The sequence below is a fragment of the Macrosteles quadrilineatus genome, unplaced genomic scaffold (assembly GCF_028750875.1).
Source record: "Macrosteles quadrilineatus isolate MER2022 unplaced genomic scaffold, UCM_ALF_1.0 Scaffold_36__1_contigs__length_1205136, whole genome shotgun sequence".
NCBI lineage: Eukaryota > Metazoa > Arthropoda > Insecta > Hemiptera > Cicadellidae > Macrosteles > Macrosteles quadrilineatus.
Genome location: NW_026542629.1, coordinates 953408 through 1205137, shown reverse-complemented (window position 1 = coordinate 1205137; position 251730 = coordinate 953408). Strand labels below are relative to the sequence as shown.

General features: G+C 36.2%; 1 protein-coding gene and 4 non-coding genes across 5 annotated transcripts; 3 read left to right on the top strand and 2 right to left on the bottom strand.

The window, feature by feature from the left end:
- Positions 1 to 9534: 9534 nt before the first annotated feature.
- Positions 9535 to 104734, bottom strand: LOC129005832 (uncharacterized). The gene is made up of 3 exons (XM_054434844.1): positions 104503 to 104734; positions 17695 to 17880; positions 9535 to 9621 (listed from the first exon to the last, which is right to left on the bottom strand). The coding sequence occupies exons 1-3, from the start codon at positions 104551 to 104553 to the stop codon at positions 9535 to 9537; spliced, it is 324 nt and encodes a 107-aa protein (XP_054290819.1). The 5' UTR covers positions 104554 to 104734.
- An 8194-nt stretch (positions 104735 to 112928) lies between these two features.
- Trnae-cuc (transfer RNA glutamic acid (anticodon CUC)) lies at positions 112929 to 113000 on the bottom strand. Its single transcript has one exon. It is a non-coding gene; the product is annotated as a tRNA-Glu (tRNA).
- A 26214-nt stretch (positions 113001 to 139214) lies between these two features.
- On the top strand, positions 139215 to 139288 carry Trnai-aau (transfer RNA isoleucine (anticodon AAU)). Its single transcript has one exon. It is a non-coding gene; the product is annotated as a tRNA-Ile (tRNA).
- A 12714-nt stretch (positions 139289 to 152002) lies between these two features.
- On the top strand, positions 152003 to 152074 carry Trnae-cuc (transfer RNA glutamic acid (anticodon CUC)). The gene has a single exon. It is a non-coding gene; the product is annotated as a tRNA-Glu (tRNA).
- Positions 152075 to 160197: 8123 nt separating this feature from the next.
- On the top strand, positions 160198 to 160271 carry Trnai-aau (transfer RNA isoleucine (anticodon AAU)). The gene has a single exon. It is a non-coding gene; the product is annotated as a tRNA-Ile (tRNA).
- The last annotated feature ends 91459 nt before the right edge of the window (positions 160272 to 251730 follow it).

Genomic DNA, 251730 nt, shown 5'->3' with positions numbered 1-251730 from the left:
TTCCTAAATAAGTTGTGTTTTCAAGTTTAGTGACATGTCACAAACAAAATGGGGATTCAATAGTGAAGAAGATGAAAAACTGATTGAAGCCATTTCAGCACACGACTGTTAAGTCAATTGTTAATTGATTTTCAAATATTAATTTAAAATATCCCTCTTCAGGCCTCTTTAATAACATAGTACGCACTTCTTCCCTAGGTTTGCACAACATTTCTAATATCTCATCATCGTCTAATTCACCAGCTAACAACTTTACTATTTGCTTTTTACAGGTCATTTTCAAAAACACTCCTTTTGCCACCAAAGTAAACCACTTGGTCAAATAATCGCAAGGAACAGACGCTTCTGGCAAAATAGGCCCGTGCGATAGACGCTGAGCGATTATCGCTCTAGCGATCATCGCTGAGCGTCAGACGCACCAGACGCTTCTGGCAAAACGGGCCTTAACGGGCCCGGGGTTGACATTTCACATACGTGAGAGAAATGTCACCAAAGAGATCTCAGATCTGACGACAACAATGGTCAGGTGTCACAGTCAGCTGTGGAAACGAGGAGGCAGGCAAAAAATGTTATCTTGTCTAACAAAGTCGGGACACGCATTTGGAATTAATAATAGACACATGCAATCAATATCGTAATAAAAAATATATAAATATACTTACCAGCAAAATGATTTTAAGATGAATAGTTACAATTTATTTAAAATAATACAACGTGTTTAGTTTATACTTAAATAAATAAAATATTTAAGGGATACCCCGATATAATGTTGTTATCATTTGTTTATTATTGTCTAAATAACTGCTAATGACATAAAAAAGAGACCAATGATGGGGTGTATACATTTTATTTAAAACAAATTAATCTGCTTTATTTTGTCTCCTCAAGTTATATTCCATCTTCATTATCTCAACATTTTGAGGAACACCATTGAAAATTCAAAACGGTTAATACCGAAACTACCTATAATACAATAATTTAGTTACCAGAATCCTGTTACAAAAAATAATGTTAATTGTTTTGTTAATTCACATCGATTTAATTCTATTTGTTACTTACGTATTTCACAGACCACACCGAATAATAACCTAACCTAAACCATAGTCCACCCTTTAGGTTAGGTTAGGTAAGGTAATAATTATTCGGTGTGGTCGGTATAATACGTAAGTAAGTACCTAATAGTTTAGTATTTCTCATTTAATATATGTGGTTAAATATATTACATTCTAATTTAATAAGACAACGCCGGGCTGACACTGTAAGTCAAAGTATATGTTGAAAAACTAGGTTATCCAGACACAAAAACTAACACGAGCCGTCTGTCAAAACAGTAAGTAAAATTGGACAGAAAACATGAAACCCTGTCAAAGAAAGAGACTCGCATCCAATACGAAAATGTGCCAAATCTGGGCTGATATCTGAAAAAGCTCGTTAAAAGTTGGAGCGCGGCTTGGCGCTGGGTGGAACATCGCCAAGTAACTTGGTAAGTGGCTGAGGCCTAGCCTCTTGTCGATGATATAAATAATTATAATGGTCATCAACCACTGTTGCGCTTTTTATTTACAGTTACTCAATGGATTAATAAAAAAAATTTTTTTAGATGGACTACGAATTTAGTAAACGTATACGAAAATTCATCTGTATAACATAAACCGTTATCGTCCTTTTGAAATGTTGAAAATTATATTATTTCTTCTGCAAGTCGACCTTTGGAAAAGATATATTTTATGTACGAAAATGCTATGTTAACGAGACTACTCTTTCCGCCGAAAGTAGGTGTGGACAATCGTGAAGAAAGACTATTGTATTTGCACGAGGATCGTTCGGAGAATTAGACAAACCCGACCGATTACCAATAAACGAGGCCACAACGACAGCTCAACAATATGGGGATACTAGGATTGTTACCAAGTGTTTTTGATTCATGGCAGAACCATAGGATTTCAACTTGCGTATAACGCAAGTCACGGACAAGACAGTGATATTACTCAGTCTCTCGTCTGTGGTACAGGTCCATGTCAGGACGAAATGTTTAATCCGGACAAATAATTGGGATGGATATCAAACAGTTTATCATTTAGCAAATCCCTGCAAAATTACATTTTTATAAAGAAGTACAAAAGCTAATTTCACAAAGAGTCAGGGACGATATCTCCCCGTCCCCGTTTGTGTACACTGTTACAAGTCAGGAGCCCCGCGCAACAATAGCCAGGCGCCGTCTCAAAAGGGTTGTTTGTTTACACGGGTTTTTCCTAGCGCACCACTGATAGACAATAGACCCATGTCAACGTACTACCTCAATAGGGGCCCTAGAACCTTCTACACTTCTACGGCGTAAACACCTTTGTCTAGGCTACCAGGGGTCTCCAGAATGTTCCACGGCAAACTTATATAAGGGACCGTCTTCCGGCACACGGCAGTTCAGTTGAGTTGAGTTGAGCCTTCCGAGAATCGTCGCAGCAAGTGCCCGTCGGTGTTAGTGACCAGTGCTAGTGCTAGTGGCAGTGACAGTGTAGTGACAGTGAGAGTAACAGTGTAGTGACTCTAGTGACAGTGTAGTGACAGTGTTGTAACAGAAGTGATAAATCCTGTAAAGGTTAGCTGTAAGTAGAATCATTGTAAATAAGAATAGGCTTTAGCTAGGTTAGATAGGGTTAGTTAGGTGTTAGGTAATTCTAATATATGTAAATATAGAATAATTAGTGTAAATAAATAGTTATTATAAAATCGCCAAGTTTTTAATGTAAAGAACCCGTTAAGCCCGCAACAATTGGTGTCAGAAAGCGGCATTATTTTGGCGATTTTATTTGTAAAAAAAGAATTAAGGATTTTGTTAGATATTAGTAAGATTCAAGGTCTTTGTTACATATTAGTAATTTGTGTCGTAAATTTGTTTACAAAGAATAAAATCATTTATTGTAAAATTATTGTAATTGTTTTGCATAAAAATGGCTTTCAAAGGTGTAAAACTTGATGAATTAAAAGTAGCTGATCTTAGGAGAGAATTAGAAGAACGAGATCTAGATACTAGTGGAACTAAATCAGCCCTTCAGGCACGCCTTAAACAAGCTTTAATTGATGCAGGTGAAGACCTAGATAACGTTTTATTTGAAACATCTGATTTCAATAAAATGCTTAAAAACTTAGAGTCAAAAATGTCAGAAAATAGTAAAACTTTAGAAAACCTAGAAGCTAATATTGAGGCAAAAATGTCAGAAAACAGCAAAACATTAGAGTCAAAAATGTCAGAAAACAGCAAAACATTAGAGTCAAAAATGTTAGAAAATAGCAAAACATTAGAGTCAAAAATGTCAGAAACTAGTAAAGCGTTAGAAAACCTTGAAGCTAATATTGAAACAAAAATGTCAAATGTAGAATCGAAAATGCTAAACAAGTTAGATGAGTATTCTAGCAAAGTTGATGATTTAGAAAGTAGGATGAATGAAATAGATGAGAAATTTAATTGTATAGAAAAAAATCTAGAAGATAGGTTAGTTAAGCTTAGGCAGGAAATGGCTACATCGGGGAGCTTCACACCTGCGTCATCGGCTAGCACTGGCGAACTTCAGCAGGATAACGCCCTAGAAACGATCTCCAAGCCAGCGCCCACCATTGCTGGCGTTGCCCCTCAGAACATCGTTCCTCACTTCGATGGCAAGACTCCCTGGGAGGACTACATGCTTCTATTCGAGACAGCGGCTATGGTCCATGGATGGACTGAGGAGACAAAAGCTTCGACACTGTGTCTTGCACTACGGGGTGATGCATTAGCTGTTCTGCATGCTATGTCAATGGCGGAGCGGAAGAACTTCGCAGAATTAGTAAGGAGATTGGACATGCGCTTTGGACATCGACATATGGACCAGCTCTACCGATCACAACTGCGGAACCGGATCCAGAAGCCCAGTGAGTCACTCCAGGAGTTTGAAGCCGACATTGCTCGCCTGGTGAGAAACGCCTATCCTTCGGTCACGGATGATGTCTACGAGAGCTTGGCAGTGGATAATTTCCTAGACGGACTACGTGAACCTGAGACTCAACAGGCAGTGAAGCTCGCCAGACCAAAAACACTGAGTGACGCACTGACACAGGCACTGGAGTTCGAGGCTGTATGGCAGTCGGTGGGAGGTCAGGCTCGAGTCCGTGTGGCAGACGCAGAACCTACAACTCCACTGGTCATCGAGGACCTGGTAGAGAGAGTTCTGGAGGCACTCAAAAATCGTCACCAGCAGGAACGCTGTTGGAACTGCGGAGAGATGGGGCGTCCCCGGAGTAAACCTCATTCAACCCCTCCAGGATCGAAGCAGGAGTATGACTTCGGGTCAAATCATCGCACTGGGCCGAGCCATAAGAAGGTGGATGTACTCTTCAGAAGACAATGTGGAGACAGCGGCAATCATTGTGCGCGCAAGGAAGACTATAGCGCATCGGTGCGTCGTGCGACCGTCATTAACGACAAAAAGGACAAGAAGAAGCTTTCAGAGGACCAGAAGGGGGACCCAGAACTAAGGCACATTATGCAGTGGAAGATGGATAATAAAGGAAGACCATCGTGGCAGGATGTGGCTCCCTTGTCAAAGAACGGGAAGATGATGGACGAGAAAGTCCGTCGCATCATATCTGGAGGAAGTGACAGGATGAGGGAGAGGTACGACGTGAAGGCCGAGAAAGGAGGGTTCAGACCTGGAGACCTCGTGTGGCTACACAATCCCCGAAGGCGTCGTGGATATTCGCCAAATCTCCAGAACTCTTGGGAAGGACCCTATGAAGTTATTTCCCGTCTAAATGACGTCATCTACCGGATTAAGAAGCGACCAAATGGCAAACCCAAAATAGTCCATTTCAACAGGCTTGCACCCTACAAAGGAGATCACGGCCAACAAGATGAACAACAGGTTCGCAACATCTCAACCGAACCAAGAGACGTCGTGCCCGAGAAACGTGGAAAGGCGGAATTGAAACTGTTATATAAGGACCTCTTCACCTTGCCAGTGGATTATGCCTTGGCCCACTGCGTAGCAGAAGACCTGAGAGCGTCGCGAGGTATAGCCACAGTCTTCAGGAAAAAGTTTGGAGGGACTGAAGATCTTGAGCGTCAGAGACCCGCCATTGGCACCACTCTTCACCTGAAGCGCAATGGACAGCATTTGTTCTACCTCGTTACGAAGGAAGCGTCAAGCCAGAAGCCCTCCTACGAATCGTTGAAGAAAAGCCTGCGAGACCTGCGAGACAAGCTTCTTCGGATTGGAATCAAAAAGCTTGCCATTCCAAGACTGGGATGTGGTTACGACGGACTGGAATGGAAGACTGTAAGAAATATGGTGCAGGAACTTTTCGAGGACACTGGCATCGACATTGTGGTCTGCGTATTCAACCCGTGGGGGACCGGAGATATTGGTCCAGAAGATCTCAAGCTTCGAGAGAAATCTGTTCTGGGGCAGAACAGTCTTAAGGAGGGGGTAGTGTTACAAGTCAGGAGCCCCGCGCAACAATAGCCAGGCGCCGTCTCAAAAGGGTTGTTTGTTTACACGGGTTTCTCCTAGCGCACCACTGATAGACAATAGACCCATGTCAACGTACTACCTCAATAGGGGCCCTAGAACCTTCTACACTTCTACGGCGTAAACACCTTTGTCTAGGCTACCAGGGGTCTCCAGAATGTTCCACGGCAAACTTATATAAGGGACCGTCTTCCGGCACACGGCAGTTCAGTTGAGTTGAGTTGAGCCTTCCGAGAATCGTCGCAGCAAGTGCCCGTCGGTGTTAGTGACCAGTGCTAGTGCTAGTGGCAGTGACAGTGTAGTGACAGTGAGAGTAACAGTGTAGTGACTCTAGTGACAGTGTAGTGACAGTGTTGTAACAGAAGTGATAAATCCTGTAAAGGTTAGCTGTAAGTAGAATCATTGTAAATAAGAATAGGCTTTAGCTAGGTTAGATAGGGTTAGTTAGGTGTTAGGTAATTCTAATATATGTAAATATAGAATAATTAGTGTAAATAAATAGTTATTATAAAATCGCCAAGTTTTTAATGTAAAGAACCCGTTAAGCCCGCAACAATTGGTGTCAGAAAGCGGCATTATTTTGGCGATTTTATTTGTAAAAAAAGAATTAAGGATTTTGTTAGATATTAGTAAGATTCAAGGTCTTTGTTACATATTAGTAATTTGTGTCGTAAATTTGTTTACAAAGAATAAAATCATTTATTGTAAAATTATTGTAATTGTTTTGCATAAAAATGGCTTTCAAAGGTGTAAAACTTGATGAATTAAAAGTAGCTGATCTTAGGAGAGAATTAGAAGAACGAGATCTAGATACTAGTGGAACTAAATCAGCCCTTCAGGCACGCCTTAAACAAGCTTTAATTGATGCAGGTGAAGACCTAGATAACGTTTTATTTGAAACATCTGATTTCAATAAAATGCTTAAAAACTTAGAGTCAAAAATGTCAGAAAATAGTAAAACTTTAGAAAACCTAGAAGCTAATATTGAGGCAAAAATGTCAGAAAACAGCAAAACATTAGAGTCAAAAATGTCAGAAAACAGCAAAACATTAGAGTCAAAAATGTTAGAAAATAGCAAAACATTAGAGTCAAAAATGTCAGAAACTAGTAAAGCGTTAGAAAACCTTGAAGCTAATATTGAAACAAAAATGTCAAATGTAGAATCGAAAATGCTAAACAAGTTAGATGAGTATTCTAGCAAAGTTGATGATTTAGAAAGTAGGATGAATGAAATAGATGAGAAATTTAATTGTATAGAAAAAAATCTAGAAGATAGGTTAGTTAAGCTTAGGCAGGAAATGGCTACATCGGGGAGCTTCACACCTGCGTCATCGGCTAGCACTGGCGAACTTCAGCAGGATAACGCCCTAGAAACGATCTCCAAGCCAGCGCCCACCATTGCTGCCGTTGCCCCTCAGAACATCGTTCCTCACTTCGATGGCAAGACTCCCTGGGAGGACTACATGCTTCTATTCGAGACAGCGGCTATGGTCCATGGATGGACTGAGGAGACAAAAGCTTCGACACTGTGTCTTGCACTACGGGGTGATGCATTAGCTGTTCTGCATGCTATGTCAATGGCGGAGCGGAAGAACTTCGCAGAATTAGTAAGGAGATTGGACATGCGCTTTGGACATCGACATATGGACCAGCTCTACCGATCACAACTGCGGAACCGGATCCAGAAGCCCAGTGAGTCACTCCAGGAGTTTGAAGCCGACATTGCTCGCCTGGTGAGAAACGCCTATCCTTCGGTCACGGATGATGTCTACGAGAGCTTGGCAGTGGATAATTTCCTAGACGGACTACGTGAACCTGAGACTCAACAGGCAGTGAAGCTCGCCAGACCAAAAACACTGAGTGACGCACTGACACAGGCACTGGAGTTCGAGGCTGTATGGCAGTCGGTGGGAGGTCAGGCTCGAGTCCGTGTGGCAGACGCAGAACCTACAACTCCACTGGTCATCGAGGACCTGGTAGAGAGAGTTCTGGAGGCACTCAAAAATCGTCACCAGCAGGAACGCTGTTGGAACTGCGGAGAGATGGGGCGTCCCCGGAGTAAACCTCATTCAACCCCTCCAGGATCGAAGCAGGAGTATGACTTCGGGTCAAATCATCGCACTGGGCCGAGCCATAAGAAGGTGGATGTACTCTTCAGAAGACAATGTGGAGACAGCGGCAATCATTGTGCGCGCAAGGAAGACTATAGCGCATCGGTGCGTCGTGCGACCGTCATTAACGACAAAAAGGACAAGAAGAAGCTTTCAGAGGACCAGAAGGGGGACCCAGAACTAAGGCACATTATGCAGTGGAAGATGGATAATAAAGGAAGACCATCGTGGCAGGATGTGGCTCCCTTGTCAAAGAACGGGAAGATGATGGACGAGAAAGTCCGTCGCATCATATCTGGAGGAAGTGACAGGATGAGGGAGAGGTACGACGTGAAGGCCGAGAAAGGAGGGTTCAGACCTGGAGACCTCGTGTGGCTACACAATCCCCGAAGGCGTCGTGGATATTCGCCAAATCTCCAGAACTCTTGGGAAGGACCCTATGAAGTTATTTCCCGTCTAAATGACGTCATCTACCGGATTAAGAAGCGACCAAATGGCAAACCCAAAATAGTCCATTTCAACAGGCTTGCACCCTACAAAGGAGATCACGGCCAACAAGATGAACAACAGGTTCGCAACATCTCAACCGAACCAAGAGACGTCGTGCCCGAGAAACGTGGAAAGGCGGAATTGAAACTGTTATATAAGGACCTCTTCACCTTGCCAGTGGATTATGCCTTGGCCCACTGCGTAGCAGAAGACCTGAGAGCGTCGCGAGGTATAGCCACAGTCTTCAGGAAAAAGTTTGGAGGGACTGAAGATCTTGAGCGTCAGAGACCCGCCATTGGCACCACTCTTCACCTGAAGCGCAATGGACAGCATTTGTTCTACCTCGTTACGAAGGAAGCGTCAAGCCAGAAGCCCTCCTACGAATCGTTGAAGAAAAGCCTGCGAGACCTGCGAGACAAGCTTCTTCGGATTGGAATCAAAAAGCTTGCCATTCCAAGACTGGGATGTGGTTACGACGGACTGGAATGGAAGACTGTAAGAAATATGGTGCAGGAACTTTTCGAGGACACTGGCATCGACATTGTGGTCTGCGTATTCAACCCGTGGGGGACCGGAGATATTGGTCCAGAAGATCTCAAGCTTCGAGAGAAATCTGTTCTGGGGCAGAACAGTCTTAAGGAGGGGGTAGTGTTACAAGTCAGGAGCCCCGCGCAACAATAGCCAGGCGCCGTCTCAAAAGGGTTGTTTGTTTACACGGGTTTCTCCTAGCGCACCACTGATAGACAATAGACCCATGTCAACGTACTACCTCAATAGGGGCCCTAGAACCTTCTACACTTCTACGGCGTAAACACCTTTGTCTAGGCTACCAGGGGTCTCCAGAATGTTCCACGGCAAACTTATATAAGGGACCGTCTTCCGGCACACGGCAGTTCAGTTGAGTTGAGTTGAGCCTTCCGAGAATCGTCGCAGCAAGTGCCCGTCGGTGTTAGTGACCAGTGCTAGTGCTAGTGGCAGTGACAGTGTAGTGACAGTGAGAGTAACAGTGTAGTGACTCTAGTGACAGTGTAGTGACAGTGTTGTAACAGAAGTGATAAATCCTGTAAAGGTTAGCTGTAAGTAGAATCATTGTAAATAAGAATAGGCTTTAGCTAGGTTAGATAGGGTTAGTTAGGTGTTAGGTAATTCTAATATATGTAAATATAGAATAATTAGTGTAAATAAATAGTTATTATAAAATCGCCATGTTTTTAATGTAAAGAACCCGTTAAGCCCGCAACAATGGACGATATCTCCCCGTCCCCGTTTGTGTATACCATTACGGGTTGTTTGTATGTGTCGACTTGTCATTTCTTCACGACCGATTAGTTTTATATTAGGTTTAAAGTATTTGTAAAACAGCGTAACACTAATGATATATGATAGACATAAATGCAAGAGTTTATGAAATCTCCATATAAAACATATTATTTTTACAAATGAATAAATATACGATGCAAACAGATAAGAAGTAGTGTACTTACTGTAACTGTCTCGGTAAATGGTGGTCTCTGTTCCTTCTGAAACAGACAACGGGGAGATAAGTAAATTGGAAAAATAACCTCAAACGGGGTTGTAAACGTTCAGTTAAAACATTAGAACAATAGAACTGATGTGGCTCATACATTATTGCATAGTAGGCTGCTACGGGCAAAACAAACTAAACGATCCTGAGGACTCACGCGGCTTTAATTTTATGGTTTGAAATTTTCTTCATAAATATCCTGCCAAGACCAAGCTGTAACCTGGCAGTACACAGAACAGGCGGTATGTTTAATAAACAAAAACAAATTATGCCAGTGGCCCAAAAGTAAACACATTTTTTTATTTCAATGCAACAGAACTGTCCAAAACTTCCAAACCAGATATTAGTTATTAGTAAAATATTCGGGCCAGATTCATTTGTGTATTATGATAATATGTTATGATTCATAACGTTTCTGTTATAATGTCTGTGTGGCAGTAACAAAACAACAACATTTAAACACGGATACAGATGGAACGTTCGGATGTTTCATTTACAGGACCGGATGAGAATGGAAGTACAGTATATTGATGATAAAGCTGCAGACCGTACCAAATAAAATCTCAGATTCGGAATCCTGTCCCTGTTTCGGTTCAAATAACAATTTACTGTAACAAAGGGATCGCGGCGTGGCGCGGCATTGTGCTGTTCCCAGGACTGATTGTTACACCCTACGGTACAATACACACTATACACTATACACTATACAGTATACAGTATACTGTACAACTCCCACACAACCCGAGGCCAGCGATACACCTCCACTCACTCACTTCCGGGGTGGAGGTGTATCGCGGGATTTCATTATCAGTTTCCACTAGTCAGCACTCAGCACCTCGATCCTAGGCCTACTATCCCTTCAATCTGATTATTATTTGATGATAAAATACTATACCCCCGTCGTCGCAGTAAACCTCCAGACCTAAAAGTGACTTTCCATTTCTCTGAACGGGTTTTGACAAAAATACATGGTGTTTATGATTCAACAGATTATAATAAATGCATTGACCTCACAAGTGAACAAATACTGATAAACATTATATTAATGGAAAGAAAATTTCTTAATTTTTTAAAAAGGTCCCGATGTTCCGTAAATTAAAATTAGTCACGAAATATGTTTCTAATCTGTATAGTAAATAGACCTTAATATCATAACAATTAACGGGAACTTGGGTTTGCTGCTACAGGGAATGAACATTGTTTTAAGAATAATTTTAACAGTATGGTATGAGATATCGGTCAAATTATATCAAAATATATCCATAAACAAGAAAACTACAACTGTTTACTTTTACTCCATAAAAATAACACGGAGATTTTAAATGAACAGTTTTTTGTTCCCTTTTCCCCGTTACGCCCCCACCTTTAACACTTCAAACTGTAAAAATTGGAAACCCCCATGTTTTTGATTTTCAAACCCCCCATAACACGCCGATCATATAACCCAGACCTGCTGGTTCGCGAACTCATCCAAGTGTATACACGACAGCCCCGCACATTATGTCAAATGTAGTCACAATCGTACAAAAACTACTCGAGTTATCGCTTTAACGGACACTGTTACACATAAATAAATATTTTAAATAGTGTTTTTGGCCTCCTGGGACATAAAAATAAAATAAAAACAAAACAAATCGGTCACTGGTCAAGCTTGCGTATGTGACAAAATACTTTAACGATACATTGTCCTCAGATCACCTCGCCGACAAAGGCGGCATTGAAACATACAATTTAGGCTACTCATATATACAGGGTGTTCATTTGAAAACTTTCCATATCTGTTGTGTGCAAAGGTAAGGCTTTTAACACTTGTTTGTTCTCATTTCCCCCTAATTTGGACATGCCAAATCCAATAAAATTATTTTCAATTTTGAAAAATGCCCCAAAAGGGCCCATTTTGGGGGGTAGGGGTGCTTTTTGAGAAATTTTCAAATGTAAACATGGGTTGTGTGATACATCAATTTAAAGCTCTAATCACCCCGATCATTTTGGTGCAAAAAAAGTTTAATTATCTTTAACCGTATTTACAGGGTGGGTCAAAACGTTTTAAAAAAGGACTTTGAAGTTAAGTACCGTATTACCCTAACTACTGAACGGAACAGCGCCAAATTTCTTTCCAAGCTTATTCTTGAGCTACTCTTTAAGATGACTTGTAGTAAGGGCATTTTCCAAGTTATTTTCTAATTTTTAAAAAATCTCAAATTTTAAGAATAAAAGAAAGCTGAAAACTCAAAATTCTTAAATAGCAAGGTATAACAAATTTCATACCACGTGAAAGGTCCTTTTTTAACAAACATTTTATGTATTTAAGTTTTCTTTCTATCTCTTACCGTTTAAAAATTGCAGTAGAAAAACATAATTTTCTGTGGTAAAATTGCAACTAGTTTTCTAATAAAACAGCCAAAATTCGTCTCTAGACACATTAAATGGTGCAATAACTGAAGGAAACAATTCATAATTATTTTAAGGCAGATAGGCAAACAAGTCATTACGTTTTACTTTGTGAGAAACAAGTTTTATAGCTGATGAGAAAAACCCAAGCGTGGGCCGCTTTCTGTAGTACCATTGACTAGTCAATGGTAGTACTAATTTCAAAAGTACCATTTCCTGTAGTACCTAATCAAATATGGTGTAAACTTAAAAAAATATACTTTATTTTACTTATTGGTCATAACAAAAGTGTTCCAGGATAACTGCAAAGTGTTTAACAATAGATATCCAGGTATAACCTTGAGTCATATGGCTGTAAATGATTTAGTTAGGAAGTTTTCTGAAACTGGCTCAGTTACCAATGAGAAAAGAACAGGATGAGGGGTCCAAGATGAATTCTGACACACGTAAAAGTAGTCGATCAATTTGTTATGAATCCTATTCAGTGTTATGAATTGTTTCCTTCAGTTATTGCACCATTTAATGTGTCTAGAGACGAATTTTGGCTGTTTTATTAGAAAACTAGTTGCAATTTTACCACAGAAAATTATGTTTTTCTACTGCAATTTTTAAACGGTAAGAGATAGAAAGAAAACTTAAATACATAAAATGTTTGTTAAAAAAGGACCTTTCACGTGGTATGAAATTTGTTATACCTTGCTATTTAAGAATTTTGAGTTTTCAGCTTTCTTTTATTCTTAAAATTTGAGATTTTTTAAAAATTAGAAAATAACTTGGAAAATGCCCTTACTACAAGTTATCTTAAAGAGTAGCTCAAGAATAAGCTTGGAAAGAAATTTGGCGCTGTTCCGTTCAGTAGTTAGGGTAATACGGTACTTAACTTCAAAGTCCTTTTTTAAAACGTTTTGACCCACCCTGTAAATACGGTTAAAGATAATTAAACTTTTTTTGCACCAAAATGATCGGGGTGATTAGAGCTTTAAATTGATGTATCACACAACCCATGTTTACATTTGAAAATTTCTCAAAAAGCACCCCTACCCCCCAAATTGGGCCCTTTTGGGGCATTTTTCAAAATTGAAAATAATTTTATTGGATTTGGCATGTCCAAATTAGGGGGAAATGAGAACAAACAAGTGTTAAAAGCCTTACCTTTGCACACAACAGATATGGAAAGTTTTCAAATGAACACCCTGTATTATTCAAGCTATGTGGAATACAACATAATTATCATGTTTTATGTTAAAGATTTTCTTGCAAAGTTACAATAAATAAGTAAATTTTAATCAGAAAAATATTAAAATTGACTCCGAGGAAATTTCCATGTCCATCCCCTTAAACAGTTTATTTCACAATTATTAATAATCTGAATATTGATGCATAAAATGCTAGTTTGCTCGAGGAAGTTCAAAGTTAATAACGTTAGGATATGAGCCAGCAATTCTTTCCGTAAATATTTAACGAGTAACAGTTTAATTGGCAAACTCTCCGTTATTAAAAGTTGGATATAACTTTCCATTGATTTTCCTTGTCCTGTCGTTGGCCGAAGATAAAATAAATGTCCAATACGTTTCAAGGTCCTCTTAGATAGATAGGTATGCAGTAATACGAGTCCCAACTTCTGGGCTCAGATGTGCCTTTCACGATAAAATATGACAATTTAAATAATAATATCGACTTGTATGACAGCTGTACAAGGCGTAAATGTTGATAATACTAATATTGTAATGCTGCATTCTAGCATTTAAAACAATAATTCTACATCAACAACAGCCGATAGGAAGTTTGGTAACCAATCGATTATCACATGAGTACTCTCAAAATAATAGATTTTAACTGCGTCTAAATACCTGGCAGAATGCAATTAAGGCTTTCATAATAATCGCATTCAAAAAGAAATTAATTTGAAATTGAATCTAGTTTCACAAAGGGGCTGCACTTTCGTTATGCGGTTTAAAGCAAAATGTAATTTACACAAGGATATTGTAAACTATATCAAATGGACATCATTGCTGTCTTCATACTTCTGAAAATATCGATGGTAAACCATTTTTAATGATTACTCTATTTTCGTACTGTGCTTACAGATGAATATTTTGTTTCGTTCAATGACATAAATGTGACCACTGACGATCAAACACAAAAGAAAGCATCGTCGTAAACACAAGTATATCTCAACGTACGTTATCTAGCTAGTCTAGTGGTCGGCCATCTTGACTTCTATGTGGAGCTTTACTATGATTTGTTAGGTAACACGAAAGCCAGCTAAGGCCAAGCACCGAGCACGTATCACGCACCGCGAGAATTACATGGTGCGAAGTTGTATTTCACAAGCGGCGAGGTTTGGGGCGTTTGGGCGTACTTTTACCATCTACCAACGAACAAGTTGTCCACATGTCCTAACCTACTTTTGATTCATTTGATATACTTTCGTGATGAACGATTTATTTTCAGGCCGAGGTTGGAATATATTCATCGTGCCAAGCAAATTGGACACACCAAATCTGAATTGTAGATAAAGGCAAGGTAAATGTTGAGATATGTTATTTTACGTGGAAATAGTTAGATACTTTAGAGTACAGTGAAAACAATATGAAAATAACATCAAGCTATTCAAGTTTTAAATTGGTAGCAAACTCTTCAAATATCATTCTATTGATTTCACTAATTTTAATTACAGTTTTAATTAAATTTCACAATTTGAACTTATGTCAGAAATACAATTTTACTCGTAATAAAAACATGAAATTTATGTTATCAAATTACATTTCCAATTTTAAAAGTTTAACCAATGGCTATTGGATACTATAGTTTAACATGAATACAAATGTTAGTTAAACTTATATTTGTTCGTTATAAGAAGAAGAAGACTCAGGATAGACTGAAAATAGTACTGGTAGTTTGAAAAGAAACCCCGCATATCAGATCGATATAATAAAGTTAGCATAACGGTCGATTGTAGCGATATTGAAAGCACAAGTTGCGCTATCGTTGCAACTCGGAATCAGCACAACGTTCATAAAAACTCTTCAAACTTTTCCAGGAGAGCAAATTTTGTCGCCAACTTTCCAGACTACTGGCGTCAGAGCTAGGTCGACCTGGATACGAAATGCACAGCTTTAAATTGACTTTTAAAAATTGGAAACCCTGAAGTTGACTCATACAAATATTTGTTGTAAAAGAGAACAACAAAATCAAAGCGCCCAAAACGTGATTACTTTATTTTAGACAATTTTAATGCGGTTCTAAAAAAATCTTTTAACACCAAATTTATTACTGTATAAGTGTTTCGATTGGATAGTCCAATAAGGCTATATTGCTATGTATGGCTATATTAAGATTCACGTTTAAAATGCAATCAATTTTATAAAGAGTCTACTCTACAGTATAACGACATTCAAAGCCAACCTTAAATAATACCCGTCCTGGTATACATGAAAGATGTGATTTAACTGCCTGGGATAGCCCCTCAGCTGCAGGTAATGGAACAGAAATGATTCACCACCGTCGATCAACTACAGATTATTGCATGCGGAGGTAAGGATATGTTTCGCCACGTCGTTGGCATTATCAACTACTGTAGTCGATCCAAAGTTCAGCCCATAAAAAATTAACTCACATGTTTTTTTTTTTGTATGTGTGTTATGTTTTAGCAAGTGTTTAGTTTTATCATTGACGATTGGTGAGTATATCTTAGATAATTGTGTCAAGGACTATGCATTATTCGAGTATTCAATGAATGAGGTAGTCAACACGGCATTGCAGCATCTATCTACAGGAGAATGTGAGATGCCCCAGGTATGAGACCACCTGTCGGCCTTGCCGCTGGATACATACATTACATTACCATTACGTTATATGTGAAGCAACATCACAAGCCTTGGACCAGTCACTGTGGACCGGTCACTCAACACTCAAGGCCAATCATCAATCAGGTATAAGCAACTGTGCTGAGGATAACATAGACGACACAAGGGAACTTTACTAGTCTATCACAGCAAATTGAATGGATACCGACCCTATGTTGAACAATGGGAAAAATGAAAATCGAATCATCCAGCACAGGCAACCAAGTTTTGTTCTTTTATAGAATGTCCAGTATTGTAGAGGATTGCATATGGTTAGGCCTCGTATGTACAAATAAGGGAATCGTAGATTTGTCTATTGCTGGGAATTTTTAGCAAGTGTGTAATGCATTAAAATTTAAACTGGTCTAAAAACACAATCGAGCAATCTTAATGATCGACTAATTTCAATAGGAATCCCTTGTAAAACAATGCTGTTCAATACTGAAGTAGCTTTAATAACTGTTGCGTTATTATAAATAGGGGAGCGTTTTAAGAAATATAGACTATGGTTTAGATATAAAACAGACGAAAGTATAACAAGAATCAGCCACAAGCAAATGTAGAGATGGCCCACTTGATAAACCTGGGATCAATGCAGAACCAACCTAGCTAGGCAGGACTATATCTCTACTTCGGCATTGCTCCTCAAACCAACTCTGCAGATGAACTATCACAACTATCCAGCAGAGAGGTGGAATCACGACCGAATTAAGCAAGCAAAACTAAATGAGCCAATGAATGAAAGATAAGCAATACTTTGAGGCGTTTTGGATCGTCCAAACGTTATGATGGCAGTGGCATATCGTGTAAATTACATTTCCATTTAAAATGTGCCGATTAAATGTTGATAAAGCTATCTCAAGGAAATAACAAATGAGGCAATTAATTCTTAAAAACATAGATTCGAACAGAAGTTGTGAGATAAGGGTTTAAAGTAATCAGAAGACCGACCGTAGTTTGATTGAGATGTTTTACATCATAAGAGTAAGGTACAATAACGCATTTTACTATGGATGACTTAAAACGGACAGTTCATGCAACGTTATGTTTTCATTTTCACCAGAAAATATCTATTTTGTATTTTATTTAAGGGATAAATTAATTTTCCATGGCCCCTAAGCCACATTATCCTCACAGAACATTATCCCCTGTTAATGTTTTGTGTAATATAATTATGATTGCAATAAATACTCAGTTAATTTTAACTAATATTTTCAAAAAAATATTTTAAGTTTTGTGGTTTTGATTCAGGGTGTCCACAGAAAATTTGTCATTAATTTCCATGACTATCCATGACCATTTATCAATGATTTCCATGACTCACTAACTTTACTCGAACATTATAATATAACATGCACACACGAATATTACTGCCTGGATAGGTTTTTTCACAGAAAATACTGAAATATGTATTAACAGATAACAATGAAGTACAATAGGTACAACAATGAACTAATAGAAACACAAAACTCATAAACTAATTCAACTTTTATAAATTTAATTGTCGTACATTTGCGAAACATTCTGAAAAATGCTACAATATTCAGGGTTACAGCTGCCTAGAGTATTAAAAAGTCCCTTCAAATCCACCCATCATTGGGGATTTCCATGACTTTTTGCCATTTCCATGACTTTCAATGACCAGAATTTTTTTCCATGACTTTCCATGACTATCCCTGACTTTCCACAATGTGGACACCCTGTGATTGTAACGGTTCTAAATGTTACCTAATATTTTTTTTAACTGAGCTGACTGACGTATACTGGAGAACACACACAAGCACGACAATAAATAGGTTGATAATACATAATAGGCTGAAGTTACTTACAATTGTTACGGAGGGTTGTTCGATGCCGTTGAGAGGTAGAGTGGCAGGTGGCGGGGAGAAGGGTGGTCCAGGCACTACGGGAGCTTCTTTACCAGCTTCCGCCGCCTTCAGAGGACCAGCAGCCTCGCCGTTCTGGGCGAACTGTGTGGCGTACGGCGACGGCGTCATGCCTGTCTGCACCATATGCTGCAACAAGAGACAAGAGTCAGCTACAACAGGTAACATATATATGTACCTTAACATCTAGATATTTAGGGCATTCTCTTGTCAGAAGAGGACCAAAAGGCAGAAATCAGCAACAAGTAAAATACTGCAGAGGATAACATCGTCATCCAAGGATCCGAGACCTTGTCTTGTAAGAAAAGTTTACACTACGGGTATGCCATATTTCGCATACTTTGTTTGTTTCCTTATTTCGCATCCTAGAACGCTAGGATCTAATCAGAAACCGTAAACCATTTCTGTTAAGTTAAGGGAGTATTGGGAGTATATGTTTTAATATACAACCATATAGTACTTAATTAACGCGAAACCCGTTCCCCAGTCTGACAAACAGAGTAACAAAGGTCAGTACGAGTGTCGCAATGGAGGAAACCCATTGAAACCTACACGAGACACGTAGGAAACATTACACCTGAGATAATTGTGGTTTTGGTGGTAATGGCAAGTGTGGTAATGATACACTACAGTTCATTGCAATACAAGGCCCGGACCCTGACTGTATTGTTGTCGGTCTCGAGTACTGCGAATGTGGGTGTAGCACAGAGATAATGTCCCTGGTGGGCCTAAAGGACTAATTCACACAGGTACTCCGGACTCGTTTTGTTTTCTTGATATTTTTATTCTATTCACTTTGTTATAATGTTTAAGTGTATATCTCTAGTAATATTTGCTAAGGCATTACTGCGTTTTCCAGGGTAGGGGATGTACGAACATCAATTGGTAATGAGCGAGATACAGAAACATCAAATTATATTGCCGATCTTCAAGTACCACGTACACTATTGAGATTGGAATCTCAATACTGTAGTAGTATACTTTATAATATGTTATATAATCTTATGTTGTTATGTGACTTTGTGTAATATAATCTTTGACAAGTCTACATATTTTGACCCAGCGGATTAAACTACAAGATCGTGAGAAAATATTTATTTACATATAATAGAAGATGTACTAAGTTTTGACACTTATAACTAGTTCAAATGCGCTACGCCTATTTTTCATAGTCTGGGACGGAACCCTAAACAAAATTGTTAATCGGCTAAAAGACAATGACAATCACTGAAATAGAGTGTACACTGTTCCTATGGTAAATTTGAACTGACACAGTCTAGTATTTTTGCGTAACGACGGGGTGAACGTTTGAAGTTTTGGCTCATTTTGTATAATACAAATGTATTATTATGGTATTGTTGCGACTCATTGTTAATTAAGATATAACACTTATATAAATAAGATCAGTTCTGAGTAGTATTTGTAGTTCTTAGCAACAAGTATGGCGTATACAAAAGACACAAATTCCAGTGTTCGTGGGGAACGTTGGTGGGAAATCACTAGCACAAACAGGAGATTCATACACGGATAGACAAAAGCAAGTCTGTGAAAATAGGTGTAATTTTGTTACAAAAATTTTCTCAATTTAACTTAAAAGCAAGTACGATCTTATGGCGGACTGAAAACGAAACGCTGATGATGAACAACATGTTGAAAGATTGAACGTGTTATTTCATGACAAAAAGTAAGCGAGGGCCCACGGGAGCGTTATAACATGTGCGTACACCTGGCTCCTTACTGTGTTGTGGAGGGGAGGGGGGGGGGTTATCATCACCACGAAACACGGAGCACATGAAAAGAGTCCGAAATTTTAATCCCCAAAAAGGTTCACTAATCTTAAGCATGGAAAGAGCCCGGGTCTCCACAGGTACCTGAGGAGGAGGACGCTAACTCGTGTTCTGCAATTGTGTTGTGTTTGGTTGGGTTAGGTTAGGTTAGGTTAGGTTAGGTTAGTTTAGTTTAGGTTAGGTTAGGTAAACAGACTATATCTTTTAGTAATGTAAATATCTTTTAATAATCTATATTTTAATAATGTATCTTTTAACACGTTGGGTGCTGATGACGGGAATTCCCGCAATTGCTTAACATTGAAATAAATGCAACTTTTATGTTCAAACATGTCGACAGCACGAATAGTGTTAACAGTGTATCTTTTAATATTGTAAATAAATTCATGTATTTCAATTGTGTTATTGGTTCTTTCTCCTTTGAAGACTCGTTGTGAAAGTTCTAGGAAGAGCCCGGGCTCTTTTCGCACCGTCCTGGGAGGGACCTTGGAGGTCCGGGCGCTTTTCAAGCGTCTGCCTGAGTTTTTGGGCTCTTTTCATGTGCGCCCACGAAACATTGGGTTGTGAATTAACACTCTTCCCCATATTGGTTGGCCTATAACAATGATCAATATCGCATAGCATTATTTAAATGTCTGGAGAAATATGTTTCCATGTGCGAATAAAAGTAGATAAATTAAACTTTTAGGGAGCCCTACTAATACTATAGGTAGGGAAGTATGGAATTGTGTTTGCGTCTATTACTTCATTAACGTTAAGTACTGGATCGTTTGGGATGAAATTTACAGGGAAACCCAATAAACCCGAGGTAGCATGGGTATGTTTTTGAAGGATTTCGCAGTAGCCGTGTTATTTTTATGAATACACAGATTGATAAATTGATATCAGTTGAACACATGCCCTTGAAAATTGCCATCCACCGACGAGATGGTTCGCGTTACCTGACATTTATCAATGCTTTGTGCGGTAAATTACCTGTTTATAAAGTTTTAAACGTCAAATTTGTGTTGCCGTTTCTTTATTCTAACCCACGTATATTTAAAAACACATTGAACCATCCAGATAATCCACCATCGCATGCCACAGACTAATATCAAGTCCTCAAGCGGTGTACCTCTTGCCGAAATTATTAGAAGATTATACATATTTTTCCTCAAATCTATGTTAAACCACGTTTAAGCTGTCCACCATATCGGGGTCCAGGAGCTGTAAACTGATCAGACACGCAGACACTGTGGCAAGCTGGGTACTCTACAGACAACTGTGACTAATCTGGTATTACACGTCCAGTAGTACCTAACGACCAACAAGAGAGCTAACTGACAAGGTTCAGTGTCACCACGCGGAAAATAATCGATTACTATATTAGGACATTGTAATAATTAATATTGTAATTTAATTTGAACAGATAAAGAGTACTTCTTATCCTACTGTATTGTTAAGTCTCGTGCCTGGTTTATATAATGCTGAAATGATGATGCTAATTGATGATGCTAAATTGCAGAGTGTGCGATTGTCGCTCAATTGTGTTCACTTAATTTTATAAAGTAGAATTTACTGACTGTGCAAGTAACAGTCGATCTCCTTTCATGTTTAACAACTACTTTGAACAGCCGAAACAATAATACAGTACATTAGTAATGTACCTACTGATATTACATATGACACAACACAACAGCAGGTAAGAGCCATGTGGTGAGGGTGGAGGCACCGGATACTGATCTGTCAGCCGTCTCCCTGATTGGTCACATCAATCGTGATTGCTGCTGATTGGATAATAGCGTCGGTGAGGAAGCAAGCGATTGACGCAAGTGGTGCAAGTACTTGAACATGAGGAGCAGTCGCCACAACAGCACACGGCGCGGCGCTGCTTTACGGATAAGTTCAATGTTATGAATAGTTATTAACGATTAAATAAAGTGTGACGTTAGCGAGACCTGATAAACGTTTCAACTTTATTAAGCATGACGAAGAATTCAAAGAAAATAACATATTTATTTTGATATTTGATGAACCGAAGCTATGAACTTGGCAGAGAGTTGGTAACTGTTATCATTCAATGGCAGCGGCGATAGTAAATGCAAATGATGCAGTTAACGCCTCGCGCCCAAATACCACACCCTCTCACAACGTTACACGACCGACATTGTTCACTGGGTACGAGGGCTTATGAACTAGTGTAAACTACAGTCAATGCAAGTGAAGTTGTTGGCTGATATTTATCTTCTCTTAATCTTCAAATAATTTCAAAATGAGTAAAAATACTGAACGAAGTACGACGTGGAAACAACGTTGTATACAGTAGGGTTAAGTTATGAGCATCACATAAAATAATACAAAAAATAGCGTCTGGTTCACGAGGCAATGTACACAGCCCCGTAATGTGTACCAACTTAGCCTATACTTATCCACCAAGTACCAACTTAAAATCAATACCACAAAAATAATGCCTTCTTAAGATCGTTATATATTACAGTAACACCGGTTCCAATATACTGAATGAATGGACAATTTGCAATCAAATTATAGAAGATGCTTTGCATATAACATGTTCTGAAAATCTAAGCACATTTCGTTTCAAACTTCTTGAAGTATCGCCTCGTTGACAAAAAGTTTGAATCTTATCTAGACTTGTTTTCTGGTTGGCTTACATTAATGTGTCTCTTGCATGATCATAAAGCTATCTTTTATCACTCATTCATCCCCACTGTTTTGTTTATAGAGCTAGGACAGATAAGTAAGATAAGTAAGGAACTAGTCACTCAACCTAACCTCATGTTACTCGTGTGACATGGCTTCGGAGAATTAATCAAAATACAGTAAATTTATGAACAGGAGTGATAGTAGAGGTTTCGCCCAAGGCAAAAACATTGAATATTGGATACTGACTGCTGTGTTAATAGTAAAGGTAAAAAGTGTAGGGCCAAAGAAATAATTCTGAGCCTGCTTTTTAAATACAGTACATTCTTGTAAATGGGCATTATCATTTAGTTAACAAGGGGTGACACGTCATCGAAATAGAAAAAAGAAATACATAATTTGTCTAACTATTTATTTAAACAAGTTTTGAACAAGAAAAACGCAACGAAACGTAAAAATAATTTGTCGTCTTTTAGGATAAACAATAAAAAGAAACAAAGTCAGAGGGTTAATAAACTGAAAACGAAATGTAATTAATTTTACTCCAGTCTCAATTTCACAACACAAAAGAAATAATCTTGGGAAGTGACATAAAAGAACCATTGAGGTTTTCCCAAATGGACAGTTTACTCCAAAGATATCCTCCAACAAGTATTCTAAATACGTAATTACTTCCTTTATTAGATTTTGTTTGTCTGATTAATGAAAATGGATTAAACCGGTTCAACCATAAAATTAGAATCAACAACAAATGCGATGAATTACATCTACATAGGTCACATTAGTTAACTTCTTTCGTATCTTTTAAGATTTAAAGCAATGTTGTGAAATGTGAAGTCGTCGTTAAAGCTAACTACGAACTAACTTATAAGAAATAACGTAAATTAATTACATTATAAAGTGATTTGTTTTACATTGTACACTAAACCAATTGGTATAGACAACGATTTTCTTTTGCCTTAATTAAAACACAAAGCAATACGATTGCTATATATTGTTGTAAAACGATGTTGTATGTGTAACGACAGACAGCCAATGACGATCCATAATCGCTCACCACCGTGTTACATCGACCAATGGCGCGTGAGCTCGCTCTGATTGTACAATCGTTTGGAAACTTATATACTCAGGTTTCCTTGGCACCGTTGAAATTTGAGTCAAAACAAGTTATGTTAACGGTCCTTGATCGAAAATGTCCCTGGCTGAACAACAAACTGATCTCAGTCTGTACCAAGCTTGAAATACGACAAAGTGCAAGCCAGTTTTGGGTTTCGGCCTGCTTGTTGTGTGCGACCAGCATTCAGTGTGGCAAATCCTCGATTTTGGAAGTAGCCTTTCCTGGAGGTGAAAACGGGCAAGTACCCGTAGCTCACGGGGACACTCAAGGGAAACGTAACTTTCCGCAGTGTGAGGGTAACGGTTTGTAGGCACTTATGCAAACCAATCCCTGTCTCTGAGCACGGACGGTATGGTTATCTTGAGTGTGGGGGGTTCTTCCCGGAACCTCAATTGAGTCAAGGGTGTCGCCACCTCTGGTGGATAGGTTCATCCGGGTGGGTCCCACTTCTATACCTGCCTCCTTATGGGAAACCCTGATGGCCTGGCAGTGATGTTGGGTCTGACGGGCAAACGAAGTAGATCGGGTGCTGGGTCCGAGCCCGCCAGGGGTATCTGGGGATCTATCGCTCTGGTTATCTCTGGTTTCCCAGAAACTGGGTAAGGCCTCGATCGGGTAGTGGTGTAAATGGGAGGTTGGGGTTCCCCCGTCAGCGTGCTGACGGTCCCCTTCCTTCTGGCTATGATGGCGGGTTCTGCCTGTCAGGGATTAGATAGGTCCCGAGTGTTGCTTGCACTAAATGCGTCGGGGCGCTCCATTATGGTCCTCTAGGGCTTTGTACCTGGTGGAACCCAGGTGGAGTGACGCTTAAACAAGCAGCCGGAATCCCTGGTTAGGATTGAGGGGCAACCCTCTTTCCGAAGGGTCTGCTTCGGCAGCCGGCGAGCCTGATGACCTTAAGTCATCCGCCCATGATGTGCTAAAGGTTGATGCGTAAGCTTCGGCCTACATCATGGGGCCCGGGTATGTCTCACGATAGGTACCGGGTATGTAGTCAGGGGGCTTCGGCTCTCATGACAAAGAAATAATAATAATAATGTACCAAGCTTGATTGTCTCGACCATTCACTCATCCCTCGCCCTGTGTCTAAAAATAAGAATAGGTGTTGGCGTCGTAATATTCTGATATTATATCAGTTGTAGTATTATTTAGTTACGTAGTAGTAATATTATAATTCAAATAATGTAATTATAAAAAATATGCAATGTTTGGCACCACAACAATAATAATAATACTTAAAAAATTAATGATTAGTCATTGCAATACGCAGATCAAATATTCCCAATAACTTATAAGAAAATGCTGGAGGGCAGCTAACAACAAAGGAGAATGGTCATATAGGGTCCCTGGGGTGGCTCTATTGACCAGTTCCTCTCTCCAATATATGAAATTACTTCCTCCACCACAAGACCCGGTAGACCTAAGCAACGTTTGCGATACATTTTGTCACTTATCAACAGACCATTTATATCAGAAACCGATAGGTCTTACGTCTATGTTGTTTTATACCTGTACAGTGTACAGTCTACACTCGTGTACATACATACAGTATACTACTAACGACGATAAACTGATTCGCACACATTGATCTTAGTTACATCTCGTCACAGCATGTAACGTAGATTCTGTAGCCACGTTTGACTGGATACTAAAAAAAAATATATTTACTATATAGGTGTAAGCCTGCATTATTTTATGCAAACACTTATTTAAAACGATCTTCTAACACGAATCCAAGTTTAAAAATTGACACTTTTAATTATTATATTCCGTAATGTAAAGTAAACACATATATATTCAGTAACTAAAAAATCTAAGTTTCTTTGTATAATTGACAACATTAATGTTTACATTTTCAACTCATGTATTATTTGTTTTCCCTAACCAAACAAAGTCAAAGAAACATATGAGTAGTCGATGATTGTACAAATCCCTAAAACCGTCCAATATAAAACTTTATTTCGTACAAGTATTTGGGACAAAATATTCTTGTTCCTAATAAACTAAACTTTTCACCAAAATGCTGAGCTTACACAGTTTTACATTATGTTTTATCTTTGGTTTTACTATCCTAGAAAAATTTATATAGACGATTTATATTATGAACTCAGTGAATAAACATACATTTATACTGTCAAATAACTATGTCTAAATTACCAATGCATTCAATTACCTTGCGTACAAATTGCACAGTCAGTGCGCACAGGTTGTAGACAACATGAGAACAGTCAGTCGCGTCATAGGTTGTGTTATCAAGTGGAGAGCGAACTCATGATTTGATTCTACATCAATACGTCCACATCTACCACTCGGGTAATACTCAAGAGAGTGAATTACTAAAGAACACCACCCAGTTAAAGTCAGGCATTCCAAACTGATTCACATAAGCCGAACACAAAGGGGATTTAAAGCTCGTTATTTAGGGCTTACTTTACAAGCGGACCAATACAAAGTCTATTTCATCAGCGAAATTCAACACTTCAAATATTACTTTCCAAGATACTTTTCACAATAAATTGTTAAGTAACAAAGGTACTGCAATGATTTGGATCGTAGCATTTTCAAAACACAACATCCATGATCTATTACTATATGTTGTTCATAAAAGGACGTTTGGATTTAAAAAATATAAGCGAATAAAAATATTCTAGCTGATTTCTTTTAGCATTAAACTATGTATCCTCGCGATGTATTTTATATGCAGCCTAATAAAGTAGAATGTCTATTTGTAGCGCATAGTGCTAAGGCAAAAAAGAGTTAGGGTTTATTATTAGATATAAATACAAAAGCAATTTAATCCATTAAACATATTTATCACAAATAATCGGTTGAGGGATTGCACACATTTTCCAATATGGCGCCCAACTATAAAATGTATGATGGAACACACCTTACTTCATGCTTTTTCTTACAACCATTATTTTAAGACGTTTTTATTGTTTAGAGATTGTTTATAAAGCTTCTTATTTTCGAGATAATAAACATTCGAATGTTATATTTTCAAAATGGATAATATGACAGCTAATTTCATAGGTCTTATGGCATCCTTTGTTGTATCACTGTAATTGAATCAAGGCGAGATGCCACTTACCCAGGATGGCACGACACCACAGGAATGGCAAAACCTTTTATTATATTTAGGCCTATTAAATCACGTTAATTAACAATGAATGCAGTACGCAGTACGGTGATAAAAGTTTAAACTCAATTGAAATTGATTGTATTCACAAAGAACGTACATTTTACAATCGATTCGGAGACAAATATTAAGTAAATTCTGGTTAAATGTACCATAGCAAAGAGTATTTTATGTGGCATCAGTATATTTCATGGTTGTATATTGTGTCTTGAATCCAATTACTTGATGAAAACGCATATACCTTGACTCTAATAACTTACGTAACAGAAACTCGACAGCTCAACATACCTGAAAAACAAAAGATCGTAAGTTTTGCGTAGACAATCATCTATAACCTTAAACTAATGTACGTTTGTAAATTCGTTATGTCACGTCGTGATCTGGGAAAGAAGTGGTGTCCTGGCGGTGAATCGGCGAACTACGCTGTCATTTCCTCGGGGAAATCACACGTTTGTGTTGTTTTGCGACAAGCTGAGTGCTGAGTGCTGACCTCACTGCGTTTGACCGATTGTTTTGTCATCGCATTCACATAAGTATTATTACAGCTTGATATTTTCACCTCTAAGCCGACATGTAACTGATTGTGGAGCGATCACGACACTTTGATTTTTAACAATTTAATTTGAGCTAAATAAATTAATGCTAAAAGATTTAAAATATTTTACTTTTGTTTTGAATTGTTAATTTCCATATATGTATGCACAATAACTTCCTATTTATAGTTTGTTGACGATATTTGGAATCGTGTGGTACTTTACTTTAATACTACATACGAGCATATCGATTGTTTACTTATAACCCTTTAAACCTGAGTAGGTAGCTGACCAAAACTAAATTGACTTTCTAAATACAAAAACCTCATTTTTCATTTGTCTCGATTTAAAGCAACATTGAACACATCTTTGAATCAAAACAATATGAAACTATATCCTTGAGCTGTCGCCTTTAACACTTAATTTAGCACACGAAGAGTGTACACGCAAGGTCTAGAAGGAATACTGAATGCTGTTTAGCACATTAATGAAGGATGTGCGTGAAGGTCGACTGATGATAAGACATGAAGGAGGGCCAAGTATAGTCAGCAGGACATAACGCCACTAGCATGCACAAGTTAAAGATGAAGACTCATTTGAAAAATCTATGGGTAAGACTACAAATATTCGATTACTCAGTTCCCAAAAGTAGGCGGTTTCATGGGAAGAAATCCACTCCACTCAACAGCTGAGGTTTTCCGAGACATCAATCAGCTGACAATATACAGGGTGTTTACAAAAGAATGTCGGGATTTTAAATGGTAATTGCGTGGGTATTGTTTTGATGCATCAGTTGCCTTAACTTGAAAGACTACAACACTTTAACAGTGAAGAGGACGCAGTGCGACAGGCACAAGGGCTCAAATCCCAGCAGCTTCGCGCTATACATTATTCAAACTGTTGAAGTGAGCTGCTCTTAGCTCCACTGCTTCTCTCAATAGCACGTTTGCCAAAGTTGAGAAATCTCCTTCTCACAGAGTAAAATATGTTATATACTATAATAATATTTAACTCATGAAAGTTATTTATCTTACGTATATGACTGCAAACCATTCCGCACTTTTAATTGTACATGGAATCCAATATATACAATATTGTATTGTTTTCTTCGCTTAAATGAGTGAACTTAAATTTTTATTTGAGGCAAACTTAGGTCCATTCTTATGTGATTCTTACATGGTTTGGTAAAAGAAAACATAAAACTTGTATCTCGTATATGCGGTTAATACAGAAGAGAATACGATAGACTTTACAATAAATACGTAGATAGTATGAACACAACACCACTTATCGAGCTACTAAGGTAAAAGGTGGGTCGAATCCATTAATGCTGGATGTTCTAATGTAAGCTCGTCTGTAGCTGTTTACAACATTCGCTGGTGTTTACCACAGCGTTAAAGGGTCTGGAAGTAAACTGTGTTTAAAAGCAGACTAGTGTATAAACAAACTGAGTGGAGGCTAAAGGAGGACAAATAGAGTAAATAGCGAGTGTTTCCATCTAGTGTTTACCTGACCTGACTCGTGCTCGTGCAGATACGTTATACCGTGCAGAGTAATCGACAACATGCTATAATAAGATAAACTCTAAACTCATACGAGCAACAAAAATCGTAAAAACCCCATTGCTACAAACAATACAAAAAATAAAAGACAACTGCGGCGGATTAGTTCCTTAGAATTATTATTTTCCGTCCCGATTTCGCAATTATTGCTCATGATCAATGACAATGTTCAAATGTCATGGAGTGAGAAGGGCGATCGTTCAGTAGGGAGGAGTCCAGATTCCGGACAGGTGCCTGTGTAATAGCGGAGGGGGGGGGGGGGGGGTTGCACAACCAAAAATTTGTGTCTCAAAAAGTGAAACTGTCGTGTCGCAACGCGAGGACCCACTTTGATTGTCGTTGTTATTTTGTAGTGTGGGCTTGATAGTAGGGGCCTACTTTCCTCGCAGAAACTTGTAATATCTAGGACATATCGTGCACCGTGATTGTCAAAAGGTAATTTCTGTAATGTTTTATGGAATCACCTCTGTTTATGAATATTAAATAAAGGGATGGTTAACGTCCGTTATTATGTCATTTTCGCGGTAAAGATCAGCCAATAACGCAGTGCGGGCAACGAGCCAAGCAGAGTTGCAGTCTAGTTGCCAAGTCTCGTGCGACGTGCGTAAGCGAAAACAACAACGTGCGTTCTACTGAACACATCACTTGCTGTTGTATCTGGTCTGGGGATCAGGGATCTGCTACAGAACAGGGACACTCTATGTGCCCTCGCGACATCATTAAATCACTGACAGCATCCAGATCGCGATGGAAATAAAAATACGCCGCGAGCTCATATTATATGATTAAAAAATAAAATCCCATTGTATTTTTACATCGTATACACAAGTTGGGAGATGGGTTTAAAGTTAATAACCAAACATCTTAAACGTTCAACTGTACACTTTTAATTTCCACTACTGCAGTATTGTCGCATCACGTTGTGCAGTGTCTCTTCTCTGGTAGCTCGAGCTGCTGCACGCTGGTGGTGGATGATCGCTGGGACTGGTCTCATGTTTTAACGTTTCCCAACTTTATCAGGATTATTATCTTGTCTTGGTTTTAAGTTTTGAAGTCTTAGGTAGTAAAATTATGCACGTATAAAATATTTCAATTGCCTGTCAGTTTAAAGCTGTGGGATACAGGTAAAGTTATATTTCAAATGGTTAAAAATTGTGTTTTCTTTCTTTTTATACATAATATGCTATACTCAAGGTACAGTACATTCTATAAGGTCCAAGAAGCGAAACCATTTTAAACTGAAATGCCCCAGCTGCAGCAAACCTGCAGACTAAGAGAGTTTCCATTTACCTGGTTGGATTTCTACTAAAATATTCCCTAAAAATTGTCAGATTTATTTCCTATTTAAATAGCTACATTTCAATGTAGGTATTCCGAACAAAACATTTTTAATCTGAAAAGAATATGTTACCGTTTATAAATCCCTAAATGGCATATCTTCCAATATGACGGAAAAACCAATAACGTATTTCATTAGAGTAATTCAAAGTGAACAACAACGACATAAAACAGTAAGGGTAATTGTAATCCTTCTTACTGAGAACTCGAAGCAATACTCGCTCTTATCTGCAAGTTAAATTTACGACTTACAAAGTTTGACTTTCTTTCACCAAGTACTTTTGTGATGCAAAAACTGACTGTTGAATGTGGACAATCTGGGTCCAATCGTCAAATAATCGATAGTACATCCATTACTACAATTACTAATGAAATGTATTAGGACTACAGTAAATTGAAACAGTAAATAGACTAAGGCCATTAATTGAGAGATAAATCTTTCTACAAGTGTAATCAATTCACTCTGATGTCATGTGTTTTGGCCGACGAATATTGTATGAGTGCTATTTTAGACATTGTACACGATATCATATCGTACACCTCGACCACATCACCCACACACACACACACACAGTGCGGACCAGTGGTCACTGTTCACTGTTCAGGTCACTAGACTACACTACACCACTACACGTAACTCATCGTCTCAAAGGGCCAAACGTTGGCGCTGCTCCTACTGGGCTCCGGCCAATACTCTACATTAAATCACTTTAAATGCTATTTATCGGGCTTTTAACAATTTCACTTGACGTTAATGAGGGACGGAGCAGCATCGCCGTGTCAACATACATACTTGGGCAGCAGATTATTCATGCGTGCAAAGTGCAATATGTACAGTAAACCGCCTACTCCTGTGCTTCACAGTCCATCAGGTGAAGAGTGCAAGACTTGCCAAACTTAAAACCTTTATTAAAAACTATGTTTCTAAGGTTGAGCATTGTAAACAAAATATTTAACTCAAAATATTATAAACTTAATGATAGTAAATATTCAGATAAAACTATTTTAACCAAATGTAACATACTAACTTTTATCACAGACATGTATGTATAGATAATTTAGAAACAGTTTAACCTAGCGTATCCAGTTTACGATAAGAAGGACTAAATCTTGTTAATACACTGATAGCTACCTTCAGTCGATTACCTGGGATAAAGCATTGACAGAACATAAAATTTGAACAAAGTAAAACAGATTCACCTAATCAGCGACGCTATGTTCGAGGATCAGTCGGCAAATCTTTAGAAAGCAAAATATGTGTTTTAATATTATTAGCTGGCGGGGGCGGGGACAGCGTACGAGTGTTATGACGTCAAAGGAGGCGGAAGTGACTAAATGAATAATGTAGCAGAAGTGAGCGGATATACAGACATAGAACATCAACATTGTGTCTGGCAGCCATGGAAAGTTAGGCCCCGGCCACACGAGGCGGTTTAACCGCGCGAAGTTAAGCCGCGCGAAGTTAAGGGCTTCGACAACACATTGAATCAAATGAGAGTGGCCACACGAGGCGAAGTTTAGCCGCATGTGCGGTTGAGCCGCAACATGTCGTCCCCCGACCGCGCGAAGTTAAGCCGCGTTGGAGGGGATGACACATGTAGTCTTATGAGAGTGGCCACACGATACGGTTCGACCGCGCGGCAGCCGCGCTTATTGGAGATATTCTTCGGACATTTCCAGTGGTTTTTGAGTTTGTTTTGTGTATTTTTTACCGGTTGTGTGGTGTTCAAACAATGTTTGATACATATGAACTCCGAACTATGGTTTCGCATGTGCTCGTAAAAGGTTTGGAACACAAACAATTGTTTTTCCGTTATGAAGGGATGGACCCAATGATTTATGTTAACGTTCCAGATCACCACACGCTTTTAATGCACAAACTAACATTTAAGTGTTTCACCCATGACTAAAAAGAGTGAACCGAACTATGTTTTAATAGAGTACTGATACTGGGAAAACCCAACAGGAAGCGGTTCATCCGCCCCGTGTGGCCAGGCACTTCGCGCGGCTTAACTTCGCGCGAAGATAAGCCGCGCGGCTTAAATTCGCCTCGTGTGGCCGGGGCCTTAGGGAAGCTGAAGAATTGTGAGTGACTGCAGTGGCATACGAGCTTGGAGTTTCAAGATCATAAATCAAGATTGTTGTACTGTATTTAGAATTAAAAACTGCAAGTGAATGCATAAATAGATGAACATTGGCCAAAAACTGACTCATAATTAAAAGACATTCAAAACCAATCAGAAGAATAAGGGATGTGTTCATAGAAATGTATTATATGATAAAACTTTGTCTTTGAAAAATCTAGATTGTTATTGTTATGTCCTAGAAATTCTCAGGACGGACGACGCAAGAAATAAAACGAAAACATTCGAAAGATATACAGCAAAGCGGATCAAAGAAAAGGAGCAATTTCTGTAGGGTTACAGGGGGAATTCAATATCTCAGGAAATTTAGTGGATGGAGCGTTTGAAGATGTTACACACACCAACACACGTGGGCAGTCCTGCGAGTGGAATGGTTTATTCTGTAGGGGTAAGAATCTAGAGGGTGTACAGTATAAATAAAGAGAAAACTAATTATCTTAAATCGACATTTTGTACGAAATATTAATTTAATGTCGAATTTAAATTAGATTAAAAGGCTTGAAACTTAAGTTTTAAATTATTTACTAATAAGAATGATTTCAATATATTATAATAATTGGTCATAGTTCCAAAATTGAAATAAAAACAAATCGTTAAAAAAGTTGTGTTTTCCTTTCATAAACAGTGAGCAATACGGAGTATTATTCTCCTACATTTAGGTAAACAGTGCAGCAGCAAGATCTGCAATGCAATGTGATGCACTTTGCTGCACTGGTGCAACATGCAGTGTCTACTAGTAGTTATGTGGGACGCATAGGTAAACAGATTAGGCATTATCAGTACTTTAGTATAGCATAGCACATACAATTCAAATAATATACTGTATATGGAACAACTTAGAACGCTTAACACAATACAGTAATGTGGTTTATGTTAAGATATCAACACGGGACACAATTAGGTTTTCTCTAATGGCATCAAGTTTGGATTTCCAGTGGATAGAGTACCTATTATATTGCGATCATAGTTTTATATTTACGATTGCGATTTAACTACATAAAGGTAGAACATTTAGAAATATTAGTTTAGTTTTATTGTAACCGAGTAGGAGCCACTGTTGAGGGGTCGGCTGGATTACTATTCACCGAGAATGAGGTTATGAAATATGTATATTATTACTAATGAGATAAACATTAATCTCTTGATCTGTTCTACATTTAAGAACGTACGTCTCGTCCCACTTTCTTGTAATGGTTATAATAGCGTATGTTGGCCTGGTGCCTACTGGCCTTTCCCCAAAACCACCCAGAAATGATAATACATGGACAGATATATCATGATTAGGTCCACCAATTAAAATCTCACTACTTATGAATGCAATGTAGAAATAAATTGTGCACCATGCAAACAAGACTAGGTTTTATTCATAGAAATAAGTAGGTTTGTTAAATAGAACTAATTAGAATAGACACACCACCCGTTGATGTTATGAAATTACGTATATTTACGTATGATTGGTCTGGTTCTATATCGGGAAAGTTGGGCGGGGATAAGTACAAATTTAAACGACTAAGGATAAATCCTTCCATAAACCTACACCAATATATAAACAATTCAATAAAATGCACTTTGGTTTAAAACTTATTGGTTGGCAAGAATTTCAGAAAACGCGTTTAGTGAACTAATACAGGGTGTTCAGGATATCTTTGTGTTTTACAGTAATTCTTAGGCAAGGCGGATATGCACCTTTATACAAAGCTCCTTTCGGAGACGTAATCAAATCAACAAATTGTACATTATTTAGCTTCAAGAACGCAAATGAAATTCTAAATACGACGAGGAAATTCTAAACACGGCTTTATGAAGACACATGGATGCGTATAAATTGCGGACTAAATGGGTTTAATTATCTTGCCCCACCGACCTTAGTGTGTAATTCACCTCATTAAGTTGTCAAATAATGTTCATGAATTCCCTCGGTCAGGGAATATATAACCGGGGTGACCAAACAGTCGTTTTTAATATACAGGAACAATATTCATATTGAAATGTATTATGTTGGACAATTGCTCATAAACTAATGCCGTATACCTCCTGCGTTGAATGTAAAACGCGACATTTTCATACTCCAATACTTTTCATTGAAATAGCGTCCATATAAAGTAGGTATGCATAGAGGGATACTTAACTAAAGACTGTATGATCTGCTTTTAATCAAGACGTAAAAATGTACAACAATATATGTTTTTTGTTAATGGAACTGTTTGTATTTTAAAATATCTTTATTATGTCGTGTAAGATTTTTTTGTTAGGTTCTCAAAAATACCCAATAGATATAATCGTCCAGTTTCCTTTTTAACCGGTAAATAAAATCATTCTACGAATTATTCGCACTAATAAATTGTATTGGTATAATTTATGGCACCATACTACCGCAAACAATCGCCATGTTATCCGAGGTCCCGATAGTACGACTAAACTCCCTCCAATTATACAGCCGGCTGCTACAATAGGTTTTTGGCGGGTTTGCTCGTGTTTTGTCTGCTCCAATACGTGTTGGAAACTTTAATTAAACGCCTGCGAGTCTGAGTGTAGAATCACGCGAACTGCTTGATGAGATGCTAAACACGGTGCCTCCCGCCACGACCCTACTACTTCAACTAGAGCCGTTCTCTCAAAATATGCCACTTTGTAATCGTTTTATAAACAATGTAAATGAAACCTGCTGTTTGTATGTAAAAACTTAGATTTATAACCCCAAAGGATTAGTGTATTGTTTGTCCGGCGAAAGACAAATAAAAAACCCCGTTGTTTTGATAATTTAATATTGTGTTAACATTGAAAACATCTATAAATACACAAAAAGAATACCTAAATAGCAATAGAGTTAGTTAATTAATCGTATATCCTTTAATACCAATCTAAACCGTTTCTGATTAATCGCGAGCAAAGAGAAATTCATTTGTTTCATTATGGTCAAAGGTACTTTTTATAACTCATTATACATTGAATAAACATTTTGTTACCATAATACCGTTACATAGATTATAAGTACCGGTAAACAATAAGACGATTAAGAACTATAATACCTAATTATCATACCAAATCCTAACTTTATTACGAAACAACAGTACAGAAAAATATTTCTCGAATACTACTCACAAAATAATTCTGTAGATATAAGAATTAATTATCCCTATAAAATAAAATGAGGTTGTACCGGTAAACTTATTTCCATAATAAATAATTAATTGTGTTATAACCCAAAGTAAAACAAATTTTAAAACACCATTCGGATGAAAGTAATGAGAGATAAATGGGCGAGCAGCACTAGGCGGAGGAAGTACGTAGTTACCCGGCGAACATTCATTGTAAACGCGGCGAGAGAGGGGTGGAAGAACTACGGCGTTTGTGCATTATTTACGGAACGCTCTTGTATTCTTCTCTTTATACAAAGTTTTATCTCTAACAAAAATTAACCTCTCAAACGATTTACCTGGTTGTCTTTGTTAAATTTAATTCTAACAAATCATGAAATTTTGTAATTGATATGAGCATCGATAAGAGTAATAAATATAAATAGGCATGTACTTCTAACTTGGAACAATATTATGTACAATTTCACTTCGGTATATCAATTCGAAATCCCATCTTATAAACCCTTGTAACCAATTCTTTATAAAAAAAATGATTGAAGCAATATTTGATGTAACACAAAAATCTGCTGTAGAAACAAGTGATCAATTTAGTTAGGCTTGGTTGCTACTATTGCGGCTTGGTGGACTTTGGCGTATTTACAGAAGTCAGCAAACAACATTACACATGTCCATTGTTACTATTAAAACTGGTTCTTCAACTTTTAACTCGGGGATTAAAAGTAGGGTTATACCGGTAGTCAAATGTTATACATAAATTAATACTCAGTATTGGTTTGTTGAACACTACAGTAGTCATACAGCATAACTGTCTGGGATGATTTATCATCGCAGGCAATAGGCCCTACCTACGTGGAGAGTTGGTGGCGCCGAGGGCTAGGGTGAACACTAGCGTTATGGCAAACACTAAGGGATCTAGCTTCAACATGTATGTCTATTTAAGTTATACATCTACAAGATTTAATGGTCATTTAAACTAAGTTTCCGTCAAAAGGGATACGTGGTGAAGGTGTGGTTGTCGTATGTGTCTGATTCCATCTAACATTGAAATGTTCTTTTAGTATTAAAAATAACTATCACCAAACGAAAAGCGAGGTACTTTGGCAATAACGAGCTAGGGAATGGTTACTCGAGATGGGGTGTAGGGGATACTACGATTATGACGCATATAAACAACAGGCGTCGCACATTAAGTGTGGGGGGAGGTAGAGAGGGTAGAGAGTTCAAACACATCAGTTGGAGGTAGTCAGTTATGCAGTCTGTGAAGTAGTTTGGTAGCCAAGCAGTTAGAAGCTAGGCAAGGAATGACATGAGGAGGCAGAGACACATTAGGCGTCGTCTGAGTTATGGTCCCTCGCAAGGTCTACCTGCGACAGATGCTGAGCCAAACATCTACCAAGGAGTGGCTACTGACCTGGATTCTAACAGAGCGCTTTTAGATGTACGTAGGAAGAAGAAGTCTGTTATAGGTTAATTGTTCCGGAAGTGGTAGAACGGTACTAGGTCAATGGTGTCAAGCAAAAATAAACAGAATTAATTTGTTACGTTTCCGGAATCAAAAGATTTCATATCACAGATAAATCTGAAGCCCTACAATGACTCTCTGGGATTAATTTTAAGAAGTTCAGCACTATTGTTGAACCAAGAGAAATAAAATATTTTAAATCTTGGTAAAAATCATTTCCCTCACAAAATTGCATTTGGTATTGATTGAATTGTACACTCGCTTTAACTTTCAAACGTCATCAAAGATCAAGATAATCAATCGCACCACTATTATCTCCTCAGAGTCATGATGTGGTCGTTTGATGTTCCCTAACGAACCAGAGAAGGCATCAAGTTTGTGGTCCCGAGTTACGTATTCTTTGTGCGCCTTTCCTACAGACAACCGTCCGTGAATACTAACATCTTGACGCAACCCTGCCTTATTTGCTGCTTTCCTTTGAGCAATCCTGACACGTCTTACGTCTGAGCGCTCCGAGAACACATCCAACTTATCAAAGTTACGCGAAAGCAGGGGGAAAAATGTATGATTTAAAATTCATTACAAAACACTGAGGCAATCAGTTGTGAAATACAATCAATAAAGTTACGGATTTTAATTAGAGTTTACACTAATTAAACTTCAGTTTCAAAACCGAAGAAAGATAATAAGCAAGGTAATAAAGATTAAATACTGCAAGTCGTACCTACTCTCCGAAGAAAAAGGTTATATTAGTTTACGACCAACACAAGACTACCTGAGAAGACTATAATATAGGGAAAAACTGCAGTATAATCAATAACGCAACGGTTAATAGACAACAACTAAGTATGGTGGTAGTACATAATATTACGAGTACCAACCAAAATCTCTAAATTAAACGGGTCGGACGGGCGCAAATATTTACATTTCGAATGCACAGCCACGGCTCGAAGTCGACTTAATTTATCAAAAGTTCGGAGGCAGTGTGGCCAACGGGACAACATAAATTCCCTGGCAAACACGCATTTCCCAGCATCCGTACCATTAATTTCCCGATTCAGCTGAGGACAATTATTCCACTGCCATTACCAAGCCTGTGACTAATCACGCCTCATTGTGCTGACGCTCAACTTGCTGAATGCAGAGTTCGATCTAATTAATGATTCCAGTTGAGGCACTTGAGTAAATAATAACATCGCTGAAATCTCACTTTTGCCACTTTCTACTTTTCTAACTGTAAACTAATGATAAACCGTAATCGTAAGAATCGATATTTTTATTGATGTTATTCCAAAATAGAAAGTCACTATGGAAGATGTACAAAGTAACTACGTACGTTAGACTAGGTAGGACGTACTAACTGGGTTATACGGATTGTAAGAAACACTTATTGTATATTAATTTCAAAAGCGCTTAACAATTTTCTAACTCAACTATGTGCTAGGCCAGAATCAGAAATTATTTATTGTTAAATTTTTTTACACAAATTACACAGTGTGTGTTAACATCCTTCACATATATTTTAGACAAGGTTAATTTATGTAACCTTATGTAGCATTTAATAGATTATAAACTTTTTAATAACTTACTTAAAAAAAAAAATAAAAAGAAACATAGGCCTACCAATGAATCCCTATTTCATATTATCATGAAACAAAACTACAAAGGAAACGTTCACCACGACTTTGTTAAACCGCAATCCGCAGAACTGTGTTTACCCAAAACAAGGGCAGAGACGCAACGAGGCGGGGGTGGGGTTGATGTGATGGTCTACAATCTACATCTACAGTGCTAGTGCAGCGCAGGGTATTTGTATATTAAAGTGGTATTGAGCGGTTGATCCGAGATAAAAGACAGCCACTGGAGATATCCTGTGTCATATTGATACCTTCCACTCCAACTGTATCTGTGTCATGGAAGTCAGAGAATATAACCATGTATTACTTGGTATAGCTTTATAGCTCGTATTGAGCGGTTGATCCGAGATAAAAGATAGCCACCGGGGATATCCTGTGTCATATTGATACCTTCCACTCCAACTGTATCTGTGTCATGAAAGTCAGAGAATATAACCACGTATTACTTGGCATAGCTTTATAGCTCGTATTGATCCGAGATAAAAGACAACCTCCGGGGATATCCTGTGTCATATTGATACCTTCCACTCCAACTGTATCTGTGTCATGAAAGTCAGATAATATAACCACGTATTACTTGGCATAGCTTTATAGCTCGTATTGAGCGGTTGATCCGAGATAAAAGACAACCTCCGGGGATATCCTGTGTCATATTGATACCTTCCACTCCAACTGTATCTGTGTCATGGAAGTCAGAGAATATAACCATGTATTACTTGGTATAGCTTTATAGCTCGTATTGAGCGGTTGATCCGAGATAAAAGACAGCCACCGGGGATATCCTGTGTCATATTGATACCTTCCACTCCAACTGTATCTGTGTCATGAAAGTCAGAGAATATAACCACGTATTACTTGGCATAGCTTTATAGCTCGTATTGATCCGAGATAAAAGACAACCTCCGGGGATATCCTGTGTCATATTGATACCTTCCACTCCAACTGTATCTGTGTCGTGGAAGTCAGAGAATATAAACATTGTATTACTTGGTATAGCTTTATAGCTCGTATTGAGCGGTTGATCCGAGATAAAAGACAACCACCGGGGATATCCTGTGTCATATTGATACCTTCCACTCCAACTGTATCTGTGTCATGAAAGTCAGACAATATATAACCATGTATTACTTGGCATAGCTTTATAGCTCGTATTGAGCGGTTGATCCGAGATAAAAGACAACCTCCGGGGATATCCTGTGTCATATTGATACCTTCCACTCCAACTGTATCTGTGTCATGGAAGTCAGAGAATATAACCACGTATTACTTGGTATAGCTTTATAGCTCGTATTGAGCGGTTGATCCGAGATAAAAGATAGCCACCGGGGATATCCTGTGTCATATTGATACCTTCCACTCCAACTGTATCTGTGTCATGAAAGTCAGAGAATATAACCACGTATTACTTGGCATAGCTTTATAGCTCGTATTGATCCGAGATAAAAGACAACCTCCGGGGATATCCTGTGTCATATTGATACCTTCCACTCCAACTGTATCTGTGTCATGAAAGTCAGATAATATAACCACGTATTACTTGGCATAGCTTTATAGCTCGTATTGAGCGGTTGATCCGAGATAAAAGACAACCTCCGGGGATATCCTGTGTCATATTGATACCTTCCACTCCAACTGTATCTGTGTCATGAAAGTCAGAGAATATAACCATGTATTACTTGGCATAGCTTTATAGCTCGTATTGAGCGGTTGATCCGAGATAAAAGACAACCTCCGGGGATATCCTGTGTCATATTGATACCTTCCACTCCAACTGTATCTGTGTCATGAAAGTCAGAGAATATAACCATGTATTACTTGGCATAGCTTTATAGCTCGTATTGAGCGGTTGATCCGAGATAAAAGACAGCCACCGGGGATATCCTGTGTCATATTGATACCTTCCACTCCAACTGTATCTGTGTCATGAAAGTCAGAGAATATAACCGTGTATTACTTGGTATAGCTTTATAGCTCGTATTCTACATACACGTTTCCTCCACTGAGATGAATGCTGCAAACGTTTGTGGTGGAATGACACTAAAAATACACCCATTCCCTCAACATCAGAATGCCCCAGCCGGCCATGTGTGGCAGACAGATGTTTCTTCTATTCTTGTGCTCCCCGCAACGCCGTATATAACTTTACATGTTCAGTACACGGCAATAACTACAGAGTAAAACAGAAACCCCCACGAATACCAAGGAAATTAAACAAAATCCCAATATAGAGATAGAGAAAAAAATTATGTTAAATATTCTCTAGAACTATTAACAGATAAAGTTGTTGATTCGTATATAACAACAACGTGGATTTTGTAAATTAATTGTTGCATGATTAACATCACCTTTAAAACTGTCATTGTTTCTTAAAAATAATACAACCAAATCTAAAATCCCATATAAATTGGTAGGTTATAAATAAAATAAGTAGAATAGGTTGAGCAATAAAATTAGATTTATCCCTTCTATTTGCCTCCTAAGCGATACCATTCCTTACACATCATTCTTATAGCAAATAACCATTCCATCGCGATTTTCCAAATCTCCATTTTCAATTTGTATCCAATAAAATTCCAATTTCTCGGGGCCTTTTACCAACGAGGCTGATAAGCGCATTACAAATTGAAAACTGCGAAACGGAATTGGATAAGGTGCTAACTGGTTCGCTTATGAATTCCATTTCCATGCAAGCTAGACTACTTCCACGCCATTTTCCGCACCCGGGGGAAATTTCTCGCAGCTTTCTAATGAAGTTGGCAGGCCTGATTAAAAGCTTCATTACGACCCTTGACAAGCAATGCTTCATTCAAAGGGATATTTTCGTTTCATTACTAGAGCTTTACTTGATATGCTTTCATGACGGCTTTGTTGGATGCTATTGTTTTTCTTATTAAATCCTGATGAAATAAATTATTGAAGATAAATAGTAAAAATATAAATATATTTAAAGAAATACTTCCGTACTTATTCTATAAATTACAACAAAAATGTTTTTGAGAACTACTTCACGAAATCGACCGTCACTTTACTTGGTCCAAGAGTTTATTAATTTAAAATAAAGCTGTTAGGTGGAACCAAGTTTTAGATGTGTTACCCATGCATGTTATTTGCTATTTTATTGGAATGTTAGCATCGCCCCATGGGTCGGAAGCGAGGCCGCCACAGCCACATGACCCTCGCAAAGTCGAGCCACTGAGTGACAAATAAGCGATTTCCCAAGAAGCTCTCTGAGTGATTAATCCGCGCCTGTCCAGATGGCGCACTAGGACCATTAGCTCTCGGGCCGTGACGTCATGAGCTGGCGGTGGTGCAAAACTATCAACTAACTCCACCTAGTCTAGTGGCTAACAGAATAAATCGCGATTCTTTCTGTAATCAATCACAATCAACAGTCAACTATACTTTATAGTTAGTTGAGTTTCCGGTTTCAACAGAAAACATAATTAACGAAATAATACTACAACGGTATATTATGTTCAGTAAGATACGTAACAATTCATTCTTACACTATTCAATTACTTGGTGGGATTACAAAAAATATGTTACCTGTTTACTATTGTATGGTGGCAAGAACCAAAACGAGAACGTAATATTACAAATATATCCACAAATGTGTTAAAGTATAATTAACTGAAATTACTAGTACAAACAGAAATTGAATAGGAGAGAATGTGCATCTGTAATGTGGACAGTGGATATAAAACACTAGTTTATCGAGATTTCATTGACTTGATTTCTGACAGACCTCAATGTAGTGTATAATCAGCACTCTACAGCAATGTAATCACACAACACAACTGACAACAGCACAGATGTTCAATACATATTATGTGTCGCATGACAAATAAAACTGTACTCGATCAGTGGCTTACACTCTAGGTTTGACGATTTCGTTTATTGCATAATATGTAAAAACATGATTATTTATGCATTTAAATATGTCTCAAATTCTTTGATACTGAATTGTCACAAATATAATTAACAATACATGTAATCAAACCCCTTTATTCATAGGACGAAGTTATTATTCGTTCGATTTCAATCTACAGAGTGCACTTTAAACTGCATAAATCGGTTATACGGACTAAGTTCATCCATATTCAAGATTTTAGTCTTAACGCCCCCCCCCCCAACTATCTTCTCAGGAATCCATTTTGCGCAGAACGTTTTAACTCACACGGATTTATAAAATATTTAGCAAATTTAATATGACTTCGTGCCGGTACTTAGGTTTTCTGAGTTATTTTTCAAAAGAAGTAAACTTAACACTTGGACTGAATGATGTATTTGAGTTGAGCAAAAACGTGACACCATAACTCTAAATATTAAGTTTACGAGAGACGATTTGTTTAGCGGTTTTACATTTTAAAACAGAGCAATGAATGTCGAACCAGTTGTTCAACGTGACCTCAAAAGTTGAGAAAGTTTTGAGTGTTACTTCGAAAAAAAAAAACTTTAAAATACCGTACTTTAAATCTCATGACAATTTATGAGTATAGTTGCATGTTAATTAGATTACAAAATGTAGGCTTTATAACGAGCCGGATTAATAAGTAATTGCTGTCAATCGTCATAGAGTCGTATAGAAAAAATAAACTATCGTAAGAATGGAAAGTTTACCAAACGTGTCCAAGTATTAATTGCGAAGGTTTACAACTGATTATATATTAGAAATTGAATTTCAATTTAACATTATAATTGGAAGCTTAAGAAGCAATCATTATTTTAATTACAAAACCAATCTAGTTTGGTAAACACTAATTTTATGGTCAACCTTTTAGAGCGATCTACCCTATTTGGTTGCAATAGAGTTGTCTTTAACGTGACTAACAGCTTTTAGGGGGATTTTCAATTATTGTGATACAACTTAGTTTTTAGTTTAAGTATCTTACAAAAACATTTTCACTGACAAACTTAAATTAAAACAAAGTTGTAGGAATATGCGAGACTAAATATTACTGAAACATTGCAAAAATGCTTGAACAATATTTAAATATAATATATTTTCATGAACGACAAAAAGATCAGTTAAAAATGCAAAGCAATAAGTAAAGTTAAAAATGCACTTTACTACACTTAACCCATTATGGACATTTCAATATTCTGCTGAATAATTATATCACATTCCAAGACTTTAACAGGAGTAACATACTTATTCTGTACATATTGAGATGGACAACCGACAGAGAAATTATAATATTTTCAACATTGATTCTCTAATAATTTACAATTACATAGACGACAAGAAAACTTTCAAAACGCCCTGTAAGAGTAGGGCGGTGATAGGAATACAAGTTTAGCCCAGTCGATTTTACGCCTTGACATTGTCTAGCTCCAGCAGCCAAAAGCCAAACGACTTTTCCCATAAACACTCCAGTTTCCCGCTTTTAGAGTTTCCGCTCCGCCGCGTTGCACAGCAGCTCGCTAAACTCTTGTTATAATGTTGGACTGTTACTTGGACTGTTCCACTGTAACTTTGGTGTCAGTGTATGTACTTTCTGTTTCTAATTCTAAGCTCTTTCGAAACTATGGTAAAATTTATTTTCGTTAAAATTAAATAAACCATAGTATCTCAACATGTTTATCTCATAATTTGACTCCTAGGTAACCATAAGGCCTTTCTACGAAATTAATGAACATGATACGTAAAAAGATTACAAATCTGAAATAATTCGTTCTTTGTCCTTTAGGTAACGTTAGAAAATATCTTCAGTAGGATTATAATACAGTTTGATTACCGGTAAGTAATAAGCTTTGAAACTGATTTGCAGTTTATTACAGTGATGGCCAAATGTAGCCTTCAATAACGTGTTCGTGATCAGATAACCATTAACCTCTTTGTGGAGGAGCTCTGACGTCATTACCTAACCCTTATTGAACATTCTCCTGTGAGGTTAATGGTCATTGTAAAAATTTCAGCACTTCTATAATGACATCAACTGCAAACGTCGAGTCTAACATTGACAGATTGAGGAATCTATTTACTAAAAATATAATTTACTACTCAAGTTTCTATGGGCGCTCCAATCCCTAAACGTCATATTCACAGGCATTAACACATTTCATTATGTATATTCAGCTAGGTAAATGATTTAATTTGTAACCCAGCCGAGACGGAGATATCAGCGAGGTGCTTGGTGTAATTGATCTCAGAACCAGAATATGGAACACCACCGATGTAATCTCTCTGCTGAGTTGATTGGATTGCTGTTGAATTTTGCACTTTAAATAAAACAATGATAATTATAATGAGTTTTCTTTTGCAGAAAGCGCATGGAACGTTTCTGAAGAATGATGAAAGTATGCCATCAACATAGTATATATAATATATGTGAAATGGAAAAGAGCTAAATTTGCAATTTACTAACGATAAGAAGCATTTTCTCATTACCTTAAATGTTTTCGGTTGTGATGGAAGTGTATTTTCACATTAGTGATTCAATATTATCGTCAATGTATGCATGGTCTGGGAGGTATGCGTTTAGTATATTGTGTTAAGGCCATGATTTTTTTTCAACCGTGCACTGTAGTATTCGTCTTAATGAATAAAATACTCAAACATGGAAATAAGATAGGGCATGAATGTAGTGCTAAGACAATTAGCACTTACGATTATGTATCATTAATCTTAAGTTAATTATTATAGCCTCCAATATAATGTCACAACAAATAGCTTCATTATCGATGGTCTAGCGCCTACGGCGTATTCAACCCGATACCATTGCTAAAGATAGAAGAAAACTCACGCTATAAATATCACGCTTATAAATCCTCGTTACATGAGGGCCAAGGACATAACGAAAACGGCGTCTGGATACAGAAATATAGCCAATACATCGTACATCGACGTCAGCTACGGCAGTGTGTGGGGGTCATAAATATAACTCAAAACATCGCCATACGACACCAGCATCACACGATAGCAAAACACTAGCTACTGTATTGCTACGTCTGGTATTGGATAATACAGAAATGTAGCCAATACATCGTACATCGACGTCAGCTACGGCAGTGTGTGGAGGGTCGTAAATATAACTCAAAACATCGCCATACGACACCAGCATCACACGATAGCAAAACTCTAGCTACTGTATTGCTACGTCTGGTATTGGATAATACAGAAATGTAGCCAATACATCGTACATCGACGTCAGCTACGGCAGTGTGTGGAGGGTCGTAAATATAACTCAAAACATCGCCATACGTCACCAGCATCACACGATAAGACAACTCTAGATACTGTATTGCTACGTCTTGTATTGGATAATACAGAAATGTAGCCAATACATCGTACATCGACGTCAGCTACGGCAGTGTGTGGAGGGTCGTAAATATAACTCAAAACATCGCCATACGTCACCAGCATCACACGATAAGACAACTCTAGATACTGTATTGCTACGTCTTGTATTGGATAATACAGAAATATAGCCAATACATCGTACATCGACGTCAGCTACGGCAGTGTGTGGAGGGTCGTAAATATAACTCAAAACATCGCCATACGTCACCAGCATCACACGATAAGACAACTCTAGATACTGTATTGCTACGTCTTGTATTGGATAATACAGAAATGTAGCCAATACATCGTACATCGACGTCAGCTACGGCAGTGTGTGGAGGGTCGTAAATATAACTCAAAACATCGCCATACGACACCAGCATCACACGATAGCACAACTCTAGCTACTGTATTGCTACGTCTGGTATTGAATAATACAGAAATGTAGCCAATATATCGTACATCGACGGCAGCTACGGCAGTGTGTGGAGGGTCGTAAATATAACTCGAAACATCGCCATACGTGACCAGCATCACACGATAAGACAACTCTAGCTACTGTATTGCTACGTTTTGTATTGGATAATACAGAAATGTAGCCAATACATCGTACATCGATGTCAACTACGGCAGTGTGTGGGGGTCGTAAATATAACTCAAAACAACGCCATACGTCGCCAGCATCACACGATAGCACAACTCTAGCTACTGTATGGCTACGTCTGGTATTGGATAATACAGAAATGTAGCCAATACATCGTACATCGACGTCAGCTACGGCAGTGTGTGGAGGGTCGTAAATATAACTCAAAACATCGCCATACGTGACCAGCATCACACGATAAGACAACTCTAGCTACTGTATTGCTACGTCTTGTATTGGATAATACAGAAATGTAGCCAATACATCGTACATCGATGTCAGCTACGGCAGTGTGTGGGGGTCGTAAATATAACTCAAAACAACGCCATACGTCGCCAGCATCACACGATAGCACAACTCTAGCTACTGTATGGCTACGTCTGGTATTGGATAATACAGAAATGTAGCCAATACATCGTACATCGACGTCAGCTACGGCAGTGTGTGGAGGGTCGTAAATATAACTCAAAACATCGCCATACGTCGCCAGCATCACACGATAGCACAACTCTAGCTACCGTATTGCTACGTCTGGTATTGGATAATACAGAAATGTAGCCAATACATCGTACATCGACGTCAGCTACGGCAGTGTGTGGAGGGTCGTAAATATAACTCAAAACATCGCCATACGTCGCCAGCATCACACGATAGCACATTTCTAGCTACTGTATGGCTACGTCTGGTATTGGATAATACAGAAATGTAGCCAATACATCGAATATCGACGTCAGCTACGGCAGTGTGGGGGTCGTAAATATAACTCAAAACATCGCCATACGTCGCCAGCATCACACGATAGCACAACTCTAACTACTGTATGGCTACGTCTGGTATTGGATAATACAGAAATGTGGCCAATACATCGTATATCGACGTCAGCTACGGCAGTGTGGGGGTCGTAAATATAACTCAAAACATCGCCATACGTCGCCAGCATCACACGATAGCACAACTCTAGCTACTGTATTGCTACGTCTGGTATTGGATAATACAGAAATGTAGCCAATACATGGTACATCGACGTCAGCTACGGCAGTGTGTGAAGGTCGTAAATATAACTCAAAACATCGCCATACGTCGCCAGCATCACACGATAGCACAACTCTAGCTACTGTATTGCTACGTCTGGTATTGGATAATACAGAAATGTAGCCAATACATCGTACATCGACGTCAGCTACGGCAGTGTGTGAAGGTCGTAAATATAACTCAAAACATCGCCATACGTCACCAGCATCACACGATAGCACAACTCTAGCTACTGTATGGCTACGTCTGGTATTGGATAATACAGAAATGTAGCCAATACATCGTACATCGACGTCAGCTACGGCAGTGTGTGAAGGTCGTAAATATAACTCAAAACATCGCCATACGTCGCCAGCATCACACGATAGCACAACTCTAGCTACTGTATTGCTACGTCTGGTATTGGATAATACAGAAATGTAGCCAATACATCGTACATCGACGTCAGCTACGGCAGTGTGTGAAGGTCGTAAATATAACTCAAAACATCGCCATACGTCGCCAGCATCACACGATAGCACAACTCTAGCTACTGTATGGCTACGTCTGGTATTGGATGATACAGAAATGTAGCCAATACATGGTACATCGACGTCAGCTACGGCAGTGTGTGGAGGGTCGTAAATATAACTCAAAACATCGCCATACGTCGCAAGCATCACACGTTAGCACAACTCGAGCTACTGTATTGCTAAGTCTTGTATTGGATAATACAGAAATGTAGCCAATACATCGTAAATCGACGCCAGCTACGGCAGTGTGTGGAGGGTCGCAAGTATAGGCGTACGTCACCAGCATCGTGCCTTGTATTGGTGTATTGGTGTTTACATGACTCTTAGTTTCACCTCTGGTTCGGACAAACCTCCCCCCCTAACCTTGGCACACTTGAGTTCTGCCGAATATTAGCCACGAGTGATGGAACAGTACACCTCCGGGGTTTGGAGAAGATCCAAAACACCTCCTCGGATTTCCTGACAAACCGCAACTGCATTGTCTCTTCTACAAACAAATGTTGGGAAATTATTTAAGACGTTACAATTAGCAACACGTTTGTTTACAAAAGTCTATTAGAAAACTATTAAAACACTGCGGAGATTCAAATTGCGAATTAATTTATTTTAACCTGTGTTTTTCGTTACGTGCGAATATTCATTTTTTTTTTACGGTTTATTTAAGAAAAAGTCTGAACCCTGGTTTTAATACCAAACGTTGACCATTCAATTTATTAGATGACCTTATTTCTAATTGATATCCCAATTGCCATGTCACGTGGATCCAAAATCGATCTCGCTTGGAGTCTAATTAAATGTTAGAATAAGTTTGTCAATTGTAAAGCGAGGATATTGGTCTAAAATATTGAAAAAGATTGATAATATATAGGCATGCGTCAACATTTTCAAACAAGATACAGTATGGAAATTTGAAGAAAATAAAAATACAACTAGTATAATACAGTAGTCGATAATTTATTTAGGTTAAATGATTGCTACACAGACCTTTGTCAAAAATGATCTGTTAGCAAATAGATTTACCAAATAAATCTGAAATGCCGATGACAATGTAGTATATCAGCAAACTAATTGTTCCATTAGATCATTAGTGTGTCGCGGCTGTGTCACTATGTGCCTTGATTAACTCTATTTCCTGGCCGGGCATTGATTGGATAAATTATTCAGCCACGGGCTCCGCTATATTTGAATCTAATCAACATTCAATTGCGTATTCTATCGAGGGACGGTATTGTTTCTAACCACAGTCCGTGAAATTGCAGGAAATCGAAAATAATCGGTGTTGTTTGTAGAGAAGGAGTGGATGTATCGCCTTAAGAACTGTTATTCACAGATAACTTTCACCCTAGAAAAATCGGCGAGCAACACAACAACATATTTGGTCATATTTTATAAATATGATAAATATACACACTCATGTAATATCTACATTTTTACAGCAAGTAAATTGTGAATCAAAACTTGCTCTTAAGTTCAAAATCGTTTTGTAATTGTTATATGGTGGCAGGTACTTCGGTAGGGTTAAAGCATCTGGTACATTCGTTGACTACACTGATAAATCGACTTTTAAGTAGGATTTTAATTAGTTTAAATAACAAAATATTCCTAACATAACATAAGGGTTTTATTTTACCCATATAGGCGAGGTCGGTATAATACGAAACTACCAAGCATCTGATCGAAGCGATGATTGGTTGCCTCAATTAACTGCTGTTAGTGGCTGGGCCAATCCTAGCTAATTGCAACATCAAGCGGGGCCTAGCCAAGCAGTTGTCATCAATCTTATCATTTGGCTCGAAGCGAGAGATTTCAAAGCCAATCAAATAATTTAAGTTACTTTTCGATTGACACAGATGCGAACAGTAAGTAGTAAATATTTTGACTGAAAGAAAGGAAATATTAGGATATTATTGTTCAGGCCATGACTTTTGGCTTGGGGTTTTTTCAATTTTCGTGTAAAGGTTGCTCAAAGAGATTGACAGAAGCGGGTCACCCTCGTCACCCACACGAAACCCTAGTTTAAACATTTTTGTATCAACACCGTCTTAAAAATCTATATTGGAATTTATGTTTATAAGTTCGAACTTATTGGGAGATCAGTTAACAAGAAAGAACTACCTGAACTGGCAATATAGTACACGCGTAAACAAAGTTAAACATCAGAAAACTTCGCATAGACCAAGGTGATTGCACATTGAAGAGCCAATTCTATTCTAGACTAGGCTTCATACCAGCTTGTGGCCCACGGAGGTGGTCGCGTATTTTATCTAGAATAGGTTGTAAACTACATTGCACACCAGTTGGACACCGTCAGCCGTCACACACAAGCCATATCATTGCTCAGTGTTTCCGACGCTGTAATCCACTTGACACGTGTTGGCAATGTAATGGTGCAGACTAGATTCAAAGCGGACTATCAGGTGCAAACAAGTGCATCAGGGTCTTGGACGAAATTCAACTGTGAGTTGAAGACGTCGTGCGGTCAAATCAACAGCCAAATATGAATAGAGGTTACTGATTAAATACCAATGTTTTCCTAAATCAAATATATCAGCCTGACAAAAGCTAATACTGAAAGACAATAATAGGTTTTTTACATACCTCCGCCAAAGAGTCCAACGATTAATATTGCACATCAGCTTACATGGCTGTTGTTGACTTATTAAAACACAATAATATTACAAATTATGTAACGACGTATTTTTCAATATTGTGCCAAACATCAATTAAATACAAAATACCTAATTCCTTCAAGAGTAGTTTTAAAAACACCTTTGTTCTGCCTTCCAGTTTAGGATTTTCTCTAAAGGTGATTGGAGTTCCTCCTGTCATCTTCCTGTTACCTAACCAACCTGTAATCGGGAGTAGAGGAAATGAAACTTCCACACGTGCACTGGACAACTCTGAGTGACTTTCACACTGAGCTGGATAAATGTAACAATTGCAAGTCACCAGTCAAGTAGGCACAAATCACACAGTCAATGATTGCAATTTGTTTTGCTAGATTTATATTTGCCGGCTGAATAAAGAGTCATACGATATGTATACGCACAGTGGTGTAACGTACATTTGAGCTGCTACTCAGTCGCTCTGATGGTGGTCAAGACGAAAACCAGTTCCGGACACCGCGGAATGCCGTGCTGCGCCGACAACCAGAAAAGGATTTAAATGGCGTCTGCTTCTGCTCGACCGCTAAGTGTTTCCACTCGGTTATTTGAAGAGAAGAACAAATGTTTACAGGACTACACAATAAGGAATATTAAACCAACGTGGTAAAGAAGAAAACACTTTCCAAAAAAGATAATGAAAAAAGATGTGAAGGTAAAGATATGAGAAAATCGACCCGGAAGAGAAGATTTTGGGGTCATTATGAATCGAGGGTGATTAAAAAATACCGAAAAATATGTAGACGAGTTATTATGATTTATTGTTTGTTATCGCTTCATTTACAAAAACTACGTTGCACTGTATTGCCCAAACAGGAGAGTAAAGGTCCATTTCCTATCCTGCGACTGTTACGACTCTAGCCGCGCGTCTAGAGCCTTACGGCTGGAGACGCTTGTCTTATTTCCTATGCCGCGACTCCTGCGACTCCCACGTCTAGTGTGACTAGTGCAGTTGCACTTTGACCGTCATGGAAGAAGCTTTGGCAGCGTACATTTTAATGGAAGAAGAGGAAGAAGAAGAACTATTAACGTGCCTTGTTAAAAACAGTGAGCAACAGCAAACTAACCCATTGTTCGTTGCACGACAAAATGAGGGATTCCAAAGAATTCTTATTCAGAGACATCTTCTTCAAGATGAAAGTATGTTTAGGAAGTTTTTTCGTGTCAATATATGTCAGTTTAATTACATTTTATCGTTAATCGGAAGTAATTTAGAAGGTACATATACTTAATAAACTTACTTGGTACATCAGTTTCTTTAGAAATCTGTCTCCAGACGTTTTATCGCACATATGCATCCTTGTATTGGGGGTGTTTGGGGTTAAAAACAGATGGGTGTTGACGAACAAGTTCAATTAACCTTGAATCATCCATGATTTTGAAGGCACACACTTGAAACTCAGTATTTAACTATCAAAAACCACACAATCAAACAACTCAGTATACTATCAATTCGCACCTCAACTCCGTGTGTATGAACTATTTCGTTACAGCCGCGCGACTGAGCGACTGAACTGCTCACGGAGCAGTCCAGTCGCGACGGCTCGAGTCGCTTAAAGGTCCATTTCCTATCCTGCGACTGTTACGACTCTTTGACTGCTTTAATGCAAAGTAAATGCAACCGTTTCCTATCGAACGTCTACAGCCGCGCGACTGAAGCGACTCGAGCCGCGCGGCTCGAGCCGTCGCGACTGGACTGCTCCGTGAGCAGTTCAGTCGCTCAGTCGCGCGGCTGTAACGAAATAGTTCATACATACGGAGTTGAGGTGCGAATTGATAGTATACTGAGTTGTTTGATTGTGTGGTTTTTGATAGTTAAATACTGAGTTTCAAGTGTGTGCCTTCAAAATCATGGATGATTCAAGGTTAATTGAACTTGTTCGTCAACACCCATCTGTTTTTAACCCCAAACACCCCCAAAACAAGGATGCATATGTGTGAGAAAACGTCTGGTTTTCCTTCTAAATCACTTCCGATTAACGATAAAATGTAATTAAACTGACATATATTGACATGAAAAAACTTCCTAAACATACTTTCATCTTGAAGAAGATGTCTCTGAATAAGAATTCTTTGGAATCCCCCATTTTGTCGTGCAACGAACAATGGGTTAGTTTGCTCACTGTTTTTAACAAGGCACGTTAATAGTTCTTCTTCTTCCCCTTCTTCCATTAAAATGTACGCTACCAAAGCTTCTTCCATGACGGTCAAAGTGCAACTGCACTAGTCACACTAGAGTGGGAGTTGCAGGAGTCGCGGCATAGGAAATAAGACAAGCGTCTCCAGCCGTACGGCTCTAGACGCGCGGCTAGAGCCGCGCGGCTAGAGTCGTAACAGTCGCAGGATAGGAAATGGACCTTAAGTCGCGCGGCTGTAGACGCTCGATAGGAAACGGTTGCAATTACTTTGCATTAAAGCAGTCAATTTTTTCAGCCGCGCGGCAGTCGTAACAGTCGCAGGATAGGAAATGGACCTTAAGGCTCAAACTAATCCATCCTAAATCCAGGGCCGATTTACCGAATAGGCAAGGTAGGCACGTGCCTAGGGCGCGAGGCAATTGGCTTTTTTGGGGGGCGCCAAAAAATTGGAAAAATAAAAAAAATTGTGGCCGTTTTTGCATGCGATCGCGGTAAACTGATAATCCCTTGCGGCCGTGTGGACATCTTAACAGTCTCCCACAATTGCGACAAGATGTTAATTATTTACTGCGGTTGTATATACGTCATCATCGTCCGTCTCCCACGATCGCGTCAAAGTTCTGACTATTTCCAGCGGATGTGTGGACATAATTATCGTCTTCCTTGATCGCGGCAACAAATGAACACATCCCGCGGTCGTGATGAGATTATCACCGTCTACCGCGAATGAGGCAAAATTGTAATCTTTTCCCGGGGTCGTGTGGACATTATCATCTTCTTGCGTGATCACGATAAAATTCTGATAATCCCTCACAACCGTGAAGACATCATCGCCTCCCGTGGTCGTGAGGCATTGTCATCCTCTCCCGCCATTGCGGCAAATGGTAATCATCTCCCGCGGTTGTTTGGAGATCATCATCGTCTTTCACGAATGAGGCAAATTTCTGATCTTTCCCGAGGTTGAGTGGACATTATCATCGTCTTACGCGATTGCGGTAAAATTCTGATCATCCCTCGCAGCCGTGTAGAGTAGACATCATTATTGTAACTCCCGCGATCCTGTAGATCGCAATCGGCCCCCGCTGTCGTGAAGACATCATATAATCGTCTCCCTCGGTCGTGAAGACATCGTAATCGTCTCCCGCGATCGTGAAGACATCGTAATCGTCTCCGCGCGATCGTGAAGACATCGTAATCGTCTCCCGCGGTCGTGAAGACATCGTAATTGTCTCCCGCGATTACGGCAAAATGTTAATAATATCCCGCAGTTATGTGGATATCATTATCGTCTTCCGCGATCGTGGCAAATTTCTGACTGTTTTCCGTGAATGTGTGGACCATGATCATATCCCGCGGTCATTTAGTCATTATCATAGTCTCGCGCGATCGCGGTAAAATCATGATCATATCCCATGGTCGTTTAGATATTATTATCATCTCATGCGATCGTGGCAAAGTTCTGATCATCCCTCGAGGCCTTCTGGAGACATATTATCGCCTCCCGTCTCCCGTGGTCACGGAAACGTCACTGTTGTAAATTGACAATTCCAGGTAGAAAATTAACACATAATTCCTGGTTCAAAAAAATGCACACTTAGTTTCCGGATTTCCCGGTTGGTGGTCACCCTGTTATATATTGCAAAGGGGCGCTACTATTAGTTGTGCCTAGGGCGCTGACATGGTCAAAAACGGGCCTGCCTAAATCCTTCTCAAACAAATAACTCGTCTTCCACACTGGCAGTATTTAAAATTGATCTAATCAATCGCGCATTTTTAGGTCTACTTAGTAGTCTTGATGATTTAAAGTAGGCCTACTGTTCCTTCAACCTGCTGTACTAATAAGAAAACAACAATTAAAACAATCATTTGGCCATGTAGAACTTGTAATTTTAAATCTAACAAAAATCGTCAACACTCCCAATACTTCCAAAACAAAACGAACACGGACCTGACGGATGTGAGGCTGAGCGACAAAACCAATCAATTACCGAGGCAGATCGGCCACGGACAAAATGGCGGTTTGATTAAATAAATGTCCCCATTACTCGGACAATGGTGAGTTGCAATGGGTGGGTGGCGAAGGGAGTATTGGAGTCAATCTCCATCCACACGTTGCATCGTGGATACAAACTACGATATACAACTCGGTATACATCATTGTATACAACCAACGATATACGACTCAGTATACATCATTGTATACAACCGACGATATACGACTCGGTATACATCATTGTATACAACCGACGATATACGACTCGGTATACATCATTGGATACTACCGACGATATACGACTCGGTATACATCATTGGATACAACCGACGATATACGACTCGGTATACATTATTGGATACTACCGACGATATACGACTCGGTATACATCATTGTATACAACCGACGATATACGACTCGGTATACATCATTGGATACAGTACTACCGACGATATACGACTCGGTATACATCATTGGATACTAACGACGATATACGACTCGGTATACATCATTGTATACAACCGACGATATATGACTCAGTATACATCATTGGATACAACCTACGATATACGACTCAGTATACATAATTGGATACAACTAGGTATACATCATTGGATACAGCTCGGTATTGGATACAACCGACGAAATACGACTTAGTATACATCATTGGATACAACTGACGATATACGACTCAGTATAAATCATTGAATCACAGAACAAGGAATAATAATTTTTCTTCAGTTATTCTTTGATATGTGCATTACTTACTTTCCGTGTCCGGAAATCAGACTTCGCTTTTCAAAAAATTAGTTACCGATATGGCTTTGTCATTCGCTTGCGAAAGATCATCTAATGTGCAAGACTGGTCTAGGCGTGGACAGATCATCAGATGGCCAGGATCCTGAACAGCACCACACGCACACAAGATGTTTTCTTCGTCTCCCCCATTTCTGCATGTTTGTGTTGCATTTTGATACCTAGGGCGATCCCTATGATAGGATAGAGTTTGTGTACTGGTTTTGGTTTCAAACACCCAGTTACAACCCGAGCCATGTCTTTGACTGCAATGTCAACCTTTCTGCATGTGACGGTGCAGTGTACAGCTCTGTGCATTGGAAACGCCAGACAATTTACGATATGCAACGTATCATACAGTATATCACTGTCCTGCCGACCATTTGCTTCAGAAGAGCCAAGTCACGTGGTTATACGAACGTCACGTTATCACCTATGTCCTAACCCTATAAATGCACCCGCTCGTTGCTTTTCATATAAGGAGGAAGGAGGACTACCAATCGCGTCTCCATTACCATCCGATATCGCACCAGTCGCGGTATAATGGGTCGACGACTCTGACTGCCAGATATGACACGCCAAACGTAGCTTAAGAGGTAAACTAGCAGTTCATGATGGGAAGAGATCAACATTAGTGGGAAGTCTTGCAGATTAGTTGTCTTTCAAACATGCGTTTGTAACTGTAAGTCTATAAACTGTCAGTAATTCTATGTAAAGAAGGTTGAAGAAACGTAAGATAAAAATAACTACAGAGATATACGACAGTCTGTAATTGGCAATATGCTTCTTCCTCGGGCTGTATCACCATGAAGTGGACAATACCAAAATATAGACAAGAAAGCGCGCGATTATTAATTGAAATGTTTCTGTAAGAGACAACATAGGCCTATTACAATAATAATAACGATTATTTTTTTCATTTTGACTCTTGGGTACATCCCGTCCAAATGGTGTCCAATCTATATCTACCAGCAAGTGTGGTAGTCAACATGATTTTTCCTCTCGTACGTTTGCATACTGTGATAATTTATGTGACATAAAAGATAAAATGGTTTACAATAAGCTGCCTTTTCAGTTTGGCTTGTGTCCAATTGCCAATTCGGATACATCTGCCATATTTTGTCTGTGGTTAAAATTAAACTACCACAATTTTCATTCTAAATCCAGTTAAAACCTTAACATGGGCTTTAAGAGTGTGTGAATCAAATGTCAAGAGTGTAGTAAATGTTTTAACGATATTCAGCCACAAGACGATGTTGCACTAAGATCACGTGCCTGGTCGCCGGTGACAAGACCACTTACCATCACAGTATTTAGTTTCACGGGTAGGGCACGGGGGTTTGCATGCGGGCGTCGACCAAAGACAGTTCAGGTTTCGTGAGTGGGAGGTAGGTGACCCGCTTCTGTCAATCTCTGTGCAAGCTTCACACGAAAATGAAAAAGCGGAAGCCAAAATGTCGTGACCAGAACAGTAAAAATACATCTCGTTTCTGACGGGGCAGTTTCTTTCGGTCCGAATTTAGAAAAATGTCTACATTTTGGATTGCAGCGTGTCATTCGGATGAGAACTCGCAAAACATGGTATGACGAAAGACTGGGTTTCAATAACACGGTCCAGGAAAAATATCAAACAATAGAGTGCAATTTTCTGTATAACTTTTCTTTTGTAACCAAATTAAAATATAACTTCTCCAGGCCAATTACTGCAAATATCTAATTTATTTATAAACTATTAATTTAAATTATAAACTTTACAAAAACAATGTAATTTTTTTGTTAAGTGTAGGTGTTAGCTGCCTGTAAGCCTTTAGAAATTAATAAGAAGAGTTACTGGAAGATTTGTTTACAGAAACAGCTGGCTCTGGTCTAAATAAAGTTAGGAGTTAGCATGTGCACCTCTCAGAAAAAATAGTTTTCACATTCATTGTATATGCCTAAAAATGTTCCCGGGTTAGTAATCAAATCGAAGTCAAATGTTTCATTGTGATGTGTGCATAATTTCAAACGTACCTTTCGCGTACACTTTTGGCATTAAATGTATGGATTCAAAATAATTAGTTAAAACATCGAAGCGTGGCCGAGAAGCGGATCACGACCATCTATACTCGTAGTGAAGCATAAACAGACCTGTCCCGACCACGGTGTGGACTGATGATGGTTACAAACACTGTTCATAGGGAATATAACGTCGTATATCAGGCTAAAACTTCACAAACTTTCATAAACTGATCATAACTAATAAGTCAAAAATCCTTAGGGTGGGTATCTTTAGTCTATATTTTGTTTTCATATTCCAATAGATATTTTGTCCAAGAACCCAGTAGTACGATAAAAACGCAAATTAATATGACAATAGTTTTTATGTTTTCAAACAGCATAACCAAGATGGCTTGTGATGGATATTAAAAAAAAAACTTATCAACAATATGAGACAGCAATATTGTTACCCTATATTTACATTTTCTTGGTCCTGTATTAAATTATCTCTTACTCACGCTTTGCGTCTTTCGTCTTCTTTCCGTTCCCAACAGCAACACCACAAGTGCCCGCTAAAACTCTTCTCTAGAACCGATGTTATGCAGTGAAATGTTCTCTAAATTAATCAGCCTACGCTACGCAAGGCACTATCACGGAGGACATCACAGTAGCGGCAACGGTGTCAGGGACATCCTCGGCGGACGATGAAGACATCTTCACCATGATGACGTCACTTCGCGGATGTTCAAAGTGCGTGTTGCAAATTAAATGTGGGAAAGACATTAACGCGTGACATCACCCGCGAGTCACGTGTCATGACGTCATCAGTCGTCACATTGTCGCTTCTGTGGTGGCTAACATCACGACACGAAGCTCGCTGGTTCTAGTCCTAGCTGTATCGATTCCTGGATCCCACATGCCATTGTTAGGCTATCAGTTAATAATGCTTTGCAAAAAGCCGACGTTAGGTAGTCAAGAAGATCAGGGTTCGGACCGTTCAGCTACGCGCGCACTACGGCGGCACGGCACGGACGGGCGGTACGGCACGGACGGCATTTTTAAGAGGGGGTGCGCGCACTAGGGCGGCACGGCACGGACGGACGGGACGGGACATCCGCACATCCGCAATTTAGGACAGTTGACAGTCTGCGAGTAAAAAATTGTGAGTAAAGATGGATGTAGATAGAGTGGTGATAGTAGGTTTAATTTTGGCAGAGGAAGAGGAGACAAGAAGGTGCAAGCAAAAATTTTAGATACACCAAATAAACAGGAAAAGACTAAGTTTTGGAGGGCTCCACACCTTGTTTCCTGATATTGTAGAAGGATTATGTGTAAAACTTACCTGATTGTTTCATAATAGATCATATTTCTGCCCATATATTGTCACGCCGGACGTTATTAAAATATTCCGGATGTCGCATGTTGTACAGTTTCGGGTATTTCTCAACGAGAAAAATCTAACTTACTATCATCTATCAGTTTCGGGTATTTCTCAACGAGAAAAATCTAACTTACTATCATCTATGTTTACAACACACGAAAACACTGCTACTTTGACAGAGATCAGTTGAGAATGGCGGATGTCCCGTGCCGCCCGCCCGGTCGGTGTGCAGTGCTCCCGCCGGTACGGGCGGTACGGGCGTCACGGCAGCTCGGAAATGTCCTGGAGTTCTGTCTCCCGGACTTTTTAACAAACGGCGGAAGCTGCCGAACGTCCGTTGCCGGCCGTACCGCCGTAGTGGGCGCACTCATATGACATTCAATGTTATTAACTTTAAAAAATTGCCGTGCCGCCCGCCCGTCCGTGCCGTGCCGCCGTAGTGCGCGCGCAGCTTTCCCCTGCAAAACCCGTTAAAAATGGTAATAGAGTACCGGTAGCTAGTTAGACTAGTATTTATTAGGACATAAAGATACGTGCTAGAAACAATTACTGTACTGTAAACCAATTTTATTGTGGTTATTATTGGAGCTTAACATGGCATATCAAGCAAAATCTCTCAATTTAACCATTACATGGACGGTAACAGTTTTTGATTTTGAATTTAAATTTATTTTTTTGCATTATTTATTTCAAATTAGAATTTAAAGCAACTATGTTTCAAGAAATGTTAAATAAAAAGCTACCAGCTTAATCCGAAATGTCACACGATAGTCATGTAAAATAGTAAGTACACACAGCGAACACATAACAAAATAGAAGCGCTACTCGGAGCGCAGGAGCGTGGCAGTCTTAAGCCGGCGAAACGGACAAAGATGGCGGCGCTAGCCTACCTGTCGGGGAAATAAATATGTGCACTCGAGTTTGAGCCTAAATATCTCGGCGATGAATAATCCAATTTTGTTGAAACAAAAATTAAATATAAGCTGGTTTAAATAAATTTTACGTGGTAGCAATAAAAAAAAATCCGTTTACCACAAAAATGTATATTGTTGAAAGATCCTAAAAGTACCGGTTTTTAAGAAACTCTGCACTAACACCGAAGTTTAAAATTTAATTGTAAACAAACCACTGAGCCAATCGGCCTGCCAGTTGCGGGAGAAATTTTTGTTTACAAATATATATCTGTTTAAAAAACATCTTTCTGCATTCGCATTATTAATCTGTCATATTGGTGTTATTTCTTGTGTCACGACAAACACGATGATATTTTGAACGAAATTTTTAGCGTCTTATTATGTAAGCATACGTTTTAAACATAAACAACAGCATAAAAACTAATGTGAGTAAAAATTTTAAAATGCATGGAACTGTTAAGAATAAATCTACCAATAAGCCATACCAATTTCAGAAAGATTGGCTCAGTGGTTTGTTTACAATTAAGTTTTAAACTTCAGTGTTAGTGCAGAGTTTCTTAAAAACCGGTACTTTTAGGATCTTTCAACAATATAACTTTTTCTGGTAAACGGATTTTTTTTATTGCTACCACTTAAAATGTATTTAAACCAGCTTATATTTAATTTTTGTTTCACCAAAATTGGATAATTAATCTCAAGAGATATTCAGGCTCAAACTCAAGCACATATTTATTTCCCCGACAGTAGTCCCGGCGTGTGCAGCGCGCTAGTCGTCTGCTATGCTTGATGAGAAGTGTAGATATAAAGTTAATAATGATATTAGTGTAAAGGAAAACAATGTAACTGAGGACTTGACGAACAAATAAGTACTTGGACAATGTGTAGGAGTAAATTTGTTTCCAAATAGTACATATTTCTCAGGATATGAAACAATATGGACAACAATCATTTTTGTTTAGTACCTAATTAAAATTATTGCTCAAAAATATTTCAATGTTAGAGTTTGCTACTACTGTAAAATTAGTAACGAATGTCTTCACAAAAATAAAATCAGGCAACATCTCATTAAAACTGTAATTTTTCTGGGACAATAAATTGAGTGTAATTTTACAAATATATTTGGGAAGTTTAATTTAACTTACAGAATTATCTTTAGTTTATCTTGGATGATATTGAAAGCTAATTAGTCCTTAAAAAGTTGTGCTAATCGGTTGAAAATTCTTCATAGACAATATATTTGAAAATTTCTTTAATATATACAATATTACAGTACAACAGTATAAATAAAACATTAAAACACTGCACGCTAAAGTCAGACGACGGCCCGGCAGTGCAGCGGGCGTGGCGCGAAGCAGCGGCAATGGATCCCTTTTGTACCTGATTTTTTAGAAAACCGAACATGATAAAAGTTTTTGGTGAATCGCATAGTTAAATTTGGTTATTTATCCACAACTTTCCCGCTGACGAAATTTCTCTGACCAAAAAATAAAAAATTTCCTCGCAATACAACTTTTTCATGTCTGAATCTGAAAAATTAAACTACAGAAGTGTTAAACATATTTATAACTCAATTACTATCATAACTAATAATTTTATATTCACACCATCGTTTTCCTCAGTATCATATCTACAAGTGTGCAAAATTTCAAAATTTTTTGTCAACTATTAATGTTGTTTATGATCGTATATTTGTCGCGGGGTTTTTAATGCGAACTGAGCTGGCGGGTCTTGGATTCAGGCTGTATGACGGACCAAGATGGCGGATTTGGCCACACTTTCAGTGCATTTGGTTAAACGCCGTGTCCTCTCTATTATTATTATTATTATGTGCTCGCTGAAGTACACAGCCTTTAAACGAATTTCGTTGCAAAACCTATACCAAATTAATTTCTTACAATTACAAAAATATGTAGAGATATATTTTTAATGAGGTGTTACTAGTTCTCAGTTCTCTATCAAGGGTTTTTGTGGCCGAGTTTTTCCAAGGTTAAGTCACAACAGTCGTGCCAGCCCCGTTGTTATCGACCACGACACACGTGTGCTCTTATCACAGAAGGGTAGCAGAGGAAGGGATGGATGAATGAAGTATCGACTACCCCTCCCTTTATAAGGGGTAGCAGAGGACGCCATTCCCCACGCGTAGCGCCCCCGCTTTCCGGCTGCCATTAGAATAATTGCTGCTCTTGTGACAATTGGAAATTATTTTTATTCCTCAAAACTTTTGTTTTCGCTCGTTTTCCAGCTCACAGCTCCAGTAACCTATTTCATTCTCTTTGTAAGCGTTTAATACATTGCTTCGTGATTTGGTGTTTATTTAGCGACTGTATAAAAAGGCCAACAGTTCAGTAGGTGATACATTTTGTTCATCTATCCCATCCCAATGTTTCTACTAAATTCAATCCCGGGTTAGATGTATATTAACAGTGAGATAGAATATTTAGAAGTTAGGTTGAGAGGAGGCCTGTACATAAGAGTTGTATCCTATGACAAACACAAATATTACTCACTGTAGACTGTAGACTAAGTCAATAAGGTTATAGGTAAATAGGCTCTGTCGGCACGTTCCACTACACACGCATCTTGCTGACTACAGACTGGGGATAAGACGACCTAGCCCTAGCGTACTAAGTGGGGTAGGTGTATGTAGAGGCTCCTATTGGTAGAGGTTTGAAAGCTCTGAGCTACATAGTATATTTGCCGGTATCACTAGTAAAGTGTGTTAACTACTTCAAACGAACTGTTTGTTAGTTTCGGTTAGTAAAGTGGATGTATCCTAGTCCAAGCAGTGTCCACATTTAGTTTCGAACAGCTCTGGATCAACAAATTCGTTCAACAGTTGAACCCGTGACTTGTTTAGTTTCAAGTCAAATCAGTTATATTCGTTAAGCTAACACGTGCATAAACTAATGTGTTTATGATTGGCTTTAGCTTCATTCCTGTATGCATGTTTTTCCACTTATAAATTCTCTTCCATTCCAGTGCACTACAAAATTACGACCAGCGGGACGAAATACCCTCGAGAAGTACTACTTCCAGATATTTGTTATATACCAGTGTTTGTAGGACGATTTGGCATCACTCATTATACTCTATCGGTAAGTCTATACTTACTAACTAACTAATGTAACTTACGAGCGACGCCAAGTCATAGTAAACTGCATACATACCTGTAAACAAGCAAAGAGTTAGTTTGGGTATCAACAGAACAAATAAATATTTACAGTTATAACGTACAGCTTATTACACAGGTTACATAGTACCCAATCAACGGGCACACTTGGTATTACCATCTCTACTTGACATACCCAGCGATTTTTGTCCAAACAAGTCCCAATATCCTTCACACATTTCACGATAAAGTCCAAGGTTAACACGTAAGAAGTTCCTCAAACTCCGGATAAGGTTATAAGTTCACCTCGAGAGTAGCTGACGGAATTCTTCTCTCGTGTGTTCCCCATTTATAACGTAACACAAAGCCCTACAGCCCTTCAGGGCCAAGTAATCTTACGTAAGGGAAGATAAGCAGCGCCCTTTGATTCTACAACCCTTTGTCAAGAGTTGCGAGGGGTGGATTTCTTAATCCTTTAACCAGTGGCGCTACTTATCGCGTTCCGGCTGTTAGATCTTGGTAAACGAGAGGGATTGATAACTAACAAGGATTTGCTGCTTCATAAGTACTTAAGCTCATGATTTCTTTGATAATATTAAGTTTTGCGTAAGAATAACGATATTACAAAACTGAGTTATGATACAGTCATTTTTGAATCAGAGTAGAATACTTATAATGACGTTAACATGACCAAAATGTATGCTTAGCAGTGCTGTTGCTGTATTCGGTCCGTCAATACACCAAACATTATAATGCTGCTTAAACATAATATTTAAATACTTTCATATAATACTACTACGATACATAGAATCGATTATTCTGGACATACTTCCCCGAAAAAAATGCCGAGACATCGTTGGTTGAACGGAGGATATACGAAGCTTAAAAATGAAATATTATAAAACGGAAGTGTTGTTAAAAGCCATGCAAAATTGTGCACCTGCGAACAAATTGAAAAACTTTCCATCCCCAGCCAGAGTCGACGATTGTCAATGTTCGTTGAGGGTAAAATCCGGAGATGTGGTTTGAATGCCGTACTTTAACTGGTAGACGAGGAACAGATTAAAACTCCATTTTGCCTTGAGAGAGTTCAGACGCATTACCGTCTTGTCTATGTTTATTTACTCCACCATTCATCTTCGTTCACCTGAGATGAAACTGACAGATTGCTCGCCTTAAAACCAATACAATTACTTAGCAGCAATATGAGGGCACTTTTTGTTGCGTACAGTTTAAATAATTGTTTAAGTTACACTCCATTGTATTGGGGGTTTGTTTGAACATGATAATCTCTTATGCTGTACGAAGATGTGTTGAATAAAACAACTCTTCATCATATTCGAATTGTGTTGGGAAGGGGCAAAATATAAATTGAATAACATACACCACAATTGAGTCCAAATAAACTTCTGATAAAATATCCGATCGATAAGTACGCACTATTTCAAAACGGTATTACCTTGTTAGATTTTATTCAGTGTTCTTTTTTATTTAGTCTCCTGTCACCAAAGCTAGAGAGAGAGAGAGTGGGGGGTTTGAAATCCCAGTCCCTCTCCGACCATATAAATGCTAATAAAGGCCGGGCCTGGGAGATGTGTAATATCTGTCACAGCTACAGCGAGCTACATTGGATTACACGGTAGGACTACGGGGAAACCTACCCTACACTGACCGGATCAGTCATTCGGCGTCGGGTTGTAATTGGAATTGACCAAGTCTCTGTTCAATTTGTCCCAGTCATTAAATTAAAAAAATGACTAAATATTTGGCCAACATCCTGCAAGTTCATAGACTTAGTGATTTCACAAACATTTTAGGCCTACTACACACAGGGGGAAATATGTCGAAGCGCATTAAAATCGTATTCTTACAATATCTAGCTGTATTAATTACTGACCACACCTCTAGCAAGGAGTAGTTGCTCTTACAACACCTTGCATAAAGTAATCATCGGCCCACAGTAGTGTCAACTTGGCATTCCATTACAATAATATTAGTAGCTGTTGTGAAAGAGATGTTATTTAGCACCCAATTGGCGGGAGGCCAGCGGATACATCGATGTGCCATTTCACCTTGACTATCCTCGCAGTAGCGACACTACAGAATGGTAAGTTCAAACTACAGCGTGTCAGGATCTTTATCATACTGTACTAGAATATAGCTTGGATCAGTGTTTCCCACCATTTTCCCACTTCTCAATACCAAGAGAAACTTTATTCGAGTACCGCATAATTCACGTAGAGGTAGATTACTACCTATCAATCAGGATGGAGTATTTATCATTTTGTTAACCTGACTAAGCCATTCTTTAATCGTAAGTATGGAAGTTTCCTTAGGAAATATATTTTCTCGAATATTTCCGTGACAAAGAGCAATAAGGGCAAAAATAAACTAAAATTTTAAAGGTGTGACAATTTCTACGCAATCCATCACACCGAGTAACACAACATTCGTGCTAAGAATGCACGAGTTGTAGGCCTACTGCCCGTTACAACAGTCAGGCATACCTCATGCCTCCATTACTCGGAGGCGGTCTTTTAGTAATTAATTGTAACGTTAGTTTAGTCCTCCCCTTGGACCAGGTCCAGGTGATATTTCCTAGTGTCACTTGTATGTCGGTGAGTGAGTCAACCCTGCCTTGACAATCTTTGGCACTGCGGTAGCATCGCTACTGACTATGCCAGGTGCCAGACCTCCCTGTATAAAAAAACATTGGGCCACTTGACCATTGACACATTGACACGTCGTACAGCAATCGCCAATAGCCTGCCAATGAGACCACCACAGTCAGAAGCAGTCCTGAACTGTAGAATTCACCAAACAGTGAATAGAATAGTTTTGCAGAAACTGAAACATATAATTAGGTGAAGACAGCGCACTTTTCAAGTCTACAGTGTAGGATTTGGACCAAGAACCATAACGTTCGTAACTGCCTTTACTCACATGATAAGAAAAATACTTTTGCTATCTCAAGTGGTAGGACAGGGAATATAATGTTCAATGATCTGGGCCACATCGTAGTGTGATTGACAATGGTCACTGCAGCCTACCATTCCGGCGATCTGACGCTAGTACGAGGATTAAGCAAGACCGTCTTTGATAATTCGTTCACGAAACACAACGAACTCAAAGATTATAAAAAACTAGGAACCCGTGCGGCTCAATGAGCCGCATAGTATGAAACATAATGCCGAGGAAAACGTTATGCTTAAATTCGAGTAATTCTAGTTACAACTTCGAGTTGTTTAAACACTTGTTAGAAACTAATTTTCGTCAAGATTCACCTACATTATTTCTGCTCTCAGTTTTAACTGATAACTAACTTCTAAGTAATGCTAAACGATCTGCTTCAATTCGAGTTAACATGATGCTACAAAGTTTTTCCAGCATTGAGAATTGAAGAAAACTGTTGCCTTATTGATAACCTGTGTTAAGTGATTTAAGTTGGGTCATTTACATAAACACTAATTCCTTCACTTATGTTTGGTCTAATATTGTCACTAAAACTTTCAATAGCAAATGAGTTTTTGAAACTTCTTATTTTCGACGTGAAATGTTTGGATTGTGTTGGTGAATTCAGTCAAAAAACTTTGTATAAGTTTGTCCGAGGAACTGGCAATATAACCTAGAAGTAAACAATCCATTTGCGTTTTTCTCAATTGAAGTAGAGGAGTAGTACAAAAGTTAACAATAAAAACATAAAGTCCGCCAAGATTTGGTATAATCTTACTACCGGTACTTGAACTTATCATAGTCAAGGCATTATTAATAAATGTTTTGAAATATCTCGATCTGTAAGTGTCAGAAGTAAACATTTCTTCCATGCATTCATTTCATCTGACATTTACTTTACCACCGTGACAACACTATGTGCTTCGTATATTTTATCACTTCCAAAGTAAGTTGCATAGCAGAGCTGGCCAATATTATCATAGACAAATAGAATAAATATGATATTATCCATCTCACCAAGTGAATGTGTATCTAGATGGGTATCTGTTAGACCAGGCCTCTCTTTTTCTACTCTCCTCATACGCATAAGATATCTTATTATTAATTGTCTCATCCTCCCGTTTTCAATATTTCTTCTTTGAACTTGAGGCATTTCTGTTCTTCCAACAAAACTGATTAACTGTTTAACTTGGTCTTAACCTACTGAATATACAAACATTAATATTTACTGCCAAAAAGCTAATGAGTTTCTTTTTATAAACAGCTGTTTTTTGTTTTTAAATTTGTTCTATGTATTTCTTATGGGGAAACCCCGATCTTTGAGAGGGCCTCACGCCCTTAAGAGTAGGAATTTTAAAATTCTAAAACCTTATTGCAAAACTACATATTGAGACGAATCTTTTGACACCTTAAACGTTGAAATTGGTCCACAAATAAGGGAGGAGTTGCGTTAACAAAAAACGTCTTCACGTATTATATAGATAGATAGATAGATTTAGTGGACGATGTTGGTTACTTGATGACGTGGCACAATTTTTAAACTATAAATGTAGGAGTTGAACAGGTGCGATGGATAGAGGCCAAGGAGTTTCAGGTGGAACCTCGGGCTAGAGACCTTGAGAACAGGAGAGCGACGTTTAGTCACGCCGCAGATGAGGCGAAGAAAGCACAACTCTTCTGGGAGTGCGGAGTGTGGTGTTGGCAGGCACCTCTCCATTGTTGTGAGGCTTTAACTGTATTGGCCGTTAACGGTGTACAAAATATACATTGAAACAGTTCAAAGAAACATTCTTATAATAGAATGTAGGATAGCGCACGTGTAGAAGAAGCGTTACTTTAAAAACGAAACAATTGTTTCAAGAACGTCCAATGAAACTACTATCGACGTCTGGACAATTGGTAGATGTAAATTGTCATAGAAAGTGCAAGTATCGCGTATTATTGTATACAACTGTGTGAAAAATTCAAAGAAAAATTCTTGTAATAAAAGTAATACATTACATCTGTAAGAATGGCATTCATTTAAATGCAGTGTCTGCGACAACAAACGTATATGAGTTTTCATCTCCTTGACCAGGTTAGAATATGCGAATATTATTGTTAAACAGGTTAAAATATGCGAATATTATTGTTAAATAAATGCGCGATTGAATAATTACTTAATGTTTCTACATCAAGCTACAAACACTAAGGAATGGTAATGTGCACTCGCACGCGACCTGTTGATCAGTATCTATGACGTGAAGCCACAACTACGGTGTCACAGTACTGTAGTGTTGTGGGGCTTCCAGAGTTGATTTACCAGACAGAACATTTGTCCCGGCGACCTCAGTCAAGTGAACACTACTGTTGTTGCCTGCTTAGTGCCTGCAGCGAGGGGTGACTCATACGGGTCATTGTAGCTTACTGGAAAATACCACGGCGCGATTACTATCTCTCTGGGTAAATTACTTATACTTATTAACCACAAAGTTCTCAACTATTCATCCCTGAATATACACAGCTGACGAGTATTGTACCAGAATCTGTTCCGCTTGTGTTAATATTGTTAGAGTATTAATTTATTCGACGACCTGAGGGTCGGACGACATAACGCAGCCATCACAACTGTCAAAGGAGTCAGCGTCAATCACCATCACATCACCTACCAGCAGCGGATTCGCCAACTTTCCCACCAATCAAGCTTTCTCCAGGCAGATCATGTTTAAAGATGTACAGTTGGACTCCTCCAACCATGATCTGAAGCAACAGCCTCATCGAGCCGAAGCTTATGTAACTAGTTCTGGAGGGAGAAAGGCAAGACTTTACAAATAGCTTGTGTAAACTTACAATTTCAATACTGCCCATCAGTATTATTCTTGTAAATATGTGTCCCAAATTCAAGACGAGGGCCACCACCATTGCCTGTTGGATTACAGAATAAAAGTGATTAAATGAAAACTACTAAGTGCATGTACTAATAAATATAGAATTAATTAATTACTGTACTTTAGATAAATTTCAAACATGTGTCCCTTCCCATCAATCATGCAGAATAAGATGTAGTAGATATGTCTGAAGCTAGAGGCCGCCCCACACCATTAAGGGAAGCCTTCTTCTCAAAAATGCCCATTCAACAAGTGTGAAGGGAATTTTAATCCGAGTGTTAAAAACCTTTGGACTAAATCCAAAGCCACACAGTCCCGATGTCTCCAGCCCTTTGTTTACACCTGCAGCTTGATATGGTAGCCTCCCTAGGTCTTGGCGTCGGTCCAACGACGACTCCATTGTCCTTCCATTGGTAAGGTAACCGCCAGACCCGGCGGCCTTGTCCTTGGAGGCAATGCATCTCTTAGGAGTAACGTAAACCTACACTCCGCAGTCACACAAAGTTATCTGGAGGTGTCCAGCAGCAAACAACCACTATAGGCCTACTCTTATTCTTTCATTTTCACATTTCTTAAGACTAGGCCTTGAGGGCCACAGAATTATCACTTAGATAAAGTCCATTGGTAGTTGTCGAGGTTTGCGCAATCTACCCCATCGCACTCTACCCCTGACCAGTTGGATCCCATCAGACGGAACCCCATGAAATTCATCAATTCTTCCGTCTCCCTAAGTACACGCAGTGGTGTTGTCACGGTATGCAAACCAACATTCACATTAAGAAAAGATTAAATCTAAAAAGATTTGGAAAGAGGGATATTTTATTTTTACAAGTGTTTAAACAATAAAGATAACACTTTATTCGCAGTTTTATTTACACTTGCGAGCAGGGTTGCCACCTTCGGCTAGGGAAAGGGCGGGACTGGGGTGGGACTTTCTATTCTGTGCTCTCTGGGTGGGACGTCCCCCACCCCTCACCGCTGGTCTAACAGACATAAACAAGGGCAAAGGGACCAAAGTCGGGACTGTACCGACAGAATCGGCACAGGTGGCAATCTGCTTATGCATGTCTTAATCTTCCTAACAAAGTACGCAACTAAACGTAATTTTTAAAAAGCGAAGCATCTAAAAAATTTTCAGTTTATAGGTCAAAAAGCTGATGCCAAAATTACTTTGCTTGTGGTAATGAACGCAATATTTACTACCGTTGTTAAGTTTTTTAAACTGTTTTGATATCATTTTTTAAATATATTTTTTAATAAAACATTAAATAAATGTCCCATTTCTCCTAGAACAGGACAAATCCGAGGATAGAGTTTTTTTTTAAATATGTAGTTGCTTTGGAATATAACGAGTTATAAATAGACGCTTGCTGGAACTCCAACCCTATACTATTGAACAAACAAACTACGGTATAAAAATAAAGACTTTTAGTAGCAGTCGAGAATCGCAAACCAACATTAGAGAGAAAAGAACACGTTTGTAACCAATAAAGTACAAAGTAAGTTGGCAATACCGCAAGTTTAATCGCAAAACAAACTTCCAACTCGGCAACTCTTGCAATATCATCTCTCTTGGTTAGATCATAACTCCTTTTTGTCTCTTGGCTTATAATTTTTGCTTTTGTTAACAATATATGAATGATAAACGTAATACCTAATGATAAAAACTGAACGATATTGTAAAGGTATCTTAGCTGGAAAAACCATACAAAGTGGCTACATGCTGAAGTCAAATAGGGATTGAACACCATTTAAAAACACGTGACCAATGTTTGAATTGTTAAGTAACTCGTGGAAGATATAATATGAGTAACTAACTAGTGAATCGATTCACAATTAAGAGACAAGCTTGAAACACATCTCGTAAATTTGAGCTAATGACAACTAAAAAGAACAACAATTTGACACTAAATACAAGTAAAACAAATGTTGTTCTCTTCTATGCAAACAAATCTAAACATTTTACTAAATTCATGCCGTATCTTCAAGAAACAGCGTAACAATAATATTTACGATAATGGTTGTAGTACCTAAAAGTTAACTTCCAATGACATAGTAAAACCATGAAACTGGGGTTGGACAAGGTCAGGGTCAAGGTCAATTGATAACATTACCAAACGGTAGCCCTTATCAGCAACGTAAACATTGGCTACGTTGAGGTCATTCACCGCAATACAATGAGATAGGTATGTAAGATAAGTGGAAGATGATGAATTTTGACGCAAAATCACCTGGTTGGCATTAGCATTACTGGTTGTTTGTTATAGGCCTACGGGTTACAGTACCGTGTGTGGTAAGAGTATAAGTTTCAGAGACAAAGTTTTACATATAATATATTGTAGCTAAAATAAATAATACAGTAAAATCAATACAGTAATAGATTATTTGCTTAGTGTGATGTAGTGTATATTGTCAGACCAAAACTACAAGCATGCTATATCAAGCAAAGAACGTCGATTCCACTAGGCTATGTAGGTTTTGATCACTAATAATAAAATCATCCATCTAGCGTTGACATTAGTCAGTTCATTAATTATTTCATCAAATGAATCACTAACGATGTTTAGTTGAATTATATACTGCTGAGTTAATTATTGCAAAACAACATAAGAACGAATTTTGATAGGATGAAAATTAAAATGTGTTGATACTGGTGGTGCAGAAATAACGAAATTAAATTTAAGAACAAAATTAATGTTTAAAAATTATTATTGAAAGATGGTGCTGCATATAATGGAAATTATGCATAATTTGCACTATAATGGCAACTGGTCTCTAAATACCCCGGTTTGAATTTTCCTTTAATATAAGTTGGGTAGTGAGAAAAAAAACATTTCAGTATCAATCAACGATTCGATGTACCTGAATCTGAATAGAATCAACAGATAAACTGCGAAGCTAAGGTACAAAAAGCGTGGCTATGGGTTTGCAAACTGTTCAATAACGAATCATTTTTAACCATCTCCACTCTCCATTAGTGTAATCTCCGAATGTTGTTTTTTTATTTTTTTTTTATTTTAAAATCAATACAACAATTTACAAAACAATTAGGAAATACTGCAATAAATTAGGCAACGCGATATTGAGATCCAAATTACAAAATGAAAAAAGGAATAAAATGTGGGTTTGTCCAGGGATACGATTTGGCAACAGCGCGTTTTGGAACCGAGGGGGACTCTTCCCCTGTAGAGAATAATGGAAGATCAATACTATTCCAGAGGGGAACATGCAGCTCTTAGCTGTGTGCATTTAGAATGAAGCTTAAAAATGCACATCATTGAATTATCACAGAGAATCTCGTACTTCGAATACCATCAACTGCTTGGTGAGGATTGTTCTTTCAACTTTGAGATGAGGAAAATAGTAAATTTATATATTTAAATTTTTTAGCAAAAGGTATATTTTTGTATACTTGAAGGCGTATACTCAATGAATCAAAGGTGACTTCTAGAAGAGGGGAGTTGAAATTGAAAATACTTTATCACCCCAATCGAAATCGAATCTCGTAACTGGATTGCGACTTTGGGCCACTGGCTACTGCCTAGTAATAATTCAAAGGACATCCTAGCCTCTTCAGGTGGGTCAATAAGATTCTCACGCGTTTGGTAATTTAAAAAACCGTTGGATTGTGAGATTATTAGCATGGTTCGAGGTAAGGTTAAAACCCCATATGAATTATAAATGTAGAAAACTGTACAGTACTTTGTTTGAAATGTTACCTACATAAACGAACATTGCCTCCAATGTTCAACAATTATTGTGTAAAAAACTAGAGTTTTATCAAACCAATTTATCTTTAGAGGTGTCAGACCGTCAAAGCTCTATTCTACTCATTGCAATTAATCAAATGTTGACTTCATAACGCTAGCGAAAGTGTTGTATACGAAATTCAAATATTCTATTAGCAAATATTGCAAGGTTGCCGTTTTCAACCGGTTCTCTGCCCCCTCCATACATTTAGGACCAGCCTCTTAGCCCCCTTCCACAAAATCGCTCACGTGCCGGTCACCTGCAGCCGCCTGACCCGAAAAACTGGTTACGTCGTCCCCTGCCCGGTCTGATGACACCTCAGGCTGTATCATCGGCCAATGTACCACGACTGTGATACTGTAGTGATAAATACACATACACCCGTGTAATTGCCTACATACATAACCTAGTGTGCTACTAGAACTGAACCGATAAACATAAATACATCAGGCCAAGACTATACAGTAGAGGTCGTGGCGTTATCACATGATTATGACGTCCAAGATTGGGGAGATTTACCTGGGACTCACCACAAGACCAGCTCGATCCGATACCTAACACATGGAATACAAATTATCATAATGAATTATAATATGTTTTAAGTTGAATAACGAGTAGTAAATAATCTTCCTTTGAATGTGTTTTATCGAAATGAAACGAGTTTCATACATGCTGGCCATCACAAGTTTATTTAGTTAAAATGGGAATAGGTAAAATAACAATAACATAGTTATGTCAGGAGGCCTTTCAAAGTAAAATACACAACATATATTTCAATTTTAACTCAAGTTAAACAGCGAAATTAATCTGAATAAATGCCCATAGTTAAAAAAACCCTATGCTAGTTTTAAATTGTTGTATAAATGTAAATGTAGGACATTATTACAGCTGACAATCAAGTGTGTATTATTGGAATGGATAAAAAAGATAACTTGTTAATCGACGGGGTGTTATCGTTTAAACATTAATTCTGTAACACCTAAGTTCCTCAATATAACATGTATATTGATTTAATCTCAAGATACAGAACTGTATAGTCCCTGTCCATCGTGAAATATCCGCAATCTACTGGTATTTAGTACAGTAATTAGTAAATACAACAGTAATTTTTAACAAACTAATTTCAATGGACACTTCAAACTAGCTTTACAGTAAAATAACAAACCATCAAGAGGAGCATAACAATAAAGGAAAAACCAAACTGTTCCGAATGTTGGTAACGAGACTTGAAGCAGGTATGTTCTCAGCAATCAACAATCGCGCACAACGTCTACAAAGGAGATCCGTCAAAAGGCTTGATATGATCAAATCTCTCTTTGATGCTCTGTACTGTAGTGTAGACTGTAGACTACCTCCAGCGTGGGTCTTGATTGTGCACAATTGGTGGTAAATTGCCAAAACCCCTCTCCTCCCTATACAACTCAATGGGAACTTAGACCTACGGTAAGTGCTAACTCGTTCATAATCGATAATAATCGGAGAGTTTTTGAAGCAGTATTGACATTTTACAATGTGTGACTAATACCGCATGCAAATGATGATGAACATGTTTTAAAAATAAAATTAGTATTTCATGAACCATTAAATTTCTTTACATAAATTATACACAAATAAATTTAAAATAAATGTATAATGCAACTGTTTGTTAATCTACTATTTTGATATTTGGGTCACGAGCAAAACAGTAACTTACTTTATGTTTAAATAATTAACAAATACAGTCTAAAATTTAAAAGTTGTAAAACTTTAAAGAAATAGAACTCAACATAAAAGTTTCCGCCAGAGAGCGCCTGGCATCGGCAAATCAGCCGTCCCTCCGCAATGATTGAGCCCAATTTGTAAGACCCGTGTTCCGCATGCGGGAGTATCCGGTTAATTTAACGATGTCGATTTATTTTTGATGAAATCCGACTAAAGAAGAAACTTCCGCAGCGATTCCTTGGTTATATAATGATTCAGCATTTCGTTCGTTCTTTGGGTCAGAAGTTGTGTTACATGTACATTTTAAGTTGAAGACTCGTTGAGTTTACATAATAAATTATCTGTATTTGAATGCTATCAAAATATGTACGCCTCCGAATAACACTGCACACCAGATAAATATTTTTTTTTAATTATTTTTTTATTCAAGCAGGGTGATAAATACACGGAATTGTTACATTCTTTCCATGAGTTTATGTTTTCTGCAACTTGGAATGCATAAATCGTTCTCGTAATCTAATTTTTTACTTTTTAAACCCTGAAATTAAAAAAAAACGCAATTAAAACTTATTTAAGCAAGATTTTTCAATTATTATAATTAAAATAATAAGGCTACTAATAGGTATTTTATGTTTTTTTACAATATCTTCTTTGCTTCTGTATGCGCCCTCTATAACGATTCCAAAAAGTGTTATTCCTTTATGAGGTTTCTCCACTTATAATTTGACCCAGAAGCCGAGCTTCGGCCATTGAGGAAGCTCTATTTAGAGCAACTTGCTGATTATTTTAATTCAAAGTAATTACACTGATTTGTTGATAGCCGTTTCAGCTCAATGGGAGGTAATCAATTGGCCGCCATTATTCGGTAGCGACTCCTCCCTCCATCCGGGGAAGGCGCCCAGGAAATTAACTGTTTTTGCATAACTGAGACTACCGGATAACCCGCCCACGGTGTGTATACTGCAGAGTCGGTGGTGTTGTAATAGCTGGGCTCAGTTCTAGTGAACAATACTGGTTAGAACAATTAACTCGTACATTCAGTCTTTACATAGAAAACGGGGGTCAAAAAATTCGATCTAGTAATTACTCAATATAAATTGTTGTAGTTTTGCAGCAATTTGCATCCAAACAACTAGCCACAGATTTTAAGGTTCTATCACATCAAAAGTTGTTTGACATATTCTTATATTTGGAACAGTAATTTAAAACTCGGTCCTACGAAGGTATGGGTAAGAAATATTTAAACTTTTCACATTACAATTGAATAATGTAACATAAAAACAGTATAGAGTTAAAGAACGTGATCTCATCCGATGTGTTAAATAAAGTTGAATATTTTACGGTATCAAATGCTCATGACCCAGGATAATCATCCCACCAAACAGAAGTACAGTATTCACTCAACACTCCGACAGTGAGCAGCAGACTGTTGCGGCAAGTCACGACGGGTTTCCTTGTAGGGTATCTCTCCCGCGACGGTAATGGCATGTGATCAGGAGGTCCTCGGTCCTGACTGCCACAGGTGCCGGGCTCGAGTCAAGGTTAGGGTCAACTGAGGGTCCTGGGTCAGGGTTATCATTGACGACCTTAGCGACAACTAGACCTTGAGGGTAATGCCGTACAACGACGTGGCGCAATGCATGGCGTGAGATGTTTCAGGAGTAATAATATGTTGTAAATGGAAACTAAGTGAAGAAACGTTACCTAGTCTCCTTTCATTTAGTTAGTTTGGTAATACAGTGCCATGGACTGTTATCCACAAACAACGATTGTTTAGGTAAGTAGTTTGGCATGCAACACTGATTGTTAACAAGGCAACCTGATCAACGTACTAACTCACTACTCTAGTGTTGTATGGTAGTGGGGTAGGTCAGGACTCGGGAGTGGTAGGTAGCCATAGTAGGCGTTGTCCAGTGTGTAGTGGATGACAAACGTACACGGCTTTCAATTACACTGTGCACTTACAGTTAACGAACATGTAAATGCGATTGTAATTAGTTATGATTTGCATTTCATCACCTCTATCCAGATCCTCAAAAGGAACACGACACAAAATGATATATTCTATCTTTATAACAGTGCGTGATAAGTGAATTTATCAATGTGAAGCAACTAATGTCTTCGCTCATGTCAGTAAAAAATACAATATCCTTTTAATATCGACTTACTCTACATATTACCTATTACTCACACAACGCTGTTACAAAGCACATACCTGAAAAAGAAAAATCAAATTCAGAAATAACAAAAATGCAGCAAGTTATTTAATTATTACAACATTTTAAAAGCTCTAAAAATGGCTCATATAACCACACAAAAGATTAAAGATGTCAAAGATGTTAAAGAGCTTTGAAAGAATGTCAGAAACTAAAACAACGTAGGCTATATTAAAGGGGGCATCTTTTAGTTCAATACAAGCATTCTTATATTAACTTTACTCAAAATATTTGATGAAACTTGAATACCCAGACAATAAAGCCAAACATTATTGAACTTTTTTTATATACAACCATTAAGATTTATTTATGGGTCCTCTTATATATCCAGTTTTTTCTGTTGTATCCATCACGCCAGCTTAGGTTGTACGTTACATTAAAATTACTTTATTTTAAAATGTTTTGTTACTAAACCTAATCTAATGTGGTCGGTATAACCATTGACTATATTTCATAAATACCATATATACTTTAAATATTGTAGACTGTCAATGGTATAACAGAAGAGTTTCCAAATATAGGACGATGTATTTAATAACCAAGAAGAGTGTTAGCTATAGAGAAATTGAGATCAACTTGATCATTGTATTTTGAGCTACAAAGCTATTTTGCTCGTAGAAACTGTAACTGTTTGGGCCAAAACACAAACAAGTGTTTCGAGTTGATACAGTATAACACTTTTAGTTGTATTTCCTGGTTTACTTTCAAGTCTAGAAGATGTCTGATCGTAAAGTAAGCGCATCATAATCGTTTTCATAATGTGAACTGATCGGAATGATTTAATTAAGTAATGTATTTGATAAGTGTACCTTCCTATAACACCCTTGATAACAAGACTTATTTGATAAACCCCATGAGAGTCTTGTTATCAAGGTCGTACTGTATAAAAGCATAGATAAAAGGAAAAGGTAGAAACGTGTTAGTTTTAAGTGGCTTTAACAGCACACTAAACTGTAATACTGTACTCGCTATACAAAGTTACCGACGACGTAAGCGTAACAATACAATAACGCTTTATTCACAAAAACCAGGATCGTCCTACATGTGCTTTTTGTCCATAGCCACAGCGTGGGCCACGATCTTGGAATTAACACTGACTGAGTTGTCAAACTGAAAGCTGTGGGATGAACAATACTTTCCTTCTTACACGAGACTAATTTTAATAACAAGCTTTTTGAAAGTAAAAAAAATTCGCAATACCTGTTTGCGATCAAGTACGATTCAAGTTTTGAACTGCACTAGTATTGCAATAAAATTTCACCTGAGTTTTAAAATTGTTAACTAAGGCCTATATCGGAGTACAGGTATACTGTAATAATAAATATAATTTCGTCCCTTTGCAACACGTATTGTTTGGGATGGCGTGTTGGATGTACGCAACACACTGGATATGAACCTTGACCGCTGGTGACCAGAAAGACCAGAACGACTCGGGAGGCGGGCCCGAGGTAGGAATGTACAGATCATTGGCGGAGATCCATCTCGGCTTCGATCAACACCTAAATATATCGATAGGATACTGGGTTACGGTGAAATAACACTGGTGCCAACTAACCACCTGCAAATACGTGTCTTCTTCAAACAACAACAAATTACAGCATTCATTCTCATTGGGGTCGAATGTAAATCAAAGTTCCTACAGTTATCATCGTCATCGTCAAGATTCTCTGAGCATTACTGAAGGTTTACCAAACACAAAGGTCGGTCAGATGTTTTACAATGGGAGACGGGACACAGGATTCCTCGCTCGATTGTCCGGATGATGAATGGATCGAACGACGATTCCGAAATACGATTCCGATAAACCATCGGAATGTTATGAATGGCTGATTAACGATGTACTTAACGACCTATCATCTTTTGATTGATGAATCCGGTTCGATGATAAAATATTTTTAATTAGTAGAGTATTAAAAATTGTGATTTAAGGGTTGAAGCTCTTTGAGTGAAGAGCAGGAGACAAGGTGTAAAGATTATTGAGAGAGGACAAGTACATGCACGATAAAGATTATAGAATTGATAATAAAATCACTAAAACAATTTTTAACTTTTTAGGCTGACAGATCAGTAGTCCAAATTACGTCAAACTCCAATTATTTAAAGCTTACATATTTTGTTGCAATGCGATCTTCGGCGCAAACGTCAAAAACATAAAAATTTACACACGAAACATGCAAGCTTTAAATGATTAAGGTTAACCGTAATTTGAAATACTGACTGAGGTAAACCTAACAAGTTCCAATACGCAGTCCAAGGGATATCAGAATTAATATTATAAATTATTGTTTTTTTAACAACTAACTATCCCAAAAAGTACAAACATATTTATTCTTACAATTTGAGGTATCTTGTAGCCACTTTACTCCCATAAGTATTAATATGAACTCTCAGTCCTCGCCAAAGTTAATCTGCGTTAAAAATTTGATAATAATGCACTTATATCGCCTTTAACATCACAGCTTATGATACAATAACGTACCGAGGAGAGATGAAGAATAAAGCCACGTTTCCAATAATATCCAACGCGATTAAGACGAAATACATTTTTCGATCAAGCCACCAAGTTAAACCGCGTAAGAAGTAATAGCGTGCTTAAGTGGTGTTAAGCCCGGGTTTACGGTAGCTGTTATTTATAGTAGTTTAAGCTGCGAGAGACGGCCTCTAATGAAACGGTGTTTGTTCCAGCGGCAATTTCGCGTACACTGATAACAGCACTGATAAGACATACTTACAGCCATTGTACACTTAATCACTGATCCTTATCACTGTTAGCTACTGTTGCGAGGACAGTCCGGGACCTAATTTTGGACAATTGGTATCTAGGTACCTCCATTGAATAACTTTATAGTTTTTTATCATTTTATGTCCAGATTGAATATCGGCAGAGTACAATATACAGTAGTATTATAGTATTGTTTTAGCAATAACAAAATCTTATTTTATTACAGTGATTTGTAAACACTTGAGGTAAATTTCGTGCTCATAAAACAATAGTTGCTGCCAAGGATATCACAATTTCCACGTTATTCGTGCGGACATTTACCATTTTGTGTGTGTTTTAGAGAAATATTCTGTAAATTGAATCAGCGACATTTTACGTAATTTAAACCACATTAAACGTTAGTGGTAAAATAGGTGGAGGTTCCATTCTGGCTTTGGTAAGTAAAAATAGCAGGCGTTTCTTTGGCCAGAGTCATTTATTACAAGACTAGTGATCAAGAACAAATTGTCCCAGTTAAGAATTGTCTAAAAACTAATAGATTTTTCGTTTGGTTTTATTTTTTAGATGCATTGACAATTAATTGGGGCTTAGAAATCCACATTCTAAAGCGTGGCTTCAAATAGATTCCTTAAAGGTTAATTACTTCACAAAGTGTATTAACAGTTAGGCCTGGCGCACACGGTCGATTTTTCGATTTTTGTTTTCACTTTGTGTTTTCTAGCCTTATTTGATTATATAGAGTATTCAATTCAAACAAGAGCTGTTAAATTCCCATAATGATTGATTTACTTAAACTGTTAATAGGACTATTCACTCGACTAGCTACCTTCGTCGACGACTGTTGTGCACGACCAGCGTTCAACTAAACACGAAGTACGGAGCTTCAGCAGCGAGTGACGTAAATTAATTGAGACTACGAAATATTGAAGAAGATTACACGTTGAAGAGGCAAGAGAGGCTGATGATGTAATTATAACTAGCCATCGTTGGAGAGTGTTGCTGTAGTGACAGTACCTACACTAGTACAGCAGAGAGCAGGAGTTGTAATATATGTATGACCACTGTACTGGGGCCATCAGATATATTGACTCATCCAACATCTACATAATGCAGCATATCTAACTACCGTACATAATATACCACAAAAACAAACCAAGGTTAAAAAATAATTTGTCATGGAACCATTACATTTTACATTGGTACTTGACCGACTGCGGTGATAAAAACCTCAGTCCTTCGTTTATGAGGAAAAGAAATTAGATTGGACAACGCTAAGCTCCCCGCTTTACAAAGGTAGAGGTATTTATTGAGGCTTAATTTGAAGGAAAGCTGGCGTAATGAAACTCTTAACGTCTGCGAAACGTGGTAAAACTTCATAACAAAGAACAGTGTTGTCTGACCACACTACTACAATACAAGTAAGATGTATTATGGTTTAGAAAACAATTTATCAAATGCATCCAAGGCCTAAGCGTAATCCAGTTTGCTTTTATGGTTTGTAGTACTGTTACAAGAAATATCCGAGATTATGAGTTATGAACACCTATAACAACTTATAGTCTTTATTTTAATACATAAAAGAGACTTAACTTTAGGAATATCTACGAATACAGTATGCACAATGCAAAAGATGTCTAACGTGTTGAGAATCTGCGTAATAGAAATACTGAAGTATATAATACAACATGGGAAAGTCATATGTTCTGGGCGCTTAATAAATATCGGCGTAGAGCCTACAAACTATACGTGTTGATGTGCGTAAAGGAAAAGGCTGTCCTCGTTTATCGGGCAATAACAACGAATACGTAAACAGAGAAGTGCTGGGAAATTTGACGTTTCAGAGAAGCAGGTTGGTAGGACTGGTTCTGACAATTAGTTCCAATTGAGAGAGGAGGGTTAATGCGGGAGTGCATTTAGACCACATAGCCTCCTGCGTAGTTAGGCCACAATTAGCTTTTTGCTAGCGAGAATGATTATCTATTGCAGGAAAATTGGCTTTAAACCAACAACCAATTAACTATATACAATACCGCTGATTTGTCAAACTAATTTTGAAATGAGATCATAATTTATCTAAAAAAATACCTTAAACGTTTATATAAAATTTAAAAAAATCAAACGTCACTAAACAATATAGCAAGAATGGCTTAAATGAATGCTATATTGTTGAAAAAATAATCATCCTGTTGTTAAAAAGTATTCATCTTGATCACTATCATATTGTCAAGAAATCATCACACATCTGTTGATAATATCAAGAACAAATGAAGACATACTTCACCCCACTAGTAATACTAGAGACTCTGTATATTGACTAATTAAATAATTATTAAGCTTTGCTTTAAGGCCTCAGAGCTTTCCTGGTCACCACACAAAGAAGTTTAGTAGTGGAATGGAGAGTGAGGTGGCCAGCGTAGCTTTGTCACTGACTCAGACTTGTTGTTTATTTAGGCATAACTAATCACCAAAACATATTTGTTTTTATCTGATAATGGTACTGTACAATGTATTTACCTTGTACAGGCTGGAGAACAGCACATCCAAACAGAAACTGGAGACAGGCGGCGCAACGTACTCCATGAGTGAGTGACTACTGTACAAGGAACTACCGAGAACTGTTGTTATCACAGACTGGGAGTCTATCATGATGTTATCAGTGATTAATGCGTGAGTCAGTGATTACGAGGGCATAGGCCAGCGATCACAGCGATAACTGCGCTATTCACAAGTGGTGATGAATACATTTCTGGTATTTCAGAAACTTTAAATATCAATTCTTAAGCAGCGGCTACACTTGCCCGATTCGGTCCGGTTCGGTCCGGTCCTCAAAAATGCGGAACAATGCTTCCCATGTTTTTAAATGGAGGTGGCTACACTTACCCGATTCGGTTCGGTACGGTCCGGTTCGGCGCGGAACAATCGTCCAGGGAGCATTCATCCGCATTTTGTCGGAAGCATTCGGGGAGGACCGGACCGAATCGGACAAGTGTAGCCACCTACTCCCGAAATTCGGATGAGGATCGGGGGGTTCCGTGAGCGCTCGGCTATGAAAGTGATGAATTAAATTAGGAAAAATAGTTATTTCTAGGACATAGGCCTAATAGGCAATAATGTTCATTCATATATTGCCTCGATCATGGAAGACGATAATTATGTCTACACGACCGCGGAAAATAGTCAGAATTTTGTCGCAATATCGGGAGACGATTACAATGTCTACACGGCCACGAGGGATTATAGGAAGTTTACCGCGATTGCATGCAAATATAACCACAATTTTTTTATTTTTCATTTTTTTGGCACCCCCCAAAAAAACCAATTGCCTCGCGCCCTAGGCACGTGCCTATTGTCGCAATATCGGGAGACGATTACAATGTCTACACGGCCGCGACGGATTATAGGAAGTTTACCGCGATTGCATGCAAATATAACCACCATTTTTTTATTTTTTCATTTTTTTGGCACCCCCCAAAAAAACCAATTGCCTCGCGCCCTAGGCACGTGCCTATTCGGTAAATCGGCACTAGCTAAACACCTTCTGTATTGCTGCACTTGTGCCCCGTGCTCGTGTGTGTTCTCCAAAATATTGTACAAGTTTAGCTACCTCTTCCGGCCGGACCGAAACGATTCGTACAATTGTAGCCACCCTTCACAAATTCGTGCCGGACCGAACCGAACCGGACCGGACCGAATCGGGCAAGTGTAGCCGCTGCTTTATTGTGTAAATAGATCCAACATAAAGTTATCCAACGACCAATTTATCCATGTAGAAATATGGATTGTAATTGTCAGGATGTTTAGAAGATCGAGATTAAAACAGCCCAGCGAGTTAACATGTTGGATTATAATGACATAGTACTGCATGCCAAACAACCAAAACAACATAAACTACTGGCATGTAATCTAGTGCGTGTTGGGGTGTTAGCCAGACAATCAGAAAGTCGAAGAAAAGTCTGTAGTTTTTTGATGGCTCAAAATTGGATCCAGTTATCCTGATTATTGCGCATTGTGCAATGAAATTATTATGATAAAAAACAGCTGATATTAGTCAGTAAAAAACACAAGGCATCTCAATCCATTCTAGACTAGTTGCTATGGAGGCTATAAAAGCATTTGTAGCGTTCCATGTTAATTGGTAGTGACAATTAACTCGACAAGTAGAAATTTTGTTCTTCACATGAAAAGATAAGACTACTGTATTTGTGGTTGAAAAAATAATCCGTATAGTTTGAAGTTTTCTTTACCTCGGATTTTAATGCATTATTATCAAGCTCGACATAAATATTAAAATGTCACTAATTATAAAAACCGTCGACGAATTCACAAGTTTCTCATTACATTAAGAGGCTAAGGATAAGAAGTCTTGAGATATATTGTTGTCCAATTAGCGCAATTAAGAGCGAAGTGAGGGCGTTTGTCGCGTGACGAGGTTACTTGCTAATGAGGAATAATATGAGGAGCTTGTTGTAATTATATAGCGATACTCATTACATGTGTTCTCGGTTGATGCTAAAATCCAGTGCTGTCAATGTATAACATACCATTGCTGATCACGAGTCTACAGACCCGTCGAGCAAAATCTACCTACAAGTGGCACAATAGTAATCTACATAGTATCGCTACTAATACAGGCCTAACCTATAGAGCTTTCAAATAGAAATATTTCTAAATCTTTTATAATTTGGCAAGAATTTGCATGGCGCTAACGATTGAGAAATATCATGTTATCAAATGCTAAAACTGATAAAGTACAAATTATCACCTCACAAACGAATGATAAAACGGCCCTTTACTAAACTCAGTTTCTCTTTATACATTCACTTTCAATATTCTAATGCCCATAATGGACCGTTTGGTTTGAAGACGATTCAGTATTAAGTGCGGGTAATCCCACCTAACAAGAAATCTATGATTTACTTTACAGTATAAAAACCGCGATGAATCGTATTATAAAATCATAGTTGAAAGCAGATACGTGAAAAACGCAATTTAGTAAAAAATAGTTAATACTCCAAGAACACAAAATGTTCGAATTGCATTTACTATGTTTACCAAGCGTACGATATAATTTGACGTATGCAAATATATTGAGAACAATTTACATCAAACCAAAGGAGTGACTAATTATAAAGTAAGATGTGGCGATTAAAGCTGCAGTCTTAACCAAGACCTTGCATATTTCAAGGCAAGCCGGATGCGCTGAGGTAACTGTGAGATAGCAACTCTTCTGCAGTCCGGCCCCGGATATCATCAAACAAACCACAGTTCAACATTACTTGCACAATTGTTCTTGGGAAGTTTAGTTTCAATTAAAAGTCTTGATATCTTCTCAAACAATGGGTGTCACCTCCACCAAGTCTTTAATTAAGCCACAAAGAAGTAAATATCTTACAATGAACCAAAGATTTAAATAACTATTAAAAGTTTAAAAACATAATTTATTTTAGAGGGTAATTGATCATCAATTATTTTAAGAAAAACAATGCATAGGTCCGAATGTGTTTCTTGCAAACTATCTGACAACACTGAACAGTAACAATTACTACAACGTTTAGAAACCTTATATTATGGCGTCTAGTCGTTTATATAGTTTTTATAGTTACCTTTTGTCATACGCAACTCATCGAAACTTGCGTTTCTAGCCTAGATCTTGCGTTCAACTCGCATCAAAACTTTATTTCCCAGAACTATAGAATTAGATTGATTCTCCTCTTTCTATTAGAATTAATCATTTAACCCAGAATATTTAAGAAGTGTAATCCTGTATACAACCCTGACATGAGATAGTTTCCAGGGACAAAGTTTTAACTAATATGACTACAAAATATACAATATCTTCGCTTAATACAAGATCACCAGATAAAATGGTCACAAACATGTTTAATCTGACTGCGGCAGAGGTGGATTGACCTGTCCATGATTTACACGCTAGGCCAGTAACCCTGTAGCCGTCATACATTATGTACAACACAGTCCGTGTCATCCGCTACCACTACCCGCTACCACGTTACCATTCTTCGTGGAGCTAATACATTGTAATAGGATGTAATCTACAATTCTTGGACACGAATCAATTCAGGTGACGCATTTTCAAATTGAAAGGCTGTATGGCTAGCAACGCTTGAAATGTCGTTGTACTATACGAGTTTAAGAGAAATATCTTACTACCAAAGAAAATACTACACACTAGGATAATGTTTATTCTAACAGACCACAATTTGCTGACCAACGCTACATCAACTCCCTAGGGGAAGGAATATAGCATACCTCGAAGTACAGCTTCTGACGACTTGAGTATCTTTGATGTTACGTTTGTAGAAACATCGTTACATGTGCAATTCACCCCCGCCCCCACCCACCCCTCACCGGAACTGTTTAACACCGTCCGTCAGTAACAACCACTTCACTCTGATTGCTTTGAATTGAACCAAATAAAACAACCGCGCTTTGTAGTGCAAGCTTATTTCTGTTGAAAAGAGATTACGTAATAGTGTTTCCTTAATTAATTGTCACAAGCTTTCAAGCGAATCACTCATTGGATGATGAATAAAACATCGTAGACACAGTGGTGGTTAAATTCTGTTACGTACCTACATTTGCCGTATTAGTGTTTATAAAAAGGAAGTCTACTTATGATGTGTTAGAACTCTTACATTTGTCAAGTGACGATAAGGTGACAATATTAAGCCAAAATAAACGAAAGTGTGCGTTTTTAGCTAAATTCCTATGCCAAATTAATTCCTAGTTCTTGGTTGGTCGGCGCCAACCCGTCAGCCTATCGCCCATTTAATGCTCATTTATTATAGGATATATACGATACTGGCCTATAGTCTCCATATTGGAACCTGTCTCTTGACCTGAGATGTCTACCTAGGACTGGTCTGGATCTTAGACATTGGCCAGTTCCAAGGCCGCACTAGATCCTTGCCAGTTCCCACAAGACAGGTTCCATTATACAGACTATAGACGTCGAATCTCGACGTGTTTTACCAATACTGTAGTTCGATAGTGTATGTGAGCATTACAACCAATCTAATCAGTAAACAGCTGATGGCAGCGACTTCCGGTCAGTGTGAGGTACCGGAAACACTTCACGGTCATGGCACAAGCCGATTGTTATCCCAGAGAGAGGGGTTACCGTAGTAACATACGGTGTAATTTACGCGACTGTACTATGGTGTGAGTAGGCCCTACTGCAACTCTGCCTGAATGATTGATTCATAGTTCCGATAAGGATGAATTATCGACTGATTGAAGCTGTTGTCAACATCGAGCTATTGCCGTATAATTTAACATGATTATTCATTTATCGGAGGAAAAATCGGCAAGACATTGTGTAAAAACCTTCGTGGACGTGGTTTGTGAAGATTAGTTGAGAGAATTAGCATCTCGGAGTGGACGTGGGTAGGGACTGTGTAGAGGATCAATAGATACTCCACAAATACAAAATACAGTTACCATTACGCAATGCAGTACAGTATTATTTAGAACAGAGATTAGGGACACGGGGTGTCAATGATCACACGTTCTCAGCTACGATTTCGTTAATTTAGCTAATTATATGTAGTACTAAATAGGCTAACAAAACTTGCAAAGTGTGTGCCTTATATGGACCTGAGATCTGTGCCTCGTTCCCTTTTTAAAATCATTCGATTATATTGATTGTTGTTTATTGAAGTTGCAAGAACCAATACAAAAGGTAGCTTGAAAAATTCTATAGCCTAAATGTAAGCAAATCTGGGACGTGTTGGAGTATTATACCGAAGCATTATTAATATGATACTGTATAACTAAATGACAGCACCGCAAGGTCTCGTGATCTGCGAGAGTTAGGACGTGACGCGAGAATCGATGCTCGACACCTGCACTCTCCTTGTCTTTATAAAATTGCCTTGCGCCGATACAGTTATTCGAGAAAAATAAATGTTAATACAATTATATCACTAAATACTATCTTATAAACTGGTTGTGTTTATCCTATATAGCAAATAATGTGTCCATTGACGCGAAATTTAAACTACTCAATGTGTGCTACGGTACAATTTGCATAGTATCATTCGTTGTAGGACTTCAATGTATTACAATTATATTTAAGTAGGCTACAAAATTAAGGGTCAAATTTTAATTGTTAATTATTTAAAACTACTTTGTAAATACTTCAATATTAATAAATAATTAATTGTAGGTATATGCCGTAAACCACCATTATTGAAGAAACTGGATTGATAAAAACAACAGTTATTAAAGTTACTGTTATTAACAATGTCCAGTTATAAAAACAATAAACAACAATATTAACAATAAATGTAGCTTTAAACATTTGAATGTCAGTTTTCTGAGTCTAATTTTGTCACGTGAAATTGTGATATTTGGTTGAATATCAAATAATAAAAATTACATTAAAGTTTTTGTACAAATAGAAACCAACAGTGGTTCATACCGTTGTACAAGTTTGTGTGGATGTTACTGGACGACTGCCAAACCACACAGCCCAGATTTCTGGGTGCGGACTGCTGACCGGGATACCTGGATCGATGGGCAATAGCACACCTTCCCTACCGACAGTCCAACCTTCCAAGAGAAAAACAGATACGGAGTTTTGTAAGTGTAATCTGAATCAATCGTAAACTATATAGTTACGTGTTTTACGGTCCTTCACAGCGAGCTAGCCGCAAACAGGCTGAGGCTGACCAAGACGATGTTCTAACAAGGCCAAGGTGTGAGAAGCCCAAACCGGTTCTGGACTGGCCCACTTCTCGTCTCAAACCAGTTCACCCGGGCCAACACCTAGGACCGCTTATCAGCTCGGCATAAACTGCTGTTGCCCAACTACACTAGGCCTACACTGTATGACAATTACATAACTATTGATTGCCTGTGTACCGATATGTCTATATATGGCTACATGAGATTGATACTGATTAGCCCCAAGCCTAGTGTTAACAGTTATTTATACAGAATTTGTTCTTGTCCAGGTCCCAGCATTATGTTGAATAACTAAAAATTTACAAAATATGACACAATTTGTATTTCTTAGTTTAGTTACTACACACGAAGTACTGAAGTCCTTAACTCTAAGCTAACGGCGTAATTGATCAATAGTGTGGTAAAGAGCAAGAAGTGCATAAGGGTGCATTAAGGTTATAAATTCAAGAAAATAAAAAGTTGTATTCGTTTACTAGGATGTATTACTTGATTATCAGTACATTAACAAGAAAATTGCAAGAAAAGTTCACGTTGCCTCATATTTAGTCGCCTTAATATTTCATTTTATGTTATTTAAATATTAAAAACAATAAGAAAAAGCTATTCAGTACAGATATTTTTGGCTGTTTTTATTGACTAAATATAGGAATGATTATAATAATGGTTATCAACACATATTACTAACTCTAAACAAAGTTTAAGTTAATTATGAGTGGGTAGTGATATTGTTTCAATTAATCATCTTCACTTTGCATCAACAAACTTAAATTCATATATCCTTCATAATTACAAAAGTACATTAACGTATTCACGCTTTCCAACTACACTTAAGCCCAACGAGATAACCGTAACTGTATGTTACTGTACAATGTTAAAATAAACACTATAAATTACACATACACACGTCAACAATTAGACGCACTGGTACTGAAAGATATGATTGGATGTGTTGAGAATTGGTTTAGAAATACGGTGACAATGTATCTCTCTCCAATAACAGAGATTTAACTAATGTCGCGCGAGCTGCGAAACTTTCCATATTCAAATCACATTAGGATTAACTGAAGTTTCCATTGTAAGTTCCAAGTGGTTTCCTCGTAGGCAATACGTTCCTTACAAACTTGTCGAATTACTGCGACGTCGTCGACTGAGGGTAAAATTAGATGTTATGTACGGTATGGTTTATATTGTTATACACTTAGTATTACACGAGTGTACGCAAGATTCACAATTGTGCATCAGTCGTAGTGAAAAGTAACTAAACCGTAAATGTAACACTCAGTGCGCTACAATTATCTTACCAAGAGAGCTACCAGAGCTGTTTTCACACATCTTCAGTACAGTACTGCATAGCAACTTGTAGTACTGCGGCTGCAGTTGAGTTAAAGAGCCCTCCACAACCTTTGCTGAGGAAACGCCTTTAAACATCCAAGTGCTACGATATTATCAAATATTAAGTTCAGAACATACAGTTCTTGACAACTTAAGTACAGTAAGATAAATACATACAAATATAACATTTTTCACGAATATTTATGTTGTGTGTGCCAATTCAACATACGGATACCATGATGTATAAAACAATAAAAAAAAACTCCCCATAAACCTACTTGGGTTTTTTTTGTCGTACGGTATAATGATAGTGAGATACAGCTTAAAATAAACATTTAAACAATATTTTAAATGTGTATTTCTTCAATTTTACTTTGTTGTTATTAATTATAAAAAATATCTATTTACACACAGCGTTAACAGCGTTAACGATGTTTTTGAAACTATTTTAACAACTACCATGTACTTGATTAGTTGAACAAAGTTATTTAACTGGTATATAGTAAGATCAATGAACTTTTAGACAAAAGAACGAACCAAGAAGTCAAAGGTTATCGAATGATAGAAGCAAACAAGTAAACCACATCAAGGGTCAAGGGTTGATAAAACAGAAGATAGTGAAACAGAAAACGTTCAATATGAAAATCAATACTTAATCATCTCGCATGTTCCCAACGCAGTTGAAAAAAGTCACTTGAGGTTCCTTTCCCCGCTTCGTTAGTAGGTTTGAACATTGAGATTGACTATAGATAAGATATGGAAGTAAACATCCCATAGGGACCAGCTGTCGCCAATTCTTAATTTCACAAAGAACATCGTTGTGTCAGCCAGTCACAGAATGAGGTAATCTTATTTTTTTTGCTGTTGACCAAGTTGGTGAGTCATAACAGTTACTATAGATTACAAGCAGTCATTCCATTGGCTTGACTGAGTGTATTTGACAGAAATTAGTAATTAAGATCAGCACAATCTGTCAGTGGCCCACATCGACATGACGATTTCTATTTATAAGGCAACAACTTTAATTGATGAAAACTAGATTGAGTATATATAATATTATACATCAAAAGTTGTCAAACTCCTTATCAAATTAGAAGATTGCTGGTGCGGTTCCCGGCGGAATTGCATCGAGAGATATCAATTATCATAAAGCTACTGCTTGAATCAACAAATTAACCAAAGGTGACAAGGCCTATTTTTAACCGTCCCCTCATAGAAAACGTTAGTAACAGCCAATGGCGGAAAAAGCATGCAAAAACAACAACAGTCATTTGTCTTTTCCACGATTCCGGAAGAGATCTGCCCTTGGGAATTTAGAAGAAAGCGAAACTAGAGACATTGCGCAAGTCCGGAGTGCAACAAACAATTACGTTGTACTGTAGTAGTGAAATGAACCGCGCGACACTCGACGACGCGACGCGACGGAGCGCGACCGTAGCCAACCCAACAACATAGCGACCATGACACAACGGCGAACAATATTTGAAAACAACGATAACGGCATGAGTGACAAAATATAAACGGAAAAACACGCAAATAATAATTAATTTCACATTGAATAAGTACACTGTTATCAATTAAGAATAGTCGTATCTTAATCATACAAAATGGTTAACATTAAAGTAGTGTTTTTCTACAGTAGTTTTTCTACGACTCTATTCCGCAGAGCAAAAGGCTTTAATAGTACAGTGCAAAGGCATAGACTAGTTAGTTAAATTGAACCTCAGCAAATATTTAAACGCAATCGCCTGAATAAATATAATTACTTACTTTAATTGTAAAAAATAAAATAATTTGTCCGGCAGGGAAGAAAATAAACTATGGAAATTATTATTGGAACTGTATTCGGTTTGGTTGGAAATTGCCAGTACTTATGTGTAAAACCTACGTTTATTTTAATTCTGTACAATATAATATTGAATATGTATTACATACAACATGGCAAGACCGACCATGTTTACAACGAGTACACAAGCTCTTCCCTGCATCTCTAGTGTTAACGAAACAAATTCTTTTAAGGAGTATTGTGTAGTGCGTCTATACAGCAGACTATAGAACATCCGTCTTAAGACACACACAAACAATAAATAAATGTTAATAAAACAGAACGTGACAAAATGTTGAGAAGTTAAACATTAACTTGCACGAGTAAAATAAATTTTCTTCACTAGCTTTTTTATGTTTAAAGCAAAATATGACTATTAATTACATTGATGCTGAAGTCCTTTGTAAAATAAGGTCCCTAATTTAACAATTTATGTTTAAAACGGGATCTGTGTTTGAGAAGATTAACTTGTAAGCTCTATGAAGCCTCTGTTTTTGTTGTTGCAAAAGACTGACCATGTTTACACGCACACACAAGCTCCCTAGAGCCTTATAGTGATGTTTACCTCCAGCGAAAATTAAACAGTTAATGCCTTTAAACCATTTTAACATCCCAGCAATGTTAACAAAAATATCTAAACTCAAAGTCGAGAGCAAATTTTGTTAAAGCAGGCGGAAGGATGTAATTTAATATGTTAGAAAGCGGAATTGAATATTCAAGGGGGGAAGTTTCAATAACATTTGTAACTCCGCAAGGCCGAATAAATTTGCCACCAGAAATTAGAATTTAGCTTCTACTATGGCAGCGACAACATGTAAATTAATCAATTACATTTACATTGATAGTTTATGTAACGATGACAATTTGTGATACGTAATAATGTATCTATATGGTTAGGTTGTATTTTCTACCCTTTCTGCGTTGCGGGGAAAATACTGTATCACTAATATAATTTAAAAGCATTTGGTTCAACTTCATGGTACAATTTTCATATTTTTGCGGGTTATATATGGTCATAAAGCCTAGCAATATGGGGATTTCATATCCCAGTTATAACTGGGATATGAAAATATATGTTATAACACCAGCCAGCCGGGACCTCAGGGTATAAAATGGCGGAGTGCGCTGTAAAAACTACCCCAATCGACGTAAAAACAAGCGACATTTATACTAGGAAAACTGGAAATATACGGGAACGAACGACGCGGCGGTATGTTTTGGTTGTAAAGTTGTGTTTGTTGTATGGTGTCTGATCGTGCCTTTCATTTTATCCACATTTAGCTTTTGCTGTCAAACTGTTACTTTAAAATCACATCTTATTTCGTAGCAACATAAATATCAATATAAATCCATAAATTGGTATACACTGCTATATTTTGACATAAAATTTAAAACTATATTAAAACTATTATACTCGCCCACCTATATTGCAAATCATTGCGAAGGCAAATATCAATACAACGATAGCAATATTTAATTTGTAGGCTACACAAGTCAATAATACGTGTAAGACTTACATAGTCAGTGGGTGGATTTTACGTATTTGTCATTGATAGATTGATAGGGTGATAAGTAAAACACAATAAATCCAATGACGAATTTTCATTGTTGGCCTTGGAATATACCAACCGCGCTGCCGCTTGCGAATCGATTTACCTCATTGAGCAGCGAGTTTCCTCGCACTGCGCAACAGCTGTTCCCACGGTGTGACCTAATGAATGAACAACTGACTGAACGTACTTCACGGTCGATTTGGCCAGCACTGAGTCAGCGAGCTGGTGTCGTGTAACAACAACACCAGCAGCAGCAACAACAACAACAACAGGGGCGAGCCTGACACTGCAGGTGATTGGCAGATTGGAATACGGTTCACAGGAACATCATTGAGCATCAGCAGACGTAGCTTCGACAATGTCCGCAGGTTGCGGAGATCCTGATTGGTTCTCGTGGCTATGACTGGCCTCAGGTCCTCAAGGTACGAGAGGTTATTCCGTATAAGATTATTTGAATCCAAGGACGAACCATTAGTTTATGTTTAGTACTTGCAATACGAACGTATCTTGACCAACATATTGTAGGCTATTATATCGATAGTATTTAGACACTTATCTACGTCTGTCATTGAAAGCTGTCAAAGCGGCTGAGGATAACTCTTGCGCGGTAGTGTCGTCCAACTGTTGGACTCGCAGTAAAACTGAGTGGCGAAGGTTTTATGATCAGATGAGAGCGGCGGAGGCCGGATGGATCCTGGAGAGCGCCAAAAATAAATCAGAGGCGGCGCGGCGTCTGGCGGGAACAATGCGCTGGTGACGTTAGTTACCTTCCTAGTACGAATAGGCCGAAAACGTCTTACTTAGGCTACATAAAGTACGTTTCCCTCAGCCCTATACTATTCTATTCTTCATTCACATCACATAAAACAATAAACAACTGTTTTAGGGCTTGATCCGTATTTGCGCAAATATTGTTTTAACTTTAAATGCAAATTACGCTAACGATAAGTCCTTTGAAAATACGAACATACAAGTTGACATCGGTTAACACGAACGCATGGATTAGAGAAAAACCGAGGTAGCAATATTTTGTTTCCCCCAACGAAGCGATCGGCAAACATAATCTTGGTAATATCAATCACGGCGGGCAAACACACCGCAAACAAACAAACAAGTGTTTGTCAAGACAAACAATCACAGTTGGCATTTGAATACCAAAACACGTCGAGACATGCTGCGCCGCTGGGCTGCGTCAGATTGGTACTGAATAATAAATATCGCTTGAAACTTTGCAACAGATCGGCCTATGTCATCGGTACTAAAGATATATTACACACACCAATGTAATGGTTTACGAAACAAGGACAACAAATAAGTGAACCTTGAAATTTGGACATTCTGTACATAGTCCCTACAGGATCGAAGAGCACAATATCACGTTTGGGTCGAGGCCAAACCACCAACAATGGAGCCACCCTCTGCATTGTCTGGAGAGCTTGTATACAGTGTTAACATGTCAAGATGAACGAGGTGCGTGTGTTGGCGCGTGGAAATATTACATTAACTCAGTTAGTTTCTCCATCTGCACGAAAGGAACAAAACTGATTCCATGAAATGGTTTAAAGTTCTTCTTTTATTAATTTGGCAGTAGTCCGAAAACGTCTTGAAGTAGTTCTGTTATTTGGTTTAGCGTGTACGGTAGGTTTGAGATGTGTAAGTTGCTCCAGCATTTCTTACATGACAAATGTTTTCTGGCAATTGTTATTTGAGATAGGCCTAAGGTTAGGTTTGGCAAGTTGCTTGTAAACTTATGTTTATTTCCAAATAACACGTGATGGGTTGCAATTCCGTTCAGCAAAAAACTCGTCACAGGCGTAAATGCCACATACAGTGTTTGTTTTGGAAGTCGTACCATCGTTAAACCTGAACGCATTTTATTTACAAACCCAACAATCGTACATGTGCGATGCGAGTGGCATCATCAACTGAGCAAACAGCTGCAGATGTCAGCGTGAATGGATTGTTACGGCTACATACGTTAATGGTTTACAAGTCAATATTTAGTACAGTTGCTCAAAGTGACACACATATTTTCGGAATGATAAATTACACTTGATTCAAACTGTAAATTTGTTGTTTCTATTCAGAGGTTAGCAAATCATTTGCATTTCTATTCTAAACTTGTAAAAAGTGATGCTATGACGCGATCACCTATCCTACAGAATAAAGCTTCGACACTATCAACACTAGAGATTCCAAGATTCCGCCATAAAGGGGACACGTGTTTCTGTCCGAGTTTTTGTGTGCCAACCTCTCCACCAGTTTCCAAAATAGCCCTTATACAGAAATAGCCGGAAAGGCTGCAGTCTGCCTGGGAGAGGGAGAGTTGATGTGTGAGGAGCAGCGACAACACAACAGCCGTCGCGGAAAAACAAAGCTCTCATGTTGAAAACACAGGTTTTACTTAATTGACAGTGTTGAATAAAAACTTCAAAATGTCAGAAACGGATTAGATCTGACTGTCCATTAGACAGGGGGTTGGGTAGCGGACTGGAAAAATGAGTAGTCTTCTACGAACCTTGGGATTAGAAGCCAAGGTGATAAAGTACAATCTGTTTGGCGCTTCTTCTTGACCTAAATTGACATTTAGACATGCGTATTGGGAGCTCAGTTGCTTGGACCAGTAACAATACTAGACTGTCATGTATGAAGCATTTCAGGTTCAAAATTTGAGACGAGTTAATTTAAATATATGAAGGAAACCTATATATTGTTCGGAGTTAGCCTAGTGGTTGGCGTTCCAGACTTCGATGTGGGAGGGACAGGATCGATCCCCGACAGCAAACATGTTGTGAGTTTAAGTCGCCTTCCCTTAATCCCTTCTTGAATATCTTTAAAGAATCAACAATCTTCTGTGAAAGTGCCATTGATATACTTGGGAGGATGAAACACAGATTACCATACTACTGGAGTGTTAACCTCGGTACCGTTGTCGTTACACGAGATGGCGAGGTTCACACGCCACTCACACTCAACACAACACACATGTGCAACACATGTACACTAGGCCTACCCTCCAACCTTCAACTCTTCCCACACGGCAACATAGATAAACGAATACTAAATGAATCACTAATCTAGGCCTAATTAATTCTCACCAAATATTTAAACAATCAATTAATTGAAATACTAATTAAATAGACTAGGGTACCCGGTAGTTTAGAGTTTTTCACATTTTGAGTACCTATATAGCGTGTAAGAAAAGAAAAAGCACATTGTCGGCAGTTTTAAACTGGTAACGAGTGATAAGACCAACAAATTTGTGTCTACATATATTTTTACAACGATAGTCGGTCAAATTTTCCGGCCAAAGTCCAAAGGTTTTCTTTAGACAAGATTATCAACGTCCAAAAGCGTCGTGTTATCCGAATTTAAACATCACAAGTAGTTATAGAATCTATCTAAATGGCCATGAACCTAATTATTTGAGTACATTTGCCATTTTGCACACTGTGGTAATAAACTATATTGAAGGTTAAAACTTTATAAATTAAAATTAACACACAGTAAAATTTGTCATTGTATTTAGACTAACGTGCCACCAATATTTCAGCGATAGCACGTGGTATGCAACACAAATATCGTGTTGTCCACAGCCTCAGCCCATTTTCAAGCCGTAAAACTCGATTCACTCCCAAATAGAGTGAGTCAGTAATCACGGCCTACCAGCCACATTCCAAACGAATATTATATAATAGAAAGGAAGCGCTGAAACCAGAAGGCCTCGGATTTCAAAACGTCTCAAGTAGTTGAGTGACCACAGCGGTCGCGTCGGTTAGTTACAAAACATCGTTGGGCAATAAAGGCCGATTTGATCGAGTTAGAAAGTTGTAGAAAAAGGCGCGGATTCCTCGGTGTTTGGGGAGAAAGTTTGTGCGTGTGCGTTAGTGCGCCTCTGGACTCGGCCCATCCCAGCACGACACAACCCGTTCCTGCTTTCCGTGTTTCCCAACACAGCACAACACAAGTGACAACAACACAGGTGGCTGACAACTGCGACAGGTCGCTGAGATCAACCAGTCTCTACATAAAACCACTCACATACCTCACCCGTATATGTAATAAACGGTTGGTGTAAACAAATCATTGAGCCTACTTATATTTTAGAAACAAATATCACATAGCAAACAAAACGAAAATGAACAAAATTGAACTTTTGCGCCCGATGATATCATAATTTCTTGAATTTATCGTTCAATCTTATGGTTGGATGATAATAACAAAGGAAGCAAAATAACAAATTAACATAACAATTTAATACCTATATAATATTCTCCTCGTGGCTATGTGGTACGCCTCATAGTTTTTTCTTCTAAAGGTTGGGAATACTGCTACTGTATATAGCACCATCTGGCTGTGAAGACGCTATTTCCCATCTGCAGGGATATGTCGGTGATCAGTAAGGGATGAACCTGGTCTTATGTTATGACAGGACGTATTGCAGCCGATATCGTTTCCATTACGGATCCATTTCGGTGTTGGTGAAACCTATTATCTCGAAACTTCCATTGGATGTTTGGAGCAATCCGGGATAAGGCGTAGAAATACATTATTCCCAAAAATAACATATTGTTCATATATTTACACTTCATAAATATCTATTTAGGTTCAAAATTTAAATTAAAATACTATTATTTATGTTAAAATATAGATTGAGTTGATACCGAAATATCACAGTTTCATGTAGGATTGGCAAATTAAAATATTTTATGCTGGCTACAATGGACTTTACTATTAGAACGAAAAGTGAAACTTGATCAAACCTATCATGTAGAAGAAAAACGTTGCCGAGTAGGAATTTCAGGAGACATAAATATTTCAGAGTCCCTAGAGTATAGCGCGTCTACTGCAGTATTCAACCCTAAACAAGGTTCATCTCACAGCGTACTTTAAGCAATTGCTGCAGTTAAATTAATGTTAAGATCTATTAATAAAAATCACAATGTGAAAATGTAAAGTGATAGCAAGCTGCTTTGAGTTTCTTGGCTGACATAGAAGAAATGCTAATCGTCTTGTATTTGTTTAATGATTTTAACTTGCCGTCTTGAGAATGTGAAATGCATCAGGTTTACCTGACCAGCGCAGGATATGTAAAACAAACTACTCTGTTGCCAATGAAGAGCGCGTTTCCTGTAAGTTACTTAGGTCAGCACGAGAGCGTATTATAAACTCGTTCATCTCCATACGACAGAGAAATAATCCATCACTCGCCCTCCGCCCTTCCTCTGACAACCTTTGGAAACACCTGCTCAGGCAATCTGCGTCACTGCGGCCTTACATGGTGAAAATAATGTAAAATTACACAGCAAAACAGACTGGGATATTGATTTGGAGCCACAAAACACATTCTGTATTTGCACAATGATGAGTAAATTATGGTAGAAGCTTAAAGAGACTGGCAAAGCTGAAAGTTTTCTGTCAAAACATGTAGGATAATGTAAGTCTTTAAAATATTGTACAGTCCTTAAAAATAAAACATAATGATTACTGATCATTTTCGTGCATACTTGAAATACGTAAAGAGAAATAAAAATGTTTGATAAAACTTTTTGATTTAGATTTCTTGGAATAATTTTTGAAATATTCCAAACACAATAAAGACCGAAGGTTAAGCCTTAGGTAATACATAATCTACCAAAGAGAGAGTTCGCTTGACGTATCATAACAACAACATGGTAGGATACATGTTGAGCTCAGTTTATAATAGTATTAGGAAAATAAAAAATAAAATCAAGGAAATTTGTTGTGTTTCTTTGATGGGATAGGATATAAATCCTAAATTCGGATAAGTTAGACAAACATCCAATTATCACAGACCTATCGGCCTTGACGATTGCAGACGGAGACAAGGCAACTAGTAAACAAGTGGTAAACAAATCAAATGACGTCGTCCGAGACGGACCTCGGGAGACGACTACCAACAGGAACAAGTAAGGCCTAGGTAGATACTGTCTACTGGTACTGTGTTGTAGTCTCTACTAAACTGGTATACCATTTACCCGTAAACCGTAGTCAACAGGGAGCACTCAATAAACCGTATTTTAAGTCTCCGAATGACGGCATATCATTATGAAGTAGTGTTGATAACTCCAAACCACGTCATATATCCAAAGTTATTAACTCAGCTAGGATGTGTTGATTCAGCGTTCGTCGTCATCGTCAATCACTATGATGTCAATTTCGTAACGTTACACTACGTATATCGCAGTCACCGGCTATACTGTGTACAAGTACCAAGGCACTGTCATACTGTAGACTGGCCAACTGTAGTAATTAATCTATCTATTGAACTAGAAGAATCCATCACCCAAAGGTTTTGAAAGGATTAAAACATCGGATTTTTTTAGATGGTATGATAAAAAAGTCATAATAGTCTATAACCGCCTTTGGATATGTATAATATTTATTATGTTTGATTAATAATAGAGGCCATAAAGGGATATTTATTTTAAAGTTCAAAATCAAGTCACTACTTTTACCTATTTTACAACGCCCAAGTCCTATTGCACAACATAATCATCAGACGCAATATTAGCACCAAGTTATACGGTAAGATTTGAAAATCGATATAAGTTGACGCCAGTTTAAGGAAAATAATGAACATTAGTTAATTGTGCTACCGGTACTGGGAGAACTCACTCCAGCTATGGTTAGCATATACAGTACCTATAGATTGTTAACTAAGCTTAACTCAACATAAATTTTTTTGTAAACTACATAATCTTGTATTACAAAAAACATCATATTTTACCTAACACCAATGAATTATTATACTTTCAGAAACCAAAACTGGTAGGCTACTGTAAGTATGTAGTTGCTTCAAAAATCACATCTGGCACACAAGGGAAAGGAGTTTTCCTTTACCGTGTTTTCTCCACATTTTGTAATGGTACAAACATGGACTGCTGTAGTGATCGTAGCCCGTGTGTTGAGTGATACAAAGATACAGCGAGGCGATCCTACAAGTGTTCCAAGGTCCGCGGATGAAAGCTACTGTTTAAGGACTTAATTGGGCGACCAGCGACCTCGATGGCATCATATGGTCTGGTTTTTATCTGCGGTTTTTCATTTCACTCTTCGCTCGAGATATGCAGCTTTGTGGTACAAGGCAGACTAGTGGTACTTAATAATGTACACAAGTGGAAAAATACAAACATTGAATGATTGACTAATGGAAACGTAAGTTCACTTTTCAATTTCATATTTAAAAAGTGCTTTAACTTGTATTCTAATTTGGGACGTGCCAAACTATTTAACCACCTTATTATAGCCTATTACATATTCAACATTATAAATTACACTGGAGTCAACACCGAACTATGGAATTGACAAGTACCTGTCGATTGTATGTTTGCACAAACACATTGACTAACTCAAACTCTACAAACTAACTTTTAAAAGCGGCTGGAGCATCATTATTATAATTTACGTTACCCTGTAGCTAGCAAGTTAAACCCAAAGTTCAAGAGTTAGGTGCATTCAACATCAGCAGACGTTAATTTGCAAAAATTAAAATTTCCAAAAGCTTCCAAAAAGTAGATCACACGAGTGTAAATATAAGAAAGTCGCTGAATGACTGGTGAACTTTTACACGGTAGCGGAAATGGCGAGTTACAGTTAAACATTAACATCTCAATGCGACGCCTCATTTGCGAAGGCGGCGGACGCCATTTAAAACACAACTTTCAAATACGTGAAAAGAGGTGATTTTCTTTAACAACAACTGGTAACAGTACTTTTAATCATTACGTAACTTGTTGGAGGGGAATTACCTCCGATAAACTGAGTTTGTAAAGCGTATGGAATTAATAGAATGTACAGTAAAAGATGTTAGGGGCTCCAACCCACCCGGTCCCTGCATTATCATATAGCAATTATTGTTTCAAGATGATTGGTAATGTCCTCAAATTGATTCCAGAGTTAACATTGTAGCAGCCGCTGTGAATAACCTGCTGTATTTACATGTCAGTGGCGTTGACGTCCCTATCATAAGGTTTTATCCCCCCGCCGATTAAAAGCAAAAAAGCGACGTGCATTCGATTTTTAGTTGTATTAACATTTTTAGTAAAAACTCCGGAAGTATCGTGATTTAAAAAATTTTCTTGTGCCGTCCTAAAGCATATGACATGCTATATTTGTATCCCTGACTGTTAAATGGGGGCCACCTAGTGTTTATCGTTCTAAAAAACATTTCCAGGGGTAGATTTCGAGATTTCCAGTCATTCTTAACATATTAATCTACACAAATATTTGTTTACCCTTAAATAATTTGTTCGACAGATATTTTTTTTTTCATCCTAGACATATATTCTTATATTTTCTATATTAATTTCTTATATTTTAAGTAACAAAGTAACGCAATCAAATTGTCAAACTTAACGTTGGGATAATTTGACAGTTTTCCTCTTCCACACGATCAGCGTTCGGAGAACAATGGCTGCCGGAAATTCGGATATGGACACAGGTTGTGATGGATAGAGGCCATGTTTGACTCATCCGTCACACGGCAGCGACCTGGCCGTCACCATCGATACAACCGTACCATCATATACAGTCCCGGCCACGTAAAGAGAGAAAATGTCCAGGTAGACCCGGTCAGGCCTAATCCGCCATTGTCAAAACATAGCTATTGTTTTGTAACCGAGGGGGCGCGCTACCCCATCCCAGCGGTCATTGCTACCTCAGTGGTCATTGCCTGCTGCTTCTCAACATCGACTAGCCAATCAACGAAGCGACGTAGAATTGTGATTCAAATTTTGTGATATTCGTCTTCACTTTGTGAATAAAATGACCTGTCACTTAATTTTAGGCGATCACCCGTTCGATTTATAGAATTTGTACTGCCCCGAGTTATTTCTAAGAATTAAAGGGAGGCAGTAGCAATGACCGCTGGGATGGGGTAGCGCGCCCCCTCGGTTTCAAAACAATAGCTATGTTTTGACAACGGCGGATTAGGCCTGACCGGGTCTACCTGGACATTTTCTCTCTTTACGTGGCCGGGACTGTACATGTAGTAGACGCAGCATAGAGGCATGTGGGTTACTACAGTAGTGTATTTCCTGTGTCGGTTCACACATGTGTGTGGGATCCTACGTGAACCGCGTTCTCACTCTCATTGTACAAACTGACCGTGAGAATTGATAAAAAATATTTAAAGGAAATGAATTTCCGTATAAAATTCCAACAATTGTCCTCGCCGATCGCCGGGAATTACAAACTACTGTACGCGATAAAACCGGGAAATATGGCTACCTCACTTTCTAATATCTATTCTTGTTCACATATTACTGAAGCTAAATCTTGGAGTCAATTAGATAGTCTGACAGAGGTGACTTTTAAGTGCACTGATGAGAGAAACAACACAAAATTTTAACTGCTTGTTTTTATTAAAAAGGGTTCTGAAGTTCAGAAAACCGGATGCAATCTTAAGCATCTGGTATAAAAGGACCAAAGGCGGGTGCGGTTTAGCACCCAATAAAGTTCAGTGAAACAGAGACATGCAAATTGAGGTTGGTTAAAGTTAGAGCGTTCGATGATTCGGAATTTTAAAGCCAACATACAGTTGGCGGACCACTGGCTGGAGCAGCTGGTTATTGCTTGTCGAGTTTACAACCAATAAACTGGGAACAGAAACGTAGCTCGGGATGTAGACCTTCGATCACGGTAGATCAGAGCATCGGTCCGTCGATTAAACTGTCCAGGAGAGCAGCAGCAGATTGATCCAGCAAAGAGAGTGGATCACGACCGATAATGATAAACTGCTCAAGACGCTAAATAAGCTGGTTTATGCATTCGATAACTCCAGGCGCAATTTGAACTGCCTAAAAAAAAGAAACCCCTTTAATGCGTAAAAAAAAATATTTATAATACTACTATTATTTAGGTGGTAAATTCTTCAAATTAGGTCAACATTTTAGGTAGACAATCGAGTCTCTGATTTTGTTTTGTTTTTAGATATATTATTTAATTCTTGATTAAATTTTATTTGCATGTAAGAGAATAACATACTTTACTGACAGTTCATTACAATTTTACTTTGCTTCGTTTGATAAGGGGAAAAATATACGACACTGGTAGTGCCCGATCATTCATTAATGACCTACTGTATAGTCTACCGGTACCGTACTGTAAATGACTTGATTCTTAAATTTAATAAAAAAAATAAACTCAAAGTAAAACTTTATTATACGATATTTTATAATTTGTTTTCACTTCCGAAAGAAATTTCAGCACACTAATACTCTATTTACCACTATTCACCACAATAATATTTCACACTAACAGTCAAAACAACTACAACTTTAAGGTTACATATGTGAAATATTTTAGGAATCAGCAAAAATAACAATATACTTGCCTATGTAGCAGCTACAATAATAGAAGTCATCCTTTTGTACATCTTAATTTCGCATTTTAACATTGTTTACAGGAGGGATTTAATTAATTGAAAATAACGGAATAGAAGGTCCGTGATGCATTATCAAACGTCAATAACCTGGTTTGTAAATTATATCAATACGTATCGTACTTTCTATAACTTAATCGAGACAAGCAAAAATATAACTTAAACAAATGTGTATTTTTCAGAGAATTTTTTTACTAAATGTGAGTTGCATAGCTTACGGTACTTTATGACAACAACATTTGAAAATGCTAAATAAATTAAAAATAACCTCATGCCGAATGCCGTATGATACCTGACAATTTAGTCTGAAGAGGCACCTTTTACCCTGACATTACAATTCCCTCGTGACATGTTAGACCTCTGGACTTGCCAAGGACTGGGATAAAGCGAAGGTCGTTGAAGCCTTCCGACGACACGTTGTAGGGTATGCGAGTTATTTAGAAAATTAATTTAGTATTCCTACATTAAATCCGGATTAATGATATTAGGATCATAACGCCTATCCTAAAAATCCAGCTCTGATAGCCTACTTTGAACGGTCCAAAATATTTTTTTCTTAACGGTATTACAATTTTTTTACATTGGAAGATTGTTTGTTGTCTTTCCTGAAATTAATTATGTGGCGCTCTTAACAAAAACTGCTTTCTTTTTTAGGCCTAGGCTACTAAATTACCGATATTGATTTATTTTGATGAGACACTTCAAATCGTCCGACAAGGCTTTTAAGTTAAGATGATTCAATAACTAGGCCTACCTAACCTACACTATATTGGTTACATATTTAAATATACTAATTAGTTGCAATTACAAATAAATAGGCTAGGTCTACTTATAAGTTAGACATTTTATTTGGTATTAAACAGTATTTTCATAGTTTAAATTGAACAAATCAATATTTTCTCCATAGCTAGCTAGACTACTAAAAATATTATTTATTTATGTATTCCCAACGGACATCTTTATTTTAATATGTTGCTCACATCGCGTAGTAGCCTAATTGGCTACATTATTATGTAGGTAGGTTTATTATGTAGGCCCAGAATTGTGATACCAAATAACATAAAAGAACATTATCCACTCAAATGCATTTTTTCTGAGTTTTACGTTCAGAAGAAGTGTGATTTTCATGCTACCTACCTACTGTATCTTAATAATTGAGAGATCGATTTTATGCAAATATAGCTGAGCGCTGCTGAACTCACGCTATGCCAGAGAGGGGTTCTAAAACACAAACAGGGGAGAGCTAGGCTTGGCTAGACAGGGCGTAAGGGACTGACGCCTTTTAGCTCAAGGACAGAGGCACAAAATTGAGCTCAACTGGATAGGCCACATATTTGTGCGACGCAGGCTGCCTAGTGCCTGGCTTTGTTAGGTTAGGAACTGACCGAGACTAAAGTGTGAAATCCGTCAGGCTGGTGCGATGGCTACTTTCTAAAGACCAGGGCCATTGTCCGCACTAATCAAAATAACAGAGGTTTCATCGTTAAAATAACACTTTACGATAACCAATTAAACTGTAGGTAACTTATATGGCATCAAATAATACGAATATTTATTTTGAAATAGTTTTTACACCATGTAATGAATACACTAACATAACCTCAACGCGTGTATTTATAGCGACACCAATCTCGCAATCATCTTTTTGGGTCAGGTTTTACGTTATTTCAAGACTGTTAGTTATATGTTACACTAAAAGACAACATGTACACTTAGATGAGAATATATTGCAATTAAAAACAAATAAGTTACTCGCCCTTAACAATATTGAGCGAGCTGCAAAATCGAGTTTTGCAAAAGCGGGATTCAAAACAACAACTTACCTGGTAATAAACTCCTTGAGGAGGGAAGATAAATGCCCCTGAGCTCCACATGCAGCCGGCTTATATCACAAGACACATACACTACCTATAAGTCCAGGAGGGATTTGAGAATCCCGCACAAAACCACGATAACCTACAATAAAACTAACATGGACGCTTGGTCTAATCTAGCAACAGCAACAGCAGCCAACAAGCGATCAATGGCAGGCATCTGCAGACGGCGCTTCCCCCACTCCGGCGCTACCAACCTCAACATATGAGACTGCGCCTCGACGCGTCGCATTGTGACCAACTGTCGCCGGTAACAACTAAATACTTCACCAAGACTTTCTGTAAAAGTATAGGCCTAGTCTAACGGTTTGAAGGTGATGTGAACCACTGTTAAACCAGCCCGTAAAATCTACATACAGTCCCACGGAATGTTTTACGTGTTCCATTCATTAAAATCACCTGTCGTAAAATGATCCAGGAAAATTATTTGCCAGATGATAATAATAGTATATTTCGTACCTACGGCCGAAAGTGAGATTTTGCCGGTTCGAGATCGGTTAAAAAACCATTTCAACCCGTGGTACGAACGAAATTTTTCACCGCACTAATACTCTATTTACCACTATTCACCACAATAATATTTCACACTAACAGTCAAACAACTACAACTTTAAGGTTATCTATGTGAAATATTTTAGGAATCAGCAAAAATAACAATATACTTGCCTATGTAGCAGCGACAATAATATAAATCTATTAATTGCAATGCATATGTATCCTGCTTGTGTATTTAATATACATTAATGTTTTAAGGAAAAAAGGATACAACTGGTTTTCGGCCCTAGGGATGTAAAAACCTGCTCGGTCCCCAAATGACAATGGCAGCTGGTAAACAGCAATGCATAGCTTTCGGCCTCCAATTACCGTTCGTAAAACGACTAAAAACGTCGTAGTGTGGTGAAATAGTATATTTCGTACCTAGGGCCGAAAATGAGGTATTGCCGGCTCGAGACAGTTTTTAAGTTCGAGACGAAGTCGAGAACTTAAATCGATCGAGAGCTACAAAACCATTTCGGTCCGTGGTACGAACGCTATTTTTCACCACACTATACCCTATTACCACTATTCACCACTATAATAATGCACACTGATAGTCAACACAACTACAACTTTAAGGTTAAGAAATAATTTGAGGAATCAGCAAAAATAAAAATAAATATTTGCTAGGCAACGGTGACAATAACAAAATTCTATTGCAAATCTATGGATACTGATTGTGTATTTAATATGCATCAATGTTTTAGGAAAGTAAGCGGACAGCTGATTTTGCGGCCCCGGGCTGTAAAAACCTCCTCGGTCCCCAAATTACGATGACAGCTGGCATGGCCAGCAAAACGTAACTTTTAGCCACCAATTAACGTATGTAATACAGCCAAAAACATCATAGTGTGGTGAAAACAAATGTTTAAAGCATAAAAATGAACTATCTAGAAAGCATATGCACTGCTGAGTAAATTTTGTGGGGACCACCCAATTTATTCACAATTAGGCCTGCTGTATCAATTTAATTTATTAAAACAGGGGACTCCACGCTATTTCAACAATTCCCTAATGTAAAAATCATTGGTTAAAACTTAATTGCTATAGTATGATTGATTAAATACTAACGCATTTTGAAATTAATAAAGATCACGAATAATAGTTTTCTAGAAAATTTGATATTTTCAGTTTGTGAAAGTGAGTGTTATTGATTTCAAATGTCTGGTCAAATACTATTTAAAATAATTACTTTTGGAGAATTCCTTGACCAATGCCCTACCCAAACCCAGATAAATTTACCATATAGTTTACGAATACTTTTTACTTGAACTTTGTCCGCTTGGCACTTGACACGTCGAAGTAACTTGTAGGCCTGACTAGAGATAAGTTGTAGAGTTCAGTGGTAAACAAGTGACAGACGATGATACGACTACAAGCCCTGGCATTTGTAGAGCCATCCTCCCACCCCACCCCACCCTCTACAACGATATCTATTATTTGTGGGGCTGCACTCCAATAACAAGGTCGAGGCGTTTGATTGAAACCGTTCCTCTCATCTACTGCTCTATCGAGGGCGACGGGCGACGAACACTTGGAATTACAAAACTGAACAACACTGTCGTTACTTTGTAGATTAGTAATTTAAACACAAATGGAAAAAAATAGTTTTCTCCCTTAGATTCCTCGAAAGGTACAAGCACACGTTGACTTATAACTAATGTTATTGTCAGCTACTAATTATTTCAACGGTACAAGAAAACAAATAATTTCCATTATTAGGTGGAGTAATGCACATTCTACACCTATAATTATGTAACTGGAAATATCTTATCAAAATAATATATCAGTGAGGGAACAGTTTGTATTTGAGTGAATGGTTTAATCGTTGGATTATTGATCAGCGTGGATTCGTTCATAAGTTAATTTACCACACATTTAATAAATATAACACATTTCTATGTAAATCTAATAAACCTAGCTATATCCAACATAGAATGATCCAACGTAAATTGGTGGTGTTCTATGACTTTCCTATGTTTCCATAGTTTGCAAATCTGCTCTTTCAATGATTACTAAGAAATGCAGCACTTATTTATATAATAGATTGGTTTCTTTATAAAATTGTATAGATAATTATGCATACACATGATTTTTATCCATACGCATAACTCTTCTAAAAAAATTGCGTTTGATGAATTTATCGAAGCTTTTAACATATTTATCATACCTTTTATTTATTTACGACCATTGATTTAAATGTCTTTATCACAAAATATCACATGTATTTGCAGCAACTACATTCTAATGTCAATTTAACTTAAATAGCACAAAGTATGAAGTCTTGAATTATCTTGGGCATGAATCGATATTCATAAAAATATACATAGTAAAACGATAAAACCTCATTTATAAATTTACCAAATATGCTACTTACCTTCATAAATCAAGAATAGATATTTGAAGACTCTATTATTTTGTTAAGGATGGATATACAATTTTTACAAGGCAACCCTAAAATAATATTGTCTAGTGGAAAAGACTCTGTTCAGTATGAAACGAGATGAAGATTTGACACATTACAGTATATTTAAAAACAGAATCTATTGGAAATGCATTGAGGAAATCAACAGAGGAACAAAACACATTAGTTGGAGGACAAACGGTAACTCAGGTAGCACCAAAAGTTTGACAATTATTGCGAGCTTGCGGCAAACTGTGGCGGAACATAGTCCCAGACTTTTCAACCCAAAGCTTTATGTTCTACCCCTAAAATATTGTTATTTCCTTTCCTATTTTATTTGCATAATAATGTCAAAACATTTTATGTTTATATTAAAAATTTCTAATAAAAGAAAAAGATAACTGTCGTATTGAAATAAGAACCTTTGATGGAAACAAAATCGTAATTAGTATCACACGTGTAAATTGTTGTTTTGGAATATATTACCGTACTACAACCTACAACGAATAAATTATTTATCTAAACGGCATTTTCATAGATTGATTTTGTTTATTGATTTAAAATTATTTGTAAAAAATAAGTTTATAACGTGTAAGTAGACACGTAAATCCTATAAATACATAAACAGATCGTTCTTACATTTGCCTACTCAAACTACTGCTACACAGAGGATATGCACTTCTATCAGCCACTGGCGAAAATACCACGAAAGGAATTCTACGAACGTGTACGAATTTTACGTCCATCCGAGAAGTTGATGGACCACCTAATGCAAGTTATTTGAGTGAAGTAAGAAATGTTTAAGTGGCACTGTCAGATGCCCAATAAAGTACCAATGTAGAAACAATTGAAATCTGGGTCGTTCAACGATTTATCAATAAAAAAAAGAATATAAATTGTTATATGCTATCATTGACTATTGGATACAGAAGATGCTTTTGTAGAAAATACCACTACAAAATCGATCATATAGTACACATTTCCCTCCAATCCTTAAACTGACGACCATTAGATTCGTCGTCATTAGTACTGTAACTATTAGATCTATGAGATCAATTCAAGACATAAATTTGTAATCCGATACATTAAAAGATGGGATTACTCCTGTACACTAAATATTCATTCGCACAACCTCCGTAAGTATTCAATACCTTACACAATAATTAAGGCGCATAAATAAATAAATAAATTATTTTATTGGTGCATAAGTTGTGCATCAATTGTAATCAAGTACAGTGTGTAATCCATTTAAAAGTAATGCAGTTTTTGTAGTTTGGATATCTAATCATATGTAATGCAGTTTTTGTAGTTCGGATCCAGTCAAAAGTAATGCAATTTTTGTAGTTCGGGTGCAATCGTTAAAACTTAAAAACTGCATCGACTGTATAAAGTACAGTAACATTAACTTGATCAACAAAAACGATTAAATTGACAACCAATAAAATGAAGCAATGCTATATTATGTACACCACGATTGTCTAAAATTGTACATCCCCAATCGCTATTATATGAATGTTTACAGCTTCAAATAATATGCTAAATCCTTCAGCATGTATAATTCTAAGAAACTTGGAATTCTTTGAAGTGTCGTCATTAGTAGGTTTCTTAGATCAATTTTGGTTATTGTTTAAGTTTAATATTTCCATTCATTAAAATTACTTTCCACACAACCAAATATTTATGACCTAATTACACGTTGGCCAAGGTTGTGTGTGTGTTTTTTTTTTTTTAACGAGCACAGTTAGTGATTCAGTTAAAAGCATACCAAAACACAGACTGCGTCGAAGTATGGAGCAGCAGCAGAGCAAAGCCAGAGTGAGCTGTTATCACGGCTGCAGGCCACTGATAAGGGAGTCCATCGGCTGATTAGTCGTCCTCATCAATAATGAATTATCTCCAGAGCTGTAGATGCGTCATTAACTAATTACTGTTTCACACAATATTTTATTAATACAAGTTATAGGCATTTCGTGAATTTCAAATAGAATTAATAAACCTTATGTCAATATGGGTTTCATTTAGTGGTAATTATTGGCTGATAAATTACTGATACAATCCGAAATGTTTCGAGTCCTCTTAGATTCTTGCAACATTTAGTCTAGTGACCGAAGTACTTAGAGTACAGCGAGGAGCGCCTGACGCCGCTCGCAGACAAACGTGTTGCATTCATGCGTTGTTGTTGTGGTTCGTTTCATCAGGCGTTTGTAGACCTACAATAATTGCAGACTTGCAACTTGTATTTCTAAATTTGTCATTATAATTCATGAAGTACAAGCAAAAACGTAATAGTTAATATTAAATAATACCTCCGCTGCAGCAAACCTGCCAACTAAGCGAATTTCCATTTGCTTGGATTGATTTTCAATTTATCTATTAAATTAACATTTATGTTTAACGAGTACCTAGGATTGCTGCTATTGGGAAACTAATAAAGTGTGTTTTTTATGAAAATATTAATAGCTTACTATAAAATAAATAAATTTACCAACATTTTACAAAATTCTCCATTAGAATAACATGGGAATTTTAAGGAACGATTTTTTAACTTTCTCCGTAACCAATAACCGTACAAAAACACTTTGATATACTAAATTATTTGTTTTTAAGCTCTTTAAAAAAATCTGGAGAAAAATTGATAAATTTTGTGTTTAAGGGGTTGGGGGGGGGAATGAGAAAAATCCATTTTTACCACACCAAATCCCGCCGTACACCTTCAAACCAAATTTGATTAAAATCGGAAAAAAATTATTTAAGTTACAGTATCGCGTTCATGGACACATATTATATAGATATCTCTAATTCCGTAAGCCCAAAATTTTACAATGAAATTGTGAGCGAACTGGAGGCCGTAGAAAGCTGGGAGGGGTCTCATTTTAAAGGTCTGGGCATGAAGTTTTGGGGAAAAATACTCATTTTTCTTACTTATGCACCAAAAGGTTATTACAGGATAAAATAAATCACATTTAAATAGCATGGGAATCCAGGTCATGTCCGATTTGTTTACTTTAAAACATGTGGTTTAGATTTATTTAAAGCATATGGTAATATCATTGAACATTGGCTACAAAAGTTGTATTAATAGTGTTAAAGGTAGTATGTAATATATGTATTGCATGTAACTATAGTGCATTTGAAAGTAAACATGCGTGCAAATGAAAATGAAACAGCATTTTGTGATTGGCTTCTACGCTTATATTAGGTAATGGAATCTAGAGAGCAATAGGGCAACACCGGCAATTGACATTCCAGATAACTTTGTTCTCTCTGATTGTGCAATTGTTTATGGCAACTCAATAAATCCAGAAAATATTAAAAACTACTCCAATCAAATAATTGTATGTCCTTTAAATGAACATTGTGATAATTTAAATGAAGAAGTATTAAAAATCTACTACAGTAATTATGAAGTAGTTTCAGAAGACCCTGCAGAGAGGTTGAACATACCAATTGAGTTTATAAATTCAATTACACCATCTGGAATGCCACTACACAAATTAGTTTTAAAAGTTGGTTCAATAGTGATGCTCATAAGAAATAGGGTCTGGATTAGTTAATGGAGTACGATTGGTTGTGTTGGGTATGTCTGAAAAAAGTGTAAAGTTAGTAGTAATTACTGGAGTAGGGAAAGGGAACATATTTTTCATGCCAAAAATAAAACTAATATCTACAGATCCTAATATGCCCTTTAAATTTACAAAGAATTCAATTCCCATTGCGATTATCTTTCACCATTACTATAAATAAAGCGCAAGGCCAAACCTTCCCAAAAGTTGGAATTTATTTGAAAAAAAAAACAGTGTTTACCCATGGTTAACTTTATGTTGCTTTTAGCCGGGTAAAGCGGCCAGATGACGTTAAAATAGAAATAGAAACAAATAAAGACCAAGGAATGGACCAAAATGGATACTACACAACAAATGTTGTTTTCAGAGAGATTTTGTTACAGAATTAGTATTTTACAATTTGGAAGATGACATTATCTCTATGTGTTGTGTTTTTCTAAGTGAATTTGTCTATATTAAAAAAAAATGTATATATATTTAATTAATAGTGAAGATTATTGAAAATGTTCTTTTGCTGTATTATGATTAGAAAATTTATGTTACAAACCCACCACATGAAGAGTCCTTTTGAATTTTTATCCTAAACAGAGCAGACATAAAAATGAATTATGCAGGTATGTGATAACTGTTATACATTATTATAATATACAAAAAATTTAAACGATAATTCAAGGTAGGGTACGGTAACCCATGAGACAAATAATTTGTACAAAATAATTATCAGAATATATTACATATACTGTATATAGGGGCTATTGCCCCTACAAGCCACTAGTATAAATCTAAACGAATAGTGTTTTTGGCCTCTGGGAACATCAAAATGAAAAAGTAAATAGGACTAGGTCCCGGGCCAAGGTCTTACCATGAGACCTACAGTAATAGCTAAATTAGCTAAAACCGTCCAAAATAAAAGTATTTCTACTGTAGGTCATGTGGCATAAAACTGTTAAATAATAAGTTAAAACGAATGTGCTGATAATTACATAACCTTAAAACTAAAATTCATGGAATAGTACGATAAAAAACATGTATAGTTTTCAATAAGATCCATTTGATCCAATCCAACCTCCAATGTTATAATTTTAATAATGACACAAATAGTTTTCCACCAGTGTTGCTGTTGCCTTTTATACCATTAATCTACAGACATAATATACTATGTAGAATTAAAAGCATGATTGAATACATTTGTCTATCTATCTATATATTAATAGGCAAGCATGTTTCTTTAAAACATTTTTTCTCAGCTCGTGTGCATCGTAGGGAAAATCTACGCATACTGTTAGAAAGCTATTTTCCTGTAGGTGTGCAGAATCCCTTTATAAATTAAAATAGGCTCAAAAATAAGCACAAAAAATGAATTTAAAATTTTAAAAATTTTAACATGGATATTATGAGTTGCCATGCTGGTGACGAAATAACAACGAAATATAAACAGAAAATCAAAACAAATGAAGGAAACTCCAATCACATGTTCTATTCAAAGTGTGAAATGAAAATAAAGAAGTCAGTACATTAAATATTTTTGGTCGAGTTTCGACCACTGGACGACCTCTAGTATAGATAATTCGTCAGTAAGTATTACCATAGATAAAACATAGGTTAGTCTATGGTATTACCATAGATAAAACATACTGGGATGAGAAGTCTACTTGTGTTGGTTAGTCTATGGTATTACGTTTCCTTGCTATTGAGTCCATTGCTATGCTATTACAATATAGAATTATTTTAACACATCTTTTTGTCAATTATTTTGATTAAATCGTGGTTTCGTGGCAGAGGTCTTCTGTTCGGTAAAATTTAAACAAAACATAGAATAAGTTACTACATAATGGACATCACAAATCTGACAAACCAATCATAAAAAGTTATTCCGGTACCGGGAATCGAACCCGAGCCTCCTGGGTGAGAGCCAGGTATCCTAGCCACTAGACCATACCGGAGCTTGCTGACGAGTCGAGAGATTTTATATATGTATACTGTATAGCGGTAACTAAATTGGCGAATGGCTTAAGACATAAACTGTTGGTAACAAATTTTTACTGTGCTTTGTCATTGTCAAGGTGTGTACAAACATACATTACACGAAATCAAACTCTTAAACTGGAAAAGAAAACGACTCTGCGAAGCGAATGCAATTTTATCCGACTCAAACCTTTTGTTATATAATTAAATTGAGTTTACTAATCTGTTGGTTAGTCTATGTCTGTATGTATAAGACAAGAAATAATTAATTACACAAAAAATAAAGCTTAGCTAAAAGGTCGGTAGAAAACTATTTATAAGATTGTATGAATATATGTACAGTATTATTGATGTTATAGAATGATATACTCGTATGTTTAAAACAATGCACATATGGAATTGCGGAAACACGGATTTATTTTATTGCTGCGATAAGGATGGGAATGGAAGTCAATAGATTCCTAGAAAAGGTCGGTTCAAAGACCAGTACAATTTGTAGAGCAATAATATATGCTGACTTCTGTTTTTCCCGGAAAGATGCGGATCGGTAGCCTATGTAGAATCAGTTAACACATTTGGTATTCTGTATTGTTTACGTTTAAAATAGGTTTACGCCGAAAGACAAGTAATAGAATAACACGACCAGTAGGCTTGCTCAGATATTGTTGTACTGTATTAATTCAGATAGAGATAGAGAGTTGGACCAAGAAATTGAGAGCAAAGTTCCCCGGGCATCACCAAGTCAAAGACCTCAGAACAAACTAGAATCGGCAACAACCTACAGGGATTTGTGGTGCTTAAACTTGGAATCAGCACAAACCAACCGACTGAGTTATCGATATGTCGCAAGTTACTGATAAAGGAAACATTAATATTTGGGGGTTTAACTAAACCAAAACTGCAGATCTAAAATGTACAAAGCTATTGTGTATAAATTTGCATTTACAATTGAGCTCCGTTTTGTTAATAATCCATTATTTATTTGCCAAATGCCATTTATTGGGATAAAAATTAATTTTCGGACAACGAAGGATCTACAGTTTTTTAACAGTAAATGAATAGGTAACGGGAAATGCATGAATGCTGCACATGTATGATAGTTATTTTCGTCTAGGGAGACGGGTCAAAAATGTGCTATAACTTTTTGAGTTTTTAATTTAATTTTGTAAATATTATCAATATGTTTCAACATTATCCCTCCTGCTAATGTACAGTCCACAATCTCACAAGTTCGCTTTCACTACTGACTGCCATGTTTCTAAAGAAACTGTTAGTTCTTGGTCAGTCCCAATCTGTTTTTCACATCGACTCAGTTCTTTTTTTGGAAGCAATATGTAATAAGTTAGGTTTATAAATGTCTGCACTGATGGAATAAACCGTGACAAAAACAAAAGAGTGCACAAACCCAACATCATCATTGTCCAGACAAAGCTGAAAAGTACAATTAGAGTATATATTGAGCATTCAAGACATTCCTGATATTAAGATGTTTTCTGATACATTGCCTCCAAACGGTTGGATATGAACTTGCGTGTCGCGTCCTCATAAAGTGGTATGTTTAAACCTTGCAGTGAAAGAGAGCGCATTAAACGGTGGAGCTCGAGCATATTTTTATATCTTTATGCGATCATTTAGGAACAAAATATTATCATACGCTTCATATAGCGCTGTGTTTAAGTACAACCCCAACAATGACAATAAATTCACAAGACTTAGCTACGTATATAGGTTAGTCTTCGGTATGTAATTTATCTATTTTATATTAATGTAACTACTGTAGTTTCTCCGCGTTATTTGACAATGTAACGTTGCAAATCGCGCGCGACGTCACGCCAATGAATCTGACTAAAACGATAACTACTGTTGAAAGTATAACCTTAATATCACCAAGGCGTTCTGGACCGGGTGTCTGAAGCAATAATCTTGGTAATGAAACTGCTAGTGGGAGGGAGAAGGGCTGTTTTAATTGCGATAATAAGGGCTCAGAAAGTTTAAAGTAATTGAATTGCCTCCTAAGTAGCTCTGAAAATGAGGCCGTCACGAGGTACCTTCAGTTGTTCGTTTACCAAGTTTTAGTTTATTAGTCATATGCTGATACATTATATTAGGACTAAATACTGTTAGGATCCTGTTAACACTCTCTCTATTTAATTCCCTAGCAATATAGAAGTAGTTTAAGAAACTGGGATAACCTGATATATTGTTGTAAAATGTTTCAAATTGTTACATTAAATTTCAAATAAAGGGGTCAAGGAGTAGAGTTACGACAAACTATGTAGGCTATCCAATGCCAAAACTAAAGATCAGACCATGAGTATTTTAAAACATGAAAAAAATTGGCAATATAAAATACGAAAGAAAAAGGGCAAGAACCATAGAGCGTTTGATGACAATTTAAACCTTTGATAAAATTATCGCTACCTAAGGGTGAAGTAGCAGAGAAACGGAAAAAGTATCCTTACTAAGTTAAAATGAAAGACTGATGTTACTGTTCGAAGTTTGTCGGATGCAGGATGGATTGTTTCTTAAAAATCACCTTTATTCTTAAGATTTAAGAATAATATGGTTTAAGATAAATATATGCCGATGCTTGATGTGAAATCTGTGCGTGCATACCTTCAATTTGAGACCTCGATCATGAAAATCGGACGGGTAGAAGACCCAAACGAACTCGAGAGAGAAAACCCAATGTGCTTAATATACAGGGTGTCCCGGAACTCTCTACCAATATTTTAGGGCATTGCTCCTGGGTAAGAAACATACCTAAATATCATATTTAAACTGTCCGGAAGTCCTTAGTTACTCACACAGCCGCCATTTTGTTTTTTTCAGTTATTAATTTTTTTCTAAAGAATGCTTAAACATACGAAATGGAAGCTTTGCACAAACATTATAGACAACTAGCCAAAGCTACAAAAAAATTATGACGATTTTTCAAATTCATAAAACAAAATGGCGGCCATTTAAAATTTTGTTTCTTAATTAACTCAAAAACCGTTGATTTGATAAACATTTTAAATGGCCGGCATTTTGTTTTGTGAATTTGAAAAATCATCATACTTTTTTGTAGCTTTGTCTAGTTGTCATAAATGTTTGTACAAAGGTTCAATTTCGTATGTTTAACCATTCTTTAGAAAAAAATTAATAACTGAAAAAAACAAAATGGCGGCTGTGTGAGTAACTAAGGACTTCCGGACAATTTAAATATGATGTTTAGGTATGTTTCTTACCCAGGAGCAATGCCCTAAAATATTGGTAGAGAGTTCCGGGACACCCTGTATAAGATAGGCACTTAAGTAAACCACCTAACTTTCTTTCCATACAGAATGAACCCAAATTCTTCGTTTTCCACTGCCCTTCAGAGATGTCTGACTTTCTTCCTCTTCATCTAGACAAACCGCCATCATGGCTGAATCCCGAAGTCCAAAGTTTTCGAACATGTTTACCACCTTCTGCTGCACGTAGTTTACAAATCAGACTAGCAAGTGTTGATCGACCGGTGGAGGAAATCGGGCATGGGTCGGAGGAAGCGTGTATGACAAGTGTGTTCACCCCCTCCGATCCCGCACCGATCCTTCTGGAATCCCGCAAATCGGATCGTAGTAGGATCGGAAGAGTGTATGACAAGTGTGTCCCCGCCTTTACGATACGACGAACCTAGCCCACCAAGAAATATAACTACTGTATTGGAATTTTTCCGATGGTTAAGGAAAAGTACTACACTCGTGCAAAATGATTCAGTCTCCAGAACGTTCCGAAGAGTCTTGACCACAGTAAGCTGATTGTCATTTTACTGTGTCTATGTGAAGGTGTTACATAAGTTTGGTCTTAAGAAGCTGATTGACATCGAGCTAACTAACATCGAGAGTGTGTGGGTGTTAAGTTACAAGACGTTATTACTTTATTTTACTTTTCGTATTCATTAAAAAATATACCGTATATCACAGTAAATGTAACTAATATTGACTGATGTATTAAAAATGGCATTCTTTTAAATTTAAGTTACAAAGTTTACAAATCTTAGATCAGGGTTTCCAACTAAATTCCACACTCCGACGTGATAGGTGTGTGAACAAGTACTTCCATTGTTTGGTTGAAGCACGGCGTTGAAGTCGCCGTTATATCTCATAAGGTTTGATTTATGTGGTTTAATATTTTAGCTTGTGGATGAGTTATTACCCAGCTAAGCCTGGATCTGAGCCAAGAGAGCTTTAGTTGAACGTACAGCGCAGAGCGGGCCTTTATCACGGGGACTTCTAGCTTACTCCGCCAGTTTTGATGCCAAGAATTATTTTGACCTGAGGTGTTACACTTCCACTGACGTATAAAATGTCAAAATACTCAGTTTTTGTACGATAAAAATTATACGTCCACTACCTTTCTTAGTTTTCTCGCAATAAAACCTAAAATAGTTATCCTAATGGCTTATATTGTTTATGTGCAGGTTTTAACGGTATAGTTAATATTATATTTTTAGTTAAACTTAAAAAAGTGTTATGAGTGGTAATGATTAATGATGGCTAAAAATATTTTATGGCAAATTGACAAAAATGTTATATCTATAAATACTGAGAACTAGACATTATATTCCCAAGTTACAGTTGTCACCAGGTTAAAAATAAAATAGTTGCAAAATAGTCTTTGAGCAGCCGACTGAGTAAATAATCGATTTCTGCCGAATACTCCTTAACTAACTTTTTAAACACAAAATATTACTGTATTACTGTGAAACATACAAGAAAATATAATTGTCGACCGTAGCAGACTCTGTGGGCAGCTCATTCAACTCCAGAACTTCATTTAAAATAAGATTTGTCGTCCAGCCGGTCCATTACAGGGAATGTCTGCTTAAGTATACATTAACAATGGTAACGTGGAAACTTAACTAACCTAACTCTCAATAGAAATTAATAAATATATACATTTTTTATTTCGCCGGTCGTACAAGTATAGGCAGATAAAACAAAGTTGTGCCTAATTTAATGTTAGCATAGGGTCTATCCAGGGAACAGTGTTGCCTTAGGTTTATAATATCTACAAGATCATTTCAATAGTGGTTGGCACGTGAAAGGAAATCGCTTTGGCAGCATGACACAGAATTGAGCATAGTTTTTAAACATCCGATTGGTTGTCGACAACGTGTTGAACGATTCTTGCCTTTGATCCAGCAATACTGTGCTCCTCAGTCGTCAGGTAGAGAGGAGTAAACAGAATTTACATGTAAATCGCTGTCGTCTCCATCTCGAGGACAACAAGAGCTTCACTGCTACATACTCTCCGACTGCGCCTTGTCAGACAGTCGAATCATTGACTTTGTGTTATCGATAAACAGACACAACTAAACTGATTGATTCTGCTTTAAATAATCGTAGGTGTATATAGTTCTAGAGAGGAATATAGATCAGTGTAAAGTAAAACTTTGTTTAGTTTGTATAATTCAACTAAGCCTGCTTATGCTACCAATATAAAAATCCTAATTGATAGAAAGTACTTAATTGGCTTACATTTCAATATCCTTGGATGTCTAGTCAAAATACACTTCATCAGGTTCGTCCTCTTTTTACAATTACCACCGACCAAACGCTTGCACGCACCACAACGTTGATAGTATGAATGTGCAGTCATTTTGTTAAATATCTTATGTCAACGTGTAACTTGTGTCAATTTTCAAATGTTATAACGAATCTTAGACAAGAATATATCTGATTATGTGGCAGTCGCCACGAAACATGTGTCGACCAAACGACTAGACATCCAAGGATATTGTAAGGTAATGAAATACATTCTATCAATATAAACCAATATCCAGAAGTAGGATATTGACAATTAATTCTGGAAAAGTCATATTCTGGTCATTAATTCAAATTGGCATATTGTGGTTTGTTGTCTATTATTTCTTTCGATAAGGCTAAGTATGTCTTATTTTCCGAGTTATTGAATTAGCCAATACGTTCATAGTTTCTATTATCCATGTCAAAAATATAACAGTTCCGAATGTTCAGAACAGTTCAGAAAACTGCATTTAAAATAAAATAAAAATAGGTAAAACTAATTTCACTTAATTCATTAAGATTTTTAAAGCTATTAATATAGTTGTAGAATAATAAATATTTTAATCCTGTCTCAACATATTGAAACACATAACAACAAAAATTATTTGAATTATAATAGCGCAAATTGCTTTAGTTTTACTGCACCACCATTGTATTCTAGAGTTCAAACAGCCAACATTAAACGTAGTTGACCAGATGCAATAATAATTTCACGATGAATGTATAACTTGACATAGCAGCTTTGCATATTGTCAGCTGACCAACTCCAATATTATTTTACCACATGTTCCGAGAATCGTATCGGCTTTGACTGTTTTTCCAATTAAATGTTCGTAAATCAGTATCGATTAATTATTCTCGCAGGGTGGAGTTAGCGCCAAAACTCGGCTTAAAGGGTATCCTGGTGTGAAAATAAGCGGGTTTAATGATCTCGGCTCACAGCGGCGAAAACTACTGATTATGAAAAGTGCGTATTTTGTTGTAGATGTTTGACGTTTTATAGGTGGTTCACCTTTAATTATGCACCTTTAACTAGAAAGTTGAAAAGTGTTTAATTGCCATTCAAAATTAAAACCAAATTTAATTCATGTATAGGAAAAGAGTATTTAACAGGTAAATTTAGATACTCGAGCGTTATTGCTAAGGCAATTGTATAATACGAAACTACAACAACAAAAATGCCGTATTTTAAAGTTCAGTCGATTTGAGCACGCTACAATTATTTACGATAACAGTTATTACAATAATGTTTACCAGACAATAGTAAAACTGCTTCCTTTGGTAGAGTAAATGATTGACTATTGAATACTGAAGTCAAAGGTACAATGTAATGTGCGAGACAAGGTAAGGGAAGACTAGTTTACCAAACGAACGTTTAGTACCTAGTACGTTTCACATAATGCAAGCTTTGAAAAGAACAACTAAACAATTGTAAAATACTAGAAGAAGGAATATTTAAATAACATTTTAAAACCTCTGAAAATTGAGTGCAAGGACGTGTACGCCGTAGTTAAAAATTGAATATGATTGAAAATAATATTTACGTTACATTATTTCGTATAACGTACCTAATGCTATTACTAATAATTAATTTAATTTAAATATATAATAAAAACAATATAAAACAATTTTTAACATACCTAACTCTGTACCTATATTTGGAACACTAGATCCAGTAATCATCCATACCGTTACATTACTATTTATACGAACTGAAATTTAGATGAAACATATTTTACCATTGTTGATGAAAGATCGAATAGCAAAAACAATTAATCTCACACCATACGAATTGTTATAGCCTTCATTAATGTTTGAGGTGAATTTGAATGAATTCGATACATAATTGACATTATAGACCAAGTTATTTTTCTTTCAATACATATATTTATTTTGAAATGTAATACAATGATAACAAACTCATTTGAAAGTCAAATAACTGTCAGTGTTAGAAGCTATCGGTTTTGACGCATGTAAACATCACGGCAGCCCAACTTGACTACACGTTGGTGACATACGCTAATTCTTTGACGTCAGAGGAGCATTGGGGAGAAGAATGGTTGTAATCTAATGTTTCTACTTGTCTTTCCGGTTGTATTTTACAGTTGCAGTCCCTCCACACGTGGTGAACAATTTCCTGAACTGTTTTATATTTTAACATACTGTATAATTTAAAATATAGTCTAACTGGTCAGACATACGATTTTCTTCATTTCGTGTTATGATGAATTTCAAGTCCGAATTCAGTGTCCGTTTTTAAAATAAAAATTAAATGCAAATTATGTAGACTTCTTATATAATATACTCAGGTATATTTTTAATTACAAAACCATTACGGATTCAGATATTGAACATTAAGTTAAGTTCCAAAACTAAATTACACTGAAGGTTCATCAAAAGCTTGATGGAAGGACAGACCGCTAATAAACTCAACTAAACCAGCTGTTACTTAGCTGAAACAAGCGAGAGGGAGAGGTGTTGGGACTTACAATACTCATGCAAGTTGTATAACCAGTGTATACAACAATAACTGATACATTTATATCGACTCTATGGACATATCATTAATTGATCCCCGTCTACTCTTCCTTGACTCAACTTAATAATCATATCACTAAAAAAATTAATTCCAAATGATACGTAAATATTCATCACTACTGGATTGAACACAAAAAATAAGAAAACAATTGATTTATTTGCAAACAAAAGATGTTCTTAATTTTTTGTTCTATACAGTGTTGTATGTGTATTTAAAACACAATTTTTTTTTAATTTATGTAAATACACAGATTTAAAAATATGTGTACAAAAAATTTTAAGGTCCTTTATTAAAGCGAATATAAAACTTCGTGGTCCACTTTGGGTTAACCCATACAAAAATAACAGTCAACGACTCAAATAGACTACAGAAAAATAGTATAAGTACACGGTAACGTCAGTAACAGCGATGACTTTGAATTACGTATGATTTCAGCTCGCTATATAAGACAAAAATAAACCTTTTTTACTACTAATATTATTTAACTGACGTCGAGCTTAAAAGAAAATTCTAGATAATATTACATGATAATACTACTATGGTTGGTAGTTTCCCTCAAAATCCAAAGTGACAGTAACTGAGTGCTGCATAACAAAGAACAAAATACAGCAATTTAACACGCAGCCTAAGCTATTTTCTGCTATCGTTCATATAAAGCAAAGTGGAATATACACACTAGTACCTTCAAGATGTGTTAAACACTACATATATACTGCCCTGCTAAGCACAGTTGTGGTAACTGACATCTGGGTAAAATTAAGAAAATGAGGGTAGTATTTTTAAAACTATGCCCTACAGTCAAAAATTGACTTAAACACATTTTTTTGGTCTCATCTTATGTATTTTTTAACGCTAAATCTTTTTCCAAAATTATTTTCAACATTAAAACATTCTAAATACTTAAGAAATTAGATAATGCTTTAGTTCTTATCAATTACAATCAAATATACTTGGCCATATAGTGGCAACTTAATTTTCCTAAGCCAATATGTTGTATCTCTGCAGATGCCACGAACTGGTCTAGCAAAATCATGGTTATTGTTTCAAATGCAACAAAATATAAGGTTCCCAAAATAAGAAAATTAAAATATAAAAAAAATTGTATTTATTATTAATTATTATTTTATGTTAAGCAGGTGTTCTATCTCTGTATCTAGTATCGGAACTATCACAACGTTATCGGTAACTTATCACAAAAGTCGATAACTTATGCATTATGAACTTACCTATTCAAGTAATTCAATACTGTATTTATAATAGAAGCACACGACACTACATATATGTATGTTAATTCATGTAGGTTCGTACATAACTGGTATTAAATTATAAACAATTGTAATATATTAAAAAAAAGCTTTATAAGAAGAATTAATTAACTACCAAGCTTCAACTGTACAATAATGATAAACATATATATATTTTTTTAATACTTTTCCAATTACTTCATTTCATTTTCAAACAAAAGATTTAAAGCATTAAGCTGTTATATAAACATGAATGATAAAACGTATTTAGCTCGTATATATAATCCAAATTAAATGCAGGCGACTTAAAAAATTGCCAAAACAGGGATAAAACCCATTAATTAAGATTAAACATCTCATATGTAATCAAACAAATTAAACATTAATTTCAACATTGTTGAAACTTGTTTTTTAAGAACTACACAAACTATTGACTAATAGTTTTGTAAACAATTTAAAAATTGTAAAAAAAATGTATTTTTAAATTGTTGAAACTTGTTTTTAAGAACTAGGCCTACACAAACAACTGTTAAATACCGGTACTTTTGTAAACAATTTAAATATTGTTTGGAAAATTGTTTTAAAATTCTTTATAACAAAACTAAGAATAAAACAATTTTAAATTGTTTTAAAATAGTTACAACTCGTATTAAAACTTATTTTGTATACTGCATAATACTGATTGTTAAACAATTTAAAGATAGTTCCAATCTTATATTAAAATTGTTGTGTAATATGAAGTTTAAATCAAAATGATTTTTAATGGTTGTAAAACAATTATTGTAATACAGCTTTTGACAATTTTTATGGTCATTGGGGATCAACAATCGAAGTTCCGTCCATCTTGTTTTGGGGAACTCATCCTTTCCTCCCATCAGGTTTTGGTGAGACACCATTTTCCTTAGACATATCTTGAATAATCCTATCATTGGTTTTGTTATAGCCCAAGGTTGTAAAAAAATATGTTACCAACTTTTTGGGACGTTTTTGTTATGAGTAATTTCCATAAGTAGGTACATCTTCATTAAGATCATCAGATTGACCTGTTAAAATCTCAATTTCATTTATCAATCCTACATTATCTGAATTTAGATACCCCTCCTCTCAAGTCATAATTTATTTCATCAGATTGGCCGGTAAAAACTTTAACTTACAGTTTCATTTATTAGGCTTAAATAATTATTGGCAGAATAAATGACCTCTTCTAAAGAAAGGTTCATCATTTAATAGGCCTACAAGAAACTCTGTTAAAATGTTGATGTCAAAAATATACTATTATCAATATCACCAAGTGGAATGTCAATATAAAGGAAATTAAATTCATTATTTGATAATAATAGGTTGCCTCAATTCAAAGAGACAAAAGCTTTGTTTCCAACAACACGGCACTTATAGGAATACTGGGCCAATAATGGGGATGATGCTAAACTAAATTGCCGTAACTGATGGATTGCTAAAGCATTTTGTGGTAACATATCATTCCTAAGAGAAATCGTTGTATCTGTCGTTGGATACAACTTAAATACCCTAGTAAATGTAAGTTACAACAACTGCGCTTAGTAAAACATTCCTAAACTGCAGATACGGCAAAGAAAATAAGCATTTTATAAATAAATACAACAACATATATGGCATTTAAGGCTATTTATATGATCCTAAGTATGTGTAGAATCACATGGTAACCATATCTCATTTTCCCCAAAAATGTCAGTTACCACAACTGTGCTTAGCAGGGCAGTATACTACTACAGTATACAATATTTGACATCATCGTTTTAACGATTTAAATGTAGTCTAACGTTCTACCGATTGTTTCATGACCTGCGGAATCAAAACAATACAGAAAGGGACACTATCGAAAACATACAACGAGTTTTGCAACATACAATAAACGTGATGCATAAACTTAAGTGACACAATAATAGCTTTGATACAATACCTCGAATATCACAACAGAACTGCAGGATCACACAATTGTTTTTTATCAGAAGTGATAGCACCAAATTTTTTACTTCAATGGTAGAAATAATATCACCAGTCACTTTATAATTATGTTATCACTCGGTAATGTTATACTTATTTTGTTTTATTTCAAGGGGCATTAAAGATACAATTTTATTATTTATTGTTTTTAAATAAGAAATCGTCATGATGACATAACTTACGAGTATTGTAAATTTCATGATGTAAATAAAGGTAAGACGCGTCACGGTTTAAAACTCCATTAGGTAAAGGTAGTTTGTTTTTTGTTTTTTCCTCCTAAATCGATAAAGAGATATTCTACATCACTCAAGAATAAATCAGTGGTATTATCAATTAATATATTATTAACCGGAATATGAACTAAGAATTTGTATCACTAAACAAACTAAGATAAGCCTACAATTTAAAAAAAAAATATCTTTGAATTCATCAAATAAACCGGAATACAAACGAGGCCCTCTCCTTGGTAGGACGTCTTTGCATATTCAACTGGATTCAACTTGCAAGTAAAGGGCTGAGTAACTAGACGAAATTAGCACCTAACTTGATGGGGCTTCCACCGCAGGTCGCGAAACTGAAAACCAACTTTGCTAACTTGAAGGAATTCCAACTGAGAAGTATTTCATGTATTTATTTAGTCTAAGACTAAATCGTAAAACTTCAATACGATTTATGCTTTTAAAATTGCGTTCAATGCAATTTGATTTTCTGCTTTATGAAAATATAAGTGCATTTTCAGTGAAAGGTAATGTTTAACAAACAAACAACTCTATTTTTCCAAAAAATACTGCAATCTAAGTAGAATGCCGTTGGTTATACGGCAATTTCATATCTTTTTCTTTTATTATATTTTCATTTAGAGTCAATTCATGCTGCCAAATACCCTTTAAACAAATTAAATAGGTACCTGCCACAATCCTACTTAGAACTAGTACTTATAATTTTTTGTAGGCCTACCTAGAAAAAATAATAAAATATTGTGAAATGATTTTGTTAATTGTGATTTACAAGCTGACAAGTTTTGTAAACTTAGCGAGGCTAGCCTTGGTTGTGGTCAGAGTCTGATGGTAATGAAACAAACAACAGGCTTCCTAACGTTTAGTAAGTAAAGGCCTGTTCACACCGGCGTAGCAAGACGTCTGCAGACGTATTCGGTGTATTAATACGTCGCCAGTGCACTGTTCACACCGCAGCTTCGTTTGACGGCTACGTAGCCGGCGAGCCGGCTGTTGTTTGTTTATTTCATTATATTATTTTATATTTGTTAGTTTATTGTTTATTTTTATTCGTAATTCATGAATTTCAGTTAAGATTGCCAAGGTTAAATTGCAGCTTTTATAGTACCCTGAATTGATAAAAATATTTCACTCTAATAGTTTTAAGTGAACTTTTATGTTATAGTCCAACATTTACCACTAATAAATTAATTATGAGGTGTAGGGAGGGTGGCGGTGACAGCCCGGTGTGCTAGTGCGCATGCGCGTATTCGGCGATGCGAGCTACGCGTAGCTAGCCGGCGTAGCGGCAGCGCCGTAGCTTCCGTAGCTCACGTATTAATACGCCGGTGTGAACACCCTCTATGAATTACATTTAGAGCTACGTCAGCTACGTATTTCGAAAAAGTATTAATACGTCTGGCTACGCCGGTGTGAACAGTCCTTAACGAGTAAATAAATAAAATACATCTTTCAATTGAGCAAATTGACTACATGCCATATAAAATAAAGATGTATGAATGTTTAAGTGGGTTGCCGTTAAAGTTTTTATCAGTTGGTTCCATGTTTTTTTGGATAGATAAATAATTAAACTTAAATCATAAATTAATTTTCAAATTCAGCACAGTTGGTCGCATTTCGATGAATAAATGTGCACTTAAGTCTAGCGTGTGGAAAATGTTATCAGTTAACGAAGTTCCAAGTATCGCTACCGTTACTAAGAGCTTTATTGAATTTTATGAACTTTACTTAAAGCTTTTACGTCATTTCAAGTATAGCATAACTCATTCAACCGGCTTTTATTTAGGCCAATACTGTACATTGTAGCAGTAGTAGCCGAGCCTCTACACGATAAGACCTGAAGAGAGTAAATACATTTTGTCCCCACTAGTGCTATAAATTTAAAAACAATATAGTTGCCTTTTATTAAAACTTACATTAGGTTACTAATTACTACAACCAACCCTCTAAATATGCAGTTAAAACTTGGTAATTTGTCATTCCCAAAGCAATTTTTGATAAAGCTCCCGGTTCCACAACCACACAAAGCACGCGCATAGGATGCTGGAAAAATGATTCCTGGGAAACAATTCAAATGTTCAATTCTCATAAATATTCCTTGGGCGTGTCAAGTAAAAACATGGAAATTCTCAAAAAATGAGGTTTGTTTATTAAGTTCGTAAGAATTAATTAATTAGCCTAATACCTTAGCTTACCTTAACTCTATAATTTCAATAGATTGTCGCATGTAAAAGATTACTGCTCTTACGTTTGAAAACTGTCTTTAAATGAACTCAATTCTAAGTAAAATACTGGTAATTAAGAGGTTTTATTGAGTCAATATTTCCTCTTTCCACTTATGTTTTGACATCCGTGGATTTTCCGTTTCAATTCCCTCTTGCACGTGGGGCTGTTTCAGCACTGTCATAAAATGTGTCCTTATTACTTTGTATGTGTTTTCTAGGGGCCACTTTGTGTTCCGAGATGTTATTTTCCTGAATGAAACAAACTTATGAAATTGATTTTCCTTAAGTGATATATTGTCTTAAGCTGTGAAAATAGACATGAAGCAAACCTGTAACATATTTCAATGTATTTTTCTACATGAATATTTTACTTAAGATTAACAAAATGTACAAAAATAAAACTAAAACAATAAAACCCTGTAATGCAATCAACGAAAAGGTAACATTATTTGTTATTCACTTGTTATATACTCAATATAAATACGTAGGTTACGAATGTTATGTTATTTATCACTATTGCTGACACACGTTGACTATGGTTTCGTTTAAAATGTAATAGAATCAAAATTCACCATTACTTTTATAATACTCTATCCAGTGCCAAAGGGCGTACCAGTAATAAACACACAAAAAATCGAATATCATCGATACAGTATACATTTTTTTCCGGTGTTGCTCAAAACTGAAATATTTAGAACATACGGAACCGCTAACAATGTAAAGATACCCAAAAAAATTGAATGAGCAAGTACAAATTGTTGGAGATGGTGATAAGACAGGAAGGTTCGTTGAAGGTTGGGTTTGTTCACATGACCGCAGTCCGATCAACTCAAACTAGCCTGTGGTCACCCCTCCCCCTCCTCACATTTACCTCCCTCAAGTCAGTCCTACGCTCACATCACAACTAACCCTCTCTAAACACTAAACTCAGTTATGTCTCAATAGGTACATGCATGCTCACCGTAAAAACATGTTCACAGTTAAGACATGCTCACAGCAAATACATGCTCAAAGCAATACTGGCACACAGTAAACACATGCTCAAAGTAAATACATGCTCAGAGTAAATACACGCTCTCAGTAAATACATGCTGACAGCAAATACATACTCACAGCAAATACATATTCACAGCAAGTACATGCTCACAGTGAATACATGCTCACAGTAAAAACATGCTCACAGGGAATACGTGCTCTCAGTAAATACATACAGCAACTACATGCTCACAGTGAATACATGCTCTCAGTTAATACATTCTCACAGCGAATACATGCTCACCGTAAAAACATGTTCACAGTTAAGACATGCTCACAGCAAATACATGCTCAAAGCAATACTGGCACACAGTAAAAACATGCTCAAAGTAAATACATGCTCAGAGTAAATACACGCTCTCAGTAAATACATGCTGACAGCAAATACATACTCACAGCAAATACATACTCACAGCAAATACATGCTCACAGTGAATACATGCTCAGAGTGAATACATGCTAACAGTGAATACATGCTTACAGCGATTACATGCTTACAATGAATACATGCTCACTTTCTCTTTTTAATAAAGGCTTTACAATATGTGCAATCCGTTACAGAAAATCAAGACAAACATTGATTAGTTTATCTATACTAGGTATTATAAAGATAATTAATTTATACAAAACAATTGAAAGCAAATTAGTGGTTTTATGCTACAGTACACAGAAAAGTGAAAATTTAGGGCCTCCAAGGCTATAACTGTTTGGAGGTTCCATTTTAATTTTTAAAACAACAAAAAAAATCAGCGTTAGACAATAATGAATATTAAAAAACCAGTCTCACTTAAAAATAATATAGCCTACAGTAGTTGGAAAATAAACAAATCATCTGTTCAGTTTTCACAATAAGTAAAATCTTAAACCTACTCTACTATATTTAACTTACTCAACAAAATCAAATAGTAGCCCAGCTCACTATTATTCTTTTTACAAAAGATGTTTGAATTTATTTGAAAAAATATGAAACTGATATTGTATTAACTGTACATATATAAAAAAAATGTATAATACACAAAACAACTAAATTATGCCTGAATATTTAATATTGAGTCAACTTCATCAAGTTCAAGCAACCATTTCTTAAGGTTTTTTAGAAAATGTTTTTTGTTCCTTGAGGTTTTAATGTTATTTGCCAGTTTATTAAATAGCCAAGGCCCGATAAACATAAAAGTCCTAGGAAAAAATGTATTATTGGGCTTTGGAATAAATACATGCTCACAGCAAATATATGCTCACAGTGAAAACATGCTCACAGTAAATACATGCTCACAGTAAAAATAATTCTGTTGCAGAATTTTAGCACCTTTACCATATATTTTGAAATAATCAAGTCTTAAATTATGAAGACTTACATTTAAGCCATGTTAAGCTATGCGAAATTAAGCTTATTAAAATTGTATCAAGGCCTAAATCCGATTATGGAGATACAAAAGACCCACTAGGGTTGAATCCGTAGCTTTGTCGCAACAAAGGGCTTTTTATACTTTTAAACTAAACATTGTTAAATATTAGGATTTCATTTATATTATTTATAATATAGGACGAACTAAGTTACTTTGAAAGGGAACATTTATGTATTGTATATATATTAAGCAATTGTCGACATGTCAAAATGGTTCATGTGACTTCACCATAAGTTGAGGGGAAATGAATCAGCTTTACCTATATGTTACTACTCTACGTTCTTAGGGGAATTTCGGCATTAGTACAAGAAGTCTTACAACAGTCATGCCACGCCGGTTATTTTATCATGTTGTACTACAATAAATGAATTAGAAATACTTTTTTTAAAGACGTGCATACCTTAAAAAAACAATCAAAAATATCTCTTTAGCCATTACAAAGCAATAATGAAATTTATAATCCGTGACGGAGTAAGTTAAAAGCTTGATTTATTGACTTTTAAATCAATTTATCTGTCGTAACTGAAAGCTTCAAGGAAACTTAACGCAAAAAGCTTTATGGAGAAGAGAAATCGTTAAAACTCCGCCTTTAGGGAGCTGAAATCACTTTTTTCTGATGGATAAAAAGTGTATTGATCGTAAATTGAAGTCATCGTATTTAATACATGCAGATTATATCAAGTTTCGTAATAAATAATCACTCATTAACAAGGCTCAATAGTAAATATATACTTTATAAGCGTACTGGTGTGGTAAATCTTAATTTCGGAATTTATAAATTAACACTGTATTATACCGATGATTTTGGAATAACCCAACAAACCACACAGGGAAATTTCGACTTGTTTTTCAATTCAGTGTTTAACGCCCGGGATAACATTGTTTATCTTTCTCACTCCCGGAATTGATTTTCAAATAGCATTCCCCTTTATTGAACAAAACAACCAGTGCGTTAGCAAAACATCTATAAACTGTTGGTGAATATGAAGAAATAAATAGTACTTACATAGACTTAAATAAATTCGTCTAGCTTTTGCACCCAAGTTTTGCGACGTGAACAGGGTACAGAAGAGAATATTTTGATCTGTTGTAATCCATCTATAATTTAACACATATGCCATTGGTTATAGAAAAAGGCAGTGATTTATATTATTTTAATTATGAATTACTCTTAGTGGAAAAGCGCCACGTCCTATATCGGAAGTTCAGTTTATTTATTTGATAGTAAATAAATAATAATAAATGTAACAAGAATACAAAATTTAAGCTCACGAGGCCAAAGTCAGAAATAGTCCAGTAACTAATGAATGAATAACTAAAATCCCATTCATAAAAAACCACCAAGGGAATTTAAAATGTACAATGTTTTTTTCTCTATTACCTTTGATCATACAAAAATACTTCAATTTCCAAAATTGTGATAGTTTTGGCAATACATGATCGCTAATTACATTGGGAATATTTATGTTTTAAGGGTAATTTGTTTTTTTTATCCAATTTCGAACAATTTTAAAACACATAACACTGTCTCCATTACCCGATCTTGCTGGATCGCAGACCCAATCAAGTTTATCCACTTCTGCACATCTATACTTATTTAATACGCAAGCAGGATTTTTGTGACAATTACTCCTCCGAAACTACTGAACCGATTGACATGTTTTTGGTGTCATTGGAAAGAGCGTAACAGAAAGTTGTGCAGGAAACTTTTTTTGTGAAATAATTATAGAGTGAGGCCCTGGGGCCCTTTAAAGTTTTGTATTTCTCCATAAGATTAACATGGGAAACAAAAATTGTTTTGAAATTCCAGCTGTTGTCAGAAATTAAAAGTGAGAATAAGAACATATGTTGTAAACCGTCAATAAGTTTGCTAATTTAACAGTTTGCTACAAACATTTACTGTCTTGGTTGAAATGAAATTTTTACTATTTGAATTTTGGTTGGCGTAAATATTACAATAAAAAAGGTAAGAGAGCCTGGATAAATTGATATCTTAAAAAGAAAACAGAATTAACATTGTGCTGCATTTATTATTAATCATTTAAAGAACCCATTTGCAAACTATGGAAACATAGGACAGTCATAGAACACCACCAAGGAGAATAAATAGAAATGTTTTTTTTTTAGAATTTTTTAATGTTATTATGGGTAACCTAATGCGGCTATGAGTAAGGCTATTTGTAGAAAACACTAAAAAACAAGATCAGCTTAAAAAAAATGATAAGATATTTACAAGAAATTGTGATTATATCGATCTGCTATGTACCTACATTATAAGTATTTCCAAAATCTTAGAGTTGAATCTTTTTAAGTCATCAGAAATTATGACTGCTTTTGTTTTAAAATAACGCCTTTAATACTTAGCAATTGCTCGAATTCGAGCAACAGGGACATGCTCAAATTTAATCCCAATCAGACCAAAATTGCTGTATTAAGATATTACATAATGTATAAACCATTTTAACAAATAGTGTTTTTTTTTTACTTTTTTGGACATCAAAATGAAAAAAGTAGGACAAAGTCTGTATAAGGCTTTCGGTGCCCGTTAATAGCTTCTTACATATAAGGAAAAATCCATCACAGTATATCGATCGCATTGGAGGTATGTGGCAACAATATGGCAATGTTAAAACAAATCATGAATTGTATTTTTTTTTACTAAGATAAAACTTAACGATAATTTTTTTAACACGTATTTTACTGACACTTTATAATGTAAATTTACACTTTTCTAAAGGAAAGTAAACACTATTTTGAGAATCAGTTTATTGAAATTATCCTTCCTTTGAGTGTAATGGGTTAATACATCTGACACAATTTTGCAGCTAATATTCTAACTTATTTTTTCGTAACCAGCACAATCCCGTGATATTGAGTACAAGATAGACAATTATAAAGTGGGAAGGCTCTAGGAGACATTATGATAACTGGGATTCCGGAGCTGCTCATTGTGACGGTCACAATTAATTGTAAAGATGCACAATCTGCCCACTATTGTGGTTTCATTCGCATTGCACGGTATATTAGCTCTTATCAACTGGCAAATTAAGTTTACAAGTAATACTTTAATCTAATACATTATAATATACTTTGTTTCAACATAGTGTATAATAGGAAAATCACTTAACCTAACCTAGATGTTTGCATGAATCAAATTTTAAATCAAAATTATGATTTAAAACTGAGCAAAATACAAATGTGCAGAAGAAAAATAAAAACTATACTTAAGTGTTCAATGTAAAAAGTAAACGTAAATCGACAAATTGCTTGAGGTTGAGTGGAGAACAGCTAAGAAGCGTGTTACATTGATTTACATGCGCCACGCTCAGCAAAGGCATGCACACCTTGTGCAATTTGTGTTGTGGGCAGACTGGTGGGAAACGCACTAAAATCATCCTCTGTGCAGAAAATTCAGTTACATCAACTTCTTATACCTTATATAGAGTAAGTTATGTAATATGCCAATTTTCGGTCCATACAAAACAACTCACGGAGTTACTAATATGTAAATTTAAATACATGAAATTATATAAAAAAAGTTAAATACTATTGATATTTTTTGTTTTTGGGGTGATATCACCAGATGAAAATTCGGTCTGTCGTCCGTGCAAGCGGATCCGTCACGAAAAAAAATTAAACACGTGGATACGTATCTATACGTACACCTAACGATTCTACTGTACTACCTAACGATAAAAACTTAATGTATTATGTTCTAAAAGAGTGTAGAAAATTTACATTTTTGTGCAATAGATTTTATCGCACATACAGTAAATCATTCCACGAGTCATTACTATAATAACATTTTATACTATATTTAAGTACCTCCTTTTCAACAAATAACCCGTTTAAGATCATCAAGTTAAAGCTGGACCCTCTGTGTAATTAACATGGTATAAATTACCATCTCAGGACCTTAAAATTATAGATTCGACAATTATGGTTTTTTTTTATAAAGTCAACAAAGTTGCGATGGATTACCAGTTACCATCTAAAATTATTTTAGATGTGGAAACGTGGATTCATAATAAGCTCCGGTAGGCGACCAGGAGGCTCGGGGTTCGATTCCAAATATCGAAATCGCCTTCTTACTAGAACCAGCATCTCAATCAATTGATAATGTAAGAAATGTGATTTTCTTTTAAAGACAAAAAACAACTATTCTTAGATACAGAAAATTAATCGTTCATTTATTTTGACCAATTGGATATAGATAAATATAACTACAAATGTACAACAAATATTCTTTTAGCAAGTCGAATATTATTTTAAGAGGTCGTTTAATTGGAATGGATTTAACTTACGCAATTGTCAACAGCTCCATATTCAACCACTCACCTGCAACAGAGAAGTTAAACATAACTCAACAGTTTGACATCGGGGAAACATGATAATACGAGATCCCCAGAGTCTGCCATTCAGTCTGGCAAATTGTATATTTCCACTACAGTCAAATAATCACAAGCCTACCTCAAGAGTGTCCTGTACTTAGGAACTACTATAATCTATATCTATAAAACTATGGTATACTGTCTACTTACATCGTACGTATTTTTCTATAAAATATGATATTTGCTTGAGTGTTTTTACGTAAAAAATATTATAGCATGTAATCAGCTAAAATATTATACAACAATATTAACAATTTTGAAAACTGAGAGTTGTTTGTTTCGACCTCTGATCATACATTGACATCTCGTGGCTTCTACTTTATACTGTTTATATAATGTATATTCTACATTATACATTATACTGTATGACTGTATAATCATACCACACATTGCCTGTTTGTATGTCAGATCCGGACAATACCGATGTCTGATGATTGTACAGTAATAGCCAGTGTCTTACTGGCACGTGCTACAAGGAATCAAACAATCAATTTTATGTTTCTTTACAATATGCATTCGCATATAAAATGGCAAACTTTTGCGACACTTTTATCCGCCAATTAAACAATAGAGTAGACGATAAAATTTGATCCAGACAATACAAATGATTCGTAAATAAAATAATTTTAACATTCCGTCAATAATCTTTTATATTCACCTAGTTGACACCTTAGTGACTTGTAACAAAATCGACAAATCTATAACTGTTCCTTTATAACTAACAGTGTCCTTAAACATCCTGTAAAGGAAATGTCCTAAGATCCTAAGAGGGATGTAATTATAAAATCTAATCATTGTTTATTCTCAAAATTGTTTTTCTTAAGTACATCCCACGCAAACACAATATTATTAGCGATTTCGTAAATATATTTATATTCGTTTGTTTGGTTGGCTGATTTATTTAGATTCAGAGTGAAACATAACCTTTAACATTCTTATATTGCCGCTAATATTTTATAACAAAGGTGTTTTAAAGGTATAAAAATCGCATCCCTCATTATAACAGATAAGATTGCTGTAACGAAAGACGATGACAAAAAGAGGCTTTGGTTGTTAGGAAGACAGATGGGAGGTAAAGAACAGCCTAATGGGTCTTTTTGGGGAAGAGTAGATTTATTACTAGGACGTAATGACAGGGTTTACGTTCTTATGTGGGAAAAATACCAAATTTATATGAAAAAGTAAACGTAATTTCATTCTTTGTATGTGTAACAAGATTTTATATCCCGGATATGATCATAAACCGTCAAAGCTAATATCTGATATGTCAATAACTCTGCTGTTTTGGGTTGGGCATCCATCGTTTTGGATCATAGTGGTGATTGAAGTTTCCTTTTTTTTACTAAATATTTACGTGAACGATGTACTTACCAAGTTATATGTTCAGGAAGATCCACGGCTAAACAACAAGTGAAATACTTTTGTATTTTGTAAACTATAGAGGTAATATTTGATTGAATACATCCTTACCTAATTCTGTGGACTTGAAGTAAAGTTGTTATTGAACATTTGCAGCAAATGTAGTTAAACATTAGTGGACATGGACGTGTTATGTCCCAAAACAAATCAATACGAAACTAGCACTACTATCACAGATTGCGTAGCATAGATCTTGTTTGGGTTTGGTTCCCGTGTTGTTAATGAAAAGAGGAGAATTGAGGTTCGAAACTAGTTACAACTTAGTTTCAACACACTTCTGGCCAGATGTTGCTCTTCTAATGTCCACTGGGACACTGGGGCAGGGAGGTAAAAGATTTCTTACATTGCTAGTTTCATTTGCTCTCATTGTGCAGAAAATAAACAATCAACATCCTATGAAACAACTCCAACTCGTCATTGCGCCGATATGCAAAAATAAACTTATAGTTTAACCATATACCATATACCTATGTTAACGCATGAGTTTTTATAAATATACTAGCAGTCACCCGGCACGAGTTGCTGCGCTAACAACTATTATTTTTAATGGTAATTTCGTCTTGATAAATAATAAAAAATGTATACAAAAAACAAAAATGTTTACCAAAAACAAAAATAGAATACTTATTTTACTTTATTGCCAGTAGATAAACAATGTTTTTGGTTTTTTCATTAGGTGTATAAATATAGGCTAGGCCTATAAGTTTTTAGGCGTACCTACCACCACATGAGCTGTCCGTGTGAAAAGCATGCATTTTCAAAATTTAATCCGAAGATAGTCAGGCTTTGTGCCTTGATTGCGAAAGCAAGACGCAAAGGAAATTGTATTCGCTTGAATTCAAAGGGTAATTCGGATGAAATCGTCGGTATTCATGGGAGTAAGACTATTTCTCCTTTAAAACTTACCACCACAGACGATTGTTTCTTCGATCAAGTTTGATGTCATTTTTTTAATCGTCAGTCTGGTTCCGTTGCACAGCTTGGGTGGATTCAAGTTTTGCATTAGTTTTATTGGAGTTTTTTCTTTTAATGACAGTAATGGTTAATGACAAAATTGGGAGGTATTTGAATACCTGAGATAGCACGCACGATTATTATTCACATGATAATTTATGTTAGATTGTGTGGGTATAGAACAAAAGATAAAAATATTAAGGCATTGCCATCCCTTTTATTGTTTATAATACTTTGATAAAGGTTATTACTTTTTATGTTTACATATTTAATAGTGGAGAATTTAAACGTTGTTGAGTGCTGCGATTGGGGTTTAATAAATTTTGACTTATCAAAAAGTAAAATAGATTTCTGTGCTGCGTTCTGTGGAAACAGTGTGGCACTATTTCAAATCATGACTAATACAGAATGTTGTAATTATTCAAACCTACAAATCAGTTGGTGAAAGTAAACATCTGCTTTTCTTCTACATATATATAAAATCCAATATATGTTTGTTTGTCCTTTATGGTCTCCGAAACCGCTCGACAGATTGTAATGAAACTTTCAGGCATTATTAAGCATTATTTAAGGATGGTTTGTGTGAAGTTTGGTGCAGATCCGTCAAAAGAGCTCAGCCCCAGTGGCTCTGGAATTTCCCATGATAACCTTATGAGTACTCATATTTAAATGTAATTAAAGAATCTTAACTACTGGTTCAACTAAACAATTTGATTCTGTGATGTTCAATAGCATTAAAAAGTTAATATGTTTACCAACAGGGTGCAGTACTATTATTATTATTATTTGTATTTTATGACAACAGCTAATTTGCAACCTAAAGGTGAGTAAGCGTAGCAAACGAACATCAACCAGGACGTGATTGAGCCATGCGAACGAGCTCATCTTGAAAATGAACGAGCATTGAAAAACCACATTAGGACAGGACGACGTCTGTCGGGCCAGCTAGTAAATTATATTTATTTGTAAACATTGTAGTTCCAAAAGTCTGACATTTGATCCCTTAAAACCCTCTGGTGCGAAACCCTTTAGACGGACCTGCACCAAACTTTACACAAACTATCCTTGAACATTGCTTAATAATGCCTGAAAGTTTCATTACAATCCGTCGGGCGGTTTCGGAGTCCATAGGGTATATACATACATACATACTTCCTCTTTTATAGATATAGATAGATTAGCTGGGGACTACATTATTTTGATACACTAGGGGGCCGTGCACAAATGCCTATTTTATAGATATATATAAACTGTATTAGTTGGGGACTATATTATTATGATACACTGGGGGGGGGGGGGTGCACAAATGCCTATTTTATAGTTGGGGACCAAATTAACTAAATAACTTAACTAAATTAAATTAACTATACAGGGTGTCCCGGAACTCTCTACCAATATTTTAGGGCATTGCTCCTGGGTAAGAAACATACCTAAATATTATATTTAAATTATCCGGAAGTCCTTAGTTACTAACACAGCCGCCATTTTGCTTTTTTCAGTTATTAATTTTTTTCTAAAGAATGGTTAAACATACGAAATGGAAACTTTGCACAAACATGTATGACAACTAGACAAAGCTACAAAAAAATTACGACGATTTTTAAAATTCATAAAACAAAATGGCGGCCATTTAAAATTTTGTTTCTTAAATAACTCAAAAACCGTTGATTTTACAAAAATTTTAAATGGTTGCCATTTTGTTTTATGAATTTGAAAAATCGTCATTATTTTTTGGTAGCTTTGTCTAGTTGTCATAAATGTTTGTGCAAAGTTTCCATTTCGTATGTTTAACCATTATTTAGAAAAAAATTAATAACTGAAAAAAGCAAAATGGCGGCTGTGTTAGTAACTAAGGACTTCCGGATAATTTAAATATGATATTTAGGTATGTTTCTTACCCAGGAGCAATGCCCTAAAATATTGGTAGAGAGTTCCGGGACACTCTGTATATTTAACTAAATTAGACAATGTTGGGGACTATATTATTATGATACACTAGGGGGGCCGTGCACAAATGCATATTATAAAGATATATATTAGTGGGGGCGATATTATTATGATACACTAGGGGGGCCGTGCACAAATGTCTTTTTTATAGATATGAAATGATACAAATATCTTTTTTATAGATATATTACCTGGGGACTACATTATTATGATACACAAGGTGGGCCGTGCACAAATGCCCAATTTATAGATACTGTATATATTAGTTGGGAACTATATTATTATGATTCACTTGGGGGGCTATGCACAAATGCCTATTTGATAAGGTTCGGTTTCTATGCAAAACGAATAGTGTACCACTCATCCAAGATTATATTCGTTTGAGACCGTTTATATTATATTTGTTTATATTTGATTATATTTGTTTGTAAATAAAACTACCAATTTACATTATATACATTTTATTTGTTGCTTTTATATCTACAACATAAAGAATGACTTATCTCCTCAGAAGTTTCCTGAGAAAATGTAAAAAAATCCCAAATCTATTTTCAAAACATGACACAAAAGTTTAAGCTTATTTAAAACTATACTGTCGTAGGGCATAACAATATTAGGATTACATTCTCATGCAATGCTTTCGCGTGTGAAATAATACAAGCTATTGCAAATGACAATTGTTTCACATTAGCATAACAATACGGAAAGGGCATATATTAGTTTAATAGAGACTATATTTTGCTAGCAAGTAGCCTTTTGTGTAACATAAACTCCCGAATTTTAAAATTTAGATATAATTTAAATATATTAAGATATAATTTAAATATTTAAATATAATGATAATTTTAGAAATAGCTAAAACAATTGGCCGACAAATCAATTAAGACCGTACCGTAATTTACCCTTGTTCCAACAATCAGTTGAGACTTGCTATTTTCAATGAATTTTTTTTATTGAAAATAGTTTAAATGTCGTTTAAAACTATATGAAACATGTTTAAAGTAGGTTTTTAATTTAACTATTTCAACTACCGGAAATTGATAAGATTATTTTTAAACATCCGGTAATAACGCACATAAACTACGAAGCGCGAATGTTCATGCAGCGTTGGAGGACATGCTTGGATACTTTCACTTGACCCATGGAATTATTCTCTAACAAGGGTTATCTCAGTTTTACACCCATTAGTTATCGATAAATAAAAGTTAACTGCAAATTTAGAGGTTAGTTAACAGTGAACAAAACTCTAGATTTCACAATTGGCCCATTAGCTCAGTTGGTTAGAGCGTCGTGCTAATAACGCGAAGGTCGTGGGTTCGATCCCCCCATGGGCCACATTAATTTTGTTCGACTCTGTTTTTAACATTGTATGGCAGTTTTGTAATTATTACTGAGTACATGTACTAAATGTGTAAGAAATTACCCGTTTACATTAAAATATATTTTTTTATTGTCAAATTAACTTTCAAGATCAGTCAGCAGAGTATCGCATTTTGAATAATTATATGAAGTCTATTTTCAAGTGTCTGTTCAGTTATTAAAATATTACGTTATACAAAATACACGCACACGGCGTTGGTATACAATGGGGATAGTCCGTTCGTCAATAATAGTATTAGTTCCTGTTTTCCATTTGGAACCCCTTTTCTGCCCTCTTACATTATTATACACTTCTGCAAAATACATAAATATAACGTCAGCTTCAACAATTTTAATTGCAGAATGAGTGAATGAATTTAAGGAATGAGTCAAAAAACTATAAGTTGAAAATATAAGTTTAGTAACAAAACTTATATATTCTAAATATATTTAGTTAAATATAGGTTTAGAGTAAAGCGTAAAAACATACGTTTGTACAGTAAAGTGGGTCTTTGCGGTGCAATTATTCATAAATCATCGATGTGATGATTGGAGTGTCAAATCGAAATCAATTACCACTGTATACCATATTTTTATAAATGTTTACCGTATTGTGAACCCAGTATGAGAGTAAATATATTTTTCCTACAGTCATCCGACAAAACGGTCTTTCATGCACAGATTATAGTACAGAAAGCCTTATTTTGGCACACAAATTTTACTTTGGCGCACACCAGTAATCCAACCAAACAACTTTGCACGTAATCCGTGTACGCTTAAAAATAAGTTGGCAACCATTAAAGATATTACGACTACGATCAGCTGGTGCAATGTTTAGCATTACGTTCAATATTTGCGTTTAACCTAACCTAACGTGTTGTACAGTGTTTAAAAGACTAATTATTTTTATAGTTTACTAGCTGTACCCGCGGGCTTCGCCCCGTTTAACTTCATAAGTATTCGCATGGCTCATTCACGTCCTGGTTTGAAGTTCGTTCGCTACGCTCACTCACCTTTAGGTTGGAGCTCGTTCGCTGCGCTCACTTGCCTTCAGGTTAGCTCGTTCGCTACGCTAACTCACCTCCAGGTTGAAGTTCGTTCGCTACGCTCACTCACCTTTTGGTTGGAAATTAGCTGTTGTCATAAATAAAAAAAATATAATAGTGCTGCACCCTGTTGGTAATCCTTGTAACTTTTATGCTATTGAACATCATAGAACATAACCAACTTGTTTAATTGAAACAGCTGTTGAGATTCATTAATTCCTTTTAAATATGAAAAATCATAAGATTAACATGGGGAACTACAGAGCCACTGGGGCGGAGCCCGAAAGGGTTTTTGAGATAAGAATATGCTTTAATGTTAATCGGGAATGTGAGCTATCATCATGCCAAATTTCAGCCCAATCCGTCCAGTAGTTTATGCGTGATTGAGCAACAAACACACACACAAACACACACACAAACACACACACAAACATACACACAAACTCACAAACTTTCAGATTTATAATATTAGTAAGATAGTAACTGTAGGAAAAATAAAATGTGTAACACGAAAGCAAACTGTTTGTGCCCACTTGGTACAAGTAACTATTTCAATTGTTATAAGACGTATTTTTATTTAAAATTCGTAAACTATTCAAAGTAAACGAAAAACAACAAAAATCCCAAGTAATGGTTGCGGTCAGAGTTGGCTAGTAATGAAACAAACAAAAGACGTCTAAACGTTCTAGCTAGTAAACGAAGTAATGAAAAAAATCAAATGATAACATGATCAACATTTCACATAAAAATATACTCTATAAACATGTAAGGAGTTTGACGTTAGCATTTATATCAGTTAGTTAGATATTTTATCGGTTGGATAGAATGACTTAACTGAGATTATTACATGTTTTACACTAGTGTCTAGAGTAAGGGAAAATGTTTGATCAGTTAACAATATTCCAAGTTTCGCTACTGTAACTAAGAGCTTAATTGAATTTTAAGAACTTAACTTAAAGCTTTTACGCAAAGTATGACATAACTCATTTAACCGGCTCTTTTTAAGTAAATTTAATCGTTAGAAACACAAGCTATGACATATACCTTTGACTTCATTTACATATTAAATAAGTAGATAATTACACAGAAAAGTAAGTAAAATACCACATTTTATGAAAATTCAAAGGTAAAATATAACTTAGTGATCTTTCATCAACACATCACATTAAATAAAAAACTACTTCGAATCAATCGCCGAATATTCACAATATGTAACTGAACCTGCATTTGTCCCACCAACAAAAAAAAACAAATCTTAAGCTGAAGTTGTATAGGCCTAACTACACAAAACATGCGTGTGGGATGCCTGGATAAAGATGTATTTCCTAGGAGATTAAGCCTTAAAATGTTCAGGTCCCATTACAATACACTGTAAAACATTAAGCCTATGTCCCACGGAGCGTTGCGCGGCGCGCAAAGCGCGAGGCGTGCCAAACCTCGCGCCGTGGGACAGGGTAAGCGCGTGGTGCTACGCGCAAGAGTGGCGCGGAGCGGGGTTGCGCGTCCGTTCCCGTGAGTTGTCGGTAAACATCAAAGGCGCGGGTTGGAGCGTGGACGCCCTGGGCCAGTACGAGACGTTTTTCCACCGGGTGAACAGGTGTCACGTTGAACTTGCAAGTTATTCAGCAATTGTTGGTGCGAAACTTTTGTTGTATGCGTGACACGCGCCGTGGGACTGGTCTTGCGCGGACCTAAACGCGCACAGACGCTCCAACCCGCGCATTTTCACCGTCGCGTGGAGCGCCGCGCAACGCGTCGTGGGACATAGGCTTTATAAACTCAAACATGTAGTGGTAGACAATAGACAATATTGGATTTATTAATGAAATTAATTAATATTTTGATTAAAAATGTTTAAGGTCAGTCAGTAGATTGCCAATTACAATATGAGTACTCTCTAGACTCCAAACAATTTTGTTTATTAAAATCGCTAGTACAGTATTGATCAAGCAATTAAGGGGTTTTTTAGAATATTAGTCCCCTAGCAGGCTTTGACTGCAAATCTTTAAATTTAATGGCCAGTGATACAAGTAAAAAATGGTAGAAAGTTCTCTTACATTTTCTAAGACTACAAAACGCTAAATTTTCCACTGATCAGGATTATTGAATAGTCAATTTCCTCCTCCCTCCATGTTTGGCATCTATGGATTTTCCGTTCCAATTTCCTCTTGCGAGTCGTCTCATACATTTTCAATATGAATTCTTATACAATTAGTGTACATATTACCAATTATTGTTGTTCTCTATGTGTCTTCTAAATATCGATTTTAAACCCAGACAATTATCTCCTAGTTACAGTTAAGCGTTCAGTTTATTTGTGATTACTTTGTTAAGATATTATTTTGACCTCCTAAAGATATACTCACAGCACATTTTGAGTATTTTAGCCACTTACCAGTTTTCGACTCTTATCAACAATAAATGTATAGCAAATAATGTTATGATTAACAACATGCCACCAATGTGAAAATACTGATGATCAATATAGCTTAGACATATTAAATATAGATTCCTTAAAATACAATTCTGAGAGAAAAACAATAATATTCCACCCAGTAATATACTGGAATCTTTTAATATAAACTTTAAAATCTGTGAAATTAATTATATACTCAATCTAGATATCAGTAGCGTTTGAAAATCTTTTAGTATTTTAGAAGTTAAAGAGTTAACAATGTAAATATACTCGGTAAAATTGAATGTGCAAGTACAAACTGTTGGAGATGGTGATAATAAGACGGGAAGGTTCGTTGAAGGTTGGGTTTGTTCACATGACCACATCCAATCAACTCAAAACTAGCCTGTGGTCACCCCTCCCCCCCCCCTCACATTTACCTCCCTCAAGTCAGTCCTATGCTCAGCTCATATCCAACCCTAAACTCTGTCATCTCTCAATGGGTAAATAAATACATGCTTACAGTAAATACAATACTGTAGGCTACTCCTAATGTGAGTCAATGTCTGAATCATTGTTGTGACAGTGCTGGATAAAGTAATATGAAATTTGACATTGAAAAGAGACATTTCAGCTTTGCTGTTTTATAATTAACGTACATATTTTTTTTCGAAATCACTTCTTTTTATCCTTTCATCTTTAAAAGACTAATACTTATTTCTCTACATAAAACAAAAATAAGAAATCTACAACATCCAAAGCATTGGAACGGTGGAAGGGACCTAGTGTTTCTAGTTGTTTTCATTAACACGTTTCTTTTTTGTTTCATAGTGACCAGAACTGACCCAAACAGTCGCAATGCCTCTCTTCTTTTAGCGATCTTTGAACATGTATATGAATGTCTCTATGTGGGTCCATGTTTCTTGAAAGTCTTTATCGGTGACTTAACAAGTACTTAAATATCTAATATTGATCCAACAATTGCGGATTTGACGCAGTCGTTTGTATAAATTGGTATAAATGAGGAGACTACTTAAAACTTACAGGTTGCGAAGTGCCTCAAGTTTCAGCGGAATTGGTCTCATGGAGACTATAATGCACACACGTGTTCAGTTCAACTTAGTTACTGCTAATATACTGCCATCTAGCCTGCAAAGGTCATTTACACCTCCTTTCGCCATTCGATTAGTCAAAAATGGAAAAGTTAAAGTTAATTTTCCTATTAACTCACACTAAACATGTTAATTACTTTGTTTTATTTACGAATATATGACTAAAATAACACTTCATTTTGGACTAAATTTAAAAAATAAATATATAGATACATTTTCCAAAGCTTTATATATATACTGTTTTACAAAACAAATAGTGTTCAGGTTCAATTCGACAAATAATAAAATTGATCTATGTTTGGTGTTATGTTGATATACTATTTAGAAAATCTACTCAAGATTTCTACAACATTACAATAAACTTCATCAAGACCAGCAATGTCTCGAAATCAAAAATAGGTATACAACTTAAAAATAGCTTATACTATAAAGTAATTTACAATATTTTTTAGACATAAATTTTGAAATAACTAACCTCTTAAAAATCTTTACGCTACTGTTGCACTGCGAAATTAAGTTTTTCAAACTTGTATTAAGGCTAAATCCGATTATGGAGATACAAAAGACTCACTAGGGTTGAATCCGTAGCGTTGTCGCAACAAAGGGCTTTTTATACATTTAAACACAATATTTTCCAATATAGAAATTTCATTAGCAATACTTCCGATTTAGGACCAAATAAGATATTTTAAGATGTTGCGTAGGCCTGCCGTTAGTGATCCACCATCCATCTAATCACTACATTAGGTATATGGAAAGTTCCCTTAGGAATTACGACCTTATAGGGCAATTTATGAAATAATGGATAGTTTTGCGCGATGTTTCTCGTCATGACGAACATTTTAAGTATATGGTTTATGAGGGTGTTACTTGTAGTTTTTCATATTATAGTAAATAAAGTTGAAGTAAAACAGAATTTTAGACACAAAAATTGACAGCGTTGCTGAAATATTTTGAATCCCCTAACCAACAGCATGTGAAAAGCTCGACTGTTTTTCAATTCAGTGTTTCTAGCAGACATTGTGATATTCGGGTTATCATTGTGACGGTCGCAATTGTAAAGAGGCACAATCTTTCTACCATTGTGATTGTATTTGCATTTCCCAGTACAGCCGCACGACCTGGCAACCGACGTATACAATTACTGTGTAACATCAAATATATACTAATTTGTCCACATATAAACTTTGGTTGACTATAATCAATGACTATTGGATACTGAAGTAGACTTCCCATCTATATGGACCAGCTGTAGCAAATTTTTTATTAAAAAAGAACGTAGTTGTGTGAGCCAGTCACAGAATGCGCTACTGTCTAAAATTGCATTTTATACCTTATTTTTTGTTGCTGACCAAGTTGATGGGCCATAACAGTTGCTATAACTCATCATAAGTTATTCCCTATGTACACTTACCACTTTAAAATGAGATTGCATTACACAGCGGTAGGACCAATGAACAATGAGTGCACTCGTTGTGGCGCATTGCGCATATTTTATTTGGTCAAATTGTGGCGTGAGGCTGAACCTTTATTTATTTGAAAAACCCAGTGTTTACCCATGGTCAACTTTATATTGCGTTCAGCCAGGTAGAGCGGTCAGATGATGTTTAAATAGTATGTACTATAACCAAATGAAGACAAAGAAATCGACAAAAATGGATACTATCATACTATACAACAAATGGTGTTTTCACGAGAGATTTTGTTATAGAATTAGAATTTTACAATTTGGATGATGACATTCATCACTATGTGTTTTTCTAAGTGAATCCGTCTATATATTCAAAGAAATCTATTTAGGTTTAATTAATAGTCATAAATATTATTATTGGAACATGTTTCTTAGTTGTAGTATGATTAGAAAGTGTATATACTGCATGTTCTTTGGAATTTTTATTTTAAACAGATCATACATCAAAATGCATTATGCAGGTATGTACAAACAACAACTTTTATACATCTTGAAATATTCAAATGTTTCACGATAATTCAAGGTTGGGTAACCCATGAGGCTAATAATTTGTTCAAAATAGTTACTAGAATATAGGGGCTATTGCCCCTACAAGCCACTAGTTGTTGATGTACATACTAAATTTGTATCAAAGTCGTTGGGGCCATTCTCGAGAATATATGATTTTCCCGGTATTTTATGGGTTTTATGGGAAAATCACAACTGAAAAACAAATTTCGAAAAAACGAAAAAAACGCCTGGAGATACTATGGATTAGTACCTATATACCAAATTTAATACAAATCGGACAACGGGTGTGGTCTGTAGCTCTGTCCACAACCATACACACGGACACACGGACCGGACACACAACAAGTCATAACTTCGAAAACTACTGTTGTGAGTTCAGGGGGACCCAAAACGGATATATCTCTAAAACTCAAACTCGAAAATGTTGACGAAAACAATACTTTCTCCATACCACTATGTATAGGGGGAGAATGTAAAAAATTAACATGGACCTTATGGGTGGCCATGCAGGTGACGAAACGTAAACAGAAAATCATAGAAGAAATTCTAATCACATAAATTTTCCATTTATTATTTATAGTGTGGGGTGAATATAGAGAAGTTTGCAGAATTGAGCTATTCTGAGGGAACACTACCAGCAGAAAGGAAACGAATTGCAGCAAAGTAGCGATAGAACTTCATGTTCCTATGTCAATGGTCCCGGCGAGGCCATTGGTAACTGACGTGTTCTCCCTTGGAATACGTAACATCGCCAAGGAAAGAGCTGTGGTGGAGGCTATGACAAGGTTTGGTGCATGTAAAAAATGACTACGTAATATTTAGCAGTAAATACAAACTTTAAAGATAAGTATACAGACATAAAGAGTACTTTATTTAATTATATTCAAATTATTACAATTTCGCTAACTCTCTACTAAAGGATAAGATTCTATACAACATATTTTTTAAGCAGAAAGTTACTTGAGTTATCCAGGAAACGTGTTGAGGACGGAGAACAGCGAATAAGCATGGAGAACATCTTAAACTAAACCCATTTATTTAAATAACTTGAGTTTAATAGATGTATATCATCATATATGAAGCATATTCCTCATCTAAAATGACAACAGACATAAACTGATATTCGACTATATTATGGGGTAATGGTTAGCTGGTCCCATAATCCGAGGGTCGAAAAAGGTTGGGGCAATAAAACGACTCCACTGGTCCCGAGAGGTCCAGGTAGTTTTGGGGCGGCTAATCCAGTGGGGCAATGAGGCATGAAGCGTGATGTAAACAAACAATAAATACTTGCAGTCCTGTCCTCGGCAATGAATGGTGCGAATTTTGGAATTCCCTCGCCAGGTCATCATCCCATCGCGAAGCTCTAAACAATGCATCACTTCGCTCTACACGTCAACAACAGCAAATACTTGCAGCGCTCTCGGTATCAAAGAATGTTGCGAATTTGGGGTTTTGAAGCACTCACCTACCATAAGGGGAAGTTGATAAATATACCTTTAAACATCTATGAGAGTAAACAAAATGGAGTACAAGAGGTAGTACTGTGTAATAAGCAATGTTAGTAGGGATATTTATGTTCAAAATCAAATGTTAAGGGGAGAGAAGGAACGTGGAGGAAAAGGAAGACTGTGGCAATGAAATACTTCATCGACAAAAAGCTAGAATCTCTTTCAACAGGGGAGATCGACCTGGTCACTTTAGCGAATTTCCCCTATAGGGAATAAGCTATTACCGTAGTACTCATGGTGAGACCTGGACCCGGGACCGATTTATTTTTTCGTTTCGAGGTCCCTAGAGGCAAAAAACACCATCCGTTCAAATTCATATATAACACCACACCGTCCGTTAGCGCGATAACTCGAGCAAAAATGTTCCGATTTTGATGAAATTTGGTAAAAACGTGTAAACTTATGTTTATTTGAATGAGTTCGCGAACCAGCATGATCGGACTATGGGAACAGGGGTTTATGGGGGGTTTTATGGTGTTTTCCCATTTTTGATCCTAAAAACTTAAAATTTAGCAATTTCTTTTCAAACCATTGTGTAGAGCTTAAAAAAATATATTTAGTATATTAAAGCGTTATTATGCGCCTAATTGTTACGGAGAAAATTCCAAAAATCTGTTATTTTAAAATTCCCATGTTATTCTTATGGAGAATAAGTTAACAGTTGATGTAGTTTGCTTGTTTATGAACATATTTTGATCAAATTTGGAAAATGCATTAATTTCATACTAAACTATTAACATTTTACAAAAAAAACACATTGTTTCCCTCCCTGTTGCAGCAAACCTAAGTAGGCATACTCGTTAAACGAATGTTATTTTAATAGGGAATAAATGAGACATTTTTTAAGGATACATTTTAGTGTAAAACCAATCAGGGAAATGGAAATTCGCTTAGTCTGCAGGTTTGCTGCGGCGGGGGTATTTTAAAATGTGTATTAAACGTTTCCTTACCCAGAGAGGTTTAGTGGAGGGGAATAGAGTCTGTAAATATAGTTTTTAGTCATTTTGTAATATGGTAGTTTGTTTGTAAAATCTTTGTAAGCATTCAGTTTGTTGTATTTTTCGTTTTTTCGTATATATGAGTTTTTTAGCGAATTTCCCATATAGGGAATAAGCTATTACCGTAGTACTCATGGTAAGACCTGGACGCGGGACCGATTTTTTTTTCGTTTTGAGGTCCCTAGAGGCCAAAAACACCATCCGTTCAAATTCATATATATATATATATATATATATATATATATTTGTATATATATTTATATATATATGTGTCCGTCAGCACGATAACTCGAGCAAAAATGATCCGATTTTGATGAAATTTGGTACGAACGTGTAAACGTACGTTTATTCGAACGAGTTCGCGATCCAGCATGATCGGACCATGGGAACGGGGGTTTATGGGGGGTTTTATGGGGTAAAAATAGGTTTTTCCCATTTTTGACCCAAAAAACATAAAATTTAGCAATTTCTTTCCAAACCATTTTGTAGAGCTTAAAAAAACAAATAATTTAGTATATTGAAGCGTTGTTATGCGCCTAATGGTTACGGAGAAAATTCCAAAAAATTTAAATTTGAAATTCCCATGTTATTGTTATGGAGAATAAGTAAACTGTTGTAGTTTGCTTGTTTGTGAACATATTTTGATCAAATTTGGAAAATGTTTTTATTTCTTACTAACTATTCACATTTTACAAAAAAAAACAGTTTTACCCTCCCTGATGCAGCAAACCTAAGTACTTGTTAAACTAATTATATTTAAATCAAGAATAAATGTTATATTTTTAAGTAGACATTTCAGTGTAAATCCAATCAGTCAAATGGAAATTCGCTTAGTCTGCAGGTTTGCTGCGGCGGGGGTATTTTTGTTTGTTATCAATTGTAAATGTATCTTTTCCGCAATTTAATTTCATATATCATCGTATTTGATCTGGTTTTTGATCAATGTTTATGTCAATTTTTGTGAAATATGTTTTAAATGTACTTAGTAATTATTAAATCGTAAATATTCATCTTTTAGCTGTGTGCCCGGTCTACGCACGGGGATCTTATAGTGGTCAGTTGAAACCTTCCTATATAAAGAACAGCAGTTGGTTTGCATATTTTAAAATATGCTGGCCAAACTATTGGTATATAAACAAATACAGTATCCGACAGTTTCAAGTAAAAATAAATGCGTAATAGAACTATAAGGGGTACACTTCCATATCTGTTGGCACAAACAACCAAATGAGTAATATTGATTATTCAATTGTTTAATTCAATATATCGTTTGGTTAGTTAGGTTAGGTTAACCTTACCTAACTAACCAAACGATATTTAGTAAAAATACTACCTCAACCTCGCTATTAAACATTCAGGCTGGAAATTTCACTATCAAAGGTGTTCTTGTCCTGTCCGTACGGAACACTGAGTAATATAATATGCGCTACCAACTTATGAATAATTGTTTAGGCCTACGAACCCAAGAGATAGGCAATTGGTCTATTGGCTGTATGGTCCAGCGAGCAGCACATAGCGTTGAGAAGACACATTGGAAAAGCGATTTGAGCATAATCCGTAAACCTCTGTTACAATCACCCACTGCAGTTGTCACTTTACACTTTAAGTTTCCCAGCCATATAAAACATTGATTCAAGGTATTTTTCCCGGTTATCATAACTCAAGAACACTTGTATACACAAAGAATCTCTATTTTCATTAACGGTTACCCCACAAATTATTAAACTTGCGATTAATTAAATCCGTTATGTAAGGAAAAACTGTTTTAATCCAACTTGGTTTGGATATGCTTTTGAAACGTGATCGGAAATGATTGCGGTATTTGTAAATAACTTTAAATGTAAACATATCAGTGACATCTAGAGAAAAATAATCTTGATCCGAACAGCTGTTCGCTATTTTATAGATGATTATGTGATAAAAATTGGGAGAAAACTTGACAAAAATCGCACAAAATTGGGTTTTTAAACGTCCGTAAGTTTAATTAAAAAGTAGTGAGTCCATATTTTAATAGCTAAAGACACTCTCGCCAATCCAGTGAATACATTAAAATGATTCGGATCTTGATAGGTACTCTCGTTTTTCAGGAGAAGGCCGCGTAAATGGCTCTTGGGCCGTGACAGACGGAAGACAGGCAGACAGAAATTGAGATGAGACTTGTTTCGGCTTCTTTAATGTATAAAACGTAAAAATAACCTAAAAATTTATGATTTTGAGCAATGTACATACAAAACTCTAGTTTTAGCGAATTTCCCATATAGGGAATAAGCTATTATTTATATAGATTGTTTTAAACACATGTCTTTGTATATTTTTTCAGTTCTTTTCTTAACGCATTTGTATTTTATAATAAATATTTTCAGCATGAAATAATCGAAAATTATTCACAACACTGTGTATTAGTATCCTTAGGAATTAAAACCCAATGAATTCTTTAACATGCCATATTACTGATACTCATTCGCTGAATCACCATTTAAACACTTGTAAGTATATAAACATTAATGCTGTACTTTTAAATGTGTGTGTGGTAACACTATCTAAATCTATCAAACACTCTCCAAACATGTGTTTTTAGAAACAACGAAACACCTCAGGCCCCTTCCTTCTACTGATGAATGGGCATTGATAGCTATACTAACACTAGCCGTAATCCTGTTAGACAAATTACAAAGGGGCTGCCGACGGGACCAGTGGAAGTGCAGATTAAGAGACCTTACTTGAGACTGGGACCAGTAGAAGTAGGGTACCTGGCTTACGGGACCAGTTGAGTCTGCCCCATATTATGTTGTAGTGTCTCTGTCCTCAATCGCTCCAGTGGATTCAACACTGAGCGCTGAGAACAGCTGACAGATGACAAGGTGTTGATGCCAAAAGGTAATCATGCTGCAGTCACAAACAAAGAAAAACACTATACTGTACGACCATTCAAGGTTCAGTTTATTAGTTTTCGAGTCAATTTTTGACGCAAACTTAAGGTTTTATAAAAAAAAAAACCACTCAGTCCAAAACTGGAATTAATTTAAGGAAACCCGCATTATTGCATATAGAACACGAAAGGATCAGATTGGATACTGTCGCAAATACCTGCCATTGTCTGAAATGATTTTAGATGTGCACTCGCACGCTGGCTGTATGCCAAGCGACTGACTTCAATTGACTTGAGACAAAGAATTGAGAAACGGGACGGATATAAATAGAGAGGTGAATAATTATCATTTAAACCGTTTGGTTAACATTTGCGTTAATATTAATTTGATATTTATATTGAAAAGTTTCTTACTGTTTAACTAATCATTTTATTGTTTTTTCCTTTCCTTTAAGATCAGTTAGAAACTCTGATATACAGTGTGTATGTGTGTATAGCATTGGTTATGGAAACCCTCAAATCACATAGGCTGTCTCACTGTACTACAAAGGGAGATTTTACAAAATATAGAGCTGTAGACCAAATTATATGCACAATCTAGGAACATTTATTTCCTGTTCGGCGATTGTAATGTCATATTTTTTTATGAGATTGTTGAAATATGATTCAATAGTTTCTACGTAATTTCGTCAGTTTTTATGTTTAAAAGGCATGAGGAATATAGATAACTACAATACGTTACATACTACTCGTATTTAGGCTCTCAACACAAAAAAGCTCCGGTATGGTCTAGTGGCTAGGATACCTGGCTCTCACCCAGGAGGCTCGGGTTCGATTCCCGGTACCGGAATAAATTTTTATACGACAACAAACCTATGCATCTTTTTATATGTGACAAGTAAAGATGAATTTAACCACGAATATTCTATTAGGGCCGATTTTTAACAGACAAACCCAGCCAAGATCCTTAAGACGAATAACACCCTAATCCAAAACTGAAATAAATTTAAAATGTTTTTTTATTGATCAACACTTAACAACAATCGTTTATTGCAGAAACCCCATAACCAACATTTTTTGAAGTTGTGTGATTTCTGCATCCAACGATGTACATCATTAATCTAATAGTCAAAATCCGAAAAAGGTTGGTAATGGGGTTTCTGCAATAAACGACTTAACTGTAGTCCTAGATTAGGCAGTAATCCTATATTAGGCAGTAGTAATAGAGATCAATCAGGTAGACTAGTAGTCCTAGATTAGGCAGTGGTCCTAGATTGGGCAGTAGTAATAGAGATTAGGCAGTAATCCTATATTAGGCAGTAGTCCTAGATTAGGCAGTAGTTCTATATTAGGCAGTAGTTCTAGATTGGGCAGTAGAATAGAGATTAGGCAGTAATCCTATATTAGGCAGTAGTCCTAGATTAGGCAGTAGTCCTAGATTAGGCAGTGGTCCTAGATTAGGCAGTAGTCCTAGATTAGGCAGTAGTCCTAGATTAGGCAGTAGTCATAGATTAGGCAGTAGTCATAGATTAGGCAGTAGTCATAGATTAGGCAGTAGTCCTAGATTAGGCAGTAGTCCTAGATTAGGCAGTAGTTCTAGATTAGGCAGTAGTTCTAGATTAGGCAGTAGTTCTAGATTAGGCAGTAGTTCTAGATTAGGCAGTAGTCCTAGATTAGGCAGTAGTCCTAGATTAGGCAGTAGTCCTAGATTAGGCAGTAGTCCTAGATTAGGCAGTAGTCCTAGATTAGGCAGTAGTCATAGATTAGGCAGTAGTCATAGATTAGGCAGTAGTCCTAGATTAGGCAGTAGTCCTAGATTAGGCAGTAGTCCTCGATTAGGCAGTAGTCCTAGATTAGGCAGTAGTCCTAGATTAGGCAGTAGTCCTAGATTAGGCAGTAGTCCTAGATTAGGCAGTAGTCATAGATTAGGCAGTAGTCCTAGATTAGGCAGTAGTCCTAGATTAGGCAGTAGTCCTAGATTAGGCAGTAGTCCTAGATTAGGCAGTAGTCCTAGATTAGGCAGTAACGAGCCTACCATAATATCGAGTAATGATCGAGTAACTCTTGTATTGTTGTTTCTTTTAGTGGACATGTTAAAGGGGAATGGATACAACTTACGAAATTATCAGGGAAAATAAATATTACATCTTAACAGATCAGCGAATCGTCATAGCGTCTGACAGTTTGGCAAATTGCATCTCCTCTGTAGTCAAAATAACGACAAGCTACCCTCAGGAGTTTCCTATTATCGTTCAGTGAAACCACTCTTCAAATCATTTTATTGAAAGTTTCTATTACAATAATAACACCATCTGGATATGAACAAAATTATTCTAGCCATTCAAGTATTCAAACTCGTCTTCCAAAATACAGTAGTTATTTCCTATTTGTACCATATCAATGTCAAATCTAGACAATACCGTTCTCTGATGAGTAATGATTACTATACTCATACTGTTTACACATACTTACATTTAGATAAAACTATAAATTCGAGTTCATGTTCCTTAACATCATACATCCGTATATTAAGTTATGAAATGTATGAGTAATAAAATAAATTAACTACCAAGATAGCAATGGACTAAGCTAGACTGTACCAAAATTGATAGTTAGAAATTTAACGCTTTATTATACTCTACACCAATAAGCTGTGACATTCGTCTCGTTAACTTGACATTAGTGTTATTAGCTACAGACTAATAACTGTGCATTCTATTGAACGATATCCCATAACATTATTACTCATCCCCCATGGCAATGAGATTATAGTGTCACGAATCATCCAACCACATCTACATGACCAGAGTATAATATGTCATTTAATCATCGTAATAACGATCATTGTTGACAATGTCGAATGTGCATTTACTAGCTGTTGCCCGTCGGCATTGTACGACATACTTTTGGGTTTTTACTATTATGAACCCGCTAAAGTTGTGACTTCGCCGTGGGTTAAAATTACATTTTGCATTTAGTACATGTTATTCAGGAATAAATTCATTTGTATATACCCTAATCACCTAAGCCAGTTAAACATATGGATGGGACTACTGAAATCAAACTAAGGGAGAACTACCGTACTTCATTTGAAAAACTAACGGCCTTCTACCAAGAACTTCGAATTACTCTCTCTGAAACGACCAACATGGTACATGGTTTTTTTCCGAAAATACTAGGCTATTCCTGTTCAATTTCGTTTCACTATTAATCCAAATTTGTCAATGGTAAAGTTGGTTTTCTCGTGAGCTTATTCAAAATTGTTAGATAGTCTATCTTCAATAAGCTACTTGGTGCATAATAAACTTTATTTTGTGACATACCGTAAATGTAGCCTAAACTTAAGACTTTCTCTGTATTATTTGATCAGTGGGCATCATCCGATTTATTCCCTTGTACTGTGTTTAGCTCGTAGCTTAATTTAACACAGGCTATGATTCTTTGTTTTGTTTACATTTACGTCGTTATTTTGTAACCAAAATGGCAACGCATAAAGCCAATGTTAAAATTTAAAAACTTTAAATTACTTTTAAATTATATAGCCATTATCAAAAATTGAAATTAAATTAATCTAAAACTTTCAAATATTTGTCAAAACAACCTTGGTAAGTTTGGCTAAAATATGTTCAGCCGTTATTGAGTTAAAAGTGCCAGGAAGTTAGCATTGTAGTCGATCCGATCAGCTGTTAGGATCTTATCCTGGTGAAAATTTGCTGGGAATTGGCCGAGTACGCAGGTTTGCTATAATTTATGCCTGTATTAACTTTCAAAAAAAAATCACCATTTACAACATATTTAACTACAGTTTTGCTAATGGAAAAAAAATAATACGTGAAAAGGTTTTTGAATACAAAATTTGCAGTGTTTTTTTTTAAGGTCACGGGTTTTATTATGTATTTATTGAGGAAGAAATAAACATGGGCAATAACTAATCTATCTCAATAACTCCTAAAATATGATAAAAGTGCGTACTTCAAGCACTTGTACGATATGTTTTGAAAGGCTTTTTACTAATTTAGGTATTTTTATTTTGTTAAAAATGTTGCTTTTAATAAAGTATTAAGTTTGGTAATCATGGATTTAAATGGAAACTGCCTTGTTTTGAGGAGCAAATATTAGGAAAAGGAAAATGATAACAGTTTTGACTTTTCTTTATGATTTAACTCGAAAACCATTTAGGATATTAAAGAACTTGAAATAAAAGTTTAGTTGTAAATTATTTAATTGTGCACTTAAGATTGTTCACCAAATTTAAGATATCTATGCATTGATTCAGCTCATACAGGCCAAACTAAAAAACATTGTAGATTTTCACCGGAAATCGCTTTAAATTCCCCCCCCAAACCTCCCTATGATTTCAAATTTCCTAAAACCCCGTGTTTTTGCACACCTACACAATACAGGGACCCTTATATTGACATAGTGATAATATTTTCACAGTCAGTGGTATTTGCCTTTTATAGTATAAGAAGATCTGTTTTTGATTTATACAGCACAAAAACGGCCGACAATACTTCATATAACAATCATTTTAAATTAATAAAAATCACATCCCTCATTATAACAGATAAGATTGCTGTAACGAAAGACGATAGCAAAAAGAGGCTTTGGTTGTTAGGAAGACAGATGTGAGGTAAAGAACAGCCTAATGGGTCTTTTTGGGGAAGAGTAGATTTATTACTAGGACGTAATGACAGGGTTTACGTTCTTATGTGGGAAAAATACAAAATTTATAGAAAAATTATATGAATGTATTTACATAAGATTTATGGAAAATGATTGTATGTCTCAGAAATCATAAACCGCCAAAGTCAATATCTGATGTCAAAAACTGTGCTGTTTTGGGTTGTGCATGCATCGTCTGCCATAATAATATTGACGCGTCATTAATTTATTAACTAATATATAATTATTTATGTTACACGATTCATAGGCTTAGAGACATCGAATATTTGTACAAAGAGCTAACGTTAAACAATACACAACTCATTCGTTAATATAAAACCATTTACGAACGCGTTACTTTTATCCGTCATTACCTCAACCTATTGGAGTTGCAGGTTTTATTGATCATGTGCTACAGATTTATATTAGTGAACATGGACGTATCTTTAAAAAAACCCAAAACAAAAACACGATACCAAGCTAGCAAAACTATTGCAGATTGAGTAGCGTAAATGAAATGACAATTGTTTGGGTCTATTTAAGTCTATTTAAACTCAGGAGTAGGCGGAACCAGTCGACCGTACTAATACCCTCACCCCTTGAGTCTATTGTGCGAGTTCGGGTAGGGGCACGCGTCGTCGGCCTTTGTCGGTGAGTCATTGCTGCTGGTCCCAGTGTCAATATGCAAACTTTTTTAATTGAAAGAAAAACTTAAAACAAAGTATATCACGTGCTGTGTTTTGATCGCCTGATTATTTTGATACCAAATATGAAGGAAATCGGTTAATTTTGGGGAAGGCAAAGTAAATAATTAAATCGTATACGTGTTTTTCAAATAATGTTTAATGGTCATAAAATAATTTTTTTATCGAATGACTTTGATTACATGATTGATGAGTTTTATAACAACCTCTTAATTACTACTTTACACAATAAATATCACCATACAGTACAGTGGACAGGCAGTTTTTTGTTCATTAAATTCATTATTAAAATATAGACATAAAATTTATACTGTTATCAGTGTGCATTTATTTACACTTGTTCATTAACTTGATATTGACAACAAACTCTATTAAAATTAAATACATCTTAATATTATATATATACAAAAAAAAGAAATAGACATCATTATTGTGTAAAGTAGTAATTAAGCGGTTGTTATCAAACTCATCAATAATTTAATCAAAATAAATTTATTGACATATTTATAACCATTAAACATTACTAGAGATCGCCCGGTGGTCGAAATTCGACCAGTTTAAAAATTTACTTGAAATATATTTTGTTGATATAAACATTTTGTTCTTCCTGATTTGCTAGCATTTGTTATGACAACAGCTTTCAAAATATAATGATTCAATCAATTACCGTTCTTCCATAAGATTAACATTGAAACTTTGAAGGCCTGTCGGGCGTAGCCCTGAGGGCCGATGTAAATTATAATGGGATTCTGCTTATCTACAGGACACTACCTTTCTAACGGTATGCGCGAATTTCCCCTACGATGCACGCAAGCTGAGAAAAAAGGAGGAAACGATTTGTGCTTGCCTATTAATATATAGATTTGAAAAACACGTATACGATTTAATTATTTACTTTGCCTTCCCCAAAATTAACCGATTTCCTTCATATTTGGTATCAAAATAATCAGGCGATCAAAACACAGCACGTGATATACTTTGTTTTAAGTTTTTCTTTCAATTAAAAAAGTTTGCATATTGACACTGGGACCAGCAGCAATGACTCACCGACAAATTTATGTAGTTTTGTTGTACTCATATAATTGTACTCATAACACTCCCCTTAATTTTAGTTCCCGCGTTGTTGATTAACAGATGCGATGTATTGGGGTTCGAAACTGGTTACTACCATAGAGAAGTTAGTTTCAATACACTTCTAACCAGTGTTACTCACTTGACGTCTACTGGAACAGGTGTGTAACATAACTCGCAAAGCTTTCTGGCATTACTGGTTGCATTAGGCCTACAAGATAAAGGTCGTTATTCAGAGGATATAATAACTCACATTTTGCAGAAAACATTTTATCAATAAACAATCAAACTTCTATAAAACATCATAAAATTAAAATGCTAATTCGGGAATTCATATACTGCACGTCAAAACGTCAAACGTCAAAATATACAATGCTAATACATAAATAACTACTCATAGCAGCTGACTTCTGCAGTTAATATTATATTACTGGTACAATCGTGGACACGGCATAGTTTTAACGACGACCGTTGTGTCGTAAACATCCAATGCACAATTCGGACGAATGGGATTTGACATCGAAAATGCATTTAATATCGCAGGCAATAATGTCTTTATGGCTGAATACAAATCAGTGTAATATAAATGTCGAGCCCGATTCAGGATTTGACGGACTGCACGTCACAATCATCAACGTACTATCAAAATACAAAACAAAATTGAGATAAATAATTAATTGATTTTATAGCTTGCTCTAGATAGACTGCTTTGTAAGCTGAAGGAGAAAATATTTCGTTAAAACGAATTGTGACAAAAGATATTGTCAAAGATGTTCGTATAAATTTTATACGTATTTTATATTTAGAAGATAGTATAAGCAGTTTTACTATCTAAATGTGTTATTTTGGGTTCGGGTAAAATTCCTTCAACAGGGTTTTGCCTATTTTGCTCAATGAGTTTTCTATTATTAATAGGTATACATGGAGATATACATGGTTGGTAGGTCAGTAGAAAGGAAACACTCAAATTAAATTTTCACTGGGTAAAGCCAGCAAAAATTAACCGTGCACACTTTTATACGACAAAAAGTTCAATTTTTAGTTGGTGTGAAAATTTTACCCGGAACCCCATAAAGTAGTCACTAAAACTACTATAATAATTATGTAAAGAATTAATTAAATAAAAACGCCTTCGCAAAAAAAGCAACATCCTCCTGTATCGAAGGTATTGCGGGAACATTCTGACAGCGTTTTTAACTGTGTATCAAAACTCTGTTTATCCGGCAAGTCGTTTATCCGTCATTACTCTGATCCCGTCTATACCAGACAAACGAGGTTCTACACATTTATATTCTCGCAATTTCAAAACAAAACACTGTGTGTAAAAACAATTGAAATGCTATTGAAACATTTACTTTTCGTTTAAAAATACGATGGTTTAGCAGATAGTTATTCATGTAGCCTACAAACAACTTTGCTAGTGTAAACAGCACTTAATCCTCAACGGCGATCTGTTGCCACATGATGTACAATAGATAGTCTGGAACCTGCTACTACCTGGACAATTGAAATTTACGACAACAGCAGTGCAGAGCATACCGTGTTGCTATGTTGATCTAAATATACCATTACGCCACCTCCCCTCACAATGCTGTGATCCGCAGTTGCATATGTCAACACTAAACTTCAAACAAACGAAGGCCTTCCTGAAATATGAAGTACTGTTTATGTTTCATCAGTCCTTCCGTTGAAAATCCCTTCATAAATTAATATATGTTCAAAAATAAGCAGAAAAAATTAATTTAAATATAAACAAAATTAACATGGACCTTATGGGTAAAAATGCTGGGGACGAAATAACAACGCGTTGTAAACATACAATCAAAACAAATGAAAGAAATTCCAATCACATGTTTTATTTACAGCGTTGGGTGAAAATATTTAAGTATGTACATTACTAATTTTTGGTCGAGTTTTCAACCACTGGACGACTTCTAATGCATATCAAAATACAGTCTTAGGACGGTATTTGCTTTCCATGATAACAGAATTATTTGCACAGATTCAATTAATATTATTACATAGCAAAGATATAATGGTCATTTCTGTACAACACGGCGTCGATAGGATTATTTTTGCTGTATCCAAAACATTACTTGGAAGTGTGGTATTGGACATCGAAAATAAAATGGTATCAATGAAAACTCTAAAACATACATTTTACAGAATCTGCTCCTGCTATGATCCCAATGACACGTTTATGTGCTTGCTATTTAATTAACCAATCTAATTTAAACATGGTATAAGCTATCTAAGCTGACTCCTAGGCTATTTTAATACTAATATGTTAATAACCTATTTGGAATATTAATTTTGCTATATAAACCACCAGGGGTTCATAAATTATTTTTTAACAATTGTAAATTATGAGTGTATTTAGACAATGAATCGCGTAATTTCATACAGCGTTGGAAAAGATGCTTAGATGTTTAAACTTGACCGATAGAGAAGTATTTCCTTACACGAGTTATCTGGTTTACGTTTAAATTTTAAATAATACACTGCAAGTCAAAAAGTGATAAGTTACTCAACTGGCCCATTAGCTCAGTTGGTTAGAGCGTCGTGCTAATAACGCGAAGGTCGTGGGTTCGATCCCCCCATGGGCCACTGACATTTTTATTTTTTACTACGACTTTTTTACCATCTATAAATAGATAGGCAAGCATGTTTCTTTAAACCCCGCTTTTTAAGCTCGTGTACTTCGTAGGGGGAAAAAAATGTGAGTAAAAAAGTAAAAAAAGAAATGTGTAGAATCCCTTTATACATTAAAATAGGCTAAAAATAAGCACAAAAAGGGAATTTTTGTCATACTGCAGCAAAAAGCCGTTTTTAATGCATGCGTTGCGGGTCTAAAGTACTTAGGATTTTTACTCTCTAGGGAGTAAAGATCATTTTTAGTCTCTAGGGAGTAAAAATCAGCTGTTGTAATAAACAGCTGTAAATTTCGATTGTGGCAATCGTATCGATTGAAATTATTTATCGATTGATTTATCAGGTAATGTTTTAGCCTATCGTTGTCGATTTCTCGACATATCGATGGTATAATCATTGACTATATAACACTAGTGTTATATAACACTACACAGGATATAACCATGTGTGGATATAACACTAGAGTTATATAGTTAATGATTATACCATCGATAAGGCGAGCAATCGACAACAATTTTTTTAACTATGTTATAGAACATTAAACATTGTTGGTATAATGTTCTGTATAACACAATCGTAATAGACGAAATGATTGAATCACTTACTAAACAGCTGCTTATTTGCATTAGCAGAATTGAAAACAAGCTGGAAGTCGTTTTGAGAGGTTATCTTTACATACAAATTATATCGTTTTCTAGCTTTAGCAATATGTAGTTCACCACACGGGCAAAAGTGACTTTTTAACTCTCGCTCATTTGTCGACCTCGGATTCGCCTCGATTGTAAAACTTGACCTCGGGTAAAAAAAAGTCACTTAAGGCCCTAGTGATGAAATATACTATTAACATAAAAAAGTCACATGGGCCTTATGAGTCTCAATGCTGATGACGAAATAACAACTTAATATAAACAGAAATTCAAAACAAATGGAAGAAATTCCGTTTACATGTTATATTTACAGTGTGGGGTGAAAATAGATAAATCTGCACATAATGTATTTTTGGTCGAGTTTTCAACCACTGGATGACTTCTAGTATATATATTTATCAGCATTATATTTGAGGTTCAATAACCCCCCCGATAAAGAACAGACCACTTGGCCTTCTTGCATTAGTTTTACAGACCAAACTTGAATAGACAAATAACTTACAAAATTTAAATAGGAACTGAAAAAAATACATGAAAGGAAATCAGCACACGAATGTCACGTAATAACTGAGATTAATAGCACATTTCTGTTCAATTGCAAATTCCAGCTAAAACAGTTTTTTTTTCTTTACTAAAATAAAGCAAGCCTATACACATATGAGTGCAATGTTTTGAATCCTTGGGCCCAAAACCCCTTAGCAGGTCCTAATGACGTACCCGTTACGTATTATTGTTAGATCTCCTTTTACAAATTTTATATAGCCAGGCAACAATAAAGTTGCCTGAAATGTGTCGCAATTTCCCCTCTCATAGGAAGTGTTTTCGTGTTGAAGAGTTTGAAGAGTTTCCATTACCTGTCATAGAAGTGCGCTGATAAACCGTCTTCCAGCCTAAAGCTTCGGAATTTCGCTCAGTTAGGGTTACCTGTTACTGTACTGATGAAGATTTACTGATAGTGAAGTGCAAACACTGATATGAATGAATATGGTTATCGTTGCTGATTACAGCATTGTAAGTGTTGGAATTATTAATTCTTACGATAATATGTTTTCGTTTTGGATCCCAATATTGAATCAAATTTTGAATAGTACAAGTTTTATTATTTATGGTATTTAAAATATGTAACAAATGCCAATTAATTAATCGGTTCATTGGGGAGCAACAGTTGATATGAATTATACGATAATTGTTGCTGCTTAACAAGCAACGAATAAAACCAGTTGTTGAAACCTGGTTGAAACCTGGTTGAAACAGAGTTGTACAACTTCTAAACTGAAACAAGTTTGTTACACCGAACAACAGCTTGCGTTACTATGGGTTTAACAATAGGAAACGGTTGCACAGCAACTTTAGTTAGTTAAACAACAAATAAATAAGATATAGTTGTGTAAAAAAGTAAACAAAGCAAGTATAATCCAGAAAATTACGAGCCAAGTGTTTGTATATCTCTAAACAAAACAACGACTTGGACAAGATTCCAAACTGCAAAGACAAATAAGCTATACAGGGTGTCCCATAAATAAACAGCCAAACTCTGGGGTATACTTTGGTTGAAATAAAAAACAACTATGAATGAAATTTCTTACAAAAGCACTTGGTTAAATATAATATCCACATTTTTACATGGCTATTTTTATTATTTTTATTTTTAAATCAATCATTATGAAACTTGGTACATATGTATATTTTAACGTGAAAGAGTTCCATGTTAGAAATAGTACCCAAGCAGCAGCAAAAAAACAAGATGCATTTTTTACCTAACTGAAAATGTATTGAAATTGAAATTGTGTTTTCCCGCAGTAGTGGGCACCTATTTGTATCAATGCTACTCTAATTTTTCACGTGTTTTCACGCTGCGTTTGTGCGTGAAAACCCACTTGTGCGGCCGCAGCCTGGGTAAAAAATCACTCAACCGTAAATGAAATATTAATGCTGTAGTGCTATATGACAAACCGACGTTAAAATTTTAAATCAGGACAAACGTTCGAACTGCGCAGGACACACCTTTTTCAGGTAAAGTACGAGAGAGAGCGAGAGCGAAGGAAGTCTTTTGTTTCTGGAGGGATCTTCAGCTTACCTCGGTCGAGGGTCTAAACAATGAGGCTAATCAAGAAACAATAAGGTCTGGAATAAGAAACAGCAAGACTTACAATAGGATGCTGGGGTTTATTATGTGCAGTAAATAACAAAGTGATTGTACAGTTGCTCATAACAGGATTGACGTGTAAAATGGCGAGTTTAGTCGAATTTGAACCATTGGCTGTTATGTATTGAAATTTTAATACCATTGCTTCGAACAGCACAATGCATATCACATCATATTGTAAAATTGTAAGCTTGTTTAGGTGTTTCGTGTTGGTGACGTTGAACGTTGTAGAAGAAATGTCCCCCACACCGTTAGTGTAAATTTTTTTATTTGTGCTTTGCTGTTGTGCTGGTTATAAAACAAATGGAAGAGCTATTATTTATAATAGTTCAATTGTTTCATTTATTTAAAACAGATCTGAAATATAATAACAAGAAACAAATAGGAAACAAAAACACACTTAGGCCTACTACATACGGAACATACATTGCCTTCAGCTGATCTAAGATACGTATGACAAGTCTGTTAGGCTCAATCATCGTGCATTTACAATACGAGTTTATAAGCTCGCGTCGTTGAGGCGAACAAGCAGTTAATGGATGAGCAAAACCAACGTTATGTTTAAAAGCACTTAAGACATACGCGAGGAGGAAATGGTTGACACAACAATAGACATTTATCTTACCTCAGGCCTGAACAGTCAGTGGGGTTGAGGGGGTAAAGGTAGAGAGCGAAGTCACATGTGTTGTATGTTGTTATGGGGAGCGACGAATTCTTAACAAATTACTCGAGCTTTGTTTATTTTAGAGTGTTCATCTTTCTTGCAGGATCTGCTCTAATAATATAGGGCAAAGCTTCAGTCACCAAGGTCGCGGGTTCAAATCCCGCCAGAGCTAAGTTCCCAACCGCATAAAGTAATGACAAGGTGGGACATAAAAATAATTAGTAGATTTCTTTTAGAAATTTCAACAATACCGTTGATTTGAACGATTATGCCCATCTTTACGTGTGCTTAGCAGTTAGCATAATCGTCTAGTCCACGATAATCCAAGGTATCGGAACCGTACCATGATGGATTAAATTGTCAGGGATTACAGATATCAATATCCCTAGTCCTTGGTACGACTAAGAGAGCGTAATATGATTGAAAACTTGCGATTTGGATATTGCTTATTATCAAGACAATAGCACATGGGTATTCAGTTAATTACAATCGTAGACTAGATATTACTATGTCCCGCGCTGGAATAGTAAAATATTCAGTCAGTTTAGTGTAGGGCCTAGGCTTTTAAACAAATAACAGCTTAGTGCTGACTGGAATAAATCAAGTCATTAACAGTATATACATTCGACTTAAACTCACATTTATTATAATAATATATTATCAATTTTGGATAAGTATTTTCACAGATAAAACATTAAATATTTATTTTTATCCAACAACATACAATCAAAATATTTTCAAATAATACTTTTTTGTTTCTGTTGTTTTACCGAATAAAATGATTTGATTATGGCCTCACGGCAAGTAAAAACGTAATAAATAACAAATTAAAGAAAATGTTATTTGACAGTAATAGTGAAAAGCATTATTATTTATAGCAAAGCAAAACCCACTTGATTGTCGCCTGTTATAAAACACGACATTTGCCAATAGCCTTGTGCAAAGGTCAGAACAACCCTATCAAGTGACAAAGACAAATGAACACAATTGTTTGGCGAGACTTGCAGCTTGCTACTATTAACTAAATCACTCCTTTAGATAACAGCAGCAAGCAGAGCAGAGTGCAATTAATTGCTACGTAGAATGCAGCAGTGATTATTTCTCATATGCAATCAAAAGAACATTTCGTAATGCGTAAAATAAACAAAACGTTAAGTTGTTGTGTATTTTATCACAATGGACAATACATTCATAATAAATGCTCATCAAGGTTAATATTGATTGCATTTGAATCAATAAATCTATTTACTATGTTGAAAAACGTAAACTTATATCATCTAGAATACTTGTTTTTGTTTTACGAAAAACGTAATAGTATTCCATCAATCGGGCATATGTGTAAAGCGACTCTTTCAAAAAGAGCTCCCGTTCACCGTTAACGAAAAATGAACAAGGGTAAAAAAATATCAGCCGGTGGCCGTGTGAACAAGAGTGTTTGTCGTTAACACCTATTATTCTATACTACCACATTAATAAACGATGAGTTTCTACATGATTTACCTTAAAATATCTCCCACAATGACTTCCACCATGTGCGCTATTAAATACGAGCAACTGTTTCCGTTAAATTCAGTTTCAGTAGATGATTGGTTACAAATTAAAATTACAGTAGTTATATATTTTTCATTTACATTTGTCTAAATTTCGACTCTGATGTAAATTATGATAATGATCACAAATCAATCTTGGCAACAATATAATAGCTTTTGACCATCGGAACTATTAATTCCTAAAAAAAATTTGGATGTATTGATAAGATATGTTTTTGCTGCATGTTTATGTATTTACATCTACGTGTTAGCCATATAATTACAACTGCCTTTTTTATAAATTTGCCTCCACGTTAAATAGTTATATATCCCCTATTTTGTCTGTATTAATCTTACAAGGACCATCAATACGATAGAGAATATCAGATTGTAATAAGTAGCAGATTATCACACCAAGGCTGGCTGCCTCGGCACGCAAGCTAGCGTGTACACAGTAGTAACTGCTCCGCCACCGCACGCCGCACACCGCACGCCGCGGGAGAAATGGATCATATCAAAATTGGCACCCCGACTTCCATTATACCATACTCATCTACTTATAAACTTTAAATAATTGTTGATTGTGTGTATAGCTACAATATATCACCAATTAACTTGATATAATAATTGTTTATCTTACAGAGTACTGTACAATATACGGGTATAAACAACGGGTATTTTGTAGACCTATGAATCACAAGATAAGACTGAAAACTGTATTAGGTTTATTGATTTTTGTTATCAATAATGAGTATTACTTTCTTGGGTAAAGCACTCGTGGTGTCAATGCATTTTAAAGTATTCAAAAACACTTATAGGATTATAACTATTCAATATATATGCAATAATATTTGTTGGCAGAGTGTTAGTAGTTTTGATAGTAATTATGTCAGTTTGTCTACGTTACAAACCATTTGTATATCCCTAACAAAATCTAAGTTTGATATAATCTGCGATTTATTTCTGAATTAGCTGCATAATTAATATATAAATGAAATAGTGTATCTTTATGAATTTGATTAATGTGTATACTTGTGGGATTATCGCAATTGCACAAATACTTAAGTAAAGACGTACACATATTAAAGAAAGAACTACACATTTTAAAGAAAGAAGCACCCGTACTTTTCATACACTTGACCCATCTCTTTTTGTGCTCTTTTTGTGTAGAATTCGTACTATCATTAACTTTATACTATGCTATAATCTCAACAGAGATGGTCCACGATAGGTCTAGCTGTTAATTATGGAACTTCAGTCAAGAATAGTTAAATCTCTTAACCGAGTCTCCAGGGTTAAGAGTTTTCCTTCATCTATTGGCCCTACTTATGAACAAAAACGAAAAGATACGTTTCTTCAAAATGAACCCGATCATTATCAACAAGGGTATTTCAAGCAAAACGCGAGGAAAAATCAACGCTGAAGATTTGATACGCTTGATGAAGTGTCAATTAATGTCAAAGACAGATGTCTATTCAGTGCGATTATATGACAAGTAATGGAGGTGACAGCATTCACTGCGTTACTCAGATTTTATATAGGCTACTTTATTTGTTACGTGATTTTTTTTTTAAATCAACTGATTTACCATTGCCATACACTACTCATAGACCTACAGGTTTAAAAAACTCTAATCTTTTATTGCTTAGCATGATGATTTTACTTTATTTGACAAGATAATTAAAATTTGTTTTCCTTTTAAGGTAATGAAACGTACTTCAAAGAAAATTACTTTTTAACTTCAGACTTCATTCACTCAAGGAGTGGCAGAAAACTTAATTTACTAGACACTCCACTTGAAGATTTGATTTTGTTGCTTGGACATCGACATTTTAATTTTTTAAACGACAATTTTTTTTATGAGTTTTTAGGATGGTTGTTATTTGTATCACTACAGTTTTTGTAGTTATTACCTATTAAAGTTAACCTGTCTTCGGTTACACAACACAGTTGAGTTGTTACAAAAACTTTGGTTTATCTGTATCACTACAGTTAACCTGTCACCGGTTACACAACTACAGGACAAGTTTGTAATTGCTTTAAATCACCATCTTGTCTTACACCGGGGTTGTCAGCAACTAGGCGAGTAGTTACAAGAAGGTTGCTGTTATCTGTATGTATCACAACAGTTATCCTGTCTCCGGTTAGCCTTCTTTCACACTAGCGCGGTGCGGCACCGTCCCGCACCGTCGATGCGGGGCGACCCGCAAGGCCCTTTCACACTAGCTGCCCGGATCCGGGCGTTTCCAGGCTGAAACTTTGTGATTTTTGGATGCATTTCATTCAAATAAATAAAAGTAAGGTGGTTATGCTACTTTTTGTATCCGAAAATCAAATACAGTGCCCCCTTGCTAAATAACCTAATTGGATTGATGCCGTGTGTGTAAAAATGTCAATTCCTTGTTTTTTTAAAAGTTATGGTGACAGCTGTGGGATGAATCTCGCACTTCAAACATGATCTCAAATATGTAATGACTCACTTTCTACTCTTGTTATGAAATATACTATAACATCTGGGACCATTTTTTTATTTCAGTGTACTATAGGAAATAAAGTAATTCTGTAGTTGATATATGGTTGATACATGGTTGATATTTTTATGCACATATTTGTAGGTGGTTTTAGCTTAAACAACAATTCATTTCCTTCCATATATTTAGAAGAACATGTAAGTGGTCGTTAAGCTAAATTTTTTTATATTAAATAAATCAGACATGCTTAATAAAATCGTTTGTAAAAATTTAAACATCCAAATGAAAAATGGTTTGCTGCAGTTGGGGTCTCGTCATACACGCTGACCTTCAAACTAAACCAAAATATAAAGCTTGACCAAACTAATAATCTCTATATAAATTTCAACCTCAATACCAAGAACATCAAACTTGCCTATTAACAAGAGTACAACAAAATCAACCACACTCAACCACTGATATGCATAGACAGCCAAAACTACTGATTTATGTGCGGGCAAAACCAGCCCGTCCCGCGCAAGTGTTAAAGCGTACATAAGAACCCATGATCTAAAAACTATTCTTGCGGATTCGACCCGCATTGGAAGTTTAGGTTCGTGCGGGTGATTTTTCAACCCGGACGGAGGTTTAGGTCTGTCCGGGTCAACCCGCACTGGTGTGAAAGCTCCCATATGATTCAATAGTCTAAACAGCTTCGTCCGGTGCGGGACTGTCCCGCACCGCGCTGGTGTGAAAGAAGGCTTACACAACACATCACAGCACAAGTTTGTAATTGCTTCACATCACCATCTCGTCTTACACCGGGGTTGTCAGCAACTAGGCGAGTAGTTACAAGAAGGTTGGTGTTTAGGCGAGTAGTTACAAGAAGGTTGGTGTTATCTGTATGTATCACAACAGTTACCCTGTCTCCGGTTACACAACACATCACAGCACAAGTTTGTAATTGCTTCACATCACCATCTCGTCTTACACCGGGGTTGTCAGCAACTAGGCGAGTAGTTACAAGAAGGTTGGTGTTTAGGCGAGTAGTTACAAGAAGGTTGGTGTTATCTGTATGTATCACAACAGTTACCCTGTCTCCGGTTACACAACACATCACAGCACAAGTTTGTAATTGCTTCACATCACCATCTCGTCTTACACCGGGGTTGTCAGCAACTAGGCGAGTTGTTACAAGAAGGTCGGTGTTATCTGCATCACTGCAGTTACACTGTCTCCGGTTACACAACACATCACAGGACAAGTTTGTAATTGCTTTAAATAACCATCTCGTCTTACACCGGGGTTGGCAGCAACTAGGTGAGTAGTTACAAGAAGGTTGATGTTATCTGTATCACTACAGTTACCCTGTCTCCGGTTACACAACATATTACAGCACAAGTTTGTAATTGCTTCATATTACCGTCTCGTCTTACACCGGGGTTGTCAGCAACTAGGTGAGTAGTTACAAGAAGGTTGGTGTCATCTGTGTCACAACAGTTACCCTGTATCCGGTTACACAACACATTACAGCACAAGTTTGTAATTTCTTCATATTACCGTCTCGTCTTACACCGGGGTTGTCAGCAACTAGGTGAGTAGTTACAAGAAGGTTGATGTTATCTGTGTCTCTACAGTTACCCTGTCTCCGGTTACACAACACACCACAGGACAAGTTTGTAATTGCTTCACATCACCATCTCGTCTTACACCGGGGTTGTTAGCAACTAGGCGAGTTGTTACAAGAAGGTCGGTGTTATCTGCATCACTGCAGTTACACTGTCTCCGGTTACACAACACATTACAACACAAGTTTGTAATTGCTTCACATCACCATCTCGTCTTACACCGAAGTTGTCAGCAACTAGGTGAGTAGTTACAAGAAGGTTGGTGTTATCTGTAGCACAACAGTTACCCTGTCTCCGGTTACACAACACATCACAGGACAAGTTTGTAATTGCTTCAAATAACCATCTCGTCTTACACCGGGGTTGTCAGCAACTAGGTGAGTAGTTACAAGAAGGTTGATGTTATCTGTATCACTACAGTTACCCTGTCTCCGGTTACACAACACATCACAGCACAAGTTTGTAATTGCTTCACATCACCATCTCGTCTTAAACCGGGGTTGTCAGCAACTAGGCGAGTAGTTACAAAAAGGTTGCTGTTATCTGGATCACAACAGTTACCCTGTATCCGGTTACACAACACATCACAGGACAAGTTTGTAATTGCTTCATATTACCGTCTCGTCTTACACCGGGGTTGTCAGCAACTAGGCGAGTAGTTTCAAAAGGTTGATGTTATCTGTATCACTACAGTTATCCTGTATCCGGTTACACAACACATCACAGGACAAGTTTGTAATTGCTTTAAATAACCATCTCGTCTTACACCGGGGTTGGCAGCAACTAGGTGAGTAGTTACAAGAAGGTTGATGTTATCTGTATCACTACAGTTACCCTGTCTCCGGTTACACAACACATCACAGGACAAGTTTGTAATTGCTTTAAATCACCATCTCGTCTTACACCGGGGTTGTCAGCAACTAGGTGAGTAGTTACAAGAAGGTTGATGTTATCTGTGTCACTACAGTTACCCTTTCACCGGTTACACAACCACAGGACGAGTTTGTAATTGCTTCACATCACCGTCTCGTCTTACACCGGGGTTGTCAGCAACTAGGTGAGTAGTTACAAGAAGGTTGCTGTTATCTGTATCACAACAGTTACCCTGTATCCGGTTACACAACACATCACATGACAAGTTTGTAATTGCTTCACATCACCGTCTCGTCTTACACCGGGGTTGTCAGCAACTAGGTGAGTAGTTACAAGAAGGTTGATGTTATCTGTGTCACTGCAGTTACCCTTTCACCGGTTACACAACCACAGGACGAGTTTGTAATTGCTTCACATCACCGTCTCGTCTTACACCGGGGTTGTCAGCAACTAGGCGAGTAGTTACAAGAAGGTTGCTGTTATCTGTATCACAACAGTTACCCTGTATCCGGTTACACAACACATCACATGACAAGTTTGTAATTGCTTCACATCACCGTCTCGTCTTACACCGGGGTTGTCAGCAACTAGGTGAGTAGTTACAAGAAGGTTGCTGTTATCTGTATCACAACAGTTACCCTGTATCCGGTTACACAACACATCACATGACAAGTTTGTAATTGCTTCACATCACCGTCTCGTCTTACACCGGGGTTGTCAGCAACTAGGTGAGTAGTTGCAAGAAGGTTGGTGTTTACTGTATCACAACAGTTACAAATTACACAATAAACCGGTTTACACAACAAACCGAGGGATTTTTAAGACATAAGTGAAAAATTAAAGGTGGCAAGATTTTGTATACTCGTAACAAAAATTATAATGATCAGGTGGTCGGAGAAGTAAGACCTTTTAAGACAATGGTGGATAAAAATTGTGGGAAGATTATCATCAGAATATATAATCATTAATTTTAACAAGGATGAAAAACAAGGAGGTCAGAAATAAATTCAAATTTGCAACAAAGTATATATGCATACAAATGTGTAATAGATCATGATATAGTCAATGATTAAATTATTGATTTAATATATAGCCTAAGAAAAATACGTTTATTTCCATTATTACAACTCTCAGATATTACAATATAACTCTGCTGTGTGTTCTAAACATGAGGAGTGGTATAATTTAAGTATTCAACTGCTTTCAATTTTTCTTTACTATTTTTATATTAAGTGTTAAATTTACCACATTGTAAAATTAAGAAGTGGCGGGAAATATCTAGACGGTTTATTATTTAAACAGAATAGAAAACTTATTCATATATTCTTAGTTGTTAACTTTTATTGGACATATAAAACAATCAAAAACCTAATAGTAATCGAAAACCCTTAGTTATTTTATTTGAGCTAAATGCGTTACAATTCATACAATATGTTGATATTTATCATCGTGCTTTGAGAATTACAAACGTATTGATGCAGGTTTATCTAATTTATAATTCTCTTAAAGCGTCATCACTAATGTGTAGGAATAATTAATGTGTAACTGTTTATTATGGTTGCAAGAACACTTTGCACAAGGTTTACAGTATACCCAATGTAATATGCAAAACAACCGCTTCACATTTAAGTTGTGTTGTACTATAAATATGATGTTCATGAACATGTTTTCGTTGTATAGTAAACTTGCTGCAAGCAAACCAATACCGGCGTTTTATTAATTACTTCCTTTTATATCGGAAATTATTCCAGAAAATATTCGTGAATCAGATAAAAATTAAGTGATAGGCAAGACATATTTTAAATAAATTATTTGGAGCCACTCACATTTTAAAATATGATAAGCCACAAGTTATTTAGTAATGAATGCTTTTAAAGATCGTAATTGGGATAAAAAAAAACTATTATGATAATTAGGGCATAACCAAGCAACATCGGTAAAATGCCCCTGCCGCAAAAAACCTGCAGACTATGTAATTTCCAATTAGTCTGGTTGCATTTTCACTAAAATATTTCCTTAAAAAATCATATCTATTTCGTACTAAGATACCCGTTGCTCAAAATTGAGCAATTGTTAAGTATTGAATAAATTAATTGAATCAAAATAATTTATTTTCACGATAATTTAAAATTAATATATTAGATTAAACTTATGAAAAATCTAATAAATACTGACAGTACAAACATAAAGCTATTTATCAAATTTTATTGAAAGTATTTTGCAGTTTTATGCTGCTTATATAAACTGATGTTTTCTATAAACAAATTGAGCCCCACTCAGGAATTTGCGTAGGTTTGAGGGACAAATGCAAATTGTTCATCATTGTTGTATCATTGTATTCCTATTGGATCAATAAACAAAAGTAATATCCAGATGGTAATATCCACTCATTGCTATGGACTGACCCTAAGACTTATTATTAGACGTCATGGCTAAAGCTGTAACTACCAGGGATCTAGTTTCTTTTATGTATATTCGCATCACTTTGTCTGATGGCTTCAAATTGACATTTGGGCGTCAGGATGCTTGCTTATGAAATCAAACACATTATGTAGATAGATTTAAATAACATCAGATTTTAAAAGTACTTAGGTTCATTGTACGATAGCTATTTAAAGTTGTTACTTAATATGTATGTAAACATGTTGACAGATAGTGTTTTTGGCCTCTGGCCAGATTAAAATGAAAAATTAATCAGTGCCGGGCGAGGTCTTGCCGTACCACCTACTGAACTGCCAACGCTGAAACGTAAAGGTAGTATAACATTGAAAAACTTAATGTGTTTTAACATAAAATTGAACTGAGAACAGTGGTTTTTAGTACGTTATTACAGTACACTTGCCAATTGTATATGTACTTTTGACTGCAAATTTACGAACAAATAACTGTAAATAAGCAAGCTTACCCGTGAATACAGAGTACTAACAGCTATTTAGTTTTGGCTAGCCACTGTTACTCCCCTAAGGAACAAAATTATAACCTAAGACCGGTTGTTATTCTGGCACAATCCGGCAAACCCCCTCGCAAAGACAACAGTGAATTATTAACCATGTTTTTGAAACTAACAAAAAACAAACAGTTGTTACTGAACACTTACTTGACTTTTGTCCTTGTCATTACCTAACTCTCATTCCTTAATACTACCTCCTCAGACTCAGCATCATTAAAAGGGGAGGCCTCAAACCTTTTTACAAAAACACGTAATTATTTCATTTACATACATTGGTATGACGGGATAAAACGATAGGCTGACTATTACAGAAAATGCGAAAAACTCTAGGCCTGCAGATAATGACATAACACCAAACAATATATAGTTATTTGTGCAACTAGTGAGAAAAGTGAGCAATTGACTCACTCGAGAGAAATCCTTACTCACGAGCCGTAGGCGAGTGAGGAATGGTTTCTCGAGTGAGGAAATTGCACTTTGAACTCGAGTTGCACATTATACTTTTCCTACAGTTACCATAAAACAAATAAATTGGTGAAGAAACGTAACCTATTTTTACACAGAAGTGAACTTTTAATATAACATTTAATGTGACACTTCTCAACAAATAATGTGACAAAAAAAAATAATGTGAAATAATGTGTGTGTGTGTGTGTGTTTAATGTGACAAATACAACAGAACAACAGCTGACCAGCTGATTTACAGCCATTGCTGCCAACGTATTTCGCGCGCATACGACGTTGCCTGCATTTACGCGCTCACTATTTCGTGCCTTCACGTTGCAAATCTGGAGTGAGACAAAGTAATTAGAGTGAGACAATGTTAACATTGTCTCACTGATGAGCGAATTGGCCACTTTGCTTTCTCAAATCAGTGGGAGAACATGTACATTGTTAGGTAACTGTAGGAAAAATAAATAATATCAATGTGAACGCTAATGTAAATTATATTGGAAATAGCATTATCGAATTCTTTTAGTTAACGTCAATAAATGAAAGGGAAGCCAAAAGTATTTACTTTTTATTGTTAAATAGCCGTATATACAAACTGATCAACATATGTATTGAGTAAGTTGACTCTTCCGTAATAAAGTGAGGGAGTTGTATAATACTTATGCAAATGCTTAAGTAATAAAATATTAGTTAAGTGTTAGGATGTAAAAATTAAGTTGATCTTGAACTTTTGTTCTTAATAATATAAATTAATTATTAATAAGTAAAAATTGTAAAATGAATTATTTGTTCTGATGAGCGCTTAAATACAGTACTCGTACCGTCTGTTGGCAACACCACGCGTCAGCAATTATAGTTTTTTTTCTTTCTTTTTTTTCTAATATGTATTTTCTGTCCGTGATTTCGTGTGCATGTAATGAAGAGGATCGTTCCAAATAACTTCTGCTTAAAAAAGAAACTTAAGGTTCGATACCAGAGATCAAGTGACAGGAAACCTCATGATCACCAGTAATAGTGGCATTTCAAACACGTGTATTTCCATTGAACTCCGGCAAGCGTGTTTGAATGAATTGTGAAATTAGCCATAGATAATTTGTCATAGCTTATTAAGCTGTAAGAGATCTAGCCACACTTTGAAAATCCCATATTTTGTACCTACAGAAGTAACGTTTTGGTAACCTCACAAACCTAAGTTGCAACAAGTATAACGATGTAGAGCAAGACACCCCCCCCCCCCCCCACCGTTCTACATGAGATACTGAAGTGGTCAATTTGGCTCAGCCACTGACACAATCAATCCTCAGGCTCATTAGCAATAAACTCGCTCCATTTCACAATCAGACTCAGCTAATGTGGTTATTTCTACAGAGCAATATCAGACATAGTAAACAAGTCTGAGAGGAGTACACGAGTTGTCTACTTAACATCATCAGCCTGGGTCATAGGTATTATTAAACCCAGAAATACAATCGTGTTTGATGTCGACAAAATGTCGGTGATTTGGTTCAAACAATAAGCGGGTACACAAAGCCGTTTAGTTGTGGGACAGAACTGCAATGTTATCTGAAGCCGAAGCATACTAATACTCTTAAGCATTTAGAACAGCCGAAAGGCGGTTTTATACTGAAAAATGTATTACATTTCGGTTTAAAGTATTTGAATACGATAATGAATATATCATAGCTAACCGACGAGGCACTAATAGGTCTTGCAATACGCTGATTTGACAAAGACTATATGCTGTATGTAGCAATCTGCCAATATACACTATTTTATTCTCAAACTCCCGTCAAACACTATTATCCACAGATTTTTTTTGCAACCACGTGACGCCAACCTGGTAATATTACAATAGATTTCACTTTTCTTTACTGCACATTTTCTACGTCCCATATACTAGACTCTATGCCTCAATATTATTTCACGAAGGAACGTAAAACATAAAACCCCTTTTAATTCAACTTGCACAGCAAAATTAGAATTTGTAGTGGGTTTCTTAAATGTTTAAATTGTATATCATGTGGACTTTCCAAATACTGTGTTGGAAATTATAATTTGAAACCTTGTGTTGGCGTCAAAACGACAAAGTGTCACCCCTTCCCCTGGGTTTTGGGGGTGTGAGTGGCACGGGGGCAGTTAAGGCACCAACGGTCGTCTCGGATTTACGATGCATTTAGATGTATTTTTTTAAATTCACATCTCATTTCAAATTCCAATATCCATTCATTAATTTTCATTTATTCAATATTACTCGAATCATTTTTCAATAAACAGTGTAATAATTCAGCACCAACAACCCAAGTTCATTGCAGAACTGAGTTCATATCATTTAGTGCGTACACCTCTACAAATGTAAAAGAGCCATTTCAAAGTGAAGTGGTGTACCAAGAGCCACGGCAGTCTTGGAGGACATGATAATCGCTCCCAACTCCCAATTCGTATTATGTGGTCTAATGCTTGTACGCTGGAAAGGCCTGGCCGATGTCTTATGAGTGATGTAATTAATTAAAAAACAACGTTATTGATCAACCTTTTTTAAAAGTCCAATGACAAAAATTGATAGTTATAATAATTTAAAAAGAATTCCACGATCGAAAAGGCGCAAGCAAAGATAAAACAGCTGATTCCATGCATATAGCAACGATTGGAGCGAACCTTTTGTTCCGTTTTCGGTAAATATTCACCAACGCAGCTGTTCTGACTGCGACCGGCGACGCGTATGATTCCTACAATGACAATATTTCGCTGCCAACGCCAAGCTACATTTACAACACTTTTTTGATTTGAGTTAAATAAATATTGCTGAGTTTGATTTTTCGTTCAAACATAAAAGCTGACAGTGAGTTCTATAACGATTCACTTGGTGTAGTTGTTACACAAGACATAAACATAAACAATTTATTTTCATATTACAGTGTTTCAAAGCCAACTAAGTGTTTGCGTCTATATCCTATTGTTAAAAATGATAATTCTGTAATTAGTTTTGCTATATTTTGATAATTTTGCTCTATGGTAGAATGTTAATCAATAACCGATCAGTAATATTAAACGGGTTCCAAGACAAATTGTTGTAATGCAATTCGCTTACATAGTTGTCCAATAGGATCGTGCATAACTATCCGTAATTAAATGTTGAGATATTACGTTCTAAAACTAGTCAGTAGACAAGACTTAAGATTATTGTTTTACAATAATAATATTATGTTATAGTATGAAGTATAATATTTAGCTCCTGACTATTTTTATTGATAACTTCTTTACATGCATCGTACGTGTTATTAAATTACTGAAAGTACAAAAATACGTCAAATAACACTTGTAATAATATGGTTACCCTTATACTGTGTAGGCCTACTCACAAGACGGTAAATCAATTTAATTGATGGTAAGTGGTGATAGATTTCGATTAGGAAATCTAATCTATTGGGTCTGATGATGATTGGAGTGTCCAATCGAAATCAATCGCCACTTACCATCTTTTATGTGTATTTCCCCGTCTTGTGAGTAGGCTTACACTGTATAAGTGTAAATATATTATTACAAGTGTTATTTAACGTACTTTTGTACTTTCAGGAGACTTTTATAGATCTCAAAATTTGCCATTATGGTATAATAATTACCAATTAAGCATTTAGGAACATGGAATATTGTTAAAGTATAACAGAGTACAGTAGGAATGGAGTATTGTAGTAGGTTCAGATATACCTAGCTTATATTTTACTAATATTTTTAAATGTTCTACACTAGTATTCGTCTTTGTTCAGAACTATTTCGTAGACCATAAACGCTTGCCTTGTAGCCTATAGATAAATAATTTAAATGACAACAACGAACGAATTGTGTATGTACAAATTGTAACTTGTGTAGGAAAATGTAAAAGTTTATTTGCGATTTTGACGATGGAATTCAGCTTGAATTTGTACAAAGTTGTTGCAAGGATTTTTCACACTCCCATCAATCCCACTGGTCATTCTGGTCATTATTGTGTGAATCATGGCAAAACAGACCTCATCATCACAAACATGTAAATCCAGGGATCATAATGTAGATGACTACTTGAACCCTTACAACCCTTACAAACTACTTGAACAGAATACATTATCCAGCGTCTAGGGGACCGGAACAAAAACAGTTGGTGGGGACCGAGTTTAGCTCAAACTAAACTAATTGTTTATAAAATAAAGACATTATTAGAAACTTAAATAATTTGCCATCCTAAAAGATAAGGTTCAAAAAAGGATTTAACTTAAAAAAAACTGTACAACCTACAAAATACAGAATATTAAAACTGCCCGTTGATAGTCAAAATAATATGATCCGAAAAAATATCTCTTAATAATATTTTAAAATATCTTTGGTATTACATTGTTTAAACGTGGATTGTTCGTTGCCAGCTAAGGTCAGGTTATATTGGGCACCAAACGGAATTGAAGTGGAAAATAGATATTAACATTCTTAATTTATGGAGAAGTTGTTATCATTCACAATATCGTATCAAACACAATTTGTCGACAGTGTATTTACATATTTCCGTTATAAATGTTTATTGGAAGTCATTATATTTGTATCACTAACCGGTAAGTTGCATACTTCTCGTGTAAAACTGAGAAAGGTACTATCGTACAAGTAGGCAATAAATAAATAAAAAGTGATAAAAAGTGAAAAATAAATAAATATAAATTTGAAAAAGTGCAAGGATACTTTTGGAATATATCAGGCGACATAGAACGTTTGGAAGCACATTTGCTACAGAACTGATTTTACATTTAAACCACGAAACTTCAGTCAAGAATTAACAAGTCACGAATTAAGTAACACATTAAAAATACTATACGAAAACAAAAGAGATAAGTTTCTAGCAAGTAGTATTGACAATTATACGGATTACGTCAAAGTTACATTTCCTCAACATAGGTTGTACATCCGGAGCCAAACTATTAATGCGAAGCCCTCATTAGAACGTCGCGTCGTCGTTCATTGTGTGACGTCAGCAAACGTCAATGGAGGACTGCTGCAGTTGAGTCGCTTACAAGTCGGTAGTCACCTACCTCATTATAATCATCAGTCACAAGCACCCCCCCCCCCCACTCACTCATAATATTGTTTACACTAATTGCGACTTCTACTTCTTTACTCCTAATTGTCGCTCGACCTCGTTACATGTCCAAACTTAGATACCGTCGTTGCTATTTATTTGCTAATTAACAAGGGATTATACAGAGCATTACTGCAAAAACATGAATATTACACAACATTACATCAATTGGTATGATTTGATTTTTTTTAGCAAATTTATTCCGTTTTTCAAAGACTTTCGATATTTTTACTCTGATTAACTATGTAATTTCCTTAAAACATTGGACCAAACTTGTAAACTCAACACTCAGCATGAAATCACTAGTTGATACAATTTGGTATGACAACTATTCAGTCACTTACAAACTCATGTCTATAATAAATGCGTCACGTCTAGTGATCACTCTAAAAAAGGTTCGGATAGAAAGGATTTAATGTCAACTGTGTGGCTACTTTGTGTCAAATTTGATATAAATATTACCGATCCATTACTTTTTTTTTATCTAAAGGAGTTTTCGATCCGGGTTTGATTCCCTAGGCAGAAACCTGTGTAGGAACTTAACACGATCTAAGCGCTAGTGTCAATACTTCAACCATTTAACAAGGTCGAAGCACAAGTCAGTAGGGGCAAAAGTAAGGAAATTTGAGCTTTGACCTATTTATAAGGAATATGATTCAACTAGAAAACTTAAACAATCCTCTAAACTATGACATTGACTGTAGAAAAAACGGCAAAACAAAATGCTTGATACTTCCGGACGGGAACCGACAAAGTAACCAAGACGAATGACTTGTGTTTGGGCTGAAATGTTCTGTCGCTCAAACCACAACATTTACTCACTTTATTGCATTATCTATGCAACTTTAGCTGACGTACATTTAGATGGATAACCTGAAAGTACTTTATGTAAAATTTTCAATTTGTATCTGCAAATTTTATATACGTCACTGAAAAACAAGAAACAGATTTATTGGCAAGATTCAATTTCATTTGTTTTGTGTAAAATTATAAGGATATCCATATTGAATTTAAAGTGGAGAAAAGGCGTATCAAATCTATTATGCACATAGTTTTATGGACAATAATTGTATTACGGCTATGCTTAATTTAAAAACACCATGCAATATACAGGGTTAGTAAAATGTGTGGAGACCCCCTGTTATTTTTGTAATGGCCCATACTAGAAAAACTAAACTCGGCACACCTTTATGACATGTTATGAAGTACTTTTTGGGCATAACCGTCACTTGGTGTACATCCCCAAAATGGGGGATTTTGGGGGAAACTCAACAATTTTAAATACAAAAACCCATCGAGTGACCCCTCATTTTGAAGGTCCTGGTAAAAGAAAACCAACAACGCAAACTAGAGGTCTTTATCTCAATCCAGTAAAAAATGGCAGCCAATTGAACTTCTCAGAAGTTAAATTTAACTTACAGCTTTCCAAGTCTGGAGACCCCCTGTAAATTTTGTAGCGGCTCACACTAGGAAAACTAAACTCTACACACCTTTTTGGCATGTTATAAAGTACTTTTTAAGCCTAATAGTCTTTTGCTTACCAAACCCAAAATGGAGGATTTTGGGGGAAACTCAAAAGTTTTAAAAGATAAGCCCCATCGTGTGACCCCTCATTTTGAAGGTCCTGGTAAAAGAAAATTAACAACGCAAACTAAAGGTTTCTATCTCAATCCAGTAAAAAATGGAAGCCGATTGAAATCTTTAGAAATCGGAAATAACTTGCAATTTTATATTCAATTGGCTGCCATATTTTACTGTGCTAAGATAGAGACCTATAGCTTGCGTTGTTAGTTTTCTTTTATTATGACCTTCAAAATGAGGGGTCACTCGATGGGGCTTATCATTTAAAATGTTTGAGTTTCCCCCAAAATCCCACATTTTGGGTTTGGGAACTTATGAGAATTTCAATTGGCTGCCATTTTTTACTGAAATGAGGTAGAGACCTCTAATTTTCGTTGTTGGTTTTCTTTTACCAGAACCTTTAAAATGACGGGTCATTCGATGGGTCTTTGTATTTGAAATTTTTGAGTTTTCCCCAAAATTCCCCATTTTTGGATGAACACCAAGTGGCGGTTATGCCCAAAAAGTACTTCATAATATGCCATAATGGTGTGCCGAGTTTAATTTTTCTAGTATGGGCCGATAAAAAATTAACAGGGGGTCTCCACACATTTTACTAACCCTGTATATAACCAACTCAGAGTAATTAACTTGAATGTATCGTAAATGTATGCCCATGTACAGCGCGCTTGTAGACTGATGTTTCTACTCGTGCCCTTGTCGTATTTAATAATTACTAACTTATACATTCCTCAAGTCTTTACGTTTCACAAATTTATCTTAACTTACAAAAATTATCTTTGTAGGATAATCAATAAAACTTATATTACCATCTTTCAAATAGGAAATCAATCTGACAATTGTAAGGGAATGTTTTAGTATAAATCCAACTAGGTAAATGGAAATTCACTTAGTCTACAGGTTTGCTGCGGTAGGGGTATTCTAGTATTTAAAATGGATTGTAATTGTTGTTACAAAACATTTCCGCGTCATACACATCCTACATGTAAAGACTGCAAATGTTGTAGTTAAACAACTCTCTCTGATAACAAAATGTTCCTACCAAATTCAAGATTGAAGAGTTTTCAACTTTTTTTATAAGATATAACATTTGATTTATAAAGTGATTTAGTGAAAAAGGAAAATGTAAAAGATTAAAAGGTTAAAAGGTATATTTGTTACTGGAATTCAAAATTGTAGATTGCTGTTATCTTCATTTTAGTTCATTTACCACGTCATGCAACAGTAACAGTGTTCGCTCTGATTAACACAAAAGTTAAACAATAACAAGTTGTTAATAATTCATATTTTATTTGCGTAATTTGTTATGCAGTTTGAAACATAAAGTAGAGAAATTAGTGTATATTTATAGTATTATTATAGTAAATTTATAAAGTAAATGTAATAAGTAAATTTATAATAGTTAGTAGGACGAAGTAAAACAATAACTGTTGCGGATAATGCGAAAACACGTTGATGACGTAACGTATTAAACAATATCAATACGGGAACACTCATGTAATTTATATTGAAAATAACATTTCCCAATTCCATGAGATAACGTCAATGAATGCATAACAAAATCAAATTAGTGTTTAAACCATTAGATCGTTATTTCGTTGAGTTTCCAATAAAATAGAAATACCTGTTATTGATCTAACATCATAACATTTAACAAGTAATTTGTGAGCATTAATAAGTAGGTAAAATTATTGTAATCTAAGCACATCAAACGTTTGTCTATCACTCAATTTACGAATGTGGTATGAACATGTACAACATGAACAGCGCAGCAGCAGCAGGTTTACAAAGTATTGGTATCGAGGTTTCTCAACAAATTAAATGGCGAATATTTTTCAGTTAATATTTAAAACAATATGGGGCTAGTTTTTAGTTTATAAACTAAAAGATCAGAGTGTTTTTTAAATATTATATTAAAAAACATAAAAAGTAAACATTTACAAAAACAACATAAACAAATAACATGTGAGCATGTGATTAAATAAAACATACTAGTGTACATGTTGCTTGAATTCGAGCAATTGCAAAGTATTACAGGAGTTATTTCAAAACGAATAACAGTCATATTTGAATGAGTTTAAAAGAGTCAACTCAAAAATTACTGGTGTGTACCTCAGACCATGTTTATCTTCGTTATTGATAAACCTAAAGCATTCCGGTCGGTTTTCTCCTTCTCAAAATGCCTCGCTGTACAGGCAACACAGGTCATTGATAGAGGGCCAATTGAGAACAAAAAGTTGTTTTGGGGTAGTGAGGGCGCATTTGTAACCTAATAGTTGAGATTGTCCAGGGTCAGGTGCTGACTATGATAAGTTATATTACGCGCCACTGTTCTGTGCTGCGGTCGTTATCACGCATCCTGTCTATGTTTGGTTGTCGTCGCGTCGGAGGCATTTAAAAGAAAAAAACAACAAATAGACAAATTATAGCTACACGAAACAACGATAAATACACAAATTTAAGATACAACCATACTAACACGATTCGTCTTGGGGGTTATGTTTACACAAACTCAAATAGTAAACAAATGTACTCAATGCGTTTCATTGATTTGAAAAATAAATAACAGCAATTAAATTATACAGCTGATCAAAATGTAAACAATTATGTTCTTCATAAGGATAACATGGGAACTTTCAAAGCCACTGGGGCACAGCCCAAGGGACTTTTTCAAAAATGTAAGGCCAGTTTGCAAATCTACGCGACACGCTCTTTCCAATGAGACGTCAATGGATAAAATCGGTTAAGAAATGGTGGAGGAGTTCAACCGACAAAGTTTCATGTAGCGTATTAATTATAAAGATATTACTTGTCATCTTCCCATTGAGCTTGGAATCCTCATCTTTATTTCACAACTTGTTCTTTTAAAAATTAACAACTGCACATATAATTGAAAAACATGCCTTTTAGTTTATTTAGTTGACTGCACCATAATTGATCAACTAAAAGATCATAGTGTTTTATTTGCTGTCTATTTCCAAAACTAAATAGTTAACATTTACAAAAACAGCATAAACAAATTACATGTGAACATGTGATTAAATAAAACATATGTTACGAGTACTTGTCAGTTTGTGTAGCGTTTTGTAAATTTGGACTTTATATTTTATAAATTCAGTAATAATAGTCGAACAATTGAAAAATAGGCAGCTCTTGATTGCTCGGAACAATATTTAATCTCCGATAGGCATCACCATGACAACGGCCATCCCGGCTTTTAACGTGATATTGTTACATTCAAGTAGGCTAACTAAGAAGAAACATCATTTACAGTTCAATGTAAGAATAATGAATGTCAATCAATGATCATAACAATGCTGATTTTAATAAAATAAATAATGAATCAAAAAATATATTAGTTAGTAGATATTATCGACACAACTGTTTTGTCATGTTTCATATTAAACACAGTATTGATGTTTTATATTATTTTTGGCTAATAAAGGCTTCTAACCTTCTAACCTCCTGATAACTACTTTCTAAGTTCAATTTTCAATATCGAGACGAAGGAAATACATTAACACAGTGTTTAAAATCCACGAGAAGCGTTAACTCCCAAATTTACGGCGTTTAATAACGGCGAGGAGCCTTCTAAACTGCTGATGAACAACCTTCACCCCAAGTTACATCTCTGGGGCGTTCGTTAAATCAAGTGTAATCATCTTATTTTTACCGCCTTTAACAAATGTTTGATAGAAATTATACTTTTAAATTCTGTTTGTACGTAAGTTTTCAAATTAAGGTACCATAAAGATTATGCGTACAAGACTAGTCTTAGCTAATTGTTTTGTAGGTTATTCAAACATCCATCACGAATTGCCATATTAATTTTAAAGTTTATTTAATGCCTAAGTAAAAAATGTAAAAATGATTTTGTGAGATAAATAAGGTGTGGTAAGTCGAATCAAAGTTTTATTGTTTGTTAAAAATAATACCAAACTAGTGTAGATTGCTGCTTTAATTATTTAGGGTTGAAGGGGAGCACTATAAGAACTGCACTTGTGCGTCGTGAAAGATTGTTAAATTGTCCAATTTAAAAATATGTAAAAAACGTTAATATGTAGTTTACACTTAAAATCTTAGTATTAGTTCCCTATGAACCTTTTTGAAAATACATCCTGGAATTATGTGGTAATGCAAATTTAAAACCTTAAAAGTTGGTTAACTAAAATTTCAAAACTTACCAGTTTTGTAGGAACGGCATGCTTATACCAAGTATGCTTACATTACCAAAAGGATGCATAGAAACATACCTGTGAAATAAAATCAGTATTAATACATCATAACATACGTACTACAGCTAGACACATAAGTGCAAACGCAAAACAAGCGAAAATCATAAACTTAACTCGAGCAAGAAGAAATACTAACATTTCATCATGCTAACTCATAAAAACATCGAATTATTACATTCCACAATTTAGAAAGAAATGTGGCAAATAAAAAATAAAACGTTGATAAATGTCATATAACACGATACAACATACAACAGCTAGCACAGCCTAAGGCCTCATTGTGTTTGCACATACCGCATTTAAATATGGGGAAGACACTTTAAGGTTGGCCAGCATCTGCAAAGAACACACTTTGGTTACAATAATTATCATAGAATGAATAAATGCAAATACAATAACTGAAGAGTTTCTCTTCAAACACCCTCGCTCAACAATGAGATGTCATTCGTAGAAAGGATTTATTCTCAGGTATATTATTATCAGAAAAACGTATACATGCTATTCAAGTTTAGGTTTTAAAGTTTTAAAAAGCACAAACTTTCACCTCGGCTTGATTTTAGATTGTTCACGAATCAGGTTATTTCGTACAATCGTACTTTCTTGATTTTTCCAAAGTCCATTGCAAAGTTTATCTTAATTAATTAAATCATTCAAAGGCAGTGATACGCGTGTGAGCGTGTGTTTGTGTGTGTAGCTGAGGCCGGTGTCATAGTGAACCACAGGTGGACATGTCAGTTTAATCCAAGCAGGTTTAGAGACCGTCATGTATTGTATTGTTCTTTGTACCAACCATGTATTTGATCCAAGCTCGTATTCATGTGAAACATTAATGCAATGGTGCACGGTTGCTGTCCTAGCACCTTAGTTTGTGTAGGTGGGACCTACAAATAATAAAACATACTAGTGGTCGTCCAGTGGTCGAAAACTCGACCAAAAACATGAAACATGTAATGTACACGTATTTGGATACTGAAGTAGACATCCCATCTAAATGGACAGGCTGCCGCAATTTTTTTTTATTAAAAAACCTGTAGTTGTGTGAGCCAGTCACTGAATGCGTGTCTAAAATTCTATTTTCTACCTTATTTTTTGTTGCTGACAAAGTCAGTTGATGGGTAATAACAGTTGCTATAGCTTATAATAAGTCATATTCCATAAGTTTGACTTGGTAAAAAACATCGTGTATTCGACAGAAATTAGTCATTTAGATCAGCGCAATCTGTTGGTGGCTCATATCAACTACGACGAATTTAAAGAAAAAACTGGTGTCAACTTCAACATGGGTATGGAATGTAAAGGTACAGGCTTCTCTATTTTCACCCCACGCTGTAAATAAATTGTCCATGTGATTGTAATTTCTTCCATTTGTTTTGATTTTCTGTTGATATTTCGCTGTTATTTCGTAACCAGCATGGCAACCCATAAAGCACATGTTAATTTTTTTAATTTCATATCCATTTTTGCGCTTATATTTGAACCTATTTTAATTTTCAAAGGGATTCTGCAATTCTACATGAAAATATCTTTCCAGCGGTATGCGTAGATTTTCCCTGCGATGCACACGAGCTGAGAAAAAAGGTTTTAAAGAAACATGCTTGCCTATTAATATATAGATTATATATTATAATATATACTGTACATTTTCCTTTGAAATAACGAAACATTTTGGAGCTACTATCCAAAATGGTAAATAAGATCGTTTATTTTTTGAAAAAGAAAAAAAAATGTTGAAAGCATAATTATAAATTCTATGAACTTTGTTGTGACAACCGTGTTGGTTGGAAGATGGTGCCTTCAAGAAAACTAATCAAACCATGGCTGGATAACAAATTGTCATTGACAAAGTCGGCGTCTAAATATAGGAGCCCTAACTTGTTAAATTAAGCTTCTAGTTAGTTGTGATTGATGATTCAAAGAACAACCAATTGAGATTTAAACTCCCAACTACAAATTTAGTAATTGGGTTTTCGAATTAGTTCGACTTCGCTTTGAAACTAGAAACTCTTAGCTAGCTTTAAACTGTTGTTAACATCAATTTGTAGTTTCAATGCACACGTCAAACATAGCCACAAATAGTTTTTTTTGCAAATCGATCTATTAAAGTTAATATGTTTCACACAAATCATTTAATAATCGTAATATTAAAACCACGTCCGGATATGAAAGAGGATTAATAAATGTAACAACAAGAAAAAGTTATAACCCGGCATAGTTCGTTAAAATGAACTTATTGTCTTTGGTATGCAGTTGTAAAAGATTTTAGAATGTAACGATAAAACAATTCGTTTAATAAACAACTTACGCCACAAACATTTAAAAGAAAACTTGCAAAAAGAAACTTTCTCTTATCATGCAATTGGTACTTGATGGCTGAAACTTCTTGGAAAGCTCTCTAAGAATATTATGATAATACTTCGTCTTCTGCCGTAAGATAAGGGATGGCCATAAGTAGCCATCTACAAAGTGATAAGGCGACGATGAGAGCATATTTTAGGGGATGATATCTAAAAGGCCACTTGGGCCTTCCAGGCTTGGGTTTATAGTTAACGTCTTCCTAAAGTTGTCTATACCCATTCAATGAATCGTGGAATTTTTTTTATTTAAAGTATTTGGAAACATTAATTATACATGGTATGGCCCTCATTAGATAAATAAAATGGGGATTAACGTAAAGTGTTATGTGAATGTACGAAAGGCAATTCATACTGTGTACAAACAGACCCCTTTGAACGCAGGAGACCTGGTAGAAATTATAATACAAAAAAATATAAAAAAATCATATAAATCATATCCTACCTTTTCTGAACACTGAACATTTACTAACAATTCGAATGTTATGACTGTTACTTTAGGTATCGAAGATAAATAATAAGCAAGTTAGATCCCTCTAAGTTATGGTGTTTTAAAAAAGTAATATTTCTCCCTAAAAGAAGTGTTGAGAATAAAGTACAGAATGGTTCCAGTTCATGCGTGTGCAGCAGAGATCTTATAAGCTAAAGATAAATAGGTAAAGGTTGAAACACCTTATCTTAGGGTATTTTAACAAAGTAATATATCTCCCTAAACGAGAAAATGTTGATAATAAAGTACGCCGTATTAGATGTGAGAGGAGGTAGCCGAGACAATGGGTGATGCTAGTGAAGGTGAATCACCTTGCGACAATGAAGATATTACTCACTCGCCACAACCCCCTCCCAATCTACACCACCTTACTGACACAAGAGTTGAGCACAACCTATCCCTATCAAACCCACCTTACTGACACAAGAGTTGAGCACAACCTCTCTTTATCAAACCCACCAAAAGAGATGAGCACAACCCCTCTATATAATTCCCACCACCTTAGAGACACAAGAGTGGAGCACAACACATCCCTACCAAACCCACCAGCTTATACACACAAAGAGTTGAGCACAACCTCTCTTTATCAAACCCACCACCTTACAGACACAAAGAGATGAGCACAACCCCTCCCTATCAAACACACCACCTTACAGACACAAAGAGTTGGGCACAACCCCTCCCTATCAAACCCACCACTTTACAGACACAAAAAATTGGACACAACCCCTCCCTATCAAACCCACCATCTTACAGACACAGAGAGTTGGGCACAACCCCTCCCTATCAAACCCACCACTTTACAGACACATAGAGTTGGGCACAACCCCCTCCCTATCAAACCCACCACCTTACAGACACAGAGAGTTGGGCACAACCCCTCCCTATCAAACCCACCACCATACAGACACAGAGAGTTGGGCACAACCCCTCCCTATCAAACCCACCACCTTACAGACACAGAGAGTTGGGCACAACCCCTCCCTATCAAACCCACCACTTTACAGACACAAGAGTTGGGCACAACCCCTCCCTATCAAACCCACCACTTTACAGACACAAGAATTGGGCACAACCCCTCCCTATCAAACACACCACCTTACAGACACAAAGAGTTGAGCACAACCCCCTCCCTATCAAACACACACCTTACAGGCACAAAGAGTTGGGCACAACCCCTCCCTATCACATTAACCACCTTACAGACACAAAGAGTTGAGCACAACCCCTCCCTATCAAACCCACCACCTTACAGACACAAAGAGTTGAGCACAACCCCCTCCCTATCAAACCCAACACCTTACAGACATAAAGAGTTGAACACAACCTCTCCCTATCAAACCCACCACCTTACAAACACAAAGAGTTAAGCACAACCTCTCCCTATCAAACCCACCACCTTACCACCTTACAGACACAAACAGTTGAGCACACCCCCCCCCCCCCTATCAAACCCACCACCTTACAGACACAAAGAGTTGAGCACAACCCCCTCCCAATCTACACTACCTTACAGACACCAAAGTGGAGCACAACCCCTCCCTATCTACCCACCACCTTACAGACACTATAGTGGAGCACAAACCCCTCCCTATCAAACCACCACCTCACTGAAAAAAAGAGTTGAGCAAAACCCCCTCCCAATCAAACCCACCACCTTACAGACACAAGAGTTGAGCACAACAATACCTCCCTGTTAAACCCACCAGCATCACACAAAGAGTTGAGAACGACCTCTCCCTATCAAACCCACCAGCTTATTCAAACAAAGAGTTGAGCACAACCCCTCCCTATCAAACCCACCAACCTTACCACCTTACAGACACAAACAGTTGAGCACACCTTCCCCCCCTATCAAACCCACCAACCTTACCACCTTACAGACACAAACAGTTGAGCACAACCCCTCCCTATCAAACCCACCAACCTTACCACCTTACAGACACAAACAGTTGAGCACACCCCCCCCCCCTATCAAACCCACCAACCTTACCACCTTACAGACACAAACAGTTGAGCACACCCCTCCCTATCAAACCCACCAAACTTACCACCTTACAGACACAAACAGTTGAGCACACCTTCCCTTCCTATCAAACCCACCAACCTTACCACCTTACAGACACAAACAGTTGAGCACACCCCCCCCCCCCCTATCAAACCCACCACCTTACAGACACAAGGAGTTGAGCACAACCACCCCCTATCACACCCACCAACCCACCACTTTACAGACAAAGGAATGGAGCACAACCCCTTCCTACAGATTACACAGCGAACTAAATACACAACGTAAACAATCAACTCAATTTGTGTTCACTGTTTGTTTACTAATTTATGCTGAGTGTTCCCGGGCAAGGGAAGTCTTTAAATTACAACTGCATTAAGTATATTAAAAAGTTTCATTACAACACACAGTGTAGCTTTGTGAGAGGATAGAATCACGATAGGAGGTCGCCACGCAACACTAGACTCCGAGGCGCTACAAGGAAACTGTCCCTCGGTGACCACAACCCAACTTACCTTGATTGATCCGATTGCACGATAAAAACAAACAGTTTGTTGAGCCGGAATAATGAACAATGTATACAAGTTGTTTTGGCTAGGTCATCAATTAAATAAAAGTTGGCTGACATACTTAACAACTATTTACAGATATACAATCTTAATATAGTACTTGAATAGTGCTTTGAACTCTAAAAAGCAAGAGAATGCTTGAAATTTATATGCACTAATTTAGTATTGTCTGTGCATTGAGAAAAATCTCCAGTCATAATGCTACAAATAAGAGCATTTTTAGTTTGTCTCTTTTGTGTGAGTGTATACAGAGAGGCTATTACTCTACATACTCTGGGAAAACTAGCACCGATCTCATTATGATGCTATACCTTTCAATAAGTCGTCCTATCAGTTTGAATTATTCAACATGTCCGAAAACTCGACAGAAATCACTAATTTATCAGATCAATCTCTCAGTGGCTCTCTTAAACTACGTAAATTCTGTCTGAAAACTGTCACTTGCATGTTGACATGATAAGCTATCTACCATATAATATTTTATTCTATAACAATGACGTCAATTTTATAAAATATTTAAAATTGTAAAATGATATCACAGCATTTCATATTTATTTTTTATTTTAAAGCACGGATGCAGGTACTACTGACGAATATCCATGTGTATTTTGCCAACTCCCCATGGCATGGAGACGACAATATAATGCTTTTCAGGTACAGTACACGTAAAATGCATCCCATCCAGGCGCCAGATCCATAAACAATGATTTAGTTCAGCTGTCGTTCGAGCCAAGGGAATTTACATGTTACATGGTACCTGCCATGTATCATACGTCCCTCGATAAAAACAACACGAGCCACGTACAGTACACACGTTGTTTGTAAATCATTGTTGGAAAAAACAAAAATATTTGAATGGGGGTTTGTTTAGCTTCGATACGTTATTAAATAACGTACTAATTTTAAAGTAAGATATAAAGAGAATGTGCAAAGAAAGTAATTTGTAATAATCACACAAGGCCAAATTATGTGCTTCGTGAAAACATGATCCGCTATGTTGATCGAATATGCTGTAGTTTAAACTATAAATAGATAGACACTGTACAATTTGACTTTTATTTCTAAGCTTTACCAAACTCAAGTGTATAAAATACTTTCGTGCAACGCTGCATTGTCAAGAGTGGGCTCAGTGATCTTTCTATTTTTAAGTTCATTACGTTTGCACTTTGAAAACCAATGGGGTCAAAGATTAAAGTTCAACTTTAAAACCACAAATTAGTACTGCTGAAATTCTAGAAGGTTATAGTAAATAATTGCTTCCAAACCACATCATGGTTAAAACATCCAAGTGAAAAATAAGCTTCGTTAAAGCTATCATTAGGAAATTAAAATTTTAAAGCAAAACTATTTTGTAAGTGTTTTTTCTTGACGCACAATACATACAGTATGATTTTTTCCAAAATCTAATTGACTTAATTTCAAATATAAATTGTCTATATATTCTCTACCTTCATATATTTGGACCTTTGGTTACTGCTACTCTAAGAGGTTGTCGTCGTGTCATTGATGTTGCATCCTGGTCCTGGTCCTACATTCTCTTGTACTGAGTAATTAACTAATGTCTATTGCATGAACCAATCAACAAGGGGTTCATATGGCATTGTCTTGCCTAACTACTGAACTTCAATGTGATCAGATTTCTCTAAGGGAAATGTATTGTTATAGGTCGGCATAACTCTGTTACTAAAAATCGTCTACTGTATTAAGGAATTAAAATTAATTGGCCATGATATTATTCTCATTCTAATGAGCTTAGGTTATCAAAATATTTGAAAAAATACAATTATTGATTTTTAAGCAGCTTAGTTTTTATACGTTATGAAATATATCTCAATCCACAATAAAACTCTAGATCAAATACTTAAATATAAATAAAATTATAAAATTGACATAATTGAAATTCAGTTACACAAGTTTTACAGTTAACAGGAGTAGACACAATGTAGTGTAGTTATGGACAGTTGATTTACTGCTAAATGATAACAATCTTTCACAAATAAGTAAGGTTAACATGTTATATCTAACAGAACTGTAGTCGATGGAAAAATAATGAATATATACAAAGCAAAATGTTAAACCCCTTATTTAAGCTTAGAAATATGTGTACAAGGTTGCCAACTTGACTCCAGACTACATCCGTCAACCTTTTAAGAGGACGACTGTCTATTTTCCTGAGAAACAAAATTAGATTTCTTAGCCTCTTCCGTCGTCTTTGAAAGGAGAAAAAACAACAAACAAAACAATAAGGAAGTTTGTCTGTCTCGATAAAACGTAATTGCCAAGTTCTACAAGTATAGAAAGTGTTGTTACTGTTGATCATGTCAGGTTAGACAAGTTTGTTAATGAAAAACGTTAGTGAAACGTGATTTGGTGAGCATACTCTCTATGTTATTCATCAGTAGGTAGTGCCTTGCCATTGCTGTACACTGGACTAGATGTAATGTAACCCTGGGACAAGCTAATCTCTAGTTGTTGCCACAACCACCAACAATCAAGATAACATAATGGCATTTTGTTTATTGTGCAATACCTTTACTTACATTGAATGAATTATTCATTATATATGACGGATCAATTTTTAAGGTGCATAAAGTTAAAGTATAACAGATCTGAAGACCAGCGTAAAAAGAAGGCAATATTGTACAGTCGACAATATTCAATCAATTACATCTAATAAACGAGTACTGCAGAGATTGTAAAAATCTTCTATTTTACAATTATCTCTTTTACAATCTATTGTTACTTGTAGAAATCTTTACGTTTTGCACTTAATTCGTAACAAGGTTGCTGAAAATGTGTGGATATCTATAGATCCTTTCACAAACAAGAAATGTATTACTGTTCAGCAAAAGTTATTAAAACGCATTTCTTATTATTAGCTAGTATTAGTTGAAGTATTTTGAAATTGAATGCATTTTAAACACAGTAATACACTGCATCTCGTTTCCACAACTTCCATTGCCGAAGTTTACGGTTCACATACCTGGAAACACCATAGTAAGCAAGGGCCAAGCGAGCATCTTTCCACTGCCAGCAAATTTCTAAACATGAACTAATTTTGTTAAATTAACTAAAATTTTTCTGATATTTGCATTAATTTACAGTAAATATTTAATTGTACTGGAACTTTAAACAACTACTGATCATTCCCGGTGTAACAGCGGCTAGTCCATGAATTCACTAAAACATTATGCAAGTTTAGAAAAATAGAATATCCTATTTGATATTATTTTAACGTGTGAACAAAGTAAAAATAGGTACAAAGAAAATATATCACGCTCACATTCTCTTGTAGGTAAATATTGTAGCCCCAATGAAAGTTAGCACCACAGTTTGGAATCATGACCCGTTTTTCTCAGGTCTTTTAAGTCAGGTTTATTGATGCATTGTCATTCTAAACGAGTTTTTGATCTTAGATAATGAAGAAAAGGCCAAAACGTACATTAAATGGTCAAGTGAAACAACATGTAGATACCTTTTTAAAGCGATTCTTAGTAAATAGCTTTTGATAGTTTATAATAATCAAATGTTAATATAAAGTCGTTGTACGTTATATTAAATGTTGTATTAAAGATTACTCCCGCTTTTTCAACCTACTCCAACTAGTAATACACTTAATCATCCCTAATGTGTGTACAACTGTAAACAATTGTGAAACCAAGATAAATACTGTGAATTGTAATTGTGTTTGTCAAAATATGTGTTACAATTATTAAACTGTCGACTAAACCGAGTTCCATAACTATCAGACCGATATTAAACCCGAGGACCGAGCTCGTCCTTTAATGGCTTGACCTTCTAATTAATCATAAAGTTACGCCAAATTTCACTAGAACATTTCATTGCAAGTACAAAACAGCGGGTCGATTAGGGGTGGAAGTCTGCCAATTTCTAGGGTCATTTCCGTCAGTCGTTCAGTTTTATCCCTCCTTCTGTACAAACTCGTTGCCTTTATGTTTATAGAGGTGCTGAACCATGATAAGGTTGAGGGATTAACTTTTATCTGTTTGTATCTTTATATTATAAGGTTCCCAACAGTGCGAAGGGGGGGGGGGTGGTCAGGGACCAAAGTTACTATGATGTTATTGTATTAATATTTAGTTCTTGGACGTCTCTAAAACCTTTCAAGCCATGATTGTTTATTTAAGATTGCATACCAGCTTTGATAACTGATGTAACTAGTTATTTCATCACCATATAAAAGTACGATGGTTGTATAGAAAACAAGGTCATATGTTTTAACAACCGGCTTATTGCCCACAGCACCTATCATGAAATATTATATTAAGCACTTTAAAATAAAGTAGTGGTTCTATATATTGAATAACCTATTATCCTATGTCTCATGGTTTAAAACCTAACCCCGGGACCTATTTTCTTTGTCGTTTTGAGGTCGCTCGAGGCTAAAAACTATCCCCGTTCAAATTCAGATATTTGTACATATTACCTATATTTATGGGTCCGTTATAATGAAAACTCTAATAAGGATTATCCGATTATCTTGAAATTTTGTGTAAACTAACGAATATTTGAACGAGTTCGCGAACCAGCATGATCGGACTATGGGAACGAGGTTTGATAGGGTAAAAATGGATGTTTCCATTTTTGGCCCTCTAGACCTTTGATGCCATGTCTTCCTACAGCATTTTGTAGAGCGTAAAAGCAGATGATTTAGTATATTGAAGCGTTGATGTACGCTAAATGGTTACGGAGGAAATGTCAACAATTGTAATTTATATCCCGTGATATTCTTATGGAGAATAAGTAAGGTTGCAGTTTCCTTGTTTATGGATATGGCTATATTTTTATCAAATCGGGCAACTTTTTTCATTCTATGCTAATTTATTGACAGTACCTGGGGACCGAGCTTTGCTCGGGGAAAATCATTAGTTTACTCTGAAAGCAGTTTAGTATTGCAGATACATTAATCCACTCCCAAACTCCACACTGATCACCTTTACTACTTCCTTCACCACTCCCTACGTTGTGGACCTGTTTGCCCTCCTTCCCTATACGACTTTAGAATTGCAGATACATAAATGCCACAGACAGTTTCCACACACTGCACTGCTAGCATTACTACTTCCTTCATCATATCCTACGTCATGGACCTGTTTTCCTCCCTTCTCATAGCATTTTAGGATTGTAGATACCTTAATCTAATCCCCATTAAGAGTTCCCACACTTCAGACTGCTCACCTTTACTACTTCCTTCACCACTTCCTACATCGCTGACCTGTTTCCCTCCCTTCCCATAGCATTTTAGGATTGCAGATACCCTAATCTAATCGTCATTAACAGTTTCCACACTCCGGACTGCTTTCCTTTACTACTTCCTTCACCACTTCCTTCGTCGCGGACCTGTTTCCCTCCCTTCCCATTGCATTTTAGGATTATAGCTTCCTTAATCTAATCGTCATAAACAGTTCCTACACTCCGGAGTGCCGTACTTGAATTTACTACTTCCTTCACCACTTCCTACGTCGCGGACCTCTTTCCCTCCCTTCCAATTGCATTTTAAGATTGCATATACCTTAATGTAATCGTCATTAACAGTTCCCACACTCCGGACTGCTCACCTTTACTACTCCCTTTACCCATTCCTACGTTGTGGACCCGTTTACCTCCCTTCCCACGGCATTTTAGGATTACATATACCTTTATCTAATCGTAATAAACAGTTCCCACACTCCGAGCTGCTTGCCTTTACTACTTCATTCACTACTTCCTACGTCGCGGACCTGTTTTCCTCCCTTCCCATAGCATTTTAGAATTGCAGATACCTTAAACTCTTCGTCATAAACAGTTCCCACACTCCAGACTGCTCGCCTTTACTATTTCCTTCACCACTTCCTACGTCACGGACCTGTTTTCCTCCCTTCCCATGAAATTTTAGGATTGCAGATACATTAATCTAATCGTCATTAACAGTTCACACACTTGGAATGCTCACTTTTACTACTTCCTTCTCCACTTTCTACGTCGTGGACCTGTTTCCCTCCCTTCCCTTAGCATTTTAGGATTACATTAATCTATTCGTCATTAATACTTCCCACACTCCGGACAGCTCGCCTTTACTACTTCCTTCACCATTTCCTACGTCGTGGACCTGTTTTCCTCCCTTCCAATTGCATTTTAAGATTGCAGATACCTTAGTCTAATCATCATATACAGTTCCCACAATCCGGACTGCTTGCCTTTACTACTTCCTTCACCACTTCCTACGACACGGACCTCTTTCCCTCCCATCCCATAGCATTTTAGGATTGCAGATACCTTAATCTAATCGTTATAAACAGTTCCCACACTCCACACTTCTAGTCTTTATTACAATCATAGATAAAAAGCCCTGCTACAATGTATCGAGTAATCTTCAGTATAATCTTTGCTCAATAGTAACAACTGATGTTTTTTCTTTTGTACTGTATTTTGTAATTGCTAGTATACTGTTGATAGACTACAAGTCTTTCGTTTACTTTTTCCTTGTTATTCAATACAACCAACATGGTTACTTAGCAACCCATAAGACTAATGTTAAAAAAATGTGACTTTCAGTTTCATTTTTCTACGTAATTAGATTTTTGTTGGCAGTTCTAACTGCAGTAAACTCGTTTTTAGGCCAAAAATAAACGATTTACAACATTTGAAGAAAATCGTCGGAGCCGTTTTCGAGATCTTGGTGCAAGCATACATACATACAAGCAAACATTGCTCGTATTAGAGTATAGGATTTACTAGAAACACACTTGCCTACCTTCCCTGTAGCAGCAAACTCAATTGCTTAGTACTCCTAATGTTTTTAAGGGAATTAACGATCAGTTAAGGCAGGGTTTTGATTCATTTAGAAACATGTACAGTAGTAATAAGTTAAACTGGCGAGTCCCATATTGTCTAAAGATATTACACGTGTTATGTCTAAGATACTAATGGTGTCAAGATGTAATGCTCTCTGAGGCGAAATGCAGATTACATCTCCTGGTTCCCTGCCTAAGGGGCGTATGTTGGAGTTAGCCACATATTCTGATACTGGTACAGTCATGTTACATTGGGCATGGTTTCACAGTTACAAACGATCAAAATCCGCTTTGCCTAAAGGACCAGGTAAGAACCACATTGCAGTAAATCAAGGAATGTTTTATGAGAATAAACGCATTTGTATTTTATCATATTTTGGAAAATATTTCATTACCGATTGATCGGAAGTGTTGTTCATAAACAACACGGAATCCGGAGTCTGGAATTGCTGCACTCAGAATATACCACGAGATACTCAACTTCAAAATAGTGATTTGTGTAGCTAGCTGCCAAAGTGGCATTTTTCTAAGCGAATGAAAAATGTTTACAAATGCCTAAAGCATCGATTTTAAAAACACATTAAACTTTTAATATAAATCATATTTTGTCTACAGTTTTTTGTGTGTAGCAAATCAAAAATTATTATCAGTGATTGTTAGTAATTAAAAAACTGTCGTAGGAAAAGTAGTGCACGCAACTCGCGTACATAGTCTTTACGCAACTCGCGTAAATAGTCTTTTCGCGATCGTCGCATAAACTACGATTACTCTAAATACGGCCCATTTCATGTTAGATGGTACATTTCTTAAATTTCAATAAATGCTTTATAAATCCCGGTCCAAGATGCCATTTAATTATCAATTCTACGCTTTCTAACAAAATATTGAAGTTAGGATATTAACAGGTCAGAAAAAGGAATAAATACCAATGTCATGAAGGAACACAATTAAAAAGAAAAATATATTATGATAACATTCCAGTGTACATATTTGATATTCCCAATTTAAACGATAAAAGGTACAATTCAGTAGCTGGTACATTCCATGCACATAATTAGATAAAATCGTAGATTAAAGGAGTAGACCTACTACTTTTCCTTTAATCTTTGATAAAACTAATTTGTGTTAGTCAAGTAAGTTAATCTTACTATTGAGAAGTATGATAATTTTTAGTTTGAATAAAAAAATATTTAGATGCTCTTCTTGCATCAATACTTGGACAGAGCGATTTTTATTAACAAAACACAATGCAGTAATACTATGACGACATATTATAAAATATGTTATAAATCACAAAAATCACCAGGATTCAATATTTTTTTCTAATAACAGTGAACACTCACCATGCCAAATCGTTAAACATACCGAGTTGTGAGAACATTGTACAACATATTCCGGGCACTGTCGAAGGTGAATACATTACACGTCGCTGTTGTGAATAGAGACGTAGGCTACTCCTGTTTGGCCTGTGACGTTACGTAGGCCCTACAACCTTGATTGAGAGGATTACCGAGCTATCTTCCTCTCCCGGGACGTAAGCCCAATCTGGCTACGAGCTAAATTATTCACTGCCGTGAGGCCAAAGTTTACCCATATCGCAATATCCCACAAAATGTATACTGTATTACCATATCTACTTGTTTGCCTGCAGTTTATCACGTTTAATTACCAATACATCGATTGTTACAGGCCAGGGTTGCGTGGTAATACAGTCTGCAGAGGTTATACGACATAATGACAGTGACGTTGAATTTGATTACTTTTAATTGATCATGTATTATCGCACAGCTACTGTGACAAGTTGAACAATTTACACTAAGTTTGATACCGGACGGTTGAGTTCATAACATTTACAAAATTACTAGTTGCAATACATCTTTACGAAATATGCTATTTAAGATTCCTACGGAATTAAGTTTGGTATTAGAACTGTTATTACGTAATAATTGATAGTTATGTACAAAAATATTACTGTAGGTATACAATAGTTATTTGTGTAACTAGTGGTGAAAGTGGCACTTTGCTGCACCCGAGAGCAATGTATTGAGGAATGATCTCGAGTGCAGCAAAGGCCTTTTTCACTCGTGTTACACATTATATTTTTCCTACAGTCACTATAAAGCATATAAATAATTAGTCTTTCAAACACTATACAACACGTTTTTAGGTTCAGCTGGCAACACAAATAGGTGCCCTAGAGAAAGTAGTACCCGCGGTCTGTATCACTCCGCTATTTTTCCTCGGCAAGAAATGTGCTCCGCGTTTTGAGAATATAGTTCCGTATGTTTTTGTAATTTGAAGTGGTTTCCGCGCCTAAAAAAAGGCGTTAAAGGTATTTTATTGTTTATTACGATCGTAGGAATGGTTTAAAAACGTTTAAATGAAAAGTCCAGAAATTTCAGAAATACCTAAACTATAAACACGAAATGACAGGTTAAATCGTAGTTATAATAGTCAATCAGCTGCTCATAGTATTATTATCTTTAAGTGTTGCCAACCTATTTCCAAGCGTACACGGATTACGTGCATAATAGAACCACGCTGTTTTGTGTTGTTTCGTTGGAATGCTGATGTGCGGCAAAGTATAAACCGTACGGCAAAGTATAAACCGTACGGAAAAGTATAAATATGCAGCAATTAGCAGCTTTCTGTACTATAAACAGTACAAGGAAGCCAACTTTGTCGGGTGACTGTAGGAAAAAGACATACTCGATTAGCTTATACTTATATCAGTATTAGAATAGTAAAGACGGTGACACAAATAAGACAATACCATGTTTTAATAAGACGGATCCCATTTATTTTGTTGTAAATAGGATATTCCGGAATACCCCAGCCGCAGCAAACCTGTAGACTGAGCGAGTTCCCTTTACCTGGTTCGATTTAAAGTAGTCCCTTGAAATTGTCAGATTTTTGCTATTTAAATAAAATTTATTTCAATAAATACTAAGGTTTGTAATAAAGAGTGATTTTATAAAAAATGTAAATAGCTTTGAATTTTAAAAAAAAAACAATTTCCTAAAAAAATTGTCCCCAAACTATTCAGCATAAGAATAAATAACATACAAACTTTTGATTAACAGTTTTCTTCTTGATTTGCTGTAAGTAGCTTTATGTTATGGGGATCAAAACGGGTAAAACAGAGTTTTATCCCGTAAAACCCTGTTCCACAGTTCGATCATGCTGGTTCGCAAACGCTTTAAAATATTAAATTCCTTAAAATTAAGTTCATGACGTTTTAGTCATGGCAGTTGCTTGATTCAAACGAAAATCTTCTTCCAAAATTTAGTCAGTTATAACAATGAAAATTAAATGCAAGTAAAGGCAAACAAGAGCAGGTAGCAAAAATAAAAATAAATGTTTACTGAAATTACCTTCAGCACTACTCACCCCCTCCTCATCCACCTCCCCAACACGCTACAACACTCACGTTTGCCGGTTTGCTCGCTGTCGGAATAACGGCTGCAATTACGTCACAAATGTGTTTTGTTAACAATCATTTCGTAGCTTCTCGCCTGCCAATATTTTAACTATCATATCAACATCCAGACCAGATCGCCGTGATCATATACAGTTGATGAAATACCTTTATTTTAGAACTACATTATCGCATTAACAATATGAGGATGATTAGACGAGTGTTTTGTCAATCAACACCAGAAACATCTTTAAATATCACATATGAAATGAAAAATAGTCTAAAATTGATATTTTAAAAGGAACAGCTTAGTGTTTAATCACATAACATTTCTGTTGATACTAACTTTCTCTTATGATAACTTACACTGATTCATCAACTTGTAAACTACAGTAATTTATAAACACTAATTTCCAACAAAGCAATTTATAAGACAAACAAGAACGACTTTAGTTACATTTCAGGCTTTGGGTTAGCCCGCGGTGGTGTGCGGTCATGGTGTTAAGATAATAAAAATAATAGTATACAAACCATAAACAAAAATATACACTCTGATAACAAATGTTAAAAAAGTTTTCTTCTGAAACCTACTTAATGTGAACCGCCCAAAAAAATATGATCATAAAAATTATTGAAAACGGATGTCTGATGTTCATACATCTCAACTTGCCAACAGAATGACCGAATGACCAAGGTACAGTTAAGTAACTCTGCTACTCTGCCGCCCGGACAGTATCACTTATGCACAGTAATGCTTGTGGTGTAGTGTAGTGGAAGGTAGGTAATCATATTCAAGGCTCGGCTAAGCACACGTTCTATATGCAGCTTGACCGAGGCGGCCAAGTGTTAATTTAATAAACTGTGTAGTCGTAGAGATACAATTAATTGTAAACAATAATCTGATACAACTTAGAGTTCCTTTCCATTGTCGATTAAAGAACTTGTTGTATATTTGTTGCATGTGCAAAAGTGACCAACTATTTTAAATTAAAAAGTAACCAATTAGTCAATTAAAAACATGATAAAAATTAAAACCAAAACTAAAATTCTCCAAAGAAATGTTAGTTTTGTTGTTCGAAAACCACATATCTAGCTTTTCGAATTCAAAAGACAATTCATGACTTGCACGAGCTCTAAACTAACTACAGTACCTACTGTAACTCTTATAACGACAGGTAGCCGGTCATACACGCGGTGTTGTTGGACAGAACCACTAGTTATTTTAATTGCAATTGCAGAGATTCAATTAGGTAGTAAGAATTTGGTCAAAAGTTAGGTATACTGACATCGTTTTTACCAGCCTTAAAATAATACATTGCGACATACAAACAAAATACAAAATCAGGACCGTTACCTAAATTGGAACAAGATCTTAAACGAATTTTAGGGACTGTAGCATCTTTTGCATCGGAAATCAATTACAAAAATGTAACCACAGACCAAAAAACACTTTAATTATTTTTAATTGCAACGATATATACAGGGTTGGGCAAAAGTCTGGAACCCCCCAGTTAACTTTTTAACGCGTTGCAGTACGAAAACCAAACTTGGCACATATTTATGAGAAATTGCACCTTTTCATCAAAGTTACAACTTTGCCCAAGCCCCCAAAATGGTATATTTTGGGGGCAGCCCCAAATTTTCAAATGTAAACATCTATCATGTGACTCCTCATTTTAAAGGGTTTATCAAGAGAAATTGAATGGCGCAATCTAGATGTCAATATCGCACCCCTAATCACAATTACAGCAATTTTAATTTAAGATGAGCAAGCCTTGACCTCTGGTTTGCGCCATTCAATTTCTCTTGATAAACCCTTTAAAATGAGCGGTCACATGTTAGGTGTTTACATTTGAAAATTTTGAACTGGCCCCAAAATACCACCATTTTGGAGACTGGGGCAAAGTTGTAACTTTGATGAAAAAGTGCAATTTCTTATGTTGTAAATATGAGCCGAGTTTGGTTTTCCTACTGCAACGTGTTAAAAAGTGAACTGCGGGGTTCCAGACTTGCCTAACCCTGTATGCTATGCCCGCTACAACGTGTAATAGCAATGGAGAAGGTTTCTTGATTAATGGATTTTTAAACAAATAGAAGAACTAAATTAATCAAAGAAATGTCGTGATTTTTTTACTTTGTTAAGGCTATTTAAGGTTTAGATGGATATTCCAAGCAATGAAATGCAATTAACTGCAAGTAATTTTACTGTACAAAATGATTCTTTCTTCTTCGGGAAATCCAAAATGAGCATAGTTTTAATCCAGCAAAAGTTTGAATGTTTAGTGTAAACAGCAAAGCCCATATAACTCGACAGCCTACGGCCAAACTTGTATGTTTTAGTGCACAATAAACACCAATCACACAAGCAACAGACAACAGAGGAGCTGAAAGCAAAACCTTGTTTGGCAAACTCTCCGCTACCTCTCTGTGTTTCCACCTGAGATCGTCGAGATCACAGAGAGATACATCCTGGTGGAAATAACAATGACTCTCGATATAGTTACGGCTATGTACTGTACTTGTTTTTAGTTCATTGTTATTACAACCAATAATTTTGTTAACAACTAACCAACACTTGTGCATACAAGTTATTTTGATATGGCTGAATGTGGTTTATAAGGTAGTAACATAACATGTTAATATATTCTTTCTGGTGATAGTAAGTTTATTTTTCTGGCCGGGAATAGTTATTTGTGTAATGCATTCGTGTTACACATTATAATGTCCTTACAGTAACTATAAAGCATAGAAATAAATAATTACAGTAGTTATATTATAATAGCATTAGCCTAATAAAAAATTCGAATTTTTGCTTAGCTGACATTGGTTTTTTTCGTAAAAGGGAAACAAATAATTAATTAACATGATTCAATTGATCAATCAAAATAGCTTTAAGTTGTGCTGCCCCACCAAGGCAATCGATGGGGTCATGTGTCATAGCTTGGACAGAATTACCAAGTTTATTGTAAGATACCGTACTACAAATTTATTGTTTAAAAAACTTTACAGAGTAAATATTTTCAGTTAGAAAAAACTATTTGCAGGAAAATCACATTATCTTTTTAGATTCAAAATTAAATAGTCTTTTTCTGTAGGAGTAGTAATCTGTACATATTTAATTTAGCAGCTGACCCATGGATATAGACCCGGGGTACAGATACCATAAATAAGCTATATTTGGAGTAGGAGAGTAGATCAAGGCATAATAGCCTAAATTGTGTTTAAGGTGTCCTTATTGACATGTTCCGGAAAACAAACGGATTTTTCGGAGTTTGCATCATGCTCACTGTTTACTAGAAATAAACCGATTCCCAGAATTTCGAATGCAAAAAGACTTTAACATATTTAATTATTTCTACTTCTACTTCATAATAGTGATATTGACATCTAGTCCAGTAAAATAAGACATTTTGGTATGCAATAGGTCGGGTAGTTCTGATTTTTTGATATGTTGTTAGTATTGGGCCCATAACATAAAATCCAAGTTATCCACCTCGAGATACTGCCGCTCGCCACGGGGCGCGCCACTTGTTATCGAAATATCAAAAATATGACAATTCCTATTGTTTTTCACTCAATCTCGCGAACCGTTGATTTTACCGAAAAATTGTTATTATTACATTAAAGAAGAATAAATTTGTGACAGTTTAAGCCCAACAGCAAGTATGTAGCGTAAATAATGGTCAAAATACAGACCATCAAAATAAATAAATCTTTCAAAGACCGATAAAAATTGTAGTTTTTTCAATATTTCCACAATATAGTTGTTTGAAGCAAACACCGTATTGATTTAGAGAGTATGCCAGTTTATGTGCTATTAATAGAAAATAAATGAAAGTATGAATAAAAATACCCCCACTTCAGCAAACCTGCAGACTAAGCGAATTTCCATTTGCTTGATTTGATTTTCACAAACCTATTTAAATAACATTAGGTTTAACTGGTGCCTAGGTTTGATGCTACAGGGAGGGTAATATAGTATATAAAATAATAATAGTATGATAAGAAACAAATAAATTTACCCAATTTTTTAAAAATGTGACTATAAATAAGGAAAAAAACAATAATTAAAAAATATTCGCTATTGGAATATCTTGAGGTTTTTTTTTAATTTACATTTTTTAATTTTCCCCGTAACCAATAACTGTAAAAAAATTTTAATGTACTAAATTGTTTGTTTTTAAGCTCTACAAAATGGTCTAGAGATACATTGTAAAATTGTATGTTTTAGGGGTCAAAAATACGAAAACCCCGTTCTAAACAAAAAACCCCATAAAGCAACCGTTCCCATGGCCTGATCAAATCAAATCAAAATCTGTTTTATTTCCAAAAATTGTTTACAATATATACATATACAAAATACGAACAATAGTCCCGCATAGGCCGTAAAAGACCTGTGCGCAGGACGAGCTCTATTACAAATCAAATTAGAAATATTCTTAAAAGTTAAAACTAAATTAATCAAAATACTATTTACAACTAAGCTATGAGACAGTTAATGCTAAGTAAAAGGTAGTCGAGTGAATGGAGTTGCAGTTACTAATGTCTGTACGCTAAATATTGTTTGGTGTACTTGTGTATTTATTATTGTTATGTATTGTATACTGAACTGATAAGTGTCTCAGACTGATCGAGCCCAATCTCCGACAGCCAACTGCTTACCGAACGTTTATAAACTGGAAGAGATACCTGTAGATCTCTAATCTCTGATGGTATATTCCTATACAAAAAATTCGCAATATAAAAAGTATTGGTAAGGTTTGCAGACTTGAAAACTCGGGGTACCTGCATACCTACATTTACAGCTTTTGTGGTGGGATAGTTATGTGTGATTGGCGTCACTATCAAATCTTGATTGGAGTAGGTATATACAAGTAAAGTTTTTATAAAAAGTTGACGCACCGAAAGTAACTGAGTGTTTTTGAATAATAAATTTGTAGGGAAACGCCTGTTGAATTAAAATATAATTTTAATAATTAGTTTTTGTATGACAAACAGTGGCTTTAAAATATTGCTACTAGCTCCTCCCCATACTATAATTCTATATTGAAGGACCGATTGGACAAATGCATAGTATATCATTTTTATTTCATTAATGTTAAGAATTTCACGTACGTTTCGTCTTATACTTCAATGATGATGCTTCGCGAACTCGTTTTAATAAATGTAGGTTTACATGCCGAAAAACAGACCTTCAAAATATACCTTCAACGGCAAAACTACTCTTCCCAAAGCTGTCAAATGTTTATACATAAACATTTAAGCTAAGCTTTGGGTACAACACTCTCACATGAAAACAAAATAAAACAGTTTAACATAGTTAACAGTTTATTGAGGCTGAAAGATCAGGCGAATAAGATCTTCCAATTACAATCACTCGACAGATCTTCCATGCAGCGGGTAATTTTTCCACGCCAAGTGAACCCATCTATACAGGACATGCTGAATATGAATTGAAATACAGGATTGATATTGAAGAACAAAAAAATCACAAAGATCGGAAATTTCACTACAAGACGTACAGACAAGTTCTGGTGTGGAATTTGGTCTGATTAGGCCATCGAACAGGCCCTCATAAAGACAATGAAAAGCTCTGGTAGATTGACTCGAGGACGAGGGATAACAGACAAAATGTTGTAACTTGATGGGCGCTTGGGATGATCCGTCCTCATCAAATCTGTAGGAAGTTGAGAAATATTATAAAAAATGACGTCAGTTGAACATTAACAGTGAGCAACATGTTGACGTGCGCCATTCTCGCATTGCTCGAGACAACGAAATTGATGAAAAGATTAAATAGTGGTTTCCTCAACACATACCATTCAATATAAATGATATGCTGATTATTAGCAAACTTCCCTTATAGGGAATACGCTATTACAGTAGGTCCCCATGGTAAGACCTAGACCCGGGACCGATTTACTTTTTCATTTTGGTATTCCAAGAGGCCAAAAATACTGTTGGTTCAAATTGTTATAACATATATAAATATATATATACCGTGTGACCGAAAAAAAACTCCATAGTTTTAAACGTTTTTCCCCACGCACAGGCTTCGCCTATGTGGGGAAATTCCATTTTATTAAGAATACCGTTTTGTAATTTTTGTTTATCATGGAATAAATTATGTTTGATTTGATTTTGATTTTGAAACATACCTCACGATACTATTGTTCAAATGGATGAGTAATAATCATTTCGTGCTGTGTAGAGTATACTTCAAAGTTTTAGTTTCGTACGTTGGCAATGAGTTGCGTACACCTATTTGACCTTGAACATAGTTTTGGTAATAAATTATAATACAAATAATATTAATACATTAAACAACATTAATGATAAAAATGAGTAAAAATAGCTTGCATGTCTGCAGGGCTACAAATGGTTCGCATATTGAGGTGTGATAGTGTTAAAATAACTTTTATTTTATTACCTTTCATTTAATGTATCAGCATAGCCTTCTCTATTGTATCAGTCGTTGAATAGTAGTTTGTATCTAGTACAATAAATAAATAAATTTTCAAACTAGGTAACTTTTTGGAGACCCTGTATAAAAAAAAAAACTAAAGATTTTACTAAACTGTATCCAAAAAAGTTATTATCGTCCGTTAGCACGATGATTCCCAAAAATCATCCGATTTAGTGGAATTTGGTACAAACATTACTTTTATCTGTGAATCAAGAGATGGACTATTTATCATTTACTTTGTATTGTAAGTGACTTAGCCTATTGCCTTTGCTTAATGGCCTATATAAATCATTGAATCATTAAATCATGCACACTTACATATATTTATTAAAACGAGTTCGCAAAGCATGATCAGCATGATAAGGCCATAGAAACGGTTGCTGTATAGGTATTTTGCCGGTAAGAATATTTTTTTTTCATTTTTAACCCTCAAAACATACAATTTTACAATTGTATCATTAAAGAATTTTGTAGAGCTTAAAAACAAATAATTTAGTACATTAACATGTTTTTTACAGTTATTGGTTACGGAGAAAATTAAAAAATGTAAATTAAAAAACCTCAAGTTATTCCAATAGCGAATATTTTTTAATTATTGTTTTTTTCCTTATTTATAGTCACATTTTTATAAAATTGGGTAAATTTATTTGTTTCTTATCATACTATTATTATTTTATATACTATATTACCCTCCCTGTAGCAGCAAACCTAGGCACCAGTTAAACCTAATGTTATTTAAATAGGTTTGTGAAAATCAAATCAAGCAAATGGAAATTCGCTTAGTCTGCAGGTTTGCTGAGGTGGGGATATTTTTATTCATACTTTCATTTATTTTCTATTAATAGCATATAAACTGGCATACTCTCTAAATCAATACGGTGTTTGCTTCAAACAACTATATTGTGGAAATATTGAAAAAAACCACAATTTTTATACGTCTTTGGAAAATTGATTTATTTTGATGGTCTGTATTTTGACCATTATTTACGCTACATACTTGCTGTTGGGCTTAAACTGTCACAAATTTATTCTTCTTTAATGTAATAATATAAAATTTTCGGTAAAATCAACGGTTCGCGAGATTGAGTGAAAAACAATAGGAATTGTCATATTTTTGATATTTCGATAACAAGTGGCGCGCCCCGCGGCGAGCGGCAGCATCTCGAGGTGGATAACTTGGATTTTATGTTATGGGCCCAATACTAACAACATATCAAAAAATCAGAACTACCCGACCTTTTGCACAGCAACCCCATATTTTCTGACAGATTTACTGGACTAATCACTTCACAGCCAAAGGCCATTGGTATTCCAATACACACAGATTGTTCAACAAGTGACGCACACGCCTCGCCGCGGACAACTTCGCAACTACAGCGCTGTAACTTCACACTTTGCTACCAGGGGCAGCACCTCCCGCTCCCTCCCGATCATGTTCATGTTGTCTGTCATACAGTACAGTTAGTACTATTTCTATCCGTCAAATTATCCAGCATAAACTGTACGTAGATTAGACTGTATGCTGGTTTAATTAATAGTTTGTTTACCCAATGTTCATAATTTTAACATGTAGGTCCACCAAAAAGTGTTAACAAAAGTAAAATACGGCGTATCCCTATGGAAAAACTATATCAAACAGCAATGTTATATATCATGTTAATATTACAATTATTTATTACAAAAAACATCCCTAATATTTTTACTGTTCCTAGTTCGAGAACGGCCGCACTCTACATGTTAAATGAAATATAAATTTGGGCCGTTACCTTTTTATTGATTACAATGTTTTGAAAACCGAACGAACGTATTTTCCTGGTGCTTCGAATGTAGTAAAAGTATTTACAGAAAAATTACTTTCTCTTGAGGTATTTGGCTTATCAATGGGTTTTGATAAAAACGCTTATCGTCATAGTGAAACCTAATTCTTTAAATTGTGTTCATTGATAATGAAAATACTAGAAATACCTTAAACCAAAGTTATTTTAATTCCAATCGTATTGTGCATTCCTCTGATCAAGTTAACAATGTGGTCTGAAAGCAAAGGGAACACGAATAAACAGAAAAATTAATATTGTAATTCCTTTTATCGACAAAACACGCTATGTTTGAAATAACTTGATTCTGGCACATCGCCATTGCAAATTTAATGAGTGTTTTTTTAAAACCTACCAACACAGAGACTCAGGACGCGGTGCCATTAGATGCCGGCTGCACCGACAGTACTAAGCCTCGTCCACACATGGCGATTTGTCTGCGGAAACATTGTCTGCCAACTGTCTCCAGTATGTCGGCCGACTGTCGGCAGACAAATTTCGGTGTTTCTGGAGACAAAATACAGTGTTTTCTGTTTCCCGTTCAAATGGGAAACACGGAGACAAGAGACAAAACTTTTGTCTCAAGTCTACATGTGTGGACGTGTCTGGAGACAGGAGACTGGATACAAGCCGAAGGTGTTCAACATTCAGCACATTTAGTTAGACTGCAAAGCGGTAATATTACGATTTTTGGGCGGTAATAAAAGAGCTGGATTGAGTTTCTTGAAAGTTTTGGAATTAGTTTTCAATGATTTATATCATTATATGACATTTTATTGAATTGTTCATGTCTTCAAGTTTAAAATCTTAAAACCAACAAAGCCCAGCAAAATTTCAAAATCTTAGAAGTGAACCTCGTGAAGTTCCTAAATCCTCCACTTAATCTGAAGGCTGATAGAAGATTGCGACCATCGTACGAACCTTGCTCGAGAAAATGTTGAGTCCATCATAGTCTCTTCCTAGATTCATTAGGCCCATGGCTCAGAAAAATGAAGCCCGCACAGGATATAATTACGTCCTCCTCGGTCACCTACAGCCGTGGACCAACAATCATGGAAACACTGGCTGGCTAGTGTGGACGCAAAACACATCGGAAACTTGTATCTGAAACTGTGTTGACAGACTGTCTGCCGACTGTCCGCGCACAGTCGGCAGACAGTCGGCCGACTCAGTCTCCATGTGTGGACTAGGCCTAACCGGTGAAACTGCTGTGCGTACAGTACTGAATTGGCAAAAATACGGGAGTAATAGACAACAATCTTTCATAAAAATAAAATTACGGTTCTGTCTGTAGCCTACATTGCGAAAAATATATATTTTTTATTTATATGTATGGCTAAGAAAGTCGAACCGAGTCTTATCTCAAATGTTCGTCGGTCTGTCATTATTGAGTCTGTGGCGCCAAAGAACAGTTGTTTGGATAAAGATTCTTCCTTCAAACGGTCACTGTTATGTTCACATCAAAAGTTGTTTACAAATAGTGCAATTATTTCGATCACGTATCCAATGGCTTTATAGATTGTTAAGTAAATTTTTCCAAAAAATTGTATTTATTTTTCACTGTTCTGTTAACATTTTACAAAAAAATTCCCTTCCCTGTACCGGTATCGTTAAACCTAGGTATTCGTCAAATACAATAAATTATTAAAATCTAATAGATCTGACGTATGGGAACATTTTATGCAACAATTCAGTGAGACAAGTGAACATGCTTAGTCTGCAGGTCTGCTGCTGCTGCTGCTGCATCGGAGGTATTTTTAATAAACATGCTGGTAGCAACAGTTGTAAAATCCTCTATAAAATACACGTTATAATATAGAAATACAATTCGCGAAACAGTGCAATAAATTAGCTAGCTTTGATCCATGATCCATATTGCCAACAAAAAGGTTGTCAATGAGGCGACTGTCACCGTGTATGAACTTAAAAACCAGCCTAGACTAACAGGGTAAAGATTCCCTACAAAAAGTCAAGCGTCTATCATACAGGCTCTCAAAAAATATAATACTGTACCGGTAATAATATTGTAGACAAAACAAAATAATTCTTTGTCTAGCCCAGCAGTTTATATTTGAATTCAAACGGTCGGTCAGTAAAAGCAAATCAAGATGGAACAACAATAGAAGCAGCTGAGAGGCATCAGCCAATGAGAAGAAAGCGCGGTCGTAGCCATCTTGCCATCGCCCCCCCCCCCCCTTAACACAAGCGCAACGCTCCCCACCCGTTCACACTCAGACTGACACAGGGGAACAGCCATGGATATACTGTATAATAACAACACAGTGTTGTTATCTATGGGAATAGCAAGTATTTTAAATAAGGAACCACAATGCCAAAATTAACTATGAGTATTTCAATTCCACGTTCCCTGCTGATGAATAACAAATGCGTCCAGATGGTAAATCAGTATTTATATAAATACCCAGATTATCCCTTGTAATCATCAGCTCTACCAGTGTCAGGAGTCTCATTCCATCCATGGAGGCGAAGCCCCCCTCCTAGGACCCTCCCTCCCCCTACTATGGCCAACTATGATCCATCACCTTCCACCTCCGACTACACGGTTATTGAAGCCTAAAATATTTGTTTGACAAACCATGCGAATTTCCTTTATAGTATCATTGACTAATGTCAATGATAGTATTAATGTAAAGTTGGAACACAAAGATCTCAGCATTAAAATATAAAGTGGCATATGTCATGTGTCCCTATTGATTGGTTAAGAGCTGAAATAAACAAAAAAAGAATACAGTAATTAACAAATAATCACACCTGAGGTAATAAATTGAAAGACCAAACAATAAGTAGAGCTGAGGTTTTTTCGCATAGTATGAAACCATCGATGTATAATGAAACATAACGTCGAGGAAAACGTTATGCTTAAATTTAAGTAATTCTAGTAACATCGAGTCGTTTGAAAACTTGTTAGAAACTAATTTTAAATATCTCTATTTGCGTTGTCAAGGATCACCTACATTATTTCTGCTCTAAGTTTTAACTGATAACTTCTAATGAATGCCAAACACCCTGCTTCAATTCGAGTTAACATGTTGCAACAAAGTGTTTTCATCATTGAGAATTGAAGAAAACTGTTGCTTTACTGAGATAACCTGGGTTAAGTAAATAAAAGTTTGGGTAATTTCTTTGATTTGAGACATCTCCTTAAAACCAACGAATTTTCTCCGTAGGGAATCCTGTTAAGTGGGGTGATGTCAACCATTTCATGTGGTCCAGGTCCATGTTTGGCCCCCAAACTCTGGGTTAAAACACAGCCATAATCCGCTTTTAAATAGGCTAAAGCAGCAAGCAGCAACTCCATTGAAAGTTGATTAATGTATTTTAACGTGTTGTCTGTCAGTCACAGTATATGCTCAGCATCAGAACATTCTCACGTTGTTCAGTGGAGTTTCTATTAATACCTGTCCCAATGTTTTGTAAGTATGGATTCATTTGTCAAAATAGGTTGGATAACTCTTGTATCTGTAAGATTTGGATAAAAATTTTCATTTTCTTTCTTTATGCATATATTATTTGAGTCTCCTAAATCATAAAAATAAACTTGACCGTAACAACTCGATCGTTGAATGGATTGGCAGTGTTAAGCCGCGTTTACACCAAAGTTGACAACCAGGTTTTCGACTAGTTTCGGAAACTTGTTGCTTTTTCTACAAAATGCAGCAACTTTTTCTGTCGTCAACTAGTGGAGCAACAAGTTTTCCACTAAATTTTGGTTTCCCGCGGAGAGTCGGTAAGATCAAAGAAAGTTGACAACAAAAAGTTGAAGACTAGTTGCTACGCGCTTTGCGCAAGCAACTTGTTGAAAACTAGTGGAGAACTATTCCCCCTCCCATATTGTACACATATTGTAAATGTGTAATATTGAATTATTTTAATTATTATAATAGGGTAGATGTTAGCTATCTTTCTATTTAAATATCTTAATTATGCCTAATAACTCTGGATGTGTACAGAGCTACACACCACGCCCGTGGTCTGATTTTGATTAAAATTTGTATGTAGGTACTAATCCATAATATCTCCAGGTATTTTTGAATTTTTAGAAATTTTTATTTTTAATGGTGATTTTTCCAAAATACGGAAAATTTGATCTTGAAATGGCCGACGACATCCTTGACACACTGTACTTATTATTACGCGCCTATTCTTTGGCAACAAGTTTTCTACTAGTTGCTCTAAATTAGTGAGGAGCAACATTTAGTTGTAAACTTTTAGTTGTCAACTATTGGTTGTAAACTTTTGGTTGACAACTTTTGATTGTCAACTTTGGTGTAAACGCGGCTTTATAGTATGTTTCTGTTTGCCGTTAAACGCTATAATCCAAATAATTTAACTTGCTTACTAACACATTTTAGACGGGGAGACAATCATACAGTAACTAACAGCACATGGGCAGAAAATTTTATTAATATGTTATGTCGTAAACATTTATAAATAAAGATTACTGGTTAAGTTTTTCAACTCAAAAGAATCTTCCAGATCATAAAGATTTTAACATATCTTTAAAACGGCTACATCAATAAGGACACATTTATATTTTAATGCTGATAGCTTTGTGTTTTAACTTTACATTAATACTATAAAGGAATTCGCTTGGGGAGGTTCTTTCCATATTTGAGGGAGGGTGAGGTCCTAAGAGGTGGGGCTTCCCCTCCGTGGATGGAATGAGACTCCTGACGCTCAGGGTTAATCTGGGACCTTGGGCAAACCGTGTAGTAGCAGTTGCGCCGAGTAGCATTTGCGCCGCGGATTAAATCGTGCTTCCAGCGCCGCGGAGTTTGATTAGTTCAATGATGCAGAAGTGACGAGGGTCATAATTACTTACACATTACTTGACTGAGTTGCTTGTAAATAGTGTCGTTTTCCATACTCCTAATTAACTTGTACTAGTAGTGCACTTTGCACATAAAAATGATCAAACACTTGTATACCACCACATGCAGTATTGAGTTAGTATAGATATTTTTACTGAACTATAATTATTATAACCAGTAGACAATTTCTACTTATCACATTACTAATTTAGGAGAAAGGGGGACTTTTGTTTTCCTACGAAGTTTTTAGAAAATAGTTGCACCAGGATAGTCTGCGGTGCTATGTGGAATGCAAACAGCTCCGCATATTGGTATTAGGGGGATTTGCTAGGGGTATATATCCTTATATATACCTAGGGGTATATATATATACCTTTCGGAGTAACCCACTCCCTTATGTTACCTTTGGTCACTCAATGGTGTTGTCATTGTCAGTTTCGAGTAGAATTTAGCAGAATGAACATCGTAGAATCCACAAAGAAGGGCTCAATGTTCAATCATTTCGTCTACTACAATTGACCTACTGTACATTATCATCGATATGTCGCACAATTGATAAGAATGCAACAATAAGCTACAATAAAACCTTTCTGAAACCTCTAACCGAATAAATGAATCGATAAATAATTTCGAACCATGCATTTGCTTACAATCGACATTTACAACTGTTCACAAAAGTTTACTTGTACTCCTTAGGGACTAAAAAGGCTTTTTACTACTGGCGATTAAAAACTTTATATAGTTTAGACCCATATGGTTTCGTCTTTTATTTGTTATCTAAAGGTTATACATCGAAGTGAAGGATCACGGGTTCATACATAAAACCCCATTATAAAAAGGTTTGTCATAATTATTACAGGTTCTAAAAAAGGTAACCATGTAAATAAATCAATAACTTGAGGGTGGGGCAAGCCCAAAATGACACTTTTAGCTACCATTCGTCCCTCTGCTACATCATAAGATGTACAAGGACACCTACATCGAAAACATTGGTTAATCAAAACGGGTGACAAGTTATTTCACAAAAAACCGTATGGTATCAGGTACACAGTTTCATTGTATGATAACACTTAGCTAAACTAAACAGACAATACCCCCGCCGCAGCTAACCTGCCGACTAAGTGAATTTCCATTTGTCTGAATTGATTTTTAATTGAATGTATATAAATAAAATTAGGTTTAACGAGTACCTAGGTTAGCTGCTACAAGGAAACTATTAAAGTGGAGTTTTAGTAAAATATGAATAGCTTAGTATAAAATAAATAAATTTGCCAAGTTTGATCAAAATATATCCATAAACAAGCAAACTAAAATTACTAATGTTATCGCGTTCACGGACGTATATAAATCTATACAAAATGAAAAAGTAAATTGGTCACGGACCTAGGTCTTACGGTGCGGTGCCACCTACGGTAATAGCTACTTCCCTATAGGGAATTCGCTAAAAACATCCATTTTTTTGCGAATTTAACATTTTGGTACAGAATACGTAAGTATCGTTAATTTATTTATATTGGACCTATATGTGTAGGTAAATAACAACAGGCTTCATTCCGATATTGGTGGTTCGTAAACTTAATCAAGGTGATTCAACCTTACACATTCATGCCAAATTTAATCAAAATCGCACGAGAAGCGATAAGCATAGGCCGGGAGCGCGCCCGAGTTCACGTGCAAACCTCGCACCGTCAAGTTAATGATTTTTTTAAATATTCGTGGGAATGCATGGGGATTTGTAATGTTTATTGAGTTGTACAATAGTATTGAACATTTATATGGGCTTGTATAGGCCGAAAGCAGGGTCTTTAGAAAATGGCTAAAAACAACTCATCCATGTTATTCTTATGGAGAAAAAGTGCCTAAAGTGAGGTCATATTACTATGTTATACCTACTTTACATGTAATTGGTAATTAAATTAAAGAATTAGCTTTTTTAGCTTGATTTTGAATATAGTATATGAGGATTATATGTAGGGATATGTAGGCAAATATCAGGATTTTTAGAATTAGTGGCTGAAAAATGATCCCCATGTTATTCTTATGGGGAAAAACGCCTAAAGTGAGGTATCTTTGTGGTATTGCCACTACACGTTTTAGAGAGTTAATTTGTAAACTTAATATGTACTTGTATTTCTAGACTTAAGATGAACTTAAATTGATATAAGGCCTGTCTCAACTCCCAGGGTTCACGAAGCGCGATGTATTACAACCAAACCTGGTACAGTAACAAACTAATTTTTTTTCGTAATTTCCTCTCTGTTGAGTTATTGGTAATTAATTGGTTTTAGGTAGCCCTTATACTGAAACGGTGGAGTGTACTGTGTATTGTTGTCAACCAGTGAACGATATTTTTGGTGGCATCAATTTGCAGTTATTAGATTTAAAATTATGTGTAACCATTAGCATGGGTCACGAGGTGACTGCGTGCAACCACTTTACGCTGAAAGTAAAATGTGGTAGGAACATAAGTCCTCAATAACCCTATTAGTGCAATTGATTGGTTCCGCCATTGTTAACCTGTCAAAACTGCTAACCCTCATTTAATTAGCTGGCGCGGCGCTGGTGCTACGCGGCGCAAATACTACTCGGCGCAAATACTACTCAACCTTGGGCAAACTGAGACTAATTACGTTACGGGCGAAATTAAACTCTGGCGGAATAGGACTACACGAAATACTAGCCGTTATACCCGACCCGTGCTTTGTAACTGGCAGGTAGGTAATTTAAGTTACAAATTCATCGTCAATTTTAGAAACAAAATGTAACTGCACAGCTTTAATTTAATATAGTTATTTTTTATTCAGGTAAGTGGTATTTATAGTCTACCTAGGAGGACTAGGACGAAAGCTGTAGCTCTGACGCACTTTATATAGCTATATCATCTTGCGACGTGAAGCAACAAATCAATTAGTTGACAAAAGCGATATCATTAGATAGATTGGTTTTGCCCAAATTATTCTAATATCCCTGCAGCTAATTAAATCAAGTTCAGAGTAAAAAAATTACAAAAAGATATCACTGTAAAAAACTCCAAAATATTGATGACTACAAATCATCGACAAACAACAAATACAAACAGCTGGGTTGAAACTGTTCCATAGTTAGTTCATTTCATTAACATTTACCTATACATCGCATACTGTGGTATGCGATTCCCCATGGTATGATTATAGACACTAAATAATTGGTACACACTTTTTTTTTTATTTTTTTAATAGTTTTTAGTCGTGTAGCAAAACACCAATATATTAATAGAAACATAAAACGGTCTAGTCAAATGGAAAATATGCGGCTAAAATGAAAGAAAATATGTACTCGTATTTTGCCAGCATCATCACATCGAAGTGTAAGCCGATTATCATCTTCAGATTTTAAATAGGATTTAAAGTGTAGGGTATTTTTAGCACTATCCAAAGTCAATGATAAAAGGAAAGATAAGTGGTAGATCCCTCCGAATTTCTGGTGGTCATTTCAAACTATTAATTAATAATTACGTAATAAAAAATTATAGATATTACACTATTAGTGTAGATATCTAAAAAATAAACATGTATTTATACATAAGTTGTATCTTAGTAAAAAAAAACACCAAAAATGTAAACAAAGCCTTTAAAATATAATTAAAACATGTAAACTATGTAAAATTTCTCTATTTCCAGAAAACTCTATTATTAATATAATTCTTGTGTCATTTATACAGGGTGCCTGAAAAGTAACTTACACCCCACCTTAACTTTTCAATCATTTGAGATATTTGAAATCTGTATGCGGCAACCTTCTTAGATATGAGGAACTACAATAATTATGGTCAGTTTTGAAAATATGGCCCTTAGGGGTAGTGGGGGTAGGGAGTAGCTCAAAATTTTCAAATGACAAGTATAGTCGAGATTGGTATCATTTTACAGGTCTTGACGAAACATAACAATAAACATAAAGAAAATATAAATCGAACCATTAATAACAAAATGGCAGCTAAAAATGCTTAAGACAATGGTTATTAAAAGTAATTTTGAACTGCCATTCTGTTATTAATAGTCCGATTTATAGTTTCTTTATGCTAACTGTTATGTTTCGCCAAGATCTGTAAAATGATACCAAACTCAACTATACTCGTTATTTGAAAATTTTGAGCTACCCCCTAACTCCGCTACCCCTAGGGGCAAAATTTTAAAAACTGACCATAATTATTGTAGCCCTTCATAAATCAAGATAATTCAAATAGTTAGAAAGTTAAAGGGGGTGCAAGTAAATTTGTTGTCACCCTCATGGTTAATTGGATTTGAAACGTTTTAGGGCGCCATTTTGTTATCTGTAGACCGATTTTGATTTCCTTTATGCCAAATGTTATGTTTTGTCAAGACCTGTAAAACGATACCAACCTCGACTACACTTGTAGTTTTAAAATTTTGAGCTACCCCCTACCCCCACGGGCACAATTTTCAAAATTGACCATAATTATTGTATCCTTCATATCTAAAAAGCTAGCCACAAACAGATTTCAAATATCTCAAATTTTTGAAAGTTAAGAGGGGTTGTAAGTTACTTTTCAGCCACCCTGTTTAACTCGGGGCCAGATCCTAGTTTTAAAACAGCTATACTTATAACAAACAACAAGTTGTACTTATTAATAACAAAACAAAACATTGAATCAGCTGTTATGTTTTAAAACACCTGATTGACAGATTATTGTAAAGATGTTTAGACAATGTAAAAGCAGTATTATTATTGTTTAAATGGAGAAAAGTGGTCAAGCATTTGGAAAATAAGACATTTCTCTGTTCTTATTCATCCAATCTTAACAAATAAGTTTATCATTGAAAACTACATAGAACCATAGATAAACCATGTTTTATCTATGATAGAACTTGCTAACCTTTTTGTCTCTTGCAATTCTTTTGTAAAGTTAATGGTTTTCGTGATACTTGGTATCAAATATTTTAAATGGCTGCCATTTTGAAACGGTTAATGAATTTTAATTTAATTTTAAAAAAATATATAGGTCTTAATAAGATAACACATTTTTGAAAAATCTTAACGCGGTGTCTCAAACCGTTTAGTAGTAATTAATTTTTTTTACACAGAAATACAGACAAACGGAAAACTAGGCACCTCAGACCCATGTTCCTATGGTGAAATGTGTTTGTCTTTACCTAGTATTCGCCGCCGCCACCAGGACTACGCCACCCCCAGACTCTCGTGGCCCGTACTACGGTTTATTCATAAATAAATAAACGTGTGATATACTGGATGTTAAAAAAAGGCCGGACATAATTTACGTAGTGATTCCTTGGGTCAAAATAAGATGAAAATGGTATAAATAATTATGAAATATTATTATGTACAAGGTATAAATGTAATACTTTCGACAAGGTACAATGTAGGACGGGAGTTATATCGATGTGTAGGACAACGGATGATGAAGGCTAGAGAAATCGCTACAAACAAAATATTTTTTCCCAACCGTCGCGTCGCTGCTTTTACTAGGAACTGTAGTCAAATGACATCAGAATATCCAAACAATCCAAAAAGTAATTACAGTGCGTGCGAGCGATACATTCTCTGCCAATGTTTTGGCCCAGACAATATAATACTTTTATGTTTCCGTAGTCTGTGGTTCTGGTGTAACAGATAAAGCGATAGGCAACGCACACCTGCGTCCTGCAGTTCTTGGAACTGCGCCTTGTCCTCATTGGCTGTTGGCGTTCTCACCGGATGAGCAATCCGTGGGAATGGTTCAGTTCTTACGTCTTGATCTTCTTTTTGTGATCAATTGTGGAAACCACAATACATGTTTTTGTGCACGGTAATAATGAACTGACTATAATTTACGATGGTTTTAATGCACAAATAATCATTATTGTCAGCACACTAAAATCATCAATACTATAGACGCGTATACCCTTCGACACAGCAAACTTGCTGCAAGTATTTTACAACAAAGATGTTGACGGAAGTATCCAGAACTACATAACTAACGATTTATACTCAGTATTTGTACCGGAATATTGACGAACTTATTACTTATTTATTTACACTAATTTGAACAGTTTTTTATGACTACCCAACGAACATTTTTACAGACCTATCGACAACTACTGTACCTAACACGGAGTTAACAGATGGAATGAAAAAATGTGGGTGGGCTATTGTGGGATCACACAGAGATATCTGTGGGGTATGCGGAGTATGCCAACGATGATGCCAACTTCACACACCCGCTACATAGAGATCAATGACCCGCCGATGTGCATTCATTGTACTACAGCCGCCGTTATCGCCGGCGCCATTTTGTAGGGGCTGACGACAACCAACGATCACAAGACCATTTTGCCCGTCAAAATCCAGAATAGATCTTGGTATTGTACGAAGCGCACCACAACTATGATCACAACTCTTACTAGCTGTCACGTCAATAAACAAGAACATGGGGACTAATGATATATAACTCCGGGATTATAAAGAGTGGCTGATAAGTAACTTGCACCACTCCCCTAAAACCATTTGAGATATTTGAATTTGGTTTGCGGCAACCTTTTTAGATATAAAGTGACTAAAATAATATTGAAAATTGTCAAATGGAAAGTATAGTCGACTTAAGTATAATTTTACAGGTCTTGACGAAACTAAACCATTAACATAAAAGGCAAAAATAGGACAACTAGTAACGAAATGGCCCCCTAAAACGATCCAAATCCAATTACCATGGGGGGGGGGGTGGCTAAAAAATCACTTTCAAAATTACTCATCTTTATTGTAGCCCCTCATCCAAGAAGGTTGCTGCAAACCGATTTCAAATATCTCAAAAATGGTTCAAAAGGTTAAGGGCGGGTGGGGTTGCATGTTACCTTTCAGCCACCCTGTTTATTTGACGATACAGTACTTCCTTCTAGGCCAAGTTAAGTCTGTTAGTATGCTGTAGACATAAGTTGTGAACACAAAATATCAAAAGTAAATAATACAGGCCTATGTTCACCCAATTTGCATCAGAGGCCCCTACTTGTTTTTATATCCTAAAAATTTGGTCAACTAAAAATATATAGGGTGTCCCACGAAGAGGTTTAAACGTTTGATTTTATATTACGTGCCCATTCATGCACCGAACTTTTTTAAACTTTACACAGTTTACAAAGAAGGTTCTAAAAATATTCTGGAAAAATTTCAACTCCCTAACCTTAGTAGAAACAAAATGGCGGCATATTGAAAAATTTACCGATTTGCTTCCTATAAAAACTACTTTCATGATTAATTATCTGATTTGTTTACTACGTTGCGGTTCTAACGCTCATTGTTGAAGAACAGCTGTTTGATTGTAAAATGAGGTTTAAATGAACAGCTTGCCCCATTTGACGGTACCAGAAATGAATCAAGCAATCTTTCAACAAGATATGGTGCACCACCTCATTTCGCAAATCCTGTCAAGCAATTGCTAAATGGCAACCTTCATGGCCGTTCATGGCTGGATTGGTCGTGGAAATGATTTTTTAGATTGGCCACCCCGATCGCCTGATTTTACTGTTTGCGACATCTTTTTATAGGATTTCTTGAAGGAACAAGTTTATACCCATAGCTTCAATAATGATGAGGAACTAAAACTATCAATAGAAGAGGAACATCTCCGGATACCGCGGAGTTTCTTTGTAAGAGCTTAAGAATAATTTGTTACGCGCTGTTATCAGTGTGTTGCTGTGGATGGGTTACAGTTTGAATAATTTTGGCCATCAAGGTTTTCCATTAAGGCTATGTTCTAGTTTTTTTTTATTTAAGTCATATTGGCCTGGAAAGTAACAATAAAAATATTTGATAAAACCAAAAATACCTTCTTTAATCTTTTTAAAGCATCGTTTTTCAATATGCCGCCATTTTGTTTCTACTAAGGTTAGGGAGTTGAAATTTTTCCAGAATATTTTTATATCCTACTTCTTAAACTGTGTAAAGTTTAAAAAGGTTCGATGCATGAATGGGCACGTAATATAAAATCAAACGTTTAAACCCCTTCGTGGGACACCCCGTACATAACCAGGTGAAACCTGGCATCGTTTATTGAGTAATAAATAATGGTAAAAACAATCATGCCTGTTGCGTTAGTTACAAAACATGGTTGATCATTCAATGAATAACATATTTCTTATTCAGTACGTCATACCGTAGACTCCTCATCCCATTATAAATTTTGAAGCTTGTTTTTTTGTGTCTAGTTCATGTACGTTCACACTGATCGCTGGGGTAGACAAACTTTTGTTTCTATTATTTTAGTGTTATTTTCATGTCATACGTCATACTTTTTTACTTTTTAATACATAGGAGTTAACTATGTTAACTGGTTTCGCTTCTTTTGGAGGAAAATGAAGAACACTTTAGGAGGAACCTTTAAATAGTATTACAATCTTATTGGTGGATCTTTTGTGTTAAACACTTCCAAGATTTCATCAGTGTTATGCTGATTAAATCCATGCTTTTTACTTTTTAGAAAAATATCTGTTTGTTGAGAAGGCACGTTCTTAATTCAAATAGAGGCCCACCCTAAAGCACAGAAAACATACTATGCCTAAAGCTGTGTAAGTTTTATTTTTCCTTTGTGACGTCGGTCATCATACCGTGCTTCTGTGCAAAGGAATAACCCTCTAGCATAATTTAGATAAATTGGTCACTGGGTTAAGACCTACTTAAATCTGGAATAGCATGACATGCGGATGTCAGTTGTCTCAGCCTTATCAATTACTTAAATTGTTCAGCATAATCTCTCTTTGGAATTTTCTTTGGAATGTTAAGGTGTAGTGGAATATACTTGTAGTAAACCTGGCATTTTCTTGAACTAGGGGCCTCGTTCATATGTTCGCGCGGCTTCATTGGCAACAAATTATGCAAATGGCAAAGCAATGCTGCATTTGTTATTTTGAAGTTTATTTTAAATATGGGCGCTGCCAGCTTCACATACCTGACAGACATGACTCTTGTCTCTTGGGCTCGCGGATGCGCAGAACACATTTCTAGTAGTTTTGGCGCTTTTTTACTTACTTAATTGCCTTATGGTGTGAAATGTAGTATTGTGATATTATAATACTTCAATTGACACCATAAGGAAATTACGTAAGTACTGTAATACAATTAATTACAATGTATTTTAGAAACATTACCATGAAGTTATCAATGTTTTTTGTAGAAAGAACATCAGCAACAACACATCATCTTCTTCTGACGATGACATTATTGAAACTGATGAATTTTATGATTCCTTCACTTTCATGTCGCCAGCACGTGCCTTTTCCATGGTTTGTATTTTATTACATGTCGCAGACATCATGCCCGCGACCTCAGAAATATCGGCGACATTATGTCTGCGATATTGGTGTGTAACCCGCCTTATGAAGACGCATATAGGTTACTTTATATTCGTTGTTGTTTCAGTTGGGAAATGACCTATACAATTAAAAAAAATAAAAACATTACCTCCAGTATGTATAAAAATGCATTAAGATGTACAGTATTCAGTAATTCTATATACAGTAGTCAGTCAATTTCATAAGTTAAATACCCCCGCCGCAGCAAACCTGTTGACTAAGCGAATTTCCATTTGCCTGATTGGATTTACACTAAAATGTCTCCTTAAAAATATCACATTTATTCCCTACTAGCTGTGTGCCCGTTCTACGCACGGGGATCATATCGTAGTCAGTTTAAACCTTCTTATTAAGAACAGAAGTTGGTTTGCATATTTTCAGATATGCTGGCAAAACTATTATATATCAACCTTCACGAATACAGTATCTGACAGTTTCAAGCCAAAACAAATGCTTCGCAATTAAATGTATTGGTCGTGTTGGTCCATATGTTAAATCCAATGATTAAACTAAAAAAAAAAATGCTTTATAGATCTATGAGGCATAGCCCTAAGGTGGGCATATAGTTGAAAGTTACCTTCCACACCACAATGGTTAAAAGAATTTAAGGTAGGCCTACTACCTCAACCTCACAATTTAACACTTTATTTGGGTTGACATTTTCATTATAAAGGTGTTTTTGTCCTTTCCGTTAAATACTGAGAAATAAGGACATTAATGCGTTACCAACAGACACACACACACAAATACAGAACTTAATTAGGGAATTTGCTACGCTTTAAGCATAACAAAGTACATCTAAAATTAGTATTTTAAATCTTTGTTAATGTCATCATTTCATCATAACAATTTATATTTGCTTGGACCGAAGATGACCCGAAATGATGTCGAAATGACGGCTTACTATATAAAATGAAGTACTATATACGATTTAGATTGGTAATTTATAGTAAAAATTACCAAAATAGGCCACGAACTATTGATACATAAACAACGTAAAGCGTTCAACAACGTAAACAATTCATTATGGTTTGCTGAATAAATGTTTTACTAAAATGCGTTATCGTTTTCTTAGCATAAACTAACATTTTGGAATCAAGAAAGAAAAAGCAAAAAATTGTACAGCTAAGACATCAATTAAATTTAATACACCTTTATTAAATAAGGTGCAACACCAACGATAACTAATTTGTAAAGTACAGTGATGTGTTGGTACTTAAAAATGATTCTTGCTGCTACCAACAGTACCAACGGTTCTAAGGAATAGAACCGGTACCAAAAACCAACGTTCACAGTTGAGAACTATAGTACAGCCGACCAATTAATTATATGCGTTAATCAAGTCCCGAGGTTATTGATCTCTTGGTTTTGGATTTTCTTGTAAAACGTTATCGGCAATCAAAGTTATTTCCCATTAATTTCTTTATTTGTAAACAACTTTTAATATAAACTTATTTGTGTCAGTTTGAAAAAAAAAACAACCTCATACAAACAACCTTTTGTTATTTAATAGATTACGTATTCTCTAAACAATGATTGGTATAGGCTATCTATTAACATTAGAAGGAAATGTGGCAAAAATCATACAACATTGGGTTTTTAACGTTTGTAATTTTATTTCTTATATTTAGGTAGGCCGTGTATTCTAGGGAAAAGTATGGTATCAAGGATCGTCGTCGAAAAGGTTGTTATGAATAATTGGGTAAGCGTACGTACCCAAAAGATGGCCTATGGGAATATTGGCTGTATGGTCCAGCGATTGCATCACACGGTGCCTACTATTGACTATGTATATGTATAGTCAATGGTAGGAATATAAAATAACACATTAGAAAAGCGAGTTTAGCATCATCCGTAAACCTCTGTTACAATCGAATCACTCACTGCAGTTGTGGTTTTTTACATTACACTTTACACAACCGCCATTGAAGCGCCATCAATGTGTGGAAACCATGTTTTCTAAGCTATTGGTGACGATCATTATTAAATTTAAGCCGTATACAACACTGATTCAAGGTCTTCTTTCTGGTTATCAAAACCCAAGAACAATTTTATACACAAAGAATCTCTGGTTCCTGAACTGGATGATGCCTAGTTATTTAATTTCATTTACGGTTACACTATTACACTATATTATTGCACTAACTTGCGATTAATTAAATCTGGTATGTAAGAAAAACGTTTTTAATCTCACTTGGTTGGGATTTGCTTTTAAAACGTTATTCGAAATGGTTGCGGTATTTGTAAACATCATTTGTAAACATATCAGTGACAGCTAGAAAAAAAATCTTGATCCGAACAGCTGTTCGTTATTTCATAGACGATTATGTAATAAAAATTTAACGAAAATTTGACAAAAATCGCACAAAACTGCATTTTTGAACGTCCGTAATTTTATTTACAAAGTAGTGAGGCCATTTTAATCACTAAAGACACTCTCACCAATCCAGTAATCCAGTGAATACATTAAAATGACTTGGATCTTGATAGGTACTCTCGTTTTCACGGAGAGGATTGCGTAAAATGCCATCTTGAGTGTTACAGACAGACAGACAGAAATTTAGATGAGACTTGTTTCGGCTTCTTTAATGTATAAAACGTAAAAATAACCTAAAAATTTATGATTCTGAGGAATGTACAGACAAAACTCTAATTTTATTTATATAGATTTAAATAATATTAGTTTAACGAGTACTTAGGTTTGCTGCAACAGGGAGGGTAAAAGGTGTTTTTTTGTGAAATGTTAATAGTTTAGTATGATTGATTTAGTATGATCATTTCCCAAATTTGATCAAAATATGATCATAAACAAGCAAACAACAACAGTTTACTTATTCTCCATAAGAATAGCATGGGAATTTTAAATTCACAGTTTTTTTGAATTTTCTCCGTAACCATTAGGCGCATAATAACGCTTCAATATACTAAATTATTTGTTTTTTAAGCTCTACAAAATGGTTTGGAAAGAAAATGCTAAATTTTAAGTTTTTTGGGTCAAAAATGGGAAAAACCAATTTTTACCCCATAAACCCCTGTTCCCATAGTTCGATCATGCTGTTCGCAAACTCCTTCGAATAAACGTAGGTTTACACGTTTGTACCAAATTTCATCAAAATCGGATGATTTTTGCTCGAGTTATCGCGCTAACGGACACATATAGTTTTAAGCACAGACAATGTATCCATCTATATATACAGAACATGCTGAATATGAATTATTGAAATATAGGAGATATAGAAGAATACGAAATATTCACTTAGAACGGAAATCTCACTATTATGCATACAGACAAACTCTGGTCTGGAATTTGGTATGATTAGGCCATAGAACAAGCCCTCATAAAGACAATGAAAAGCTCTGGTGGATTGACTAAGGCCCCGTTTATGCACCAAGTGCGGGAGCGGTGCGATAGCGGGCCCGCTCCCGCTGTAAATGAGTCTGTTTATGCACGAAGAGCGATAGCGGTAGCGGTTGGTTAAAGGAGAATAGAAGGGGGTGTAGTCTTGCCAACTCAAACTCTGCCAAATAATTAACACAACTATTTGTCCTAAGTGCACGTGCGCATGGATCAAGTTGGCAACCATGGCTTCAGCCCAAGCAACCGCTGCGATTCCTAACTACACAGCGGGCGAATTAGAAATCGCAGCGGGAGGTCAACCGCTATCGCTATCGCTCTTGGTGCATAAACAGCCCCATTTAACTCAATGGTGTTAGAAATCGCTCCCGCTGTCGCTACCGCTACCGCACTTGGTGCATAAACGGGGCCTTAAGGACGAGGTATAACAGAAAATGTTCTAACTCGATGGACGCTTGGGATGATCCATCTTCATCAAATTTGTAAGGAAGTTGAGAAGTATTATAATACCCCGCCGCAGCAAACCTGCAGACTTAGCGAATTTCTATTTGCCTAATTGGATTTACACTAGAATGTCTACTTTAAAAATATCACATTTATTCCCTAGTTAAATAACATTAGTTTAACGAGTACTAAGGTTGCTGCAATAAGGAGGGTAAAAAGGTGTTTTTTTTTTGTAAAATGTTAATAGTTTAGTATGAAATGAATGCATTTTCCAAATTTGATCAAAATATGTTCAAACAAGCAAACTACAACAGTTTACTTATTCTCCATAATTCAATTCAATTCAATTCAATTCAAAACCACTTTATTCATTTCCTGTACATAATACATTGAATAGTGTCAACAGTTGCTTAGGCCTAATAGTTATGAAATACATTTCTAACATAATAAAATAAAAACAAAATTTTACAAACTTAATTTTTTTTTTATCTAAACAAAAAATACATAAATTGAATTTGTTTTTGACTTCAAAGACTATTCAACTCTTCAAAAGAAAAAATAGCCTTGCTGATGAGAAATCTCTTTAATTTATTTTTAAATATTGTTTTGGAAGTCTCTGATTTAATTTCAATTGGGAGATTATTATAAAATTTTGATCCCGCATACATGGGTTTTTTCTCAAAAAGTTTTAGACTATGGTGGCCAATTGCAAGGTTTTCCCGATTTCTAGTGAAATAATTATGACTATCCCCAACTCGTTCCAAATCATGAAATCTGTCCTTTACTGATAAAATTGTTTCATAAACGTACATTCCGTAAATTGTCATTATATTTTCCGATTTAAAATGTTCTTTATTAACAGAAGTTTCAAAATCTAAATTGCAGATAATTCTAAAATAGCTTTCATTTGCTTTTTTAGAATAGAATTCAAATTGTAATCACTAGTTGCACCATAAAGTGAAATCCCAAAAGATATACTTGAGTGGATATATGAAAAATATATAACTTTTAAAGTTTGTTTTTCACAAAAGGGTTTCAATCTAGATAAAGCAAATAATCCCGATGTGATTTTGGCAAGTAACTTTTCAACGTGACTGTTCCATTTCAGATTTTTATCAATTACCAATCCCAAGAATTTCATGTTGTCCATACTTAGAATTTCTGTGTTCTCGAGTCTGATGATTGGTTTATTTTGATCCCCTAATTCTCGAGTTTGAAAACTAATGAAATTTGTCTTATCTGGATTAAGAAGCAAATTATTAGAATTAAAAAAATTATTTAAAACTGCTATATCGGAATTTGCCTTAAGTTCAATTTCATCATTTGATTTTGCAGTGATTTTCAAATTAGTATCATCGGCATATAGGCAAAGTTCACTCAAGTCACTGAGTTGGGGAAAGTCTCTAAAGTAACAAATGAATAATAAAGGGCCTAAGATGGACCCCTGAGGCACTCCAAATTTCACATCTCTAATAGAGGATCGGTAATGAATTTTATAGTTTTTGTTGTTTTGGTGAATTAATTCTACAAACTGTTTTCTGTTGGAAAGGTAAGACTTCAGTAACTTTAATGCATTGTTCTTTATCCCTAATTTGCTTAGCTTTGAAAGTAAAAGGTCATGTGATATTGAATCAAAGGCTTTACTTAAATCCATAAATAATCCTACCACTTTCAATTTACTGTCCAAACTATCAATAATAGATTCAACAAACTTTGTGGCAGCTGTTATTACAGATCTACCACTGCGGAAACCATGTTGACATTCTTCAAAAAGGCAATTCTTTTCAAAAAAATTTACTAATAAGAATAACATGGGAATTTTAAATTTTCAGTTTTTTTGGAATTTTCTCCGTAACCATTAGGCGCATAATAACGCATACTAAATTATTTGTTTTTTAAGCTCTACAAAATGGTCTGGAAAGAAAATGCTAAATTTTAATTTTGTAGAGTCAAAAATGGGGGAACCCAATTTACCCCATAAAACCCCCCATAAACCCCTGTTTCCATAGTCCGATCATGCTGGTTCGGGAACTCGTTCGAATAAACGTAGGTTTACTCGTTTGTACAAAATTTTATCAAAATCGGATGATTTTTGCTCGAGTTATCGCGCTAACGTACACATAAGCTTATATATATAAATTTGAACGGATGGTGTTTTGGCCTCTAGGGACCTTAAAACGAAAAAGCAAATCGGTCCCGAGTCCAGGTCTTACCATGAGTACTACGATAATAGCTTATACCCCATATGGGAAATTCGCTAAAATGACGTCAGTGACTAGTGACCAACATATTAAGTTGACGTACGCCCTTCTCACATTTCTCGAGACAGTAAAATTGATGAAAAGCTTATAAGTTAGTGGTTTTCTCAAAACAAACCATTCAAAATTAATGATGTGCTGGTTATTAGAAAACTTTCTATATAGCTATTACAGTAGGTCTCGTGGTAAATCCTAGAACTAGGACCGATTTAATTTTTCATTTTGATGTCCCTAGTGACCAAACATACTGTCGGTTCAAATTAATATAATATTTTTATAAATATATATGCATATATACCGTGTGTCCGAAAAAGAGCTCCCTAGTTCTTAAAATACCTCATGATAGTTATTTGTTTAGATGGATAAGTATAATCCTTTGGTGCTGTTTCTTGTAATTACTAGTATACTTGTAAGTATTAGTTTCGTACGTTGGCAATGAGTTCAGTACACCTATTTGACCTTCAGCGTGGTTTTTGTAATAAATTATAATAAAAATAATAAAATAATCATGATAAAAGGAGTAAAAATCGCTTGGATATCTGCAGGGCTGCAAATGGTTTGCATATCGAGGTGTACTAGTGTTAAAAAGCTTTTAATTTGTATACTGTAGGCCTACATTGTACAATGAATAAATACATTTTCAAACTAAGGAGTTCTTTTTCGGACACCCTGTATAGTGTATAAATGTCCGTTTGCAGGATAATGTCAGTGGAATTTGGTATAAATGAGTAAACCTACATTGATTTATCAAAACAAGTTCGCAAGGGATGATCGATATGATCAGGCCATGGGGACAGAATGATCCAAGGCTTTTTTATCGGCGAGAATAGATTTTTCCATTTTTGACCCTCAAAACATAAAGTTTTCCAATGTGTCTTCAAACCATTTTGTATATCTTAAATAACAAATAATTTAGTACAAAAAATATCCCTGTTTCAGATACAGTTTTAAAAAATTTGGTAAACTTTTTTTGTTTCTTTACTATTACCATACTATTATTATTTTAATAAAAAATATACTTGATTATCCCTTAGGAAAAAAATGGAAATTCGCTTAGTATGCGGGTTTGCTCCAGCGGGGGTATTTTATTCATACTTTCATTTATTTTTTATGAATAACAAATAAACTAGCTTACTCACTAAGGTGTTTGCTTCAAACAACTTTATTGGGAAAAAATTAAAAAAATCATCATTTTTATACATCTTTGGAAGATGTGTTTATTTTGAAGGGCTGTATTTCGACCATTATTTACGCTACATACTTGGAGTTGGGCTGAAACTGTCACAAATTTATCCCCTTTTAATTTAATAAAGTTATGCTTTCAGTAGAACCAACCGTTCGCGAGAAAGATTGAAAAACCAAAGGAATTGTCAAATTTATGCTATTTCGTTAACAAGTGGCGTGCCTTGGTACCTCAAAGTGGATAACTTGGATTTTATGTTATGGGCCTAGAACACTAACAACGTATCCAAAAATCAGAACTACCCAACCTTTTGCACAGCAACCCCCTATTTTCTTGACTTTTTTACTGGACTATTTTGACAAATTCAGAAACTCCCTATAATATATGTTGTTTAAAATAGGCCTACCTACAATTTAAATACTAACAGCTGTTTCATTAAAAAGTAGTGACAAATTATCGGGATCACATCATTTGTCCGAGTTTTCAACTGTCCGAGTTTGTTAAAAATTACAAAATATTAGAAAAATCAGTTGTCCGAGTTTATAAAATTATTTTAAAAAATATTGAAATATAAAGTGTCCGAGTTTTCAACTGTCCGAGTAGAGTCAACATAAAAAATGTGACACCACGCGCCTAGACTGGCGTCTCAGGCGCCTGGTCAGAAGTCGATGTAAACCTCTTCTGCGAAGAAGGTGGGCATTGTGCGAGAGATCCTCACGTCGATTTAAGAAAAACTATGTTATATTTTTTTTAAATTATCAACAAGTTTGGTTGTTTAGGTTAGGTTACGGTTTAATTTTATATTTAAACATTTACAAATTAATTTTATAGCCTAATAAAAAATCTATATATAAAGCCCAAAGTACCCTATGAACTTTTTGAGAAAACTACCATAAACTTAAAATGTTTGTCATGACGAGAAACCTTGCGCAAAACTATCCATTATTTCATAAATTGCCCTTTAAGGTCGTAATTCCTTTCTAAAGGGAACTTTCCATATGCCGGTACCTAATGTTAAAATACCTCAGCTATACTTTTTGTTTAGGCCTATTTTACTGTAATCTGTTTTGTTTATTTTAGCTTAACTTAACCAATCAATAATTTTATTAATACGTATATGAAGTCACACGGGGTGAACCCCGTGGGTAACAGCTACAAGTTATGAGTAAACCTTCATTCGATTTTTATCTTTTATATCTTTTTTATATTTATCAGTAAGTTTGGTTGGTTGTGTTAGGTGATGACAGTTTAATTTTATAGTTAAAAATTGTAAAATTAGTCCTATGATAAAAAAAAATGATTTTATAAAAAAATATAAAATTAGTTTTATAATTGATCTTTGTCGATTGAAAGTCGACATGAGGGGCTCTCGCACAATGCCCGACTTCTTCGCAGAAGAGGTTTACATCGGCTTCTGACCAGACGCCTGAGACGCCAGTCTCGGCGCGCGGTGTCACATTTTTGATGTTGACTCTACTCGGACAGTTGAAAACTCAAGACACTTGATATTTCGATATTTTTTTAAATAATTTAATAAACTCGGACAAATTAAAACTCGGACAATTGATTTATCTAAATATTATTCATTATTTATTAAAACTCGGACAAATGAATCTCGAACAACTGATTTTTCTAATATTTTGTAATTTTTTACAAACTCGGACAGTTGAAAACTCGGACGAATGAACCTCACCCGAATTATCCATATGACCATAATGTAAACAAATCTGGGAAGGGAATTTTAAAGGCATCTGGGGCAGAGCCCCAAGGAAATTCAATTTTCTTTTATTTTGATGGCTCATCTACAGACCGAGACCTTTCTTTGGACACCTCTACCAAGTTTCTACGCCCAGCCGTTATCTCAAATTAGTGGAGACAAAGTTTCCAATTAAATATTTAGATTCCCACATGTTAATCTAATGGGAGAAAAGCCAACTTTGATGGAAGATCCTGCCCAAACTAATAAATATTTCAAAAATGAAAAACACTGCAAAACTACGGATCAGGGCTACTTTTTTGAGACTTTAATCATCAAAATCAGTTCAAAAATGAGGGAGTTCTGTTCACAAAACTCGGTATGCATATTATATAGATGGAGAGATATGTTTATCTTACACATTCCAATATTATTTAACCCTAGATCTGGCATTCGTCCCTTTTCGGACGTTAGAAATTGAAGTGTGGGATGGGAAATGGTTCATCTGTCAGCGATTTGCTACATAATCATAAATATCCCAATATTAATGTAAAAATGGTTGTTCGGTAATCCTGCAAAATATTATTATAATTGTCAATACCCTATCTCAGAACCTGGGGACAACAAACTTCGGAGAGATCAGAGATTTCAACGCTCAGCAACCTTGTTGTGAAGTATTCCAACAAAATATTACTGTACACAAATGTTAATCTTAAGGTACCCCGGGAGGCTAAGTTGGTGAAATCGGAAAAAGTATTACTACCGGTACGTTTAATTTGGTAATAATAATCATAACAAATTAAATCACACAAAGTACAAAAACTCACCCAGATCTGATAATTCAGCCCGTCCCAGTCGTCGTCGTCTTCTTTCATCATGAAAAGCCATTGGAGAATTTCAACATTGTATACCGCGGAAATATACATATCTACGAGTGTTTCACAACACGGACAGCTGCACATGCCTCTAGTATGCAGTTCGATGTTCATAACTGCACCACGCACGAATCCGAACCAATATACCAAAAAAATAACTCTAACCGAAACTTCAACAAAATTGCGTCGTGCACCGACGAATGCCTCCTCTGAAATGAAATGATTCGAATAGGGGGTAGTAGAGGTTGCGCATCGCAGCCCTGCGCAAGCGCACGCTGATCCGAGTTCCACAGCTGGGAGGGGGCCAGGGGGGCGGGAGTTCAGCGCGCTCTGGGTCTCATTCACGGGCACGGTCGGTTGCCAAAACAAAACCAAAACTCGAACTAACAACTACAGCGCCCTACCATAGATGAAGGCCCTACTCTACATTGTTCGTGGATAATTTCATTAGCAGCCAATCATCTCGTTTGAGTGTTACTTGTTTTGTTATAAAATATGTTTTACTACTAAAATAAACATTGCCTATGATATGTAAACGTAAATCAAATACGAAATTCCTACGTTCAAAACTGCCAAAGAGCATTTTGTGCATTCTAAAATATATTTGTAGATATCTAAAATCAGACAATCCTGCCGTTGAGTGACAAATTTAATTTTTTTACTATTTGTTTAGAAGAAAGAAAATGTTCTGTATTAGCATATAACGTATAAAACCAAAGTAGAACGTAGAACCTTGATAACAAGACTCTTATGGGGATTATCAAATAATACTTGTTATCAAGGTTGACTTCTTATCGAGGTTTGCAATAACAAAGAACTAGGGAGTTTGAAAATGACACTGGTTATCAAGGGTGACTTGTTATCGAGGGTCGTGTAATCAAGGTTCCACTTGAAACCAAATTACGAAATTCCTACTTAGTGTGCCAACTGCCAACTGTCAAAGGGTAAAATTGTTTACGGTAGTCAAATCTCTACACGCAGCTATGATCTATACAAGTATACTATTTATGAAACCATTACCTCATCGTAGGAAAAATGAGCATATCCAAAATCAATGGTGTATCCAAGGAGACCGAGATGTTTATGCTATTTGGTTATCAATCGGAAGTGTCTAGGAAATATGGCCACCTCACATTGTAAGGACATGTCTGCGTGGTGACTTGAACGAGTGCAGACATGACGAGTTGAGTCTACATGCAAAATCTTTATTTGGTTATCAAGCGGAAGTGTTTTTGAAATATTGCCAACTCACGTTGTACTGAATAGGGATATGTCTGTGAGGTGACTTGAACGAGTGCAGATATGACGAGTTGAGTCTACATGCAAAATCTTTATTTGGTTATCAATCGGAAGTGTCTTGGAAATATTGCCAACTCACGTTGTACTGAATAGGGATATGTCTGTGAGGTGACTTGAACGAGTGTAGATATGACGAGTTGAGTCTACATGCAAAATCTTTATTTGGTTATCAATCGGAAGTGTCTTGGAAATATTGCCAACTCACGTTGTACTGAATAGGGATATGTCTGTGAGGTGGCTTGAACGAGTGCAGATATGACGAGTTGAGTCTACATGCAAAATCTTTATTTGGTTATCAATCGGAAGTGTCTTGGAAATATTGCCAACTCACGTTGTACTGAATAGGGATATGTCTGTGAGGTGGCTTGAACGAGTACAGATATGACGAGTTGAGTCTACATGCAAAATCGTTATTTGGTTATCAATCGGAAGTGTCTTGGAAATATTGCCAACTCACGTTGTACTGAATAGGGATATGTCTGTGAGGTGACTTGAACGAGTGCAGATATGACGAGTTGAGTCTACATGCAAAAATGTTATTTGGTGGTCCTTCGGATCCGTCACCACATTTTCGTTGATTATGGCAAAATATCTTGATCATTGCTGTAATTTTCTGTAAAAAGCGAGCTAATAAAAACGTTTTAAAATACACAAAAAAGAAAACATTGACTCTATCGACTCTATTCAGTTCAAAATAAAACATGACCATTTCCATTAAAAGAACATTTAATTAATAAAATCATCTGATAATCTGGCTTTAATGTCAAGCAATCATAAACAGAAGCAATTTGAAAACAACTTATTCCACCATGTTAATTAACCTTTAATTATCCTTAAAATTGACCTTAAAGTAGGAAACCCAGATTTGATGGAATCTCCTCCCTAAATTAATAAGCATTTTCAATAATTATAACCACTACCGATCAAGGCCATTTTTGAGACACTTCAATCATCGAAATCGGCCCAAACCTGAGGGGGATTTTTTTACAAAAATCGGTTTAGAGTATTAACCCAGCTGAAAACAACAGTGTGTGCATACTACCATTTATTTTATTTTATTTATTTATTTTATTTACCAACGGCAATACACCATTTTACAAAGATAATCCGTAGTTTGACAGCTTCAACAGTGAATGTTTGTGCTTATGACTAGATTAACAATAATAAAAACGAAATTGATAACAATAATAGACAATGAAATGCGTAACAATAATAAATAAAGAAATAAACAACAATAATAAATAATTAAATTATTATTGTAGTGGGTAGACTTATAGTGGGTAGACAGACCATTGACTGATACTACGTACGTGTTTAGCTAGGCGGACCTTTAGTATTGTACGGTAAATGATTGATTCGATGTTCACCGTGTTAAAGGCAGAACACAGCTCCAGACGTTAAATTGATGAAGACAAGAACAAACGTAACTTGACAAAGATATATATACCAACATCTAACAGGGCAGTTGATATTTCTTTCCATGTAGTCGGGGGGAAGACAGTTGACGCAATCCGCATCAATAAACATGTTTCCAGAATATTATAAACGGATTATTAAATAAGAGTAATCAAATTAATCTCTTTTAGGAAATTCCTCCATATAATTTAGTGAAATTATTAATTCTTAGTATAACAACAAATATGTATATGATACTATTCTAAAGGGGTTATATAGATGAGGCGGGGGTTGAATGCGACTGCGAGGTACACGCATACTTCCTGGTATTGGCTACAAGTCTGCTACTCTTACGTTTTTTTTTTAGAGTTGAAAATAAAAAAAGTGAGATTCAGAAACGCGAACGAGTGTTGTATTGTTGGGATCCCTTTAAACAAATGTTTAAGTTATTATCTGATTAAGTAATAAAACACATCTTTGCGCTCCAGAAGAAGACTGTGACTGTACGGATTACCAGCTAGGCAGAGAGGGTCTACATACCCTCCACCGACCACCCGGTACATACCGACCACCCTCTAGCCTGTCGCCGCTGGCTGATGCTGATGTAGGCCTACTACTGGCTACCACATGCTACCCTAGCTACAGGTACCACAACATCACACAAAACTACAGTACTACCAGCTAGTCAGAGAGGGTCTACATCACCCTTGAGCGGCCTCTAATGTCACCGACCACCCTCTAGCCTGTCGCCGCTGGCTGATGCTGAAGCACTACTGGCTACCACATGCTACCCTAGCTACAGGTACCACAACATCACACAAAACTACAGTACTACCAGCATTAGTCAGAGAGGGTCTACATCACCCTTGAGCGGCCTCTAATGTCACCGACCACCCTCTAGCCTGTCGCCGCTGGCTGATGCTGATGTAGGCCTACTACTGGCTACCACATGCTACCCTAGCTACAGGTACCACAACATCACACAAAACTACAGTACTACCAGCATTAGTCAGAGAGGGTCTACATCACCCTTGAGCGGCCTCTAATGTCACCGACCACCCTCTAGCCTGTCGCCGCTGGCTGATGCTGAAGCACTACTGGCTACCACATGCTACCCTAGCTACAGGTACCACAACATCACACAAAACTACAGTACTACCAGCATTAGTCAGAGAGGGTCTACATCACCCTTGAGCGGCCTCTAATGTCACCGACCACCCTCTAGCCTGTCGCCGCTGGCTGATGCTGAAGCACTACTGGCTACCACATGCTACCCTAGCTACAGGTACCACAACATCACACAAAACTACAGTACTACCAGCATTAGTCAGAGAGGGTCTACATCACCCTTGAGCGGCCTCTAATGTCACCGACCACCCTCTAGCCTGTCGCCGCTGGCTGATGCTGAAGCACTACTGGCTACCACAAGCTACCCTAGCTACAGGTACCACAACATCACACAAAACTACAGTACTACCAGCATTAGTCAGAGAGGGTCTACATCACCCTTGAGCGGCCTCTAATGTCACCGACCACCCTCTAGCCTGTCGCCGATGGCTGATGCTGATGTAGGCCTACTACTGGCTACCACATGCTACCCTAGCTACAGGTACCACAACATCACACAAAACTACAGTACTACCAGCTAGTCAGAGAGGGTCTACATCACCCTTGAGCGGCCTCTAATGTCACCGACCACCCTCTAGCCTGTCGCCGCTGGCTGATGCTGAAGCACTACTGGCTACCACATGCTACCCTAGCTACAGGTACCACAACATCACACAAAACTACAGTACTACCAGCATTAGTCAGAGAGGGTCTACATCACCCTTGAGCGGCCTCTAATGTCACCGACCACCCTCTAGCCTGTCGCCGCTGGCTGATGCTGATGTAGGCCTACTACTGGCTACCACAAGCTACCCTAGCTACAGGTACCACAACATCACACAAAACTACAGTACTACCAGCATTAGTCAGAGAGGGTCTACATCACCCTTGAGCGGCCTCTAATGTCACCGACCACCCTCTAGCCTGTCGCCGCTGGCTGATGCTGAAGCACTACTGGCTACCACATGCTACCCTAGCTACAGGTACCACAACATCACACAAAACTACAGTACTACCAGCATTAAGTCAGAGAGGGTCTACATCACCCTTGAGCGGCCTCTATCTAATGTCACCGACCACCCTCTAGCCTGTCGCCGCTGGCTGATGCTGATGTAGGCCTACTACTGGCTACCACAAGCTACCCTAGCTACAGGTACCACAACATCACACAAAACTACAGTACTACCAGCATTAGTCAGAGAGGGTCTACATCACCCTTGAGCGGCCTCTAATGTCACCGACCACCCTCTAGCCTGTCGCCGCTGGCTGATAATGAAGCACTACTGGCTACCACATGCTACCCTAGCTACAGGTACCACAACATCACACAAAACTACAGTACTACCAGCATTAGTCAGAGAGGGTCTACATCACCCTTGAGCGGCCTCTAATGTCACCGACCACCCTCTAGCCTGTCGCCGCTGGCTGATGCTGATGTAGGCCTACTACTGGCTACCACATGCTACCCTAGCTACAGGTACCACAACATCACACAAAACTACAGTACTACCAGCATTAGTCAGAGAGGGTCTACATCACCCTTGAGCGGCCTCTAATGTCACCGACCACCCTCTAGCCTGTCGCCGCTGGCTGATGCTGATGTAGGCCTACTACTGGCTACCACAAGCTACCCTAGCTACAGGTACCACAACATCACACAAAACTACAGTACTACCAGCATTAAGTCAGAGAGGGTCTACATCACCCTTGAGCGGCCTCTAATGTCACCGACCACCCTCTAGCCTGTCGCCGCTGGCTGATGCTGATGTAGGCCTACTACTGGCTACCACAAGCTACCCTAGCTACAGGTACCACAACATCACACAAAACTACAGTACTACCAGCATTAGTCAGAGAGGGTCTACATCACCCTTGAGCGGCCTCTAATGTCACCGACCACCCTCTAGCCTGTCGCCGCTGGCTGATGCTGATGTAGGCCTACTACTGGCTACCACATGCTACCCTAGCTACAGGTACCACAACATCACACAAAACTACAGTACTACCAGCATTAGTCAGAGAGGGTCTACATCACCCTTGAGCGGCCTCTAATGTCACCGACCACCCTCTAGCCTGTCGCCGCTGGCTGATGCTGAAGCACTACTGGCTACCACAAGCTACCCTAGCTACAGGTACCACAACATCACACAAAACTACAGTACTACCAGCATTAGTCAGAGAGGGTCTACATCACCCTTGAGCGGCCTCTAATGTCACCGACCACCCTCTAGCCTGTCGCCGATGGCTGATGCTGATGTAGGCCTACTACTGGCTACCACAAGCTACCCTAGCTACAGGTACCACAACATCACACAAAACTACAGTACTACCAGCATTAGTCAGAGAGGGTCTACATCACCCTTGAGCGGCCTCTAATGTCACCGACCACCCTCTAGCCTGTCGCCGCTGGCTGATGCTGAAGCACTACTGGCTACCACATGCTACCCTAGCTACAGGTACCACAACATCACACAAAACTACAGTACTACCAGCATTAGTCAGAGAGGGTCTACATCACCCTTGAGCGGCCTCTAATGTCACCGACCACCCTCTAGCCTGTCGCCGCTGGCTGATGCTGAAGCACTACTGGCTACCACATGCTACCCTAGCTACAGGTACCACAGCATCACACAAAACTACAGTACTACCAGCATTAGTCAGAGAGGGTCTACACCACCCTTGAGCGGCCTCTAATGTCACCGACCACCCTCTAGCCTGTCGCCGCTGGCTGATGCTGAAGCACTACTGGCTACCACATGCTACCCTAGCTACAGGTACCACAACATCACACAAAACTACAGTACTACCAGCATTAGTCAGAGAGGGTCTACACCACCCTTGAGCGGCCTCTAATGTCACCGACCACCCTCTAGCCTGTCGCCGCTGGCTGATGCTGATGTAGGCCTACTACTGGCTACCACAAGCTACCCTAGCTACAGGTACCACAACATCACACAAAACTACAGTACGCTTAGTTAGTTAACATCACTAGATATACTATGTATACTAGATATAGATGATATAAATACAAGTATATTGTCAGTTTATTAGTCAACAGCGGACTTATTTCTCAGATTATAAACTATAAATTTTATAACATTTATTTTATTCAGGGTAAACGCCATGTTTACAATACATTTAGTGTTGACAAGCTAACAAATACTATGAAAAAATACAATTGTAATATTTTGCTGTTATATCAAGAGTAAACAATAATCTAACATTGATCTATCTTGCTTTGGCAATGGTAATTACGCCGAATGCTGAGGTGAAACTATGTAGACATCATAACAGAAAGACGAATATTTTGTTCCAAATTGATAATTAATATGCAGATACACAAAATAACAGGTACAATAAAACAGAGATATTAAATAGCCTCTAAGAATCATACGAGATGCAACCCGTAAATAGGTAATGTGTTGTTAGGAGTTCACAATAATACAATACAATAACTTTGACTACAGTATAACTATATATAATAACTTTTTTATAAAAGTAATACTGTGCTGTCTTTATAAATAAAATTACAGTTTTGTCTGTATATTGTGAGTAGTCATAACGTTTTCAGTTAGGCCTATTTATAAAAATGTTGTTCTTGAGAAGGCCCGAGAAAATATTACATATTATCAAATTATCAGTTAAATAGTACTAGTGTTAGTTAAATAGTTACACTAGATATTTTACAGTAAGGTCAGGATTATCACTTCTCACAGAGTTATTATCGACCTCGTCTGGACTAATTTTTTAATGATAAAAGTAGCGTCCTGGGAACTACTGTAGATAGAAACAAAAAGACATCTGCTCTACATACATGTGTAGTGTAGGTACAGTCTAGCTAGACCATCGATGTACCAAGGACCTGACTGTGGGAAACTGATTAGTGCAGTCACTGACGCCAACTAGACCTTGAACTAGACCCGGCTCTAACTACGAAGGAGACAAGGCTATGCTTTTAGGTAATTGTTGATAAATTATGTACAACTGCTACGTATACCTACACACATACAAATTTATACAGTACCTACATATCAATAATAGAAATACCGAAACGTTTAATTTGAATAATTTGTTACTAAATTTTTACCATGTTAAAATGTGGAACAGTGATTTAAGAAAAATTGTTTATCTGCATTTTTTTACTAAGTTTTAGTGAACGCCCAAGACTTTCTACAGCAGTAGGCTACTTAGTGTAAAAGTATAGGGGGAATAGTTGGAATGATATTAAAATCAATTTGTGATGTTGGATTTGCCTACATAAACAGTCAGTGTTGCCAAATTGTTTCACAAGTACAATACCTCACCTGGTGGTTACAAGTGTAATTTGGTTTGTGTGTAAAGTAAAAAAATCAGGTATCAGCAACTGAATGCATCTCCTATTTAGCTGGCTGTGGGGATACATACTGTAATTTATCAACTATGTATCACTATCAGAGTATCACGGGAACACGGACTACGGTAAGCTATACCTAACATTTAACTGCTGTAGTACACTTCATACAGTGTATAGAATAGATAGTATATTTTAGAAAACGGATATTTCTACTCTCTTTAATCCGTGATAGTATATAAGTAATTGGATAAACAGATAAACTGGTATCCGATAAACAATACACAGTACCACACACTGCGTGAACATGTACACGTGCAAGTCTTCTGTATTATACTGGGTCGATAACATTGTCTTTGTTATCGTGGGAATGTGATAACACTGTCTGCCACTGATCCCGCACCGTTCTACGAGGAAAGACAGATGTTACTGATAGTGATGGTAATTCGCAGGCACTTCTAGTACATACGTTGTGTGTTAACTTAACTCGCACTATATTATACGTTCATGGTTTATCGTGAAATCACGGGATTTTCAGTTTAAAAGTATTTCAAAATTTTTTCGAACATTTTATTCTGGCTCACTGGATTTTAAAAGCGTAATCTCTGGATTTTGTGTAGCTTTTTCTGCATATCCAATCTGAGTCTTAGGTCATCTAAACATCTTCACAAGTACCACCAAAAATGCTTCTGTGGTATTGTGAAAATACGTATTTATAAATAGTATAAAATAAGTACTAATAAAAAACTAAAGTCCGGTCCACACGGTCCACACTGATACAATATTCGACAATCAAATTTTCTAAAACAATTTGTTAAAGTTAGGTCAAACTTGTTCTGTTCGGCCAACAAATGTTTATATTTTTCAGTGTAGACGCGTCTGCAAACCAAAATGAGATGGATGGCTCCGCCATATTTGTTTGAAGATAATGTACTCTCTCAGAACGAGATTCCACAATGTTTGCTGTCAATCAGTTTTTACCAGTAGCCAGAGGTGATCCTGATTTTTTATTTTGGGTATAGAAAGTAAAATCACAATGATCACAATGATATTTTAGAAAAATCGGATATATTTTATGAATGTGAAAATAAAGTTAGATTTTCTCTAATCAGGTATAATCTATAATAATAAAACGAAACAGTGTTTTTTTATTTCACGATTCTGAATCAACCACTCGACGGATTTTCATGATTTTTGTGTTGAAAGAAAGATAATTTTGAGAACTAGGGAATGTCGAAGCCATAAATTTAGTTTAGGGTCCCAGTTTTTTAGAAATTAAGTTTTAATTTTTAAAAAGTCTAGCAGCCGACGCTAAGATTCTAAACTAGCTTTTGGCATAAAATAATTTTTGCTTAACATAACAGCTGTAAACATTCAGCTTTTGTGTCACAAATTCAGCATTTGGATAAAAATGTAAAGACATACTTAGAGTTGACTTATTTATACTATGTGTAATGCTAATCATTGATACGTTCAATTCTGCTGTAAGAGGATGACAGATAAATTAAATTATACATAGTAAAATACTAGGATGTTCAAATTATTTTTTAAAGCAATCTTTGTAATCTTCGATTTGTTTTAGAGCAATATAATTTGTTTTAACTAACGGCTGGTTAAATATAAACTATGGAACTATGAGGTTATTTTATTTACTCTTATTTTGTCATTGATTATAGGAAATAAGTAAGATTAGTAGAGATAATTAGACCACAGTTTAAACCACAGTTTTAACCAAAATTAATTAAACCACAGTACAAATTGAGGCTCTGTACACGAGTCTTAATAAAAAAAGGATAAATGCAAATTATTTTACTGCTCCACTTTTCAAGGAAAGATTAGAAAAATAACAATGTTTACATGTCTTAATTCTTAATGGTAGCTTTTTGTTTACAATTAATGTTTGTCTGCTTTAACTTTGTTTGGATTAGGCCCGGAAATATTGATGTCATAAAAAGAAGATCAAGAATAATCAGGAATAACGATTTTAAATTACCACCACAACCTCAGCCGGTTTTTATACAAAGATGAACAGATGGATGACATAGATTGAACACAACGTCAACATTGACCTAGGATACTGCAATTAGACAAACCACCCTTTTATGAAATCGTGTTCAGTTGTGGTTACGTTTATGGGCGCCTATATCAGCGCCCCCAAACGTGAAAATATCACTTTTGTTTCAACTATGAATATATTGTATTTTAAATGAACTAATAAGGGAAATTACGATGTACGTTTATTCAATGAGGGTACACTTCCATATCCGTTGGCACAAACAACCGAATGAAAATATTGATCGTTATATCGTTTGGTTAGTAAGGTAAGGTTAACCTAACTTAACGATATTTTGAAATAAACAATCGAATAATCAAAATTACTCATTCGGTTGTTTGTGCCAACAGATATGGAAGTGTACCCCTACCGTACTTATAATCAAAGTGCGTCCGTGCGAATCGGCTGCAAATCTCACTTCAACGCTTTTCACATCGTAAAAATTGCAGAATTGCTGTTTTATTGTAAAATTATCGGATTTAAAATGCATATCGTATAGGCCTATGATGGAATAAAAACATATTTGGTCACACAACATTTGTTTACAAGGTGATTTTTCACATTAAAACTGCAAGAAACTTTGCCTTTATTTGTGTAAACTAGCTGATCTGAATTGTACACGGTTTTAACTGACTACTGAATTCCCGTACGTAGGACGGGCTAACACCTCGTCTATCTATAATATTAAAACGAAATAGGGGTTTTTTATTTCACGATTCTGAATCAACCACTTGACGGATTTTCATGATTTTTGTGTTGAAAGAAAGATAATTTTGAGAACTAGGGAATGTCGAAGCCATAATTTTAGTTTAGGGTTTCAGTTTTTTAGAAAATCAGTTTTAATATTTTTAAAGTCTTGCAGCCGACACTAGCAATTTAAAGTATTTTCAATGCTGGTTTAACTAACAGCTGGTTTATAACTGTCATTGAAATGTTTATGTTACGAGTTGTTTGTTTACAAAAATATAGTTCGTTGGTGTTTGCCTACATACTATTTCACTTTAAAATGTAGGTAGTTTTCCCCTACCGTGAAGGATCTGCATTATCAGGAAATGTGTTATTATGAACTAAACATCTCAAACACTTGCGTTTACTCAAGTTTTGTCGTAAATGCAATCTGTGTAAGTATTTAGTTTATGCATTGCAAATTTAAACTCACATTTGGGAAATATTTTTCAGCAGTTTATCGCTTAATTGTTTAAGATATAAGTGGTTTACGTGTTGAGACTTATTTTTCTGTATGTTTGAATGTGAGTACCTATGTCGGCATACTAAAATTTTGGTTAGTGATGAAAGCGTCAATCGGTGTAGTAGGTCTCTATAAAACTGTCAAATAACCTGCAGCAGAAACCAAAGTCGACTCATACCATAACAACTATCCACGTAGTACTGATGATTCAGAAACTTGGGCACTGACCAAAGAACCGAAAAACCTTAATGCTGGGTTAGATAATAAAGTGCAGAGAAAATATACAGACCAGTTCAAGATAACGGCCCGGAGGTCGAATTAAAAAATAACAGAGAGCTAAGAGAAATGTGGTAACACCCAAATATAGGGATGCTTTCCAGAAGTAGGTAAAGCTTGGATGGACAGGCTGTGCATAAACTTTTAAAAAGTATATTCCAAGGAGTAGGTACCACACGATAGACGGGAAATATCAAGTTATGAAATGCATCCTCAGACTGGGATCTAAATTTTGAAGAGGCAGGTGATAGAAGAGAATCCTCATAAAAGTTTCAGTGGTCACGGAGGTAAGATAAGGTACGGTAAGTACATAAGTAGGCCTAGTACAGTATGCAATTAGAGGTGGCATGTAGCTACTCTACTCAAAACCAGTGTGAATCGGTCGCCAATCTCACTTCAAGATTTTTCAAATCGACACAAATGCTGTTTTATGGTAAAATAATCAGATTTAAAATGCATATGGCCATATTTTAGGTCTATATTCGAATGGAATAAATAGGTGGTCACGTTACATTTGTTTATAAGGTGATCTTCCCCATTTAAACTGCCAGAATTTGTGTCTATGCGTGTAAACTAGATGTTATGAATTATTCCGTTTTAGTTGAAAACTCGATTCCCGTACGTTGGACGGGCCACCAGCTCGTTTAGCTAAAACTAAATGTACAGTGTACGTACGTAGTCGTAGTAACGTATGGCGGTGCCTTTGAAAACCAAATTGCGTCGTATTGTCTGCTCGGATGGGGAAATATAAATACATTAATTTAATAATAAAATCATAATCCAGGTTTTTAGTCATGATTCCAAACGTTAAATATGCCTTAAGTCACCAAACGGATATGGTTTTAATTTTGTTGTTGTTAAAACTTTTAAATGGAGCAGAGAAATACAGTCTAATTATTGTTGTTTTACAATAGTTTTTACAAGTTTTGTATAACAAATATTTAAGATTTTCGCTATATACATAAAAGTATTAAGGTTTAATACGTTTTATACCTTTCTTTGAAATGGTGACCTACAAAGTAGGTATTTTAAGCCAACTATGAATGGAGATGAGTGTAGGATGAGTGACGCGATCTTGTAGTCGTCACTAAGGCCGACATATTCCTTAGACACAGCTGATTATTAATATAACCAGGTCTGTATTAATAGCCCATACAGATACAGCTAATGGAAACTGGGACCTACAGTTTATAGTGGGATCAGAACCACATTTTTGCCTTGGTGTTGCAGAAAGAACGGTTGTTTTCAAAACTGTACTTGCGTTATTGGGCTAAAATAGTAGTTTTAATTTTTCCCTTGGGCAAAGATAAATCAGTCAAAAATATCAGCTGTACCTTTGTAGTTTGTATAGCTATAAAAGTCGTCGGCTGATTTTTTCTGGGAAACAGAGATGCTACAAAAAATTGGGTTTTGTTAAAAAAAAAAACAGCACATCCATTAATGTTTAAACAATAATTGATGTTCTTACAAAAACTAGAAATTTTAATGTCAATTCATAATATTTCCAGGTCAACAGACAAAACCGTAGCCTAGCCTTCTCTAGTACACTGTGTGGTTTTATTTAAACATAAGAGTCTTCATCAGTGTTTTGGTCCCATAAGAGCAATGTTAACTTTGTAACATAATTTTTTTTAAACCTCTTGTGATAAAATAACGATTGAGGTGTTAAAATTAAGGTTTAGTGGTCCTCTAGGGAGTGAGGATTTTATTTTTGTGATTTTTCCTCCACTTAATAAGTTAATGATCATAAATTAAGCCTTTAATTAAATAACTTATTAAGAAAAAGACAAAAACAAATATTTAAAATATAATTTCCTCATTCCCTAGTACTCTATGTTATAAACCTAATTATAAATTTTCAAAACTATATCTATATAAATTACACCGGCATGCTGCTTCAAATGATGGTATGTTGTGTCAAATTTAACATTGGGACTAAAATCCAATATGGCTAGCACTGATGATTTTGTAGCAAATTTGCTTTTTCCTATCATTTCTATTTCCCGGAAAACGCCAGCTGACGACTTAAGCTATACAACCTGCAAAGGTACAGCTGATATTCTTGACTGATTTATTTTTGCCAACGGGATAAAACTACTATTTTAGCCCATTAACGCAAGTAGGCCTACAGTTTTGAAAACAGCCGTGTTTGCTGCGGTATTGTTATGTAGAGGTGGCTGTCTGACATATAACTCGCAGCGGCGGCCATCATCGTCACATCGATGGCGTCGGCTGTCGGCTTCTCAAACCTGAAGGAGAATTGGGGGAGCGCTGGACTGCGGGTGTGCGCGACGCAGCAAATGGAGCAAATTCAAGCAACATTGAATTTAGGAAAATTTTAAGCAAATGGAAATTTGCTTTTAGTCTGCAGGTTTGCTGCGGTGGGGGATATTTTTATTCATACTTTCATTTATTTTTTATTAATAGCAAATAAACTGGCTTACTCTCTAAATCCATACGGTGTTTGCTTCAAACAACTATATTGTGGAAATATATAAAAAAAACCCATTTTTATACATCTAAGGTCTGTATTTTGACCGTTATTTACGCTACATACTTGGTGTTTGGCTTAAACTGTCACATATTTATCCACTTTTAATTTAATAAAGTAATGCTTTCAGTAAAACCAACTGTTCGCGAGATAGAGTGAAACCCCTCAGGAATGCTCAGATTTTTGGGGTGCGCCCCAGGTGGATAACTTGGATTTTATGTTATAGGCCCAACACTATCAACTTATCCAAAAATCAAAACTACCCTACCTTTTGCACAGCAAACCACATATTTACTGGACTATACTTATCATATACTTAATAGTGGGGAGGCAAATTTAGTAAAATATGTAAAATAACAAAGTTGGCTCACCCCGAAAGGTAACCGGTGAACACTACGCTAGATGATATTGCATAGTAGTAGAGATGATATTTTGACCGGTGTTCACTCTGTATGAGTGGGACTCTCTTTTCTGGACGCCATTTTCCAAAATGGCGGATGTCACTGTTTGATCTTTAAGTATAACTCGAGCAAAAATGAACCGATTTTGATGAAATTTGCTATAAACGTTTAAACTTACATTCATTCGAACGGGTTCACGAACCAGCATGATCTGATCATGGGAGCGGGGGTTTATGGGGGTTTTATGGGGGGTTTTATGGGGTAAAGATGGGATTTTCTTATTCTTTGCCCCAAAGTACAAAATTTTCCTATTTTTCTCTAAACCATTTTAAAGAACTTAAAAAAACAAACAATTTAGTATATTAATGTATTTTTGTACCCTTATCGGTTACGGAGAAAATTCAAAAAAGTGTTAATTTAAAATTCCCATGTTATTCTTATGGAGGATATCGTCAACTCTTGTAGTTTGCTTGTTTATGGATATATTTTGATCATACTTGGTAAAATTATTTATTTATACTAAGATATTAATATTCTACTAACATTCACGCTTTATTAGCCTCCCTGTAACAGCAAACCTAGGTACTCGTTAAAAATTATGTTATTTAAATTGAATTAATTTAAAAACGAATCAGGCAATTGGAAATCCACTTAGTCTGCAGGTTCGCTGTGACGGGGGTATTTTATTCTTGACATTTCTTCCTATACCTAGTGGTTTAGGAGATATAAGCAGTTATAGTTGGGGTTTCCTCCATGTTAATTAGATTGATCCGTTTTAACTGTCAACCTAATCCTAATGTATTTCCTGTGCTATTTCGTTACACTTTTGACTTGACATATAATAACAAATCTAGATTATCAGGTACATCTCAGATTCGCCCGATGCGTTAAAATACTTGGTATGCGGCCTCATGTCTGCCAATTGAGCGGAGTGAGCATTGATATAAACAAATAACCTTATTTAAAAATACATTCTTTTATAAAAAAATATTATATATTACAAAATAAAAACATGAGTAAATGTTATTGATCAATAAACCTCATGAATTTAACCCATCGTTATAAGCAATTGCCATCTCTTTTTTCTTTACTTACCATTTGCTTCTCTTATTTATGCTTTTCACTCTGTCTATAGAAAATGGCTCAACATACAAGCCCTAAATTGTTCTTAATCTTGACAATTCTACGTAATAGCCTTGACAAGTCTACCTCAGCCTGATTTACAGTACATTCTTGACTGCAATGTACCGAAATCGATAGACAAGATTCATTGGATATTGCCTTTGAGAACGTTTTACACCATACTGGTGGATAGGCAACAAACAACCCGTTGTACAATGTTGGTCCAATTTATTTTTCAAAAAATAAATGTGTGGGTCAAATTGTACTAAAATGCATATTTGGAAATCTTTTAGTTAATTTTCTGTTTCGGTAAATTCGTACATGAAGCTACCGTACTTATGATAACATTACATATGCCTGTAGTAGTCCAAAGATTACTCTGAAGTATCACACGACAATCTTTTTAAATGAAGATGTGTTTGTTAAGGGCTTGGCATATAAACTACAACATGAATAAATCATATACATTAATAATAAACTACAAGAAAATTATTAAAACCGATATAAAATTAGTTTCTGTATTAGGCTACACCATTTAATTTGAGTTGTAGAGACTGCACTGTGTTAGTGTAAAACCTATAGAATTGGATTGTAGTAAATTAACCTGACATAAAAATGTCAACATGCGGCTCTGTTGGCTGTAACAATTCTTCTAATTACGTGAAAGTGGAAGGAATATCATATCAGAGGGGTATAAGCTTAGTTATTAGCATCGATGGATAAAACTATAACATTAGTTAGTTTTATATGTCGATGGTTATGACAGTACGAATACGATTCATTTTTAAATGAATTCAATTTAAATAACATTAGGTTTAACGAGTACCTAGGTTTGCTGTTACAGGGAGGCTAATAAAGCGTGAATGTTAGTAGAATATTAATATCTTAGTATAAATAAATAATTTTACCAAGTATGATCAAAATATATCCATAAACAAGCAAACTACAAGAGTTGACGATATCCTCCATAAGAATAACATGGGAATTTTAAATTAACACTTTTCTGAATTTTCTCCGTAACCAGTAAGGGTACAAAAATACATTAATATACTAAATTGTTTGTTTTTTTAAGTTCTTTAAAATGGTTTAGAGAAAAATAGGAAAATTTTGTACTTTGGGGCAAAGAAAAAGAAAATCCCATCTTTACCCCATAAAACCCCCCATAAAACCCCCATAAACCCCCGCTCCCATGATCAGATCATGCTGGTTCGTTAACCCGTTCGAATGAATGTAAGTTTAAACGTTTATACCAAATTTCATCAAAATCGGTTCATTTTTGCTCGAGTTATACAAAGATCAAACAGTGAAATCCGCCATTTTGGAAAATGGCGTCCAGAAAAGAGAGTCCCACTCATACAGAGTGAACACCGGTCAAAATATCATCTCTACTACTATACAATATCATCTAGCATAGTGTTCACCGGTTACCTTTCGGGGTGAGCCAACTTTGGAATTTTGGCCATTCGCCTCCCCACTATAACCAATTTACTTAAAAATACAAAAGTTTTCAAATCGCACAGTAAAACAGTTGATTTCAACTTTCTAAATAAAAGGTTACATCGTCCCTGGTTACATTACATTGCAGAATTGACTGGCAAATGAGTGCTTACTGGCTTGATAAATCACGATCAGCTTTATTGAAGTAAACAAAAATCAGCAGTCAATGGCTTTTAATGCTATTCTTATGTAGAACATTTTACGTTATATATCTAATTTAGTGTTACAAATTGGGGAATTTCACTATTTTTCCCGCCGTCACGGGATCGAGACCTTTAATTTGAGCCACTTTAATTCGATACCTTTAATGACGTGTTGCACGGAGAACGTGGAATTGATTAAATTAAAGTTGAGTTATCAGCAGTCAATGGCTTTTAATGCTATTCTTATGTAGAACATTTTACGTTATATATCTAATTTAGTGTTACAAATTGGGGAATTTCACTATTTTTCCCGCCGTCACGGGATCGAGACCTTTAATTTGAGCCACTTTAATTCGATACCTTTAATGACGTGTTGCACGGAGAACGTGGAATTGATTAAATTAAAGTTGAGTTACATAGTCGAGGACATTTGGCAACAGCGCGGGGTGCTCCAAGAGTCCAAGGTCGCGGCACTGAACGAGCTCTCCAAATAAAACTAGTACACTACGTATGCTACTTCTGATGCGTATAGTGAACTTGTATGTTCAAACCCTTCAAGTAAACGTATCGTCGTCGAGTTTCCTATTAAAAAGGGAAAACTATAAAGAGCAATATTCAAATCAGGTTTGGGACGGGTAAAGGGTGTTTACAATTTTCACAGATCGGAAAGCGCCAGAAATCAATATGCAAGGTCTAATTAAGGCAAGATGAGATACAATATTTTCAATATTTACTGTAGAACAATTGAACGTAATATTGTAAACCCCTGTTAGTTATAGTTTAGTTTTATTGTAAACCGGTGTCGCGGATATGATGTCGCCGATATTTTTCGTGTCCGCGACATGCCCCTCGAAAACCAACCTATGTTATCTTATGGAGCTTTACACACCAGTGTCGCAGACACGTTGTCCGCGACTCGTGTCGCAGACGCGTGTCTCGAGCGAACCAACCGGTCGGTGTTTGGACAGACATGTCTCGTGTCTCTTGGGCCCGCGCATGCGCATAACACGTTTCTAGTAGTTTCGGTGCTGTCACTTGGTCTTGGTACTTCTGTTTTGTTTTGTGAGTTGAGTGATGGGTTTACTCGAGTGGTGGTTATATTATACTAGAGTGATGGTTATATTATACTAGACTAGTGGTTATATCGTACTCGTGTCCCGTGTATAGAAAACGAGTGTTCATCATAGAGAGCTGTCTTGTCAATGTGAATTGACTGGACAACTGATTATCCTTCCAATAAGGATGGGTCGATGGGTCCAGAACTCTCTTCTCACATTAACTCTTCGTCGTCGTCTTCGTCTCCGTAGCATCAGCAGCAACAACACACCATCTTCTTCAGAGGATGACATTATTGAAACTGATGAAAAACTGAACTGATTCCCTCTCATGTCGCAAGCACGTGTCCCTTCTCCCATGGTTGCATTTTATTACATGTCGCAGACATCATGTCCGCGACATCAGAAATATCGGCGACATAATATCCGCGACACCGGTGTGTAACCCGCCTAAACATTCCAGGTAGGGTGGTTTAACACGATCCAGAACCACAGTGCGTCGGGGACGGACAGCGGTTTTATGACCGGAAATGAAAAAAAAACTTCGACAACTCTCACAGTATTTGCGCAAACTAAAATATCCTCTTGCTCTCTGTTATTACAATCTTAAGCCTGTTCATTCTCGGCTTGTTCACAGTTTTGCAGTTTTGAGTACTATTTTTGTAAACAAGACTTTAAAAACTTTATAAAAATCGGGTGAATAGCTAGTTATGTCCCCTTTCAAAATACCTACGTAAAAGTTACTAGTTTAAAAGTACTGTAGTACCTTTCTTCGGTCCACGATCAGGTTAGGTTGATCAGCTACTAGGACAAAGTCATATGTTTACGTCTTTATTTTGTAGTCTGTTAGTACTAACTAGCTGTACCCACGGGCTTTGCCCCGTTTAAATTCATATGTGAGCTCGTTCGCATGG

Bases quoted from the DNA above. Each gene is read 5' to 3' on its own strand.
- LOC129005832 (XM_054434844.1), bottom strand. From the start codon at position 104,553: ATGTGGAGCTCAGGGGCATTTATCTTCCCTCCTCAAGGAGTTTATTAC. The intron at 17,881-104,502 runs GTAAGTTGTTGT...CTCTTGTTGCAG, and splicing joins CTCAAGGAGTTTATTACCAG to CATATGGTGCAGACAGGCAT. The intron at 9,622-17,694 runs GTAAGTAACTTC...TGTCTGTTTCAG, and splicing joins AACAACCCTCCGTAACAATT to AAGGAACAGAGACCACCATT.